This window comes from Hippichthys cyanospilos, chromosome 10, assembly GCF_059441005.1.
Source record: "Hippichthys cyanospilos isolate Australia breed blue-spotted pipefish chromosome 10, RoL_Hcya_1.0, whole genome shotgun sequence".
Lineage (NCBI taxonomy): Eukaryota > Metazoa > Chordata > Actinopteri > Syngnathiformes > Syngnathidae > Hippichthys > Hippichthys cyanospilos.
Window position 1 is genome coordinate 15,276,596 of NC_142378.1, and position 268,209 is coordinate 15,544,804.

General features: G+C 38.5%; 8 protein-coding genes across 16 annotated transcripts; 3 read left to right on the forward strand and 5 right to left on the reverse strand.

The window, feature by feature from the left end:
- The first annotated feature begins 17,226 nt into the window (after window positions 1-17,226).
- On the forward strand, window positions 17,227-19,571 carry c10h1orf52 (chromosome 10 C1orf52 homolog). The gene is made up of 3 exons (XM_088424809.1): window positions 17,227-17,681; window positions 18,340-18,550; window positions 18,722-19,571. The coding sequence occupies exons 1-3, from the start codon at window positions 17,379-17,381 to the stop codon at window positions 18,877-18,879; spliced, it is 672 nt and encodes a 223-aa protein (XP_088280935.1). The 5' UTR covers window positions 17,227-17,378; the 3' UTR covers window positions 18,880-19,571.
- Window positions 19,572-25,602: 6,031 nt separating this feature from the next.
- Window positions 25,603-80,169, forward strand: syde2 (synapse defective 1, Rho GTPase, homolog 2 (C. elegans)). Of its 2 annotated transcripts, none has more exons than XM_088426106.1 (8): window positions 25,603-27,725; window positions 34,141-34,427; window positions 34,997-35,348; window positions 43,953-45,085; window positions 58,690-58,816; window positions 68,472-68,653; window positions 69,718-69,949; window positions 75,603-80,169. In XM_088426106.1, exons 1-8 carry the CDS (start codon window positions 25,748-25,750, stop codon window positions 76,304-76,306), a joined length of 4,995 nt encoding a protein of 1,664 aa, XP_088282232.1. In that variant the 5' UTR covers window positions 25,603-25,747; the 3' UTR covers window positions 76,307-80,169. The 2 variants fall into 2 exon arrangements, with proteins under 2 accessions (XP_088282232.1, XP_088282233.1); XM_088426107.1 differs by having other exon boundaries at window positions 25,603-25,865.
- Window positions 80,170-87,033: 6,864 nt separating this feature from the next.
- On the reverse strand, window positions 87,034-107,913 carry dnai3 (dynein axonemal intermediate chain 3). Its single transcript, XM_088425805.1, has 22 exons — window positions 107,890-107,913; window positions 106,992-107,056; window positions 104,314-104,498; window positions 103,787-103,891; window positions 103,229-103,354; window positions 102,950-103,149; window positions 101,776-101,889; window positions 101,224-101,420; window positions 100,758-100,861; window positions 100,032-100,121; window positions 99,720-99,866; window positions 98,340-98,459; window positions 97,797-97,870; window positions 96,450-96,597; window positions 94,759-94,852; window positions 93,806-93,918; window positions 91,652-91,712; window positions 91,336-91,478; window positions 91,042-91,249; window positions 90,151-90,242; window positions 89,008-89,121; window positions 87,034-87,768 (listed from the first exon to the last, which is right to left on the reverse strand). Exons 2-22 carry the CDS (start codon window positions 107,035-107,037, stop codon window positions 87,661-87,663), a joined length of 2,589 nt encoding a protein of 862 aa, XP_088281931.1. The 5' UTR covers window positions 107,038-107,056; window positions 107,890-107,913; the 3' UTR covers window positions 87,034-87,660.
- A 96-nt stretch (window positions 107,914-108,009) lies between these two features.
- On the forward strand, window positions 108,010-113,176 carry mcoln3b (mucolipin TRP cation channel 3b). Of its 2 annotated transcripts, none has more exons than XM_088426043.1 (14): window positions 108,010-108,110; window positions 108,314-108,542; window positions 108,633-108,800; window positions 109,056-109,209; window positions 109,296-109,368; window positions 109,448-109,544; window positions 110,043-110,142; window positions 110,225-110,337; window positions 110,416-110,565; window positions 110,645-110,746; window positions 111,647-111,769; window positions 111,895-112,101; window positions 112,214-112,341; window positions 112,833-113,176. In XM_088426043.1, exons 2-14 carry the CDS (start codon window positions 108,324-108,326, stop codon window positions 112,870-112,872), a joined length of 1,674 nt encoding a protein of 557 aa, XP_088282169.1. In that variant the 5' UTR covers window positions 108,010-108,110; window positions 108,314-108,323; the 3' UTR covers window positions 112,873-113,176. The 2 variants fall into 2 exon arrangements, with proteins under 2 accessions (XP_088282169.1, XP_088282170.1); XM_088426044.1 differs by having other exon boundaries at window positions 108,079-108,110; window positions 108,471-108,542.
- gpsm2l (G protein signaling modulator 2, like) lies at window positions 112,664-133,310 on the reverse strand. Of its 7 annotated transcripts, none has more exons than XM_088426040.1 (16): window positions 133,186-133,265; window positions 124,427-124,482; window positions 124,261-124,310; window positions 123,620-123,755; window positions 122,138-122,277; window positions 119,724-119,847; window positions 119,459-119,574; window positions 118,866-119,021; window positions 118,351-118,459; window positions 117,550-117,703; window positions 116,874-116,959; window positions 116,573-116,755; window positions 115,896-116,058; window positions 115,258-115,443; window positions 115,058-115,173; window positions 112,665-114,279 (listed from the first exon to the last, which is right to left on the reverse strand). In XM_088426040.1, the coding sequence occupies exons 4-16, from the start codon at window positions 123,629-123,631 to the stop codon at window positions 114,112-114,114; spliced, it is 1,713 nt and encodes a 570-aa protein (XP_088282166.1). In that variant the 5' UTR covers window positions 123,632-123,755; window positions 124,261-124,310; window positions 124,427-124,482; window positions 133,186-133,265; the 3' UTR covers window positions 112,665-114,111. The 7 variants fall into 7 exon arrangements, with proteins under 7 accessions (XP_088282162.1, XP_088282164.1, XP_088282161.1 ...); XM_088426042.1 differs by lacking the exon at window positions 133,186-133,265 and adding an exon at window positions 128,611-128,626; XM_088426041.1 differs by lacking the exon at window positions 133,186-133,265 and adding an exon at window positions 126,504-126,557.
- A 1,515-nt stretch (window positions 133,311-134,825) lies between these two features.
- Window positions 134,826-143,182, reverse strand: LOC148417265 (fetuin-B). The gene is made up of 7 exons (XM_088424771.1): window positions 142,884-143,182; window positions 140,798-140,908; window positions 139,559-139,646; window positions 139,075-139,241; window positions 137,162-137,269; window positions 136,692-136,778; window positions 134,826-135,619 (listed from the first exon to the last, which is right to left on the reverse strand). The coding sequence occupies exons 1-7, from the start codon at window positions 143,124-143,126 to the stop codon at window positions 135,089-135,091; spliced, it is 1,335 nt and encodes a 444-aa protein (XP_088280897.1). The 5' UTR covers window positions 143,127-143,182; the 3' UTR covers window positions 134,826-135,088.
- A 26,147-nt stretch (window positions 143,183-169,329) lies between these two features.
- LOC148417266 (ephrin type-B receptor 1-like) lies at window positions 169,330-239,079 on the reverse strand. Its single transcript, XM_088425087.1, has 20 exons — window positions 238,896-239,079; window positions 221,996-222,060; window positions 220,088-220,378; window positions 217,979-218,197; window positions 217,695-217,875; window positions 206,255-206,410; window positions 202,559-202,821; window positions 198,759-198,834; window positions 196,802-196,926; window positions 191,530-191,695; window positions 191,144-191,249; window positions 189,978-190,039; window positions 188,821-189,018; window positions 183,004-183,251; window positions 181,011-181,078; window positions 180,344-180,491; window positions 178,549-178,698; window positions 173,447-173,643; window positions 173,211-173,369; window positions 169,330-170,474 (listed from the first exon to the last, which is right to left on the reverse strand). The coding sequence occupies exons 1-20, from the start codon at window positions 239,008-239,010 to the stop codon at window positions 170,363-170,365; spliced, it is 3,105 nt and encodes a 1,034-aa protein (XP_088281213.1). The 5' UTR covers window positions 239,011-239,079; the 3' UTR covers window positions 169,330-170,362.
- An 886-nt stretch (window positions 239,080-239,965) lies between these two features.
- On the reverse strand, window positions 239,966-267,796 carry gpc1a (glypican 1a). The gene is made up of 10 exons (XM_088426463.1): window positions 267,418-267,796; window positions 252,619-252,777; window positions 250,539-250,756; window positions 248,836-249,009; window positions 246,319-246,484; window positions 246,125-246,255; window positions 244,902-245,042; window positions 244,380-244,510; window positions 244,023-244,198; window positions 239,966-242,509 (listed from the first exon to the last, which is right to left on the reverse strand). Exons 1-10 carry the CDS (start codon window positions 267,602-267,604, stop codon window positions 242,325-242,327), a joined length of 1,668 nt encoding a protein of 555 aa, XP_088282589.1. The 5' UTR covers window positions 267,605-267,796; the 3' UTR covers window positions 239,966-242,324.
- Window positions 267,797-268,209: the final 413 nt, after the last annotated feature.

The following is a 268,209-nucleotide window of genomic DNA, read 5'->3' on the forward strand; positions in this document are numbered from 1 at the left end:
GGGGAGCGGACCAAACCTCGCCGTGGCAGTCGGGCTCGAGCCTAACCGGCTATCGTGAGCCGAACATCCCGCATCCGTCCCGCTACGGCGGCGAAGTCTGCCACTGCCGCCAGTTTATTCACCAATGCACTCTGGTGTTCGGCCAACAGCCACTTACGTATTGGAACGATCGATCCAAGGTGGCATTTATCATGAGCCTACTAACGGACAAAGCGGCGGCTTGGGCCATGGCGGTGAGTGCTGCAAAACCGGACATTAACACCTCACTCTCGACGTTCATTCGAGAATTCCAGAATGTTTTTGACCACCCGTTACGTGGCCGCGAAGCGGGGGACAGGCTGCTCAACACGAAGCAAGACAAACTCAGCGTGGCGGAGTACTCTATTCAGTTCCGCATTCTCGCGGCGGAGAGCGGCTACGATGAGGCAGCGCTGAGTGGCATCTTCCGGCCGGGCCTGAATCCAAACATCAAAGACGAACTTGCGGCAAGGGACGAGACCTCCTCGTTAGAAAACCCCATTAGTGAAATTGGAAAAACCGAAATGTGTCAGTGATCTCAACGGGCGTCCTTTGGCAACTGTGACGCACCAGACATGTACCATCTCGTTACTCCTCTCGGGGAACCATAGAGAAGAAATCCGGTGTTTCGTCATGCCCACACGTTGCGCACCGGTAGTGCTGGGCCTTCCTTGGTTAAAATTACATAACCCGGATATAGATTGGACCGTTCCCACGCTCGTTAATTGGAGCACAGTCTGCCATGCCAACTGTCTTAGAGCGGCAGAATTTTCGGGTCCTCCGGTAATATTGCCTGATCCTAAGGAAATAAATTTAGAACGGGTCCCCGTATGCTATCATGATCTGAGAGAAGTTTTCAGTAAGGAGAGAGCGTTGTCACTACCCCCACACCGGCCGTATGACTGCGCGATAGACTTACTTCCGGTTTCCTCATATCCACCAACGCGACTATACAAGGTTTCCGTCCCGGAGCAAGAGGCCTTGCGCGACTATATCTCCTCCTCTCTCGCGGCGGGGCTGATTCGTCCTTCATCGTCGCCATTTGGGGCTGGGTTCTTTTTTATTGACAAGAGGGACAAGACCCTTCGTCCGTGTGTGGACTATCGAGGGCTGAACGAAATTACTGTAAAGAACAAGTACCCCTTGCCTCTATTGGACTCCGCGTTTTCGGCTCTCCACTCGGCCCACATTTTCTCGAAACTAGATCTCCGCAGCGCGTACCACTTGGTTAGAATCCGGGAAGGGGACGAGTGGAAAACTGCTTTCAATACTCCCTTAGGTCACTTCGAGTATCTGGTCATGCCGTTCGGACTAACAAATGCCCCAGCCGTTTTTCAAAATCTGATAAATGATGTACTGCGTGACATGATCAACCAGTTCTGTTTTGTGTACCTGGATGATATTTTGATTTTTTCGAAGAATCTCCAGGAACACACACAGCATGTTCGTCTTGTTCTGCAGCGGCTCATGGAGAACCGACTTTACGTCAAAGCGGAGAAGTGCGAGTTCCACCTACGGTCCGTACCATTCTTAGGCTTCATAGTGGAGCAGGACAATTGCGAGTTCCACCTGACTGTCCGGTAGGCAAACTATTTGTAGTGACTGACCTCCGGCCACTTGTCCTGCAGTGGGCCCATGACTCGAAACTAGCGTGCCATCCAGGAATCACCAGAACAATATATCTCATAAGCCAACGGTTCTGGTGGCCGGGATGCCGCAAAGACACCATCGACTACGTCACTGCTTGTCCCGTCTGCGCACGGGGCAAACCGGCAAAAGTTTCCGCGTATGCTTGAGTATCAGTGTAGTAAGAGTTTCTGTTGCTACTTTGTTGGTGCGTTTTTTGCCCGTGTCTGCTTTTGTTTGTTACTTTACATTTTCGCGGCTTCCTCCGGGTGGTGGCTTCCCCCTCGGTCGGACTACTAGCTTCTCGCCGTCTTTCGCATAGGTTTTTCTATGTCACTTTTTGTTGGACTTTACATACGGGTTGAGTTTTCTGTATTTGAGTTGCTACTTTTCCCTGTTTACGTTATCCCCTTCTCACGCTGTGCGTGCAACCTTCGTTTAATAAATCCCTTTTATTGAGTTCGTATTCGTCGGTGTCTGGTCTGTAATGGTCCACTGTCGAGTGTTGGGTGTTACGACGTAACATCTCCAATGTTACAGAAGATTTCTCTTTTTGCAAGAATGATAAAGTGTTTGATGCAAATTCATTAAAAGATTGCTTTGCTTTTAGGTAGTGCAAACTTATAAAAATGGAGCAAACAGACAGAGTCTAATTCACAAAGTAGGCGCAAAAAGTGAAATGGCAGTTTTGAGGGGACAAAAATCCCAGCCGGTGTAAAAGTAGTATTGCACAGTGAAATCTCACATTTTGTGAGGTGGCTTACTCTATACTTAATGTAAAAAAGTGCAACAAAAGCAAAAAATATAAAGTACAACTTCTCCAGAACGAAATCACATTTGTAGCCAGAAATGTTTCACTATGAAAATTCTCATGCTCATCACCATGTATGCCCTATTAGTCTCTGAAAAAATCTAGATCAATTCAATATTTTGAAATAATAGATGTGAAATGAACAAATAAATAAACGAATGAATGAATGAATGAATGAATGAATATAACATCGAGAAATATGCCCACAGTACTTAGTTAAACCTCTATTCACGTTAATGACAGGCGATGTGGCATGGAGATGATCAAACTTTGGCACAGTTCTCCAAAAAACTCGACAGCAACAGGAAGCATAATGTGCTCTGAAATGTTCTCATAGACAATGGATCCTCTCGTGACATTGCTCCTCAAAACATTACTGACTGTGGGAAATTCACATAGGACTTTGAGCAACTTGACTTATGATAAGATAGCCTTTATTCTTATTACACCTGTAATACAAGGCAATGAAATTTTGACTCAGTGAGCAAGAACCGCCCAAGAAACATTCAACACAATTGACTGACAAGGAAAGACAAGACTTTGCGGCTTTTCACTTATCGCGGAGGGTGTTCCGGTCCGCTTTAACCGCGAACAACAAGGGATCACCGTAGAACTGATCAGTGAATGAACTAACTGCCATCAATAGTTCCGTCATGAACATATGGGTTTTTGGAAATAATCTTTTGAATGATTTATTTTAATGAACAGATGCTAATGATTCAGTACATGTAAGAGAACGGCCCATCACTGATACAATGTTCACTTTCTGAAAATAAATAATGAAAGAAAGAGTTTCCCTTGATATTGTATTCTCAAGTCTTTCTTTCTTTATTTTATTTCATGCCAGTCAACTGTATTCACTCTTTGCTCTCGCTGCAACCCCACTTAACCCACCATCTGCGGGACTGTTCTTGTTTCAGGGTTTTTGAACAGAATATAAAAGGAGGAAGTTCAATAAGCATGACTGTTCCTTCCCAAATAGAGAAGTGACCTAAGTCTTTGCTCTTTTATGTCCATAAAACAGTACTGGCAGTCTGGGCAGCATACACAAATGAAGTCATGATGATGAAGTCTGTTCAGGCAGTCCCACTAAAGTTGGATGGAACCTTGATAGCAAACATATGATGATGGTGGTGAGTGTTCATCTGTGACTGAAGCTGGGCTCTTAAACCTGTATTTTGCGAACAGGTGTCCAAGCTTTTTGCCCCAGTGGACAGCCAGGCAACAAGACAGAATGTTTTAGCTATTTTTTTTGCCTCACAGTGGGGGAGCTGAAGCTACGTATTAGCCTGAACTAACCTTGAAGCGCAAGGGGGAAATGCTGCTGTAAAATGATACATTCAATATATTTGTGTTCAATGAATTTAATTTTTTTATGTTCACAGTGTGTACCTTCCTTGTAGCATTATAAGTGTTTTGAATGCTGTTTAAACTGGGGTGAAAAATAAATAAAAGCGTGTGTGCTACTTAGCCAGCACCAAACAGCAAACAGATGAAGTTAGTGACTGTATGGTAAACATAATGAATCATTTAAAGGCAGAAGAGTCCGTTCAACTACAAAGTGTAAAACAAGAAAGCACTGTTGTCTAGCACAAAAACACAGAATGCTTAATGTTGCTGTTTCTGCCAGCGAGTACCAGCCTTCAAAAAGTCATAGGCCTAGTCTTCCAGATTTTGAACGTAATGAAGATGACAGTCTTAGTAGTTGCCATAGTGACCCTGGAACACTCACCGAGATTGAACACACACTCAGCTGAAATAACATACATAAATAACAATGGTAAGGTTCTATACGTTTGCTTGTCTGCCAGATTGTGGTGAGCAAGTTTCAAGAGCCAGAAAGTAGAAAGCAATGACTGACCTTCATTGTGAATACTCACAATTTGAAAATGAAATAAATGCAATAGAATGTATGCCTATTCATTAAATACCTTTTAATTAAAATGTCTCTTTAGGGTCACCAAAAGAAAAACGAAAAAAACAACAACAACAACAGAATGAGATGATTATGCTTATTCATTGCCCCAACTATATTTTAAACTGTCGTGGATGTTGAATATTTTCAATTCAAATGGCTCTGTAGAATCATATAAAGTTAAAGAAAGAAATACAGGATGAGATTTAAGTTGACATAATGAGATTTACAGCCGTCATAACAGCAATTAAGGTCATCTTGATGACTATTAATTTAAATTTTAAATTTTCAGTCGTCATGGCAACATTGAGAGTTGTCAATGCGACAACATCCGTGACAGCAATAACGTCTTGGTTGTGATGCCGGGATACACACAAAGGTGACGTGACAAGTTACATTAATCACTGAGAAAGTACATTATTGTCTCTAGTTTCTACTATGGCATATAGATTACTTTATATCTTTGCATGACTACTTTCATTTTCGTCATTATGACTTAATTTTGTCACGATGACTTAAAATCTCGTCATGATGGCTTCAAATCTTGTCATGATGACTTTAATGTCGTCATGTGTTGTGACCAGTGGAGACTGGTTGAATCCTTGATATCAGTTGATTTGCACCTTTAGTTTACTATATTTTGTCATCAAGGAACAGGCTTGGTCTGATGTTTCACAGTCGTTGCGTTTTATAATGTCAAGCTGTCAGTCACTCTTCAATGCTTTTGTTAAACTTTATTTAATGCCTTTGCGTCCAGCCTTGATCGCTTTTGCAACTATGGATTTATATATATATATATATATATATATATATATATATATATATATATATATATATCCTGTTTTATTCTATGTCAAAATGTTGCTCATCAGGCAACATCATGATAAGTTTTCATCGAGGATTTATTTGAGGACTGCATGTTAACTGTTCTGTTTGTAGTGATGAAGAATTACTGCTGCATGAAATTCAAATACATTGTATTTTTTATTCAATAACACACTTTAATGCAGGGTCTTCCTTCGTGGTCCTCAAGGCCTAGTCTCCTGCACGTTTTTGTGACTCCAAACTGCATGCAACACACCTGATTCAAATGATCAATCAGTAAGATCTGCAGAAGCTGGATAATGATCTTGATCATTTGAATCAGGTGTCTTCTAGCAGGAAAACATATAAAAGGCCCAGGACACCAGCCTTTGAGAATCAGCATTGAATAACCCTGCCTTAATGCTTTTTATAGTTGTAGATTCCACTCACTACATGAAACATAATCCTGTTGTAAAACTGAAATTAAAAGATTTATATAAGCATTTGGGACATACCTAAGGTCATCATTGAGACTTCCAGACAGTATTAAGCTGATTGCACCCTTGAACTCAATGGAAACCCAAACATAGAACTTACTAAGACAATGATTATGTCAACTGTGATTATATAATGAAGGTGACTAAAAATGTCTCCAAAATATGGTGTCAATCTGTTAAGTTTAATGTAAAAAAAAAAAAAAAAAATGTGGATCAAAATAATCTCTTGCTGAGCACAGCTAGTTACAATCACAAACATTAAACTCTCCGATTTTAACCCTAAAATTATTTCAATTGTTTACTGGATAACCTGTATCTGCGAGTAACTGGCAACCAATTAAGGTTTTACCTTGCCTATCACCCAGTGACAGAATAGGTTTCAGGACGCCCTCAGAACCAAAACGAACATAAATGGTTCAAAGAGCGTATGAAATAATCCTACTTGTTGTTCGAGTATGTATTCATTTAAAGCTGGAATTTTAAAAAAGCAAACAAGTCTGCCATTTTTCAACAGAAATTTGAAGAATGAACACAAACATATTGGCAAATTTGGATGCCTAAAAGAAAAAAGGTTTACAGGAAATGACGAAGTCCTTAAGTGACAAATATGGACTGTGAAGTGTCTGCTGGTAGAGTTTCACACTGACTCAATTCATAACTCATGAACAAAAAAAACATAAAGTTAAACATAGCAAGATGGGTTTTTTTTGCAGTGTGTCTGATTGGAAAAATATGACTTCATCTTTTCTTCTGCCAGTGTATCCGCACTCTGCGAAATTTCTTTGCGAGTCACGTGTGTTGATATTGGTTGCCAGCTATATACTGTAACGATGCAGTCATTGCAGAGAATCTGGTCGCTTATTGTCTGTTACTGCTCAACATTTTCTCTTTACACTACTGAGAAAAGGACACAGGTAAATTTTCTTCTTGGGGGGAGCATAGACCTGTCACACATTTTGTAGCAAATAAATGTTAATTTCCTGCTGACTAACATGGAGTTACATGATAACAATGTGCCCCTTTTAATCTGGGGGCAGAGTATTTTCTTCCACGTTTATTTCCTGAATGTACCATGCTAAGATGTTCCAAACATTTTGTCCATATGTTCTGACTAGAAAAATGATCCAGGAATGCCTAATAAAAACATTTAAAAGGTCATCTCTATGGAGCTGCAAGGTTTGATGCTCACTCACAGACACTCCCTGTAACATCGCTGGCTTTGTTACTTCCTATTCTTGCATATTAGAAACATGTATGGGCAAATTGCTCGCCATCACTATTTCTATCTCAAATTATTAAGGATTTGTTTGAAAAGTATTGTAACCGCTGTCCAATTGCCCGAATGAGTTGTCATCTAGACTTTAATCATAGAAGTCAGGGGCAGTAAGAATCGCCAGCAAAATTGTTTTCATAAGACACTGTTTTCATCTTGACTGCGTGGCTGTCAACAGAAAATGAATTTTACACTTCATCTCATAATGCAAACTCAACACACCAGAAAAAAAAAGTATCAAATAATGTTGACTGTGTGGGTGCATAAGTCTAAAAATTATTGTCCGTACTGCTCTTCCTCAGTCATAGGAAAGGACCAATTAATTAAGCATGGATTAACTCATTTACTTCCAATAACAATGGATCTTTTACATCTATAGCCATGAATAACAGTAAATGAGTTAATAAGAATTGAACCTACATAAGATATTTTAACCCCTTGAGCCATTCAGTTTTCCTTTCCTTGTTTACACACATGATCAAAGGTCAGGTACTTTTGTATTGATTTATATATATATATTTATATATATTTTTATTTGCGAAACATTAGACTAAGCTATACAATGATTCTTAGACCCTAGCAATGAGATGATGGTTTGGTGAAAATGTATTACTGAAATAAGGTAAAGATGAAAACAATATAATTAATTTTCTTCAGGTCAACATCAATTCTTTAAACAAGGTAAAGGATGTCAGATCACCCTCTCACAGATGTTTAAACACAGTTAAATAAATAGTATAAAGTTAAATAAATAGTAAAATAACCATAAAAATCTAATTATTGCTGTGGTTTGTTAGATCATATTTTAATGTTTATTTTGGTGATTTTCATACCCTGTAGAGCAGGGATACTCGGTCCTTGAGAGCTCCAATCAAGTCTGATACAGGCGTGACTTTCCTAGCCTGATAACAATCGTGATCATTAAATGTGATTAAAAATATGTAATTAACGGGGTCTGTACTTTTGAAATTCAGACTGAAACATTGAAATGCTGTATCATTGAGGCCATGGAAAGTGACTTTTGGGCTGCGAGGAAATTCTGGGCCACCATCCAATGTCTCAGAAGGGGAAAACAGTGTACCATTAACACTGTGTCCAGTGGAGATGGGGAGCTGCTGACCTCAACTCGAGACGTGGTGAACCGATGGGCAAAGTACTTCGAAGACCTCCACATTACCACCTACACATCTTCCTCTGACAATGCAAAATCTGGGAACTCTGAGATGGGCTCTCTCATCTCTGGGGCTGAAGTCACAGAGGTGGTAAAAAAACTCCTTGCTGTCAAGGCCCAGGGGTTGTATGAGATCTGCTGGGATTTCTTAAATGCTCTGGATGTTGTGGGCTGTCCTGGCTGACTCACTCCTGCAATATTGCGTGGTCATTGGGGGCAGCACCTCTGGATTAGCAGACTGGGGTGGTGGAACCCCTTTTTAAGAAGGGGGACTGGAGTGTGTATTCCAACTATAGATGGATCACACTCCTCGGCTCCTCAGTAAAGTCTTTCAGGGGTGTTTGCGATTAGGGTCCATAAGGAGGTTGAACCTCAGATTCAGGAGGAGCAGTGTGGTTTTCCTCCCAGCCGTGGAACAGTGGACCAGCTCTACACCCTTGGCAGGATCCTCGAGGGTGCATGGGAGTTCTTTATCCAGTCTACATGTGTTTTTTGGACTTGGAAAAGCACCTCCAACTCAGAGACTATGGTCCTCCATCAGAAAAGTGTGGATTGCCCTCTCCGGGTCGAGGATGAGGTCCTGCCCCAAGCGGAGGAATTATAATATCTCGGAATACTGTACCTGAAGAAAACCTGGAGAAGAACGAGGAGTACTTTACACAGCAAGGCTGGAGTGGAAATCCAACCCATGACTTTGCCAGATGAGGCAGATATGCCAACCAGTATTGAACCGTGCCACCATCATGTAGTCATACTTAGTTTATTTGTGAATCTGACTTAAAGGCTACACTCACTGTCCTCATCTAAGAATCCCTTTCAATCTGATTAACACGGGATTCTTCGGAAGCCCAAATACAGAGGCTGGCTGTTGTAAAATTGTGATGATGCTGATAATTATGATGTTTTGCACAAGCAAGCTTTTGAATTTCCCACCCAATCAAGTATGCTTTGTACGTAAATGCATGTGATAAAATTGAATGTCACCCTTTTATCCGTTTTAGTCAACGGTAAACCCTTTGGGAATGTTGATATGAAACACTGTTCTCTGCGTTGTTGCTTTTACAAATAACCACAAATAGTCAAGGTCAATGTGTAGGTCAAGGCATCGTCTGATTATTATATCCAGGGTCAAATAGGACGGAGTGCCAAGACAAGTGTCCGTATACCTGACAGGCGTTAACACTTTTGTAACTACACTGCTAAGTTGTGTTAAACACGCTGCACTGCTTGAGGGTGTGGTGCTGTCCGGCCACAGTCCATGTACAACTGCATCAAGGCCCATTTGCCCTCGATCATCCTCCCACCTGTGCCTCCTGGCCCCCTCCTGCGCTCATCCAGCACTAAACAAATTCGCAGCAGGGTCTGACGGCCGGAGACTGCTCTCGTTCATCACCGCACAGTCAAACCACTGACTAGGCCAATGAACTTGGCTGGAAGGAATCTTCAGGCGGCTCCACTTCACTGAGCAGGGCTAATGAGTCAGAAAATCCCACAGTGAGGCCTTCAGGGTTCACCGTAGGCATCGAGAGAAATCAGGTAGTTCAAGAACAAGAGTGAGTTTAAAGTGGGTTTTATGGATTGTTGAAGAAGGAGACAAACCCCCTTTAGGGAGCTGGAGAGATGAGGCATTAGGAGGCAAGGGAACAGGAGGAAGAAGCGGCTGTGTCTCAATGAAGCAAGGAGTACCTCTTTGATCACTAAACCGTGTCTGTATACCAGTGAGTTGGGGGCCAGCCAGGTGCACTCTGTTCATCAAGCTGTTGCCAACCCCCCACCAAGATGCCCCGAAGGTGTGAAATGCGCCCCCAATCCCTTCCACACACACCCTATCACATACCCGACCTACAGCAGAAAGAGGCAACAGGAGAAAAATAGTACCAACCGAAAACCTAAACTTAAAGAGAGAAATCGGTTTACATTGGTCTTTTCCTAAAACATGGGACCACGCAGTGTAGAACACAATATGGATGCATCTCGAGAGACCATTTGACTAGCTGATCTTTATCGGTCTATTCAATCACTAGAAGAATTGCATCAGGACTTGTAGTCATAAATGATGATACAGTGTACATAAATTCCAGTTTGAGTTGTTCCTTAAGGCAGTCAAAATGCTTTGCAATGTTCCATCATTCGCAGAATGATGAATGGAAGACACTGTAATGGAAAGAAGACTCACGAATAACACACACAGCAACTGAGGATTTAATAACTTGCTTAGATATTTTAGATGTGGTTAGAGGGGAAAGAGGTAAGAATCCACTACAGTATCTAAGGGTTGCATCGTATATGATGAGACAATTTGCCGCATGGACAACAGATGTTCTGCCACTGTTCATGGGTCTGATGGAACCGCTCGAGTTTTTGGTTTTCAAAACAACATAATCATCTGATTTTCAATCAAATACTCAACATGTTTACGTCACTGCAATTGGCTGCCAACCAGTTCAGGGTGTCCTCCGCCTCGTGCCCAAAGACAGCTGGGATAATAGGCATTGGCAAGCCAGCAACCCGAGTGACGATAAGCGGCTGTAGAAAATGGACGGATGTTGACTTCATCCCAATTTCTAGTTATTTGAACAGCAAACATGGCCTTTGATGAAAACTGAAAATGGGTCCCACAGACACAAACACAATATATGGGTTAATAATACAAATCTCAATCAATGTAAGTGCACTTTAAAAACAATCCAATTATGAGTCAAAAACCACCAACCCAACATTTAAAAACAACTTTCTTTTGAGTTTGTGACTGACAAACCCAAACCGACCCAAATATTGGGTCGTCCCTTCTTTGACCCATAATTAGGTTATTTTTAACCCCACTGCTTTTAAAGCGAGGGCAACTTGATACTAACAAACTGACAAGATAATAACACACGTGGCTGAAGGAGATGATTCATAGACAAATGGAAACGGGCTGACATGTACAGGGGGACTAAAAAAAACAACAAAAAACTATTGAGACACATTGGGGGGGGGGGGGGGGGCTCATGATTAACATAACATCAAAAATAAATATCCAACAATACAAATAAATTCAAAATTTCATTCAAAAATTGCATGTCATGTCACAGCAATTCCTGAAAATGTCAAATTAATTGCAGAATGTGAAGAAAATGAACATGCCAAATATTGATTGTGTAATTCCAAAATAACACAAATTTTGAAGATTAATTTAGAATTTTTACCTAAAGAATGCTAATGCTAGATTTCTACAATGGGGAGACATAATTTAAAAGAAAAAATACTTGATGACAAAACAAAAACCTTAGGCTGTCTGTATTGATGACAAGTGATATTTATAGTCCACCAATATTTTTGTATCATTACATTCCAAAGTCTTTAACCTACTCTGGATCTGTACCTTGGCAAAATTTTCTATTTCTTTCTTTCTTTTTTTTTTTTAATCAACACTGTGAAACACCAAGAGCCACATTTACTATCCAGGACACTAAATCAAATGTTCTCCTTAACAGTTTGTGTGCAATGTTGTTGGGCAAGTGATGTATGATCTACAGCAAGTATTTTTTTGTTTGTTTTTAATATTGTAATTAGGTAATTAAATTTTACTATCACATAAACTGTGTGTGCTCTTGGCAACAAGTGTAAAAGAAATTGGTGGCGACTGCTGAATTTAAAAAAGATTTATGTTTTCACTGTAAAATTTTGGAGGCATGCAGAGGCAAAATAGAGTTTGAAGTGAATTAGAACCATTAATGGAAGACAAGTTATTATGGAAAAGAAATCAATCACTCAGATCATTTTTGAGAAGTCAGCAATCTCTTTGCATATACTCCTCCTACAATTCCAAAATTAACTGCATGTAAATCTTGCTCATTTGACACAATTCAGGGTGGGTCCCAGTTCATAGATCAGCTTCCACATCTTTTTGCGTCAGCGATCAAGTTAACACCTGTTTTTGCTCACACAATCTTAAGTACATCCGGACAGAAAAGCTGTTTGGTAATTCTGTTCCGTGCATGAAAAATAAAAGGATGCACGGATGAATAAATAAATAAATATAATTTGGCTCAAAATGTTCCATGCTATGCGGCTTGGTGACAGACTGTTTAGCACTCCTGCCTCACAGATCACAAGTCCTGGGTTCAATTCCAGTTAGCCTTAGCTTTTCAAGCACACCATATGATGGTATAACAGAGGCATTCAAGAAACGCTAAGTGTCAATAATAAGGGGGTTCACCCTCATATTGTTTCTGTAAAGTCCAATCTTATGCATTCCAGGCATGAAAACGGGTCAGGGGTGAAACATGTGAAAAGTATCCGACCCTCAAGAGGGGTCATGTGGTATGTTCCCCTAGAAGAAAACTTTGACTATTTCATACTTAAATGTGTTGAATTAAGTGTTTTGGGAGACAGCTGTTTTGATGAGTGCAAGCATTTTATTCATGCATTTTTTTCATTTTTAATATGTTTTTGTCATTTTGTTCATATTCACTTGATGCTAAATAAATAAAACAATGTTCTTATACTACACAGTGATTTGTAATTAAGCGTACATTACAATCTTGTTCAAGCTTGCCTGGTATTGGTGGACTGAATAAAACTTTGTGGACAAATAATTCAAAATTGCCTTTTATTTTGAAGTTTTGACAGTATCACATTATAAGTTATAAGTTTTAATTGCTGATGCGGGTTCAATGATGTTTAAATGCTCCTGAAAATTGCCTTTGTTGTACACAATTAAGGCACTGAAATGCCCAATGATGTGTACGTGTAGTTCTCTATATGATTTCTCTATCTGTGGCCTCATAAATGATGGTATTATGAGGAGAATTTTTTCGCGTCGGACATTACTGAAGGAGTAAATGTGAAACGCATGGACCGCCACCGATTAGGACCATACAGATGTCAGTGGGACTTTATCTCAGAAGCAAGCACAAAAAAAAAAAAAAAACTGCACTGCTCACTGACTTAGGACCATGGAAGAGAAAAAATTAGAACTAGTGCTTACAAGTGTATTGCGATATTGGGCAATGTTTGTAAAAAAATAAATATATAATCAATTAATATTAATTATTATATATATATATATATATATATATATATATATATATATATATATATATATATATATATATATATATATATATATATATATATATATATATACAGTAACAATAACAGTGACTGGGGAAAAAAAAACAAGGAAATTAAAAGAGTAGACCATTTCTATTTATTGTTTTTCAGACCACACATCATTGACATTTATGAGCACACACTAAACCTTATTTTTTTTTAAAAAGCAGCATGTAAAACACAGCAAGGAGGGACTGATTTTGATGGTCCTCTGTGTCGTGTAAGCTAAGGTGTGTTTGGACAGAAAATAATAATAATAAAATCAGACATACACAATATTGGAGATTACGCAGCCAAGACACCTGGTGTAAAATAAAAATAATAGACTTTTGGAAATGCGTAAAAACAAAACTTTGGGTACATTGTACCGTAAATGTAGGTCAGGGCTACTGAGAGTGTTTCGGCTGGCAGAGAAGGCTATGCTGGCCCTGACTGCTACTCACAATAAAGGACAGCTTGGTTCAAATTATGTTCATACCAGAATCAGAACCATTTTTTCTTTGTCTGGTTGGGCCAAGGTTCACTTCTCTCTCTTGCATCAATCCAAGGGAATTTCACCACAGGGGTAAATGCAACAGTATTCAATTTAACTGGATTAATAAGAGCTGGTGTGAACAAACCCTTCAGCCATATACGCACACCAGGTGGCATAGAGCAACTCCTTAATCCGCCCTTTCCCCCTTTTCTGTTGCGATCATATCACGAGTTGGCGATAGAACGTGTATTTTCTTTTTCATCCTTTCCATCTACCGGTAGTTCTTTTTCCGACATCAAAGTGTATGTGTGTTGAATTTTATATTGCTCTGTATTTGGTACTCTTCATAGTTTGAATAAATAACTGGTAATCTGTTCAAACAACATTAAATATGTGAATGTCTTTCTGGATTAAAACTATAGCAAAAATGACAGAAAAAAAAATGTTGTGCCACCTTTAGCCTCTGAGGGTTGGTTCAATGACGGAAAGTAAAAAATTATAAATACATCACGAAAGCGTGAAGCTGCCAATATGGAGTTTTGACTGTCAAACTTAGATCTTCCAATGCGTTTGAACATAGTCATAAATACATTTAAATGGACTTGCAAATTTCTTCCAATGTACTTTTAAGCAAAATGCTAAACGTAGCATTTTAGCAAGTCTACAGAGCATGCGCGTCAATACCACATGTCATTATAGGAATAAATGCAGTGTGTTTAGTATTTAGCCTGACCATTTGACCTATTCCAAAACACATCAAACCATATTTGGAAATACGCTGAAAGGTACATGTAAATATGTTTAAGGGTTCTTGAAAGTATTTTCAATTGGATTTGCCAGCCAAAAATTTACTACAATGTGTAGTTTACTACACATTGGCAGGTCCACATTTCCAAAAAAAAAAAAAAAAAAAAACAATGAATGAATGACTGATGACCTCTAGCAGAAGGTTGGATGAGACACGCATGAGAAAATATGTGAAAATGAGTCATATCATCTTTCAGAGTGCAGACACATACTGCAAACACATCAGATATTTTACCTGTCCGATTTACAGCCTAACCCTAACCCATCAAAATTCTAAATTGTTCATGAATTTGACTTTTCAAATTATATTAAAATTTTCCAGTGAAACCTTTCTACACAGATAGTATTCTGATAATATTGCCATACACAAAGAATTAGCCTACGCCTTTCATGCATACTTAGAGTTACACCTATAAATATGTGATTTGAGGAAGACCCCAGAGAGCTGTATAAATTAAAGCATTCAGAAGGGCATTGGGTTGAATGTGTTGTGTGTACTTAGCCCATAGCCATCCACACTGCAGGACACCGTGGACCATGTGATGGGGATCATCAGCTTTGACAGTCCACCCTGCTCACCCTATTCAGTCTGACCTTTTGAACCAGATCACCCACACTTCTTTTTGCAACCTAGAAACCGTTCTTTTGTTTTTCTCTCCCCTATTACTGTATCACACTCAGGCTTACAGCCACGAGAACAAAAAGCTTTGAGCATTCTCTTTGGGAGATACTTCTTAAAGAATGATGATGTAAATTGCACTATGCTTTTGTGTAACTGTGGTGCTTGACAAACTAAAGATAAGCTGCAATTGGTGCGAGAAAAACTTTATAACCAGGCGCCAGTTTTGACACTTTGCTGCAATGTCACTTTGGAAGCCATGGGGCAAGGAAATGATGCCCTGACAAAAAGCCCAAGATGGTGAATGCTGTCCTTATGATACTTAACATATAGTCTATTAAAAAAAAAAAAAAAAACGTGTATAAAGAATTTTGGAAAAGCTTGTTTTATTTTGTATTGGCAGAAGTGTAGTTTAGCTCACCAAAAGGATTTTGAGTGTCTTTTGTAACTACGGGGTTATGAAAGGTTTCCCAACAAAATTATCTAAAGTTCGATGCAATAATTTCTGTGTGTGTTTTTTTTAATCTCTTTAGTCATGGTTCTGACCACATGAGTATAGCATGGTGGGATAAATCTGCCAGTGAAGGAGCTGAAGAAATAAAAATGGAATCAAACTATTCCATCCAGCTATTGTGAAATGGAGAAAAGGTGAGCTAACAAACAGAAGAGCAGACATATTTTCCCACAAATGCAATCACTCCCTCAGCTTTGGTTCTGACTGGACTTCCAGTAAATCTTCAGGGCACAACAGCCGTGCATTCACGCAGCTAACCTTTAAAATGATCAAATGCATATGAAAAGGAAAGGGACAAGGGTCAAGCCAGAGGAATGGACCATGAATAGTGTCTGTTTGGGGTCTATCTATGATTTATGTGCCCTTGATGCTGTGCTCTGTCAGGTAGGAGTTTGACCTGTGCACAAGGCCAAAGGCTGGTCCCTCTCAGTCTCGCTGACTTTCTCACATGAAAGAAACAGTCTTTTGAAAGGGTGCATCTTATGTTGAAATGTGATCACGGTACTATCTGGAAAATACTATTGAAACTTGACAAGTGAAATCTGAAATATATTTATATACACAATATATACACACACGCTCTCTCTCTCTCTCTCGATCTCTCTCTCTCTCTCTCTCTCACACACACACACACACGCACGCTCACACACGCACGTATTTATTTATTTATTTACTCATTTATTTATTTACAAAAACTCAAACGATCTCAAACACATTTGGAGGTCAAGAAATTCAAGATGCCAACAGAGACAATAACAAGATGTGCAAGTTTTAACACGTTTTCTGGTGATTTCTTTGAAGAATGACAATTATAAAACATTTTTAGATTGACGTACATGTGGATGTGATGATATGCATCGATGTATTTTTTTTATATTACACATACTTTACATATATTTTTTGAAGATGAATGTGAATGGTGAAATAACGCTGAATTAGATTGTTTTCTAACGTGTGCATTGTATTTCTTCTTCCTGGCGCGTTTACGTTTGCTGTTTTTTATTCTTGAATACATGGACATCTAGTGGTCACAAATGTAGGCGCATCCATATTATTCATTTCCTCGTTAAACAGCAGGGGCAAATTTCAAGATAAGGCCTTTGATTTAATTTCTTGATTTTTCATGCTGAAATATTGAGTCACTCACACAGTAAATACTAACATTTAATAGCAGCCACATGGCCGGGGTATTATAAATTGGTTTACTGACCTTCCAGATGGCACGCATTTATTTATTTATTTATTTATTTATTTATTTATTTGGGGTCGGGTGCTGGTATTTTTTCTCACTGAGAATGTACATAGCTTGACCCATAGTTTTTTTTTCATCATCTCATTAGATGGAGCCTAGTGGCGATGTTGTCCGTTTTCATACTAGTCGCGTGTGTGACGTTTTCCACAAAACAAATGCCCAAGAACTAGCTTTAAAAAAGCAAAAAGTATGCCATACATACGTATATATGCCTAAAGAACTCATAAATGACTTGAGGGGCGTGTCGATTGCGAGACTCCCGGTACAAGCTGGCGGTCACTCAGCACGCACGTGTAAGCAACGCTTGACGGCATGCCTTTGCGACTTTCTTTTACGACATATGCAAACCAAATCAATTTGCGACCGTGTTGGAGGCTGATTCAAAATGGAGTAAGATTCTATAGACGTAAACAACGGAATGCGGTTTTCTGTAACCGAATTGCTGTGGTTATTTGTACTAAACAATATATGTGAAGAAGAGAATAAATAGACCTACAAAATGACAGAAGACAAGAAGACGGGCTCTTTAGGATTCTTTTCGAGTTACGACGATTTGAGCGACAGCAGCAACTCAGACGAGGAAGCTGAGCACCGCCGGAGGGATCCTAGCCAGAAACCAGAGACAGAAGCAACGGGAAGCCTACCGAACACTTCCCAGCTAGAAAGCAAACGAGAAGCTGGCGAAAATCGTTTGCCCAAACCTGACGAGCTCTTTAGCTCGGTGTCCAAACCGGCGTTCCTCTACAATCCTCTGAATAAGGAGATTGACTGGGATAACTTGACTGTCAAAGCTCCCGAAGAGGTAACTTAAGATGGGAGTTTGGTGGATGATGTCTTACCATATGTACAGCAGTCAACCAACTTTATCTACTGACTCGATTTAGGCAAAAACAAACGGGAGGCATGATATGAGTGAAACCCTAACATCCACGCGTGATTGTCTGGACTACTTTTTCTTGCTCCACAGACCTGGCATAGGCCACATTTTATTTTGGCCTAAACTGGAGATCAGAGAGCCTTACCTACAGTTACTACCTCAGTTCTAATGCTACCGTTATGTGTATTCCATATCTTTGTTCAAACACAATCAGATTTGATTTAGACTATACACTATGCTTCCGAGATGCCCCTCTTGTACCGTTTTGCTGTCCTCTGGTTCATTGGTCGCAGCTTTGTTATAACAAATTATGACTCGTGACTGTAGTGATCTGTACAATGTGAGATGCAGAGGTACATGCTTTTATATTGCATTATTGTATAGTATTGATATTTTTAAGTACAGCATAATTGTGACAGTGGTGCTATGAAGCCGTTAAAGAAGTCAGGTAAGTGCTCACTGTAAAGGCCCAGGTACCAAATGCACTTTTTTTTGTAGGTGTTTTATATTTCAACGCTGGCATTAATGGTCTACAGAATGCACTCCTCCAGGTTTCATTTGGGTTCCCTCTCCTTTTTTTCAGGCACCCAGAGAATTTAAACCATGGCTGACAAATGCTGTGCCCCCTCCCCAAAGTTACACAGCCGAGCCTGAGAAGAAAAAGGGCCCTCCTCCAGGCATGGACATGGCTATAAAGTGGTCCAACGTGTATGAAGACAATGGTGAAGATGCACCGAAGGCTCACGCAGGAAAAGCCCAGTTCCTTCCTCCAGAAGAACAACATGTTGATTCAGGTCAGTTCATCTATTTTTTTCATATGCATAAAATGAATCCGGCAACGTCTCAAAACTGACGTAACAGCTCTAAACTTGAAAGTCTTGATCATTTCTACTCTAATTTAATATTGTTCACAAAAATTCAAAATAATTACTGTTTCCCCACAACGATCCAACTCTGCTATTTAGATCACGAGGAGTCCAAGACGTCTCCTACATCAGCCAAGAAACGTCGCGTGGAGAGCTTTCAGCAAAAGGAGAAGAGGAAGAGAGACCTGGGACAAGCCACTTCTGACAAAAGTTTTGTTGAAGAAGAAAAAAGAATCCTTAGACAAAAGGTTGAATGAAATCCAAAGTTGCTCCCAAATGGAGTCGGTTTCATTTTTTTTTTTAAATGTGTTTGTTTTATCAGTAAAGAGCATTAGCAATAGGCACATTTACATTTTGTGTCCTTAATAGGATTTGGACTGGACCGCATTTGAATAGAACCGGACAAAGGTGTCTGCCAAGTGATGTACCTGTAATTTATCGTGGTGTTTGTCTTTATGTTCACTCACTTGTTCTAATGTACAAATGCAGCCCTCTGGCATCACTTGGGTGTGTCCTGCTTTAATACTACTTTTCACAGTTACAAGGACAGACTGTCTTGAAAGAGTTCATCTCACTCCTTTTAGCTGATATTTTCTCACTTTTCCTTAATGAAGCAAACATATAGTTTAAATAAAATTGGTACCAGTGGTAAATATTATGGGGATTTTACTCTGATAAAGTTGTAGGATGACGTGCAATAGTACAACAGCATATCACAAGTCTGATTTTGTCATTTGATTTGCATGTTCATTTACCTTAGCTAATAGAGATTTTTGTGGGACAATGTGTCATTTTGTGTTATATTGTCAAGGGTTTCACTGAACAGAATATTGTATCGTACTTGTCAATTCAATGTCCAAAAGAGGTGTATTTCACAGCTTTTTGCACCAGATGGCGCCAATACGTCACTTTATATATTCCACTGCACTAAATAGTGACGTCAAACGTTTGTTTGCCCGGGATTCTTGATTCTTCCTTTGCGTGTGTGTTTGCGTGCCCTAGGCTTTATTCCAGAAAGTGGGGACCAAATCCCTAATTGTAGGGCCCAATTTGCTGGACCCCAGAATTTCAGACCTTTTTTTTTTTTGAGGATCAATACTTGCTTTTATAGTATAGGTTTGAATTGGGGCAGTGCTGGTAAAGTATAAACAAACCTGTATCCTGTTTAACATTAACAAAAGAAAAAACAATATAAACCAACTTTCAAAAACTATTATTTTTCACAGTGTTTATATGGGTTACAACTGAGTCGAAAACAGAAAAAAAAACCTACCAATTGCATCAAAATGCTTGAAACAAACAAAAAATTCTTAATTCTTAATTTTTAACTTTTTTCCCTGGGGTCATCCACAGCTGAACAGATCTATGATTCATATATTATTAAAACGTCTAATAAATCAGAGTTTTCAAGACCTCAAATTTTTAAGTTTACTTTATATTTTAATCGGTTAGAAAACAGCCGCAATGAAACCGTGTACTGTACTTGGTTTGCTAAGCGCGCCTCTGTTAGCAATTATCAAGCTAAGCTTGAAAGGATTCAATGTAGTACATTGAGATGAGTTTATTCAAGCACAAACAATTTGATGAAAACAATTTGGTGTTTCCCATCGCCCAATTTGAGTTTTTATACATATCAAATTTGAACAGCAGATTTAAATGTGCTAATTTTATGGGCTGGTGTTCTTGTAGGAACCTTTTTAACAATCTAGACACGGTTAATGACCAACGATGCTTCTCTTCATGTTTTCCTTTCGCATGCACCCAGAAATTATGCATTGTGGGTAAAATGACATAATGCGGAAAGGGCCTGTAGTTGATAAAACCACAGCATTGCACATGTGAGAGAAACTGACACCAAAGCATTGACATCAAAGCACTAGTATCAATATACTCACTTGATTTCAATAGTGTTGATCTACCCTCTCACATATCAAAGTACTGAGTTCAAGTGGAACCCCCACTACTACCTTCAACATTTTGCGCAGATTTTTTTTTTTTTTTCGTAGAATAGTTTCTGATCACTGGTGCAATGCTAATGCATTTTCAAGCAAAACAAAAACAAATTTAAGAACAGGTTAGGGATCACAGACATTCTTCCAGCCTATCTGTCATCATCGGTAGACATGAAATTGCTGTAAATGTGCTTCTGATAAGATTCCAGCTTCCAGGTATGAGCTTGGTCTTGTTTGTAATGCATACTTGCAGACTGATTGTATCAACCATATTCAGACTGAAATGACCAGAGACATGACATGTTTGAGATGTGGGGTCTGAGAGAACCCTACATGATGAAAACCACAGGTCTAGTCGTCATGAAATGAAACGCTATCATAATTTGATTGGCAGTCATCGTGTGGCGCAGATGACTGACGACAGCAGAAAAAGTTCCATAGCGGTGTCCCTGAAGTTGAGCTAACATTTTTCCACATTTCCTTCAAACAATGCTGCGGTCAGACTTGCAAGGAGACAAATCCATTCATTCCAGCATGCAAGCACTTTGAGTTTTTTCCCACAATTCAGCAGCCTAGTAGGCTGTTGTCAGAAAGCACAAATATTTAAATCATATGTATACACAGAATCATGATGTCATTAGAAATGACCATGCTGCCTCTTAAAAGTTGCCTCAATTGATGAATAACATTCCCTACCTTTCCTTTCCTCTTCCCCCTTTACTGGTGCAAGTTTGTCCTGGCTTGGCCAAGTCTATGCTCACTCAACTTGAGTTTTACCAGTGATGTGCATCTTGCACTCCACCTTCGAATGAACATTCATCAAGTACTTTTCCGGGTGGACCTATTGTAGGCTTAAATTCTTCGTTGTGTTCTAAAAGTTATTGGGCTTCGTATTCAACATTAAAACATCCTCATTCATCCACTTGCTTGCTCAGGATATCGTAAAAACTACACTGCCGATTCTTGTGAAAATTTGCAGAAAATTGGCATACATGAAAAAAAAAAGATTGGATGTAGTACATTGGAACACAAATATTAATCAAAGACCTAATCATCTCCTGCTGCCTTAGCTAGGCCGTTCTTTTGGCTCATAAAATACTGCAATTTTGCATAAAACCTCCAAGGTCAAAAAACATTTCTACATGGACAAAACATGCTAAAAATAACACAGTATGAGTCTATTTCATGATGTCATGAACTAATCATGATTTAGACACATTAGTTATGACAGATTTTTTTTTTTCAAAAATGTTACTTACTTAATTCTTGATTTGTCTCGTCCAAAATTCTGTGGACCACGATAAAATCTCGAGTTAAATGACTTTATGTCCAGTTACCGGGGCCTATTTACCCATTCTGCCATCCAAAAGCATTTCAGAACAGAACAATAGGAGCCAATAATTATCTAAATGTGGTTTGAAAAGGAAAACAATAAAGGAGGGCATATTTTTGTAGGCTTAAACGTAACATTGTAATATTACAATGCTGAGCCTCTGGGGTTTAGAGACAAAAGCGTGGCTGACAAGATGTCAGTCAGTTTGCATTCTCTCAAAGACATCACATAGCTTTATGATCTACGTATCAGTTGTGTGCCGTCAGCGCCCTCAGAGCCTTCTTTGCAGACTCAAACACAATCAGGAGCACATATCTAGATGTACAATTTATCAAAAATTGTAATTATTTAATTTAAACAATTTCGCCTCCTTCTTGCAAGCCCAATGACAAGTGAGTTTTTTGTCCTCTCTAGTTTTTACTTCTGGGTGATTTCCACATGACGAAGATGTAAGTGTTCAAATATAGCACTGGTATATGTTAGTGAGGGGCATAGGTATGTTTTGAGACTGGAATCCTTACACCTTGCAAGAGGTTTCAACATTGTAAACGCTTTCCCTTAAGGTTTTCTGTTTTTATGTTGACTTAAATTAACTTTGGGTTATTCATTAAAGAGTTAACTGTGTTAGCAGGACAGCAATGAAAGGTGCGTTCATTTCTACCAACTGTCTTGTTCTTTGTAGTATATGCGCAATGGCAGAAACCACTGATTTCCTCAGCATAATTGGACAACACGCAAAAAAAGTGTTGTTTTTCCCCCCAATTTACAGGCTATTTACCTTCTGTCCATCCCTCATCCTTGACAGTGGTCATCAGTCTACTAAGTGCCAGTATCCGCTTCAATGTAATAACAGTTTCATTTGGATCCTGTCCAGACAGCACATTTGGAAGCATTTAGCATGAACGACACATTTAACATGTTCAGACTTTTTATTGCTGTCAGTTCTTATACAGATCAAGATTTTTATCAGATCTTGAAGGGCCGCGACTCTTGTGAGAATAAACGGTCAAGATGACGGACGGATGGATGGATGGGTGAGTGTTTATATCACTGCGTAATGTAATATGATAACATTTTTTGTTGAAACCAACACAGCCACAATTTAAATTTGACACTCAAATAAATGTCATGGAGGATTTGTAGTCAGCCTTTTAAGATTTTATTTCATTGTAAAATATGAATGAATAACTACAAATAATCGGACTCTCCATGACATAAAAGCTGCAGGCCCCTCGGCAAGGCTTCTGTGACAGCCATCATCCAGCCTGATTTATACCCTGAGAAAGGCTTGTGTCCAGCACATAAATTTAGTTGCGGTGCTCACTCAGAAAAAAGGGAAAGCCCATAAAGCGAGCGGGACAGAGAAGCTAGCCAGAAACACAGAGCGAGGGAACAATAGGCAGCCATCAAGAGGGGAGACCCAACAGCTGCGCAGCTCCAACATGCAGTCAGGTGCACACACATACACGCGCACACACACACTTGCGCAAATATAGAGTCTGCCCACTTTCTATTTCCTTCTGCTCTCATGCACACTTTTCTTTCTCTCTGACCAGGCCTTGTGAAGGGGGGGCAGCTAAGCAGATGTTCTGCCACTGCCTTCACAAAAGGTGAAAGCCACTGTTAGGCAGGGCTGGTGGTTGCGGTGTCTGTGGGGGACACAAAAAAACGTCCTCTTTTTATTTTTAAGCACTGTGGTTGATCTGTAGTTTGGCGTAACCTTCAGATGCTGTAAGTTTTATAGTTCTTGCTATATGGCATAGGTATTCCTGGAATACAAACATTCCCAACATAAAAATACCACTAATAGCAATTATTCATCAGAAAAGACTGTTCACACCCTGTCATGAGTGGAGTCCAAAGGTTCGTGCCGTTCCTCAAACATGTGGTCCCTTTCCCCCCTCCTCCTCCTCAACCCTCCTCTCCTCTGGCTCCTTTTTTTTTTCACAAAACACACTATGCAGCCTGCAGGTTTTGACCTGAAAATAACTGCCCAGACAGGGTCTAGTCAGTCAGTCGGTCGGGGAGGCAGGCCGAGGCGTCAGGGCCTCCATGGCTCCTGCGGTGTAATAACAGATGCTTATCATGTTTTACTGAGCGTAGTGGTGAGGGGGTGAAGGGGGGGATAGGGGGCTCACGATGGGACACAGGGCCCCTGTTGATGGCATAGCTTTGACAATAAGTACCCTCAGTTCCAAAACTGAAGCAAACGACTGCAATAACAGGTTGAGAATTTGTGTGTTTGTGTTATAACAACAGGTCCACTGAGCATATGCGCATTCACACACAAGCAGCTTTTCAGCAGCTTGTCCTTTTGCACATTCCAGGTAAAGGCAAGGGCAAACAAATGGCTTAAGGTTGAAGTGAAGAATGTTTCATTCCTTTTCTCTGCTGCCTCAGCTCTCTAAAGCCTGAGGTTGTGTTGCCAGCTTGGACTGGGTTAGCCGCAAGGTCACAGAAGAGAGGATTACTCAAGATACACTTGAGATAAATGTGTCAGTTCAATAATCGGCAGCAATCCATAATGTGACAGTCCAAGCGTGGCGTTGGCTTGGAGGTGTAAAATAATAGAGGCTTCTTGTGTGCAATAATGAAGATTAACCTGTAAAACTAATACATTTGTTTTAAAGATGTGTGAGAAGATTGAGAGTTTCAAAGGATCACCACATTCTTCTCTTTTTTTTGTTCCCCCTGCTAAAAGATTTAACCCATTTTCCTCTAACATGAAAGTTGCTGTCTGCTATTTGTTAAAAATTCCTTCACACCTACTCGTAAATGCAGACAAAGGAATTTCGTACACATTTCAGGTACAAATTTGAGCTCAATTTGGATAGTTCGTGTGCAGCTTGTTTCATATGAGATTTAATTAAAATTTCCACAGTGAAGTGAAAAATAGGTTTCACCTAGCTGGTTTTAACATCATTATTGTTATATAGAGGAGAAATTGGCATGGCAGGTGTATTGGACTTTCAAAATTGTCCTTAGGTGTGATTGGGTATGTGAATGTTTGCTCGTCTCTGTGTGCCCTGCAATTGGCTGGCAACCAGTTCAGGGTGTCCACGGTGAACTGGGATAGGCACCAGCAAGCCTGCCACCCTTGTGAGGATAAGTGACTTGATAAGATGGACGGATGGATGTACTAATTAGCTTCTAACAACAACACAATGGCCACCCAACTCACATCGACAGTGATGTCAATGAAGGGCCAACGCAGCACACATCTCCTAGTTATTTTTTCCCCCTTCGTGGAAGGGGTGGTGTTGTCGAGACGTTACATCCTTACACAACCCGTAAATAAGCTAGCATTTGTCAACTGTACACATTGTGCCGAAACTACAAAAGTCACACCAACAATACAAGATTTTTAGAAGACTTCTAGTCCCCTGCTGAAAAATAGAAATTTTAAATAAATCAATTACGTGTCTAGATTTGATCAGTTAGTGTTGATTGCCATTTTTGCCAGCCCAACAAAATAGTTAGAGAGAGAGCCAGAGAGAGAGGGAGAGAGAGAGAGAGAGCGAGAGAGAGAGAAAGAGAGAGAGAGAGAAAGGGAGAGAGAGAGAGAGAGAGAGAGAGAGAGAGAGAGAAAGGGAGAGAGAGAGAGAGAGAGAGAGAGAGAGAGAGAGAGAGAGAGAGAGGAGGTGTGGGCGAGTTTAGGCAGGCTGCACGGAGTGTGTCGTCAGTGCGGAGGTGACAGCGGAGAATGGAGACGAGGCTTCAGCGGCCAACTGAGACCGCTGCGGCGAGAGAGGAGAATCCACTCGTCTCTTCTTCCCCTCTGCATCCAGGGTGTTGAAAGGCAACGGGAGGAATTTAACTTTTCTGGGGCACACGAAAGGAATGGCTGATCCTCTGCGGAGGACTTTATTAGCGAAACTCCGTGGGAAAAAGTCCAAGAAAGGAGAGACGCTCGGCGCTGGATTGAGCTCCGCCGCTGCCGCGAATGTGGGCCGAGAAGGTAAAGAAAAAGTTTTGCAAATGCAGCGAGACTCGGTCGAGGCTCGCCCGGTAGTCACGCTATCAGTCCTGGATTACACGGCAGAGAGAATGAGCACGTACGAGAATTGTTTTGACGGGCCGGTGGCGCAAAACGCGGGGGTTGAGTTGCTCCGGCTGAGTCCGTCAGCGGAGTTAGCCGGCTCACGTCCGCCGTTGCTCAGCGCCGGGGGCAGGGTTCGGGATAATGGGCAGCACCCGGGGGCCCCACTTCAAAGAGAGGTGCAGTTTACCGGACATGCGATTACAGAGGCTAATACGAGCCACTGGGAGCCCGCGTGTGACGACACGATCACAATTTCAGGAGGGGTGTCCTTTGGAGAGACGCATGTCCAGAAGAAGCACTTCATCCCGGTCCCGTGGCAATGCAGCGTTGGGGATTCGATTGGTTTCGGGGACAATTCAAATACTATTTATTCCTATGCACAAAATGTGAACTGCACGACTTCCCACTGCGAGCCCTTGGTCCAAGGACATTCCCAACATGCGCCAAGAACTGTCGTTGCTGTAAATATAAACAATACGAACCAAAGTTTGAAGACACAAGTGCGCATGAATCCAAACCCCGCTCAAACAGAAGAAACCTTTTTTAGAACAATCGAGATCTTTGACCCTGTATACTCAGGGGACTCCAGGAGCCCTCTGCAGAGTCCGGCCTTCTTCCCGACCGAGCTAGAAATATGTGACATTAGCATGGCATCCATGTGTAACACAAAGGTATCACTCAAGCATCCTTTAGAGAGTGAAGATGATGATTATTATGATAATGAAATTCTGCCTTTCTATGAAACTAGAGCAAAAAGCACAAACGACAGAGAAGATGTCATAGCGCTCCCCCAGATAGGTCAGGATGAAGGACAGGCTGATGTTAGTCACAGTGCTCAGGAAACAGACAGGCTTAGAAACCAACTGAAAGAGGCCTATTACCTCCTAATCAATGCTATGAACGATATCAATTTGGACCAGCAGGTAAGTGCTGGTTTAAGTGAGCATCAGACGAGCTCTTCCTGTAGTAGCCACTCAAGGGATAGCTTGTGCTCCCGCTTATCTGCCAGAAACCTGGACAGTGACTCCTGGTCCTCTGGGGGTGACCACAACCCCCAGCAGGTGTCTGACACAGATTCCCTGCTACTGTGTCTTGGGTCAAACATTGAGTCAGGCCTCAAAACCAGACTAAACAGTAAGAGCATGGTCGATCTGTCTCTGGCTAGGATAAAACCTACTTTATTGCGCTCCGCTAGCGACGGAGACATCAGCTATCCAGCTGGATCTTCACTGTGCGTAAATCCTCTTAGAACCGGCCCTGTCGTGTGTGATGATGAAGTGGTCTCAGAACTCAAATCGGATCGTGGCTGCGAAGATGCTCAAATCATAAGGAAGGGTGAGCTCTCAAAACCTCAAGCGGTCTACAATGCCACCGGCATTGATGAACGTTTTCAAGTAGCCGCTGGTGGGAGCCTCATTGAAAGCAGTGGTTCAGTCAACAGCCTTACTGGTTCTTTGGACAGCAACACAGAGGGATCAGCGCCCCCTGGGCATGATAACAAGCAGCAGACAACTGAGGTTCCAGCACAGGGGGGCAACTCAGTCAATAAGGGCCACGGTGTCACTGTGAACAAGATGCAACAGTGGATGGACAAAGGTCGCCTGTTGTCATCTGAAATGAAGCAACGCATAGAAGGCTCATCATCGGCCCGCTGTGGGAGCCAAAACCATGAGCGTCCCTCTCCTCCGATGAGCCCCGGGGGAACAGGGGTCCAAACATCCAGTCGGGCGGTAAAATCTGTCAAGGCCCCTGCAAACAAGACACCGCAGCATTCAGGTAGGACGGCCGCATGGAGTGGCCTGAACTCCTGTGGATCTCCTAAATCAACGAACTCTCACCCTTCTTCCTGTATGATTACTGTCATCATCCTCCACTCATAGTGCACTCCGCCTGGCGGCACTCCTCCTCTTCTGGATGCAAAGCAAAGGGACGAGATGCCTCAGACCTCTTTGCTTTCTTTACGATTCTCTAACTGGTGGCGGGTTCTATTCTTCACACTAATGTAGGCACATTTTAACACTCAATTAATAGCACATCAGGTTTTAGATGGGATCACTCACAGTATAGTTCAATAACAACTAACTCATTCTCACTGGGTTTTTTTGGTGTTGGTGGTGGGACTTGTGTGTGTGAATGACATTTGGTTACGTACAAAATGTCTTATAGTGAAAACATCTGTGTCATGGACCTAACGTACTGGATTTTTGTACCTTTTTGTTCAGATGATTTTTAGAAAAAAATAAAAGCACACTGATTGGCCTTCCAAATTCAAACCACACCACAAGGTTCAATTTGTCTCTCAAGCGATCACTCAGTTGACAAATGAGGGTAATGTGAAAGTGCCTCAGGGGTTACGTGAGTTCTTAAGTGGGTTACTGCAGGTATCAGCAAATCCTAATTAATGCTTTTCACGATGCCATGACAGGAACATTTCATTTTTCTTTTTAAATTAAGATCAAATTAATTAGAACATGAAACAACCTATTGCTACATTTGCAAAACAATATATCCCTTTAATTTGTTTTATACAGATGTACATTATAATTAATGACACAATTTTCCAAAAGACAAACCCCTTAACGACTCAGATGATATTATATGATTAATTTTCTGTAGTTGCTGAATAAGGTATGCCCAGAGATTCCTCTATGAATGTTCTTCCAAAGTTTAATCAATCAGACGGGGATGGCGCTGTACTCTTTTAAGCCATTTTTTTCCCTTTCAAAACTACTTTACACTGATTGGGGGGTTTCTTGGCTAAAACTATTTCACTGGGGGTACACCACTGTAAAATCGTTCAGAACCACTGTCTTAAGCACGCCATTATCTATAGTATTGAACAGGTTGAACAGGTTTCACCTATTTGGGATCTATTTGTAGTCATCAAAATGTCTAATAAGTAATTATCCGTTGGCTTTCCAAGAGAACTAAAGAAATCTGACACTATTTTCTGTCAATATTCTCAGGTATTAAACAGTTTAAGATTTCCAAACATATAATTGATGATCAAAAGTAATTATAGATTGATTCGTGATGGTTTAGTTGTCGATTAAGCGGTGCACCATTAATCCAAAGTTTTGGTCAATGTTCAGTCCGTCAGTGACAGATTTACGGCTCTTCTGTTGATACTGATGGTCTGCGCATCACTGCCATTTACATGGCAATGATCAATTCTTCATCCTCAATGAGACAAAAATGTACAGAATTTAGCTTAACTCTTTGACTGTTCTATGGACATTTCACAGAATAGGCAGCCTTAGGACTGTAAAATGAAACCTAATTGCTTTGATCAAATTTGGTCTTTCTACGAGCGCAAGTGTCACCGATCATTTGAGCTTTGTGTAGAGGTCTCTTCCAGAGCAAATCGTTGAGCTGCCTTGTGTGCAAGCTGTTGTTGACTGTCAGTGCTGTGTTGCTAGAAATAGAGTGTGATATCTGTGGCTGCTCAGAGGAAGGCCTCCGTGTTGGCTCATGCTATTGGCCCAGAATACAGTCGTCTGTTATTCATCCAACAGGGCTTTACCAAACTTGTACAGATCACGGCTTGAAATTCCTCCAGAAGAGCCAAACCTACTAAAATAAATAATGTCTTTCTATTTCTAATACCAGCATAAATTGCAGTGTACAAAATGATAATGAACAGCTAAGACCATGGTAAACAACAAGTATGTATGCATATATATATATATATATATATATATATATATATATATATATATATATATATATATATATATATATATATATATATATATATATATATATATATATATTCTAGATTTCCCTGAACATTTCCACAGCTGTTGCCAGAGGAATCCAAATCAGAACAGGAGCCAGTGTACTAACTCTGTGGTTGTGTTTGAGGGTAAGGGGGTTGGGCTGTCATGTTGCCTTCCTCCCCAGTCATTAACTCAGGGCAGCTCCATGGTAACTTGCATTTAAAGGAGACATTGGATTGGATTTTTGGGATGCCATTCCTGCTGTTTAACTTGTTTGCGTGGCGTCACTTTCGCACCGTGAATGAACATTGTGTGCTTGCTCGGAGGATTCAACAATGACATGAGAACGCAAGTGTAAAATCGGCCGTTGTGATGGCTGCCCATAGCTGGGGCATCTCGCCAAAACCATAATGAACTACATTTTGGAGGTTCAAAAGCTTGTTGGTCAGATGTGTTTGTACACATTTATGGAGAAAGGAAGCGTTCAAAGACATACATTCAAGTGATAGAGAAGAAACTTGAGGCATCAGGATTTTTGCCAGCAATCTCAATGCGCTAAATGAGTCATATAGAGTAAATCTTTGCATTTTTCCCTGTAAACAAGTAATCACAGAACCTTGTTTTGTTGTACATTTTTAGGAATTTGGCTCTCTGAACAATGCACTCAAAGAGAAAGTAGTGCATGTATTTGAATATGCTGCCAACTTGCCAAGACACCTCAGTGGGATGCTAGTGTCGACGTGTGACGTAACCCTGGACAATCTCCGGCCTTTACCGGAGTAAAAGGAGAAAAAAAAAAAATCCACTCAGAGCAGCCTCATTACCATATGAATGTGCATCAACAGGAATGTATGGCAAACAGCAAAAGATCTTTTGAAAGGATTTCAAAACGCTGTACTAAACAAAGTGCTGTCTTTATGTACAAGCAACGTTTTTAGCGTAGATTTCGCTCAAATCAAAAGAAGAGTCTCAGTGGAGACAAGCTAAAAGGAAAGCTGGTGGATCAAGTGGTTGTAAGAAGAAAGTGAATCCTTCACTCAGTAGATTTAAATGGAGAATATAATTAGAGTAAGGTTTAGTGACAGTATTACAGGTTCTTTTATAGCGCATCCAGGAAATAAGCTTTTCTCTGTTTTTAGCTCTATCGCCAAACCGTAACACTTCTCATCTCAGCGCCACCTCTTCTCTCTTCCTCCCACACAGACATGCAAACCTTATATTATTGTGCTCCGGCCATCTGTTACCTTAAAGGCGTGTGAGATTTATGTAGGCTCACCGCATCCTCTACACAGCACCGTGCCACAGGGAAGCAGGTTGTGCAGCTCTGTTATGCAAATGTATTTGAACTGTTATGCTCTGCATTGTCTGGTAGGTCACTGGTCTCCCTTTTTAAAGCCCAATACAACAATGATAATGTAAGGAAAATGATGTCTGAGCCTGACTTTCGGATTGATGTATTTTCTTGGCAGATTTTTCTGTTTAGAGTTGCAAGGAGTCTATCCTATCACTTTGCACTATAGGGGAACCGCTTCCCCCAGGACTGCTTGCCATACAATTAGATACATAAACATACAAACGAATGAAAAAACTCTAGTCATGTAGTCCATCTAATGGCTTGTCGCTTTGGAATTATGATTCCAAGTAGGAGTGTGGCAGTGGAGACAACATTAAGGCTGTAAACCCGGAGCTGTCGTTTGGAATGTTGTTCGTGTCAGTGCACGTTTTTTGTTCCAGTTATGAAAAACCCCTCAAAGAAGATGGCATGCTGGCATGCTGACAACAGCTCCACACAGAGGCATCCTCTTGTGCTAATAAGGGACGAGCAACATAGCAGCTTGGACATTATTAGGGGCTTTCTTGAGAGTGTTTTTTTATTGTTTTTTTTTTACAGAATGACACCAATGGGGAACAATCTTCATTTTTATTAGCGTCTAACCCATCATAGATACTCACTTCATGCATTTGATGAAAAAAATAATCCACATTCTCATTGTTATCAAGTAAGATTAAAAACGAAACCTACATTAAGTTGAATGTGCCGTCAGATGTGTGTGTGTGTGAGTGTGGGGGAGATGTACTATACGTACCCATACATTTAGCAGTAACTGGATAATATTATTTGTTGTTGCTAACTTTCTCCACAAAGTTTAGTGGAAATCGGAAAAAGAAAAATCTTGGTGAGCAAAGAAATAAAATGGATGAAACTCCAAAATACTTTCCTTTCACTGTGGAAAAGGTACCTCTTGGCATTTTCTTGGTTGATGTCAATATGTTTCGGTCTGGAAACAGCAGCATATGGCATTGTGCTGAAAGGAAGAAATATTTCATGATAGGGTTTTTACCATTAACACCATATCAGGTCTGAGAACATTAACTCAGATTCAAGAAAAAGGTCACCTTAAAACTATCCATTTTTCTCTATACTACCAAACAATATAGTCCACATAGTTGTATGTGTAGAATGATATAATCTTAAAAGACACTAGAAAACTGTAACCCCGATAAAAGCGAAAATTCCACAGCACTATTTGTGACCCTTCTCATATAACTGAGGTGGAACGACGTTTGCTGACAGTAGTGAATTAATTTGTTGTGTAATGTTGGAAAAAGACATTTCAGCATTTCTGTGCCTGAAATCACAGATGTTTTCCAACCACACAGTTCTAGAAAGACTCACTTTGCTCCTTACACCAGCGGGAATGCTGAACTGATGTCAAAATGACTTTTACAGAGACAAGAGACGTATCAGACAATGCATGATCTGTGTTGTTGAGCAAAATCCAAGTAGGAATGAGCAAAATCACAAGTTTGTCACCAGTTTGGCCTGAAATCACATTTAGCCAAGTCTACAAATTTCAGAGGAAAAAAACGAACAAAAAACACGTGTAATATCATGTGTCAGGAAAATTCATAATTCATAATTCATAAGCTTCTGAAATTAAGTTAAATCACCAGGTTTTTTAAATTATAGGAATTGATGTTAAGAAGAGTTGGTCCAGAGCAGTTCATTCTTCCTTTCACTATATGGAATTTTCGCCATTCAATATGAAAGAAACATTTTAGCCTGTATAATGGATAGCATCTAACATTTTGTTGATAGTTTTTTTTAAATCTATCTTAATTCTTAAGGAAAAGTTGAGGGAGTTTGTGGCACATACACATACTGTGTGTTTTGGATTAAATTTGAATTTGTTAAAGTAAAAATATCTTGCAGTCCATAACTGGATGTGAGGATGCAAAATATATCCTTGAAGAAAAAAAGCGGAATGAGAAGGGGCTTGTGCGAGTCAAGGATGAAAATGGTTTATAAATGTTTTCTTAAAAGCAAAGATTTTCCCTGCGCACCTCATTTTTCCTCCCTGTAACACGCATATTTCATTTTGATAGCTGATTTGCTCTTCAGAAACCAAAAACATGCCATACCCTTTGCTGTGACTTTCACAAACATTCTTTCATTTTTTTTACACTTGAATGCACATGAATTCACAACGCTAAAACCGATGAACAAATTAGCCGATTTATTAGTGCGGTGACTGAACAATAACAAAATATAAATTAGCAATAAGTCCAAATACAATGTGGCTTTTTGAGCTAGAGAATTGAATGGAAGAAAATATGGGATGAACAAAATTATATGCACAAAATATCTATCAGTGGTGTAACAAAAAGAGAAAAAAAATGTTATAATTGTAAAATTGGTTTTGATTTAAAAGATGTGTGTTCATTGAAGCAAACCCTATCCTGCTCTAGCTCTTGATAAGACATCCTTTTAGGCAGTGTCTCATTTACAGTACTGACAAGGTCAACATACCTGTAAAATAACAAAAAACTGATTACATTATATAGCATCTCGTATTGAGCTGCTCTTTATCAAATCAAATGATAATCGCACTGAATCGAAACGAATTGTTTCAATTTGGCACTACATGTGTTGAAATATGTATTGAGTTGTCTTTGACTTTAGAAACTCACACCCCTGATTTCACCAAAATTGCCATGGCTTCATTTATTTATTTGTTGAATTATTCATTCATGTATCAGTATTTGTATTTTGCTCATTCGGTTTCATGATACAGATGTTCACTTGACTTTGACAGGGCATGAATTACATGCAGTTCAATCTGGATTGGGATTGAATTGTAATTTATACTGAAATGAAATTGAGATTAAATCAAGCAGTTGATCATTAGCACACTGTTGTAATGGTTAGCTCATCATGTGAATGTGAGTGTTAATAGTTGTACGTATGTTTTTGTGTGCCTTGTGATTGACTGGCGACCAGTACAGGATGTACCCTGCCTCCCACTCAAAGTCTGCTGGGCTAGGCTCCGGCTCACCCGCTTTCCTACAAGCGTTGTAGAAAAGGGATGGATGGATGGATGATAATTCTGATTTATTTGGTTTCAATGTATCCCTCCCATGTAATAATAACCCTCCCATTCTCTAACCTCATCCTTCTATTGCACATTCAGCTTTGACAGAGAATGTCCAAACACAAGAGGCTGCCAGGGCCAATGAGCTTTCAGCATGGAGACCACACCTTCACACCATCACAGTGGCCAAGAAACGCAACTGGCTACAACAGAGCACCCTTGGAAAAAACCTTTGCAATAAAGATGAGTTGCAAGGCAAGCTGGGAGCTGAGGAGGAGGCCTGTCTGGCCTACCCGCATCTTCCGCCTCCGCCCAGTCCTTCTCCAGAGCAAATGAGAAGTTCGGATGCAGCGTCTTCACGGCCAGCTGACCCCAATCTACCCAAGGTTAAGCTTACAGTTTTGCTCTCATGGACAACTGCTTTCAGTTGGATTATTTGACATTTGACAAATTTCTGATTTGCTTTGCAGGCTGAATATATGTATATATATGTGTATCTGATCTAAATGTAAGGAGATGACTAGTAGGAGATCTAAATCTCGCGTTTTTTTCAATGTGGCAAGGAGAAAATTGTTAATTTTTCATTAAGTCATAAATACAATGCAGGGTCAATCTTGTTTCTCAATCTTGTTTTCATAAATCACAATCTAGCCAAAAATTAAATAACAAAACTCATCTATTTGGACACTTGGCCATTGCACACATTCAAAGGAAAAAGAAAAAACAAAAATAACACATTTACAGTTACATTGTCCGTTGTAAACCATTTGTGGGATCTATCTATCTCTGTCTCTCTCTCTCTCTCTCTCTCTCTCTCTGTCTGTCTGTCTCTCTTCTCTCTCATATATATATATATATATATATATATATATATATATATATATATATATATATATATACACATATGTTTATTTATTTATTTGTTTATTTATTTGTTTTTTCTGTCTGAATCTAGGTGAGTGTGTCACCCCACCCCAGGAGCGTGGACCCAGCCGAAGAGAATGATGCAGACGACGAAGGCGAGATCTGGTACAATCCAATTCCTGAGGATGACGAGCTCGAGGTGTCCAACAGAGCCTCTGGCCGGCTTCTTGATCCCTCTCGAACTGAGTCTCAGAGGAGGTCCAGTAGAGGTCACAATGGGAGGACCCTGGAAACCGGTGTGTCAGAGTCACTCAGGGAAAACTGTTCAGGAGATGGCAGTCAAGGAAATGCTGCACATTCGACAGATGCGCAACATCTGCACAGACAGATGCTTACATTTAAACTTCAGGATGAGAGAGGACCCTGCACTAGCAAATCTATCGGTGAGTCAAAAAATACATCTTATGTTTTTACAGTTCATAATGGAAATCCTGATGATTGATTTGTATTATTTGTGATAAGTAGTTACTAATGTTATGTATTTCTTATTTGCATTATCCCGTCATGAAAATGTGATTGAACACTGTGGTGTCCCTCAAGCCTCTACGTTAAAACAAGATAAACAACTTAAACAGAACTGAATTTTTTTTTGCAATTTTTAAAGTGTTAAGATTGCGGACATCTCTGGTCCACATAACGACAGCCGGCACACAACTCTTTGTCTCTTAATAAGCTCGGCTTCGTTTTGGTCTTTCCTGACTTCCGACTTGTTATTCGCTCTGATGTGGCAACATGGTAGTTTGGACCAATTGGCACTTGTTGAGCTGAGCCTATAATTATGACTTTTCACAACACTTTTCTATGGCACGCAAGCAGCCCATTACTTGCGGAAGGAGCACAAGCCTGAGTGTGTAGTTTGCATATACTGAGGAAATTAAATACTTAAATTTTATTGCTCCTCGCAACATGTTCACTGCAAGAATGCGGGATGATCTTAGGAGTAATTTCCGCAAAAATATATGACTGTATAAGTACCCGCTGACTTAAATTAAAATGAAGAATTGCTATTGAAATTTAACCCCTCTCCCATTTAGTTATCGGCTGGCTTCCTGGCTTTTTATGCATTCTCAGAAATTTTGTAGGTTTAGCATCAAACCAATTGAGTCTCTGTTTTCAAGTCAACTAACGATCTTTCGACACTCACACGCACACACTCACACACACACATGTTTATACAGCTATACTTGTGAGGACATCCATTGACATCATACTTTTCCTAGCCGTGAACCCGAACCTTAAAATTAGGAAATGATGACCTAACCCTTACTTTAACCTCAACCCTAACACCATTCAAACCTATACTTTAAAAGCAAGTCTTGACCTTCAAAAGGATGTTAAACGTCCTTACATATCCAAAATATCTTCACTATGCTGCTGGAAAACTCAAAGAGGTTCTCACAAGTGTAGCCGTACGGGAACACACGCACACACCCACACACACAGACTACAGGTATGTATAGCACTGACCATAATTGCAGACTGCAGTTCATCAGTTTTGCAATAGAACAAATGTTCTCTAGATCTCTGTGGAAGTGATTTTTAATGTTCGCTTTTGGCTGTGACCTACTTGCGATCTAATTAATTTTCTTCTTTACACCATGTAATGGATTATATTGTGGGGGAACTGTGTCTGTTGGGAGTCCCAAGGCGCTGTTCTATGATAATGTGGTTCACACATACTGTTCAGGGTGCCATAAAAAAGAAAAAAAACCCACATATATACGTGGATGAGAGAAGCCAGAATTTAATGGCAACATATTACATATTTATGCTTAATGCCAATTAAGTCAAATTTCTTCTACAACTTTGCACATTATTTTCTTTGGTCTGTGAGATTTTAGACAGGTTTGTTCAGGATAATGAATAGAAAGAAAAAAAGGTCACTTTATTGTAAAATATTATCATAATATTGAAGATAATTTAAATAAATAAGATGCTCTTACTGTACTTCATTTTCCACACCGAACACTTACGATGACACACAAACATTTCAGACATCATGCTGTGGAAAATAATGGCCAAATAATTTTTGAAGGGTAAAAGTTTTGATATTTTCGCTCCTTGTATTATTTTTGCATTGAGACCAAGCCTGGGAAGGATGTAGCAGTGAACCAAGAGAGAAGCTTTTCATAGCGAAGCTTTGTGTTACATTGGCAGGACAGTTTCCAGTGATTAATTAGATAAAGAGGGCTTTGGCCCGCAGGTCTTGCCAAGGAACACAGTCTACAGTACTCTCATTTGATATCGCAAAATAAAGATGAATTATTTTTTCTATTTCACATCGTTTTTGAAGACATTTGGGTAATTGGTTGGTTATTGATCTGTCAGCTATTCTTACATTTCTGATTATCTTTTAATTGACTGTTGGATCTTCTTTGTTCGCCAAATGAAAAAAAAATGCCCTTCAAAGCATAGGCTTGTGAAAATGAAATGCAATAATCTTTCGATGTGTGAAAGTTTAACGGTAGTGCATTGTATGCACAGTAGTAACCACAGTAAAAAAAGCATCCAGAGTGAGTTTTGTCATCATATCTTTGCAAGTCTGCCAGAAGTCTGTTTATGAATAACAACCTTTAATTTGGGCACTGTTTTTGAATGAAAATGTGAGCCAACCACAGTATTCCTTTTAGCCCATTTCAGCCCATCTTTTCTATGTCTTCTGCTTTTCATTCTTCACGATCATCAGCGTGTATAGGCTTTACTTTATCTGCAGGGTTAATGCATGGACAGGGCTTCCGTTGATTGAGCACAAATGAATGGCCTGGTGAATTAATGAAGCCATGCAGATGTAGATGACTCTTGGACTATAGTTTTTCTCTGTTCAGTTGGCTGGCACTACCTCCTCACCGGATGCACTCCAGACTCCTTATGTTCTTCCTATTGACTGACTTTTTGTCCATTTGAAAACTCTATTTATATGGAGAATAATGATTGATGGACTTCGGGGGTAGTGAGCATGGAGCATTCCAATCTCATCTTCTCTTTAGTGGCAGGTTGTGGAATCTCTTTTGGCCAGCACTCAGAATGGGATCCGGGTTTTTTTTTTCTCTTTTTTCTGGGGGTTGTTTTGCTCTCACTGTCTGGTGCATTTAAAATTGAACCAGTCATGCTAAAGTTACACCCAGCTTGAGTCTCTGAGTTAAAATCAAGAATCTAATCTTGGCGGAGGACTGCACGGTTTGGCTGAGAGGAGTCAACAAGACAGCACAGTCAGATTCTGAGAACAACACTCTAAATCCAGAGTAGATTCCATAGTCTGGTGTTAGATGTGAACTTTAGGTCACAGTGATGTCTCAGTTTTCTCAGAATTACAGCAACTCTAAGAAAAACACTCGGTTCTCTAGCCTAGTGAGCTCAAATAAAACCCTTACTCACATTACTTAAGCGTAGACATGATAAGATTTTGTTGGGGATATATATATATATATATATATATATATATATATATATATATATATATATATATATATATTTATAAAATACACACATATGGGTACCATTTAAAATACTGGTAACTAATTCAGTGTTTTTGTTTCATTACCTAGTAAATGCCTGATTTGCAGATTAAAACTTAGGTTACGTCATTAACCTTATGAAGAAAAAATATAATATATTGATGGAACTATTTCTACTTCAAATTGAAACAGAGTGTTTTTTATAATTTAGATTTTTTAAATTAGGCACGTTTGTCCCAGATAACAGCTGTGAGCAGGTTGGTATTTTTTCAGTCAGCTTTATGAGAGCTGGAATGATTTAAGTTCATGCCCAAATGTAAACTAACTGTGTCCAAAACATCTTGTATTTCAGTAGGGCGACACATATTAATATTATTATTATTGTTTTTTTTTTGTTTGGTTGGTTTTGTTTTGGCGGGGGGTTCTGTTAAAACATTTTTTTTTTTGCTTGTTGAAAAACAATTATAAACACAGAAAACCAAATGATGCATGTCCACGTAATTATGAGTTTTATGACTGCAATTATATAATATCATTATTATTATCAATATAATAATTATATAGCTTAAATATGCAGTGAACTGTGAGATTTTAGATGACTCTAGCCGCATACATTTTGATCAATTGAGAAGACACAGTGGCAATTGTCAAGGTGTCAGCATCAAATATATGAGTCATTTACATCTATTAAACTGCCTTTGCAAAATAATCCGACTCCTCTTGCCAGCCTTCAATATGTGGATCGCTTGTCAGCGGCTCATTTAGGCTAGTTACTGCTATAATGCAGAAGCCATACCATACAGTACAATGTCAGTGTAATTAAGTTGTTTTCCAAGGCCCTTAACTGGTGATAAAATTTGTGTTTTTCTCTGGAGTAACAGCTTGTCACGTCTGTTGAAAGACTAGTCAACAGTTACGCCATTGCACGCAGCCAGGAACAATTTAAAAATAAACACACACCAAGGAATTTGTGTCTACTACTACCGAGGCAGTTTAATTACTCGAGGACGCGTTTCTCAAATGCGCGAACAGGCCCCCCCAAAACACTGGCGAAAACAATGGATCTCGTCCTGTACAAATCATTCTAATTCCCCTGATGTACAAGATCAGTGACACTATTCTCACTTGTTATTACTTTTATTTATTTATTTTTTTTGCTATTTGCACTAGGGCTCACTCACTATACCGCCAAATTAGTGAGGCTTTACTGTACTGTAGATATGTCCTCACTTCGACCAGTGCAGCACCTCTTCTGTTGGAGTTCAGGCAGGACACAAATGGCCGCAACGGAGCTTAACCACATGAGGGCTGTTTTGGCTTTGGCAAGGGGCCATGTGCTGCTAGAGAGAAGGCCTGCATGCTCGGATATATTAGAGGGGGTTTTGTAACCATCGTGATTAAGCAGCCATGCTTCAGCTGCCCCTGAAAGGCCTTCAAATGGGTTTGAGCCAAGTGGATAGGAAGTAACACAGAGCAGAACCATGTGGTCACCAAGTGAAGAAACGAGTGGACAAGTGTGCCATTCACCAGTTTATTTACACTGCACACAACAGCCCTGTTGGTTTTTACATTTAACACACACGTTAATTGTGGACAAAACACTGACAGTTCTCACTGAGCACAAGCCAGTTTACATGTGAGGTGTTATCTGTGAAGGCAGATTTTTATCACTGAATACAATTTTGCAGTAGGATTGATATCCGAGTTAGGGCTAACGTGACAAAATAAGTCATATCCCACTTGGTCATGTCATCTCTCACCCACACACCCTTCTCCTGCACCTGACTGGTGCCAGTGTTGTGAAAGGCCCTCGTCATAAATTCCACGCCTGTGTTGGCAGGTGTTACAGGCAGGGTGCCCAGTGTAGCTCCAGGGTCAAGCCGTGCATGTGTTTTCCTCTCGCATGCATCCGAAATTGCATTCTAGCTGCATGCTACAGACATTTACTAAGAGCAAGTGCATTTGTAGGTGGTGGGGTGGACACAGTTAAAGGGCTCACATGTCACACATAGGAATGCAGACATTTGGCCTTTGACCCAGGAACATAACCTTGGGTTATGTGTCAAAGTATTGCCCCTGAACCTCAGCTAGTCAAGTTTTGTGTTACTCGCTTGGTTGCTGCCACATGGCCAGAGGCTAGAGGAGTTACAGCTTTTGTTTGTGTGCATGCGTGTGCGTGAATATGTGTGTGTGTGTGTGTGTGTGTGTGTGTGTGTATGTGTGTTGGTCGCGGTCACTGACAGTGCAGCAGGTATTAATGAGTCATTATAACAGTCACAAGTCAGAGATACTGTAAATATTCCGTAAACATTACATCATCCATTTATATTATTTGTTTCCCTAGTCATTCCCAGCTTAAATGAATGCACAGTGGTACTTTTGAAGTTACTGGGACAAGTGTTTCAATTTAAGGACTTTTTACTGCATAAGTCATTGCTTTGTGGATTTTTAATGAATTGGTTTTCTCTTCGTTGCAAATTATGATTTATGAGGAACTTCAAATATGCTACTGCTGGGGTAAAGTGAAAATAAATAGAGCAATTAGGGGAATTAAGTAATGTCCTTGCGTGTGTGCAAGGAGAGTCAAAGTTGCCAATGCACTTTCAGCCATTTTTATTTGTTCTAGTCCGTAGTTTATATATTTTATTCATTTATTTATTTATTTTAAAACGCTTTGAGCGTCTGATCTCTCTCCACTATATATTTCAAACTTGGAACCGATTCACAAAACCAACCAGTGAAAGATTTCAAAGTCCAAGTCCTTAGAGATGGGCTACTGCTGTCCAATAATTGCTGTCAGTAAATTGAGTTAGGTTTTTTAAAGTAGGGTTAGGTAATCTGTCTGAAAAATATCTGGGGTGTATTTCAAATTAGAATGGTCAAATTATAAAAAATTAAAAGTAATAGAAGTCTTTACCCCCCCCCCCACCCAAAAAATAAATAAATAAAAAATCATACATACGCACATCATAATGCTTGCTAGCTAATGTCGGTGAATGATGCCCTGCCTGTCACTGCCAACTGTGTGTTGAGCACTTATTTTTTTTAATGTTTTTTTTTCGCACGTTTAATGGCTATAGCAATAATGCCATCATTTGTAAAAGCAGTGACTTGTCTTTTTTCTAGTGGAAAACACGTTTCACATTTGACTGTGCCCTGTGTGTGCAAGTCCCCTCCCTTGTTGTGATTTGGTGAATTTTCACCTACTATGTTCTCCACCCATTTTCTTCTCAGAGCGCCTCTGTGTCTATTATTGGCAGGAAACTTGGATAAGTAAGGCTACTGATTGAAGGGGAAAAGGAGGCTAAACAGGGTTGGCTGAGGAATGTGAGTGAACAGCACTGTTCACTTGTACATTCACCAGTAGCTTTGCCAAGCCCTCCAGTTCAACATACAGAACTCTCAGTGCCTGGACAAGGGGTGTCTTTGTCCCCCATCCTTTTGGTCACACCCTTTCCTGCTCCATCTTATGCTGTGTGCTGTTGGACCAGCTTGTGGCACCCAAAATATTAACCAGGTTTCCTCTGAAAATAGAGCCAGCAAGGTTGGCAGTGTTAAATTATCCACCTCTCTTCTTTCTTCTATGTGTTTTTCCCTTTTCAGGGCAATCTTTGTGAGTCACAATTCAATTGGATTCACACTTTGGGGTCTACGTTTTGATTCAGAATTGATTTTCAAATCAAAACGATTTATGATAAAATGATTTTCATTGACATTTCTGATTACATCTAAAGATGTGCAAAGAATCGTCATGATCTACTCCAATCTGCTTTTCAAAAAAGAATGACAAATGGAGACATTACAGTGTTTTGTTTTGTTTTTTTTGCATGTATTAAGTTTTGAGTTGTAAGGAAAGTGCCTTTTTCCACAAAAGCAGCACGTGGACCACAACAACTACTCTATTCTATATTTTGATTCGTTGATACACCAATTACTAGAACTGAGACAGAAGCTTTGTTATCCAATTCGATATTGTTACTTGCAGGGACGTTTATTGCAATGATGTAAAATGTCAAAGTAATTTCACCCCATCATTCTTCTAGTTATATCAGCTTTTATAGATTGATAGAAAGCCCATATTAAGACATTTACAGTTATTTACATCTAATGGACCTTTTTTTCTGTCTGAGGTTGAAATTTTCAGCTGCATTTGAATTCACCACTCCGCTAGCGGCTAGTGTTAACGCTGCAGACTCGTGCCATATCGTACAATGACAGCTTAATTGACTAGCGGTTTCATAGCGTCTTTAATCAGTGATGGAATTCAATGTTTTATTGGCGGTGTGTTGATGTTAGTAGAGATATGATGTGATGGCCATTGCATTGACATCAAGGAGCAGCCGTGGCTCAGCCGGTAGAGCCGGTTGATTTTTTTTGGGCGCACCTCAAATCTCTCTGTCCAAAGATCAATCGTTTTGACCTGATTTATCATGTTATCTACAGTAATTGAAGAGGCTTCATAATGCATTATTTCATAAGGATCTAAAAACACAACTGAATGACTATACAAATCGTACGTCTTGAGACATGGCATCGTTTAGACCTTCATGTAGCATCTAGTGTACCTTTGCTTGATCCAAATGAGGTTAGTTCTAATAGCAGTTATCCAAGGACTTGCCAAGTCATGTGATACAGACCTAATCCAGCGTGAACTCTGGCTCCCTTGCTACAAGATGTTCCCTTCAAAGTAGAAAGGAGGCAGGTCTATGACTGGAGGAATCATGGTAAAAGTCTTTGAATGTGGAAATGATATGTTTTTCCATCTAGGACAGGCTCAAGCTAACCATTGCGGAAATAATGTAACACTCATGAGTGGGCAAGTCCCACTAAAGTCTGAGGCTTTCTTTTTTCTTATTAGGCATGGAACAGTACTGAGAGCAGTAATTGACCAGGAAAAAAAGTAATAAAAAATGAATAATAATCTTCACATCTCTCATTTTAAATGGACACCAGCATGCCTATTTTGCTTATCCTAATTCAAACAGTCAGTTGTTATACACTACCAGGGGCAAGTCGATCCAAAACCAAGTAACCTTAACTCATCAGGTTGCTTGTTTTTAGCTATAATGTTATGAGCAGCTATATAAATTAATGTGAAATAATTTTGTGACTTTGGTTCCGTGTATAATTGCTTCAATAAGTGTTTTCTTTTCTAGTACATTCATTTCCCTCATAAGATTAGTCAAAGAACATCAATTTTAACAGTGAGGAGAATTCCTCAAAAAAAAAATTCTGTAGACTCAATATAAATTTGATGTTGACCAACACTTTGTATTCTCTTTCTAAGCATTCATATAATTATTGATAAAGTGAGGATTGACTTTGACTAAATCTTACTTCTTGCCTCTTGATGGTCTGGTTTGTTGTTTTGGAGCGCACCCGTTCCGTTTGGGTTCATTTTTCTTTGCCAGACAAAATCCATACAGTCAGGGTACATTAGGAAAGTAGTGCTTGTGTTACCAAATGTTAATGTAACTTCAACATGAAAGTTCTCTTTTGTAACTTCTCTGTACTATCTCATTGCCCTTGTAGATGTTCCTGACCTTCCCAACAGTGTTGGTTTTTCACCTCCTTCTAGCCCAAACCCTACTAAAAAGAGCAGCTCCATCAACTGGTCATTCCCAGACAAGATCAAATCCCCTCGCACCGTCAGGAAAATTTCCATGAAGATGAAAAAGCTTCCAGAGCTCAGCCGGAAACTCAGCGTCAAGGGTCAAAGTAGCAGTAACAGCAACGGAAGTGGTCTTTTAGAGCCCAGATCCCATTCGCTTCGAGCTACGGGCGGGGGGTCTGAGGCCACTTCCCAAAATTCAGGCCATCAACGATTGACTGTTTCTGGTGTTGGACTTGCCAGCCGAAATGTGATCTCACGCTACCACTTGGACAGCAGTGTGTCCACGCAACACAGTTTCAATAAGAAGAAAAACAATGGCAGCTCCAAATCTGCAAGTAAAGGTGGCTACTTAAGCGATGGCGATTCACCAGAGCTGGTGGCTAAATCCGGGAAGCACAGTTCTGTTGATGGCAAGGAAGCTAGATATAAAGAAGTGGAGGGACCAAGCGGAAGCGCCAAACTAAATAGAACAGATTTGGACATTGATGCTTTCCGACATTATAGCTTCACAGAGCAACCCAAATGTAGCCAGTATATCTCTGGACTGATGAGCCTGCACTTTTACGGCGCTGAGGACCTCAAACCGCCTCGCATTGACTCTCGCGATGTCTACTGTGCCATCCAAGTGGACTCGGTCAATAAAGCACGGACTGCGCTGCTTACCTGTCGAACTACCTTTTTGGGTATGGACCACACCTTCAACATCGAGCTAGAGAATGCCCAGCATTTGAAGCTCGTTGTATTCAGTTGGGAGCCTACGCCAAGACGGAATCGTGTCTGCTGTCACGGCACGGTGGTACTACCGGCGCTCTTCAGGGTAATACGTTCCCACCAGCTGGCAGTCAAGCTGGAACCTCGTGGGCTGATTTATGTCAAGTTGAACCTGATGGAACAGTGGCAGAACTCCTTGGATGGCGGGCCAGATGGCAACAGGGAGCCCCAAGTCTTTGGTGTGGAGGCGTGGCGGGTGGTGGAGAGGGAAGACAGCGGACTCCTGGTGCCACTGCTCATAAGCAAATGCATCAATGAGATTGAGAAACGGGGTTGCCAGGTGAGACCAAGCACACATGTCCAAACTCAGCAAATTCTCCAAAATTAGATCATCTTGTTTCCTCTGCAAATGCAGGTCTTAACATTTCCTTTGAATCACATTTTCACATTTTATGTTTAAAAAAAAAAACACAGGAAGCATTTTTTTCTCTAATGAGAAATGTTCCTGAAACTTTTGTAGGAGCTCATTTATTATAGTGAATTTAGTATGCCTGGGGGTACAAAGGCACTTAATGGGGTGCGATTTTTAACCATTTCTGCCGGTATCGGCAAATCTAATTTGAAGCTTTTTAATCCCATGACAGGAAGAGTACATTTTTCTTTTCAAATTAAGAGCAAATTACTGTAATTGGAGCATGAAGTAATCGAATGATAAATTGTGTTAGGCCCTTTACACAACAACCCAATGTCGTCTTCGGAACCTGTCATGTGCCTTCATCTTGGTGTGGCAAAACACCCTCAAAATGTCAGCGTTTGTCGCAGGATGTCAGAAAAGCATTTTGGGCCCATTCGGCACATTGAATCACATTGAATCAGGGCCATCTGAACAATCTTCACTCTGAGTGTCTGTTTAGCTAGTGAATTAGCGCAAAAGACAAGACTTGAACCGGAAGGGACGAACGCATAAAACATAAGCGAAACCTTTCTAATACAAAACTTTAAACAGAACAGAAACAGTTCTCAAGTTTAGTTCGGCAAAGCACTTTGCTGTGGCTCACTACATTGCCTTTGTTATGTAACTGTTGCTGCAGTTGCAGCTGGGTGCATTGCATTTATGTAGTAGCCTAAACCTGAGCTGCTTCTATGGTTAGCAAACGCTTTACAAAGAATGCAAATCACTCTATATTTATTAAAAGTGCTCTTTTTTAAAATGTTTTAAATTTACCATTCATCAGACCGACAACTTTCACATGCGCCTCAGTTTACAGTATGTTTTTCTTGTGCCTCTGAACTTGCCCTCAATGACAATGGGTAGCATTGACCTTTGTTTTCCAAAGCTCAGTCAACAACTCAAGCACAAGAAACCAGATTAATAAAAAATTGTAAAGTTAGAGATTAAAAAGTAGATTAACACTGCAAAAAAGGCTTTAACCGTAAATAATTGATCACAATTCCTCTGTTAATCTGATACGCCTAATATCTATTCGAGTTGCTGAATAAAATACGGCCAGACATTCGACCGCAAATCCAATGTTCCAATGTTTTTAAATCAAACACGAATGACACATCACTCTGTTTTAAGTCATTGTTTTCTTTATTCTAATCCTTTGCCTATTATAGGGTACACGGCTGAAATAATGTTTTTATGGCGGTACATCATTGGAAAAAACACTAAGAACCACAGATGTCATGGCCTAACGTGAATACAGATGTATATAAACTCTGTTCATGACCATATACTCCATATAGCCTAAAGCAGAACACATTAAGACATGTTGCATTGGATAAAGGAATAATAGTGACATTAGACGTCCTGTATAACTCGGCAAGTACTCGCCTTGCGGCATCTGATCGCACAAGCATGGGCTTAATGGAAAATGGAGCTGCACTCCACTCTATGATGTCATAGTCATCTTGTGGCCATTTCTTATTGTGAAGGGAAAAAAAAGCTTTGAGCATCAAGAGACTGGTCATATGCTGACAATGAGCTAGGATGGTTTCTCCTGGGTCATGTGATTCTCTTAACCCGACCATCCGCCCCAGCATATTTTATGTGCTCTTTGAAGCGCAGCTGCAGTATTCAGAGAGAGACTTGAGCGGCGGCAACGTTTCTTCTTATTAGGAGTCAGTGACAGTAAAAGTGTTTGGCCATTGTTCACAACATCACTCTGGAGGAGCATGCCGGGGGCAGCGGGTGCCTGGGGCCTACAGGCGAAAACGAAACCTTAAAAAGGAGGCCAAACCTGCCTCCAGCTACATTTGCACTACTGGTTGACCGTGATAGCCTTAATGGTTCTGTGTGTGATTTTTAAGATACCTGATATTTTGGTTTACTGATATCTTGTTTGGTTGTTCTGTTACTAGATCATAAAACACACATCCTTTTAGATGAGGTTCGTAACTTTGTACCAAAAAGAAAAAGGTCTTACGAGTGAATCCGTCAGAGAAAAAATGTGTAATATTTTTGAGGGACACGATTAGTGTCAGCTCTTTTCAGACTGTTCTTTACCCTCAGATTTGAAAAAAAAAAAAAAAAAATACTGTATTTAAGTCCTTGGGATTGAATGTCCGGGTTCTCTAAAAAGGTATATATACATCTTTGAAATAAAAAGAACCATTTGCTGTGAGCCTTTTGCAGACTGCTCTTTACCCTCATGTTTCCAAAAAAATATTGTAAACATTTACCGGGGATTGACTGTCTGGACTCTCTAAAGACTGGTTAATATGTCTTCAAGATTCAATGTTAATAAAATGTTTAAAATGTAATAAAATCATGTAGTGATAAAAAAAAACAAAAAAAACAACAGTCATTTGTGCAACAGTCAAGTGCTATGAGACCAATTGCAAATATCTATCGTTAGTCATGCGCGGTTTTACGACAATGCAATAAAAGTTTCAATTAGTTCTCGTAAATCAACTGTGATATGCCTGTCAATAAAATGAGACCGGTATTTAATAGTGAAATTAGTTTAATCACATTTTAGGTTAACTCATACTGTTAAATGTTTCTGTTATCTCACATTTCTCATGTTTATGTATTTCATTCTGCTTTGTCTAAGGATTCATTATGATTGTGCCCTGTGCTTGGAGGATGTTGTTTTCACCACTATCGCTCTGCCCCCAGTTTGCGCCTGTCTTTAATTACTGAAATATCATGTTCAGTCTGGGTGAGTCAGAGATCAAGTAGTACTAGTGACAAGTAAAGAATATCCCTTGGGGTTATAGGCAGACAGAGGCTAGAAGATGGTTGACACCAGATCCCATAGGAATCCGTATGTTGTGTCACTAAAACACGCAAGGGCAGACACGGAGTGCAATGCGGTTTTACAAATAAGTTTGCAGATCTTTGAAGCAAGCGGTTAGTCAGAGTCACTTAGAATCACATGACCTCAGGGTTAGACAAACTTTTCGACAAAGTTTTGCTGGATGTTTTTTGGGCCTTGTGAAAAGATGTCCGCTTACTGTATGTTCATCTAAAGCTATGGATGTGATCATCTTTCTTGATTTACTTGAGAGCTATCCCTGTAACCTTCATAAATGTTGCAGTTGAGATGTTTTGGTTGTCCAATTTTGTACTTATAGTAAAGACCAGGCCAGTATTGCGTTTTATTTCGTGTAAGGTTGGATGTATGATGTAACTGTAAGTGGTCTTTGGCATTGAAGTGGTTCACATGCTGACTTTTGTGTATCTGGGGGATCAATTCCTACTCAATGCACTCTTCACAATAGCTTTGTCATAGTCTGGCAGCCAGTTTAGGGTGGAGTCTGTGTTTAAACCAAAATCAGGCGCTTCAGCACCTGCTGTGACCATGCATTGGATACGCAGAATGGAACGAGGATGGCTGAATGTCAGAGAAATCTCAGAAAAGAAGAGTCAAAATAAACTGGAGTTTGTCTGGTAAGCGGGACTGGCGGCTTGTCAAAATTGCGTTTGGACCGATGGGTGGAGTTCATCACAATGTTATCTCCTGGAAATACATACGCAGTAGTCTGTTGAACACCTGTAACGTAAACGCATGTGCCTGTCCAATGGGGGGGATAATTCTGGATATAAATTTCCCCCACCGCAATACCACCACAACTGTGAACGTGCGACATATCTGGTAATGCCAGTTGATACAGTCACAGTCAAATTGCACATTGAACTGTTAATTGTGCCATGATCTACGCATTGTATCTTCAAGCAATCCGATCGTGTGAAGCAAGTGAATGCTGCAGCAGTTGGTGGATGAAACAACATGGGCTTGGTTCCCAATTTAACAACTGGGAAGTGCAGGGAGTACCGTTTGCACATGTCATTTCCTGCAATTCCCTGGGTCAAATTTAAAACGCATTCAGATGGTACCGGTTCCACAAGTCTTAAGGCTGCTCTAGGTTTCATGCACACAATGCAATCCTGTTGTAATGATTTAGCAACGAAAACTAGGCGATCCATAAACAAATTATCATTAATGCCCACCCCAGTATCTTCTTTTAACAATGTTTCGATATTCTCACCCTTGTAATGAATCTTAACACCTTTTGTCAATGTTCCCACTTTTCCCCGAAAAGAGGTCACCTCGACTTGTGGAAGGACTCGTGTGGTTTTAACTGAATTGCTGGAATGGCGCCGACTATAACAAATTTGAATTGGGACATGCGGATGGGCTCCAGCCATATACCAAGCCCATAACGTGAGCATGGAACAATTTGTGCTATCTGCATTAGGTAACGAAACCATTGGTTGCAGAATAAAGGTTATGGAAGGTTCGCGATCAGTCGACACTTTGATTGTCAGTTTCTTGTGCCAATTCAGTGCCCCTTTGTTTCGGTGTGGATTGGCCCAATAATCACCGTCGACAGAAGTAATGTAATTAGACCATGACAACCACTTGCCTGCATCCGCATCATGGGCGCTCATAACATAAAACCAATAATCATACCATTGACTCATATCAGTGACAGATGTGTAACGTTCTACCAGGTTTTGAGACTGCAACTGGTTCAGTGGTATTGTGATAGACAGTTCATGAGCGATAGATGTGACGTTTATCACCGTTGCCGTGGTGTCAGTCAGAATCCTGAGGTTGCCCATGGCGCTGGTAGGCAAACGCTGTCTGTCTGAGGTAGGCGTTGTTGGTCGTCCGGACACAAGGGCGCCGCCCAGCATCAAGCCGCATGCTGCTCGGAGGAGTGCTGGCGGACAGGCCATTCTCCTGAGAGGGGTGTGTTTACCACAAAAACCCTTTCTTCCACTGTGGTCTTTCGTTGGTGCACCGTCCGTGCACTTGGGGGTGCTGATCCTGACTTCGAGGGACTGGCGTCGCTAGGCCCGTCAACAGGGGGTCGAAGGATCTTGCACTGCGACTGGTGGATCCACCCGTCGCGTCCTTCAACTTTCACCGCAGTTGGTGTCGCTGCAATCATCTGGAACGGGCCATCCCAGCGTTCACTGTCCCAACGAGGTCGTCAGCACCTTGAGGAACACCTGGTCTCCGATCTGGACCCGGGTTTTCTGTGGGATAGAACACACTGGCCAGTCATTGTGCTTATGCATCTCCCTTGTGCCAAACAGTCTTTTCATGTGAACTGGAAAAGAACATCCACTAGGTGGCTGGTCATGGGTTAAGTCTGCTAGTCCGTATGGTCCTCCATATACTATTTCAAATGGTGATAAAGTTTTTCCTTCAGCGGAACAAATCTCATTTCTGTGGCCACAATAAGAATGCAATCTGGTCGCTGTCTCTTTATCACTTGCATTGTTTTTATGCGTATGGCCTTGACTGTCCCATTTGTTCTTTCAACAAGCCCTTCTGATATTCAACAGTTCTCCAACTTTAGTAACAGCTTTTTTCACAAAATGCAATCAATTGTCACTTCTAATTACTCTCAGACTGCCAAATGTCAGTATGATTCGATCACACAATGCTTTGACAACTGTTTTTGCATCACAATGCGCTGTTGGGAAGAAATCAACCCACTTTAAGAATGCATCTAATATGACGAAACAATATTGCTTTCCTAATGCCTTATTTGATTCAATGTCATCCATATATATCATATGAAATGCTTCGGGTGGTTCTGGAAATTTGCCTCTATGTGGTCACAAATAAACTTGCGCATTATTGCAAAAACAGATATCACAACATTTACAAAAAACACAAACATTTTGAGTATAAAAAGTGAACCCATATGCAACTGATCATGCATATTCCCCCCTGTTGACACATGGCAAAGCTCATGTGTCAACTTTGCTGCTCATTCAAATCAGAATTTTAGTAACCATGGTTTTCTAACCGCCAATCTACTTTTTTCTTCAACATCTTGTTATGCTCCTTTATTTAGCCATTTTTGCTGCTACAGTTTAGGAGCTGATGTTTTCCTTGACATCAAGATGGTCTGTGTGTCTTGTTCATCATGTAGTGTGTCAATGCGGTTGTCTTGTGCTTTGGCAACTGTGGGCACACCTATGACTGTTTCTTTGGCTGCTTTGTTTGCCTAATCGGTTTCCTGCTCTAATTTGGTCATTTCTTTTCTCATCGTGGTTTTGAAGCCGCGGTTAGCCCAAAGTTGATAAAACACATGCCATACTCGCTGTCTGTCCATATTGTAACATCTTTGCTTTCAAAAATTTCACACGCTTTGATTAGCGCGGCCAATTCATCTGCTTGCAATGAACATGTCGATTTTAATGTTCCTTAAAACAAAATTTACTACATATCCCACCCTTTTGCGGCCGTCTTCCCCTTTGCTAGCTGAACCGTCAAAAAAAAACAACTTCTCCAGTCGGGAGAGGGGTGTCATTCAGGTCAGGTCTTGGTTCGGTGGGAATTTGGGCGTGGCTTCCACAGTCGTGTGGGGTGCCGTCTACAGGCGTGGGCAAAGGTGTCGCTGGGTTTGATGCTCCACATTTAACAATTATAATGTGTCCCTGTGATACAAGAACCGCGGTGCAATATAAATGTCATGCAGGCGATAAGAGTGTCATTTTTTGGGGTGGGGGGTTTCCAGCAACAAAACAAATACATAGGGAACCCTCAACGTGAGGGAGTGAAACAACACAACCTCCACTGAAGCCTCCCCAGCCAATGCTGCGGCCAGCACCACCTGAACGCCTTCAGGGGTCGGCCCAGCAACTGCATCCAATTCCTCAGAGTAAAATTTGACTGGCCTCAGTTTCCCGTCATGCTTCTGCAACAAAACTGAAGTCATGAATCCCTGTTTAGCGGTCACTCTTTGCTCAAATGGTTTGCTGTAATCCGGTAGTGTCAATACGGATGAATTAAACCAATTCCAATTTCACAATGTCAACTGCCTCGTCAGCTTTTTTCATAACTGATATCAAGCAGTGGCCTAGTCAATTCAAAACAAATTTTGGAATCCATATGCTACAATAATTCATCAGCCTCAAAAATGACATCATTTGTCTTTTAGTCTGAGTTTTTGGGCTTTCGCAATGGCCTCCTTTTGTCTGTCAGTAACAATTCTGCCATCCTTATCTCATTAGTTCTGCCAACCTTCTTCCATTTGTTTCCACTTGCCCAAAATCTTTCTTGCCACAACGCCAACATCCTTATGCATTCAATTTTGTCTTTCAACTCTCTCTTACATCCTTCTTTTCCGCTACCACAATTCCTGTTTCCAACACAACACACTTCCACTTCTCCATCACACCAGAATGTCTGTTTTCTCCCCTACATTCTTCTACTTTTCTTCTTCTACTCCACTCTCAGCTGAATAGTCGATTTATCTAATCTCTGAGTGTTGGAGGTCACTCACATCTACATTTTTGTTTGTCGTATAGTTCCATTTAGCCTTGCATTTTCTCAGCTGCTGTCAATATGTTCAGCCTGTTTATCCATTATCTACCATGATGCGATTTGTTTTTAGAAAACTCTTGCAAACTATACTATATCAAACAATTAACATATCGACTGGTTCATCCTCCTTTTGCACAGTTGAATCTATTTTACTGTAAGACCTGATCCTATCATGCTAATCTCTTCAAACAATTATTACATATAAGGCATCAATCTTCTACCTTTTAAATTCATATTTTGTAAGGTGCCAGGCTTTCTTCCGCTTTTGCGTACTTGTATTTTGCAGGGCCAGTATACAAAAATAATTCTGTCCTTCCTGCCTCCTTTTGTCTTAACATGCAGGGTTTGCTACTTGGATCATGAAATACAACTCCCTATCACGTGTCTATGCAATTTTCTATACAGGTGTGGTTGGTAGAGAAGGGTCGCGTTCCTGTTTTCAGAAAGTGGAGGATAAATTACGAAAAAAAAAGGTCGCAGTCACGGTCAAAAAGGGAGGCAGAGGCCTCTGATTGCCACCCCTGCTCTCCGCGCCTCTGTTTGTCCTGTTATCTGCAATTCTCGCAAGCAGCTTTGTTTGGTGTCTACTTGGCTGTTTTATTTTTTCTACAGGTCATTTAGTGGCTGCTGCTATTTCCAGATTCAACTTTTTCTCTTTTATCGATTTTGCTATTTGAAATTTTTCTTCAGCTTTGTTCTAACAAATTCAGTGGTCTCTATCAATTTGCCAGTTACAAATATTTTCCACTTTGAAGAACAACAACAGCAACAACAACAAAATCAACTTTAGCAAAAACGACAATTCTCACAACTATGACAACAACAATAACAGCAACACATGCAGCAAACTGTGTGAAAATTTCAACAGAGCAAGCTTCACAAACTTACACTCACAATCACTTCTCATTTTCATACCACAGTCTCCCAAACTGACTATCATACGACAACATGCCTACATGTTATTAAGCTATGAAAACACAACATTTATAATCCAACGTCATCTGGCTATCCACCCCTGGCATAGCCTCACATACGACACAACAACTTTGTGTATTTTATTTGTGTTTCAACCACTAATTATTCATTGCCAGTTAATCTAACATTTGGAAACATCCTAATTCTTAATTTAGTCTCAACTGATCCCATAATATATTTTTCCATTTTTCTCATTTCACCTGTGTGCTGAGAATTAACCCTGTGAATGGACCAGTTTCTGCCCACAAACCTCAGGTTTGAAACCATCTCAAATTTGTCATTTTGACTTTTAACCATGCAGACTAGATCAAGCCCGATCTAACAATGTATTTTAGCCAAATTTCAACAAATATCATTGTTTATTTCTAACAATCTAACATACAAACATGTAACACACCAATAGTTACACACCAGCAAACTGACAGATACACACGCAGATCCACATCACACAACATGCAGTTTACAACGTATATGTGGACTTTGTTAAGCACGTACAAGACACACTTTTTGCACACACCATTTCAAATGGCATCACTCCTTTGGCTTCATGTCAACCCTCAGTACTCAGATGTGGAGCTGAGACCCAGTCCCGAAAAGGGTCTTACTGCCGTGGCCACGGTCTTGCCTGGTTGTCAACTCCGCCTCTGAAAACCTCAGGTGTTAAGAATATGGTGGTAAACTCAGGTACGAATTGTTGGTGTCTGTTTTCCACCGTTAATTTGGATTTACTGTCTGGCTGTGTTAGTTGCCGACAGGTTAGTGGCTGCGGTCAAATCATCATCTGCTTTCTTTTTTTCTCGGCCACCTTCCATGGTCGTTTCGGTTTGGCTCTATCAACTAAAGCCTTGCATTTAAACCACTGTTAACCATCACTGTTTTCAATCCTTTCCCTGTCCTTCAATGACAACTTCCGCAACACTTTCTCCAATCCACCACAATCATCCACGTCTCCTGAAAAACCGTATTGGATTTTCCATTTTTCCACATACTTAGTACTTTCTCTGCTATCTATCTCTGCCCGACGTACTTTTTCCTTCGATTCATCCACAAAACAACAACATTCCTTTTCCCATTTTGCCTCCTTGGGCCGAGTTGCGGCCTCGGAGGACTTATTTCTTTTTTTTTTTTTTTCTCATGATTAACTATGTTTCCTTCGTCACGGGAGAAATGCTACGTGCCTGGTGTCGTGTCGGATACCGAGCTTCTACCTCGAAAGGCGGATATCCCCAGGTGTTTATACTCACGACCGTTTCACCAGTTTTAGATTTCCCGTCACTCAGGACAACCACTCCACATTCATTCCACACTCATACATCACAAAAATGATCAGCAACTGTGCACCGGATGTTAAACTTTCTCTTTTTTAAGTCAGGCCGTTTGTTTAAAGTCCAATTGACTATACGTTTAAGGTCCAATGGACCAGCCAGTCTCGTCAGACTGAACCCGTCTAGACGGTCGTTTAAGGTCCGATGGACCGCACGTTTAAGGTCCGATGGACCGCCCGTTTAAGGTCCGATGGACCGCTCGTTTAAGGTCCGATGGACCGCACGTTTAAGGTCCGATGGACCGCACTTTTAAGGTCCGATGGACCACACGTTTAAGGTCCGATGGACCACTCGTTTAAGGTCCGATGGACCGCCCGTTTAAGGTCCGATGGACCGCACGTTTAACATCCGGTGGACAATTCAGACTCGTCAGACTGACCTTTTGTTCTTGCAATCTCTCCGCTGGTCGAGTCACTCTGGTTCGTTGGATGGTGTTTGCGTTCCTCCGGTGAGCGGTGTCCGACGTCTGGCCTCGTGGAAAGGAGGGCTTCCAGAATCCAACGGATTCCGACGGTATACCGATTGGTTCAGCTGTCGTCGATCGTCCACCGAAGAGAAGGCTTCTTAACCATCCGGCTCGAACGGACCAAGTTAGAATGTCAGAGAAATCTCAGAAAAGAAGACTAGGACAAGCCTAGCTGCTTAAACAGCAAAAAGAGTAACTCAGACCAGCCAAGATTGACTTTTCTATGCCGGACATAGGGAAAAACCGCTTGGGCAAATGTAACTCGTGGGTCTTCCAACGCGTTTTCCACTTGCCCAGCCGTTCCCCCCGGCTTTTATTGAATAGAAGCATAGCAGATTACAAGACACAACAAAAGAGCCAGCCGGGCGCCACCGGCAGCTGGGCCAAGGTCCCGGCTCACACTTTCGTGCGTCAACAGTTCTATCTAAGGACAGGGTCAAGATGAACTAGGATTGCATAAATGGGTAACAATGAACTAAGAACATAATGATAACAACCTAATATATGATTCCCTTCACACTGAATTAAAAAAAGTAGTTTTCAACCATTTTCAATGATGTGCGCTCTGCTAAATATTCCATCAGTCAATTGCTTCCTAATCAGCGCAAATCAATTTTGGATGAACAAAATATGAATGCTGTTTCTTCCATATCTGATTTACTTTGGAACTAAATTTGTAGTGACATCACTAGCAACATGTGCTTTATTTCTGGTTCGGCCGCCAGAAAATTGCATTACTAATGAGATTGTGCATTCGTATGAAATTTCACAAACACATAGAAAGTTTTGCAAAGAATTCCCTGTCGCGCTCAATTTGAATACAAAACTTTACCGTAATATTCCCACCATTCACCATGGCATTAAAATGCAGTTAATTAGATTCACTGATATATTCAGCAACCCTTTTACTTGTACCCACATTTGCATTCCTCTAGAAATCAGAGATCAGCTCCTAACAATAACATGGCTCAATTTTTACTGTCATATAAAGCTATATATAGCTTGTGCATAACTTGCTTGTATTAAGGTATTAATATATCTTGAAAACCATTGTGCAAAACCTCAATCTCACAATTTTTCTCATTTTCAAATGGTCATTTTTTTAACAGGAATTAATCAAATATATTTGATTTCCTGCCCATCTCTACATCCACATACTAACTCCAATAAATATCCAGGGGGTACCTCTGAAAATACATCCAAGCAATCATATGAAACCATAGAAATTCATTTTATGTTGAGCGTGTGTTTTGGGTAAAGCTCCTGACTCGTATTGGATCTACAGTATTTAGATTGTGCAAGTATACCTAAAAGTATTTCAAGTAATTATATATGAACCATTAGATTGTAGCGTGATCTCTTTTTCCATTAGAGAGGCATTCTATTGACTCTTGGTGCATGTTAACACTGTGTCTGAACAGGACCACAATTTTTTGGAATTACGTTTGGCCCTTATTCAAGAGCATTTATAAAGTCAAGCACCCATTTCCCCGTTCCTTTCTGGTGCTGATAGTTCAGTCATTAAACTGATTTCAGACTCACCACAAATCCCTCTGATCCCATCATTGGTCTCAGCACCCTACCAAGAGAGTCCCCATGCTTGTCGAAGAAACTTGTTTTGTTTGACCTAGTCTGCATACAGGCCTGCTGCTGCCTGTCATGTTGCTCGGCAGCCACAGTGTATGAAGTGCAAGTCCTCTTCCGCAGCTGTTACCCCCCTGTGCTCGACTCCCCTAAACAGTCTTTTTTTTCTGAATGGACTTGTTGTTCATTGTGCCCACTGACTTCTGTTTACTTGCACACAAAGCTAAATCCTCGGCTAATCTGTTCTCGTCTCTCCCATTCGTGTGAGGTTTACAAAAAACAGTTCAGCTCAACACGCTGGCTTCGGAAATAGCTTGACCTGGTGAGACATGCTCATGCTTCTACTCTAGAGCGTGGAAGGAGCAGGAGTATGGGTGTATATTTTTTGTTTTTGTGGAACTGGGTCGAACTCGACATTCACAGTCGACTGGTTTAACACGTTGCTTGGGCAACCACACCAGTTGGTCAACCATGCCACATACCAGACAGACACATGTAGGAGAAATTACGGTATGTCAGTAGCCCGCCTTACTCCCTAATCTTGACATCAGAAGGGAACTGGTGCTTGGTTTCGGTATCAAATGTCAATGTCGGGATAAAACAGTGCACTTTCACTCTCTGGGGGCTTATGCACACAAGGTTGTTGGTTTGTGTTTTCATTTTAAAGCTGTGTCTAGTCTTATTCATTAAGCGCACAGGGTTTGTCCAGCAACTCAGAATTAGACATGATGAAATCTCCAGAACAGAGGTCAAAAATCACCCTTATAAAGTATTAAAGTACTGTATAAAAGTACTGTATACAGTGTTCCCTCGATACTTTTGTGGCCTCGGTGCATCACGTCTTTTTTTTTCTATTGCAGTACACATATTTGCTTAAATCTCAAATAATTATACCTTATACTTTAACTGCACTATTATACGTTCCCGTTTCTATCCCTTGGCTGTAGCCGGGATCACGTAGAGCTGCAGTTGCCCCGGATTAACAACGATCGGACCTCAAATTACAATGAAGCCTGTAGCTGACCAAACAAGATAACAAGCAGCGTTTACACTTGAAATTCCAATTTATAACAAAAGAAATCTAGGTAAGAGATTAAAAACACTCCTTTTCTTGATCCAAGAGATGTATCCACTTTACCTACTTTGCAGATTTCACTTTTCGCAGGGGGTTTTCCGTCCTCATTAACCATGAGAAACGAGGGATTACTGCAAAACAGTTCCTGATTTGCTGGCTTTCTTGCTAGCTGCTAACACTGTAGCCGCTAACCCTGGAGTGGCTGCTAAATACTGGCATCAGGTGCCCTAAAATAAAGTGTCAATGTGATGAAGTATTTTTTTTTTTTTTTTTAGCGATTGAAGTTTGATTCCGTAACCCCGTTGTGTTGTTGATGTTGGTGGCAATGGTTTCTGAAACACTACTAATTAATTCTTAAATTGATTTTTACTACAAAAAAAGAAACCCTGTTGAACCATATAATGATATTATTGTACGCGTATTGCTGTTTTTTCTATCAGAAAAGATTTTTGTACTCTTCAGAGCTTTCCCTTCCACACTGCAACCACCTTTTCCTCAATGAAGTGATAAATTAATTTAACAAGGAGCCCTAATGTACCACTAAGCGTGTCACAGATTCACAAGGATTTCTCCCTTTCACTGCTTCAAATATATTGACCCTTAGATGATAGAGGATTTGATTATTCAGAATGTGAAAATGTCTCTGTACTTCTATTTGACTCTTGCGTGAGCCACATATGTTTACTTGATGAAATTTTAATGTGCGGGGTATGTTTGCAGGTGGTAGGGCTGTACCGTCTTTGTGGTTCTGCAGCTGTAAAGAAGGAGCTACGAGAGGCGTTTGAGAGGGACAGTTACGCTGTGGAACTGTGTGAAAACACCTACCCTGACATCAACGTTATTACAGGTAAACAAGAACAAGAAAGTGCACCAACAATGCCATCAACACCATCTTTTTCATAACACACTGAAGAGTAACATAGTACATGAGTAGAAATAAAAAAGTGTTTTTAAAGAGAATTCTAATGCAAAAATTTTAAAGTAAAGTAACATTTTTTAATTAGTGTGTCTAACACTTTAAAGTCAATTCATGCCTCATACTTATTTTTATTTATAAATTCGATCAAGTAGTTTAACTGGGCATTTTGCTTATGGAGCTCCGTGACATACTGATCCAGTGCAACAAATAAAACATTTCCAAGCATGATTAAACTAGAGCCTTCACATGAGAAAGGTCAGTACACGTGTGTGTGGAGGTCGTCATGATTGTGTGATGTTTATTGTAAAAGCATTCCATGACACAACATACCAGTATATACCGAAGCCTGAGGGAAGGCCCCACACAGACATACTCACTATCGGACTGTGCTGTACATTCTGGTCATTCCTTCTTTGTCAGGTTCCTAGTTGCTACATGTTATCTGCTGTCCCTTCCCAGACACATTCAATTCAGATCAGGACTTTTCTTTTCGTCTGTATTTTGCCCAATCTTGCTACAATAATATTAGTGGAGGAAGTGCAATCAGATGTAATATCTTCTGTCATCAATTTAAATGCCCCACTGAATTGGTCATAATGTGAGTTATATATTTATTATAATCCATCCATCCATCCATCCATTTTTTTACGGGCGCTTATCCTCCCTAGGTTCGCAGGCTTGCTGATGCCTATCCCAGCTTCCTTTGGTCAGTAGATCGGGGACACCCTGAATTGCCAGCCAATAGCAGGGCACACAGGGACAAACAACCATTCACGCACGAGAAGTAGTACGAGTAGTAGTAGTGTAGCGTGAGGTGTCCCCAACACTTGCCGTGCAACGTGAAAGAAACGCAGAACTGGTATTCCTTAGGGAGCGGAACACCCGTTTATTTTTCAACTCCCTCCAAAACTTTTATTGCATAACATAATCATACAAAGAGTCAACACAGTACAACATCACTGACCGAAGACTGTACAAACAGTATGAAAAAAAAAAAAAAAGCATAGAAACTCCCTCCAAAACTCTGTCTCTCTCTTCGCCATCACTCTTGGACACTTCCCTACAATCCAGCCCTAATAGTAGTAGAATTAGTAGTACTAGTAGTAGAAGTAGTAGTAGTAGTAGTTCCAGTAGTGGTAAGTGGTAATGATATATTTAAATACAAATATAATATTTAAAATCAACTGTTCTATAAGTTATTCCTCAAACAATGCCTAGACAAATATTAATCAACAGTTAGTTACCCCAGGCTTCCATAGACACAAACAAGGAAGCCAAAGTCAGAGGTGGACAGTCGATCAGCACCGATTAAAAGCATAGTCACTTGAATTGAATGATAGTGCTCCATTGTGACAAACTAAGTGTTGAAGAAAGTGACTTACTCATTATTTTCTGCCAACAAAAAGAGGAAGAGACCACGGAACCCCCTGTTCATTTAGGAGCTGCTGTTGGTTTTAGGAAGAGGCCCCGCGTAGGCGTTGTACTATCATGTCCGCTTTGATCCGCATGCATTTGCATTGCTGGGCAAAAAACACAGTTAACAGTTGAGCAGGTTAGAAAAAAAGGGCCAGCACCAGTGCGGCTTGTTGGTTTTTGCTCGCTGCCTAAATTTGCTCTGCCAAGCGAGTTGCAGATGAGCCTGGATGAGTGGAAGAGGACAGCAAATGGGGGAAGGAACGCAAATGTCACTGCTTCATTTCACAACTTTTTTTTAATGTGATTTAGATTTCAAACTGAATTGTGAACATGTTTATATGTTTATGTTTGTATAAAGTCTGAGCAAGCAAGGCTTGGATGAACTGAGAGCGCTGGCTTGTCACACTGCTAATTTAGAAGCAGAGCCAGTGAAAAGGATTATCCAAGGGTCAGGGTTCAATCCAAAGCTTGCACAACATGCTCAGTGCGTGGCACCCAATTGTTTCAAATCACAAGCACAGTTCAGTCAAAGAACTGCAGAAAGTGTTCTCAACATGGTCATTGTTGACTATTCAATTTACAATATATTCGGCGGCAGCGCTCCAGGTTCATGGTGTTCGCAAATCATCTTTATTTATAGAGCACTTAAAAACAGCCATTATTGCTTATAAATTGCATCTGAAAATAGGGGAAAATAAGGAAAATGAAAAATAACATAAAAACAGTAGGGCTGCAACTAATTATATGAATTATTAATTAATCTGTCAATTATTTGGCCCTGCACCAGTTTGGGGTGTGTTTCAGGTGATGACAGCTAGGATTGACTCCATCATGCCCGCGATCCTCAGTTGTATATGCAGTCAAAATAATGGATAGATAGATAGATTTCAGGTTGACCATGCAGAAATAATAAATGAATAATAATAAATTATGATTCAGTTTATGCTTTGGTCCCTACCATGTTGAAAAATAGGCAAAAATGTTGGTCATTGTTTCCCAAAGTAAAAGCAAATGTTTTTACTTGTGAGTTTCCACTTTCATGGAGGATGACAGAGATTGGAGGATATTTACTTTTGATATGTTGAACTTCTTTACATTTAGACAATTTAAAGTAGGTATTCAAATGATTCAATGCTTATCACAAATGATTGTTGATTAATCATTGTACCACAAGTGTCTTAAACTGGCTAAGACTGATGTTTGGGGACAGAATGGGAAAGTAAATGGCGTTGGGCGGAGGAGGGGTGGATATATTTTTTCAAGTTGCGCTGATGCTTCCAACTTGTCAGAGCAGTTTGGGATTGTCACTTTCCCAGTACTCTTTTCCATCTCAACTCAAAACCACGCACAGTTAATCAAATAAAGATTTTTACAATACCAAGTATTTTAAGCCCATTTAAGGAAATTCCATTGATTGGTTTAAACATTTAACTCTCAAATATTGCTGTCCGGGTTCCATAAGTCATGTTGTTAATAATTCAGCTGTAGTGACGATAAAATATGGTCTTTAATTTTCCCCATCTGACATGTCTTTTCCATAGCCTGCTTTCCTCCTTCACGTGCACCCTCAGCAGTACTCCAGTAAAGACATGGAAAGTCATTAACAAGTGCCTCCTTTGTTGCCGAACAAACACAGATGGTATTTGGCTCATGCATGGGGATTAGTTGAACCCAGAGCAGGCCAGGGATTCAGGCAACCCCTTTACAAATCGCCCCAAGCTTGCGTGGGTGTCCCAAAAAGTTCTCAAGCTATAGATTTGTGTTTGGATACCTATTCATAGAGCAGAAGCACAGCAGTCTACCCAGATTTGAAGCGAGGCTTGCATATTGAGGATGTTATGATTGCGGAAAATATGAAGACACAACAATGGAATTTTTGATGTGACGCAGGACAAGAAAGGGACATGCGTCCCCTTTGACACAAACCCCCCACCCAAAAGTGTTTAGTGGGGGTGTGCAGAATTGCAGGGAGGGGAACAGGATGGGGAACAAACCCGTATTTGTTCTCCAGCCGTGGTGTTGACTACAACACTGACAAGGGGAGTGACCTGCCATTTTGTTTAAACAAGAGGTTAAAGGTAGGCCGGCAGAGCCTTGTGGTGTTCCATGGCACCTTAATAACACTAAAGTAGTCTTGACCTCATATCGATTGAAAACTTGAAGATCAGACTGTTGTTGTGAAAACAGCATAAAGGCCCAACTACCTTATCAATCAATACAGGGAATTGAAAATGTCAATGCGGATGGAGAAGCAGCTTTCACTCTTTTGGGAAAAGATTTTGATTCGGTTGTAATTTGGAGGACAAACATTCAGTTTGAAGATGATCATATCTCAATGCATCCCTAATTGCTGCCTGCCCCCCCCAAACCCCCAATCAACATCTGACAGATTGGCTATCATTGTGTTTGGCATAACCTGTTGTGGGTCTAAGGACAATTTCAAGAAAGATTTAATCGAGGCATAATAATACAGAGTGATATGCATTTCTGCAAGGAGTTCACTTGTCACAGAAGCAGCTGTAGATTAGCCTACCACTTTAATGCAAAGCCCCTAGCTGTGACTGCAGCCACTGCTAACAATAGCAAGAAAGACGCTAATATAGCAAGCGTTAGTACTGCTCTTTGCCAAAATAAACTTGAGAAGACGCCGCATTTGAGCAAGTCTTCAACAGAAAGGACGTACAATTTTTATGTTTATTTCTAGTTATTTCACATTTGACAAAAGAAAGGATCTACACGAAGGAGCTGCGTGCATTCAAGCTTCGTGCCAAGGCACGACTGAGTTAATTCTGTAATCTCAATAATTTATTCACTATTTTATTGAGCGTGACCGTTCACTCGTATTGCTGGTCTCGTTTGTAGTCATGCACTTTCTGTTTTTCAATATGCTGCTTGTCGAAGACTTGTTGTGGCTTGGCTGTTTGACGTGAGGCAGTTGAGATCAGAGGTCTCAGTCATGTTCTACCACTCCAAACTCTTCCAACCATGGACCTTGCATTACACAATGGGCCTTCTTCAAACTTCTGTTTAACAAGTGCACCATTTAATAGCTCAGAATGTAAAAGTATAATCAAGTACGGTCAAGTCATTATTTCAGTTGAACTTCTGATTAGTTCCATTATTTTGATGAGTTTGTCCTTGTAGCATACGTGGGTCAACCTTTCAATTTGAATAAGCAGGTTAATACTGATTTGTCTCCTTGGCTGAGAGCGTAAAGCACTTGTAGGGAAACACACCTGTTCACCCCTGAGTCCGTGACCTTGTGTGTGTGTGTGCGTCTATGTATGAACAAGAGAGTCTTCAAGCACTTGGCATTGTGTGTGTGAAACACAAAAGTAAACACACACACTGACTCAGAGCAGGCTAATGATTTATTTCTGTGACTGTGTTCTTTAACCACTGTAGTACATGTGAGTGTTGAGGTGCACCTGGATTGTACACTCTTGTAACCAAGCTAACCAATTTGGTCAATGGACAACAAAAACAGGTCTGAATTTGCAGACTGTGATGAAAAAGGACAATTTTATCTTCTCAGCCTGAATCCAGGTTGATAACAGGAAGCCAGACAATATCCACAAAGCATTTCCATGTAATCTGTTTGAGAAATCTGTTTGTCCTCACACGCATAGTGAAGAATGAATGTTTACGACTTCTTATCAAGCTTCTCCTCATTCCAGATTTCCGACCTAACATGACGAAGATAACCGAAAACAAGAGCATTCAAGAATGTGATTCAGGGTTGACCAAAAAAAACAAAAATCGCAACATGCCACAACTTCACCTGTATGCACTCACAAGGCACCGGGGACATGTTAATAGTGGGGCATTTTATGAAGTTTAAAGTGCATGTTTGCCTCAAGCCCTGTTAAAATTTGACTTGCTCTCTCGAAGCTGTCAGGGTGCCCATCAAGCTGACAGTCCGCTCTTTGATTGTGTTGTTTTTCTTCAACGCTCCAACTGGCTTCCTTAGGAATGTGCACTACCTTGTCTGTGTGTGTGCTAGTTCTAGTTCCAATCAGTAAAATGTTCTTTTGGTATTACTGTGTGATTCTAGCAAATCATACATGATGTACTGTACTTATTACCACTGCCAAAACATTTTTGTTCTCACACGCGTATGTTTGTTTGATTGTCTGTTAGTAAGATTACTCAAAACCCACAAGACATAGCAAATTTGCTAGAGCTGTACCACCCAAGATCCAAGCAAGCTGACAATCAATTAAAGTGGACTTACATTTCTGAAAAAGATTTTCGCTCAATCTCAATCTTTAATCAATTATTAAAAGTATCATTGGTAGAAGCTCTAATATAATTATTATTATTGTGATCAAACAAAAATGATTTCTCATATAGAGGTATTTTTTATTTTACTTATTTTCTAGTTGCAGTTATTTGTGGACCGTGAAATTTGAAGTGAGAATAAGATTTGCGATAAAGTAGGTCTATTAATTACATAAATGAATAGTGATAAATCAGGTGTTATCTGACCTTGAATCAATACTTTCACGATAGTCTGCTTGTGAAAATCAGATGCTTTTTCCATGTATAGAAATTTCCCTGTCTGAAGCATTAATAGCCAACACAAAACCTCATTACTTCTTTAAAGCCTGTAATGATGCATGAAATGCTGCTGTTGTCAGTTGGGCATTATCCCAATATTTGTGCACACATATTCTGCTTTTCTGGGGTCAGGTCTTGGGGACAGTGGCCAGAGCAGAAAAACCCAGCCCCTTCGTCATCCCCTGCCACTTCCATGTACAGTAAATTCTGAGTAGTTCTCAGGCAGGAGTCTTAATTTGCCGGTAAATAAATGAATGAGTTGAAGTCAGCTGAGATGGGCTGCAGCAAAATCATGAACCGAATGAGGTCAAGAGATAGATCAAATGCTTGGATAAATAGATATTCTGTTATTGTGTTGCAGTCATTGTGGGTCTAGTCTAGCAGATACTTTTGTAGCACTCGAGACAGCTAAATCGATGTCTTTCGCTTGAATCCTATATCATTTAATTCTTTTTTTCTATTAGAAGGGAAGCGAAGAGACCTGAATATGTCTTCTCATATTCTTCGCTAATATTTCAGCATATATTTCACACTTTCCTTCCTAGTGTTCCCTGATTAAAGGATGAGGGACTCTCAGTACCAAAAAGGAATAGAGTGTGAAATGGTAACCCTGAGGCGGTCATGAAGTGCAGAGCTGGGATTTACTGGGATTAAAAAAGTGAGCTGTGAGCGTGTTAAATTGTGCCCTTCATTCTGCTTACTGAGCTTGAGGGATGACGGTGACTTAATGCTGAACCAGTTTTCCCTACGAGAAGGAAAGACAGTAAGTTAAGTAGGTTAAGTAGCAGTTGTACTAAGGACGTTGATAAACTTGGGATTTTTTATTGGAAGAAGCCTAGTCTACTGCAGATGAAGCCACAACATCAAATGCATGTTGTTGCACACTTATCAACAAGTGGACCACACACACAGTGGAGGAATGCACTAACAGTGTTGCGACCCTGAGCTGAGACCCTGTTCAAAGTCAACAGTTGCCTAGATGCGCATGTGCATCTCTGCCAACAACTAGTTGCAAGTTCTTTTGTCCGGGGTGGGACTTGATCTTCGACTCTCCAGTTCCAAATCCCAAATAATTTTTGAGGAACAAATGCTAACCCGCACAAGGTCATTAGAAAGGCTTCTTAATTAGGGCTGAACCATCTATTGTTTTAAGACTGATATTACAATCTCAGATGATGCGGTTTGGGGATCTTCATAGCTTTTTGTTTTTTTATTCTAAATGTTTATTACCCTGAGCTTCCTAATAAGCAGCGTGCCACTGTAGACAGGTCACACAAACTAGCTCCGACCTGGATTAAAAAAACAAAACAAAAAAAAATCATCACTTTTACATTTTTCTTTTGCCAGATTTTTTTTTTTTTCGCTGCGGTATTGGTGATTGACAAATGGCGCTAAAACGCCTTGTGTTGCAACCCACACGGACTTCATATATGTCATATGTAAGCGTTTGCACAACATCAGAAAACAAGCTAATGATGACAATCATCTCCTCCATGATGACAAATAAACTATCCTTTCAACAATTAGTGCTTGTTAAAACTTGTAGCTTGTTGTTAAAACGCCAAGCCTCAAATGAGGTGTTGCTAACCATGTTATTTGCTCATGTGAAAAGCAGTCAGGAATGAACCAAACTAAGTGCTTAGGTTTAAAGTAGAATTTCCATAGAAGTCTGTCACATATGCATCACAATTAATATGTATATAAACTTAAATAACACGGCTACATTTGCAATTTAGCTCAGGCATGAAGAGCAGCCATAGCGGAAAACTCAAGGTCAAAAGTCTTTTATTAATAGTATTGTTTGTACTATTCTGCACTACAGAGTACGGAGTTTTACAATGTATTTACTAACTAGTCTCAAAATTTGGAATATTTGAATTGATTTAGCTTTACTCAATGATTGCTTTTTTTATGTGTGAAACAGATTGCCTGACAGCAATTTTTTTTTTCGATTAAAATCTAAAATCACTGAAAAGAAACAGAAAGAAGAATGAATAGCCTACTTTCTGACAATATTTAACAATATATAACAATATTGACCTTTTGTCATTTCAATAACACATTCCCATTTTGATTTGGATACATCACACTCACCGTTCAATTCATACCATGATATAACTTTGGTGGCATTTTATTAAACCCTCTGTCTTTACGAGAAGCAATTAAGTCTAATGCAAAATATGGGGGTAAAAAATGCAATGCATGCAATCTAAAATAAAACATGTATTTTTACATACACCTTTAAACATAATTCTATATTTATACACAATGGTTAAGTAGTTGTCTTACTTGAAAAAAAATAAAAACCATTGTAAAGGACCGGCTCACTCACAAAGCCTCTTTAGTGTCCTTGAATCTTTTGAGTAAACATTTTTAATGTTTTGAAGGTAAGTTGAGTGTGTTCTGCATTTTTAAATGTGTTTTAATCACAAATTGTGATTATTGCATTGAAGCTTGATTTAAGTAAATCACAAATTGGTCAAGTTCAATGTTCCGGTCTCAAAAAATGCAATCACAATTTTTCAGTAAATCTTTCAGCAGGAACAGCAAAACCAATTTTTGATTTGGTGGGGTACGTGCAATGACTGTTCCTTCATTTGCAAGTGTCATTCCACAATATTTGTTTAAATTGATTCATAAATTGTATGCGCAGCCCACGTCTGTAATATAAAACAATTACTAATTTATTAATTAACGGTAAACCCATTAGCAAATCAAACAATAATTATTTTGATAATTGATTGTTTGCCCAACTAAAATCGTGTGAATTCTTAGAATTTCAGTCCCTGTGAAAATATTTTCCTTTTTTTTTCCTGCATGAAAGCAAACCTATTATTTTTGTGTTCAATCAAAATAAGAAATTGCTTTTTCGTTAGAAAAAACTAACCAACATTTATCAAAGAAGAAACTAAATCATGAACAAATGCTGTCTCATATTTTTTCTCGTCTTTCCAATGTCAATTTGAAAAAGGTTCCGCTTTTTAATGACAGCGTGGAAATCGAAACTTTTTTTTGTTTGTTTTAAATCAGACTCATCGACCGACAGATTAAAGGATCTTATAAAATAATCATGTTACAGCGCTACAAAGCTGTAAACAGAACTTCCTTTGTCATTTGACAGAGATAAATGAATAGCATGCTTTATCATAGTGTCATCTTGTTTCAAACACTTCAAACCGATTGCTCCAGTACGGCTTCTCAGAGCGTAAGAAAACCGATCCGGATATGTAGGAGACAGAGAGAGAGCGAGAGAGAGAGAGAGAAAGACACGCTTACCACAAAGTGCTGTCACATTGCCAACATCCTATGTCATTCCAATACTTATCCTGCAGTCTTCACCTCAGACAAAAGACATGCCTACATTACTTCAGGGCTTTTATGGAGACAGCCGGTATTTTCCCGTAGCTGCTGGAGGCTGAAGTCTCTGGGGTTTGTGCGCCTCCATAAACACAATAAAAACAAAGTGGCAGAGTTGCAACAGAAAGCAAAGTCAAAATCAAAAGGGTGACTGTACGGTTAAAGTCATTTGGTGACCCAAAGCAGTTCCTATGGTTTCAAGTTGATAGACTACTCAAAAGCCTTTACTGTTTTTTCCCTCGATCGACAGGTGTATTAAAGGACTACCTACGAGAGCTACCCTACCCGCTGATCACCAAGCAGCTGTATGAGGCAGTTTTGGACTCCATGACAACCCGACCGCTGAGGATGGGAGTAACGGGTTGTGAGAATGACCATGCCGACTCGGAACACACTGTCGGCCTGTTGGACAACCTTCCGGAAGTGGAGAGGGTGAGAAAGGCTATTTTGAAACATGAAACGGAAAAGGATTATACCCTAATTCCCCACGTATAAGACGCACTTGTGTATAGGAGGGCAGGGGTGGCAGGGGTGGGCAACTCCAGCCCTCGAGGGCCGGTGTCCTGCATGTTTTCCAGTTTTCCTCTCCCTAACACACCTGATTTAAACCATTAGCTCATCAACAAGCTCTGCCGGAGCTTGAGAATAATCCTAATCATTTGAATCAGGTGTGTTTGAGAGAAAAAAACAGGAAAACATGAAGGACACCGGCCCCCGAGGCCTGGAATTGCCCACCCCTGTTTTAGGGGGATATTTGGGCATATTTTGGGGTCAAATTCCTGTATTTTGTATGTTACAGTGTATAAAATGCACCAACACTGTACTGGCAAGACAGAACAGAATAAACAGAATAAATCTCATCTTCCTAAACTCTTATATTTTCTTGTGTTCATATTCGTAAGTTATATATTTGTTGTGCTAAAAGTGTATTTCAAATTTCCCATTGTGTAACGTTGAATGTGCTCAAACATTTGTTTTTGCTTTTCTTTGCAACGCAGTTCAAGTTCATTTTACAGTAAATTTAAAATTTGTCATTTGTCCTGAATTGCCCAGCATCCGTGTTTCACCAAGTATGCTTGAGTGTTTTTGCCTAAAGACCACAATTAATAAATGAGTCAAATGGAATACCTTTCCTTGTTCGCTAACCTTGTTCGGCTACATACCTTGCCACTTGTAAATGAGACATCTTAAGTTTTACATGATCCTCTCTGTTTTAGTAATTTTCCTGTTAGTGAACAAGAATGGACTCGTACGGTGGTTCGGTCTGCTCGCTACTTTTATTGAATATGATAACCTCTACATAACAACCTCAGCTAACACAACAACGTTTTATGTGGGCCTGCTGGTTTGCTGGTTGTCCACACATTCAAACTAAACTCGCACATCTTGTAACTTTTGTCACACAGCAAGTATGGATAACTATCCATACCAGCTACAGTCGTGGAAGCCCCGTAACTGCTCATCATAATAATGACGTGTCTTGTTCTCTGCATCAGATGACACTGCGGAAGCTTCTTGACCACCTCAAGTTGGTGGCATCCCACCAAGAAGTGAACAAGATGACATGTCAAAATCTGGCGGTGTGTTTCGGGCCTGTGTTGCTGAGTCAGCGTCAGGAGGCATCTTGCCACACCAACCGAGTCTTCATCGACTCCGAGGAACTAGCCAGTGCGCTTCACTTCAAGAAGCATATTGAAGTCTTGCACTACTTGCTGCAGCTCTGGCCAGGTAATTATCTGTTTGTAAATATTAGTCTGTACCATTTATTCTGTACATTTTACACAGACCATTGCACAATGGGTGAAAATCTGCAATGTAGTGACTTTTTATTTTTCCAACAAAATATTGTACAGGTATGGTGTCATGGGGCTGACGTCGGCCTCAAAGTGCAAAGGTTGTGGGTTTGCTTTTAACTCCAGCCTTGCTGTGTGGAATTTGGAGTGTAAATATACACTTTTGAATACAAACGCAGAATTTTCCAATTTGACTAATATGCGTCATAGGATATGTCATCAAAGGTTAAGTGTTCACGTTTTGGCTTGCTAATGAGCATTGTTTTAAAAATCTGTCAGTAAAGGCCATCTAATCAGTGTATCCCAACGCCTTTGTCGTTACCTCGGTTTTGGCTTTTTACGTCATGCTAGCGCAAAGGGAGTTTGCAATCTTAAACGCTGAACAGGAGAAACCCATGTTTGTCAGCTTGGTGCCAGCTAGCTAGAACAATGTGGGCGACACGGAAGGATTTAAAAGTTTACTAAGAATGAAAAAAAAAAAAACCAACAACCTGAGGGCTGCCGTTGGTCACTGCAAGAGGACCTAGAGGTTATGTATGTACAGTGCTACCTCTACTTACGAATGCCTCTTGTGACGAAAAGTTCATCTTACGAAACAACAATAAAAATATACAAATTAAAAGTCGTAAAAAGGTCTCTCTCTCTCTCTCTCTCTCTCTCTCTCTCTCTCTGCCGCTCGCTCTCTGCACTTATCACCAACACACCAGCACCATAACAAGGCAAACAAGTGAACTGCGTTCATATTGTCAACTGCTAATATTAATGATTGAAATTGTTTAGGAGCATTTTTTTCTTCTTCTTTACATTATATATTTATGCATCAATGTAATTCTAATACATATTACCGTTTTTGATGCATTTTTCTAATTTAATAATATTCATTTATAGGGAAGGGGCTTGGAACAGACTAGGCTTTTTACAAGTAAAAAGCAGCTCCACTTATGAAAGTTTCATGTTAGGAAATTACTTTCGAAATGAATTCATTTTATAAGTCGAAGTACCACTGTAATTTCTGATTAAAACTGCAAACCTTCTTATAAGTCAAAGTGACTACATTCGTACATTGCCCAGTTATGGTACACTACAAATATGTTTCCAAAAAGGAAATATGGCATGCTAAATTGCTAAGAGAACATATAGTGTAGATAAAGGTGCATTTCATTGACTATTAAAATTAAATTGGATTTTTCATTTGTTGGGCTATTTTTGCACCGTGTGTGTGATTTGAGATTACATGGTTAAATGATAAGTGAACAGCGATAGCTGATTTGGGATGAGTGCAGGCCTTAATATACGAAACACCATCGAAGGTCTAACGGAAATGAGCATCTACTGTATGTTCTAGCAAGTACAAACCTCCAAACAGCTGCTACACACACGACATCTTTATTGCACAACATTTTGAGTGTTGCTGCTTCTCGTCTGGTAATCAAGCTGCTTCTACATCCAGTAGACCTCTGTGCTGCCCGGGTGTTGCTACTCATGCGGTACAACACAAAAGGCACGCAACCCTAAATTCAGGCTTTTATGGTCTTATTTGCTGAATGTCATGTGCAAGTGATTGTGGTGGTTCAGCTGCACAAAGAGCTTTGAGTGCTGAGGTTATCCACTGCCATTTGAGAGCAATCAGCTGCTGTCTCTTACCTCATTACATACTGTATGAAACTGTCCTCAAATTGCTTTAGTACGGCAGATTGCGCCGGTACATCCCACTTTGAATCAAACGTTTGAGGCGTTGCCCCCAGTGCTACAATAAATAACCAAGCAGGATCGGAGCCCAGTATCACTCCGCGCAGCTGTTGTCAGCCAGCTGCCTCTGAGTGGGAACAGTTAAAGCTAATTGAGTTCTACTGTCACCCATAACACATAAATAATGAGGCTTTATGGAATTGCTTCTTTTTTATTGTAGGTATTAGTGAGTTGAAGCAATTATTATTAACACAATTGCAAAAATAATTAAATATCCTTTTACGTTGTGTAAATATCCTGACTTTATGACAAGCACTGTTGGGAAAGTTGCATAAATATGCAAAATAGATCAAAGTTCAGTTCATAGATTTTAAAATGAACTCATTCCATTTGTATAACTCAATTTATATCTGTATTTATATCTATATCTATCTATCTATCTATCTATCTATCTATCTATCTATATATATATATATATATATATATATATATATATATATATATATATATATATATATATATATATATATATATATATATATATATATATATATATATATATATATATATATATATTAGTCCAGTGCGGATTATCCGTCACAAAAATCAATTTTTTTGCTCATATTTTGCTGCTGCGGCTTATTTACCAGTGTGTGTTATAGTCCGGAAAATACAGTATTTAAAAATCTATTAAAAATCATCTATTGTCAATTTTTAGACTAGACTTTAGACTTTTAATGACTACCCTTTAGACCAGTGGTTCTTAACCTTGTTGGAGGCACCGAACCCCACCAGTTTCACATGCTCATTCACTGAACCCTTCTTCAGTAAAAAATAAGATATGATTTTTTTTTTACTGGTGCACGAAATGAATTGTGCATTAATAGCACCTTTTTCAAAAAACAAAACCAACACAGTGCATGGTAGGAAATCTCAGAGCAGGACACTTTGAATGACTGTGCCCACTAACTGCAGACTAGACTGAGGGGTGGACCTCTGCGGCGGAGGCTCCACCGAACCCCTGAGACCGACTCACCGAACCCCTAGGGTTCGATCGAACCCAGGTTAAGAACCACTGCTTTAGACTATTAATGAGGAACCTTGCTGTATGGGTTTATATGCTGTGCAAACAATACTATCTGGGGTATTTTATTGATAGTCATCAGTCCACTGTTGTTGCAGAGATTTTTATATGTTGTAGTTTTATTTTTGATATGGTTGTTAGTCTTTCAAGTACCAACTTGCTTTTAGTCTTTGTCATTCTGATATTTTATGATTGAAAAATTGTTTTGTTTGGCACCCACCTAACACTAAACCCCCACCCCCCGCCGCTGCATTGTAATTTATACCTCTAGGAAGTGCAATGCTGCAAGGCATCAAATTGAACCCATATGGGGTAAAATACTCCCAATAAGCTTTCTCCTATTATAATTAATAACACTAGTAGATGTAACAAGTGCAGTCAAGTTAAAAACATTGCAGACTTAACCTTAGCTCCTTAAAGCTCACCCAATCATGACAGAACAGCGCTTCCCACCTCCCAGACAGTTTGCATGCCTTTTGAGTGACTACAAGGACATGGGATCACACCTTCCTGCACGACGTAAAAGGCGCCGGGGAATGTGTGCAAAATGATTCACCGTAGTTTCAATGTCAACGGCGTTCTTTGCCATTTGATGTATTGAGACTTTCTACTACATAACTCGAGTGCTCGCGTGACATTGTAGAGTGCACAGAACACAAGGATGGACATATTGCCTTTGGAGCTTCTCGTTTGCACTCAGCTAATTAATTAGTGATTGAATCAAAGTGTGGTGTCACCCAAGGGTAGCCACACAACTTGCATGCAGCTTTTGCAGTTACTGTAATCTCTCAAGAATATTTTGTTCATGTTGAAGCCCTAACACTTGTCATGTTTTTCCCCTTCAATACAGTATGGGAGGGCTAGCGGGTGCAATACTTTTAGGCACACAAAGACAGAGACAGGTAACCACACCACACTGGTTGTGCTGGAGTGTTTGCTGATTCTTTTTGTAGCGCGGCAGCCTCTTTTACAGTGTCTAACCCAATCTCAGGACATTTAGTTTTGGTATAGTCAGCATAGTGGTTTTAACAAACAGGAGAAAGCCGTCAGTCATGGAGTGCTGTGGTGTGCTTTCAGCATGTGTTGATCTGAGCATTGCATGATGTTGCTTATTGTCTATTAGTGTATTTTAGTTTGAGGCCACCAAAAGATTCTTATTAGTTACCATTTTCACTGCAGACATATTAACATAGTGGTGGAACATGTAATGATTTTGGTGAGAATCTAAATCAAGATTCACAAACAGTTTTTGTCAGGTTGAGCCACAAACATTTTTTGTCAGTTTGAGCCACAATGACATCAGTGGAAGAGGCCTGCTCAAGGATGAGCATTTTTTTTTTTTTTAATACTTTGTTTTTGGCAGAGGTCTAGCAACCAACCACTGTGGCAATGCTTTGAATTTGAAACAAAATTTGAAACATGAAGCAGTAATAGTGGTATTTAGTGTCAAAATCAGGACCAAAGACTAGATTTTATTGCTATATTGGAACAGGTATAATCCACTTGCTCACTCTCAAATTTAGGCATCAAAATCATAGCTAAGGAAAAGATGGCTGGTTGGATGGATGGATGGATGGATGGATGGATGGATGCACGACAGGTGGAAAGAACAGACTTCTATGACAAGTGTCCAACATCAAGTACTGAAAGATGAGCTGGCTTTGAAAAAAGGCATTGGACTCTTGGTTACGTATACTTGCATGCTAATCAAATTAAATCAAATAGCTGTATCAGTAATTTGAACATTGTCAGAAAAGTTCAAATTTAGCTGTAGTTTGAAGAAATGGCACATTAGGGTTGGATGATTAAGGAATCATTTTAATTACCAATGATTTTTTTTTTTTTTTTTTTGTTGATTCAAAAATCTGGGTTAGTGAACATAATAATGACAAATGCTGGCTGCTAATGTGTGTTGCTTGGCCTCTTCCAGGCATTCTGGTGCTATACATGCAAGGAGTAAACACTTCTATTAACATAAGAAGAAGAAAACAAGAAATTTGTGATAGATTCTCATTAGTATTACTCCTTATGTACAGATTAAACTGAAAAATTGTCTTAGGGTAGTGTTATATTACTGTATACCTTACTGTTCCTGCAGCATCTGGGTGTGACTATTTGTTATCTGAAGCAATATCACTCTCAGTACTCAGTGCTAATTTACTGCTAGCACATCAGTGGGATTTTACGTTGACATAGTCGCAGATAAAGTTGATAGCAAATCGATGACCGTATTTGACAATTATTTTTGGTAGTGGACTTTTTGTGGGCTATGTCTACGTCTATGTAAATATGGGTGCTGCCATATGAAAGATTGACTTCCATTCTTTAGTTAGAATTGATGAAGGTAATAGCTGTGTTGTAAGTGTAGAAACACTGCCATCCAATGGTCACAGTTAGCACTACAATCCTCAATTGACTTATATCAGGTAAGCATTAGTCATGTTTATCAGCTTTTCTCTATTAAAAAAACATATTTGACCAGAATTTTATTATTTATTTTTGTTATCACGATATCGAAAGGCGAGAATTCTCATCCATGGCACTGAATGTGTTAATAAGGGCATGTAAGTTAAAATATGTTTTTAAAATCAGATACTTGTTTAAAAGACCAAACAATCAAAGTATTTATCAATTATTAAAATTAGTTGCAGCCCTAATCACAGCAGAGCATTATTATATTTGTAAAGAGATAATATTTTTACACTCTAGTATGGTCCAAACTCACTCTGAAAAAATTGCCTGGCGAGTGCACATTTGAATGGATTCATCCCTGTCTGATGGACTAAGGCTTATTTGTTATCTTTCTCCTTCACAGTGACGGACCCTCATAATCAGCCGTCTTCCTTTGAAGGCTCAGACTCCGTTACGGCCCCTCCCCTACGGCGGAGAAAAGAGCGCCCCCAGGTGTTGAACTTCACCGAAGCGGAGATGGCAGGTGTTCTGCGGCCCAAAGCGGGCCGATTGGACAGCCCGAGCAACCGCTACGCGGGCGACTGGAGCGGCTGCGGCGACAGCTACTTCCCCTCCGAGATGCTTCTGCTCCCTCAGAGCAAAGAGGAGGCCGACTACGACGACGTGCCCTCTGAGGATACGGACACGGACGAGGGGCTTAAAAAGCCCGAGGATACAGAAGCCACCGTGAGGGAGGTGGCGAGCCCTTTACCGGATCCTCCCGAGCAAAATCAGATTCCAAGCGAGGATGCGGCAAAAGAGGAGCAACCGAACGACGAGCATGAAAATGAGGAGGCGGTGGAGGAGGCAAAGCAGGAGGAGAATGACACTTCCAGCAATGGGCAAGGGTCAGAAGAGGAAGAGGGGGTGAAGGAAAGTGTGTGCGAGCACATTTTGCCTCCACGGCTGCACAAGGAGCACACGTACCAGGCTTACATGAAGATCCAGGACATCAGCCCGGTGCTGAGCAACAGGGTGAACTTGAGAGACCTTCAGGAGAGCATCGACACTCTCATAGGGAACCTAGAAAGAGAACTCAATAAGAACAAACTCAACGTCGGGTACTAAATTCCTCTCGCAAACGCGCGAGGAGGGCGTAACTTTGTGAGATGACATCATCAAAACTGGGAAATCATTTTAAATGGTCACCTTTTAACAGGGCACTTCTTTCCCACGTACATTCCTTTGTGTTTTTCTTTTACTCTCACCGCGACCTTCATCTTGATGTTGTCCTTTAGGCTCCTGTTTCATGTTCCGCCTCAATGCTTTTCTTCTTATTAGAAGAACCCATTGACCCCTCTGGGGTCTGAAAGGTGCCTTAATTGTGTTAAAGGTTGTTTGCCGCATGCAAAATTCCCTCTTCATGCTATGAAGACTTGGATGCTTTGAAATAAAAGGCTGCATAATATCGTATTTCTGTGTCTGAATCCATAAATCACCAAAGTAGTATAAGAAGACACAGTTGCTGACAGGATTTAGAGCACACATCCAGTTTATATAATGTATTGGTTTCAAACTAACACATCAAGCTTTTTTTCCGAGCCGGCTTCTGAAGAAACATTTATTGTGGCCCACTTCCACATGATGTCAACAGTAGGAAAGAATTTCAGATGAACTTTCATTAAGTATTACTTTCAAACCAAAATAGGCAATTGGGTTATTAAAAATGTGCCGATCAAACAAATAACCAGAAAGGAAAACATTGCGTTGTCATTTTACCCATTGAGGAAAATATGCTGAAGCCGCCAATTAGCGAGCAGGCCTTGTTGTTTTTTCCTATGTTTCATAGAATCTCTTGAATGATTTTACCTTTTGAAATGTCCCTTTTAGCATACTTTTTCAGGTTTATCGTTGTGATAAGTGATTCCATTCAGCTAAAATTGCACTTGCCCAAAATAAGGGTCTCAAAACCATCATTGAACGACCAAAGCCAGCATACATACAGTTGTAATCCCAAATGTGAATGTGGAAACATTGGTTAGTATAGATGACCTCAAAAATACTTACATTTGGAACTAAATGGATAAATTGCCTTCATGCCAAATGGCGGCAGTACTTGTTGGAAATATCTCTTTTCTCAGCATGAACATGTCTATTTATTAATTGATCCTGAATCCCCACGTCTTTCCATGAAGAAAATAAGCTCTGAAGACAATTATAAATAAATAAAATCCCAATTATTTATTGAGTCCAATTCCCCACCACTCAATTTAATGCAGCCATGTAGAAGTCCTTAACATTTGTGTTCGCATCCAAGTCTCTGTAACGCATATCGAGGTACATAAACACACAGCCAACTATTTATCGGTCGTGCTTCATGCTCTCTCAACTCTCTGACAAAATGGTGAAAGCAGCTAAACGTGCTGCCAAAATAGACGACGGATGTTTTTAGTAATCCAGTGATGAATTGAGTACACAGTAGTCAGTATTTAACCTATACGGATATGTATATAGTAATATAAATGTATTTGGAGTATATATTTTTTGTGTGTATTCCCGTGGTGTATTTAAGTGCTTCTGACCTCATAGTGTTGACTTGTAGTTGCTTTTCTCCCCATCAAGCTACCTGTACACATTTTAATGCGCTGGACGAATGGTACAATTTAAGCTGTACAATGTATGATAAAGCTGTTATTTTTGTTATCCTGTGTAATATAGTTGACATTGTCTCTGGTGGAGCGAGCTGTGTTCAGCATTCTCGGCGTTGTGATATTTTTTTTTACGGTACTGAACGTCGCATGGTCAAAAGCTTTACTGACATCAAATAAGGCCATCTCTCATCTGCCTTTGTAATCAGTATTTATGTGTAAAACCACAATTTTCTAATGTAAGCTTATTTGTTTGTCACTGTCACTATGTTGCCACAATAGAGATGCGTTTCTTCCATTTTTCTTTCAGAGGACTAGCTACGTATACAAATACATACATAATGTACAGCATGACTTTTAAAGTTGATCGAACCCAACTTGTAATTTCACTCATTAATATTGTCCAATACAACTCTTGCACAAATTATGCCTTTAAAATGGTAGCAATAATAGATGAGTTATCAGAGAACGAATGCCCTAACATTCATGAAATTATATTGTAATCTCATAAGTGATTGCTGGTTTTATTCCTGGGGCAACACACACAAATGTGGGTAACTAAATGCAAACTGCAAAAATCACTCAATTCAATATCATTGCAGCCAGTTTAACTCAAGATTGCCTTTAGAGTTGACTTTCTAAATTGGCATCTGCTGGCTCTGTTCTCAAGATATCTTTCAGTATTGTGCAAGTATCGGTATACAACTGTATTTTCAAATATTTTTGTCCTCTGGAGGGACAATGGCACAAGAAAAGCATCCCCAAATGAAATAAAATATTACTTTGCATTGATCCTGAGTCATTTAAGATCATAATAAAGTTCATTCTTTTATGTGTGGTGTGCTAAATCTTTGTCATTGTTGTAAGTTAAAAAAAAAAAAACATGTCGGACGTTATCAAGGTCAATTCCTTTTCCCTCATCTCTTTACAGATACGGTGTTATTTATCGCCCAACCTTGTGTGTGTAGATAGGCAAGTCATGGAATTGCCCTTGCCGACTCTTATGGGAATCTCCCCAAATTGTTTTATAGCTTCAGGGAAATTCCTGGGATGCAGCTGTATTTAAGCGTCCTATATCATTCAATTAAGAAAGACAGCACTTTCTGCACCTCTTAAAAAATGGAGATGTTTATGAGCAACATTTAGAAATCCATATATCGTATATCCCCTAAATTTAGTGCAATTGATAATACAGACTTGACAGTACTTTGATTATACTGTAGTTTTTTTTTGTTTTTTTTCCCCAACTTGTTTAATCAGCCATTGTGGCTTATTCTCTCCAGTGAGGTGTTATGATCTCTCATGGCTGTTAGCATGACAAGTTAAATGCCGGAGGCTTCTCAGCAGCATAATGATTTTTAACCTTGTTTGAGTCTCTGTTGACAGTTCTTATCACCTCTCGTGACTGACTGGAGGAGCCAGGAATTTGAAGTTTTACACAACAGAATGAAGGGCTATAGACCTGTCCACAATAACATGTTGGATAACTTGCTAAATTTGAATTTATGGAGCCAATTATGTGACACCTTAAAATGTACTATGATCTTATTTATGATTCTGCGGATTAATGATTCCACCAATAATCTGTGTGGTGTTAGAAAATACGTTATTTCAACCTATTTTAATTATCATGGTGGAATTTCCAAGTTTCAGATTGTAGAGAATTATTGTCACATGTATAGTACAGTGAGGGCGCCATCATCTTTATATAACGCACCGAAAATGGGAATTAAATGGATCGGTTAGGTTTCATCACACAGAAATAAAATGTTAACCACAAGTAAATGTTTTTGAATGATCATAGTGTGGATTTGACTGATTGCCAAAGTGAACTGGCCAGAATCTTGGGTTGATTCTAAATTGGGAGAGAGTAGATACGGCCTCTTTAGGTAAACATCCTTGAAAGCCACCTGCGCGTGAAACCAGATCTTCCTCACTTGTCTTCCCTTAATCTCTGCTGACCTTTAAGTTGCTATCACGGCTGCAAGTCAAGCATCCCACCGTACAAACACATGGCCTTTGTTTGGAACTTTCACAGTCACAAACTTTCCCCTTTACAGTAAGCTTCTAAAAAAGTGAGATCAACATTTGGTTGAGACGTAAACTGAGGGATATGAAAACATTAAAAAAAAGTGCCATTTTGGTGCTTCAGGTGGCAGAGGTCATTATTACTCCCAAAGTAAAGTTAGGGAAATTTTTTGGAAAGACCGACAAGAGAAAAATGGGGTTACTCTATGTGATTATCATTGTAATGTGACAAACTTTCCTGTATATAAATCACTAATGTGCTGTATGTTTTATATTGGATATGAAAGAAATAAAGTGTGAATGCAATGAAGTCAATTTTTCAGTCTTTCTTTCGCATGTTTTGTTGTTGTTGTTTTGTAAAACATATCGTCACTGTTGGGAAAGCGTTTTACGTCCAGTATTAAAGATATGGGAGGCATTGGGCCATGGCGTCAATTCATTCCATACTTCATCTTGTAGTTTCCTGAAAACGATTTGCATTAAAGCAATACTAATGAACGTTTTAACATAACATTTTGACTGATGAAATTAACTTAGAATTAGTTGAATAGTGCCATTCATGGTGGTCCCCACCGTAAAATTCATCTTCTATTACTCAAAATGTTACAAATTTTGTCCATATGGTGATGCCATGATTAACAAAACTGAAATTTCTTTACAGGAGCTGAGTGTAGCATGCGCGTGGAGCAAACGCTGCGGTGTCTCATAAAGACAATACTCCATTGATTACAATGCACAATATTTATTTTTTAATAATATTTCGATCCTGTTGTACAAACAAGAAACTCGTTCGGCTGCACACAAGATGCGGAGCAACATCCAAAGTGATGCAAATTACTTTTTCAAAGCTTGTGTCCTTCAGCTTTACGTAGCTAAAAGAAACAAGACAGCCTCGATGTTATAGGCACTTCCCATGTAGTACTGTATAATTACTGATGACCAGACCTATGATTACATAAATTAAACGTTGTTGTGATAGAACACATTTCTTTAAATTTATAGTGCATTTTTAAAACAAATAACTTACTAATTGAACACACGGTCCCTAAAATGCTGCTTCAAGTATCAAAAGGTCAGTGTTTTTGTCCCATTACTTTTGGTCAAGGACACATTTTTTGTAATTTCCTACAGTGTTCGCCTGCTTTGGGTGTAAATACCCATCAAATTGAAGATGAATGTCCGCAATTAAAAGACTTTTTATTTTTTCAACTCCAAGATGAGAATTGTGTCCATGTACCAGTATTTACGGACTTGACTTTCCGTGCACGTCCAACTTAAAAACGCACCACTCATATCACCTTGTTTTCTCTAAAAGAATAGCATTTCAAGGATTAAAACACAGTTTACGTATTAACAAATGACCCAAAGAACATTGTTTTTGCTTTCAGTCAAAAACAGTATTGTGTTCATGTACATGAAATGCATCACGGAAAGGGCCTCAGTACAGCTAATTTTCTCCAAAGCACATTACTCACTCAGCTGATATACAGTAAACGGACGGAGTGCCGTGTCACATTAATAGCCAGGAGTCTTTGTTCGGTGACCCTGGAGAAATTCCTTGCATGCAGCATCCTCCAATAGGCAAGCTATTAAAGACATTTTACAAAGATAAAAAGCTCTCTGATGTGCTTTTGAGGGTCTTTTGTTTCCCACCCTCCAGCCTGCTGTACTTGGCAGCTCTTCTGAGGACTTCAGCGCACATCTCTTGACACACTGAGGACAGATTGGCCTGTTGTGGGCCGCCACCACGATAAGAGCCAGACCGTGCGAGAGGGGAGAAGATGAGCGCGGAGCAAGAAGGTGAAAGTGAAAAATGGAGGGAGAGGGAACAAGAGGAGCGGCGGCTCAGATCTTCGGGAACACACGACTCCCGCCCCCTACCTCCATTGGTATGTCACTCAGAACTGTTTCATTTTTAATGAAAGGCTAATCCTTCACAGAGGTAAGCTGCCCATCAAGCCCGCTCCATCCTGCAAGAGAGCAATCTCCTTTTCACGGTGAGGGCAGGATGAGGGTTTGTTCTGCTTGAAAGACGGGAAATATGTGAAAGGTGAGCCTAAAAGGAGACTTGGGCCTCTCATGTTGGATATATTCACAGGTGGCTTCTTCTTTCTTCTTTTTCATCAAATTGTGATCCATCCAGCAAGCGGCCTATAACGCGATACGAAGTTTGTTCTCCGAAGAGGACATGGAGACTGTTGTTCTGTGTTTTGTTATCTCCCAGCTGTCAGCAATGAACCGTAATTTGCTTCCTGCTTCATTTGCTGAGCTCATATTGACAAGACCACAATGGGACCTCCAAAAACGGAATGTCTCTTGCAGACAAATTCATTTCTCATTCAAATAGTGTTGCATGCCAAAAACGGACAAGCTTATCGCAATCAATGCCTATACTAAATTATGAATTATACACATTTTCACAAAGGGTGTTAGTTGCTTCAACATTTTTACAGAAAACATAAACTGTAACACAGTACACACTGCACAAAGAAAACATTTTAGTTTTTACAATCATATTCATTTGGAGACAATTTTAAGGGTTGAAATATGTATCGCACTATAACAGCAAAAAGACATTTTTAAACAGTAGGACACTGCAATGAATTGAAATATTTATCCTCACCAGAGCCATGAATGTGTGGTAAAGTGGTCATTCAATGTAGTCCGTGCATTATGGAACATAATAATCTGGTGATGAAACCACTTTGGCCTGCGGTTAGCTTCAACTATAATTGAACTAAAGCAGCAATCCTCAACATAGCGATTTTCTGATAGTTGTTTCTCCTTATCACCTCAATTGTGTGTTGCGCATCTGAAATTATGGGACTCCTTAGTGGAGTTTTGCAAGTGCGTTTTGCAAGCAGTTGGGTGCTTAACATTTTGTGTCTGATTTTGATGCACTACCACATGGTGTTTAGTGCAGATGCTGCAATTAATTCTCATATTAGTCGTCTTTCGAACAACAATATATATATATATATATATATATATATATATATATATATATATATATATATATATATATATATATATATATATATATATATGTATATATATATATATATATATGTATTTATATATATGTATACATATATGGACTGTAACTAGTAAGGAGTAACTATTATACTGTACTACTACCAATAACTTTCAATTTATTGGTGTCATCCGACGAAGCAACTGGTACAATTAAATTTTGAATCTGTCATCAAGGCACTTCAAAGCACAAAGTACCAGAGACTATGAATGGAAAGCATCCAAATTCCTTATGTTACCATGATAATGCACCCAGATGGTACATCTTCTGGATGTGCTGGGGAGGCTTTTAAAATTGCAAGAATCCTTAACTGTTTAACACTTTTAAATTAGAAAATGAAAAGGGGTGAAGGTGAAACATTCCACAGCAGTGTCCTGGTCATCTGATCGCTCAAGGGGTCAAAAGTCACTAAATGAACCCTTCCACCCATCTCTCAGAGGGTCTAAAAAACATAGAAGTGTGGTTTATGATCATGGTTTAGCAGGAATCATATTCGTAACTGCGCAACTGCTTAGCGACCAGGGAGGGATTGGGATGGAATTCTTCCTCACAATTTCCTCTTTTTTCTTTCCTATACTTAAACAGCTTTGGTCAAATATCACCTACACAGTGCTCAGAAAATAAGGACTGTCATCAGTCCCAATATGAATTCTCCCGAGACCAATTGTTCGTAACTTTGGTCCCATCAAACCCCTGGGGTCATTTTGAGGTGAGTCAGTGTGCATGTGCATCCATAAAGGTTTCATCATGCGATGAATTCAGTTCTCACAAGATATGTGACCCACTCTGGCAAAAGGACCTGTATATCGGAAAAATAAAGTTTTGCGTAAAAAACAATATAAATAAAAAAAATAAATAAAGAAAAATACCCTCCTTAACATCTCTATTTTCAAAAGGTTGAAACTGTAAGAGATGTAAGAAATTTTCACCTGTGAAGCCCTTTGAGACCGGGCTATACAAATACAATTCGATTGATTGATTGATTAATTGATCAGCAGATGATGTGCATTGTCGCTAATATGTTTTTATTCAACTAGCTAGCTAGCACATCCTGCAGTAAAGCTGTTAACAAGATGAAGATCCTCGCCTTAATTGACATTTCTTTACACAAACGCACATAACAACTAATAAGAGTTGAAAATAAAGCATAATGCAACCCTCTCGCACAAAGTCAAACAGAAGACAGGCTTACATACTGCTGTGTTGTTAACAATGTTGGGATCCTGGGATCTAGACACAGCAAATGTAATCCAGTTTACACTCACAAAATGTAATCTTCAGTTCCAGGATCACTTCCTGTAATAAGTCTGTTTCTACTTTTAATCCAATGTAAGTTTAGCAAGGTATGCCCAAAACTTGAGGGTGAACTTCTTCTGTTGTGTTTACATATGAACAGAGGACCTTACACAGAAGGAGCGAGAAGAGTAGATCATTAAATTTGGTGGAAAGGTTTTGAATTTCCTTGCATGTATTATCGTTACGTAATTTAATTTGATCCTAAATAAGATAATGTTTCAATCACGTCTCAACACGGTCTTTTCATGCAACGTTTTCTAATGGTGACATGGAGGGATGCGCATATCTGGTACACAGGTACACATGCTAAATAGAAATCACTGATGTGTAACATCGTATGCTTCATTTTGCGCATTTGAGTATACATGACAACCAAGCCTGATTTGAAAAAAGGTTTTTTTGTTTTCTTCTGAAAAATGACTCCAAGATGTGCCGTAGCTTGAAGCCCACCTAAATGAGGTGCAAGATTTACAATTCATGTCGGCAGCTAGCAGAAAAAACAGGTGCGTTTGATACAGGCTTTTCAGTCAGCCTTTATTTGACAAGTATGAAAAGAGCACACGAATGTAGCGCAACGTATGGCTAAAAAAACAAGCTAGTTGAGAAGCAATTGCTAATTGCCTTCTTGTTAGGTGGTGAGGCAAAGTGCAGGAACAACACGAGCTCTATGTGATAGTTTTCTTTCTTCCTTACATAAAGCTAAGCAGGCGCTGAACTGATATGCCTAATGAAGTCCTGTCTGGGTATTTTGTATACTATACACCACTGCAGTCCATTATGATAGCCAAGCAGCCATGGGGAAATCACACGCGTGCGTATGGCTATGCGTGTGTGTGAGTGGTGTTGATTTGCCAAAGGCACATTCCGGAGAAAGTAAGAGGCTCCATCAAGAAGAGAGGGCCTGCAAAACACATTCCCAAAGATTTGAGGAGGGGTCAAGTGATGAGTAGAGGCCCCCTTTGTCACCCAGGCCTTACCGTGCCTCGGGGGCCTTATGGAGGCCTTCTTCAAATCAGCCCATTCGTCACTCTCCGTGAGACCAGCGTCTACGAGTATGTGTCGAGGCAAAGTTGAAAACGACCCCAGTGCACATGTGGTTATTTTGCTTTTCTACTTTTGGACCATCTTTGACCTCACCTCGCTCGGTCCTTCCTGCTTTCCCGCATTCGATTATTTTCCTACTCATTTTTTCATTTTGCAAAGCTGTGGTGTGAAAAATTGCTCGAAAGATAGTAGTGCTCTCCCCCCTTCGATTCCTACACTCCCATTCCCCCACAGTCACCCCTGCCTCTTTTTTGGCCAGATAGCAGCTGTCAAGCAGTCACTATAGGTTTGCTGGGCCGCTCTTGACCTGACGTGGACTTGGCACTCGGAGGCGTCCACATTTTATTCCCTTGAAGGAGTGAAACTAATTGAGTCCAGAGGGCTCTTGGCAGTTCACTTCAAGGGGAAAAACTTTCTCATAAATGTTGTGGAACAATGTGGGATAAAACCTGGAAGGGAAAAAAAAAAGTCTTTAGTTTTACTTTTTGCTAGTGAAGTTTACGTGTGTACTTTTAATCATTACGGTCCGTTTTTGATATTGAACATTGGAGTTCAAATCCATCTCGCTCCGGCCTTTCTGTGTAGAGTTTACATGTTCTCCCTGAGCCCGTGTGGGTTCATCCAGGTACTCTGGCTTCCTACCACACTCCAAAAACATGCATGGCAGGTGTATTGGATGTACTAAATTGTCCTTAGGTATGATAGTGCGTGAATGGTTGTTCGTCTCTGTGTGCCCTGTAATTGGCCTGTGAGGATAAGCGGCTCTAGAAAATGGATGGCGGGATGAATAGGGTTTTTGTAGAAGGGTGATTGTCTAAGATTTAGGGACATCTAGTCGAACCAAAAATGTTGTAATTTTAAAAACCCACACTTCAACAGTATGCAAAAAAAAAAAATTGTATCTCATCAACGTTACTTTATTTTTTTTTTATAATATAACCATTAGTCTAGTAATCTCTAATTATATTGCATAGATCTTGTGGCACCAAAGAAGAAGCTGAAATGGTTACTGGCCTCTTTGTCTTACGGCTACCCGAAGGAGAAAAACTGAAAAATACTGTGCAGTGTATTAGTAGTAGACTTGCAAAGTGTGGTCTCTCTGAGACAGTGTGCTTAAAAATGGTTGCTTTCTCTTAGTTCACAATTAAATTTCATGTTATGACCTCAGAAACCTGTGTGAAAATGTCAAATTTATCAAGACTAAATAAAACAAAGGGAAGAAAAAAGTAAGCGGGACAATAAGAGAGGTGAAGGTGTTGCGCCTTATGGTTTGTGCCATTACATTTTGCAATAGCAAGTCACTTGGATTTGTTTGACAACAATCAAACTGTCACCAAATTATGAAAAAGTACTGAATGAAAACCCTCCTAAGGCATCACGTTAACTCAGGCAAAATTGTGACATTTACTTTCTTCTTCCCTGCTTAAGGCCCTTGATTTGCTTACCTAAAAAAAATGCATGCATTTTTATGGCATGCCAGGCTGTACTGAACATTTCCATACATGCATAGTCCAAAATCACATCAAACTAACATCTGATTCTTCACAATTTGATTACAATACAATGATACTATGATCTTGTCAATTCATAGACGTTATGATCACTCCTACCATTTCTGGCATTCTGTTGAGTTGGTCTGTGTATTATTTCATCAATTAGGCTGGATGGACACCAAGAAATTGCTCAACTGAATAACATGATGGTTAGATTATGACACAACACGTTTTCAGGTCTCAAATTGTTTTCCTTTAATGAAAAACAAATCTATCAACAGCCTATGAAAAAGCCATTAATAGTGACTAAGCAAGGCTACAGATAACACATAGATTATCATGACAATAAAGTAGCCCTAAAATGAGAGTACAGTGCAGCCTTTCTTAGTCAATGTGTTTCTTTACTTTCATGAGTATTTACATTGAAGAGTCTCACTGAAGACATGAAAAACAAAATAGCCACCCTTTGCTCTTCTTGTTCCCGCTTTACACACTCGTGGCATTCTCTCGATGTGCTTGAAGAGGTAGTCACCTGAAATGGTTGTTACTTCCCCGGTGTGGCGCATCAGGCAGAGATTAGTAAGTGGAATTTCTTGCTCTCTCAATAGGGTTAGGACCGTCTGTTGTCTTGTGCAAAAGTCAGGTTAATACAAAGCTGACAGCCCGATAAGACGATTGTTTAAACTTTCATTTTATGGACAACTTGGTGACTTCTGCTTGTATACAGAGCACGTTGTAGGTAACTTCATGTCGATCACAGGTTTGTGAGGGCCATAGCCCTGGGTAGAGCCGTGAGGGTGAGGTGTGGTGCGCTGACACTATAACCCACAGGCTGGGCGTTAAACTTTTAAGGCTCAAATACGAGCTGCACATCAAAAAGTAAAAACTGTGTTTGTACATCGACATAAAGATTTGTCTATAAAAACAATGCCTGTGTTGTTATGTCGTTATCCCCATGCTTTTAAGGATGTTTTCCTCAAGCAAAAGAAACTCATCATACTCCTTAGTGTCCTTTTCTTCTGTGGGGGTTCCTGCTTTCTCAGGCTCCTTTGGGGAATAAACAGGAAGCAATACAATTTGTCACAATTTATTATCAAGTCAGCCTGCTTCTACAGAAAGCATCATGCTGCTTCACAGATGTTTTTCAAGAACTTCTCAAATACCATCTATTAATGTAATAAGAGTTAATGTCACTATATCAATAATACAGCTTTGGGAAAGCATGTAAGTGTAAGCATGTAAGTGCATGTAAAGCATGCAAGTGATATTTGTCTTTCATGTAATGTTATCTAACACTTATTGATTTTGGATAATTTGGAAAATAAAACAAAAACTGACATTGTGGTATATTTTCACCTGTCCTGACAACTGTCCTAATAAGCACGGTATGTTTAAAAAGATGTTTATTTCATCATTATACTGCTCAGGTTATTTGTCTTTTTCATATTTGCGTTGGTCCCTAATTAAAGCTTAAGTATAATTGTATATGTTCACTAAAAATCAGTCTTAATTTTGAATAGTAAACAAATAAATACATGAATAAAACTAGAATTATTATTACTAATATCATAATACACTTTTCAGCTGTATCGCCAAGCTCTTTTGTGAAGTGTTCATGAATTGCGTTGTGGAAGGTATGCACCAAAGACACTACAGTAGCTATCATCTCCAAATAATTGCAAAACAATCACATTTTAAAAAACGTATTCAGACTTACTGCATCAATAAAAAGAGTGCGGAGGAATGGCAAAACTAGAGTCAAAACAATCTTTTACAAAAGAGGGAGTGAGCACAAAGGTCTTAGTTCCGTTTTATTCCAAAGATTAAAAAGAAGGTGGTTGGTTACATATTTCATAGTAATACCATAATAGGAAATGATAATAATTATACAGTATGTGTGTCAATGGCTGTGCAAGCAGTGTGTTTTAGTATGATAACGGTTTTTAATGACACAAAAATCTAAAAATCATTGAGATTTGTGTGACATGTTTCTTTGGAGGTTCACATGCTATATTGTGACATGAAGCATAGAGACAATTCAAGGTCGGAATAACCAAGGTTTCCCCAGAGGTTCTTCATGAATTTGTGACTAGGCAGACAAGCACTGTCAATAATGACTCCCTCTCACGTGGTATTGAATATCCATGTTTATGAATTAAATATTAGGTTAGAGAGAACTTCAATATTGTTCCTATGATTTCAACATCACATGGGAAACACACTTAAAAGCTTTAACAACCGGCGAAGACTTTCAGTAAATTCTGTATAAAATACTGTAGAGCTCACCGTTTTCTTCTGCTCCTCTGGTTCCTGTGTCTGGTTTCGCCATACTTCTCTCCTCCTCACCAGATCATTTAGCCTCTCTTGCTGCTGATCAAGGCACTTTGCGACGTTTGATCGCTACACACACACACACACACACACACACACACACACACACACACACACACACACACACACACACAATATATAATATAATATATAAATATATATGTATATAAAGATAGATAGATAGATAGATAGATAGATAGATAGATAGATAGATAGATAGATAGATAGATAGATAGATAGATAGAGATAAAACATAAAATTATGTGATTCTGCCTTCATTACTTGTAAATGAAATTATATCTACCTATACATATACATTGTGTCATACTTGTATGAAATCCATTTCATCAACATGGATTAGCTCAATGTTTCTCAATTATATTTTGCAAAGCCATTCTAGGAAAACATCCCCACCCACTTGCCATGTGGACCATTAATAATATTTTCTATACAAATTGTATAAGTAGACCCAAAACTGTATCCTTTTAAACATTGACACAAGGAAAAAGCAATATAAAAACACAACTGTTAACTAGTTTTATACAGCATTTATACAAGTTAAAGGGTTGTCTAAACCAGGGGTGTCAAACATATACGGCTTGTGGGTCTGTTCTGATCCGCAAATTGGTTTAATCCGGCCTACAAGATGATTTGGTAAAGTATAAAAATGAGACCATTTTTTTTAATAAATAGAAAACTTGAAATGTTTTATGATTATTTATGATGTTATCATTTTATGATTAATAGTACTTTTGTGCTTGTACTATTATGGACAGTAATACAAAATACTAATACATTTGAAGTTGTTGTTTTCAAGTTATACAAATACATAGCATGATTTTATTCGTCCTGCCCAGATTATCCTCCATAAGGCCCACAAACTAAAATGAGTTTGACTGGTCTAAGCAGAAAAAAATCCCAAGTGCATTGAAGTGTCTGAAAAAAAAGGCAATCCTTATTTTATCACATTTACACTTAAAATGGCAAAAACGAATCCTATTTCTTGGAGTCACCAGAAATAAGAAATATTTCGTCCAGATTCTTGCTAGAGATCATAAGAAAAAAGACATGTTCCGTATCCACGACTAACTGTTTTACCTCATTCCTGGAAGCAGTGTAAAACACCGGTGGGATTTGAAATACACGGACAATTCCAAAATCATCACCTAAGGTCAGGAAGTGCTGCTTGGCTGGAGTAACATAAAGCCATACAAATAAACATCTATTAATGCTTCTTAACAAACTCCAAGGCACTCAAAATAATATGAGAACAAAAACAGATGAATGCCACAATAAAAACACATTTACATTAAAAATGTAAAAGGAACGGATAACTGTCCTCTCAATAGAAAGATAAAAATTCAATAAAAAATCTGAATGCATCTGAATGCACCATGTCTCTTCTTCTATTTAGCGATTAGTGGAGACTTGTGCTGTATCATGCATCATATAACAGCATAGCTAACAAGCTTAGCAGGTTTCTTAGCATCCTTAATCAGCGATTCAACATGAATCTATAATTACGGTGCGTAGATGTTGGTAGAAGCTTGATGTGATGGGGACAATTTGGGATAAAGGAGTGGTGAGGATGAGTCAAGCTAAACAGAACGGAAACACTAATTGTGCAATGTGAATCGAACATGCACGCATTTGTTTCATTGAGCAATCCACGAACCATGTTGCGCGTGTCAATTGTTCCATATGCATTACGCGTTAAGTCTTACGAAACCTAGCAACCCTGCAACACAAATGAACTGTCGTTCATAAACCATTTGGGCCTATCGGCGTGCACTTGATTTTAAGTTACGTGAGTCCGTGCGTTTACATGACGTGTAAAGCCCAAAGTTTATTGAGCAAACAGTGATACGAAATAGCTTATTTCAAGATTTGCAGTGGTGGGAAACCGAACTTAATCATACTCGGGAATTTGGACATTGAGGTTTGTGAGGTTCTGCAGCTCTATAATTGTGATTCTTCACAAATACTCACAGGCAGTGGACCATGAGTTGATGCAGGTTATCTTGCCATTGGTCATGTGTTCTTGCACGTGCACAGCTTCTCCTGTCTTTTCCAGAATGTTCCACACCTCAATTTTACCATCTCCCTTTGCGACAAAGAAAACTGCCGGCCGTGTCAAAGACCAGCATGCCGAAGTGCTTAGACCCTCCAAGGTTGGGAACAGAAAAAGGGGGCCGTCCTGAAAGTCCATTCGTAAAAAAACTTCTAAACCACATCCAATGAAGGTAAACAACATTTTTTGGGGTCAAATTAACAACTTTTTACCAACACTCCTTCTTTCCAAATGGCAATATTGCTGCTTCCATAAAGTGATGTTCCAGTCAAGACAATGTCTTTAAAAAAGGGTGAGCGCTCGACTGTATTGACCAAGCAAGGGTGGATTTTGAACAAATGAAGGGGCTTGGGACCTGGGGACAAATGAGAAGAGTTGGTGGTTATCATCCAGCATCAAGCGCGCAAGAGCATGAACATATTGCCAGTCAAATTTTGAAACTTTCATAATGTTCAAATTAAATGTAAAATATTGGCTTTTCGAGCAAAACCTTCTCCCAGTTGTCACAGAAGGTATTACGTAACTCACTAAGAACTTGATCGAGGTCGTTTTTCTCCATTTTCCACTCGGTGTAAGCAATCTCCCCATCCTGGCAAAAAGCATTGAGATTACGTACGATTATTTCTCCAGTAATACAAAGCCATGTCGGTATTTTGACATTTGCTTGTCATTCTCAGCAGCTTACTGATCACATTTGCAGAAAGAAATATCAAGAGAGGCATGTAGACAATGTTGTACTTGCAACAAGTTGGAGGGGTGGAGAGTGTTGCCTTGCTCAATGGCACCTTGACGGTAGGCAGGAAGCAGACTAAGTATCTGGTTGGTAACTGGTTGCCATTTGCTCAAGTCTTGACAGAGGAGCTACAGCTGCCTCGTGAGGGGTGTACACTACGGCTGGCAATCCGTGACTGTATCACAAGTCGATTCGATTCTAATTTCTAGGTCTGCAATTCGATTCTGAATCAGTTTAGATCAGAAATTATTTTTGATTAAAATGACTTGATTGACAATGCTTGATATTGATTCATTGACATTCAAACCGCGGGAATGGAAGAAAGAGACATCATTTGATAAGATATTGTAAACCCAAGTGACTTGATGTACCATTCATTGTATTTAAGTAATATACATATAAAATTTATTTCGCGCTTATCATTCTTTTTGATGGCAGCTTTTAAATTTTATATTTAATATATCATTTTAATGCATAGATTGACCTTTTTTTCTATCTGTCGGAACTGTCGCAGCAACTGTTAACAGCGAGCGATAAAGCTTGATACTTACGTGCTTTCCACGTAAAAAGATTTGTTTTTTGGTTTTAATTTTAAATGATAAAATGAATCTTGGACAAGGCCGCATGGTGGAAAACTTGTTAGGACGTCTGCCTCACAGTTCAGAGGTCTCAGGTTCAATTCCGGCTCCGGCCTTCCTGAGTTTGCATGTTCTCCCAGTTCCATATGGGTTTTCTCCAGGCACTCTAATTCCTCCAACATTCCCAAAAGCATGCATGCAAGGTGTATTGGACACTCCAAATTGCCCTTAGTGTATTTGTGAGTCTGAGTGCTCGTTGGCAGTGTCCCCCATCAACAGCCAGAAGACAATAGAGATTGGCACCAGCACGCCGGACACCCTACTGAGGATGAGCGGCTATAGAAACATATAGGGACGTTTTATATCGATTTTGAATAATAGTATCTTTATTTTATTGCAAATTGATGTTTTGGCAGACTTCTCGTGTTCGCTGTTGTCTTGAAATGGCAATGAAAAAAAAAAACCTTTTCTTGTGGTTTGTCCCATTGGGGGTTGCCACTATGTATGATGCTTTCCCATCAAAGTTTATATTGTTAATCAACCTAACGTGCTGCACATGCTTTTCACCAGCATCTTTTTGTCTGGCCAGTCTGTTAAGTTTTTCTCACCGTATTTACTATTAAATCTGGCCTTTTTTTTGGCCTTTGCTACTTCTGCCGGCGCTCTTGGTCACATCCTTTATTCTTGTCTCCTTTCCTGAGTCCTCTCATTGTCCCACTTCTTCCGAGCTAATCGTTTCTTGTGTGATTTCCGGCACATTCCTGTTCCACCGCTCAGTCTCCTTTTTCCATTTCCTATCAAGGAGACATTCCACATACTCTCCTGCCTATCTCTCGGGTAACCTTGGCTGCAGTGATCCAGTAAGGCTGAACGGTTTCAAGAAAAGGCTGAATTGTCATTTTCCTGACAGAAATTGCAATTTCAATTCACCGTTTGCTCAATTTTTACCGGTTACCACACAAAAGTCAGGGATTCCTTTTGTGAAATTGGACTTAAGTAATTTAACTGTCCAAATTTGGTTTGTGTACATCTTGTCTGCAAATTCATGCCAGTTTAGGCTGAGAGAAACAAAAACTCAAGTGTCATTAGGCTTAACAAGTTTGTCATTTGAAGATGTTTGCTGCTACTAAAGATGGTTAAAACAAGTGAAAGATTCTGAATATTGATGCTACAAGCATTGCATTATTGCTGAACCTTCTCTTACAACATTCACAAGTGATGAGTTTAGAACAGAACTTATGTAATGTAATAACAACATTAACAAGGTATAACTGGCAGAAAATTAGGGTCTTGCATTTTAGGAAGAGTTTATGAAAAAAATAATCACGCACTTAATATGCTGAGGATAAATAAGGTTCCAAGAATATTTACCTGCGTTCCAATATAAATCTTGGTATTTATGTCTTCTATAGGCGTTACTCCTTTGGCAGATGGTATTTGTAGCTGACTGTAGTCCTTAATTAGAGTTGAGCCATCACCACTTTCTTGAGCATCAAAAAATTCATAGGAATGATAGAAAAAAAAACAATTGACTTCATCAGTAACTTGTTGAGAAATATAATTCATGACAAAAAGTCTTAAAGAGGAGCAAGGAAAAGAACGTGTCTGTGCCGACTGAATATTTTCTATATATAGTATATCAGCTCTCTGCTCAATTAGCAAAAAAACATCAATATCCAATAAAATGAAAAACTTAACAAAGCTCACCACATAACGTCTATGCTCAAAAGCTAGTAGAAAGAAGTTTGAGACTCAACCCATCTGGTCATCAAGCTTTCAAAATGATTTACAAATCAACAGCACAAATATGCAGGTGTCCAGAAATCCACTCCGCCAGTTCATTTCTGTTTTTTTTTTTTCAATGTTTCTTCGTCAAGTTAGCAAGGTAATTGTTTAGATCAAGTAAATGTCAATCACACAGTTGTTTTTGCAATCCATATAATAAACCAATCAAAAAATAATTTAGCTGTATAATTCCTTCCTATTTCTGTTCACGTTTGCTTTCTCATCCACACCTAATCGCTAGAAAGTGTCCCATCACACTGGAACCAAAACTACCACTTGTGTTCCATGTCTTAGAATCATGGGAAATGTAGTCCTACTAGCTTAATGCTGTGGTCAGTCTAACCGTTGGTAAGTTTTCCTGCCAGCATGTTTCTTGTGTTACTATGTAGCACCACAAGATAAGAACTAAGATGAGAACTAAGCTTGTACTGTATTAGGTCAAGTAAATAATATAAACACCTATTCCAAAAACACACAGATGGATCTTCTGTTTCATCAATTAATAGTCAACAATAAAAACTATTCACTTTTACTCTCACCTGTGACATTGGTGTTGCTATTGTTGGTGAAGGGATAAAGGTTGAATTTTAATGGGGCATATTCACCGCTCCGCTCCATATTGACCAAAGGTACCTAAAACACAAAAGAATATGTGTTTGACTAAGACTACTTCTAAAAATAACATAATCTCAATATGGTTTCATGGTTTAGAATTGTCAAATTGGTGATGAAAAACGTTACATATGTTGCCTATTTAAAGATTACAGATGTGCAGATGTTTTTTAGATTTATAGAAAGTCTTCTTTTGTGTATAGTCCTCTTTGGTGCAAGTAGTAAATTAAGACAACAAATTGATTCACCTAAAAAGTCCGGAGAGTTGTATTGATAGGACTCAAAAAAGCCAGACAAACAGACTCAGGCAGCTTTTTCCCTCCGCTCAGAATAACAAAACAAGAACACACTGAAAAGAATGTTTTTTTTATTTCATATTTTTTCTTTGTATTATTCCTAGTACAGTAGTACCGTATTTTGTTGTATACCAGCTATACAATTGTCAATAAAGGCATTCTGTTGCATTCTATTGTATTTTATTCTCATTTTCAGTGTGTTTGTGGTTGCTTGACTCTCTCCATCCATTCCTCCACTCAGCTCTACTCCCAAAATATGATTGCCATGCAGCACATGTGACTATCCATGTTATTCTTCCTTACGTAATAGGCAGTGTTGGACTTGGAAAGTATATTAATAATGTTTCAGACTTCCAGAGTTCCCAGACTTTCACTTCCTGAACAACAATCATTTATTAAATCATTTGTTACAATACAGTGTTTTGTTCACTTGCTGTAAGATGGAACTTAAAACAAAAGTTTTTTCATAAAACTTTTATATTCCCCCCAAAAAAGATTCATATAAACAGGAAAGGGTAAGAAAAAAAAATATCCTAGTGGAGCAAGTCGGTTTGCATACCCCAAAAAATTAATTAGTTGCTCCCCAGTCTGTAAGCAGTGTTATGATTATTAAAATACTGCATTTATTGCCTGTTTGTAAGTGTATTTTTCTTTGTACTTTGTCAGTAGAATTTAAATATGACTGAACAGTTTTTGTTTTGTGAAGACATTTACTGGTTGTAAATGATTGCTTAATCGAAAAGACTGGAGTTTTGGCAACAAGGCTTGAATTGTTTTATTTTTCTTGATGGTTTTGAGGAAAATGATGGCGGTTGCAAGAAATGTCTTTTAGCAATTGTAACTGTAATTGCAACTGTAATTGTAATTAAAGGAAAACACATAAGTTAAATTATCTTTAACAGTTTCTGTTGTTGAATTCAGACAGATCAGATAGACTCTACTGAATTACTGGGCCGATTTGAAGAATTTGTTGGGACCGTTCCTCAACCTTGTCCAATTCATACAACTGAAGCAAAGCAATAGAATTTATAATTCTAACTCTCTCAGTGTCATTATTGCAATCTACCATTACCACGCTGCTTTACAAGCCAACATTGCCTAATTTAATTCTTTATTGAGGTTGCTTTAATTTTCTATAAGTGGATGTGCAGCATGAATAAAATAAACACTGTTCTCTTTTCTCTTAAAATGAAAATGTGATTTTTACACACTTTGTTTCGATAGAACTGTACATATTGTAAACAATGTATGGGAAAACTAAGGTCAGGAGAAAGCTATTTTGAAAGGTAAAAAAAACAAAAACACAGTGAATCCTACTTTACCATTATGAAGGGTTTCCATAGCCGCTCCAAGTGTTTGAAAGGGTTGTTGTCACTGTAATTCGCCATCTGAGACTCATCGTTCTGCTTCTTGTCTGGAGCAGCTTGACGCGTTTGTTTGGGCATTCGGATATCCCAGAACATTAAAGAACTTTGAAAAGATATTTGCACACAGTTATTTTAAACTCATCATAAAACTGCTACGACTTAAAACTTACGATGTATGTCGTAGGTTAATTCGGAGAAATACTCAAGGTAAAAAAAACAGCAATTCTAATTATTGGGGGGGTGAGCTCATTATTAACAACACACCAAACGAAGGCTGTCAGTGTCTCTTTAATCTCTGTAACACAGTTACTCAGATAAATCCCATATGCAAGAATTATATATCTTACAAAAATGCGCACAAATTACATTGATTAAATCAATTATAACTAAAATAAAAATGCAATTGATCACAATACAAAACATCTATTACATGCGAAGGAGTACCTATCATTGCAAAACCTTTGCATATGCAAACATATACCAGAGGGGAATACCTGGCACAAACATAAAAGCTAACGAGACAAACGTATACAAGGCAACGCTATATATCATGCTAAAGATAAGAACTAGCGTTAGCTAGCATGTTATCCACAGCCACAAGTTGTTGGATCAATAAACTAATTTTGGGCATCATATAATAATTGACTAAATTCTGACAAAGAAAGTACAACTTACTACTGACACCGGTGTCACTATAATGATTTAGAAAGATTTAGAAAAAAAAAAAAATTGAAACCTTCCTCAGGTTAAAATGTTTTAAGATATTGTTACTCCTATGATAATCAGTTTGATTTACATTTATTATTTATTGATTTCATTTTTTTTCACTCTAGGCCTAACCTCTAATGGCTCAGTTGGTCAACAATGTTTCTAGTTTAAATCTTTTTTTTTTTTTTTTTTTTTTACGTTTCAGGCACTATGATGCACTTATTTATTTTTGTTCTGTTTCAGAAAAAACGGCAATCTGAATAAAAAGTAACTAACATTTTTTGAAAGTGTAATTACAGTATTTTGCTTTTTTCTTTAGTCTTAAAAAGGATACAATTCTCGGTATACTGTACAATTTTTATTTGTATCGATAATGATGAATTTAAAGTCACCACATTTGAGTGAGGGTGCAAAATATTTTCTCTTTTCGAGGGGAGCTTAATAATTGTGAAGGACTGCACTAGTGCAACACACTTCAAGTACAGCTTGATGATCTGATGCTGCAATGGCAGTGACAAAGAGACTTTTCTAATTACTAGCCAGCATAACATATAGCATGTCAAAGAAAGTGTTTGAATTCCTTGAATGACTTACCTGTCAGGGGAGCAAGTGATAAGTTGAACCGAAGTATTGGATGTGTTCTCCACTGGAACGCCGTGAGCAGTTACCTAAAGAGATTCAAGAAGGGTTAAGAATTTAACAAACACTATCAATCAAGCTGAAGAGTTTGAACAGATGATGGTAATGGTAGCAAGCAAGGAACCTGGGAAGATATTATATCCTTTTAATGTTGCGGGAACTGCTCTATTGGTAAGTAATATTTTTTTGTGAGTAGAGAATCATTTACTGCGATGACAAAAACGTATGGTATGTAATCATTTTGGAAACAATAGGCATGTAACATTTCCTTGGTCTCATGAAGGCTGTCATATTACGATATCCTGGCAACCTCAGTTTTGTAGTTCAGTTTTTACCATCGAATGAAGAACATATCCGAACAAGACCTTTAAAACATAACAAGTCAATTAGTCACCAGTTATACTCAGTTGACTAATTCAATTAAATCATAGCATTTTGCATTGAAGTTTTGGACAAATGGGACATAGCCACCGGGAACTTTGCAAAAGTGACCCATACCTCAAATGTTGGTGGCAGCCAGTGGACATCCGTAATCGGTGCCTTGTGACTGTGCTCTACTCCAGACATGGCCCTGAAGCGCACAAACGGTCGTTTACGCCCTTTCTTGTCCTCAATTCCCTGTGAATAGATTGGGGGGTGGGGGGTGAACTGAGTTGAGTAATGGTCAACGCAAAAGTCCTACAATTCATGAATCTTTCTTTCATACTGACATTTAGCATTCGCCCTTGACCGCTGTAATGTCAACATCATCTAGCTTTTCACATGGTGGGAAAGGAAAATATATCCAAATTGAAGGATTTTAGCTATAGCTATAGTTTAGTTGACAAACATGCCACAGGTGGCTGTAGCTACCACAACGCTCAATATAGAAATAAAACCGTGTTTACACTACAAATAAGGAGGAGGGTGGAGTTCTGCTTTTATTGTGCATAAACTTCAGGGGCAAATCATGGTGGTAGGTGAGGGTGGGTGGGTTTGCATACCAGCTGGAGGTTAAGACCTGATGCTGTTGGTTCTGTGAAAGAAGAGCAAACAGGAGCAGAAAGAAATGGGGGGGTGGAGAAAGAAAAAGAAAACAAGAAGCATAGAGAGGGATGGAGACAGCTGGCCGACTGGAGGGGCAATAGAAGCACACAAAGATGCCTCGGCAAAGGTGATGCGGAGTTTTGTCTGTTTAATTTTTTTGGACATTTGAAACACTGTACATAAATGGACTGTCTCGATTTATTATCCTATTTTCTTACTCCTTACTATTTTTTGCAAGAGAGTTTTTCTTTAGAATTGCTATCACGTTACGCAAAATAAAATCTTTTATTCAGCATTAGTGAAATCCTGAAAAAGACCTAATGCTATTATTTCCTAATGCAGCAAGAACAGATTTAAAATCAGTATGTATTATTGCTGTTGGAACATTTGGCATATGGCCCAAATTTATTCTGGAATAAATCCAGACAGGGCTCAAATTTATTCTGGAATAAATCCAGACATCCTTTCAATAAATATTTGTTGGATTTATTAGTTGAATTAAAATCATAGATGAATAAAGGTTGAAAAAAAATAAGATTTTATTTTGGGGCCATATGCTCCAGCCCTACTTTGATGATCTAATTTCCATAACTAAGTATGATATGGATTACTTGAGAACATAACAATGACACAGTCGTTTTTGCCATCTAATGAACAAGTGAGCATGACGAGAGAAATACTGTCGTCAGTCATCAGAGGCCCAGCATCCTTTGACACGCATACTTGAAAACCATTGTGATATCATCCAAACAACCCAATTAGGGTCATGAAAACCACATGTATTATCACTTGCAGGAAAACAGTATTTTTGAGCCAACAAGCTGCTCATAAAGACAGGACATGGGTACTTACCGTAATGTCACCATCATGATGTTTATGATGATGATGGTGATGATGATGGTGGTGGTGGTGGTGGTGATGGTGGTGGTGATGATGACCAGGCCCATGTTGGGCTGGGTGCAAACGTGAGCCGTAAGCAGATATTTCCCACAGCACAACCTGAGACACACACACATTGCCATGCCTGTTATTGGTGATCACCATGTCCATTCAAAAAGAATGAGCAGCAGCCATTGATGAAAAATTGCATTCAAAAAGGCGTTTCAAGGCCAAACGCAGCAAGGAAGGTCATGCTGAGACGCAAAGTAGAGTCAAAGCAAGCACCTGACCGTTCACGCAGCCACCGACGATAATATTTGGATCAGAGGGGCAGAACTCAAAGGCAAGAATGTCATCTGGGCACTCCAGCACGACCTGAAAGATAAAAACACACAGACACCAGCATTGCAAAAATACCATTGTGCTGATGACATTTCCATGTACAGTGTTATTTGAAATTATCTATGCTTGTCTGTGGAAATTTTAGTTTTTTTTGCACAAAATCACATGCAAAAATAAGCAGCTATAGCAGTAAATGTTCATCATTGTGTTTAAAATACCCCAACAGAAGACTGCATGGGCCATAGAAGATAAACATCGTCGAGAAGGATTATGTTGCACTCTATCATCGCCGCTTATTGATCAGTGTCTGAGTTCAATCGTTAAATGTTCTCAAATTTGGCACAATATTGATCATTGTACATTGGATCTTAGTTGACATCCTCTTATACATCCTTTCTTTTCTGTTTGCCATAGGTTTATAAATGTATTTCGGCGTGAAATGGTGCGAACCGGCACAAACTACTCTATATTAGTGCAATTGAGACAAATCTGCATTCATCTTTTAATACATCCGATAGTTTACTTGTAGGGAATCTGGCATTTAAGATCCCAGACGAAGTTTAAAAAATCACAAAGTTGAGGACAATTGATCTGGGATTCAGGATATATAGAATACAGAACTATTAAATATCAAAAGCACACACATATAAAACGCTGACTTTTGCATACCTTGGCATTAGTGGGGTCCGAGAAGCTGTAAAAAAGTATGATTGGCCCAGTAGACCTGTTCAAATGGTATTTCTTCTTTTCGGTCATTGCCACAGCTATCACATCTAACACAATGAGAAATTAAATCCAAATAAATCTTAGACAAAGTATAATGTTCACAATAGCTCAGTCTTTCAAGAAACTGGAACAACTGCGATTGCTACAGTGTTTACAGAAATTCAATTTTGATGTTTTGGGACTGTGAATGGCTTTTCATCAAAGGGGCGAATCAATGATGACCACACTGAAACAACTCGTACCTGCATGCTTAATCACGCAGAGAACCGGAGCAATATTTTTTTTTTTTCTGTCTAATAGATACTATCTATCCAAAGTAAGCTCCCAACATAAAACACAGCTGTATACCACTTTTTGGAAAGCCATTTGTGAACTGCTGAGAAAAAAAAAGACCTTGGATGAGCTTTACTCTGAATAGTGGGATGCCAGTGCATGCAGATGATCTCCTTGTCCTGAGTGTAATTCGGGTCAGAAAAGGCCTGGTTCAGCATCAAAACGTCCGACACCTTTCCGGACCAGTCAATATCTTCGGTTTCTGTCCCCAAAGCCATCCAGTCATCCTTGAACACATTCATAATCTCCTCAAGCTGAAGGGCATGCAGAACCCTACAAAAAGGAAGTTGCTTTCAGTAGTTGTGGTTTGAGCATCTTTAATGGAAAACACAGCATGGAAAACGTAAAACTACAAATGCTGTAGACTTATGAAAGGTTTAACAAAAATTTTCATACTGATTCACAGGGGAAGTTACTCCGGTCCTCGAGGGCAACTATCCACCAGGATATCAGTGTAACACTCCTATCAAGCTTCTGCTGAGGTTTCTGGGGAGCTGATCTTTAAATCGAGTATATTGGAGAAGGGGTGCACCAAAAACATGCTGGATAGGTGCCCTCAAGGACTGGAGTTGATGACACCTGGACTAGAGAAACTAAAACAATAACACTGTGGTGTGTGCTGGTTTACCTGTTTGTTACTCCATTGCAAAACTCATTTAAGTTTGATGCAGGGGTCTCCTCCTCCTCAGTTTTGCTCATTTCTCCTGGCGTGTACTGTGTCGCGTTATTTTTCACATACTTCCTGTAATGTGCAGGAAATGTATTATTCAATATGTGTAATCAACCATTATTTAGTGTGTAATACTGACAAAAATCTTTTCAGTACAATTTCGATTGTGAATGACGACCGCTGGAAATTAATTATTGCTATTGCAGTGGGAAAATTTTGGGTTATAATTAGTTGCCATGCACATAGATAATTTGTGACATTATATTAGTTGAGGATCTCCAGATATGTTCCTCAGGATACACTAGCTGCAAATAGGCCAAAAACATACACTAGCACATTATTAACTAATAAACTAGTTCCTTTGTGGTATTAAAAAAATAGTACTAGGCATTGCTCACTTTCTTCATTTCATTTAAGTGAATGAGTGAGTCTTGTCTTTGTATCGATCCCCATCAAATTGTATTCCTTGATTAATGTTTTGCAACGTGGGGTGGCTCTAAAGAGGAAGAGTATGGATACAAATTAAAAGCAGGGCTTAATCTCATTCACTTGAACATAAAGAGAGTGCTACTCACTATTGCATCCAATATTTTTTTTTTACTGGTTAAGTATTGCTGTAAAACACAACACAATTTATGTGTACTGTATGTACTGTATTTTATTTTCCTGTCTTACTTGCTTAAAACAAGGAAAGGGGAGAGTGCAGGGGAGTTCCTTGCCACACCCTAAATATGTAGGTTAAGTAGATGACTGTAATGGCGTGGCCTTTTTTGGATTGTGTCTTAGGACCACATTGCAAGGGATTCTGAGAGCAGTTCCATTGTAACCCCACGGCAACCACACTGGGCGGAACCAGGTATATACAGGAAAGAGGCTTTAGCGTTTTCAGTTTCCACCAAGCACTCACTCTAAATGCTTTTAAAAGGGAAAGTGATTTAACATGTTGGTAAACATATCCATGTCCCACTTTATCTTGAAACAAGTTGTTTATCCCATTCAACATTAAATAGATGAGTGCCTAGACATCCAATGATGTTACATTTTAGTGTCGGTATTAATGATGGTACTTAGGAATGTAGTAGTGTAAGCTACAGTATGTAATGCACGTCTTGGTTTGCCATTGCGTTTGTACCACTGAGTCTGTGCGCTGCTGCTCCGGAGTATGGGAATAGCCTGCACCGCGCAGTCCCTCTGTAAAAGCTTGATGTTGAATCTCTTGTCTTGGTAGGACAAACACTCCAGATTACCATCTTTGGCATCTGCAACATTGCGGTCTGAAAGAGTGACCGGCAGCCCAAAATCCCTCCGAGCTCTGGAGAATTTGTAGATTAGCTTATGATGGAAGACAGAATAGAGGAGATAACAATGAATGAAAAAAAAATCAGTTTTAAAGAGTTCTCTTTTTTTTCACCTTTTCTCTTGTCTCTTTGACAGATTCGTCATCTATTTCTATTTCACTGCCAAGTGATATCCATTCCTTTGGTTCTGGAGTTTTGATTTCAATCTCTAAATCTTCCTCAGATTCAGATACAGGTGGCTGTAAAACGAACCGATAATGCATGGTTATTGCATGAAGTTGTATGTGATCCCACAAATCTTTATTTCCACAAGAGTTGAACTGAATTTACTCTATGTTGTGGTTAAAAAAATTAAAAGCACCTGAAGCCAGACACATATTTAAAGTAGAATATAAATTTAATTAAAAATGTATTTAGGTACACTGCAGTATAGAGTGAATAAATACAAAGGAAAAAAAGAAAAAAAAAGAAAAAAAGAGGAATAAATAAATAAATGAATATATATATATATATATATATATATATATATATATATATATATATATATATATATATATATATATATATATATATATATATATATATATATATATATATATATATATACACACACACACACATACACACACAAAAACTTTGAACTTCTGAGCAAAGTGTCTACTTGCACTTACATTGAGGATTCTTTCTTTTGCTTCTGGTGTCACAGCCAGATAGAACAATTGGCCATAGGTGAATTCCCTATCATAAACTAGCAAAATCTCACTCTCTGGATAATCCTGTAAATGGAAGGAAATGTAATGTACAGCATGTTCGATACTTCCCATTATACAAGCAAAAGGCAAAGATAGCAAACCATGTGAAATTGGAAAAAAAAAAAAACATGAGCGATCAATTTTCATCAATTTTGTTTGGTGCTATTCTTTTTATATCACACTTGCATTGATAAAAGAAAAAAAACTATAGGTCAAAGGTCAGCATTGCAGCGCTAGCGTAGCGATAATGGAGAAAAACAAGCTGCACAATCGAAAATGAGAAGATGATTGTCGGAGCAAAGTTGCAACTTCAAACGTGTGTATCAAACTGTTAGGGTAAGCTTGCCTTATTTTTGCCAGAGCTCTTAACATTGGATTCTGTATATCATCACAGTGTCTTGGGGCTATTGTCCGAGTGAGCCACAGGACAATACGGTAAGCCTCACCAGAATAATCTGCTTCACAGGGCTGAAATCAGACACTGCAGCTTTTGTCTTCATGTCCTCTAAGATGTCATCCTTTTTCAGCAGCTTGTAGGGGTTCTCCGCTGTGACGTCCTCATCAGCAACGCAACCAAAGTGCTCCTGCGTTGCGGATGTCAGCACCATGGGGACAATGTCCTCTGGTTGACCTTGAAAAAGTTTAGTCATTAGCTTAAAATGCTTGAATTGATGTGTGTAATTGTAATTGTAATTGATGTTATGTAAGACAAGGTGAAGCTAGTTAATGTATTTTTTGGTTGCAGTGCTGGGGGAAAAGCCTAATAAAAATAACATGATACTGTTGGGTCAAATAGAACCGAATTTGGTCAAACATTACCCGATTTGAGTCAAAAAGGGACTAATTCACAACTCAGGTTGAGAAAGCATTTTAAAAAGAGTGAGGTCAAAAATAACTGTTTAACATAGGATTTAAAACACCGTGACTCGGCAGTCCTTAACATCCTTTCTTTAAACCAATGTTGCCAATTGAAACTACATTTTCCTGTCAATAGAAATAACCCAAATTGGGTCAAAATGGACAACTCATACTGTTGCACCTGCTGGAAAAAGGTAAAATGTTGGACCAACCTGCTACTTGGGTTAATGTGACCCAAATTGGTCTTTGTCTTGTTTTGTACAAAACAACATAAAACACTGAGTCAAATTGACATCATTAGTAGGTCGGTCTCATATTGACCAAAATTGGCTTTTTTTTTTGATCAAGCAGTTTTAGGAGTGTGGATTTTTATTTAAAGGTAACAACATAGCTGCATTTTTTGACTCATCTAGCTGGCATCGTCTGTTTAGCATAGCTCCGAAAACAAACTGATTTGTCAGCGCTAGACCTGTTTCTTTACCAACAATTCTAGAGGAGTCAAAAAATACAACTGGTTCATGAAGCAACGTTAAAGCTTCATCTTCCCGTCACTGTTTTTGACCTAGCTGATGTTAAAGTATCTGAAAACATTGCGCAGATTCATTCAGAGTGCTATTTTTTTCTAATTAATCTAGACTGTTTTCTAGTACAGCCAAAGTGGTCCACTTCTAACGGGTAAACATGTTGGAATGAAGATATCAAACTGAGCATCAAAGTTTAGCTCATGAATTTTATGTAAAAAGTTAATCCTTGTTTAGAGGCATGCTGAACCCAGAACCATTCACGGTAAACATAATGCTCTATAATGACAGTTTTCATCCCGCCTGCGGTTGCTGTTTTCAAAGTCTGCCCACAAGGTTGTAGAAAAGATGCAGGGAATGCCGAATACAGCTTAAGTAAACCCACTTCCCAGCTGGGTGTGTCAACCTTCCCACTAAACTCATTTAGACCTCACACCAAATCATTGTAGTGGAAATTTATACCCGTCATCTAAGACCGTGAAGTGTCAGCTATGGCGATTGTATCCAAGGGAAATATTTGCCTGACAGATTAAGAGTGTGTGATGTGTAATGTCCCAGAAAGCCGAAGAATGTAACTTGATTGCATTTGTGTACATTGCTTAAGTGGAACATTCTGATTTCTCGGGGGCCTTTCATCTTGGCTAATCCTACTTATAGACTGTTTTTGTGTATCATGTGCCTTCAGTCTATTTATGTTACCACAGCTCATGAAAATGTTGGGTTTGTTTGTTTTTCTCTTTATTATTTTCCCCACTATGCTTCCCACATGGTCAAATGTTTTGTCAGTAAACTGAATTTGTTAATTTTGACATTTCTGAGACTTACTGGATATTGTTCTTTTGAGAGCGTTTATTACACTTTTGGGGGTCTTTTCAACCTGTTGACCCTAAACACCATTATCTTTAACACAGCCAAGGTAAAATGACCCAGATTCAATAAGATACTGTGTTGGTGGCCTGTATTTGACAAAAATCATATTTTAAGTTAGATTGACAACAACAATAGAGCCACAGGTGAGAATAGAGCATGCATGCCCAAGGCTATGCAACAAAATTCCAGAGACCACATCAAAGGAATACTTAACATTCTTTTAGTCCTCAAAAAAAAGAGAACATTAGTTTCATGTGTGTATTTATTTCAGAGTAGGGTTAACTTTTGTCAACTGGATATATTGTATATATTGTTATACTTTTAGACTAATCTTTTAAACTATTGTAAAATCAAATGCGAGGTTGGGCTGCTTGGCTTGTCTATGGTTTTTCTAACCCACATCCAAATACATTTTAGACTGCTTTGTCCAAAAATAGAAAGATTTAAGGACCACACTATATTTCTACTTTAACTTTTTAAACATGGTAAAAAAAATTAAATCACGCAAGCTATTCACTTTCTCCATGTAGTTATTTAAAAATAAAATGCCCTCCAACCTTTTTATTACTTTTTTAAATAGCAGGCCATGTCAAAATGTATTTTTAGTAAATGTTGCGGGCAGCACAAATATGAATGGTGAGCCACAAATTGCCCTAGGGCTGTAGTTTGGACACCTTTGTTTTAGACATTTCTGATTTCAATTTTCTGGATGTTTAGAAGTCTATGTTATTAAGACTATGCCATGTTCTTTTTAAGTTATGTATTTCAAAATGTTCTTGTTTTACTTAGATAGGTATAGATACATTTATATTTCATTACAACTTTTCTTATGTTAAATGATATATATACTGTATATTGGGGAGCATTACACTCACCTAGACCATTCTCTGAACTGTTGGTTGAACTTGTCTTTGATGTCATGCTTGCTCATATGGTAGTTCTGCAAATGGAGATGTCAAATCAGTGCCAAAACACAAAAACAAACAATAAAACAAATGTGATTTTTTTAGTCATATTTCCATCCATCCATCACTCACTCACTCACTCACTCACTCACTCACTCACTCACTCACTCACACACTCACTCACTCACTCACTCACTCACTCACTCACTCACTCACTCATCCTTTCGAAGGTGACAAACATGTTGGACCCTGTGCTAGCTGTCATCATCATCATCATCATCATCATCATCATCATCATCAGTATTATCGTTATTATTATAAGAGGTGGTGGTGTTATTGTTATTGGTATGATGATGATGATGATGATGATTATTACTATTATTATTATTATTATTATTATTATTAGTAGTAGTAGTAGTAGTAGTAGTAGTAGTAGTAGTAGTAGTAGTAGTAGTACAGTAGTAGTAGTAGTAGTAATAATTCTAATAGTAGTAGTAGTAGTAGTAGTGTGCTTTGTTTACAGTTAGCGACACCCTGCGGTACAAATATATAGTGCAGTACTTTCTGTTTGAGACCCTTAACGTAAAAACAAAAAACAAACGCCTATAAATCCAAAGTGCTGGACGTCAGTCAAATACATGCATTCGAGCCGTTCTGCTGACATCCACAGCCGCATAATACAAAGCACTGTAAACACTGAAGCAACGTTAAAGCTACGTGTTAACATGCGCTCGCAGATAAGAATATGTTGTCAGTTTAAAAATGTTCAACATGTTGCTATTTAGTAGTGATATCACTGAAAGGAAAGTTATTTTAATTTAGCGAAAGGACAAGTCTCCATTTGACATGGAGTCGAAGATTCCCTTACCCGTTTCATGAGCCTCCCCTTGTGCTTTGAAATGGAAGTGTTTGGTTGCCATGAGCAACGAGAAAGGGTGTACCCACATCCGGACTTGAAGAGCCAATCAGCGTCTTTACCTATCATGACGCAGGAAATAGCATGGAGAGTTACCTGAAATTTTTACAGGTTAACAAGCGTTACTGGACACCGTCACTCATATTCTTCAAGTCAAACTGAACGTATAAAAGGTCAGTGTTAAACCACATCCTTAGATAGGAATGCGTTTTTTTTATATTTGACTTCCTATGCATGTTGTGGTAAACTAGACCTCGGCTAATGTAAAAAAAAAAAAAAGTGTATATATTCTCGAGCTCAAAAACTATAATCATAATATTTTGTTGGGTTGTTGGGGGGGGGGGGGGCGTTGCATTTTGCAAATTGTACTGCATAGCTATTCAGATATGGGTGAGTTTGGCGACATGTATGACGAACATGAGAGAGACTCACACTCCGTCGGGGAAGATCACGTGCATTATTCAATGGATGTGGACAATGTGGAGTATCTCAGAAGGAAAGTCAAATATTACTTCATGAACCCTTGTGAAAAGTACCACGCTCGTGGTCGGAAACCATGGAAACTTATTCTACAGATCATCAAAATTGCCATCATCACAATGCAGGTAGTTAAATGTACTCGTTATATGTTACATCCACTGTAGATTCAGATCAGTACTTATTTATGTATTTATTTATTTGGTTGTTTATTTCAGTTGGTGTCCTTTGGGCTGAGCAACCAGATGGTAGTAACTTTTAAGGAAGAAAACCTGATGACATTTCAGCATCTCTTCTTAAAGGATTATGTTGATGGGAGCACTGCAACATATGCCATTTACAGACAAGAAGATGTTTATGACCACATAAGATATGTCATTGAACAGGTAACTAAATGCTAACTTATAAATCCCCTTACTGAATTTGTATCACTTTAGTGGATGTTTTCCCCCCGACAGATTATTGCCGTTCTTCTTGCGTGAATGTAAATCATTCATGGGCCTGCATTATACTGCATGTTTATGTGGTTAAAGTTACAATGTTTTTGAACTTTGGACATACTCATTCATGCGCTAATCTAGAATACAAGTGTTGGATTCAACTGGTTTTAGGTTATAACTTGAATATAATTGCCCTCCCAGTATGAGCAGTTGCACAACATCACAGTAGGAAACCACGAATATCAGAAAAGCGGCTCTGTCTACACTCCGTTGTCACTGTGTCAGGACTTCTATAGGAATGGCAGCATCTACCCTGGCAATGACACTTTTGAAATTGATGCTCACGTGGAAACAGGTATTATAGATTATTCATTGCAGATGACCATATGTGCAAACAATTGCACACTGCACACAAAGTGATTCATGGTTTATGTCACTCAGATTGCATCAACATCTATCCAGTGAATCAGTCAGTACAAGACGTGCTCCCACGTTTTGAATTGCACTTTAAAAGGTTAGGCTAGGCTTCTCGTGCTCCGCTGCATCGTAATTCATAAAAATCTCTCACTTTGTGTATCGCTCTTGTTTTTCAGACTGCTCTCCGTCAAGATCTCGTTTGTGCTCAAAGCCATCAATTTACAGACAGTTCGACACAGAGAGCTGCCAGACTGCTATGACTTCAACCTCCTTGTGCGACATTTAGGACTTCATACTATTTGCATGCCTAAATATTAGTTTTAAGTCCTGTTGAATGAATGCGCTCCATTTCAATGTCATGGTTTCATGAAGTTAAATGCTTACTGTACACAATCTAGCTCGGTGCACTATTTGTACATACCTGAAGAAAAAGGCAACGTTTCGTATATTTTTGTGTTATTTTGCTTTTTAAATATGATTTGAACAAATAAAATAATCAATAAAATGAAACGCTTACATATAGGTGAGCAAATACTTTTCCGCTGACAGAGAGATGACCTTGTCTACCTTATTGGGATGATTGAGTGATTCAGTTGAGGACTATGAGGTCTAGCTTTGGTCTATGATTTAGGATGACGGCGGATTTAGTGAGATTCTTTTGGGCAAAGTGCAGTTTTTTATACAGCTCTTATATTGGCTCTTATTCGATTGTACGTGTACTTCATGTTGTAGCCGTTTGACTCTTGGATTATTAACCTTTCTGCCTTTCAGATTACTTTCAACAATGAAGCTCACAGTGGTATGATAAAGGTGGAGCTGGAAAACGATGTTGAGATCAACGAATGTCGAGACTGGAAAGTAACAGGAGCATGTACGTTCGCTGAGCTGAAATTTATATACAGTATGCTAAATTTGCGGATTGGAGTTTCAATCTAATTTCTTTGTACTGTCAGATGCTAAAAGCATATACCTGACTTTGGTGTTTGACTGCCTCATCATCATAATCTGCACGATTTCCTTCGCTCTCTGCCTACGCTCGGTGTTCAATGGGATACAATTGCAGTATGTAAGTCGACTCCGTTCGCGACTTCAAGCACAAACGGAAAATTTCACTGACAGTATTGCTGTATTTTGTTTTTCATAGGAGTACACACTCTTCTGCAAGAAACAGAGTGAGAAAGATGTTCCCTGGTCTGATAAGTTAGAGTTTATTAATGGTTGGTACATCCTGATCATTGCCAGCGATTTGTTGACCATCACCGGCTCCATTCTCAAGATCGATATTCAGACTAAGGTCATCTCCATGCAAATTTTCAGATCCCACCCATATTTGCTATTCCAAGTTAATAAAACAAAAGCCTTTATTTCTTTAGGTCCTGACAAGCTACGATGTTTGCAGCATTTTCCTCGGTGTAGGCACCATGTTTGTTTGGATTGGGGTCATCCGCTACATGGGCTACTTTCACAAGTACAATGTAAGAGAATTCAAATGTGGGCTTTTTGTGACTGGGATTATTTTATTACAAATACACTTTTTCCTGTGCAGTAATTCATTTGTTTTAAACGTTTTGTTTGTTTATTTTTTAAAAGATATATCATTCCGCCGTCAAATATTGTTTTCAAGCCAAGTACCCTCTTTCATATGAATAAAATAAAATAACGGTGAAAAACACTTTGCAAAGGAGTCAATATAACACACTTTAGCAATAGGTTGCTTCATGTTCCAATTAATTTCTTCTTAATTTGAAAGGAAACATTTACTGTCCCTCAAAGACTTATAAGGCATTCAATTAGTGTTGGTGATCTGCAGAAACCCTGATAAAATGTCTCCTAACCTCTGGAATGTCATCCCTTCAGGGGCACTCCTATTCCCATTTGAGAAACACTGCACTAATTGACTCTTTTATGGGATTCTGCCATCCAGTATATTTGGATCATAGAAGTAGTTGTCGAATGCTAAAAATGTATTTGTTTTGGTCTCATCTTGCTACCCAATCAAGGCAATCAAAGCTGGGCATGGATATTTTTGTCCATGCAGCACTTTCCTTGCATTGCGTGTTACCAGATAATTCAGGTGTGTCTTTTCCTGGAAATTGCCAGCACAGAGTTGTTTTGACCCATTTTGATGTTTTTGATTTGCACAATAGCCTGAGATCCCATCTTAAAATTTTATGTAAACACTATCTAAACATACTGTAGTTGTCATCCAAGCCACATCGTAGATATGATTTGCATTGAATTATGCCAATTACCTACATTGATATATAGCACACCTATATACTGATTTATGTAGTTTTCCTTGCTTTTGTGAACACTATATGAGGTAAACTTGTTTCCTTAAATAAGCTCACACAGGCATCTTATTTACTCCACAGATCCTCATCCTGACTCTTAGGGCAGCGTTCCCAAATGTTATCCGTTTCATCTGCTGTGCCGGAATCATCTACCTTAGTTACTGCTTTTGTGGATGGATCGTCCTTGGCCCATATCACGAAAAGGTAAAGCAGTTTGGAAGTGCGAATCAAATTTAAAATATAATTGAGACAGGCATACTTGAAGGTCTGCTGAAAATAGTCATCAAGCTTGATTAATCTCATCACATTTTCTTCGTTTTGCTCAAAAGTTCCGGACCTTGAATACTGTATCAGAGTGCCTCTTTTCCCTGATCAATGGAGATGATATGTTTCCCACCTTTAAAAACATGAGAAAGAAGAGCACCCTGATTTGGATTTTCAGCAGAGTCTACCTTTATACCTTTGTCTCGCTTTTCATCTACATGATCCTCAGTCTATTCATCACGATCATCACGGACACCTATGATACCATCAAGGTAATACTTCCCGTTTCCATTCATTCAACCTCTTTTGATCCTTCGTTCATCAAGAAATAAGCCTTCACAAAGATGCTTCCATAGCGTTCTCACATCAATGACTGATTTGTAGCAACAGCAGCTGAGTGGGTTACCTACGTCAGAGCTCCAGCGATTCCTGTCTGAGTGTAAAGACCTCCCAAATTCTGGAGTTTACAGGCTCAACAGGAATAATTGTTTCTTGCAAAGCTGCATAAACAAGTAGGTCAAAAACTCTCGTGCAGTTTTATGAGCGCCCTTTGAGTCTGATGTGTCCTTTGTTTTAGTCACACTTGCATGGAAACATTTTTGTAGCTCTGAGTTCACTAGTCATGTCTGTTAAATGTATGATGCTTTAAATTCCTACGATGATTGGCTATACAGAAAACTACAACTAAAAAAAAAAACGACCATATATTAGTTAATATAAATGACCGTTTTTATTTCATGTTGTTTCTATCCTTTTTTGTGAACCAACTGGGCAAGAGAATCCTGGTTTAAAAAAGAATAACAACAACAAAACAAACAAAGAAGCAAAGCCATAAAGCCAAATAAGCAACAATAGGGTGTACTGCAATCAATGTTCTAAAATCTCATGACCGTGGAATATACGTATTTCAATTCCACGTTGGAGGGGCCATAGAAATGAAACACGATGTTTTTTTGCCACTAGATGTCACTAAATCCATATTGTTTTTTGTTGTCATTTTTAGGTGCAGAGAACGTCACGATATGTTGACTTCTGATGAATAGTGCATTCACGTTATCGGAGCCTGAGTTTAGACTGACACTTCTTTCGTCCGTCCTTCTTTCCCACGTATTCTCTGACTCACAGTCTGCAAAGTATTAAATCATTTGTGAAGTATTTTAAGGACAAATGGGTGTGCACTTTTTCTCTCGAACAGGACAAAAATGTGTTGTATGGCAAAGATGTGTACAGAAAGAAATAATTATTTCAAAAGTTGTGTGTGTAATGATACAAAAAAAAGGATTCAACTCTGAAATATGAGTGAGATGTGTTTATGATGTCACTACAAATGGTTGTTGGTTCAAGAAATCATATATAAGAAAGCATGAGAATAAAAAGATTTTATTTTTTTCCCCTGGTGTTTTTTTTTTTTTGGAGACCTTATCCATATAAAAGTTTAAAACATTTTTCAAAAGTGAAAATCCCTTCAACAGTGTGGCCTCAATGAACAACCACCATTCATCATGGCACATAATTGTGGAGTATGAGCTTACAGAAGTCATGAATTTTCTTGAGATCATGTGCGGCCCCACTAGTTCAATCCTGATTAATTTTGCATTTGTGTTACTTGAATTGAGCAGCAAAATCCTCCCATTTTATTCATCTCAACGGGATGCCACTTCACCTTGTAATGTCACACTCATTGTCAACTGAAAATGACATCACTGTGTTTAAGGCTTCATCTTGCAAACATCACATGACCACATCGGATAACAGGAATGGATGAAAACGGGTGGATTTTCTGCATAATTTGTATTCCAAAAGCAGTATTGCACAATTAATCAAATAGTAGAAAAAAAAAAAAAAAAACACAATTAATCCAAATGGTATGACTATATTGATCCAAATGGATGTCTAAAGCGCGTGCATTGTTTTCGCACAACACAAGCTATAGTGTGTGATAGCGAGTGCCTTCCACTTTTAAGAGGGAATCGGCAAGTCAATGATTGCCTTTTTGGTTTCATTTTGGTCTTTTCATTCATTGGGAGAGGCAAATGCTGCCACTTGAGAGAATCTGCCATTTAGCTAGAAACAACAAGTCTTCAAGTGGAAGCTTTATATACATGACATTTCTCACTCACTACAATGCTTCCCATATGATTGGAGACCTTGAATACTTGACGTTTACAGTTCTGTTTTATATAAGGGACACAAGCTTAAGACAAATATTGTATAAAACACAACAGGAGGTCAGAAGTTTCATTTTGAATCCTAAATTAATAAAACATCGGAATAAAGTTGCATCAATCCGGTTTGGACTGAGTGACGTCAGATGGTGGCACGACCCGCTGTTCCTCCATCCTGTTTGACTGCGAACGCAAGATGAGACTAAAGAAATCTTCATCTGGGACAGTGGGTCCTCGAGTGGCAGAGGATGGAGCAGCACACCTTTGGTCATTCAGTCTGGAGCCCTTAAATAATGACACAAAACCATTATTAAAGCCGATTGATATACAGCACGTAAAAAGGTCTTCGTATCCCTGTACATTTTTTTTTTTTAAATAACAAACACGAGAGCAGGATGGATCATTTTAAGAGATTTTGTATGATCAACATGCCCTACTATATAATCTGCTCAACGCAATCCATGTGTTTTTGAAACCCAATTGCATTCAAACTAATTTTAAATGGGAGTCAGCAAATACGTGCCAGCTGTTCTATTAGTCTTTCCTTACAGTATGTGTTTTTGTGTTGAGAAGAAGTCTGAAGATTTTGTGCTAACACTGAGACTGATATTTTGATCGGTTATATTTGGTACAAATGCAACATTACTCCTTACCAAAAGCTTCTTACAGTCACAGGGGTTGCAGTCTCATGCTTTAGGGCTTTTTTCCCCCAGCTGGACCTGGGATTCTTGGTCAATGTGGAAGGTATTAAAAACAACTAAACTTTAGGCTTAATCAAAAGCCCTTACATAGTTCCATCAGGTGTGCACATTCAACATACATTTCAATATGATTGACTCTAAACAAAGTCACATCCCAGTTAGGAGAGGATGAATGCAATTGCGTCACAGGATGTCAGTTGTGTATAATGGCAATTGAACAGACAGGGGTGTGCAGCATTTTGATATCCCACTGTAAATGCATCCTTCACCATTAATATCACAAATTAATATGATCCTATTGATAAATGCTATTTTGAGTTTAACTACTGCTAAAATACATCAATTTATAGCCTTTTGCTGACCTGGCATTTAACCAGCATGTCAAAGAAGACATCGTCCCCCTCCAGCTGGTTAGTGCTGTTCTCGATGCAGCTGTAATGGGAGGGTGTGTGAGCTGGATCTGCACTGGAAATGGGGGCTGGAAGGAGCAAGCAGAAAAAAAAAAAACATTGCAGCAAAGGTGAACATGAGTGAGGAGTTTGGATCCCTTTTCCTTCATCACCTTGTGAAGGGTCTTGGTTTTCGCTTGAGGTGGAGGGTGTACCGGGCCGGTTGCAGGTGCTGAGTCTCAAGCCAGGAAAATGGCTCAGGCTGACTCGCTGGTCGTCCAGACGACGGGCCTGTGAGCTGGCCAGCAGCTCCAGGAAATGACTGGGATCCTGCAATGGTGCTTCGCAATCCAGTATAGCTAGAAACACAATCAGCAACAGTATATAAAATAAATGATAAATGGATGCTTGTATTTTTGCCAATGCGGTGGAGGCACAATGGGATTGCAGATAACACATGTGACTCATGACATAATTCTCAGGATTAAAATCAAAACACAAACTAATCCCTAATTGGATTTAGTTGCATCTCTAACAAATCACAGATGCAACGATCATCCTGTTGATGGCTCAAAAAGTGGACCACTTGAGCAATCAAGGTAGACTTGCCCGATTCTCAAAAGCACAGGCGTGGATTAAACTATGCCAGCGATACACAATATTTAATGGGACGATTTGTGCATATCGTTCTGTATTCACACCATAATTTTCCAGGTTAACAGACTATAAACTGTGATTGTGGAAGTGAAGAATACAATAGGTGAGTTCAATATGGTGTGAAAACAGATGCGGAACACAGGGGCAGACTTACATTTTCTTTCAGCTACAGGTGGGGTGGATGAGGGAGAGGAACTGGCAGGCTGATGGCTCGAGCCATCTAAAAGAGAGCACCTTTGGTCATCCATCCTGTTTCCCTGGAAACGGGAAAGGAGGTCGAAAAAGCCATCCTCCCCAATTGTGTCGTGTGACGTTGGCTACAGGAACCACGAAGAAAAAACATACGTTAAACCGAGTCACATGTGTGCCCTTTAGGTTTGGGTGCCCACAGTATGCGAACATTTACATAGCATAGAATGTGTGTTTGAAAAGTTGCAGAACTCGTGTGTAGTGTCAACTGCAATTTCCCAGAATGCTTTGCCGCATCTTCATGGCCTCCTGGGAGGATTTTTCATGGAGCCACCTCTACTCTTTGTCAACAAAAACGGGTCATCTCGGTGACCCTCATTGGAGATGATTTAGTTTAACAGTTCATACGTTTGTGCTTGATCTTTGTTTTTTTGGCGCCGCCTCTGGCCGCTGTTGATATTACATGTTAAGTGACATTGAAAAGGAAAATGTCAAAATTTGTAGTTTGGGTTTGAAAGACAGTTGTTACACCAGTCCTGGAACTTTTCTGACACAACTCATAATGTATATGGCAACATCACAAGACCGTTGCATTTGTCATAACAATGCCTGGGTGGATTACTCCGTTCAAAAGTACAGTACCTTAGGAGACGCCGGCGGGTCCAAATCAGGCACTGAGTGGTCCGACACGTTTTCAGGCTGATCTTTTGGAGATTTGCTATTTTTATGCTTCTTGCTTTTTAGTCGGTGAAAGAGGAATAGCTTCGTAGAAGCTTTTATTGTATTATTTTTTGAAGACCTTGAGAGTCTATCTTCCTCGCAGTCCTGGAAATTGCATTGGGATGTAGGAACATTAATTAACATCCAAAATTGTCACAGTGTTTGCCTACATCTATTGTTTTCAATCTGCTTCATTAATTTATACCATAAATGTTACACAAACCGAATGCAGCGATGAATCTCCAGTTTGAGTTGGACTCATGTCCAGAGTTTCTGCACTGTCTTGCCTCTCTGACGGTGACTTGATCCCTGAAACACATTTAGCCTAAATGTAGACGTTCAGACAGTACTTTTTCATCACATACAAGTATAATGGGTGCAAAGATAATCTAAACTAGGGATGCATGATTCTTATTGGACAGATACTGTACATAACTATCAGATGCCGATTCTATTGGTCCAATGTCAACAAAAGTGAACCAATGATGGATGGCTCAATTTTGTAACAAAACTCATTTGGTTACAGCCATTTTGAGATCCCAGACATCACAATTTGGTAGATATTATATTTTCCCCAAAATCTATTCAATTGCTTAGTCCGTGTTTTTGGTCAGTTTAAAGTGTAGAAAATGGCTCACTTTTTTTTTTGAAAATGTAATGCTAATGGATTTGAGAGTCTGCTGACAAATGACTCATTTGACGAGGTATAAGGTATGGCCCACCGCCAACAATACACATATACATTGCGATGATGGCTATCATGTCGGCTTGGAGAAGAAAATGTTTATGTATCAGTCAAAAAAAAAAATACCATGCATCTTAATATATATGCTAAATCAAACTTTTAACAAATCTTTTTTGGTAAAAGGATATACAGTAATTCATGAATGAACATTTACCTGACATGTTGAGGTAACTTTGGTGGCTTACTGACAGAGCAGTACTGTTAGTTTTGCTGAAGACATTGGAATAGATGTTGGACTTGAGACCCACAACTAGACGCAGGTCTGACAAATTCATCCGTGCAGTTGCCTCACCACTTTTGTCTCCAGTCTAGAGCAATAAAAAGATCAAGTATAACAGTAAGTAATACAAACAGAATACCTATCCTGTTTATACTTATTCATATAGGCTCGGGGATTTGGTGACACCACGATGTAAGATGTACATCCATTGTCTGAGCTTCTCATCCTCACTAGAATTGTGGCTCTGCAGGGGCCAATCCTAGCTGACTTTGGAGTAGAGGTGGGTTATACCCTGAACAGCCAATCTCAGTATCAAATGTACAGCAAAACTAAATTAAAAAAATAAAATTTAAAAAAAAGTCCTTTTTTCGGGACTTGGGCAAAAACTAGCTTTAGCTCTGATTTACACAAATAGATTTTTCTTTTGTTTGTTTCTTATACTTTTGTTCACTGTCCAGCCTTGGCTGGGGGAATTGGACTCTAATGAATGATGAATACATTTTAGTCATAATATACTGTATAGTTGTCATAGCAAAGACCAAATCTAATTGTATTTTAAAGAAACTGACTAAGCTCCATTATTTGGAAGACAGATTGTAAATATTCTGTAGAAGACATTTAGAGTTGTACTGTAACACTTGAGTGCTGTTCCCGCTTTGACTGGTAGGTGGGGATGTTGCTGCTTGCACAAAGACATACAGTAGAGGAAGGACGTAGTGAACAGTAATCACTCACCTCTTTGGCAATTTCCAGATGTTTTTCAGCAAAGTGCATAGCTTGCTCGTGGTTCCCCAGAGCGGTATGGGCATTTCCTAGACTCCAGTATGCCCTTCCTTCTCCGATCCTGAAGAAGAACACAGAGAAAAGCAGCTTGAAGTTAGATTGCGTATGACAGACGATTATTTAAACGAGAGAAAACATGCTTAAGATGACAACATTCAGCAATAGTAAAGATTCTAAACTTATTAACCACACATTTCATTTTTCGGCCTGTCCTTTTGGGAAACGTGTTGTGCCCATAATAAACTCAAGCTAATTAAGATTTGAACAAACATTTCCTGATTGCAACATCTGCTGAAGTGCTGTTGAACAAAGTAACAAGATTTAATTGGTCTTTTTTGTGAATGATTTCAGTGTTCACCAAGGAGGAGCTTACAACAAGCAATGTAGTCAAATGACCAGCAGTATACTTTTCCTTTTCCCAACTAGCCAGAGAAACATGACAAAAGAATGCACTGTATGGCCTGTACCTGTCGTTGAGGTCCTGAGCAATGACCAGATGTTTGAGGTGATAATCAATGGCTCTTTCATAGTCTTGAAGGAGTGTGTAGGTATTGCCCAGACTGTAACAGGCTTGGGCTTCCACTGCCTTGTCCTTCAAAAGCCTGGCCAGCTGCAGAGTCCTCCTTAGGGCAAACAGAGGGGCAGACCGGGTTAAAGAACGTCTCGGGTGGGTGCAGGAGAATGACAGTTATCCTATTTATTTTCCTCTATGTTTCATCCCTTTGTTTCAGAGGCTTTCTCTTTCATGGAACCGCTCCAGGAAGCATATTTTCACTAAACATCGATGAATGAGTTTTAGTGTTTCTATTTACTCTATTTCTCATCCCAATAAAAAAGTATGTTCAGGTAATCTAATGGATCATCCCATTTTCTCTATTTGTATCAAATACAATTCAAATGAGTGCTGCCTGAAGAGTTCAGTTGTGTTGCTCAAGCATTGTCATTTTCATTGACTTCAAGGTGCAGATACTAGTCGTATAAACAACAGAAGAAAACACAACTAGAAATGCGTATTTTGCTCTGCATAACCACATACAAAAAAAATAAAGGTTAAACTTACTTATAATGACTGGCAGCAACTTCAAATTGGCTAAGAAATATATGAGCATTGCCAAGGTTACAGTGTGCCCTCCTCTCAGCAGACTTGTCCCCAAACTCTTTGGCAATAAGAAGGCGCTGGAAAACCAAACCAATAAAAGAGTCAATATTAATGTTGATCAAAATTTGTTTTAATGCTTCACATCCTCAAGTAGGAAAGACAAGCAAAGGCACCAAGATCCTTAACAGAAAAAGCTAACTTGAGATGTAGCATGTGTGATTTTCACCTTTTCATGTGCTGCTACAGCAGTTTTGAAGTCTCCCAGCAGATAATAGGTATTACCAAGATTCCCATAGGTGCGACCCTGGGCTGCATGATCGCCCAACTCCTTCACCAAGCACAAATTTGCCCTGAAATTAGAGTTAAGATAAAGTGTGTTTACTTAAAGAGTATACTGTATTTCACCTCAAATATTAATGAATATCAAAAATCAAAAATTTGATTTTTTTTTTTTGCATTATATTACCAATCTAAGTTATTATGGATATGAGAATCTAATTATGTAAATGAAATATATGAAAACCCTAAGAATGTTTCCCTTTAAACGGCCCCTTCCATCATTACCCGTATTTTCCCCACAATTTTCTGCATAATATATGTCAAACTGAATCAGCAACATGGTTTAAAAATGCACCTGTGAGGTTTGGCATTCACATGTAACAAAACTTTGAAAGGGGAAAAACATGCAGAAAAAAGCGGATTACAATGTTGCATCAATATGACATAGGGTTGTGATTTTTCAAGTACATGCCCATTTTGTGGTTCAACTCAATCGGGGCTCTCTGGAATAAAAATGTGCTCATATTCATGCTGACACTTAGTGACCTCACAGCTGCAGAGCCAGGTCATTTATTTATTTTTTTGCATGATTTAAACAACACCTAAATTGTAGATTAATACTTAAAGGGACAATGTGTAAGATTGAGACTATTTTTCATTAAAAAAAAGGGATAAATTAAATGATTACACATTTCAAAAAACGTACAAATAAATGTGTTCTTAACGACCAACAGTATATTTTAAATATAATTGTAAGTCTGGTTATCATCAAATTATTTCGGAGGGAGTGGCACTCCTCCGGAGGCTGCCATGTCTGCTATAGCTATGGGCAACGGTAAATTCAGCACCTCCTGCTGTCCATGGTGAAAAACAGTCTAAATCTCACATATTGTCCCATAAAGTGATTGATATGAAGGAATATTGATGGAATCATTTGGTTAAGAAAAAAAAGGATGTTTTAGAATTTACATTAGATTTGCCCAGATAACATCTTTGAACATCTTGGTATTTTCTGCCAGCTTCAAGATGTGGATGAAGCTTTATCACATGGGATGACTTTCAGTTGACTGCTATGTATTAGCAGAGGTAATATCTTGAGCCTCTTGCTCTCTTATTGTGTTGAAGATCATTTGAATTTCAACGTGTTTACAAAATTTGAATGATACTTTATGTCTAGAGTGTGTGAAAGCTTAGTGGCCATTCTCTGAGTAATGTGCCAAACACAGCACAATTTCAAGCTGCTGAATTCCAACAAAGCAAACACAATACAGAGACATGGCAGCCAAAAGACACGCACATATAGGCAGCTACCAATCAGGGAAAATCTGTTTCATCAAATTAAAATAGGTTTGAGCCTTTGTTGGAGGACAACTTATTTATATATTGAATTTGTTTGAATGAAAAATAAAAATTCTGACCGTTGAAAATAGTTTGAAAAAGGGCCTCAAGCTCTTTTCCCATCTATAATAAATATTCTTACAAGCCTAATACACAGACACAAACTTAAATGCTCTCACAAACGTGGATGCAAATGTATCCAATTCATTCCAGTAGACATCAATTAAATGCAAAGTTTCGCTATTCATGGGCTGGTGCCCACTCCCCACAAATAAGGTCAACAATAAAAACTAGATATTTAGAAACATTGTTTTTTGGTTCACACAACGCAATGCATGGCACAACTAATTAAGTTACAGTAAGTTTGGCATATGGGTTTGTGTTATTAGTAATTGAATAGGTGTCATATTTGGGTATGCATAATTTATGCCGCATTATATATTTTTAAACAAACACCTAAATATTAACATGTGGTTTATTTTGAATGACAAGTCCACAGAATGACCCCATCAACACATTTTATGATATATATTTAAGGATAAAAGGTTACGTTGCAGGTTTATATGTAATGAATAATAACACCAGTCTTACTTGTATGCAACTGCTGTGAATGCTAAGCGGTATTAGAGTACAAAACGGTAAAAAGTTAATAAACAAATAAATAAAAAGGCAAATTTTGTCCATTTGGCAGATTCTTTTTTGTCAATGTTTGAAGGGCCATGATCAGCCAGCTGAGTGACGCTCAGGCCCTAATTCATACCATATGATACCTTTGTGCTGTACTAAAATAAGTCAATTTGTGAGTAAAGTGAAATGACATCCTCATTATGTCATTATACTATATACACATTTTTTCGTATGTTTGGCTGTGTGCCACAAGATTAAAATGCATATTTTTTGTAAATTTGTCATCTTATATTTGATATTATGCGAGTATGCATGGTTGCTACATTGCTTGGTGCTGCTATTTATGTAAAGAAAAAAAAGTAATCAGTTAAAAGACAGACTGTGGAACTAACTCACTCATAGTACTGAGAAGCTTTCCTCAAGGCGATCCTTGCTTCCTCTGGAAACTCTCCTGGCTCTGTCCCCGACCAACAGATGCTTTTGCCCTTGGCGTGGTAAACGTTCCCAAAATTATACAGTGCTCGGGCCTGCCCAACCTACAGCGTGCACAACAGATTTTCACTGATGGATGCCGCAGTGACCAGCAGTGTTGTAATAATACACTTAAAATACACTGACAGTAGACCTGCTTGCCTAGACTATTCGAATCTGTAACACAATTATAGAGTACACCCAAAGTGTCTTGCGGTAGTAATCACTGAAAACACTAAGAAAGTGATTCACATTTACAACTCGGAAATGAAAACGGCTCACAAAATATAGTATTTCAATTTAATTTACAAATCGCCATTATCATTATTGTTATCATCATCATTTTCAACGCATACATTTAAGAGTTGAAAGAGAGGGGATTTGACATTGTGTGCTCAAACAGCAATACTGTACAGAAAGAGTAATTTAGCAATGACACAGATAGGCATGAGTTGCAAACAAATATAGCTGAAAGAAATTACAGTATTCTCTTCAGTGGATAGAGGAATGGTTTAAGTACAACCATATGAAATACAAGCTAGAACTGCCAAAATAAAGCCTCATGCTTAGTGTGTCCATAAGTACTACAGGATTCTGTAGGCGTGGAAGCATCTGGGATGGATCTCCAGTCTGTGCGTAAGCGTATTACGGTCAGATGTGGAAATTTTACAATTCCCCCCCCCCCCCCCCCCCCCCCCCCCCCCCCTGAAAAGACAGCATGTGGGTTGGGCTCAAACAGAGATAGGACTGTCCAGACAGTCACCAAGCATGCATTCAGACCAGTCTAGGGATAGTTCAAGTCAACTATTCTGATGGTGCAATTTGTCCCACACGGACTTCTTTATCAACGTAAGAAACACAAGTTAAGGTTGTTGCGTATCATTTCACAATGACTTGGTGTGATTAGTGCCAAAGTTGCATTTTCAATATATTTAGGACAAAAACTGTACAGTAGTTTGAAGACCGGATGAACAGAGCCGGTTTAAAAATAAATAAATAAATAAATAAATAAATACAACAACAGACTACCTAGGTAGTCTAGGTATTTGATTTGGCAATATGTGTCAGGTTTACGTTACAGCTTTTGTTGTAGTGAATTACGGTTCACTGATCTGTGTAAGTTTTAGTGGTAACATTTGTCATCTTATTAAAATATTGCATTTACTAATGTAAACGTTTTGCGATCCAAGAATAGTGTGTTTGACAACCTGTGGACCACAAGTTACACTTGTAAAAGAGTCTTTAATGTCATACGTTACCATTATACACATTTTATTTATTTTTTTACTTTTGGCAACTGTATCTGCAGTAAGATGACTGTTTTTTTAAATAAATATGTGCAAACACACAATACTCAAATCATTACTTGAGGCATGCTCATAAATACAAACAATTATTAGTACCCACCTTGTCACACATGGCTCTGGTGATGTCTAAATGTCTTTGGCAACAAACCACAGCTTCATTATAGCGTCCTAAAAGCTTTAATGTGTTCCCAAGGTTGCCACTAGCCTTGGCCTCACCGATCTCATCGCCAATCGTCCTAAAAGATAAACAACCCAGTAATCATTAAAATTATGTAACAGTTTGATTGAAAAAATATATTTAGAATAGTTTTAGATTTGTTTTTTTTTTTTTTTTTGCGGAAAACTCCCCCATTCTGATTTCATGTATTATAAAAATGAAAGCTCATGATACTGAGCTGTAAAAGGTCAGCAGTCAAAAGTTATCTTGTGTAAAATTAATTTGATTATTTGTTTTGTACAATTCAGACTTTTAAAAACACGTTTTTGCTACATCACATGAGCTGAAGGCTCAGAAAACAATAAATTGCAGTTCAGTTTGTGAATGTCACATGACCCAAAGGTAAGCTGTGACTGGTCATTGCATGAGCCTTAAGCACAGGTGATGTCATTTTGAGTCGACAACCGGTGGAAAAATAACTTGGCTATCATAAATAATTATAGTCAAAATATATTCTTTTTTATTGCTGAAAATGGCTAAGAAAGTGGGCTATTTCTTTAAAGTTGTATACTGTAACTTCCTACCTTGTAAGTGTGAGATCATGCCGATGGTACTCCAAGGCTTTGTTATACTCCTGCAAGTGAAAGTATGCATTGCCAAGCTGGCTATAGATGGCGCTGAGGATTTGGAGGTCCTCAGTTCCAACCTGGATGGCAGACTCGAAAAAAGATACTCCAGCGCGATAATTACCAGCCTTACAGAGCCTTTCCCCTTCTAGGGCCAGGTCCAGACATGAGGACTCCATTCTGCAGGAAAAAAAGGACATGTGATAAGTTGTGAACGATGTTTCATAATCATTTTCTTTTAAAAGAACATAAGCTTTTGTCACCTGCATGTAATTTGCAATACGTCGTTATGTCGTCATACACAAAGTAAATAGTATAGCTAATGATGTCAGAGGAAACTAAATGCATAAAATATTCACTGATTGTTTCAAGCTTTTTAACAAGAAGACAGAATGCAAAGTAGATTTTCCAAAATACAACTTAATAAGTTGAGTATTTTTTTAGACCTATTAGCCTGGCCAGATTTGACCCAAATTGTAATCATTGTTTGGGGGCAATTTGTCTGGTGGGTGTGGTCTTGAGCAAAAACAACTTTAACACATCTGACAAAGCACCAATGTCGAGGAATCTTTTCTACTCCATCAATGACCATCAGACTTACCATGCAATAATTATTATGCATGTCATTTAAGTGTTTAACAATATTAATATATTTCGTTTATGTTTTTTATATCTTTGTTGATGGTAACATGAATAGTCAGTTAAAACAACAGTTAACATTTTTCAGGACTTAAGACTTTGGAATAAATCCAAAAATCACACCATATGAAAAGGTTTAGTACATGGAAGAAATGTATAATCAAGGTTTTTATCGGCTTAAAATGCTGATGACAGACAATTGTTGACGGGGTAAAACGCTCATTCCATAATCATGCACCCACATGGCCAAAAAGAGGCATGAAAGGGGTTTGAAATTGTTGAATTGTCCTGTAGATGGTGTACCCCCACTAAAGACCCAAATGCATTGAAACTCAAAATGTAGAGCAGAGTTTTCAAATATTATGATACATTAGCTCAAACCCCACCAACCCAAAAGGACCTCCAATATGCTAAGCAAATATATTGCGTCATTCAAAGATCCACCTTTAAAAGTCTAAAATCTTACCAAATATGACACTTTAGGTTTTAAGTGTAGATTCTAATAGACATGCTCAGAAAATGCATACTATATATGTAGCAATAAAGGTGTGTATCTACGGTACCTTTAAAAAAAACAATTATCGCCTCCAAATACAAGCCCAAATTCAGTAGTACCTTAACTTTGAAGCATTGCAACTCAAATTCCAATTGAGCTCGGAAGCTAAAACTTCAGATTCTTTCATTTGACATCATAAGACACTAACAGAATTCAAATTTGGCAAGTTGCGAGATGCCCGTAGGGAGGGGATGTGATGTCACCCTTACTTGATCTGGTTTTGACCAGCACAAGCTATACTGACAGCAATTTTTTAGCCAGAGTACCGATCCACTCACATCCGAAAATCCAAACCAATTTTCCAATTCAAATTGTTTTTTCATTACAACCTTAAAATACACATTTATACAAATACACATATCTATATTAGGGCTGATATATTCAGAATTTTTCATCATTGTGTAAGACTACATTTTATATATAAAAAGTACTAAAGTTACCGGTACTCAGTACAGGTGAGTACTCAAAGAGGGAATACTCTTTCTGGTATCGGTCTGGAAAAAAAAAGTTCTATTAAATAGTCTTTGGTATTTACATACAGTATTGTATATACATGCTGTGTACACATACATATATGTAGGTATATACCATTATGCATATGCACAACATAATTAGGTTGAAGAAAAAGCATATTATATATTTTGGGGAAATTCTATTAAATGAGTCCACTTTAATAACACACAGCATTTAATTTAATAAAATGCAGGGTTGATCACCAAACACAGCCAGGTGACTGGAAATGATCTCCGATGAGAGTTGTGAACTAATAATGCATTGTGCATCAATTATTGATTGCAAGAAAACATTTTTCAAGTCTTTATCCTTATCTTGCATCTGCTTACTTATATTTCATGAAAACACATCATATGCAAACAGAGAAGACCTATTCACCTCCATTTAAAAACATGAGTACGATTGTGTTGATAGAAATGCTCATTCACATATTTACGAGACCAAAGTATTACTCAGTCAAGTCAGAAACTTATCCATCGCTGGAAACACATACCTGTTGTTTCTTCCCATTCTGATGCAACTAAGGCAGTCTGATATGAAGGACATTTCAAGCTTCCCTGTCTATGAAGCAAATACAGCTCTTTTGAAACAGCACGCTTGGCCTTCACTTCCTTCATGTGTATACACATAACGGAATCACAATTTCCCAAAGTCATAGAGAGAACAAAGACACAGCTCTCCTAAATCAGCTACTGCCATCCTAAATGGAGCTCCGCTATCCTGCGGTAACAGCAAAACAAAAGGACTTAATCCGCTCAGTGCTCACATAGGCCTTAATGGTCCTTGCCAGGGACAGAGCGGTGCTACGTAGACAGCAAATTCAAACCGAGTTGTTACAAAGCAGAAAAGATAAATCCAGCATTATCAGCAACTATCATGAACAGGTTGTTTCTCTCACTTACTTTACTGAACACTAACCAGCATATCTAAGCCTAATGATGGTTTGTGTCACTTCCAATTAAGTCAGATCTCAGTGGTAATTATAGCTACTTTAAGTGGCTCCAGTCAACCCTAAGGCTATTTGCTCAACACTCCATGAAATAATCATTCAACAGCAGACATCTAGGGGGACTACTACTACTAGTACAGACCATTCAAAATTAATCGATCCACACAATAAAACGGACATAAATGACAGTAATGTATTGGTAAATAGGCTTACCATAGGGATTTTGAAATAAGTGGCTGGTGTATGATTTCTTGTCACTCACGCTCATTGAACCAAATGTCTTTTTCTCAATTTTAGTGTAGGGACCAATTTGGCCACTGGGTGGAGAAAACACACCAGTTCAATCAAGAATGCTTTTTGCTAATTGGCAACTGAGTGGGGTTGACAATGAAAATATTGCATTACTGCTGATGTTCGTGTACATTTTTTGGGGATTGCCTTAGCGAGAGTCACCAACCACTTTAAAGCCAGAATTCCTTTCGGCCTGTTCAACAATGGAGGTGTGAAACATGGTCCATGACGGAATTATGTTATTTGCCTCCCACAGAGAACTGCTAGGATCATAGCGGCAATAGTACAGTATATTCTTATAACATTACAGCAATTCGGTTAGGTTTGGTCAAGTTGCTCGGTGCTTAGGGGGGCCGCGGTCTGACAGCAAACATACTTCTGAGGCCTTGTCTACATGTAGCTGAGGTTCTACCAAACTGCCGTTGAATGTCTCCAGTTTGCCCTATTTGTTATACATGGCTGGGCTTTCGTGGTTGCGTGTAACAAACTTAAACTGGAGATTTGCGTCATCATACTACTCCTATTCCCGCCAAAGACACAAGATACCGGTGAGGTCAGCGCCGGAAGTTTTTTTCTGATTGAACAGTACTGATGCCTAGCAAATTAGCATGCTTATAAATGAATGAAACCACAAAGTGCTGGATTCGTGTAGGAGCGATTTTTTAAAATAAACAATGTGCACAGAGGTTTTTTTTTTACACACAAAGAGGGGGAGAGCATGTAGATTTGGCTACATATATTGTATATGAGGCCTGAGTTAAAAAAAAAAAAAAAAAAAGCCTGCATCATTGTTGTGACATGGACGCTGAAAAAAACTTTTGATCATGAGTCACAAAGACATTGAACCGGTTTATTGGTGCAACCTAATAACACAACAGGCAATTCCAACATGACCACTAGCGTCTGACTTGAGTGTCGGCTTGCCCTACAGGTTAGTCTGGGATTGTAAGCAGAGAATGGAATTTATCCGAAGAAACTTTGCCATGGGTTCTGACTTTGGCTTGTCTCTGCTTGTGTACAATAATACCTAGGCTTACGAGCAAAAAATAGGTTTCAGATGATGTAAACCTTATCACAACAATAGCCACCTGTTATCACATGCATATTCTCACAATTGTTTCAGATGTATCGTGATCCCTCGTTTTTCACGGTTAACTGGAACCTCACCCCCCCCCCCCCCCCCCCCCCCCCCGCGCGATGCGAAAACTGCTAAGTACCCCCCTCCCCCACTGGCCTTAAAAAAAAAAAAAATGAAGTCTTCATTCTATGCATATTATTATTATCAAGACAAATATTACTGCAGTACACATATTTACTTAAATCTTAATTATTAAACCTTCTACAGTAACTGAACAGTTACCCCTTTCCATCCTTTGAAGTCTCGCGGCAGCTGCGGTCATATTAGCGATTTAATCAAATCTGCACATGATCAAACATGATAACGAGAGTTTACACTTGAAGTACCATTTTATTAGAAACTAAATCTAGGTAAGAGCTTTCCAACATTCTGATGTAGGTCTTTGCTTCTCTTTCCTAGTCCCTCATTGGTCGATGGTCGCGCCGGGAGCCAACTGTGTCTTATAGACGACCTTATAGTGACTTGAAAGACACTCAAACCTGATTTAGAGAGGAAGATTGGCACTTTTATAAGACATGCGATTGGCTCCCGGTGAGACTATCGACCAATGAGGGCAAGAGTTGTAATCGACTCCCGCCCCACCTCTTGCTTGATATTCACACCTGGACGTGCCGGTCGTAAAACACGCAAGCTGGTTCTCATCCAAGACAGAGGAGCGAAGACCTTCACCGGACCGTTGGAAATCTCTTGCCTAGATTTTTTTTTTATAATAAAATGTAGAGATTTGACTTTAATTTGACTTCTGGGCTATGCTAAAATGACCGCGGCTGCCGCGGGACTTCAAAGGATGGAAAGAGGTAACAATTAGGTTTAATAATTTAAGTAAATATGTATGCTGCAGTAGTTCCACATCCGTGGCAATTGCATTTATGGTTACCTCGTCTGTCTGGCATTCAGGAAACTGACAAAGCACTTCTCTCAGCAATATAGCCCCACCCAAAAAAAAAATACAATAAAAATCCACAATGCACTGAGGATGAGGCAGAAAGTAGCAAGGGATCACTGTAGAATGACATATTTAGATTTGATCTAACAACTTCCTAATGTGAATAAATTGCCAAATAAGTGTACTTAAAGAACGGCAATACCAAAGTATGCTAAATTTCACAATTTACACTCCACTACAGTATTTGTGTAGTGGGTGGAGAAACCAAGACAAAATTTATTCAATACTGTACCAAGACAACATTTATTCATTACTGTAAGTATTTCTCTTTGTGTATGGCTTTTCTAATTGTGCTAGACATGAGACTACGTCCCTGGTAATGAGATAAATGGTGATACGTCTTACCAAGAAAATTTTGATAAATGACAGTAATCTCAGGAGACTAAACAGCATCATCTAAATTTCGGATTGCTGACACCTGTCATTCACAAATGATAAGTGGCCTCCAGTACATTATACAATCCAAGAAAATCCTTATGAATTTATGTAAGGCTCGATTTCATTTTTTCTTTGAGGAAAAGTTTAGCAAATCAATGGCTCGATGGGAAGAGCAGATTATGATGAACAATTTTTTTACATTTATTTCCAGGGTCAATAAGCAAAGGTTGAAAAAAATATATATGCATGTGTATAAAAATCCATATTCGTAACAGGCAGTTGAACATAGAGATGCAGCAATTGAACATTTCAAAATTTGAGGTTTTTACTGAAATTGGATAACTGTCATTGGACAAACAATGTTTTTTTTAACAAATTCATTTATTAACGGATTTTATACAATCAGACGTTTTTAGCTCTTAAATTGTGCAACTGTATTTTCTTTTCTAGAAAGATTTTTAGTGGGACAATGTGAAACAAAAACAAACCTCAATTAAATTTGTATCAAAACATAAGACATTATTAAATAATTACAAAAAGACAAAACAAACAACCGTTGCACCACCTCACTTGAAAACCAAGCATTTTAACATGCAACATAACACAGTAGTAGATCAGTACCCTTGTCTTTATGAGTTTAGATCAGCTGAATAGGAATAACAAATATTCTTCATAATACCAGATGTTTTGGAAGTGTTCAACCAAAAATGAAGCTACCTCCAGAGGAAACAAATACTATAATTTCTCCCATCTGGCTTCCACAAATCCAGATGAATATCTTTTGTCCAGTGAAATGATTGCCGAAAAATAGTTGTGATGAAACTGTAATTTAGCAACAATGGAAGCACGGTTAAAATAACAATGACTGAATGATGTACTGACAGTGGCCTGGTTCCTGGTAAATAATGGACCGGCAATATTTACTAATGCGCTCACATCTGATTATATGTTTAAAGTGTTTGTAATGTTTTAAAAGCGGTTTAAAAAAATATTTAAAAGTCCATTAAATTTGATAAAAGCGTGCTTTGAGTGTAATCAAGTAGGATATTTCTTCTACATTGCTGATAAAGGAAAGGAGACTGCGTGCATACTGTGTGTGTGTAGTTTATTGTTTTGCTTTTTATTAGTTTTAAAACAATATTATGTTATTTATATAATTTTAGTCAACCACAGGGTTTCTGGAATGCAACACCTGTGATAAAAGAGTGACTACTGTACTAAAAATATTGGTCAGATTTGTGAACATATGACAGTGATCCTCAAGTAAACGCTTCAAATACTTGAGGACAGATTGTGCTATCTTGGGTAGTGGATGCAGGGATTGGATTCAGGCAGAGCTAATCTTGTGACTGCTGGACACCCCCAAAACTTGGAAATTCCCAAATTAAGTATCTTGTCATCTGTAAACGATGCTGCAGACAGCAGGGTATTAAATGAAAATAAATAAACAACGATACATCTATAACAGCTTAATTGATTGATTTTAGAAAGTCACAATTTTGTTTTATACCAGCTATACAACGACATAAAAGGCATTCTATTCTATTTCATTTTATTATTTTTAGTACATCAAAGTTGAATAATTTCAAAGTGGCCTTTGATTTTTCTGTGCCCAGTCTTTGGAGGAAAATATTCACATACCTCCTATTTAGTGGTCAATCTATGAATAATTTGGTTGGTCGTATACTCTAAATCACAGGTGTCAAAGTCAAGGCCCGGGGGCCAGATCCGGCCCGCCACCTCACTTTTGTGGCCCTTGAAATGCTGATGTGACTTCAGGTTTCTGACTAAAATACCAAAATTGCAAGATGTCTTTAACTTTTAAAAATTTGGTGGAAGAAAAACAAACATTTTCTTATTCTCTATTTGAATCTATTTGAACAGTTTTTGCCAGCTTCTGATATCAAATCTTGGTAAATGTGTGATCAACACACATAAAACATATTTGAATTCACAGTTATTCCGGCCCTTTGACAGAAACTATCACTACAATGCAGCCCAAAATAAAAAATTGTTTGACACCACTGCTCTAAATCAAGAGTATAACAAATGATCTGGTCTTATTGATGTCTTAATGACAGCCCTGTGAAATATAGCTTTAACTATACATATGTTCCAACTGAGTGAATTCACAAATTGCAAATCATTCTTTTGGATTTGCAGATTGTTCTGCTATGATGTCACCCAAGGACTGTGCTTTCAGCCAAAAAAATCCAGCTGGTTATTGTTGTTTAACTCCCTATTGTTGACTGCTTAGTTAGGGAGTTGTTTGAAAGCTTAGCGAACAAAACATCTTTTGAAAAGTGAATGTTTTTGAAAAGAAAAGAACCTATAATCACACAGACAATGTTCAGGCACAAGTTTTGCACTTCCACTAGCAAATGATCCACGTTTTCAACTAGTCGTTAAGGAAAAGGGGAATATGAGTCCAACTAGCTTAGTTGTTTTGTTTTAAATAAATCAAGTGACTGAATATGAAAAAAATCTAATCCCATTCCCAAACCTTACATCTGTTTAATGTTTGCAGGTAGAAGACACTCAAATGTAAAGGTGAAGTCGTGAATTTGCGTGTATCCCAGACTACAAGACACAATATAGATTTCTGAAGTGTATACGCTACAGTATAGTACTGATATACATTTAAAGCTCAACATAAATATATTATTTTACCGTTTTTAAGGCCTACAGGTTGATACAGCTATAGATTAATACAGTAGCACAGCAACTATTGAGGAAAGAAATGAAAAAGAACTGCAATATAAATATACTATGTAACATGTATATATTAAAAACTATATTTGGCATCTTTAGCCATAATAAGCATTTTAATATGTACAGTATACGCCCAGCCAACGCCTAAGGGAACGGAGAAGTGGTGCGCTCTTGAGACTTTAGGGGAAAAACACGAAACAAGTAACGGAGAGGAAAATCCGATATACAGTAAATCCATGGGCAAGGTAATGAAAAAAATATGACGTCACATAATGGGAAGGTATTAAGAGTGACAAATGAACACTGTATAACTCAGTAAAATCCGATCATCTCTCAAGAGCGGTTGATCCTCTTGCTTACAAATGGAAACTTGAAAGATGACTAAACTTTCTTTGTGACAGAGAAGTGTGAGTAGACCAGATTGACTGTCTTGAGTGACGATTGAGTGGCTGAAAATGACGTCGAGTAGCTATTGAGTCACCCCTGTATGCATGACATTATCTTCCCGTTTGACTTTGAATCATAGAGAAATGTTCGAGCGCCACCACTCAAAACAAACAAACAAACAAACAAACAAAAAACAAGACGTAAATTGTAACGTGGAAACAAATTAACGGCACCTCACAGGGTCATTTCCACGCGATGGAAGGACTAAGAGCTGCACTTTAAATTTCAACTAAACACGCGTTAGTTAATTTACCTCAAAATGACACGCGCGGCGATAGTTTAATCGTAACTTCTGTAATCCGAAGTGCGTTTACCTTTATTGTTGTAGTCCTCGAGAGTTGTATTTTCCCAGGTGTTTACATCGAGAGTTATCCGTTCATCTGGGAGGAAGACGACTCCTTTGGCTCGGGAAGCAGAAGTTTGGAAAGCCACTCCTCCCACCTCCCGAAATCTGCTTCTAATTTTGAAACCCAGTCGTTGCGTTCATGGACTATCGGAAATATTGCTACTACACACGTAGGGATTTGCTTTCAGAAAGGCAAAGTCGCGTGGAAATAAAAGTAACAATTTACTACAGTAGCTCCACAAAATTCGACAACTTAAAACTTAACCCTGTAGAAATATCGGCGTTAGATGCCATTGGAAGAAACGCAAAGATCTCTGCCGCCCCCCGCAGGACATTCAGTGCACGCTGCAAACAGACGTGGAAAGACACCTCAGTACAGTCATACAATACTCACGCAACATTCCGGGAATGATCGGCTATTGGAAAAATTTCAGAAGAAAGAATGGAAATGGTGAAAACTAATCAATGACATTTTACATCAAGTATTGTGATAGGTGCCGTTCTTACAGAATAATTGCATCGAAGCACAATTGACTTGACGCTATAAAATCTCAAATGTTTTAATCATTATAAAAAATAAAAATATATAACATTTAAACTTTAAGATGCTGGAGCCTATCCCAGCGGTCTTTGGGCCGTAGGTGGGGTACAGGTTGCCACGTCACTCTTTTTGGTGGTGCAAGTATTGTTTTTTTCCCCTAAAAAGTGATTTATTTATTTTAGATGCAAGGGAGCCTCCAGAGGCAACACAAAATGGATGGATAGATAGTATTTACAATGCAAACGGTCTATGGAACTCTGCACGTCATTTCTTTTTTAACCGCCAGAAAGAAAGAAAAATCAGTCAGAGGACAGAATGGATAATTACGTATATGAAGAGATACATTTCACAGGACATCTGCCCATGGTCAAACTATTTCATTGAATCATAAGAGATGACACCATTGTACCTAATCTTGTGACCAGTGATGTTGCCTTGCAGCGTCCAGGTACACAGTTGTCGATATTTTAAGTGTAAGTCAGATTTCAGAAACTGACCTTGACCACAAAACTGGCACATCATCCTGTGCCTTCAGATAGAACACGCGAAAGCAAGCACTGGTGTGCGTGTTAACATTATTTACGCAACTTCTTGCCAAAATGACATACTGTGTGTGCTTGTTTACATTATTCGCACAGCTTCCTGCCAAAATAGTAATAGTGTTTTATGACAGCCATGCCGGTGTCTGCAATTAACAAGTGCTTTCAACATAAATTAGTAGAAGATCAATAGTAGATTCTCTTTTACATCGGTGTCCTATGTGTTCCCCTTCTACGATGGAACCCTGAAATTTTGTCAACTTACACCGCTTAACATCCCGTTCACTGTTGGTATAGGTGCTACTGTCACAACCCTAAACAGTTGTTTACTGTACATTAATCAAGAATAAAGAATGTGTGGCATGTTACACAAAAAATACTATAAACACCATTGGTCAGGCATTTATAAGCAGTATGTTGTATTTGTAAAACAATATATGCGTATTTTGTTTTCCTGAAACTACGTCAAATCATTTTTAAATAATGTGATTCACAGTCACTAATGGACTATACATACACTGGTGCCAATTGTTAAAATGAAATCCAAACTTTAATGGCTCAAATGTTTCAAATTCCACCCATCATATTCTCCATTCATTTGAAATGAGTTACATGTTCAGTACATGATGTCTTGATGCTTTAAGCATCAACTGTAAGTAAGTTTATTTGTCCATGGAAATCCTATCCCTATTGGTACAAGCTGTTTGCCCAGATAAGTGACGGGACACAGCAGAATATTTACTCTGCCAGACATCCTCGCCCAAATGCACAGCACACAAACAAATGGCTCTTTAAACTGTGGTGTATCGTGCAGGACCAGGGCAGGAACGGAAAGGCGATGATCCACTTGGGAAATCAGACAGGAATGTTGGTTTGTGGGATGGTGGACTTTCCGTCAAGGCCTGCCGTTTCTTGCGGTCGTGCCGCTTATAGTGAAAGTCCAATGGTGGGCGTAAAGCCAGAATGCCTCCTATCTCCTCTGACGATGAGTCAAATGGACCGTTTACTGTTGGCCGACGATCTAAAAGCTCTTCAGAAGATTCGCTCGACTCACTGGAAGATGAGGTGAAGTTGACTGGGCGATCAAATGAAGGCTTGGCGGGACCAGTGCTAATCTGTGTGGGGTGAACCGGGGCAGGTTTAGGGTCAGGGAGCAGTATAGGGTCAAACGGTGCTGGTTGAGGGTCTGGGAGTGGTGTGGGATCAGACTGTGCAGGCTGTTGCTCTTTTCCTGGGTAATGGGGTGGAGGCAGCGTTGGGGTGTCAGGTTTTAAGGGAAGGTCGTGACCCTGTGGCTGCAGTGGGCGACGGACATCCACATTCTGGGGAATAACAGACAAAAGCATCTTATGTAATACTCATCAATGGCAATTCATAGTGCAAATAGTTTAAACCGTATTCTTGAATTTTATATTGCAAAATTACTTTGCTGGTACAGGTGACATAGTTTTACTACTGTAATGTATTGTAACAATAAATACAAACACTCAAATTAAACAAAACAAATACATACTGTAAATGTCCATTCATCCATCCATTTTCTAGAGCTGCTTATCCTCACAAGGGTTGCAGGCTTGCTGGTGCCTATCCTAGCAGTCTTTAGGCAGTAGGCGTGGGACACCCTCAACTGGTTGTCAGCCAATCACAGGGCTCATAGGGACAAAAAACCCTTCACGCACCCAATCCCATCTAAGGACAATTTACCATGTCCAATACACCTGCTATGCATGTTTTTGGTGTGTGGGAGGAAGCCAGAGTGCCCGGAGAGAACCCACGCGGGCTCGGGGAGAACATGCAAACTTCACACAGGAAGGCCGGAGCCAGGTGGATTTGACCTCGGATCACTTGCGAGGCGGACGTGCTATTCACTGTGCCATCGAGCCGCCCCAAATACATAAATATATTATGTAAATATAAATATAAGAAATATAATATCAATATACCACTACCCCTTATTCAGGCACACTCGAATAATTTGAAAATAATAGATGAATCAAATAAAATTAAAATCTTGATCTGAATCTAAAATTAGATGGCCTCAAATTGTTTCAGCAGTAGATTGTTAGGTTCCTGCTGGACTGTGAGTGGGAGTCATCTGTACTGTACAACATGTTAAGAAGTATGAGGATCCCATCAAACTTCGCTCCATTTACAGAATTATTTGCTTATTCGGGGAGGAAAATGTTTCAAACAAAAAATGTGTTAATGAAGTTATTGACACACAAATTCAAATTACTAGTCATCTAAACATGAGAACATTTGATAGTCTTGTACTGGATGCCCTGGCATTGTTGAAATGTACCTACCTACAGTTTATTATGGTGGTTAAAAACTAAAATATATACATAATCCTTGATCAGATTCCCTCAAGAATGTGAAGGAAAGTCTTTTTACCTGTGTTTTGAACATCTCGCAGGACACCTGAACGTCTGGGTTTGCATGCAGGTCTCCATGAACAGATGCTGTACAAAAGCCTGCAGTCTAGGAGCAAAACATAACATGATCTGTAGATTAAACGATAGTAGAAACCAAAATGTTGTGGTTGTACCACTACTGTAATTAAGTACACGGAATCTCGTTCATCAAAATCTTTCCCCAGACGTAGAGGTTGCCAATGGCGACAATGTTCCACCATTGGCCACCGCATAGCCCGGCCCCTGAATACTTGGAATACTTCTACTTTAGTGGCAATAAAGAATAGTAACTACAGTGTTTTCTCATATAGTGGCCAAGGGTGTTATTTACTTTATTGGTTTGGGTACCAGACATCTTTTAATGGTAGTGAGTTTATTTGCACAAAAGTATTTTTAAAATACTTCTAAGCCTGCTTGTGACGCAGATGTACAAGTTGACTCATTGCAAACCTCAGTGTCTGAAGCGGGCGTCAACCATTGGCAGGTGCCTTTTGCTGTTACTCCCTCTGGACACTCTTGGACTGTATATTCCACAAATCTGGCTTTCACAGGCAAAGTCTGAAATACAAAATTCATATGGTGAGGAAATTTGCAAAAAATAAATGAGAAAGGGAAAGTGGAGCAAGATTGATTGTGGGCTGCAAAATAATAGGCATAATAATGGAATGTATGTAATGGATACTATAGCTACACTTTTGCTTTCTGCTTGGCACAAAACTCAAATTTCCAGTTTGTGTGCTCATGAGCTTCTTCTTATATATTCAATTTCAAGGCAGATTAAACACTCAGAAGTTTGCTGCGTGATAAAATCTCCCAAAGAGATTGTCTCAAACTCAAAGGAACACTTGATAGGGTTGAAAGAATACTGTATATAAATGATAAAATATAAATTTGAAGTTTACACTAAAATTCTTTCTGAATAAAAACTCAGGAGTGACTGTTTTTGTCTTGGCCTTCATTGAATTCTGGAACAGCCCAAAATAGGGAGGAGTCAGTGATTTAATACGATGTCACTACAGGGAGAGGGCAAGTGTTTTAATGTTTCCACGCTTGGTTTGTCACTATAATTTGGCCTTTAAAATAGAGAGCACTTGCCCCCAGAATTCATATGCACATTACTACTCACTTCAAACTGTGACCAAAATAAAAACGTTCTGCACAATATTATAGATTTTTTGGTTGCAAATATGAGCTCAGATGGAAAATCCATTATCAGGTGACCAAATCAAAGATATTGTTATGTTTTTCTATTTTTACAGGTTTAGGTGGACAACAGTGGGATTGTGCATGTGAATTTTGGTAGAGATTAAGTGTAGTTTTCAGATGCCGATGTTGTTACAACAGTCTGTCCATGCTAACTTTGGCAGATATCTAGCTAGCACAGCTAACTGTCGACTGCCACGGGCGGTGTTTAGAGTAAGAAATAAACATTGTAACATGGTTAAAATCTCCAAAATGTTGAACTCCCATGATATGGGCTCTTTAAAATTGAAATCTAATTTATATCGAGCTGTGTACAATTAGGCGTCCAAAACGCTTTGTGTTTACGTGTCTTGGTGAAATAATAAAAAACATGGCATGGCAAAACTGTACATGTTTTACAGTATTATGTTCTAACTCCTCTCAATGTACCATGAAGTAGCTGTGATACTTTAAATCACAGGTGTTAAATCAAGGCCCAGGGGCCAGGTCCAGCCTGGCATCATTTTATGTGGCCCTCGAAATGCTGATTTGACTTCAGGTTTCTGGCTAAAATACCAAACTTGCAAGTTGTCTTCAACATTGAAAATTTAAGGAAAAAAACCAACAATTTGTTTCTTCCCAATTTCTCTCTTTAACATATTTTACCAGCCTTTGATTTTAAAAGTAGCTAAGTGTGTGACAAACACACTTCAAATGCATTTCATTCACAGTCAAGCTGGCCTTCTGACAGAAACTAACACTACAATGTGGTCTACAATAAAATGAGTTTGAAGGCCCTGGCTTATATAATGTGGGTTGTTTTGGGACACTGAAAAGTTGATCAACGTAAATATTTGGAGCTGATTGATCCCTGTTTTTTTTTTTTTTTTTTTTTTTGACATTAGGGATATATGTACAATAGCTTAGAATGGATGAATGTTGTCCGGTTCCTTCCCATACATCATGGTAATAGGAAGGGATGCCTTGCCATATTATACATTTCTAGGGGGTGTTTTCGAAGTCGTTAGTTATTTACTGATGATTATTGATTATTGATAAAATTGAAAATGCAAGCTAATACCATATTCCTGAGTTAAATATACATAAATTGGCCTTTTTAGTGAAAAATTGATCATTCATGAAAGCTGCCCCTTATTACTGTAGGTGCATAAATATAATACTTGTTCCGCAGCTCTGGTGATTCGCTTCACTCCAAGTCCTGCACTCATAGTGGACTGCCTTTTATAGGACGCCAGTGCAATCTGAACAGCCAGCACAGCTTGTTGACTGTCAATGGGAAGTAGGATGGGGCAGGTTGGGCAGGTCTGTTGCAGCTTTTCTGCTGGGTCTGCAAGAAAAAAAAAAAGAGTGTTATTACTAATTATGCTGGTACAGTATGTATTGTATGTGTATTTGAATACAAGTGTGTCATACATTTTACAAAAAGATGAACAATTTGAAAAAATATTTGAACAATGAACATTGCATTGCTGCAAACATGTCAAGGTTTTATATTCTTCACTCGAAATGGACATAGGTTTTGAAGATTATTATCACCTAAAATATTTATTCATACATCCTGAAGATGAGAAACCTTAGCATACAATCAGGATCAGACAGAATCATAATGGGAAACAAATGATCAATGATCATCTTTAACGCTACCTGGCACAAGTGTGCAGTCGTAACTGTAAAGGTAGGAGTAACCTTCCGATGTGTGGAGGATGGTGGTATTGCAGCTACCGGAGATTTGCTGAAAGGGAAAAGGAGAAGTAATCAATATTTTTTTTAGCTTTTCTGTTTTAGTGTGAGGTGATAAAAAGGGGATGTGGCAGAGCATCGAATATCCAAACTTAATGGCGACCAAAACCTGTTTTATTTCATCACATCACCTTAGAATATCATATCATCGATTCAATTGTATGCACAGCACTGTACATAACTCCTAAACGATGTGCTGATAATATTACAACATTCTCTCTTTTTTTTTTAACAGGTAATTTAAATCTACATGTGAGACAATGATTTACACCCTGTCCTAAAGGACTTTTTAAATGTTTGTATTTTAAATTTTACCTCACCTATAATATAGCCAATAAGTACACATTCACAACCTGGTTATTACACATAGGCTTTCTGGCGGTGAATGAGTCCACTCTTGTTGACTTGGTTGTCTCTGCCCACTCTGATCACTGGTTTTATTCATCCTCTGTGCAAACTTAGACAAAATGCTACCCCAACTCTTAAAATGTTATGTTTTTAATAAACAGTCTCCTTCCATTTTACCTGCCTCATGTGGTTTTATCCTTGACAGCTTTTGCAGAACATTTCTTTCAAGCCTGTATTTGTTAGCAAAAACGAAAATTATATTACAAAAACAACAATTCCTTAGAAGTTGCTGGACACCATAAAGAAATGTGGGGGGAAACATAAAATCAGAGTCAACAACCAATTATGTAACCAACTAAAAAAGTCAAAACCTCAAGAATTTCACATTTTCCAAGATAATCACTGACAATAAAACTAACTCGGAAGGTTTATTCTCCACTATTGCTCACCATCTTAACCCTGATCTTAGCATTTTCCCTTTAATTCAATCAAACCCTTTTTTGTGACTTTGTAAGCCACTTCAGAGAAAGACGAACAATTTAACACAATAAGATGCAAAATTAATTTTGATTTAGGACATAGTTCTTAACGCATTAGAGTGCCTTTACAAGATGAGCACTGGGTTTTTTTGTCCTGGCGACGAACGGGGATTTTAAAATAGACATTTGTATCTAGCTATTGGCTTTCATTCGAATTTTGTGGCCAATAATTGACAGTTACTTTTGTAGGTTTTCACAAGGGTTTACTCAGTGTGTAGTTTGCTTTAGTGGTGTGTACAGTATGTGTGTGTCTCACTGTTTCCATGAATGGTCTGACATCACACCGTTTCCATGGTTTTGAACTACCAATGTGACACTTGGTTTCCAGGACATCCAGGTCCAGGTAATACACATTGCCTGCTGGGCCCTGGCATGCACAAGACAAATACAAGGGAAGAGGACATGTAAACATTACACAAGCTCATGAGGAGAGAGGCATCATTGTTAACTAGTCTTCTGTAAAGTTTTTACTATCTTCATTAAGCAATGTAATCAAGGCTTCAGCAATTATATTGAGTTGAACCTGGCAAATATGTACTGTATATGTCTTGTTAATGTTGATTTTCATATCTTTGTTTTATATATATATACAGTATATATATATATATATATATATATATATATATATATATATATATATATATATATATATATATATATATATATATATATATATATATATATATATAAAACAAAGATATTCAAATTAACATACACAATATCATTACTTTTTGAAAACTGATTCCAATTTTGTATTAGTTCTATTTCATAACTATTACACAAGTTAACACAACAGACACACATTTGCTCTATATAGCTTTCACGTTTTAAAGCCACATGAGCACCTTACTCCAAAACAGCTACCCTTCTATGGCGTTATATTTGTGCCACAATTACGCACACGCGGAAAAAATTTTGAGCGTTGAAAATAAAACTGAGCGAGTGAAAACAGATTTTGAGCGCAGAAAAAAAGTTCTTGAAAAGAAGTTTCTCGCTCAAAATTCCTTTTTGCTCGCTCGCAATAGCATTCTCGCGCTCAACATCTCGCTCTCGTTCGAGATACTCCTCTCTCCCTCGCTCAACATCGCGTTTGCTCAACATTGAGCTCTCGCTCGCTCGAGTCGTCCTCCGCGCTCGCTCAATTCAGCTCACGAGTTACGTTTGTGCCACAAAACCAGCCAATCAGAGCTTGTAAAAGCACATTGATTGACAGCTTGGTATTCAATGAGATTGCTTGTTGTAATCACCCGGACCGAGGAAACGAGAGTGCGTCACATCGTTGTGGGCGGGAGGGGTGGGCTTATATTATTAAAGTACAAAAACTAACAAGATATTTCTGTCAAATGATACAATACAGTAATAATAATAATATTAAAAGTAATTCTCTAGCCCAAGTCCGTGTTGACACACTCTCGTTTGCCCTTTTCAGGTGAACACAGGGCAAACGAGAGTGCATCAACGGATAGCGTACAAGCAATCTCAAAGTGCTTTTACAAGCTCTGATTGGCTGGTTTTGTGGCACAAACGTAACTCGTGAGCAGAATTGAGCGAGCGCGGAGGACGACTCGAGCGAGCGAGAGCTCAATGTTGAGCAAACGCGATGTTGAGCGAGGCAGGGAGGAGTATCGCAAACGAGAGCGAGATGTTGAGCGCGAGAATGCTATTGCGAGCGAGCAAAAAGGAATTTTGAGCGAGCAATTTCTTTTTCTGTGTTCAAACTCCAATGGTGCGCGCTCAAACTCTTATCATTACGCGCTCAATAGTTTTTTTTTGCTCTCAAAATCTGTTTTCGCTCGCTCAGTTTGATTTTCTCCGCTCAATTTTTTTTTTTGCGCGCTCATAATTGTGGCACAAATATAACACCATACTCTTCCTAATTTTGAACAGCTTCTTAACAATGCTGAAAAGTTGGTCATATGCCTTGTACATTATTTGTGCAATTTAAGATTTTACTAAGTCATTTATGTCAAGTGTGTTGAATTTATTAAATTATTCACCATAATTTGGGTGGTGGATAATTTGTATTTGGATTGTATTTATATTATTATACTGTATACAGAGTGTGTCACAGTTTTGGATAATCGTGTGAATTTTTAAAGTCAACCCCTCAACAAGTTCAAGCTTAATTAAATCTAATTAAGTTATAGTTTAGGGTGATAATGCTGCTTACATAAACCAGCATGGCAGTGCACTTTTCTCCTACATTGTTGGATATTTGACAACAAAACAAGGGAATTCATCACTAGTCAATTGGTTAAACTTGAGAGACCCCACAACCACTAAAATATCCTTAAAATACACTTCGAGTAAGTTTCTTTTAGAACGTTTCTTTTATCACCTACCTGAGCGTGTAGGTGGACGTTGGCAACACGATTGAGAGCAAACTTATACCCGTCGGCACGATCCTCGTTGATGTAAGTGAGAGCCAGACGAGACAGCTTTTCCACAGCTTTGTCATTGCAGGGAACTGGCGCAAGTTCAGTGGGCACCAATGCAAACCCCGGACCCTCACCATTTAGAAACAGCAGCTGATTAAAAAGCAGAGATAACTGCAATAACGACGCGAGCATGAATTTATGCATCATGGCAGAGGATTCTGCTGCAGCACGAAGCTCAGGTGAAAGTGAAGTTTGTTCCCCTCTGTTTGTGCTCAGTCTGGGTTGGGTGTTGACTTTTGGAACCAAAATAGGGAGGGATGTTGAAATCAAGCGAGGGACAAAGTTTATTTGATGTGGAGAAAGTATTTGTGAATGAATGTTGGCCGTTTTTCAACCAATAAAACACACAGCATTAGTAAATCACTGTTTTCAAATGATATAATAATAATTAAAAACACTGAAACTGTAATAAGCTCCTCCTGCATGCCCGCGATAAGCTTTTCCTATAATGGGAGGGTGTTATGTTTTGGAAATGGTCTTACACAGTATGCAAGGTATATATTTTACCAATAGAGGTCACTGTATATCTGATCTGTTAGTGAGGCTGTAAATTCACCAAGCAAAACTGGGTTAATCCATCCATCCATCCATCCATCCATCCATCCATCCATCCATCCATCCATCCATCCATCCATCCATCCATCCATCCAGGGGGTGTCTGTGTGTGCGTGCGAGTGTATTCGGTTGTGCGCACATGTGCTGGCATGCATGACTGCTTGCGTTCGTTTGTTTTGATTGCGAGGCACATTTTGATTGTGCACAGCCTCACACGCTGCACTAGTGTTTTCAGTGGCCAGTTGTGTTGCAGCTGAACGAGTCTGTAGGGGGAGATAAAAACGAGTGAGGCTGCTCCAAGGACTTGCTCTACCAGAACAATGCCAGACCCGAGTTAGACAAACCTTCTTTGATGTGAGCAAAGAGAACTCCCCCGCTCTGTGTTGTGGAAAGATGCTAGGCTGAAATGATGCCCAGCTCCAGATACAATAGAGCCGCTTGGGCCCCTGCTCATTACAAGCCCGTACATGAAAAGAAATGTGAACAGAAAATTTGCATATCATCTAAGTACTTCCATTATTTGTGAAAGAAATGTTTTGTTTTTTTTTCAGAACAGAATTTTGGTACTTTATGCTTGTTTGATTTGTCTACCACCTTGCTATTAACATCCTTGCTATATACATGCAAGTATCTTGTCTCGTATTTTATTTTTGGTATCATCATACTCAATTCTGGTGTCTTGTTTGATTTCATTTGCTCCCCCTTAACACAATGGCCACTGTTTTCATTGACAGGCACATAGGTTTGGACTGCCCGCCATGCGGCGAATTCGCGTTACGATCCCAACCGCGGAACGTATTAATCTCATAAACCGGGGGCCCACTGTACATTCACATTTGGTCAGTGGGTTATACAGTATATCTGCAAGAGAGAACCCATTGAGAAAAAATAAAATAAAAAAAGACATATGCACAAACAAATGAATTATTATATGTATATAAGTAGCTGTAATGACAGTAATGAGTGATGCCACAAAACAATGCAATGCTACTTGCCAATTCTGGCGTTTTCTGTTCATTTCCACATTCAAGAAGAAATGAAATACAGTATCTATAAAATATTAAATGCTCAAAAAGACTGAATGCTGGACTGGGCCAGACAGTGCTAGATGTCTACTAGTTTGACATGAGCTTTTGTTATCCTTACTATGCTACTGACTGAAATACAGTGACAATTTGCCAGAACTGGTTCAAAGGCATGAATGAGAAGCAAATGCCTCGTAGCTGCAGTTACAATAAATGAAGTTGTAAGTAAAATGTACCTCTGTGAACCATCAGGAAAAAAATAAATAAATTTGCCACATGAATGTGTTACAGAGGGTAAGAGCTACAATGATGACACACAGTGCTATTACTGGTTCAGTCCCAGAGTGTGATTGAAGTACTATGTGAGGGTCTTCAAACCTCAGTGCTTAAAATGCATCACCCACACTAGATTTGAGCTACGCAATTGGACATCAGTTTTAGCCAAACTTGATTGTGAATATGTTTGTAATTTATTTGTATGTGTTTACACATTTCTTAGTGTATGCATATGAGGAGAAAGAGAGAGAAAGAAGAATAAGTCATTAAGTTAATGCATAACCTTGTCTAACTGAAGGTATCAGGCTCATGTCAAGGGAAACTGTTCCCTTTTTTTTGTCCGAAAAGCCCAGTTATACACCCATACAAGCCTCTTTGAAGTAGGCACTTAAAAGCACCAGAAACTCACCCCGGAGGGAAAAAAAAGTCTGGTGCACAGAGGCTGTTCGGCGTGTGTGTGTGTGTGTGTGTGTGTGTGCATGTGTGTGTGTGTGCGTGTGTGTGTGTGAGTTAAGAAAAAGAGAAAGAGTCTGTGCATCTGCATTATTTATTCCTCATTGATTTTTTTTTAAATGACATGCTGCTAATCTTAAAATATTTTCTATTACAATCATTGTAACCCAGTGGTTAGGTATGACTCAATCCCACTTTTTTATATTGGGTACCGACACCACTACTTCAGCTTGGAAAATTGGCCAATATGATCCAATTATTTGGGTCACTCTTAATTCTATTAATAATACTTTGATGTACTTGCTTGAGCCTGCCATCTGCAATGCCACAATTACTCTACAACTATTGTATGATTGTCATGTAGAGTTTCCCAACCAAGGGTACCCGTATATCACAGGGTAAATGAGGACTTTGGATTATGTGGAAACATTTAATAATTGATGGCCCCAAACCATAAAGTGTGGCACAGATGATTTTGCTGCATCAAATAAATTATAGAATGTTTTCAAATTCCCTAGGTTATGTCCTGATGTACCAGTCATTGCTGTTCCATCCATCCAATCATTATCTTGATAGCTAGGATAGGCGGTCTATCCTAGCTATCTTTGGGCAGCAGGTGGGGTACACCCTAAACTGGTTGCCAGACAATCACAGGGCACACTGAGACAAGCAAACGTTCACACTCACAAACACACCTAACCCTAATGAACGAGTATTTCTAAGATGTTTGATATGTCCTTCTGTGGGAATATTTATTGAATGCAACACACCTTGAGTCAACTTCCTAATGCAACTCCACACAGGTAAGGTCGGAGCAATTTGGATTTGAACTCTGGTCCCTGAACTGTGAGGCAGACGTGCTAACCACTGCGTCACCGAGCCGCAATCGAAAATCAAAAAGCCTAAAAGCGTGTACTTCATGTCTTTAAATGAAAACAAGCAAGTAATGTTGCTGGCGCTGCGTTCAGGCAATGTGTACTCGCTCCAAGGCTACAAATTTTCTCAGGGGTAACTAAAAACATTGGCACAACACCAGAAAAGCATCAGGTAGGCATCTCGCTTGCTTTTGTTTGCTTACTACACGGGTGATAGAGAGGAGGAGCAAATCCAGTGAGATAAAACAGTTACAGTATATGCTAGTGAATCTGGTGACCGGTGATGACTAATGCTGCAACCTTGGTTCAACAGCTCTAAACATAAAACAAGTCAATGCACTAGTCACCGCAATCCAACATTTGTTGTTGATTCATAGCAGCTATTGGAAGATAGCTTGGTCGTTCACCCTGTGCAGGTCCCACAGTGTAAACATTAAGGCTTATCTTGAGTCAGTCTGCCCTAAACCTTAGTCTTGGACAGGGAATCGCAGCCCGCGGCTCTAGAGCTGCATGTAGTGTATTAATGCCAGCCTAGAGGCCACCTGGCGCTGTTCAAAAAGTGTATGAAAATGGAAAAAGAGGGGGAAATTCATATTTTGTTTGAATATAGTTTACAAACATGCCACAGAGATTTCCAACACTTAGAAATAATAAAATAAATATTAAATTTCAACATCACTGTCAACAAAGATTTGCTTCACAGCCTGTGACATTTTAAAAAACTACCGGTAAAAAAAAAAAAAAAAAAATGACGGGTGTTTGATGGATCCCAAAGGGACAAAGAGAAACAAAGCTGAGGAGAACAGAGGCTTCAACAGTTCTTGGACATAATCATTTGTTTTGATTGCAAGCATGTTCTCTTTTTCATGAGAAGTTATTGAATAACCAAAACATCTTAAATGGCAGATGATGAGAAACGGTCAAGTAATGTCAGAAAACAGAAGTCACATTAATCAAGAACACAATCCAGTCATGGGGACATAGCGCACAATTCGTAACAAATTGGCTGGACTATTGTTGTGTGTATTGTACTTTCATTTGGACAATATCACTTGTAAACTTGAAAAGAACCGGGGTGTAGGGAATCCATTGTGGATTTTTTTTTTTTTTTTTTTTTTATGATGAGTTGCCAGGTGCTTTCCCCTGCAGACCTTGTCTCAGAACTCCTCACATGGAGTGGCCCGATCTGTACCAGGCACATATTCCAGTCCTTGAGCTGTTAGGCTTGTAAAAAGCTTGTCCTAAGCTTCAGCAGTAAATTGTCCCAAGGTATCAGGCTTTTAGCTGCAGCAGTCTTTTTTTTTTTCATTCAGTTCCTGAGTCTCTGCTTTTGTCACAGGTTCCTGGCATACAGCAGGTCCCCAGCATGCTACTTCTAAACTACAGCCGAAACCCCAGAGTTCTGCTTCTGAATTTGAGATTCCAGCTAAAAAAAATGTTGAGCCTGGTGGGATCAAGCTCCCTGGGTGTTGTGCCTATTTCCCCAGATTTCTCCTATGTGCTTGTATGTATTATGTTAAGTGTGTAATATTTTTAAGACCTATTTACATCGTGCACATATTAAAATGCATACCATGCTGAAGTAAATTGAACAATGCAACTTGGTATAGAAAAGAGATGGCAGAACACAGATAAAATATATAGTCAAGAATTTCCTTTGCTTTTTCTTGAAATTAAATGTTTCTTCCCTGCAGCTGGGTGTATTGAAGTTTGTTGGAATGAAGACTACTGGTTCAGGTAGATCTATATTTAGATCTCACCACGACAGTGTATCTGTGTTTGTCAGAGAATTATTCTTTGCTTGGCACCCCTTAACTCTCTGTCTGATTGTTGCTCCCAGCCAGGGGAAGAAGTGTGAAAACCTCATGCAGAGAAAGAAGCCCCTGGAAAAACTGAAAAATGACAAAAACAAGAAAATTGGACCAGCGCACATGTGCACAGGCGGCTGTGAATAAATGTGTGTTGTTTGCCGTCACCCTCGTACCAGGTTTCTACCTGTCTGATTTTTTTCTATGAATGCACTAGACCTTCATCCTGACAGATACAATGTATGGGGGGGGGGGGGGGGGGGTAGTGGAATACTTAATGTAATCATATGGATGAAACTGCTACCATTGTCATTATACTGTCACATTTCTCCTGAAAGGCATATTCTGTACCTACCCGCTCAAACACAGAGTCCTGAATTGAAGCACATTTTCATCAAGTACATGAATGAACTGTTCCACATTATGATTTAATGCTAAGCATGTCAAGTCATTGTAAAGTATGTACACATGGCCATGTCTAAAATATTTGTTCTACGCATGATGATGAGTCATTTAAATTTTTTAATTATACACGTCGGAACCCTTAGACTCTGTGAATTTAGGCACATACACATGGACAGGCGCACACAAGCTCACCTCTTTTCTCTTATACTCTCACTGTCTCAAGAGTAACAATGCAGCATGCAGCCTTATTGATCCTGAGACGGCTTGTGGTATTAAAAAGGAATATGTGGCAAGTGAGTGTGAGGGAGAGAGGGATGTGGAGGGGGTGGGGGGGTGGGTGTAGGTGTTGGTCAGTGGGTAGCAGAGTGAAACACAAAATCAATAGTAAGACACAAGGTCTCCGTAATCCCAATTAACCCTCCACATGAACATGACTCATGCTGGACAAGCGGAAAATACAATAAATTTCAAATATCAACAAGCAAAAATAAACAAACTATGAGACTAACTTTCAGCGTCTTACCTTATAGTAGTCTCCAAATAGGGGCAGCAGTCATTCTAAAATTTAGAATATGTAGAAAGGGGCAGCTCGCTGAAAGAGTGGTTAGCATGTCCGCCTCACAGTTCAGAGTCCCGAGTTCAAATCCAGCTCCCACTGGCCTTCCTTTTTGGGGTTTGCAAGTCGTCCCCGTGCCCCCGTGCCCAGGGTCGCTTCCTCCAACACTCCAAAAACATGCACGGCAGGTGTATTGGACATTGACTAAATTGTCCTTAGGTGTGAATGTATGCGTGACTGGTTGTCAGTCCCTGTGTGCCCTGCAATTGGCCGGCAACCAGTTCAGGGCGTCCCTCACGTGGGCACCAGCAAGATAAGCAGCTACAAATAATGGATGAATGGAAGACTATGTAGCAATAGAGATGAGAGATCAGATGAAAAATGACATTGATGAGAATGTCAAAGACTCTTGATATGTACTCAAGTGCTGTTTTTGTTTTGCCCAAGTTTTTTTGTCTTGCTTTCCAAACATAAAGACACAAAATTAAATTTGATGTTATGAGCAGAGAATGGCTCTGATCCTTGACGATTCACATTTGCAAAAGATCGCAATGTGAGGAACATGTTCATAAAACAACATCTCCAGGACGTTTTTAGGTGTCAGATGTGAAATGTCTTCATCTAGAAAAGAAGGTATAAATGCTGTTATGCATAGAGCTATTTCAGCGTAGAGATGAATTAAGTGATCGAAGAGAACACATTCCCGGGGTACCCAAAAACAGCTGCAATAAGATGAATACATTTTTGCATGTCTGATTCAAATGTAATCATAGTTTGAAAAGATTCTGCCAGGTCATTTCAGTGGCCTGTCACCAATTTGAGGCAGAAATCTTTCCGAATTGGCTTCACTTTTGTTCACCAATGTCCCTGCTCAGGTGTAGGAGTACACGGTCTTTCGTGATGACAGCATATTGTAAGGATTGCGGGTCACCAGAGACCAGTGCTACGTCATCAGCAAATTATAGTCCTTACACAGTGTTGGCATCAGTGAAGGTTTGGGTGTTGAGGCATCATAGGTTCAAATGAAGGTGCACTTGTCATGCAATGTCATGCCAGATAAGCATGGTTTATAAACATTATAAGTAAAACATAGCAAGCATGCTTTTTGGGTTATGAAATTACATCTATCCATTTATTATCTGTGCATTTTTATTTTATAAAGATTGTATATTAAACATAAAGCATAAGGCACAACAAGGACATCCTTGGGCTGCTGTCAAAGATGTTTGATTCGAGAGTATTATGATATCTGAACAGACGTTGCATGTGTTAAGGTGTGGGTCAACAGGAACCAAAATTTGAGAAGGATTGAAACTTGAGACAACATAAATTCTAGTTAGTGACACAAACAGATGCCTTTTGTTTTCATGAGACCTATCCTCTCCCACATCACTTTTGACATTGAATAGTTAATCTGAAAACGGTCACATAAGAATGCAGAAGACAGTCATGAAAGGAATGAACATAAATACACCCACACGACAACAGCGAAAGAGAAGGAACACAGGAAAACACCAGAAAATCATTTTTAGTAAAAACATACCTAATTCATCAATTTTAATGCGGGCTTTGCCTTTTTCTTCAACGTTATTATGTTCTGAGCCGTGTCATCATCATAGCGTAACTAACTGATTAGTCATAGTTAAAAACACATTCTTTGATGAGCTTTACATGAAACAAATGTACTGTGTGTAGTGTAAAATAAACAGACTGAAATAAAACCTAATGTAATCTGTTGATTTAAATTTTTACCCAGTATAATAAATTACACAAGCTTGTCCCTCAAGGTAAAATCTACACCAAAGGACATATTTGGATGCCCAGGGTCGAAAAACCTGTCAAAACATCCATCCATCCATCCATCCATCCATCCATCCATCCATCCATCCATCCATCCATCCATCCACCAATTATGCTTACCTCTTATCCTCACAAAGGTCACTATGCTTACCTGTTATCCCCACAAAGGTTCCTGGAGCCTATCCCAGCTGTCTTTGGGGAGTTGGCGGGGTACACCCTGAACTGGTTGCCAGTCAATCGCAGGGCACACAAAGGCAAACAACAATTCACACACAAAAGCAAACCAAAGGATGATATTGAGTGTGCAACATACTTTCCTTGCATGTTTTTGGAATGTGGGAGGATTCTGGAGTGCCTGGAGTAAACCCACGCAGCCACAGAGAGAACATGCAAACCCCACACAGGTTGGCCAAAGCCAGAAGTGAACCCATTGACCCCCAAACTGTCTGCCAGCATGCTGCCTTCCTCGGCCAATACTAATTCAAAATATGAAACGAATTTGGGATGAAAGATAATAAAGTTTGGGTTATTAAATGAGACGACAACAGGTGCAGACCAGGTGTTGGTGCATTGTGTATATAGCATTACAGTATAATGAGGTCTGGTCATTATGTTTCTGTATGTATAAATAGGTGTGAACAATGCTCTGAACTCTGTGGGCACCTCCCACTGTGGAACCCTTTTAAACAGTCCCTGTGCGTGCACATATGCCTTTGAAATGGCAGGTGTGTGCTTTCTCTCTCTCTCTCCGTCTCTCTCTTTCGCGCTCTCTCTCTCTCTCTCGTGCTCTCTCTCTTTCTCTGTCATACACACACACACACGCACACGCACACATATGGATGCTTACAGACATGTTCGCTCATTCGTGCACACACAAGTTTGTTTTTTGTTTTCACAAATATCCAAAACTCATTCTAATGTGTTTACTGTGTCTTGAATGAAGGCAGAAAAACAACAAGTTTAAAGCCTTCTGAGTTGCCCTGAGGGAGTGATGCTTAGATTTTCACCAGTCATATGGGAAATATCGAACACAATTCCCCATTTTAGTGAGTTAAGTGACATTTATACAAGCACAAAAACACACAACATGCAAAATACTTCAAAAAGAGTTGCCACTACGCTGTAGAGTGAGAAGCATTTAAATAAAGCTATTCAGGTCTTACTATTCTACACAGGCCTGCATATATTAGTATTCCTGTCTTGGTTTGAAACTTAAAATAAGACCATTTCTCCCTTTTCTACACCTATTCTCTGTCAAAAGTGTCAGTTCCAGTCTCTGGCTATGCACCATCCAAAGGCTAATATTGACTGTGTGGTGCCTGAGCAATAAATGCAGTGATATGAGGTTATTGGGTTGACCAAAGTATGTATTCAGAATGCCCAGAAAAAGATCTGTTTAAAAATAACCTCGTTCTAATTAGTTTTCAGTTCCGTGTGTGGAGCTAGAATATAGCTGGAGCGACAGATTAATTAAAAGAAGTCTTTGATATTAATGAGGTTCTCCCATTACACCCTTCAGAAATGTATTCACGCAACAGAAAAGTTTTCTCCCTGGCTACAAATTGACCTGTTTGCTGTTTATTTACAGATTATGTGATGTTCCTTTGAAACATAGATATAGGTCATTGTTGATACATCAAAAACAGTCTTCTGTATATTTATGACAACTTGACTGGCAGATAGTCTGAATGCTGAACCTAAGATGCAGGAGTCTTTTGCATTCCGCGATGAGATTGATGCAGCTAAACAAGTCCAACAAGCACGGCCTGCACTAGGTTCAGACGGGAAACATCATTACCAACTCTGTTGTCTGCTAAATCAAAGTACTTCCCTGGCTTTGATAGAGAGATCCTGGTGCTGACTGGGATAGAAGTTTAAAGCCTAGTTACCGAGGTGATACTCATCCTTTGATAAGGCAAGTACAAAAACATATTTTAGTGTGGGTTTATGTGCACATTTTAGATTTGCTGAGTTGCATGACATTATTTTGTTTTCACAGTGAGTTCACCAGCAAAATGATACTATCAAAGAGAATTTGTCATGAGCGGAAGTACACAACAATATCAAACTGAACGACATGTGAGCATGTAAAAAAAGAAGAGAAAATAATTGGTCCAAGCTCAGCATCATGGTTTTTATTTTGTTATAACAACAAAGGTTTCTGTGAAGAGCACCAAAATGATGTTACTGAGTCTGCTCAACAGATTCAATTCGGAAGGCTTTGTTGAGGGCCCTTATATTTCAATCTAAATCCTTGATTAAAACAACCAAGCATACTGTCTCACTTTTCAAACCATGGACTTTTTATGAACTGTGGTAATTTAAGTGTGCGAGAGGAAATAATAGCTAAACTCGCCCTGCGCACTATAATATAATAATATTTCCAGCAGCTGTAGCAGTGTTCACATCAGAGAATATCCATCGATCCATCCATCAATTTTCTGTACCCCTTATTATCACAAGTGTCACATCTGTGCTAGAGTGTGCACTACCTGCTGATTTTGGGTTGGAGATGGGGTTACTGGTCACCGCCCGTCCATCCAATTTTACATTGTCATTCATCCTTTCAAGGGTTGCGTATCCCAGCTGTCTTCAGGAAGCTGGCGGTGTACACCCTGAGCTGGTTGTCAACCAATTGCAGGGCACATAAAGAAAAAACACCACACACTCACAAACATACCTCGAGGCAATTTAGTGTGTTCAATACACATACAAGGGCTAGGAATCTTGGACTGTCTCACTGACTTGATTCGATTACGATTTTTGAGTCTTGATTCAGAATCGGTTCTCGATTCAAAATGATTTTCGATTCAAAAAATTTGGAATGATTTGTATAAAAATGACTTCTGCTTGAATCGATGCTGAGCAAAAAAAATCACAATATTACCTCAGTCTGCTTTGCAAGTCAGAATAAGAAAGGAAGACAATGTGTCATTTATGTTTTTATTTTACATGTACTGTATTAAGTTTTTTTTTTTTTTAAGTAAAGGACATGCTTTCGTCCACAAAAACAGCATATGGACAATCATTACTCTATGAAGCTAGCTACAAATTGTATCATTTGTATTGCATAAGAAAAGTTGAAGCAGAAAAGTTAGAACTAGATTAAATGTCATTTCACAGAATGTTGCAATACCAAAACATTGTGAAAATTATGTGACACTATTAGCAAAATATGGAAAAATATATAAATATAATAATAAATATAATAATAAATATTAACATTTCTCACTACATTTATGACAAATAAGGTATGAAAATAAACCTTTTCAAGTGAGCGGCTGAATTGAGAGTACGGGAAAAGCTTGAAACATGTGCCAGTTTGTTCATCTCTGAGCACATTATTTTCATTCATTTACATGTATGTGAGTAATATTTTTTTTGTGTATTAATTTGGAGTTTGCATATGTTGTTTTGTGTTTATTTTGTTTTGTGGACACTGAAGTTTTGTGTGTGACGATTTCAAAACATTTGCTTTCTGTTCTGTATGAATATGTGTTCCTGGTTAGTGCATTTAATTCAGGTGTGCACATAAGAGAGAAAAGTGCATTAGAGCGAGGGGAGTAGCCTGTGAAGAGGAAAAACAGAAGGCATAACTGAACATGATTTGTGTCATTGTCGATCTATTCAGTAAGAAGGTGGCAGAAATTTTGATTATTTTCCACATTATTGGGACCCACAATTGCCTTGGGAAAAGCCGCTTGTAATGTTTACACAATCACCAGATCTAACTTAATGCATTGGCAGCTTGGTGACATGTCGCATTTACATTTGTGGTCGTGTGGCTTTCGTGCGTCAAACGAGTTTGCAAAATGTGACAAAAGTGCTTTCAATGAGAGGGGTAAGTGAATTTCTTCCATTATTTGTTTTTGTGCATCCTGCTTGACTTTCAAGAATGCCACAGTGACCCTCGAACACAGAATGCCTACGGCATAGTATGGGAGCCTACAGGAAGGGGATTGATTATTTTTAATCTATAGCATTGATTTTTGTCTTTTCATTTTAAATGGATTCAAATTATAGAGAAAGAGAAACCCGATTCGCAATCATCTATCTTTTGGCACACCCCTATACCTACAATTTATGTTTTTGGAATGTGGCAGGAAACCGGAGCACAGAGAAGAAACCTATGCATGCATGGGGAGAACATGCAAACTCCAGAGCCGGAAGCAAACCCACAACCTCTGTACTGTGAGCCGGATGTACTAACAAGTCTTCCATCGTGTTGACCACCAGCCAGTCTCAAAGCATCTAAATAGATTACCACTGGTACTCACATTCACACTTTAGAGGCCAGGAATGTGTACTGCATTCCTTTTGGATAAAAAGTTTGTATCCAACTTTTTAAATGGTCATAATAAGTAACCCTGGAATCACTGCAACACAGCGAATATAATATGTGTGGAATATATATAAAATGCGAGGTAGACATGACCAACTATGTTTTGAGTAATTCCAATGTTTATAAGTATTTCAAGCATATACAGTATTTTTCTTTTTGCTTTTTATGCAACCAAAGGGTGGTTTTGCCCAGCTCTAGTATTGACTGTGTTTTCATATGGTTATTCATGTACAGTCCAAAATACATCATGACAATCGCCAACCAACAATTGAAAGAACAATCAATCCTCTCACATATGGTAAACTATTGCTTTTTGAGTTGATTTTGTAGACAATTCCGCGTTTGTCGCCCATTGGGATTTAATTTGGGTAAAATGATTATTTAGTTGAAAACGTGAGTAGAAATTATGTTTTCATGCTTTAGAATTTTGTATAATATTGAGTTACTTTACTTGCGACACATTTTTTCTTTTCTGAAATCATCACACGTTTCACTTTAAAGTGAGCTTTGTAGGTAGTAAAGTCTTTTACTCGTGCAGGACCTTTGCTGTTTTCTTTCTGTGTCCTTGTTATGTTTTTCTGCAGTTCAAAGTGTTCCTTAGCTTTGAGCATGAATTACTGGTCGCATGCTTTAATTATCAACTTGAGAGAATCCAAATTTGGTTCGTAAGAATTTGAGCTACTCATCTCAGCTTTGATGCCAAGCACTTTCATGCTTGAAGTTAAAATGTATGCAAAATGTTCGTCAACTGAAATGCAGAGATGTCAGTTTTGTGCATGACCTTTGACGAGCAATATCTGCTTCTGTATTGGATTACAGGCGATAGGTGTATCTTGATCAAACTGCATGTGGTCTGCAGCTCGCTAAGCAGTCTGTGACAGTTTTTCATTGCTTGAACTATCATTTGGCTACACTTCCTCATTGACAACTCATCTGCTGACTCAGAGGACAAGCTGTACCCTGCTCAAATAAAACACCTCCAACAGTGACAAATTTACCACATGCTTCGCCTGAAAATTCGTGTGGGAATAATCAAAGGTAATTAAACAATCGTAATCCAGCCATCCATTTTATCCACAATATACTTTTTTTTGGACTACATTTGGTTGAAAACCAGTCAAGGGTGCACTTGCAATGAGGAAAAGCATCATGTTTTAAATGAGTAGAAAATTATATAACATAATATTCTTTTCTTGTTGAGGTTAAGTACTTTGAAAAATGAATGCCATTTTGCACTCCTTGGTTTGTTACTTGTTGACTTGTTAAAACCATTTACATTACTTAGGTTGAAGCAGGAGATTTTTTTTTTAATGATAAAAAACTGCTTAACTCACTGTTAGTATTTTCATTCCAGCAGTTTATTTTGGTTTGTAACAGTGGTACATTTAAAAATACAATATGCACTCCAACACGGCGATACTCTGGTGTGTAATTAGCATGGCCATGCTTGAAGTTAGTTGTGATGACTCCCACAGTGGCACAGAACTCCCCTTCTTTCAGATTGGCCGGCCTGCGCTCATATTCCAAAATGCCAAAAGTGGCAGTTATACCATGATCTGGACAAAATTTACACTGTTTATAAAAGAGAGCTCCAAGTCCAAAAAGAAGTCATAATAACAACCCGTCCATTATCTGTAGCCGCTTACTGTATCCTCACAAGGGTTACAGGGTTGCTGGTGCCTATCCCAGCTGACTTCGGGCTCTAGGCGGGGGACACCCTGGACTGGATGCCAGCCAATTGCAGGGCACACAGAGACAAACAACTATTCACACAGACAATCACACCTAAATACAATTTTTACGACCGTATGTCCTATTAAATGCTAATATATCAAATAAAACACAATAATTTTGCTTGAAATAGATATGCACATCTGTGGTAATGTCTTAAGGGTCATTTCTAAAACACTGGAAACTAAAGTAAAAAAAAAAATCTTGGAAAATGGGCCTCAAAGTGGTTCTAAAACATGTTACAGCATTTTTATTGCCAAAAAACTGAAGACCCTATGGGGTTGCCTATAAGGTATAATTAGAATGAAATAGTTTCACATATCCACTCATAATGTATATTGTTGCCATTGATGCAGAACTGCTTTATTGTAGAGGATAATTTTTGTTCTGTGACCTGGAGAAGAATACTCATGAACATTCTTTTAAGTAGCGCATTAGTCAGGTGTACCTAACTCTTATTGCTACTGAATTGGTCAAATTTAGGCCTTTCTCTGGGCAGTAATTTATTAGAACATGTTAATTTGACATCCTATCAGCTTTTTGGAAGATTATTTTAAACTGAAATGTGTGCCACATGCTACCTGTACAGCATGCCCAACTGCATGACACAAAATTAACAGTATACAGGTTTCCCTCTCGTAAGAGTTGATCCTTATCTCAGCGTTGCAATATGTATCACTTTGGAGTCTTCAGTAGAAGGAATGCATGTCGTAAGACTTGTCATGAGTGCCATCGAACGAAAGTGGATGGACTGAAATATCCACTGTATCATGAAGTCCTCTTTTAGTATTTGGAATCTGTAATTGTTAGCTTTGCTTCAGGTCGGCTCGGTGAAAGAGTGGTTAACACGTACGACTCACAGTTTCCGAGCTCCGAGTTCAATTCCATTTTGCTCTGGCCTTCCTGTATGGAGTGTGCTGCATGTTCCCCCTGAGCGCGTAGGTTCTCTTCGGGCACTCTGGCTTCCTCCCATACTCCAAAATCATGCATGGCAAGCGTATTGGACACTCTAAAATTGTCCTCAGGTGTAATTGGATGCGTGAATGGCTGTCCCTGTGTGTCCTGCGATTGGCTGGCTATCGGTTTTGGGTGTCCCCCGCCTACAGCCTGAAGACAGCCGGGATAGGCACCAGTAAGCAAACCTACTGAGGATAAGCTGTTAGAAAATGGATAGATGGATGGTTTGATTTATGATTCTGTGACCACATATATTTGTAGTCCCAGAAAAACAACAACATAGGAAAAGCACACGTTCACCTAAATCTAGTGGTTCTCAAATTGGGGTACTTGAAGGACATCTAAATACTCGAAATTTTAAATAAAACAAACACATATGCAAAAATCCTTTAAAAAAATAATTATTTCAGTAATTAAAGGATTCAGGAAAACATAAGTTCATAAAACATTTTTTTATGTTCAGTAGATTATTCAATTTATTTTAAAAAGCTAGATTCGACCCCATACTAGATTGGTTTGACCCAACTTGCCACCTCTCGTTTCCTGTCAAGTCAGTGATTTATTTTTGTGAACAGGTTTTGTGTACAGATTATAATCCCAAAAAACGACACTTTAAGGTGAAGTATGTTTAAGTATTTTTCTGTGGTCAAATATTTATTCATAATTATTTATTTTTGAGAACAGGTCTGAGACTTTATGTTGATTGCTTTTTGTGGATAAATATATAATAATAATTAGGTAATTTCTTTTTGATCAAAAAGAAGAAACTGATTATTTTACTGATAATTTTTTTGTGGACCAATACAAATATAATTCGAAAGGTTCTAAAATTTACTAAATCAGACACTGATTGCATGTTTTAAGTCTTTTTTTTTCACCTAAACATCCTTTGCAATGGTTAAAGGATACTTGGCTGGAGAAGTATTTCACAGGGGGTACATCACTAAAAAAAGCTTGAGAACCACTGACCTAAATAACAAACTACATATGTACAGCTTGTCTTATGGTTATCAGAGTGAACAGTGATCAATTATGTGCAGATTGTATGCACACATTCACATTTTTAAACCTGTCCACACATGCTTTTCATTTTGTGATCAATATTTGGCTCCCAACTGATGTAATTATAAGCTTTGATCTAAGGATAAGGCTTTGTCTACACCTAGACAGGGTTTGTGCAAACGACTGGTAAATGTCTCCGGTTTGCTATATGTGCCTGTACTTTTTCCATAAAAATTGACTGTCTCAAAAACCCAGACGAAAGTGGACATTTGCCAAATCCGCTGGATCCACATTTTCCTGGAATGAGCATAAACCAGAAATTGATGTCATCACTCTACGTACCCATGACTCATTTTGAAGTGTGGACGCCTCCCGACCGCTACCCAACCATCGTGAGTCTGCTGAAGTATCCTTGAGCAAGACACGAAATCCCCGGTTTCTCCTGATGCTGCAACGTCAGCAAGTAAATGAGTCAGTGTAGAGTGTTTTGAGTACCTAAGGTAGAAACGTGCTTATGTGAGTGAAAGCCTGTTTATCATAAGGTGGAGTTTGAGTATTATACAGTAGTTTTGAATAATATACAATTCCAGTGTATATTGTAATCTTCAATCAAGTTTTCTTTTTTTATTAAATTTCCAAGGTTGCAGGCAGCATTAAGTCAAGGTTACCTGTGAGACATAATGGAAAAGAAACAAACAAAAAACCATCGTAGTTGCAGTTTGCAAACGCAGTTCAACTGACATGACTACTTTAATAAGACTTTTTGTGAAAATGAAAAACATTTATGCTAATATAAGCAATAAATACCATGGTAATTTCTAATGATAATGATGTATTTTTTTAATGTATATCTCACGATGCCTATGGCCTTTGACCTGACTTCACCACAGGGGTCAAACATCCCTGGAGTACTCATTATACTCTGGTGAAAGATGAGAACACTAAAAAAAAAATTCTAAGAATAATATGAGATCTTGTGCATTTTTGTATTAACCCCTAGTCTCCAAGTAGAGAGAGTTGAGCTCTCTTCAGAGCACCATGCAGATCTGTATAAAGTCCTGTAATAAATTGTCAGACCGTAGTTTCGCATCGTAAAGCCAGTAAAAAAAAAAACGGTGTTAGGTCCATTCCTTGTACCAGTGGTTCCCAACCACCGGTCCGTGGATCAACTAGTACTGGGCCACACCCAAAATACTGTTTTGGAATTGATTTAGTTTTATAGTTAATTCATTTGTGCTTTGTTTGGCTTGATCTTTGTTTTTTGGCGCCGCCTCTGGCCACTGTTAATATTACATTTTGTATTGCAAAGGATGGTGTGGTTAAGAGCAGTCAGTCCGTGACGCACACGTTGTTTTGTCTGTGTGAAACATGTCCCACGACTACTGATAGTTGTTTCTGATAGTAGTTTCTTTGTAAGAATGTTGATGAATGATATGCCCAAATTTAGTTTCCTTGTTCTTAACAACAACTTGTGACTGTGGACAACATGCTAGCTAATATTAGCTCTTATCTTCATCATGTTATATAGTGCTGCCATGTCGTTTGTGCCAGGTATTTCCCTTGAAATTAATAGCTTTTGTAATTCAGTTTTATGAGTGACTTAATGTAATTTGCGTGCATTTTGATTTTGATGGCTCTGGATTCTCCCAAGAAGTTGAATATAAGGGTCTGTGACACAAGCAAAGATAAACTCTGATCTTGCATGAGGCAATGTAACAGTGTGGGGATGCAAAAAGTAGACCTGTCATCCCTGAAGGCAATTGCAATGCCAAAGACAAAAGATTTAAAATGGGAGGCCGTACAAACAGCATTGAACTCCAACCCTAAGATCTTCACCCCACAAATGGAGAGTAATTCTAATGGGAGATCATTTGATGATGACCTCCAATATATGCTGAACCAGTTTGTGTATATTTATATCAATGACATTTTGATATTTTCTCAAACCCCAGAAGAACAGGTCCAGAATGTCGGATTTGTTCTACAATGCCTTCTTGAAAACTAACACTTGTGTATAGGTCTTGAACGCCAGTCCTCGAGAGCCAGTATCCTGCATGCTTTCGGGTTTTCTCTACGCAATACACCTGATTCAAATGTTGAGTTTATTAGTAGTTTATTAGATTCTGATATAGTCCATGAAGCAATGAAATTATAGAAAATATGTAAGAAAAAAAAAGATATATATATATATATATATATATATATATATATATATATATATATATATATATATATATATATATATATATATATATATAAGATAATAAATATAATTCGATGCCCACATTAGAAAAAAATATATACTAAACTAGATCATGCCAGCATTGAGGGCACCAGAGGAAGAAGAGGCCTCTCCAGAAGATCTGTCTACTAAATATAGACTTCAGAGACTTGAGGGAAGAAAGAACAATGGTAGGCAGGAAAGCTAGGGGGTTGTGCGGCAAGAGGCAAGGAGGTGGGAGGAAGGGCTGCAAGGAAAGAAGAGAGATTTCAAAATGTAGATGAAGCAAGGATGGCACAGGGATAGTCTGACTTCTGATAAGTCAAAGATTCAGTTACCAATGTGAATCGACATAGTATACAACCTCACATTTACATACAGGATTTTATCTGATTAAAAGGGAGTTTTTGTGTGTCTTACATGTATCATTTTAGCCACAATATGATATGGGTCATTCCAGAATTGGAGGACATCTTACATCCCAGCCATCAAATTTTAAGTAATCCACATAAAAATACTAAAACTTGCAGTTTGGGAGTAAATGTCCAAAGACCAAATCTCAAAAGGAACTAAGAGAAAAGAATGGTAGAAACGAGTTTGAAAAATACAAAATAAGTTTAGAGTAACCCCTACAATGACATGTTTCGATTGTCCCACACTTGGCAATGACCAAATTGAGTCTCACATTAAACAGTACAACTGGAATTGAAATTTCATTTTTTTGGTATTATTGGTTTGCAACTGTGGGAACATTTGTTTTAATAAACATAACATTGCAAATAATAATTATTAGTCATGGAACGTAAATCCCACAATATGTATGCTAAAAAGGTTATGGTAACAGGGTGGCTGTTACCATAAAAAGACAGTTGAATCACTTAAAATGCTGGACTCGACATCATCAAACTGTTTTCCAAAAGGATCAGTAGAGCAAAGTTAACTTCTCTCTTCTGTTTTTCAAAGTTTTATAAAAATTGCCATCCTTGCTTGAATCTTTCACTATCCCTCTTGCAACACTGTTATGCATATAATCAGAATAATAGGAATAATATATTTTTCCTTTTTTCTTTCAGATTTACATGAATACGTTTGTCCTTTTTTTAAACAGTAACAGTTAGCTAAACATCGAGTTTCTACTCCTGAAAGAAATCCAACATTAACTCTATTACCTGCAACACTGTGACTGTCATTAGAGTAAATTTATTTATTTATTTATTTATTTATTTATTTATTTATTTATTACATCGTATAATAAAAATGTGCCATTTATCTGTAAATTGAACTAATCAAGGCTATGATATATGATTATGAATGATGAATATCCAGCAGAAATCCGAAGTTTTTTTTTTCAAGAATTTTGAAGCCCACGTGACCTCCAAATTTGAAATGATCATTTACAGTATGCATCAGCCCCACACGAAAAGAAAAAAAAGCATATGTTTACTCGTTATTTTTTTTCTTCAAATTGAAAATGGTTTTCATTTAAGCAAAACTATAGACAAGTACAGTATACACATACATACAGCTGGAGTTGGGCCAAAACCCTTTAAATCACACTTTGTTTCATATTTTTTCAAAAATCTATATTGTACGTCCGTCAATCCACAGAAGTGGATGTTTTTTCTTCTTTTCTTTTCTTACATGTGTTTGTTTTAAATAATTGAAAATAGCTTGCACTCTTTCACAATGCAATGCTAATGGATTAACAAACATTCCAAGTTTGGTGAGATGAGAATTCCAAACATTGCTAAAAGTGGTGTTTAATTCCGGAATGAACCTTTGTGCTTTAAATTGATGAGATTAAAGAAAGCAGGTTATTTTCCGAAAAAGACGATTTGATTTGTCAAACCACTTTTATGCATTTGGCTTTCCTTCACTGTACATTTGTACAGTGTAAGGTTCTGTTAAGATGTGGGCAAGTCTCTCCAGTAACGTCATATTTATTTTACCATCCCAGTAGATGGAGATAGTGGCTTTTGTCTGCTGTTCAATAATAGATCAGCCCATTGCCTGCAGAGAGTTATGTTTGGGGCAAGAGAGGTGAAGAAGTGACATGGAAAGCGAGTGAGACTAACACAAGCCTCTTCTTTACAAGTAATGATGCCCCAAAAGAAAAGTGCTTTACACCAGTATACCACAGTCAGAAACAAGGGTGTTAATCATTTATCTGGGGAGTTGCTGGAGGAACAGTCGATGGACAAAAGCGTGTGATAGTTTGCTTCAGACTCACTGTCTATGACAAAACGCAAGTGATTCCTTATCCTCCTGCATTGATTTTTTTTTTTTTTTCATTTTATTTCACTGACTTATGCTGCCTATGATGAGACCATGCACCATTTTGCGCTTAGATTTTGCGCTCCCTACAAACACGCCTGACCTGGCTTTAAACCTCAAGCAGATACTGTAGCTGCAATGACACACGCATGTGCATGCACAGGCACGCACGCACACGTACGCGCACGTATACACACACACACACACACACACACGCACATGCACCTTCATACATTAGATATGAGCACAGTCTACCTCATCTGACCTTTTTTCTTAAAAAGCAGTAGTGTACGGTGCTCAATGGTGCAAACGTGCTACAGCCAGCAGAACGTTACAAACATGAGAATGAGCGGCAAACCACATTAAAAAAAATTACTAGTGACACACTACATTCAGAAACATAGAGTTGAACGGGGAAACCAACTAAACCCATCCTCATTTTTCTCTCTCTTTTAAATAACTACTGCTGCTACTTTTGCATTCCTGTGGTATGCTCTCAAACATTTTGGTCCTCCCCCTAGTGATTCCATTTCCGTTGTAGGGCGTCAATTTAAACATATTTTGCCACTGCATCTGTTTTCATCTCAGTATTATTATTATTTTTATTGTTGTTGCGTCTGTGTTTTTTGTGTCCATGTTGCTTTAGTGGTAGCATTGGCTACATTTTTTTTTGTGTTTGCTTTTTTTTTAAAGCTGTTTTCATTCAGTGTCTGTTTTGTTTGCATTTGTTTTGTTGTAAGCTTGCCTCAGTTTCACTTCATTTGAGTGCACTTTTTGCTGCATCTTTTTAAGGTTTGCCTTTTTGGTTTGCAGTTTTTCTTTCTCTTCATTGCTTGTTTGTAGCATTCTCATACAGAGTGCCAGAGACCCTGTCCAAAGTTTTTTGTTTCTTAAAAATAGCCATGACTTGTTTTATGCTTCAGGCTGTAACATGTTGAAAACAGGTCTTTTTTAGTTGTAAACCCGTTGAGTCATTGCATTTTTAAAAAGCCAAAGGAAATTTCCCAAACTTTATTGCGCTTGACTTGGAATTAATCACTAAAATAGCTTTTTACCAGAAGAAAAATACCCGGATTGAATTTTGGCCTACATCAAATAGACCAGAAGAAGCTTAACCATTCTTTTATGTCGTGTGGACTTATTTATTTTAATGGTCTTCTGACTAGACTCCAGCAATAAAAAAGCATCAAATAGCCGCAGCTCATTCAAAAATTGCAATTTCAGGTCTGAAAAGAACAAAGAAAACAGGATCATATTTACCCGCATCCGACAGGCTTTACAATTGCTCCCAGTTAAGTGTAGAATAGATATTTTCTATTTCTTTACTTTGCTTTTAAACATCATAAATGGCTTGGGTGCCAATGTTTGTAGTGTTGTATTTTCAATTATGAGAACCATGTTGAATTATTTTGTTTATGAAATTTAGTATATAACACTGCCTTGCCTGTCTACGATAATTAGAGAGAGCATGCGCTCTAAAGTGGTATTGGTTGTTGAAGTGATAATGTTTGTAAATGGCAATCGTTGCCAAGATTCATGCCAGAAAGTCATCTGTTTGAACCATAGTGAAGTGGTTATCATGCTGAGAGGTGAAATTCCTCTTCATCTTTCTGGACGAAGCCTGAACATTTTGTGCCAAAATTGACAGGTATTAATTCCTTTCACCTTTGGCGAAGGTCTGAGTTCTAGCTGAAGAAAAAGAGTCCCACAGGTTGATATGACCACCAGTGTATGTGGCGATAGTGTTCTTAGGAGAACCAGGCAAAGTTTTTGGAAAACTAAAACATTTTCTTTTGCAATATTTAGCCAGGAATAGATGTGTGTTTTATTTTCTAAAGTACACCATATGACTGTTTCACAAAGTCCAGACATCCAAAGAATACAGGAGATTGGAATGACCAGGAGGCGGTTAGAGTGCTTAGCACGGCCGCCTCACAGTTCAGGGACCCTGGTTCAAATTCACCTGGTTCCGGCCTTACCGTGTAAAGTTTACATGTTCTCCCTGAGCTGCCTTGGTTCTCTTCGGACACTTTGGCTTGCTCCCACACTACAAAAACATGCATGGCAGATGTATTGGACATACTAAATTGTCCTTAGGTGTGAATGGGTGCATGGATGTTTGTATGTCTCTGTGTGCCCTGTAATTGGCTGGCACCAGTTTAGGGTGTCCCCGCCTACTACCCAAAAATCAGCAAACAAGCAGTTTCCCAACCAGGATTTACTCGTACACCTCAGGGTGAGGGAAAACATCGCACGATTGTGTAGAAACTTCCATCCATCAATTTTGTTAACTGCTTGTCCTAACAAGGGTCACTGGCTCGTTGGTGTCTATCCCAGCTGTCTTCAGGCAATAAGCAGGATACACCCTGAACTGATTGTCAGCCGATTGCATGGCACATAGAAATAAATGATAACAACACTCGCAAACACGCATAATGGTAATTTGGAGTGGCCAATTTACCTACCATGCATGTTTTAGGGAAAGGAAGAGAAAACCGGAGTACCCAAAGAAAACCCACACCGGCACGGGGACAACATGCAAACCCCACACAGGAAGGCCTGATTGGAGACATCAGAAGTGTGAGGCAGACGTGTTAACCACTCTGACACTGTGCTGCTTATGTAGAAACATCAAACAATTTATTGCACAAAACAATAAACTGTGGCACAGACGATTTTGGTGCGTCATATAAATGATAAGATGATAAGAACTGCCCAGCAACTGGAGGGCAACCAGTTCAGGGTGTCCCCCGTCTACTTCCCATTGAAAGCTGGGATAGGCACCAGCTAGCCAGCAACCCTAGTGAAAATAAGCAGCAATAAAAAAAATGGATGGATGGATTTTCAAGTACCTACTGCAAAGTCATTGCTGTTTAGTACATTGAATAGGTATTTCTAAAGATGTCTGTGATGTCCTAATGTGTAAATAGTCATTGAACATGAGTCAACTTCCAAACGTGAGAACAGTAAAACCTTTCGTTATAATACAAATGGTTGTTCTTGAACATTTAAAAGCATCTTTTTAGTTTATTTGTCCCTTAATAGAGACATTAGAGGAAACACAATAGTCATGTTAGTTGTGAACAAGACAGGGGTCTGTATCTATTTTTGACATTGTGGTCAAAGCATTTTTTTATATAACATGCTATACACAAAAAAAATATTGTAATCATGGCACAGTTTCTTCAAACATGACAGCTTGATTGACTGTTTTGTTTATTGTTCAACAGTGCATTACAACTGTATGGTTTTCAAAAGATACTGCCTACAAACCTGTACTCACAAAACATGTTTTTAGTACACTGAACAGCACACATAAATTAGAATACACCCACACACACACCCTAATAATATACAGGCGTGCACATACATACACCCAATATAGTACAGTTTTATTATAAATTACAGGAGATGCTTTGACTAAATGATAAGCAACACTTCAAACAGTGTACAGGTATTGCGGGTAAACATGAGGACAGACCATTGTGCTTGTTGATTTGTCTTTTAAATTAGAAACCAACAAACAGTTTCAGTGAATCTTCAATAGTTTGACAGTTAACAAGAAATAACACATACCAAGTTGGGATAAATAAGTCAAAAACTCATCCAGTGACCCATTTTTAACCCTACTGTATTTTTTTTAAACACTGTGAAAAAAAAAACAGTCCACGAATGATAACCACCTACTTGTGGATATTACAATAAAATCGGCCAGCTGAGATGAATGATTGGAGGCCGGCGGCTGTAGCTGTAATTGATTAAGACCCTGGAGTGTTTGGTGCTCATGAGGTCAGAGGATATTCTTGCACTAACCCCCTTGTGGATTGACCACCTGATTGAACAACATCCGTGAGATTGTTTTGGCACTGTTATTGTTCATACTGCACAGTTCAGAGTTCTGCTATATACAAAAATTGTAACTATACACTTGGCGTGCTAGGAACTCTATGTGCTCACAATGAACTCTGCCTGGCAACATGTGACAATACATTCGTCACCAGTAGAATTAATTTAGTCAATTCTCCCTAGCGTGACCCTTTTTTTCCCCACTAGAAATTCCTACAATGTCCATCGTAAGATGAACTGGAAGATTTCTTAAACTGTAGCTTCTTCTACATTTCCTATTCTCTACTTTGCATTCGTTGTAGCACAGCATCGTATTGTACTGAAAATTCCAGACCAACAGGTGAATGTCTGTAATAAAGCTTCAGAGGGCTTACCTTTATTCCATTTCAAGTTAAGAGGTAGCTTTTGAGATTCTATGTTTATTGGTCAAACTGTTTACAGGTCTGACATATCTGCAAATGTCAGATTTTGGAAATTACAACAAAGCAGGCATTATGACTTAAATTGTTCCCACAAAATTACATGTTAATTCATATAAATAAATTCTTTTCTGGGATCACAGGGGATGGATTTAGATTAAAGCTTGATAGTGTCTGTTTTTGTCATTTACATTCAATCACGGTATGTTTTAAGAACAAAAAGTGGTTGTTTGACTGAAGGACATTGATTCCAGTCAAATATTATTATCATTATTTTTATGTTTTCTTATGTCATGGCTCTTAGAATGAATTGGTTGAACTTTAGTTCTTTAGGAGTGGGACATTTCTTCTCATAATGCTTCAGATCAAGCCTGCTTGCACAAACATCGAGTACAGTCATTTAATTAACATAAAACAAATTAAAATTAAGTAGTGTACTATCATGAACAATATATGTCACATTTTCTGGGTTCATGTTTGTAAGTTTTGTGAACTTTTCGACATTCCTAGATTCATGTGAAAAAAAATATTAGACAGCTTGCCAAATTTAGCTGAAATATTCATTATAAACTGATTACAGTATTTATTTCATTACAAATTCAAATTATATAAAATTCTTGTGAAAGACTTCTTTAAATACAGCATGGATTCCTCTTTTGTAGCTGTCTTTAGGTAGATATATGCAGTCTTAGATTCCAAAACTGAATTATGAACATCTACATTGTGCAAGAACTGAACCACCAATTTAATACGTTTACACATGAACAGAACTCATTCTTCATTTTCCTGAGATATTCTGTTACTTCTAGATACAGCAACAATCTTGCCTTTTATTTCCACAAGCATGGTGACCTGCTTTCGTTGAAAGCTAATATTTTAATGAGAGGAAAACAGGCAAGTCACACCCAACTACAGGATTTACATATTTTTGTGAACTTTTTAGGCACCTTATCTCAGTTTGTTAGCAAATCTTTGAACCAAGGCAAGAAGAGCTTCCCCAGAGGCAACAAAACCACTGCCACTCTCTCAATCAATTTTAGACTAACTTTTTAATATTCAACAGTTGCCAGGCAACACATGCAGATATGCTCACACCAGTGGAGCCATGTTTTAGTTAAGAGCGGAAAATGGAGTGATTGTTGTATTTGCAAACTATTATCAAGGTCATCAAGAAATGACTAAAAGCTGTGAAGAAAAGTGGTGCTTGACAAAACACAGATTTCAGCCAGGCACAAACAAAATCTATTCAAAATGATGACAAGGATTCTTTCACAGAAATGGAAGAAACTAATTTGGTCTTGCCTTTGCAGCTCTTGCAGCAGTTTGACAGGGTTGAGGTCATGGCTCTCAAGTGCTTAAATCACAAAAATCATGCAACTACTATATGTCTGTGTGGATTTTGCTTTGTGCATTGGGGTACAGATAAAAAGACTATCAGTACTATATGGACTATATGCAAAAACAACTTCCTTAAGGACTTCTTTCTTTTAGAGCAGCCAAAAAGTTCCAATCGAAGTGTATGAATATAAAAGATTTGTAGTGTTGCTAAGGCCTTATTTTTTTTTTTTTAAATTATGATTAACAAACTAACTATTGCATCCCTGTGAAGCTGTCATCAAGCAAACCGGAGTCCCCTCTCGATCGCCCTTTCCCCATGAGTTGTTACATATGTGGCTAACACAACCAACAGAAAATGTATATATATATATATATATATATATATATATATATATATATATATATATATATATATATATATATATATATATATATATACACACACACACACACTCACATGTGCCGTTGTGTGGTTTGCAGCTAAATCACATGGTTGTATTTAATTTTTAGTACCTCCTGCAAATTGTGCACATCAGGAATATATTGTTTGAGTAATTATTCAGTCATTCTCTCCTTAATATTTGACACATGCTGTGGCCTGCCTTCTTGTTTCCTGTCTTTTATTTCTTTGTTCTCAATTTAATTTGACTTTACTCTTTCCGGTTATGGTTTTCAGAGAGTATTTGTGCTAATTTGAGAACATCCATTTTAAGTATTTTGAATTAATTATCTAAGTAGGCCAGGCATTGTAAACCCTTTGCTTGGAAGAAGTCGTTGCCTCATCGGCTTACGGACAGTACCAAGGAAAATGTAAAACCTGCTTGTTAATGCACGCGACTGCACATTTGTTTCATCAAAAGAGTGAAAGAAGCTAACTATGAGAAAAAGTAATCACAATCACATTCATAAGAAAATTAGCATATAGGAATTAAACACCCCATATGATAATATGTACATATTCTTCAATATGAAGAGAAGAATGTCACAGTCTCACTTAAGCATTGGATCCTCCTATATTCAAGTAGTGGCAGTTGTCACTGAGACAAAAACAAACTCTTTTTCTTTAACTTTAAACATGAGAACCACTTAATGGACTTTTTGTACAGTTTTTCTTCACATTGTTTTCCCCTTGCCAGTATTTTGGTAAATTGGCTGCTTAAGGTGGAGCGTCAAGCCCACTGTCCTTAAATCAAACTCTCGTTGGTAAAGTCTGCCTGATGGTTTGATGGAAATGGGCTTTTATCATTGCAGTCCTTTCAGGTCAGGAAGGAGCTTGTCATTTCTTTCACCACTTAAAGAGCTGCTGACCTTGCATGGCTCTTGCAAATGTGCATTTAATCACTTACATTGAGACATTAAGTTCCAATCGATCTCAGCAGGAAAGTAGAAGAGCAGAGTCTGAACAGTGATGATTACGAAAGTGATTGGATGTACACGTAAAAATAGAGCGCACCTCACTTGCCTGAAGAGTTTTAAAACAAACCAATTTGGATTTGGTGATTATACAGATTCAGTAGGAGACTGCTCATCGATGTGGTGCCTCATTGACTGAACACTTGTCAGGATTTTCTTCTGGTGTCCGGCTAGGCACACTCCGATCCTCTGGAGGTCTCTGGAGAAAAAAAAAAAAAAAAAAAACACGTGTGAGGTGACATTGTCAATATGATCAACACTGAAGAACAACTGTGAACCATGATAACACATTATTTTATCACTTTCTTATATTAGTTTTTCTGTTCTGGATGAATTAGTGTGAAAGACGAGAAACACCCTGGACTGGTAATTAATCAATCAATCCATCAATCATTGAAAACACGATGAAACAGACACATTTCCTAAGAAAACCCCGGGTTTTGGGGTTAAAACAATCATGATCCAGCCGAAGTTACACCTGTTCTTGCACCATAAACAGGGAATCTTTTCTTGGTGGGCCATGAATTTACGCATGGGATGGATAGCAGCAAAGAAAAAAAAAAGTCAGACCCTTGTGCTCTTTCTCTCAAGGGCAGTTGCTAATTAAACTGCGTACTTGAACACCCATCATGCATGATTAGTGATTCTGATTAGAATCACTGCATCAAAGCTTTTCAAGCAATTTACTTTTGCAATTACATTGTTATTCACTGAAGTTGTATGTTAAAATTTTATCAAAAAAAGAAAAGAACATAAAAATACATCAGTGTTTCATCTAAATTAATTTTGGAGTGTTGGTCTGCCGCCACTAAATCCTAGCTATCACTGCTAGAGCTGAATGATATATTGTTTTGGGACAGAAATCTCAAACTTAATATCGATGCCACGATTTTGGGTTCATCAAAGTTGTGTTGTTTTTTTTTTTACCCTAACCCAGTCACATAACATCAGCTCAGAACTGGCCAAAAATAAAAATCACGTCTTTGTCACTCTGTTGCTAATATATTAGCTTGCTCCACAGCAGCACATACTCCAAATATGTTACATGTAAGTCTGCACAACAGCATAGCAAAGAAAATGCATTGTGTGGATCCCCCTTCTTGGGTGACAAATAAATTTGCCCTACTGACAAGTAACGTTTTCTGTGAAAGGTAGACAAGGGGTCGCTAAGCATGATTATCTTTAATGAGAAGTGTAAAGTCCTCAAAAAGACAATGGCTACATTAAGAATTTAACAAAGGCATGAACTGCGGACATAGCGTCAGTCATGACAAAGAGCTTGCGGTCAAAAGTAAATTAAATATGAGCAATATTATTTGTAAAATTTTACACCAGAGAGTAGAGAACTTTGAGACTCACGCAACAATTGGTCATAATAAAAGTAAGAGCAGACATGTTTACAAAAAGTACTTAATCTAAATATGGAGCAGAATAGAACAAATATTATACTTTATGACCCTTTAAACAAGAAAAAATACTTTTAACATTCAAAATAATGCAAATATAAATACCCCATTATGATTTTTACACTTTTACGGTCATGATTACTGATGAAACCAAAAAGTTTAATTCATAACATTTTTTGATTTTCAGGCCTTTTCCCTAAACTCTTAGTGTCTGTTTGAAGTCTTTAAGTCTCAAGAAAAAATAAATGGAGGAAATTCACATAGTCTAAAATAAAATAAAAAACATTTTTTCCGTACCTTTTTTCACATAGTTGCAAATTCATACATGAATAGAAAGTCGTACAGTAGTTTTGCCCTCCTTGAAAAAGCTTAATGCTTATGAAAAGGACTGTCCCTCTCTTTAGTGTCTTTACATTATTAGCATAATAGCTTTTAATGTTTTGATGGTATGATGTCATTTTATTTCATGTTTTTCATTATTGTACTGAAGCTTGACTTGCAAAAAAAGCTATTTTGAAATTCCAATATTTGTCAGGAAATTTGTCGTCTGTTCCTACAATCGTTCAGCCCTACGTTATTCCTTAAAGTTTCTTTTATTTCTTCTTTCATTGCTTAGCATTTAACTGCAATCAAATGTCATTTGTTGCAAGATAATTATTATTTGTAATGTCAATTCTCTGCAACGCCTGCCACTCGGTGCTGAAAAAAGTCCTGGAGGATAACACTGTACATGTAAAATATCTCAACTATGAAACTACAAATACGTGCATACATAAATACATGTATATTTATTTATAAATGTATATGTACATAGGCACAGTACACATTAAATCCTAATTGGACAGGGGATTAAAGAACTGTTTGTTTCTGTGTGGGGTTGGCTTCTAGATTGTAGACTACAGTACATACAGTGAGATGGTCAATAAATGAATTCATTGTCAGTCTAGAAGAGGAACACAGGGATGCATACTACCTTGTTGCAAAGTGGCAAAGTGAGCAGGCCATGAAGAAAAGAGGAAAGATAGGGAAGGGAGGAACTTGACACATGGCTAATACTGCTTCTCCTAATACATACATATACACACACATATATATATATATATATATATATATATATATATATATATATATATATATATATATATATATATATATATATATATATATATATATATATATATATATAACAAACAGCAGCAGAAGCAAACACATGAAATATGATCTTAAGCAATAGATAATAACACTGCTGGAACCCAAATGAATAATCATTATTTTGAAAATAGAGCCATTCATCTAGCGCGATGGCAGTTTGCAGCATGATAACAAAAGAGAGCAGAGTGGATGCTTTCTCGTAGGCAGCCAGGGGGATGGCTCTGAATTGCAGACAGATGCACACATGGAGCAGCCAGCAGCCTCGCTGCCAGATCTCCAGCTAACAAGATGCACACTTGGCACAGGAACAATGTGAGACGCATGCAGAGAGGGGCAGACGAAGCCGAAAGGAGAAATGCTGAAAAGAGAAGACGTACTCCGCAGTGATTTGAGTGACGAGTGGCAAGGAGGTGAAGCCTGATCCCAGGAAGGAGTCTCTGTACTGGCTCATCTTAAGTGCGGCCAGCCAGTCCTCCACAGAGCTCAACCGGCTCAAATCTGGAGCGCCACGATCTAGCAAAGGATGATGGGAAGGACTGGCAGACAAGAGATGAGAGTGTATAAGTCAAGACATTTGCAGAGCCATTTTGTGCTAGCTTTAAATTCATCTCACCCTGGTGCAACGTTGTTGGTGCCGGCTTTCAGGGACGCGGGGTTGCGAATCATTTTGTCCAACATGTTGACAACGTCGGGGAACTTTGGTCGGGCGTTCCTGTCTTTTTGCCAGCAGTCAAGCATCAGCTGATGGAGAACAGTTGGACAGTCCATGGGAGCTGGCAACCGGAAGTCCTGCTCAATGGCGTTTATCACCTAGGAAATTGCACAGTCAGACAGTACGTCACTAATAAGTTCTGCTTGGATGGCAAGTCAACATGTTTAATGATAACAGCTTCAATGATACCAGAAAGACAGACAAACGGCCTTGGAGCCTTGTCAGCCACACAGATGCAGAAGAGAAATAAAATGTTTCCAAGATTGTTCCCTGCTCATGTGAGTCAAAGCCCACACAGGGGCTGCTGAAAATTATATTGCAGTGTCCAAGTCGAGAACATGTGACTGTACAAAGGAAAATGGCTGCTCGACATGGATTCATATGGGTGGATTTTTCTGCTTAACTAATGTTCCACCAATTCAGTATTAATTTGGTCATTTTTGGTCAGTTTTTGTCATATGCATAGTATTACCACACAATGAAATTCTAATTCTGTTCACTTCCCCAAGCAGACTACATTCCATAATCCAGCAAATAAAAAGGTAGGCAATAAAAACATAGACCAATAAGGGCAGCTATAATGAACCACTAATAAATGAATAGGCTTACATTCTGATTACCGAGTAGATTGAGTGAAGGAACTGTGTACATATGAGGAAGATAGAGCAAAATATTATGTAATTGGAATACTGTACTTAGCAGGAGCTGTGCATTACTGATCAAACTTGAATCAACCCCACAACACAGGGAGCTGAATTGAATTTGAATGACAGGAAGTGGGCTTGAATTAAATATTTAAATTAAATATATTTTGTTGATACTCTATAAACAGAATATACGTATATGCAGTAAGTTAACAAGTTATTTAAATATCCATACAAAGTTGTGATCAGATTGGTGATAAGCTATTTTTAAACTTGTTGATCCCCGATCGCGATCGGCCCTACATCTGCTCTACAACTCCCAATTGTGTAGTCTAAATATTTTTAAAAAATTAATGTTTCAAAAGAGATCCAATCATGCATTTTTCTGTTTATCCTTACTAGGGTGAGGATAGGCTTGCCGGTGTCTATTCCTGCTGACTTCAGGCAGCAGGCAGGTGCAACCAATCACAGCTAAGGACAGTTACTAGTGTGTCCAATACACCTGCCATGCATGTTTTTGGAATGTGAGGGGAACCCGGAGTGCCCGGAGAGAACCCATATGGGCACGGGGAGAGCATGCAAACTCCACACAGAAAGGCCAGGGAGAGGTGGATGTGCTAACCACTCTTCCACCGTGCCATCCATTTTAAAAGATGTTGTTGAGATCTTGTTAAAGAGATGTTTATTTTGCATCATGAATTTCCAGAGCTGTGAAATCTGTCACCAAATCGATCTGTCACTGATGGAATCGCCATTTTTAGCCAAGTGCTTCAGCATTTTGGGCATGTGCTTCATGACGTGAAGACTTGTAAAAGAAAATCCGTGAACTGAGCACAGACCGAAGTGTGTTTAATTGTGTTGATCGGTTTTAGTCCGAAGTGTCTTTTATAAAGCTTCATATCATAAAGCACTCACCGAAAGTCTGGAAGCGCTCACTGAAGGTGGGCATTTCATCGGCAACCAATTGATTTGGTGACGGATTGTCCAGTGCTGAATTACTTTGAAGTTCAATTCCCTCAATATGATTTCAATTGCTAATTTTTCTTCCTCTTTGCCACCTCAATTCAAGTTCAAGAACTGAGCTTAAATTCATGAGTCATTATCAAGTCACTTTCAAATATGCACAGCGCTGGTGTTTTGGCATGTTGGGGTGCATTGAAAACTGTAAAGAGCATTTTTAACTTGACTCCTCTTTTAAATAAAGACCCACACATGAACATTCCAATCCCTATCACAGGATAATTGGTGGGTTTTCTTTGGAAGTTTTGCTTGAATTCATGGTTGGACTAGTTAAGGATAATAAAGTGTAATTAACATATTGCTTCCCAACAATGCGTAAGGCGTGCAATTTCTATAGTGCTTGCTAACATCATGGTTGTAGGTGACCTGGAGTCTTTCCCATCGGAATGTAGACAGTAAACCAAAGACTTTTACAATTAATAAGAACTGATTCATTAGTTTCTTTCCTCTTGCGCCAAATCCTTTATTTATTACTTCAGAAACTTAGATGCGCTAAGAGAGTTCCATTTCCATAAAGAATTTCATTCTGGTACTGTATGCAATCACAGAGCAAATTGAGATCTTCACCTTGAAGCAGCAGTGGCACCTGCTGTGGTCTCCGATGTCGAGCAGGAACATTTTTTTGAACGGACTGACTTGATTTAATTAACAGGAGGGGACACTTGGAATTTTTTTGTTTCGACAATATGACTTAAGCTGAATACATATGTACAATTTTAGACTGTAGCCTCCTTATTAAATTGACCTAGAAAACGTTGTTTTATCCTTGCCGACTCTGCTTCTTAGTCGAACTTCCTTGACAGCGTTTGCTTTTCAAGCTTAGATCATGCCTTTCGCGCCTTTAAGAAAGCAGAGTGAGAATGCTTGATATCATGCATCATGCTCGTTTTTTTGCCACTTGAATGTAAACTCATAAGCCGGTGTCAAAATACTTGTAAGGCGACCGCATATGGCATGCTGAGGGAATGACATGCTGCTCCGACTGGAAATGCTGCAGCGGGAATATGAACTGCGCTTGACCCTGACACATTTCTGAAGCTATGTGCTGCAAAAAAATATTTCCAAGCATTGCTGTCAATCAAAGTAGCAGCAAGTGTAATGAAACATCACAGGTCTGTGGATTCATGAATTAATTCATGTTGAAAACAGCACCTGTGGTAAACCCACTGAAAATTTCAATTCCGCCTTTTTGAAATATTTTGGGGTGCGTGAGCCGCATATATGCGCGGCTTCGGGCATGTGTGTGAGTAGTGCAGCTATGCTCGAGGTTCATGCATACTTAATACCCCACTAGACTCGTTAGCTGCAGTGCTACCGCATACTTTCCTCATCATTATCCACCGCCTTAGCCATTATAAAAATGTCTCTGTCATTATACCGTCTCTGTCACGGCTCTACTGTGGAGGCTGCTTCGAGGGCTTCAGGGGAGCAGAAGAGGTGAGGTTGCAAGGGAGATAAGCAGGATGCGCCAAAGAGATGAATTGTGAAACAACTTGGGGAAGTTGTGTACTTTATTTACTTTGACACATAAACGTTTCTACCGAGGCAAGGATTAGGATGCAATGTTGAGTTTGGCATTTATAGTGTTATAAACTATATTTGTTTGTGTGCCACAGTTGGACAGGAATTGTTGAAAGACATACTCTGGTGTGTTCCTTTCCCCAAAACATGTTTAAATGTGTTCTGGAAAATATGATCATCGTGAGGATTTAGAAGCATCATGATGATACAGGCACTCACCATATATCTCATCAAACAGTTCCCAGAGTATTCCATCACACAAGCGGATTAAAGTACATTCGTAACTCTAACCACTTATAAAGTTGTTAATAGTACAGTACTTTATAATTTCTCAGTAAATATTCCTTGGACTTATTTTAAGTCATACTTTTTCCACACGATTAATAAAGTTTATTGCTGGCTAGCTTAAGTTAAGAGTGCTGGGGGGTAGTCTCCAAATGAGACATTTTTGTGCTGTATTATTTTATGAGAAGACTATAAAAAAAAAAAAAAAAAAAAAAAAAACTCAGTCAGATTTGGCAATTTATTTTGCCAGTTCTATTTGACAGGAAAAGGATCATTCTAAAAAACTGAAGGAAGTTATTCCAAGTCTTTAAGAACTTTTTTTTTTTTTTTTTTACAATAATTCCAAGCTTTTACTCAAGGAAATATCGGTTACAAGCTTCGTCGAAAATAGTTGCTGTTTACCTGTTTAATGATTGATTGCACGATCGATTATGGAAAATTTTGCAATTTATTAGTGAAAAAAATCGTGACAGCACAAATTGCACTACAAATATTCCAATTTATATTGATTCAGTTTTTTTGTAACCTCTGAAACATTATAACAGATAACTTACAAAATGAAAAATCATCAAAACGATAACAAATCATGAATGCTAATTTTACACTTGGTCAAATCCTGAAGGGAATGTCTAAATTGAGGTGTGATCTAGGGATATTTTAATTATGATCGGGCCTTCCATACGGAGAATAACACATAAATCATCTATATCAGGGATCACAAGCATTCTTATTTTAAACGGAGTCATACTTCTTTGGTATTGAGAAATACAGGCTCCCAGTTTTTGTGAAGACACCAATCATATTTATGATTTCTTACAATAGTTAAGGAAAAAAAAGGTAGTAAATATGTAAATCATGTGTATTATATAATGTAAATGTAATATAGCTATTAAAAAAAAATCTATAAAATTCCAAGAAAATCACAATGTTCTGTCACGTATTTGCAGAACAGGCCTGCGGGCTACAAATGTGATACTCTGGGGCTACCTGGCACCCACGGTCACCATGTTGGCGACCCTTGATCTAAATATTGGTGAAAGAATCAGCTTGATTGGTTATGAGAAATCATATTGTGCTGAATGGAGCAACTATCTCAGGAACAACATTTACTGCTGGTTACATTTTAGAATGATCAATAAAATGTTTAATATATTTAAAACATTTCTTATGATACTATCAATTTAACATTATTTTCTATCGGCAAAATAAGAATGTGCTGTCACCCTCTGTTATTAGAAGTTTGTGTGAATGCCTGTCTTTTGTTATTGTTGAGTATAAGAACAAAAGTACGGTATAGACAGTTGAATAAACAGTGAAATCTGAAAAAAAAGCAGGACTGTAACAGCTTGAAAGCAATATTCTACTGCCATACAGTATATGACTTGCTGCAAGCAAACACAACACACCAACAATCTGACACACATTCTATATGCAAATCAACAGCAATGTGAAGTCATCAGCAGGAGTGAGAACACAACCTCTGAAGTCAGACTGTCTTTGTCTTTAATGTTTACAGTCATGCATGTTACTTACATCTTGGTTACTCATGTCCCAGTAAGGCCTTTCGCCGTATGACATCACCTCCCAGGTGACAATCCCATAGCTCCAAACATCTGAAGCTGACGTGAACTTCCTATAGGCGATTGCTTCTGGGGCTGTCCACCGCACAGGGATTTTACCCCCCTGCCAAAGACAAAGAAGAAAAGTATTGTTTAATGACGACAAGACGGGAAAGTATACTGATAACACATCCTGGCTTACATACACTCGTGCTAAGGCTTCAAACTGCCAAAGTGCCGGGGCGGCATGGCTTAGTGGTAGAGTGGTCGTCTCCCAACCGAAAGGCCGTGGGTTCGATCCCCCGACCATCAAGACCATGTCTAAGTGTCCTTGAGCAAGACACTGAACCCCCAGTTGCTCCTGATGCTGCGTCATCAGTAGGTAAATGACTAGTTAGTGTAAAGCGCTTTGAGTACCTAAGGTAGAAAAGCGCTATATAAGTGAAAGTCCAATGTCTGCACTATAAATAAGATGTTGTTTTTGTGAGGAAAATCGCAAGACTCTGACATCAATACAGTGCTATTTATCTGCTCGAGAGATGTCTGATTTTATGCATCTTTCAACATAATAACCAAACACTTAGCAGTTTTACGTCAGGAAAAAAATGGCCATTGGCTTGGTTCTTAAATGTGTTTTCTTAAAGAACAAGGCAATACAATATTAGAAATAAACATCATACTTTATATTTTTCTTGCTGAACAAACGATTTACAGCTTTCTCTTACATTTCAGGTAGCACAAACAATATCATGATTTTAGCTGCCCAACTTATTGCCAAATTCCAACTGACGTTATAAATATTATGTACAGTCCACCCCCCCAAAAAAGAAACAAACAAACAAACAATATCAGATAAGTGTAAAGAAATGTTTTCTATCCCAATATAGCATTTCCTTGTGTGCATGACAGTAATGGCAATTTTCTACCCTAAAAAATAGTTCCTGATTGTAAATTGGTTATATACCAGCTATACAATGACAATAAATGCATTCTATTCTATTCTATTCTATTCTATTCTATTCTATTCTATTCTATTCTATTCTAATCTAAGACGAACACAAATTGCAAGTACCAATACCTTGAAATAAGGTCTGGCATAGTACTTGAAAATCCCTAATAGAGATGTTTTAGGTGTTTTCGAAGGCAACAGACGTTGCAAGGTATTTGGGATTTGTTCAAGATTGCAAATGTTTGCCAAACGTGTGCCAATTGTTTGGCAGACTTTTGCCTGTACTTTTGTCACAAGGGAACATTTTTGACCGATATTAACGTCACGGTTGCTCACGGCACAGGTAATAAACAATTTTGGCTAACCAATTTTTGGTGTTTGGTCGTGTTACATTCACAAGCTGACCCTTGACTGGTCATTACCTGAGCCCTGAGCATCTAATACATCATTTTTGGTGGACAGCAAATTCCTTCAAATTCATGTTCCATGAACACAATATTAATCACAATACCACGATTAGACCAATGAGGCTGCAGAGAACATATTAGTGAAGGATATTTTTGGGTTGACTGCTTCTTTAACTCCAAGCAACTTCTAAATTGCTAATCTCATATTTTCCCCGACATGTTGGTATTCTTGTATAGCAATTAGCCACAAAATATTGACAGAGTTGCCACTTGTGTTTTGTCACTTACTCACCGTCGGCTCTAAAAACCTATTACATAAGCTTCAGTGGCATTTAAAGCATGGTGGGCAACACAGAATCTTCATCTTTCAATCATGAGTGTAGACTTGTACATGATTACGTGCGTGTCCTCACCAGTGAGCTGGTGTAAGTGGGATCAGAAGTATCTTCCTCCAGATATCGAGACAAGCCAAAGTCAGACACTTTACACACCAGGTTACTGTTAACCAGAATGTTCCGAGCTGCCAGGTCTCTGTGAACGTAACTCATGTCTGCCAGGTACCTGCAAGCAACATGATTTATTATCTGAGCGTGTATTATCTTGTGCCAGCTACTTGGGCCACTGAAAAACTCTAATGGGATTTTGTGTGTTTGCGTTTCTGTGTTATCTTTGCCTGAAATGGGAATGGGATTTAAAGCTTGTGAACATGTACACGTTGGGTTCCATCCCAGCAGGCAGCCGATGTGTGTTGGTGTGAATGAACTATCTGACTGAGTACAGAGGATTAGAAGGCAGCCCTACGGATGTTTGTGTCTCTCTACATCCACAGGATGTTGGAGTTGCTTATTTCAGACTGCTGATGTGTGGTTGAACACTGCAAATGACCGGAGTGGATCTGCGATCACCATACGAAATCTTATTTACTGTAGATGGAAGAAACTTTGGTTACATATGATTGTAATTTCATATAACAAAGTGAATCATTTGAAAAAATCTTTCTTCATCTTGATGATGAATGGATTTCTATAGCAGAAATGGGTGTGTGTTTGTGTGTGGATGTGTGTGTGTGTGCATGTATACCTCATTCCAGATGCAATGCCTCTCAGCATACCAACCAGCTGGATCACTGGGAATTGCCCATCATTTTGCTGCAAGAGCATGAAGCAAGACAGGGTTATTTTTCTTGTTGTTTAGCAGACTTTCTCACATAACAGAAGGTCTGGCAAGTGAAAACATGCAGGTATGACATTTATCATGCCTAACAAGTACAGGAGTTAAGCAAAAGTGAGCTGGTTCTTGCACACACACACACACACACACACACACGCACACACACATGCACACACAACACACAAAATCTATTTATTACTTCTAATGATATGCAGATTGCAAGCTAGCTAGTTAGTCAGCTGAACACATGTTTCACAATGGTGCCCATCCTCAACTACTGAGTAGAATCTACTCAGGAAAAAAGTCTGTAAGACAGATCTCATAATCAAAAAGCATCCAATCTACTTTGTCAATTTACAGAATTTCAGTCCATGCGGACCCCCCCCCCCCCCCCCCCCCCCCCCCACACACACACACACACACACACACACAACTTGCCACCCTCCCTCCCTCCATGTATAGTTTAGCTTAATTTTGGATACCAAACAGAAAAACAATGTGAAAACATATGTGACAACACTCTACTGACATATTAAATTATTCATTCATATTCTTTTTTTTCTTTTTAAAATGTTTCCACAACTATTTTGATGACTATCCAAATTGAATAACAAAACTAATGTTTGTCATAGATCCGCTGTATTTGTCTGCCATTTTTTTTTCTGCAGAATGCCACTGCAGGGGTCCGTAAAATGTAGGATTTCCCCAAATTACAGTGCCTAACCTTGTTGGGGAAACAAAATGATGGTAAGAATATGTTGCTTCTTTGCAGAAGAATTTTGTTCCCCCCAAAATGGTATAACCACACCGCCAATGATCTTGCTCATTGTGTGCCTTTATGTGGTAGATGAGTGTGTGTGCATGCGTGTGTGTGCATTTGTGTGTGTATGTGAATGTGCCAGTAGATGAATCCTGTGTCAAAAGAGGTCACACTGTGAGAGCTGAGCATCAAACAGTTCCCCTTTCTGTTTTTAGCAGTGCCTAGAAAGAGGATCAAACAGACAGACTGATGGACAGACAGCGTGCCGGCAGGACAGGGAGGAAAAAACACAGGAAGAGAAAAGGTAGTGTAGAAGAGAGCAGGAGGTTGTTTTCTCTTTTGTGTTTTTCTGGAAAAGCTGCAGAGCTTGCCCATCTGTTTCTCAATAGGGGTGTATTTCTTTGTTCCTATCTACTTGTAAGTTTACTTCACCGAGAAAGTATATCTAATAACCCTATTCGTTGTAGGTTACTTCACCGAGATAATACATCTAATGACCCTATTCGTTGTTTTCTGAAATAATCTTGTTGCACAGTTTTTCCTAATGATTACCTGAATGCACAATCAAAACCAAAGCTCCATGCAACAGAGCAAATACTAATGACGAGCGAAGTAAATCTGCTAATGCTACAGAAATTAAAGCGTACTTCTTGATGACACTATGAATTGCATCAAGCTGAGAATTTTTTGAATGCAAAAAAAAATGCTATAATATATTACATTACTGAAACGTTAGCTATCTTCTTTTTTAGTTTTCTAGTTTATGTTCAAATGTGTTACTATATACAGTACAGAGACTAACATAAAGATATATGTATTATACCTAGAATCTGCTGATGACTTTGAAATTCAAATGATCAAGATCATTATGGGGTTCCTGCAGAGCTTGCTGATGAGCTCATCGTATGAATCAGGTGTGTTGGAGGAGCAAAACGTTGAAACGATGCAGTACAGAGGCCCTCGCAGACCAGAGTTCGACATCTCTGGTTTAAGGTCTGTGACAGTTAACAAGCTGGAATATCTAAGTACCGGAACAACCTCCTACTGATTAATGAAATAATAAAGTCAGCGCAAGAGACCTGGGCTTAGACATAAGAAAATGTAAAACACACACACACACACAAAACAAATCATATAACTTACCCTGAGAAATGAGTCAAGAGCTCCATTTTCCATGAATTCTGTGATAATCATTGTGGGCCTGCTCTTAGTCACCACACCCTCCAGCCTAATGATGTTTGGTTGGTCAAACTGTCCCATGATTGAGGCTTCCGACAGAAAGTCGCGCCGCTGCCTCTCAGAGTAGCCCACTTTCAGAGTCTTGATAGCAACAGGAATTTCTCTTTTTCCCACAGGCTTCAGTCGGCCTTTGTACACCTCTCCAAACTCACCTGGAAGGGAATACATGACACGGCTCAAAAATCAAACTTGAGAGCAACAGGTTTTGAGCAAAGTGCAGTGGATTTCAACCACTGCTGAGTTTAGGATGATGGCTCAATTCTTAAAGGTGTGAAACCAGATCATGACTTGACAACTATCCATATGCTCTAATTGGGCACATTTTGGTGCAATTCCAATTTTATCAACGTGACTATTAACTATGTGAGGTACAACTAACTATATTCAGTTCATCTGTTATAGGGTAGAATTAGTAGGTTTTGAGTTATGAAAACACTGGCCAAAAAACAAAACAAAAACCAAACTGTGATACTGTACAGCTCATAACTTTAATCTGATGTGGCACTCTTTCAAACAGTTGAATCTTAGAAGCACTTGATCTCTACAAAAGACCACCGATGAATTTTTGATTGCATAATTTAACTTCTTTAAGTGGTCAGATGTACTTGAATGAATATATCTTGTACTTGTTTTTGTTTAGATTGAGAGAACCAAATTTCATGGGCAAATTCTATACAAGCACGTGCAAGATGGAAGGAGCAGAAGCCTGTCCCTCAAAACTACAGTACATGCTCTATGCTTTTTTTTGTTTTGTTTTTTAGTTTAATGAGTAAACACATTGTATTAATGATAAATCATCAAGCAAAAAACACACTAATTTTCTAAGATGATAGAGTAAATGTTTTTGGTCAAAAAAAAAATGCTACTTAGTGTAAATAGATAAAATCTCAATCTCACTTCACAATAAGAGCTCCCAAGCCAGGTATATGGGTGTGTAAATAAAGGATGAGAGATGTGAACTGAACAGACTATTTCACTGTGAGCCCTGCATTTCATCTCATTGTCGATTAAAATATACAGTAACTGCTGTAAATCAGCAGAATAAAAATGTATAGAGTACAGATCGCAAGGAAGGGAAGATAAGGGGTTGAGGACAGGACATAGATGCTTCGAAGCATCTAATAAACATGAAGAGATGCGTGGTCAAAAGATAAGTTGAAACAGTTGAAGTCAAGTGGCAGATACAAAAACAGCAAAGTCTATTACAAGATATGTCTTTCAGTCAAGTGTAATAGTTATGGGAGAAGTTCTAACAGAGGAAGTGGGAGTTATGAAGGAAACTGTTATGTCGAGATAGATGAAGATAGGGACCAACCAAGGAAAACAATGTGTCAAATCACCTCAACTTATATTTTTCCTTGCTCACTCTCAAGAGTCCCACGTTGCTGTGATCTTCGGTTGAGGTAAAAAACTTTAAACCCGAGAGAAATAAAACCACAGACTAAAAGTATTGACTGCTGTTTGGTTGACCAAAGGATATCCTCTCAAGGGGTGATGTTCTAAAATTGTTTCATGGCTCAAATGTGCTCAAAAGGCCTTACAGAGAGTTAATTTTGGCCAAGGTATACACTGTAGATTTACAGAGAGAATAGGCCCTCAACTCTAGCTGGAGCCAACCTATGACAGTTTATCACTCACTTGACCTGTGATCATATGAACATGGTTATGCAAAATCAAATACAAATATCAGTTATAACAATAAAAGTTATTCTTGAGACTATTTTATTAGTTCTGCTTGCAAATGCATTCATAGCATTTAAAAAGAACCAAATTTACATTTCAACAGATGCCAATGGACTGTTCAACACACTAGTGTGGAATCTAATAACGAATGATAAATATGTGGTTTTATCTAGCCCTGTATTTGTCAAAACAGTTTGCCCCAAATCATCCCGGTTCTTTAAATGGGAGGCACCATTTTAGGAATGGATAAGACATCGAGTCGTTGCCTAGGCCATTCATTGCACCCACCACTTGACATGCTAGATCTTTGCTGTCTTTGCTAAAATGGAGTACAGTGATCTCTCGCTACTTTGCGCCTCCCCTATCACGCCCTCAATGCCTCACGGATTTCTTTTTATTTACAAAAAAAAAAAAAGCCTCGTTGCGGACTGATGCGCTGTGAAGGTTTTATGCATGCCAGAAAGGTGAGGTAACTATAAATGCACTTGCCACAGGCACTCCTCAAATGTCGAACTACTGCAGTACACATATTTGCTTGAATCTTAAATTATTAAACCTTAACTATAATGTTATCCAGTCCCATCTGTTTGGTTGTAGCGTCACGAACACCGGCCGTTATATTAGCAGCGCCCGGAAGTCCAATTTAAGTGAAGCCTGTAGCTGACCAAACAGGATAGCAATCAGAGTTTACACTCGATATTCCAATTTAATCCGGATGTGTTATCTTCTAATTTACTCCAAAAGAAATCTAGGTAAGAGTTTTATAATGCTTCAGTGAAACCTCTTTCCTCCTCTTCCTTGCATCTATCTAACAGCGTGTGTTTCATGAAGTAGACCAGCACTCCTCTCGTGGTCTACCTAACAAATGGGAGCTGGGGGGGAGTACATTACAACACATGCCCTCATTGGTCAATGGCCATGCCGGGTGCCAATCACGTGTCTTGTAGGACTGCACATCTCCTTTCTGAAACTCCCACACGCTTCGGGGTGACGCTACTTTTCGTTTTTTCACTTATCGTGTGGGTGTTAGCCGGGAAAAACGAGGGATTACTGTATTCTGACAAAAGTCAAGAAGGAATAGGGCAAGATGAATATTTATTTGAACCACATTATACATAATGTGCTAATTAGGTCCCAACTGCTGGAAATTTGATTTGCATATGTTTATATATACTTTAAACATACGTGTGTAATTTTATAATCAGTATGTAGCTTGAGGCAAAACCAAGTAAACGGGCATGAAGTGTAACAAGTAGGACCTTTCTGCAGTGGGGGGATCATGGGCCTGGAAACAGTGTCTAAATAACTGGCTGTGATATGTCCAATAGAACCAAAGCATCTCTGAAGCACAGAGGTTTGTTTGGAGCATAATGATTTAGTGATTTAGAGCTCACAGCTAAACTAATATTTCTTAATTGTAAACCAAGGTTTAATATATATTGCATGATTTATTTGCTGACAAACATGTTTCTTAAATGGACAGTTTTGTGATGTTACTCCTAACATGGCCAACAAAACACAAACAGCCTGAATAAGAGTGCTGCTTTGCCAAATAAGTCGAGTGAAGCCTTCTGAAGGCAAACTAAAACTCAGCGAATTAATGTGATATGCCACAATTAATTTAACACCAACAAAATATGAGATTGACTAGAAAACAATTCATGTTAGGGTGCTCATGGTTTGTCACTCTCCATTGGTTTCGCTGTCTGCCAGCGATCTTATGGTACTTAGGCTCAGTCTGTTCCCTTGGTTTCAGGGTATTGACATAATTAATGTGTCCAAGAAAATTACAATTTAGTGAATCTTTTATGTTTTATTGGCATTTGGATTTTCCTTTTCCTTCGGGAATTTGTGAACAATGAATAGACGTTTACAACTGCAATTACTCTTTCTGTCTTTGGATGAAAATGCTGGAGCTTGACGATGATATTGTTTATACCCCCTTTAAATTCTGTTAGTCAAACATAAACAGAGTGCATCTGCTGTTTTGTCACTTAAAGCCTTTAAAACAAGACCTGCAAGCTTTAAGGTTGACAGTTAGGCATACATTTTTTGTCGGACACAAAATTTCACTAGCTGCCTGTTTATATGGTAGCCATTTTTTTGAGGTTGCTTGACACATATGTGCAGATGTGCTATTTGTAAGATGATGATTTTTAAGGTATGTATAATGCTTGTGCAGTGTATAAAAGTCAGCAATAACAGGTTTTGACAGCATGATACCCTTGTGCAAAAATAATGGCTTTAAAAAAAAAAAAAAAAAAATCCCCAGTCGTTCCCAGGCCAACCGAGAGACATGGACTCTCCAACGTGTCCTGTATCATCCCTGGGAACTCCCCCCGGTGGGACAAGCCAGAACACCTCACCCAGTAGGCCTGATATAAAATAAGTATCAATATAGATCATAGCAAAACCTTAAAAAATTGACTGAGTGAAAATAAACCATCACTCCAACTACTATATGCTATGTTATAGTAGTGTTTTGTTCATGTGTTTGAGATATGTCTTGTGTCTGTCCTCGTCAGTCTGATTGTGTCCACCTGTCTGTGTTTTAACCTGCTTTTCTTGTGTTGGCTAATCGGCTGGAAAATGCATCAAAGAAGGGAAATAGACTTAAAGAGTGTTTAGCATTAGAAATCAACATTTAAATGTTTAAAATCTCCAAAAGGTTCAACCCCATGGTACCGCCCCGTTAAAACAGACAATTTGGAAGGGGAAAGAACTACCGTAATCTGTTTGGCAGATTTAGGCAGTTTTAAATAACCGTGGCTTTTAAAGTCATGGATGCCAATCCAGTTACCTGATCATGCCTCGTTGTGTAATATGCAATGTTTTTAGATCCATGCTCCTCCAGCTGTGCACCATAATGCTTTATTTATTTATATTACCTTTCCTTATATTGGTAAGACTTTCTCTGTTTTTGCTCTGAAGTTTCACTCTGCACCCATGACAGCTAAAATGCAAAATACTATTTTGTGCAGCACGTCAAACACAATTTTACGTTGATATAGCTGCATCGACGCAACTTATTATCCTTTGGTGGAGGTTTCAGCATAAATGAAAGCAAATCTTGCTCAACTTCAAAGCGCACAAAATAATTGGAACGCCGTGTTCCTGCCTCATGCTCACTGACATGTAAAATTGGTTTATTTAGTCCACTGTTATCTGCTGTTTCATGTGACAGGCTGTCTCTTGGAAGTAGCAACAAGCATTGCCAATGTGTTTTTTGAAAAAATTGGTAAGAATATAAAGTACAGCGAAAATGCTGATTATTTCTGACTCATGACAAGTAAGTAATACAAATCACACAGTCTGGTCTTTTACATGGTCACACGAGTGTGATGTACAAATACAAAGAGTGTTTAACTGTTGTTAAAGTCATAAAAAATAAAAACGCCTCTACCGTTGGACTAAATGTTTAGTATTAAGAATATACAAAGGAGTTAGCAACTAATGACTACATTTAGCAGGCAAGACCGCTTAAGTTCACCCTCACACGCTTTGGAAACTAATACTTAATTACTGACTGTCAACACTGGCTCAACCGTATCGTCATCTGGGAGTAATGGGGAGTTGAAGTTTGGTAAAGCTCATTCCATTGTGCTTTTGTAAATTATACTGTTCTGTATATCCTGTACATTGCACAATTCTAATTAAGTTGGGTGTTGTTCAAAATGTGAATACAGCGAAAAAGGTATGAAGTTTCATACTCTTGTCGTGCCACCCTCCCTAAAATATATACAGTATATGAAATGCCATCAGTCTACAGTTTACTATTTATTCATCAATCTCCTTGAACTAGAAAATAGCCCGAAAACAAATCTGATGCTCAACGTTTTTTTGTTTGTTAACAGTTCAACCTTGGTGGAAGTCTGCGACATTGTAGTTAAGTATATATAATATGTTCTGTAAAATCACATAAACTTAGAACTATGGTTACTATAGGCAACTATAGTACTACAAGTAAGTAATAAAAGCTTGTATGCTAGAAATTAGAGGCTCAATAAACATTGAATCCAGGTATGTAAAAATTCTTACCGGAGCCAATGACTTCTTCTATCTTGACACACGAGGGATCAATTTCCTTGGCGAATTCTCTGACAGCCTCATTAGGGTCTTCGTAGGTGAAAGGGTCAATGTATATCTTGACCCCCTGTGAACTGTGACCATCGGACAGGGTGGGAAAAGTCACTGTGGGGGTAGGACCACTAAACATGTCGGTTCTGAGTGTCACCTCTGATAAAAGGGAAAAAACACAGATTTATTTTTAGGAAACAGACTACACATGTAGGCAAAATTGTACCTTTATGATAAATAAAAATGAATTTCAGTAAAGTACACCATGCTCCAAATGATTATGCAGATGTTTTTCATATATGTTTATAAGTAGTAGTATATGCCTGTGATTCTCAACATTTTTTAAAATGTACTTCCTGTGAAGTATTTTCTTAAGCTAAGTAAAATTGCCACTGATAAAAATGCCCATCCATATCAAACTTAGCAAAAAAAAGGCATACAAAGTAATCACTAGAACCCAATTTAGCAATAAGGGTTAGGGATTCATATCCAGTTAAATTGCTCTTAATCTGGAAAAAAATGTATTATAGAATAAAATGAATGTATTAAACAGACATCCCAATGAGAAGAATATTTTGTGTCAAAATTAAAACGTTTTTTACAGTGCACAGCTTTATATTATTATGCACAGTGGTGCTTCAAGACATTTTATAGTTTGAAAACAATAAAAATGGGCATTTGTAAACACTGCCGCCTAGGTTGGGCATCGTTGTTTATATGGTATAGGACAATTCACACACAAGGTAACTGAAGTTGCTTCTCACAACTGATAGCACAAAATTGAAAGGTAAAAACTCATTCAGTGGCTTTGATGAGTATAGATGTCAAAGATCCCGTTTTACCGGGTTCTACTGACAAGCTAAAGTAGCCAAAGATGGAGCAAAGCGAATAAAATCACCTTAGGAATATTGCACAAATAATTCACATGGCAATATTTAACCATGGCTTTAATGGGAGTCTGCTTTCATATGGTTCACTTATTCTGTTGCTAGTTAAAACTTCTAATGTAAAAAAAAAAAAACAATATCATAGGCTTGCTGGTTTATATATTGCCCCGATCATACTGCTTATATATTTTATGAAACTGTGACTAATATCAAGCATGCAGTCTACAGTACCTCCCCCTGCATTGTACTGCTGCAGCTTGTCCCCATACACACTTGCTTTCAACTGCCTTCTCCTGCAGGAAATAACAAAAACAAAATTAAAAACAAACATGATGCAAGGCAAGAAAGCAGTTCAGACAGAAAGTCAAGATAGACAGAAAAATGAACAGCCAAATTAACTTGATGAATTCATCATTTTCAAAATTCATTACAGTATTTGAAAATTTGCTAACTCAGAAAATAGATGCTTGGCAAAAGTGGCACAATGCTGGTGGTATGGATTACAAGACATGTTTGTATACTTACTAAGTACATATGTCACTTGGTCCCAGCCATTTTCCGACATTCCTTTACCCTCAGGCTTATAAATAAAAAAAATTAATACCTAGGGTTGAATGCCTACACTTATGAACGATATGTAAAAATACAACTTTGCGATTGAATGACTTAATTGTGACATTTAAAGGGACACTGTGTGAGATTTAGACTGTTTTTCATTAAAAATGAATAAATTAAATTATCATACATTTCAAAAACTTGCAAATAAATGTGTTCTTAACGACCAACAGTACAGCATGTTTTAAATATAATCGTACATCTAGTTATCATTAAATTATACTACGTGGTGGGGTGGCACTTCTCCAGCCGCTGCCATGTTTGTTATACCTACAGCAAATGGTAAATGCAGCACCTCCAGCTGCCCGTAATGAAAAACGGTCTAAATCTTACACACTCTCCCTTTAAGCAATGCATGTACACATTTTGAATGCTATGTTTATGTTAAAACTGATTTCAAATCAGTATCATCATAATTGGACAAACATGTTGCGCATGAATTACTTCTGCATACATTTTTGATACATGTTTGATTGTTATTTCATCTAAAGTGGACTAAAAACTAAATTATCCAGAAAAAATGGTGAAAATCTAGATTATATTGTTTGACGATATGTCCCAGCCCCAAATGATGTTGACACAATATTGCATATTTTATTTTTCTATGCAAAAAATATCTACAGAAAAGTGTTTTTGTTTTGTTGTCTTCTATGTCAATCATGGTTTTTGACTCTCACCTGAGGGGAAAGCTAAGAAATCAAACTGTATTTCTTTATTGTTGCAACATGATAACCGACAGGGAATACTTGTGTGTAAAAGCTCATTTTTGCTGGTTGCATCACCTGGTACAAATGATGGCGATAGCTACGAGAGAAACAATACAAACTCCGCCCACTAAGGAGCCTGCAATCAAGGAGAGCTGCTGTCCAAGCTCTGACTTGAACTCGTCTGCAAAAAAAACATAGACAGATTTTTCATTAAATTGCACTGCAGATGAATTGTTGAAACACTTAAAAATAATACTTTTCCGTGCCTGACTAACTCAAGCGTGAAGATCACATTAAACTAATTATGCTTCGAAAGCCCACACACGTTAAGTAGATTGAAATTGCATTTGCAGACAGATTTCCAATCGAGCTAAACCTCTCATATCACTTGATTGTGCATGCGGCCCCCACTCCTCCGCACACACCTCCACACCACTCCAGCAGCACAACCACACACTTACCGTCGGTGAATGTGTGAAAGAGCATCTCTTTGCTGTAGGCTCCGTAACCAGCAACGGTGCGGGCCCTCACCTGAACCACGTAGCCCGTGCCTGGCCTCAGCCCCTCCAGAATCACACTGGGGGTCTCGCTCTGAACTACTGAACTGTTCCACTCTGACGGTTGAGACTGTGGGGACGGGGCAGAGAGATAACATGTGAGAGAAAGAATACTGACCCTCGGCTGAACTTTCCGCGTTCTCAATAAACTATGATGACCTTCATCTAGTGCGCTTTGTTGAATTATGCTTCAGCTTTGTCCTGGTGTGGAACATATCTCCAAAGAGCAGAGTCTGTGTGACAAATTTTGCAAATGGTAGTCGTGAATGTGAGGCACACACCAACCCGGCTTGCCTGCACACCAGACAGCTGCTGCTGATAACTTGGATTCAAATGACAATCCCCCCTCTTTGCACACAGACTTTTCACTTCATCCTTTGGAATCCTTTTTATATTACATTAATTTATTCAAATTGCTCTGTATCTACATCCATTCACTTAGATGAGCAACGCACCTACCTGATTTGCATGTATTATACACACACACAGACACACACATACATACATACATACATATATATATATATATATATATATATATATATATATATATATATATATATATATATATATATAAAAACATATAAACTGTATGTGTGTATGTCGGGGATATTAGTTTTGAACTATAAGTTATGAAATCTCAGAAACGTCTTTTTTAGATTTACACAGCCTCAGTGAGTAATATTTAAGGAGTGCTCAATTAAAAAAAAAAAACGCTATAAATATGAATAACTTGGGCAAACAAAATTCATATTGCGATCTCGGTTTGTGTCTTGTGTGCAACCGAGCGAGTTTCTCGTTTGTATGCCAATTGCAAATAAAAATTGAAAAACGAAAAAAAGGTTTGTTTGACAAATATGAATAAAAGGAGGAGGAGGAAGAAAAAAGGTCAGGGTAGGTGAGGGGCTGGATTCCGCTCCACGCCAATGGAGCAAACGATTGGTTTGGGAGTTAACCCTCGTGTGCCTGTATCGCTGTCCTGCATTCTACTTGACTGTTAAGAGTGCATTTGTGTTTGCGTTTAGAAAAACTGTGGAACGTGTTGACTTTTCACAATAAAATCTGTAGTGTGCAGCGCTTGCGTCAGCCATGATTCAATGTCAACTTGCCCACCTTCGATGGACTGCCTACCTCTAGCTGTGGCTTCCTTATTCATGTTTGAGGAAAAAAGTATGGTCTCTCATTTGCATGTGCCACACATCAAAACTTTCAGTTTTTTTTTTTTGTTTTTAACCTGGCAATTGGAAGTGGAAAAAGAATGAGCTGAGTACCGATACCAAAGATCAGAATCGGACCAATATCTGACCTTATTTCAAGGCATCGGCCCTTGGTAGCTGATACTAGAGTCGGCTGCACTCTTGAAGGAGTTTAAAAACACAAAGTAGAAATAATGAATCACCCAAAAAAACCAAAAAAACATTTAATGAATTTATAAGAAAAATGTCATTGGTCTTTTTTTAAATTTACGTCATTTTTTCTGAATTGTTAGTTGTATCGGTACTTGATATGATTGTATATGTACTCAATATGATAGAGGTGCCTACGTACTCAAGATTTGGGGACGTCTGAAAAAAGTTTTATCGAACAATTCTAAACGATACATAACGTGCATGCTGTCACATCCCGTGACCCTAATGTCTTGTCCTGTCTGCAGAAATTGGGGCGGAGCCACCGGCCGCACAACTTCTGCCCATTGTCATCAGGGGACTATTTAGGTGTGGCCAAAGCAGGCCGACATTGCTGGATTATTGCCTTTTGCACATCCAGCGCCTATGCCTGTTCCAAGTCCCTTAATTCCTAGTTTCTCTTTTTTTATGTATTTTAGTTTCTACTTTGCCTGTTATTGTTCCGCAGTCTGCGTTTGTGAATTTAGTCTGTACTTTGAGTTTAATGGCGACGTCCTCCTGCCAATTCTGACAACATATGTTTTACAACATATGTACAGTACTTTAGTTTCTACTTTGCCTGTTATTGTTCCGCAGTCTGCGTTTGAGAATTTAGTCTGTACTTTGAGTTTAATGGCGACGTCCTCCTGCCAATTCTGACCTTGATCACGGTCAGTTACATGCACTTTTGTCATGTCTCTTTAATTTGTACTTTGAATGCCGTTTTTGTTCCTGAGATATACTTTTGCCTTCTTGTTTGTTCATAAACGTTTTTATAACTTTAACTCTGTCTTCAGTGTGTCACAGGGTTCCCTTTCTGTTTTTTCCGATCACATTCGTGACACACGCTTATCCAGAAGCTGCAATATCAAGCTGAGTTTAAAGTGTAAATTCTGGTTACACAAAGTGCAGTACCATAACGTAAATAAATTAGTTACAGTCAAGAAATTTAACAACTTAGAAATTAAGTTAAATGATTTCGTTTTTATCATTTTTGACTTACTATCAACAATTCTTTTTCACCTTGTCATCTTTCATTGACATTGTTCATCAGTCTACTATTAAAAATTCCAATTTGAGCACAAAGGTTCACTCACCTTTAAATTCTATAAATATTCCTGTGCCTTTCTTTTGCTTTTCCACATTACACCTTTTGTAATTAATACATAATTCCATAGATAAACGTTTATCTGAAAAACCTCAGTTTTCATTACCCTACCTCTGTTTGATAACATATCAGAACTATCGGCTTTATCTAATTAACCTCGGGCAAGTTAGTTCCACCCCAACTAATCCATCCTGGTTAAAAAGGGGGGATAGAGACGGTGTGTATCACTACAGTATGAAAACTGGGGGTTGGACATCATGGTGGAAGGATGATGGGGGCTTGGAAGATGATGGTAGGCAGTTTTCAGGAAGGAAAATGAGAAAAGGAACAAAAGTAGGGTTAAGGGTGTGGAATGAGCTACTGTTTCTTACACTTTGCATAAGACGCACGGCCAATACCAATCGATATCACATTGATAGTGAGACAAAACAAATGAATATTTTGATTATATACTTCAGCTACATGTTCATTCTGAAACTAATCAAGAATTATAAAATTGGAGAAGTGACTACTGAAATTGGGTCTTATCGTGAGGCGTATGTGTGTGTGTGTGCGTGTGTTTTTGAGTAGGTGTGTGTGGGTGGTTGGGAGCCTTTTTGCCTGCCATAGAGTGGAGGTTATGCTGGCCCCCATCTGGGAAGGTCTGGTGGCCAGAGATAAGCAAGAAGAGAAAAATCCTACCACCCTGTGCCATATTAAATTTGTGGAATTCTAACCTCATTATCTTCAAGAGTGAAGGCAATGGATGAGGAAGTCAGGATAAGTTGACCAGGTGGAAAGAGATGACCGTATAAGAAAAGTGGGAAAAAAATAGCTTCAATATGCTTCTTGTCGGTAATTTGCTGTAATCATGATTTAAAGAAAAAAAATGAAATGACAAAATTTAATCTTTATAATAAATGTATTTTGCCCTCTCAAGTAAACTCCTAAATGTCGACTTCATTTTGTCCGATTGTTTCATTAGGAGATATGTTTTTCAGGAGAACTTTCCCTTTCATTGCTCTCACTTTCCTTTGTGCTCTGTTTGCTTTCAAATTAGTAAGGTAGCGCATATGTCTGAAAGAAATAGTCTAATTCTTGGCTAGGGCATTTCTATATGGTGTTGGCATTAAAGATGCACCAAAAGGAAAGATCTTGGTTGGAGCTGCAAACCGGAAAATGATCATTTTTGATCAAAGTTTCAAGTTGCATGGCCTTCTTGACATCCTCTGCATTACTGGGCTCAAGACCAAATCGGTGAGCTTTCTTATAACAAGATCAGATAGGAGCAACTCTAGCTGAGTGAACGTGTTTGAAACTCAACAATGAAGCACAATCATGCATATTTTCCTCTTTTTGCAGCATTTCCTAATCATAGTCAAACTGCATTATGTTGTGCTAGAAATTTTCAGTCAGCAAACCAGTGGAGCACCACTATTTGGTTGTACATCTCATTGTGTTCATTCTTGTATGCAGATTGAGTTACTGTGATTCCAATAAACGTTCATGGTGACGCTAATGCTTCTATGTGCCATTCATTTAGGTTTTGCTTAAAGTATGACTACTCATGCTTCCCCTTCCACAGATGGAATCATGTTGGGTCCACATTTTTTTTGTTTGTTTGTTTGGTGCAATGGTTGGACCTACCGTGCCATAGACAATATATTCATTTTATTTGCTTTATCAGAATAATAATCATAACAGAATTACTTAGCAGTAGAGGAGGGGCAAGAGGGAAGGGACACATTTCTCCCAACAAAAGCAAAAGTGTACCAAACCGAACTGAAAACCGTGACTCAAAACCAAAACTCAATCGGAACCATTACACCCTCCGCATAGTTTGGTTCATTTAATCTCAAAAGTGAAAAATGAACAATTTAAAAATTCTAATATTTTATAATTATAAAGAAATGCATTGTAGAAGTACTTTGAAAATATATCATTTTATTAAATGTGAATGTATTGCGTTAGGTACTGTTGTGAAAATTGAACTTTTGACGTTATTTTACTTATTCATTTATGACTAGATGCAGATGTTGGTGTTGTATTGCTGCAGAATTGGCCGCTTTTGGCCCAATTACATAAATGTCAATAAGAACAAAATGTGAAATGTGATTCCAAACAGACCAAGTGCTTTAAGTGGACTAGAATACCAACTACAAGTATGAACATGTTTTGAAGTGCCTGATCCAAATGATAACGTTAAAAAGTTTACAGAGAACAGGATTTCAGACCTCATCAAAATCCAGTATGCATGCACAATATTTTGTATATATTTTGTTTTAGCTCCATAATCCTTCATTAAATTGAGTAATTGAGAAGCTGATCATCTGCATGAAAATGCTTTTCTTTTTTGTCTCTTGATTAAATTCAAATCCAACTAGAGACCCAAGAGAAGCCAAAATGATATTGCTCCATCAATTGAAAAAGCACTACGTTTAAACAAAAACGTAATGAATACAGAACTTAACGCAAATTTTGACAGGCACTATGATTGCCCAAGGGTTTGTCAAAGGTTTTGCAACAAGCACAGTACCACCAGCTCATTAAGATGCGCCAACAGTGTCACCACTGTGGCGCCGACAGTCTTGATAATTGATGTGGCTGTGTTTAATTCGTCCATTTTATTAACTGTAATGGACTGCTGGCAGTGAACAGTACGGGGAAAAAAGCACACAAACACACATTAATCATCCAAATATACCTGATCATAGTATCGTATCTCATAGTCGAGGATTATTCCGTTGGGATATTCAGGGGGCGGCCATGACAATGAGAAACTGCGGCTCGTAGAGCTCACTTGGTGCATTATGGGTACCACTGAAGGAGCTGTTCAAAATGCACACACAGGTGCACACAGTTAGTATTTTATCATACAAAATTATGCAAACATACAATAATGCAATGCCGTGAATTGGGTTATTTGCAACCAAAGAAACATTACCCCAACAAGTGTGCTTGACCCAAGTGAGATAGCAAGATGAATGTCTTTTTTATGGATTTTACTCATCATTTTTAAGAGGGTTGGCCATAGTACTTTGGTTTTGCTGATGGATTTTATTTTATGTTGGGTTTCATCTCATTATGACATTACTTTGACAGCTGAATGGATGAGCTCCAGTGGGCTTGATAATATACAGCATTAAGAAAATACTAACTAGGGGTGTAAATCTTTGACTGCCTCCCAATTCGATTTGATTATGATTTTTGGGTCTTTGATGGATGGATGTGTGGATGGATGGATTTGACTGACAATAATCTGTGTTTCAATCTATTGATCAACAAAAAATTGTCATGATCTACTCCAGTCTGCTTTGGAAGACAATATGACAAATGGAGACATTCAAGTTTTGGATTGGATGGAAGGGGCCTATTTCACAAAAAACAGCGTGTGGACCATAACTCTATTCTTTATTTTGATCAATAACATCAGCCGCTAGAATGGAAGGTGCTTGCTATTTGATTAGGTATTGAAAACCTGCGGTTAGCTTTAACAGTGGAGACAGATTTGTATTTGACTACTGCAAAGCTAGCCTGTAGCAACCACCAATGTGAAGGCCAATTTCAAAATATAAGCGTATTTTGCCATTACATTGACATCCATGTATTATTTGGTGTGTTCATTTTGAAGATGGCCTTGGGCACATGCAGTTGTGTGTAACATGATTTTGTTGGCTCTTTTGTGACAGTACGTATTTTCTTCCATTATTTATACACATTTTGGGACATGTCATATTGATTCTGAATCAAAGTAAGTGTGACTCTTGATTCTTTAGTGAATTGATTTTTTGGCACACCTCTAATACTAACCATTGCAACCATTCGTAATTTGTTCCCTAGTATAATGGGGCTCATTACTATTACCATTATATGATAGTAGACCATAGTATAGTTATATCACCTAACGTTTTTCGCAAAAAACTTTCATCTACAATCTTATCATCGAATCACGATTGCCTTTTTAAAACAGGTTTACATTTGACATTTTTGATCAATCCCACTTCTGTGGGTTGCATCACTTTCAAATACTTCTGAGCACAAAACTTGTCTAGGGTTTTAGAAGCGCCGTCCTTGTAGTGGTTAAAGAAAGTGATAAAACGTTCATAGGATGATGGAGGTTTAGATCTGGTAGTAGATTTTAGATCTGCTCAGAAGGTCTTGAGGAAGATAATGTATTACTTATTGAGAAAGAATGTGTCTAATATACTGGAAATGAGGTAAATAAAGTGTCTTCCATCAGAAAAGAAACATTTCAATTTGAATGAGGGTGGGTACTTCAATTGAGTCTGTCTATAATGTATTGATGGACCCATAACTGGGCTGACTTTATAGTCGGTGAGAAATGCGATGAATCTGGAAGGAGGGCAGGGCAAGTGGTTGAAGGCAAGGAAGAAAATAAGAGGAATGCAGAGGCAAAAAGGACAGTATGATGAAAGCTGCAGAAAGAACACAGGGGAAAGGGGGTCTAAAAAGGAAGACAGAGGGATCGAGATGACAAGCTGAGAACATGTTTTATGAATTAAAAGGCTGCAGCTCAATTTCCTTTATCCCCCTAGCCATCCCTTGCTCACATAATCCACATTGCCCCAGGGTACGATTACACACACCCCACAGATGGCGGCGTACACATGCGTTTGCTCACACAATGCTTTTGCACTCACCCGCTTGATTAGTTGTAATATTGATTGACACCTGCTGGGCGGGATAAGGACTCTTGTTGGAAACGCCGTTGACTGCCTGAAGAATAGCAATATAATCAGCATCTTACTTTAAATACATATAAACGAGGGCTTAGCCAGTTTAATGCAGGGTGAGAGCGTCTCAATATTTACCCCAGTGCTATGGCGGGAGGGGGGCACATAGGGCCACACCAATTACCAGGGCAATGACCCATCCCTGACACGAGCTGACATTTAACCTTTTAACATATTTAACATAAAAATGTTCAGTTTTATGAGACTATGTTTCCAGTAATTGTAGATTTCTGGTTTGCAGTATTGTTGAACTGCACTGCATGCTGCGATGAGGGGTCAATTGCTACATTGGGCAAAATATTAAGAACTTCTATCATTATGATGCGCCAGTCCTTAACCAGCACATAGAACTACAGTACTACAAACAAATTTTGTTAAATAAGCAGTCCAGAAACTGTTTTAATCAAAACAAGACTATAATTATTTGTTTGTTTAGATATCTTGATCTGAATGTCATCATAATATGCATGTCTCCCAAAAGGTGAGTTTGAGAAAATATGCTTTCATTTTTTTGCTGACAATCCCTAATATGCGGGCTGATATAGCCTTTATTGGCTGAGATAGTAAGTGGACAGTTCCTTCCAAAACTGCTGGGAATGCAATGTTCAGCTGACTCATTTTAAAATGAACCTTGTAAATATTTGCTTGAATTCAACATGTCTTAAAAACTGGACAATATTTTCTCTCCTGCCTGCTGCGCCTAAAAAGAATTACTCTTGAAAAACATCCCAGTCGAATTAATTTCAGTGAGCATCAAAAGATTAACTATGCAATGTTTTGCCATTTCTTTTGGCGTGTTGTTACGGTGATCTGATGGTGTCAAGATATTTATGCGGACTCTAAGCAAAAAAACAAAAAATCACTGAAGATGTCCAAGTGTTCAGTGTCATGCCAGATGGAGATGATGACTAGAAGTCTGCATGTGGATGTTTGTTAGACTGGCTGGTTGTGTGAAGACATTTTATTGATTTTGCTTTGTTTTGTGGCTTCCTTTTGTTACATTGCTGTTGCTTTGAGCAAATTATATACCTGCATATGGGATTGTTTTTTCTTTCTTTTTTTTTCTTTTTTTAAGTACACAGAGAACCTCTCTGACAGATGCAGTGCATTTGAATTACATCTATTATATGTGATATTTGACAAGAATAAACACAGTGAAAATGCAGATTGCTATGTTGGCTTTTTACAATTAAAATCGCAGTGTGTGCAGATGAAAGTTCTTTACATTAAATAGGTGAATAAATATATTTATACATGTGAAAATTCCATCAAGAAGTGAGGTGGTCTGTCAGAGCAACAGTTCTTACCCTTCATTAATCATTATTAAAATTAAGTTAGTATTATCAGTGATGGTGAAATATTATTTAAACCATTGCCTGTACAGTCAAAGGTGTTACTAAGGCTGTCACAGTTTGTACAGTGAAACAACTTACTTACAATAAACTGTGTCTCTTTGGAAAATTTGCTTTTAAGAACTGATTAAATCGATCATCATCCTCTAATGGGTTGTGGTTGCGCTCTGTCACTCTCTTATAATTAACATGCATCTTTTTTCCACCACCCCAAAAAAGCAAATTTTCTCCAATGAGCATATCAGATCAAAATCAATACCATTATATTCCACAATTTAATTATGAGCATGATTTTTTATTGATTAATCCCGCACACAGGGGAGAGTTTAAAGTGCACTGTTTCTCTGCATCGAAATATTTATAGAAGCTCATTGTGAACTTGTTATTGTGAGGATATTCCAAAACGTGTTGGGCAAGTGACTTCAAAACTGTGGTGCATTATTCATTATTACTGTCATTTCAAAGTACTTAGTTACATTACAATATTAACTGTATTTGAAATGCAATGCATTACACTTCTATTGCATTACTTTTATATTACTCTCACCATCATAAATGGAAATATGGATTTGCTATTCTAACTGTAGCTCATTAGGACATTACACATCCAGTGAAAGGTTGGCTTAAGCCTAAAACTAGTACAAATAATTTCATTTGTATTGCATCGTAAACCTTTGAATACAAGATAAGAAAAATATATATTTTTTGTATTTTAATCCATTCATAACTTAGCTTGACAGCATAGAGATACATTGTTTATGCTGTAGGCAGAAACATTGCATTTCACAATTTCAATGTGAATTTTCTAATTCAAGATCAGTTGGCTAGGTTAGAGACATATGTTTGAAAAATAGATGGTTTCGGGGTAGGGTCCCGGAGCAGCTAGCCTACATCGTTGTCAAGGTGTTTAACGTACTGGCTAACATGAGTTTTGTATGTTTCATCTTGATACACATTGACCGCAACTATTTATTGGCTATCATTAATAGCAAATGTTCTGTGAAAAGTAGCGTTAGCTTACCATGTCATTATTGCTAGTTACAACAGGGATGTTGCTGACAAGGTTTTCGAATGTTGGTGAATTGATGTGGAAAGTGGCAGCACATCTCCTAATGAATCTTCTAACCTCTTGACGTCGAAGGGTCATCCCTCAACGAAAGAGCGCAATTCTCCGTGTGTTTTCTTTTTGCAAACTTCACATTGCTATGTCCCCGCTCTAAATGGTTTGTCAAATTACTGGTCCTATTTTGCAAAGTGCACTGCTTTTTGGGTGTTGCGTACAAAGTGCACCTAACGTTATATTTTTCTTGTCTTTATCGCCGACTAACTGAAGCTAATGGTCGTACTGTATGTCCATCGTGTGTACATATTGTCCATATTCAACCTGCCGTTTCATCTCAGCCGTAGTAGATCAGCAAAAAAACATCTTGCCCCGGACTTTTCTCCTCCGATCTCGCAATTTTTTTGGGCAAATTGGGTGGGAGACACACTACTTTCAGGCTAAAAATGTATTGTAATGCATTACTTTACACTCAAAGCCCATACAAAAAAAATGTTGCTTCCAACAGATGTACATTTCATTCCAACATACTTTTATAAAAACATCACGATATAGTTGAAGACACCAACAAAATGCCAACTCTGGTATGAAGTCTGACCTCAAAATTTATGATCAGTGACATGAAATTGTCATTATAGTCAAAATATTTCACCTTGAATTAGATTAGATTTAGATTAAGTATCTAAAAGAGAATTGTTTGGAGTTCTGAGTTGGACTGAAACAGTTGCAAAAATGCCACTGGAGCAAAAAAAAACACAAAAAAACAAAAAAAACAGGGATAAGAATCCTTGTTTTCTGAGTTTGGTGACATGAGGAACATAAGCTGAGCCGTGACTTGGTTGAATTGGTCATTCTCTGGGCCCTGAACAACTGTGACATCATTTTTAGTCAACAGGAGGTGGCAAACTGGTCGCCCTATAACATGGATAGAATTGGGTAGATTTTGATGCTTCATTTATATCCCAAAACTCATTTGTGTGTGATGAAAGGCTACATGAATCAATTGGACTTAACATACGCAATATTAATCTAAATAACATGTTTAGGTTTGTGGTGTCGCAAAGAACGTGTTATTCTAAAGAATCATTCAAGAGTCAGGATATTTGAAACAATCCAATTTAAAAGTGGAACATATTTAAAAGAGAATTAAATCCAGTTGATCTAATCCCAGTTCCAGATATTGTGTCACACATTTTCTGTCAAATGAATAATTGCATTGTAGCATGTTAAGCAACAACATTTCTTATGTTAAAAAATTGTGCAAAGGCAAACATGCAACATGTTATAAAACACACCTGTATGTCAAAAGTATATGACGTGTGGGCCCGCAGCTTGCTGATTTCAACTTTGGTCCCTTTTAGCCCTCTCCGGCCAGGGACATAAGCCACACTGTCATCACATGGCTGACACACTCGCCGCTCACTGCTGTGACACCGGTGGCAAAGCACGTTATAGGATAAATCTTCACGATGGCCAATATCACGTGGTGGATGCCACTCCAATTGCACTGACGTCTGGTTAACAATTGAAACCAAGTTGCGAGGACCTGAAGGGACACCTAGAGGGGATAAGGTATGAGAGAAAGATTAAAAAAAAAAATAATAATCTTAAAGGCTAATTCTTTTAAAAAAATAGAAAACCATTTTAAAAAAGCACATTTATAGGACCTCATGGGTTTTACATAATCAATTTTACAGAATGTAGTATTCTTCTAATGCGTATCGGACAAATAACATACGATGATAGAATTTGTGTTAACTCTCTATTCAACATTTCAATAAAAACATATTTGCAACTTTGGAAATACTCTGATTCATTCCATACTCATGTGACACGTTGTTATTTTGTTTCATCACTTATTTGATGGTATCCCATTGTTGCATCTTATATGAAGCCGGCAGTGTCAAACCAGTCTTGTCTTGAATCTATTCAACATTTCATTAAAAACGTATTAGCAACTTTGGGAATATTCTGATTCATTCCATACTCGTGTGACATGCTGTTATTTTGTTTCATCACTTATTTGATGGTATCCCATTGTTGCATCTTATATGAAGCCGACGGTGACAAACCAGGGTTTAAAATGGAACCGTGGTGTTAAATTGGACCCGCAAATCAGTAAAGCACCATTCAGTATTTCCCAACAGCACTTTGAAAAAGTATCCATGCCTTGAAAAACATCTCAGGTGGATCCCGGTAATCCATTTCATTTTGGAATCATCAAATTCTCCCTCATGCAACTCCGGTTGATCCAAAATGCTGCTGCTCGCCTCCTAACTGGTTCTCAGAAGGGGGAGCACATAACTCCAATTCTGATCTAACTGCATTGTCTACTTGTACAGTTTAGAGTCCACTTCAACATACTTCTATTTGTTAAAAAATCATTGAGTGGGCTTGACCTTGGATGCCAAACTCCTTCAACCCCACACATCTGACAGCAGCATCAGGTCTGCCAAGTATATGCTACTAAATGCAGCACATAGAGAAAACACATAAATACTTGAGATTGAATCTGCTGACTTGTCGAAGTTAAGTAGAAATATGTCTTAGGGATTCAATGAGTCCACTAGCTTCTTTTTATTTGTAATTTGAGAGCCAATTTCATGAAACAAAAACTGTGGCCGCTGATAGCACCTTTAATTGCACTTCATTTGCACCCACAGTTTACTATTCGCAACGGATATTGTGCTAATGTTATGCCAGTGCAAACACGCCCACAAAGTTGCCTCGCCAAACTCCACAATACAGATTTCACCTCTTTTCACCCTGATTCTTTCTAATATATTTAATTTCACATTTTTATTGTTGTTCTATTTAGCCTAATGGACAATATTGTCAGGTGTTCAGTGCCAAAAAAGACACATTTAAATAAAATGCATTGATATCCATCCATTTTCTGTTGCCGCTTATCCTCATTAGGGTCGCAGACTTGCTGGTGCCTATCCCAGCTGCATATGGACAGTAGGCGGCAAACACCCTGTATTGGTTTCCAGCAGATCGCAGGGCACACAGAGACGAACAACCATTCATACACCCACTTAAACAAGGACCATTTACAGTGTCCAATTCACCTGCCATGCATGTTTTTGGAATGTAGGAGGTAGAGGTCTCCAGATATGCTTTGCTTTGCTGAAGGTTTTGTTTCACAGAAAGTTTTTCCCCCCACCTGCTGACATCCATGAATGCCAATGCTCTCACGTTTTTGTCATGAATGAACATGTCAAACCGTATTTTCCTTTTCATAGTGTGTCAAAATCCGCCGAAAAAAAAAAGAGCCACACAGCCTCTAACCCAACCCATTTTGCAATGTTCTGTGCCAACACTCCAAAACGGAAGCATATTATATCTATATTGAATTGGGGGTATATATATATATATATATATATATATATATATATATATATATATATATATATATATATATATATATATATATATATATATATGTATATATATATATATATATATATATATATATATATATATATATATATATATATATATATATATATATATAAAAATCAATTCTGTAAGTAGGAGTATCTCATTAAAAGTTATTAAGTTAAAAAAAAAATGACTATAATTATGTACAGTCCCTTGGTATTTATTGGGCATTACGATGTTCTTTGACTAAAACTCAATTCATGTTTACCCTAGAAATGAAAGCATCAGGGATTGCATTATTGGAGCAGTGTGTACTCTCTGACTAGCTTGACACTTGAGACCTTTTCACCATAAAATCTGATTTTTCTTTCATCAGCATCAATTTATGTGTTCTGCCATTGATTCAGTGAGTGATTTCCCCGTTGTCAGGAGAAGTTAGCGGCCAAGTGTTTCACTATGCACTAAGGCAACCATAATTTCTCATTTTACTTTGAGATTACCACCATGAAATAACCCCAGATGATTATTAGTGACACACAAGCAGCATGGGGTCCCAATTATTCATAATTCTAGAGTAAAAGATTAAATGCATGAGCTGTATTCTATAGGGTAATATGTTGTCGCATGAGAAGACTCAAACGTCATTGGTCAAATAGGTGAAAAATTGAAGTCACAATCCTGGGGAAAAGGTCATCTCACGCTGACGTGCATGTTTATCATTCACATGCTGATCAAAATCATATACATTTTAGGATACAATTGAAACCTGGATAATTTCACACAGCACGATGTTGCCTCGTTTCTTACTCCATTATTGCATCAGTGCCATTCAGTCAGGTAAAGGTTATTTTGTTGGGTTCCCTTTCATGGTCAGGCATTAGCAATGATTTCAGCAGTGAAATTAAATGAGTGAACTATGCATGAACCGGATTTTAAATTCCCTAAAAAACAAGTTCTATCTAGGTCAGCAAGGATCTCTACTTGGCTAAACATAGAACACATACATGAAAGAAAAGAAGAAAATTCTTGTTGTTTGCATTGTTAATAGAAAAAAAATGAATGCAGCATCTCAATATACATTTACTTACATTCTGCAACAACTGCACAACTGACTGAAGGAACTTAAACTCCTTGGATAGGAGGAGATAGATATGCACATACACACTCACACAGTCTGGCTGCAGAGAGAGTCTGAAATGATTCATGTCTCAACCTATTTCCACCGCGTCTCAGTGGAGCTGAGAGCAAGTGTGTTTCTAACCATCCTCGCTCTTCATCTTGCATAGCAATGCAGCCCCTTCAAAACTCTAAGCACATATTCACTTCAATAAAAAGCCAGTGAAATGTGGCAGATGAAAAGATAGGGACATTGCTGTCACTTAAACTGTTGGAAAGTTTTGCTGTTGAAATGGAAAAAACTGGTAAGACATGACGAGCAGTGTTGTCCTTTACTTATAGTGATGTAACTATGTTCCATTGTGATCTCTATGTCCAAAATATAGTTTGTTTTTATCAGTCTTTAAGCTGTAGTTGGACATTTGATAGAGAGAGAGAGAGAGAGAGAGAGAGAGAGAGAGAGAGAGAGAGAGAGAGAGAGAGATACTCACTGGTGCACAAGTCTTGTGGCTTGTCCATGTCACCACGGTAGTAACCATTCCGACAACCACAAAGGGAGGCAGCCTCAACGGTGGAGCGGCTGTTAAGTGGACATTGCTGACATAAGCCGGGCCCCTGGGATGATTTGAAGGTGCCCTGTGGACAAGCTGTGAAGAAATTGGAATTTTAGATATTCACAATATTATGTTATGAGTTCATACACAAAGTTAGCTAAACTACCATATTTCTTAACACATGGTGTGTTTCATTAAAATGACAAAATGGTGGTACTTTTAGAGGCATTTTTACATCACATATTGAGTAACATGCTGCGGTGGTTATGGGGGGGCAGAACCAAGTCAAGAGGGCGAGCCGATGTACAATGTACAATGTGGATGCAAATTCTGTAACTAAACTGTGCCCTTCACTGTTTATCCCACCGACTGCCGACATCCATGCCGGCTTGTTCAAGCACGCGTCCAGGGGCTGAAGGAGACAAGTCAAGCCATCTTTTCCTTTTCATAATGCGTCAAAGTCCGCAGAAAAAATGATCCATGCACCCTCGTTGACAGCAAAAAGGCAATTAGGTGGGGCTTGATGAAAGTGCATTTTTCCAATGTTCTGCGCAAATACTCTAAAACGGATCCATACTATATCGAATTAGAGGTATATAAAATCATTTTAAGCCTTGTAAATGACATGATATTACTTATTCAAATTCAAATTAATGTTATTCACACACAGGTATGTGGAAAAAATTGGTCTGTTTTGAGTTACGCAGTTCTAAGTCCACCCCCCTAATATGGGGGTTGAAAATGAGGGGAAAAAAAACTTGACTTGTACTCGGAGAAATATGGTATATGTTGGGTTGACAGAAGGACCAAAGGGGATTTTGGGGTGACTATTGAGAAAAAACACACATATTTTGTGGGGTTTTCCTTTAATTTTCTTTGTAGCTATTAAACAGCAATTTTATAGCTTTGCTGCACATATGTGGGTCAGAGTGCTTTAAATCTGTTAGATTAAAAGATTTACCCTTTAACATGAAAGGACTCTATGAATTGTTAAAGATGCTGCGCCCCCATTTTGAAGTTTTTCATCATTCAGGAGCAACATGCACTGAACAAGAAATACTTTTTGTTATTCAGACTGCAGAGATGCTGTTTTATTATTCGTCAACCTCCTCAGATAATAAGAGTGTTGCTGTGGAGGATAGCATCAGTGCAGATTGGATGTTTGGGTTTGAAGGAATCATGAAGGCCAAATCAAATACTAGACTCTATTTGAAGATGACAGGACATGATAACAAACAAATAACATCCTAACAATTGTTATTGAAAACTAAACTTCTCCCAACTAAGTCATTTCCAAGAAAAATATCTTGCTTTCACCGTTTTTTGTATTGCCTGTTAATTGACTTTAGACTTAAGACTTCAGATTTTACCAAATAATTAAAACATACAAATGCAAGAACATTAAGACACATATTTTTTATTGACAGAATAGCTAATTTGAGATCTTTTCAAGATGCCGTTGCTCAAATATTGATAGCAATTGACATTAACAGTGGCCATCGCGTGACTTTCGCGGGCTACCCTACAGTTCAATGTAGGTGGCCCAACTGGGCAACCAATGAAAATTCCAAGAACCAATCATACTTCTGTAGCATACTCTAAAAATTTGCAGCGTCTAGCTTTGTTGCTTTCCCATCATCACAGATGGACCTTCAATTGCCCCAGTGTTTCACAATGGACCGGGGTCCTGCCTGAGCATGCAGTATGCAGTCAGCCTTGTTGGCCGTGTTTCTCAAATATCTTTCTTGTATATCTTTTTTTTTTTTTTTTTATTGCTTTACAGCTAATCAGTGCCCTATAATATTTCTTCTTCATGTCATAATCATTTTTCATCCTTTTTTACTTCATGTCACTTGTGGTCACTGGTGTTTTGCTCTTTTTATACCACTTACCATCAAAATCATCACTTTCATCAATAATGTTTAAAAATAACATAGGTACCGACCAATAGTACAACAAACCTCAAAATAATGAATATATATATATATATATATATATATATATATATATATATATATATATATATATATATATATATATATATATATATATATATATATATATATATATTTTTTTTTTTTTTTTTTTTTTTTTTTCAGAGCAGTTTGTGAATGATTGATTTAGGATTAAATTTCTTTTGTGGTTCCATTTTCCTTTTTATTTTTACAGTTCATCCCAGAGACCTGCATCTATGTATTTTTTTTTAAAACAAAATAATTTGACATTATGAGCAAATGCTAATATTATTCTTGCAATTATTCATGAATCATCAGTGAGTGTGCCATGTCAATTGTACATGCAGCATTTGCAAAAGTGCTCGTTTTTTTTTTAAACCTAGCAATCTGCAAACCATGTGCAGCCTGAACCATTGCAAGTGTTTCTTAAAGTTGTGCAGGATGAACCATTGCAAGTGTTTCTTAAAGTCATGGATTAAGTCTACTGAAACCTGGCACTCTTGGACAAAAATGAACTGATGCTCAAAAATCATTCAGGACTGTTGGCGGTAGCTTGATTTTAGGTTTAGGTTAACCTATTTATAGAAAACGGATGGATGGATGGATGGATGGATGGATACCTGTTAGTTAAATAGCAGTTCAAAATCAAAATCAATACTTCAATAGCATCTTTGGTTGCCTCCCTTTGTTTATTAGTTTTTTTAGTGAACATAATAACACATTCTACATAATTCATATACCATCATAAATACATAAATAAAATCACATATACTGTAAATAAAATGTTTAATTCTTTTTAAGCACAGCCATTGATTCATGTCTTTTCAGTTCTATTTGACAGTTGTTCCATAAATTGGCAACAAACAAAACAAAACAAAAACAAAACAAAACAAAAAAAACAAAAGACAAAAAAATAAAAATAAAACACAGTTAAGCCAGACTGGCCTACAAACCGCAGGGCTAAAAAAAGTTAAGGTTTATAATCCAAGAAATATGGTAATTTATATGACGTGCGTGCTGCTAAATATGCAGAACAACACAATAGTGTCTATAGTGTGATTATCCAGGTAATGCCTATATGAAAAACCAAAGGAAAATGAAAAATTTACAATTATTTCACTGATTACTACTGCAGTGAGGGTTCTCACTGGCGCCTTAGGAGTGTATCATACATCTTTACAATTACATAGAACACAGCATGCAACATAACCTTGGACATAATAGCTAGCAGTAGCCTGTTCTGGTAAATGTCCATTAAAATTACCAGTAGGTTTTTTTTTCTATAATTGCTCACATGTGGCAAAGATTTCATCAAGAGCCCTTGTTAAAGCCATGGCATATACTGTATAATAGTGCAGAGTACAGTATAGCACTGTTTACAGCTTTTGCAATTAAATGTTGCCACGCCGTTTGAGCAGTTCAAGCCATCAGAGGACCACTTTGTGAAGAAAACTACTGTATCACCCTGGCACCGAAATGTCTGGCTGCTTGACTGACTTTTAATCTTTTACTGGCACTTTAGTGCATTTCCTCAGTTCATGCTCTGACTGCAGCAATCTGTTTAAGCTCTTCTGCCTTCTTCACAGTCCCCACCTGAAAAGCCAGAATTCCTCTGAAGAAGAGCAGCATTGTCATCTATATTGGTTGTGCTGCGCCTGGAGCAGATCATCTCACGACGACATCAGTGTCAAACGTCAGTCCCGTTTCCAAACTGGGTGTCATTATATGAAGCTATATTGCTCTTGGTGTTTATTATTATTATTATTATTATTATTATTATTATTATTATTATTATTATTATTATTATTATTATTATTATTATTATTATGTTCGTGTCCACCAAACCTTACAATTGTTCTTTTAATGATCTTATGGAGCTAAATAAGAAAGAACTAGCTAAACAGATCAATACGGTGAAGAAAAAAATAGTCCATGCCTTAGTTGTGCATACATTTTGATTCCTTTTTACGACTTGGTTTTCTTTTATCCAGTGTAATGACATCACAGCTCTACTTCAATAGATTTTGAAGACACTATACGATTATTACCGGTACTTATATAATGGTCCAAATATTGACAAACAGAAGCTATATTTTCACATTTAAAAGCAGTTAATGACACTGAAATGCTTCCCACATGTTTTCCATAGAGTACAGTATATTCATTTTTTGTGGCCATCCTGTTTTTGCTTCATTCAACCACCAAAAAAAGCAATCAAAATGACATTGCAATATTAGTAACTTTAAAGAGTATGGCCGTTCTGTCCGATCAATAAACATCTATTCAGCTAATTTAGGCTTTCCCTCCAACTAGTGGGACACTCGTTTGTGTACTCACTCACTTGTTTTATAGTAATTTCATAATGCCCTTGAAGCTCATAGCGCCTGTAAATACTAAAGATTTGTATTAAAGTATATACTTGCATGATATTTCCATTATGAATTACACTGAATTTACATTGAATGTAAATATATGCAGATACAGTACATTATGACTACTATGGTTAAAAGGAAAAACACATCTATTTGTGTCAAAGTAGAAGCTAAGGCAATATCTTCTTTATAAAAATAAGTTTTAGATAGCCAAAAGAGACCATTCGGGAGAAATATTAATCAAGATCTGATTTTATCCATCTCAGGGGACGCTCATTTTGCCAATTGCAGTCAATTGAAAATGACATCAAAGTGCAGCGTTTAGGGAACAATCATCATGGCTTTACTGTTTGGTGGGTTTGGTCATGAGGAATTTGCAAGCTTGAACTAAAGCCACTGTGATTGTTGTCCATGGACAAGAGGAAAAACGGCCATTTGCTGAGAAATATAGAAATGGTGGATTTGGCTACTTAATTTATATTTCACAAACACAATATCAATCAATACTGTAATTAGTGTAATTAGTGCGGGCACACAGAAAGTATTGTAAAGAAATGTTTTGACTTGACTTCCATTTTAACCTCTAAAAAACACAGCAGGAGGGTATGTTTCATGTAAACAAAAATTGAGAAAACAGTTTGCATGGAGACTTAGAGGAGCACACTGTTGTATAAATAATTGACTATTGCGCTATTAATGAGACATCAAGGATCAGATCTGACGAAAGTCAGCAGGGAGTGAGGCAAGAAACTCTTTAAATCTTCAGACTTCATGAAGTCTATACTGTGACACAAAAGTCAAACGTTAGTTATTTCCCAGAAACATTTTCATCAAATAGTCTTCCAGCCCTATTTTCAACAGTGTCTTGCGTGCGTGCACACCTTCATAATTGCAAATCTGCCTTCCTTTGAAGTCATCACTTTAGGACTATCATCAACGTGTGTGTGCGTGCTCGTGTGTCCTTTGAATAGGCCGACAGACATCTGGCTTGTCAAGGTCATTTATTCAAGAACAAGTTTGTACGCACTGGGTGTGTCACCATGGCAACGTATCCTGCCATTAGTCGTCCTCACAGACACGTCTCCGCCAACGTCGCACTTTCAAAGCTCATTCAAAGATGTATCTATGAACTGTTAAGGTGTTTTCTTTTGCTCTTTTGTGTTTATTAATGATGCCAACACAAGGGTAACACTGATGGTAAAATGGAGAAAGACCACGGTGCTGATGAGGAACGCGCCGGGTCGGAATGTACACGTCTCTGTCCTGCTCACTCAATGCAATATTTTTGAGTGAGCTATGTTTAGACTACGAAGCCTTACACCCCACAGCGAATGAACTGTGTGGTACCTCAGGGTGCATATCCGCCCATGCACTCCGGGAACAATTTGCCCAACTCTTGCCGACAGCACTACCACAAAACGAATGCCATTTACAGTGTACCGAAAACGGAGCAGCATGTTTGCGAAGCCATTTGCACCTACTGTGACCTTTTCTGTGCATGTTAATCACTACCTTACTGAATTTGATCAAGCAGCTCAAATAATATAGGTTTTTACAAAGTGACAATTATTGAATTCCCTGTTTGTGTTTCCGTGTCACTGTACATTAGAATTCCAGGGGTTTTTTTTTTTTTTAATCATGAAACACTCACCTATACATTAATGAAGGTCAGGTTAGATTATTTACAACAGCCAGACTGCCATTTTCTATAAATCAAATGTTACATTTAAAAATTGAATTAAAAAAAATCAATGTATTGTAAGGTAACGTGGTGGTACACTGGTTAGTATGTGTGCCTCACATGCAGATATTGTGGTTTCGATTCCGGCTACGGCCTTCCTGTGTGGAGTTTGCATGTTCGTGCATGCCCGCGTGGGTTTCCTATGGACACTCCGGTTTCCTCCCATTCTTAACAGTAAGCATGCATGGCAGGTTTATTGGGCACCCTACATTGCCCTTAGGTGTGTGTGCGTGTGTGTGTGAGAGAGTTTGAATGGTTGACTCTGTATGCCCTGCAATTGGCTGGCAGCCAGTTCAGGGTGCACCCTGGCTCATGCCTGAAGACAGCTGGGATAGGCTCCTGCATGCCATGGACACTATTCTGGACAAACAGCTAAGGAAATGGATGGATGGATGGATGGATGGATGGATGGATGGATGGATGGATGGATATATTGCATTTCAATTTAGAGAGGCTGCATAGTAGTCTGGGAAAACAGCTATATTTTACAAGACTTGTCAAAAAAAACAAAAACAAAAACACCAGATGAATAAAGCTTGGAGCAACTCCATTGCATTGAGCCAGCACAGACATTATCTGTCATCAGATATCAGGTGTTTCTTTCTCGCAGTGCATTGGCCTACGCCAACTGCTACTATTCTCTTCAAAATACCTCTGAGGATTTGTGCCTTTTCGTTAGATTCACAGCATTCCTACGCCTTACTGAAGAAGTGTTTGACGAAATTCAAGGAGAATCTCAAGTTTGTTATTGCAAGGTTTTTGCATATCTACACTGAATAGGTCCAAAATACAACACGGCATCCTACTGTATCTTTTAATTAGCCAAAACATTTAGTTAAAGCAATAAAACCCCTCTTAAGAACAGAAATAGCTTTATTCACTCATATTCTATTGCGCTTGTCCTCTTGTGGGTGAGCTGGAATCGCAAATGACTTTGGCCAGGAAATGGGGTAAACCCTTGACTGGCTGGTTGCCAGCCAATTTAGGGCACATCGAAATACACAACCATCAAAACTCTTGAATATCGACAATTGAAAATTGACTTAAGCAAACATGCATGATTTCAACATTTTGGTTGAAGCGACAGAATCCAAAACAAAGCACTTTCAGAAAATGCAATATTTACTGTATCCATTAGGCCAAAGTTCAAAGGGGCACATATGAAATATTTCATTATTGCTTGCTTACTAATAACCAAATGTATTTACTTATCACATGAAGTTGGTGGTCATGTCAGGTCAGACCTATTTAAATACCACTTAAAGGGACAGTGTGTAAGATTTTTCCATTAAAAAGGAATGAATTCAATGATTGGAAATTTCAAAAACTTGCAAATGAATGTGTTCTTAATGACCAACTGTATGTTTTAAATATAATCGGAGGTCTCGTTGTCCTTAAATTATATTGCATGGGGTGTGGCATTTCTCCCGAGGCGGCCATGTTTGTTTTAGCTAGGTACAATGGTAAATGCAGCACCTCCTGCTGTCCGTAATGAAAAACGGTCTGAATCTTACACACTGTCCCTTTAATCACCACATGGTGTCAAGGCCTTCATATATCAAATCATAGAAAACATCACAAATTCACAACGGCATCCCTTGAGCAAAGCTTCCACAAGGGCAAGAAAAAAGTGAAAACCCCTTTGGTGGTGAAATGGTATTTTAATTTACCTTTGTACCGTCTTCTTCTCTCCCAGAGAAGAACTGCTTCTTTTATCACTTTCTGTCTACTATAACACCGATAGTACAAAACTCATTTGCGCTTTCCTAATTAGTGAGGGATGAAACAGACTCACTTATCATTTCGCCGCATGTACATGGATGCCACACAAGCGCACACCAAGAGTATTGCAGACAGACATAGGTGTGAGCGCACGCACACACACGCACACACGCACACTGGATTAGTCTCGAGAGAAAATGAGAAATGACGGGAACTACTTTAGGGAGGAAATGGGGAAAGAGGGCAGATAAAAAGGGAGCGCAAATGAGAAACACTTGAGGATGAAGAGTATTTCTGTGCCATCTTCACCCAAATTTTCTTCTGCGGTGGGCTGCTTCCTTTAGCAAAAATACATCTGAGAAATTTGCTGTGCTTGTGATTATCCATTCATAGGAAGAAAAAATTGATTTTAGAGAGAACATTCATATTGAAATGACTCAGCCTTCGAAGGCGTATCATTGATGATGTTTAATGGGCCAAACACTGACTTAAATGTTTACAAGAAGGACCAAATGTTCAATATGAAATGGCCCTAAAATAATTTTTGGAAAATACACCTAATTCATAATTTTTCCCGTAATTTATCATAAAATCTTTTTGTTAGGACACGCCTTGCCATGCATCGTTTTCTCTTCCACTTCAAATAGAGAACCTATTGATTTATCGTGAATCCACTTCATGATTTCTCCGTTACTGGACTTGCACGTACATATGGAAAACTGCTGTTGCTGGCTTCACTTTAACATCTGCCAAAAGCGAGTAAGCGCATCATAAAATGTGTTTCGGTGGTTTCAGTAATCGTTAAGCGGTATTATTAGTCCAACCACTACACGATTCCTTGCCTTGTTCGCAATTAAAAGAAGGAACAAGAGACCTCAAGGAATGGACATTTTTTCAAGAACATAATTCTTCATAAGGCTGCATTTTGATCAACTGTGTAGATGGCAAAACAAGCAACAGGTTTGAATTGCGGTCAATGTAGTTTGCGCAACATGACGTCAATGCACTCTGGTGAAGGCAAAGGATTTTTGCTAATGTAACTTTTTTTTGCGGCTCTTTGCCTCAAGTCAGCCAATAATCTTAGGAAACATTCAACGTCACTCACAGGGCAGGAATTATTCATGGCAGCCAGTTGGCGGACACCTGGATAGCGATAGTGCAGAATTAAACAAATTATTTAGCACAGTATTGGTCACTTGATTGCGACATTGAAACTTTTCTGTCAGGCGAGGTTTGACGCAGAGAGAGGGACACGCGATGCAAAATTTAAAAAAAGCTTTGAAAAGTAGAAGACAACTTGCAAGTTTGGTAGTCTTGAAGTCTTGTCATGAAGTCAAATCAATATTTTGCGGGCCAGATAAAATGATGTGGCGGGTCAGATTTGGTCCCTGAGACTTGAGTTTGACACCTGTGGTCTGAAGAATTTCACACAATAAAGTAATTTGCAGACTGTCTCCAAATGCAATACAGTATGAATGTGAAATATACTGTAATACATTTCAGACATATTATCTAAAACTTGTATTCCTTGAAATGCTATTTAGGAAATTAATTACTAGAAACCGAAGTGAGCCAAGAGACAAGTAAACCTGTCAGGACAGACGGTTATTGTTACTTTTGTTATTGATTTAAAACATTATTGTATGATAGTTTTCTTCAACCATTTCGGTACATGAGCAACAAAAAGTAATCCCTGCAGCTTCAAAAGTGTTGTGGAGCAAACAGTTATTGTGCTGTGAGCCAAAACGTCATTAAATGTCATTTGACGCTGCGCCCAACAGAATGATATATTGCTGTTGTTAAAAACATACGGCATTCTTTGAGGCTTCCAGTAGATGATAATTGCAGATTGATTCCAATATTAAGCCCTTGAAGGTCTGTATTTTTTTTTAAATGAAAATTAGTGGCTTGGTTTACTTTTATGACATCAAAATGAGCCTTTTTTGCATACAGTTTTGCATACACTGTGGACATATACTGTATATTTTGGGGGTCTTCATAACATATTCACAGTGTATTAAAAAAACTAATTAAAATAACACAACAATTCTTATGCTTTGACAACAAATTTTTATCAGTCCTGGTGAGCTGCTTGTAAAATGTTGTGCTGATGCGTTCAATTCGTTCACAATCTGAACATTATCCGGCTGAGCCCCCCATTCATAAGACCTTGTGACATCCCCGGTAGATGTCATCGTAATTCTTCAATCAAATGAAAACTGCGTGTCCCATGTTGTGAATCCTTGTAGAAATAAATTGAACGAATGCATTATAATTACGATTACTATGATTAATGGCCACCAATAGCTCACTTTATAAACGCAGCAGTTTAAAAGCTTATTTTGTGCATGCCAATCTCCTGCACGGACTCCAGGCAGTCAATTTCTACTTTCACAATGTCAAGGACTATGTGTGCCTCAAGTGTGCTGATTTTAAAATGAATGAGGGGAACTGTTTTGATTGGCCGGTTCAATCCCGGTGCAGAGGATAGGGAATGTTCCTTTGTACCTACACAAGTCTACCAAAATACCATTGAAAATAAAACTCTACTCATGTACACTGCTAGAAAGTGCTTTGCGCTAGACTTACATTGGGCATGAAAATGAGGTCTGTGCTATTTAGATACAGAATCCTTCTTCTATTCAACTTAAGCCATGTCTACAATACAGAGATTGTGAATGCTTCCAATTGTCAAGTCTTTATGAACCTTTCCGACATGTATTTGGCCTTGAGCCAGTTGTGGGTATGTTAAATGCTTTGAAAAGCTTGGCTGCTATTCATAATCACTAGTAGGTATTTACATTATTTGTTGTACTGCTTTAGCATTTTTTTTTCATTTTAATTTTATTGCATGTGCCACCACTGGGCTAAAGCCTTCTCAAATGCTATTCTACACCTTCAACTTTTCTGATTGTTCTAAATATTATTTTTTAATTTTATTTTATTCCTTGCACTTTTTTTGTCTTGCTCCCACTTTCACATCTGTTGACTGATTATCAGCATAGCAATGTGGTGGAAAAAATCCACACCTTCCGGGTTCGTATGCTATGCGAACCAATCATCCATCATGTGGCTGGTTTTTCTCATTTTGAAAATTAAAAATGCTTTTCTTGCATTTTTGTTTCCTTGATACCTTCCATGTTTTCTCGCTCCCTTCCTTTCTTGTTTCATTGCTTTTTTTCTCACTTATTTCCTTCCTTGTTTCCTTGCTTCCTTGTTTCCTGATTTATGCATTTTGGTTTCCTGCTACATTACTTTTATTTTTACGCGTATTTTCCTCTTTCACCTACTTCTAAATTTTTCCATCGGTCTTACAGCATTCCATCTTCAATATGTTCTACTGATTCCATTATTGTTCAAAATTTTTCAGTGCGTTTCATTCAGCCTTTCAGCCTTCACTTTCAATTTCTTCAGGAATTGCATTCTCCCGTTATAAAGGAAAATAATTCAGTCTATAAGACACAATGTTGCAAAGTACATACCGGTTCTTTAAAAAAAAAAAAAAAAAAAATCCCCTATTCTTTTTTTTTTTTTTTTACTGGCACTTTTTGGACTTCATAAGCTACAGAAATATAAAAAAGATTTACCTCTGCACAGGTTGTCACTGTCTGGTTCATAACCCGCTTTACAGCTGCAGCTGCCGATGGGTACCATCCACTCGCCATCACCGTTACAGTAAAGTTTTATGGGCACATCCACTTCCTCTGCATTGGGGATACAACTTCCTCTGGCAATGACGAGTGATGTGGATTCTGCTCCAGTAAGTGTCTGGAAAATTTATAGAACGTGTTTAAACAATTAATATTTAGGTACTTTGCACAAAAGTGTACCAAATTATATCAAAAACACTTCTGCAGAGAACATTTCGTACCTCCGGGAAGTAAGCAAAGTTCTGAACTATGCTGGGACATTTTTTGTAGAAAACTCTGACAGCAAGGAGGGACATGCAGGCTCCTAAATCTTGAAAAGCCAAATGGAACCCTTTTCCCTTAGACAGTGGGCCAAAACTTCGGACTTCTGTGTTAACCTTCATCAACCTGCCACCAAAATCAACCTGGGAGAAACTCTCATCTGCTGCTATGGTGTCCACCTATTGCACAAGACAGAATAGGAAAATTAGCAAATGTATTAAGTACTGTGCAGGTCCAATCATTTGCGTTGTTGCTTGGTGAACCCTTTAAATGAATAGCACAGAAGAAGAATAGCGAGCAGGAAATCTAGACAAACACAGAAACAGAAAACACAAAGAAAACTGATTTGCACAAAATCTTGTAGGGGTGTTGACCAAAGATATCCAATTCATTGTTGGAAAAAAAATAGTTCCTTAAAAACTGATGACCAATAGAGACAACTTGAAGGAGGCAAAATGTAAGTACCGGTAAATACAATGTTAGCCGTGGCAGGGGTTGTGTCAGCATTTGATTCATTGTGAGACTAGAACAGCTTGTGAAATGAGCAGCTTACTAGAAACCAATACTAGTGATATTGCACACTGGGGTAACAAGCAGAAATGTACACAAAAGAGGCAACGTGCAACAGAGGCTCATGGGTAACTTTGGAATAAAGTCTAACTTTACTAGTCTAAATTTACTCATATAGCTATCAAAGAAATGTTCCTCATTGAAACCAATCCAAATGAGGTTACTATATATTGGGACTTACAAGAGTTATAAGTCGTATCAGTCAAAAAACAAAAACAGCAGACCTTGGTCTCATTAATCATCATATACCCAATTCCTTACTAGTGCTGATGTCAGTGAACAAGTTACAGTTGGATTCAAAACATCAGCTGCTTTGTATTTCCCTTTTGATTTAATGTTTAATTTAAAATATTTTATGTTCAAAGATAAAACCATGGTCTGTTTTTTGCACCTTTTGGTGTTTTAAATACGTAACACATCCTTGTTGTGGGGATGCCACCTGCTAAACTTGTAATTGCATGAATTGCCTTGACGTCTTCATTTCTTTTCTTTTCTTTGGGCGGTTGGCAAATAGTTTTGAAGCATTACTGTCATCTTCTCCTGCATGCTGATGCCAAACCTAAATACACAGTACACTCTGGTGTTAGAGCGTAAGAGTAAATTTGTGAACACACACCAGGGAATAAGGATGTTGAGTGCCAGTCTGAGCTTACAATTTAATAACATTCAAGTTACACCTAAAAATGGGCATCAACCAAAGTGTGGCAAAAATGCAATTCACAGTCCAAATAAATAATCTATTTTAGCCCCCAGAAAAACGTCACCATTATTTATTGTTTATTAGAAAAAAATTCAAAATAGGAAAACAATTAAACACATGGTAAAGAAATAGCTATTTATAGTGTAATTAAAAGTGAAACTAAAAAAATAAAATTCATATATAATGCTATACGTGAGTAGAAAAACCTGTTGTCACATTAATGATGCAGCAGCGTTGGTGAAGCTCCCCTCTAACGGGGAGCGATATGTTTAAAGATTATTCACACAAATATTGCCACGATTTTACGTTTGTCCACATTTTAGATGACTTGTTCCCAACCAATGAAGACCACAACAATGCAGAGGATCCAATAAGATAAAGGCGGCCTTTCTACATGTCAGTGCTTTGAACCTACAGTATGTCTGAATATGTTCAAAATGTGTGTTTGTCTAAAAAATAACACACAATCAACAATTCACACGCTGAAGTGAATATTTATAAATCATGAGTCATGATAAATGCAGAAAAAGCATAAAAAATGCATCAATCTTGTATATTTTTGTGAATCTGAAAAAAGTGAAAATCATCAATATATTTGTGGCTCTGGGAAAAAGAAAAAAGAAAATCGCAGATATATTGGTGTGAATGATTTTGTGACAAATCGTAGCTCCTCAGTCGAATTTTGATTCGGCCAAAGAAAACTTGTCATCAGGGACAATATGTTAACGTATCTTTGTTGCAGCATCTTTCATGACATTGCCTTTTGGGGTGGGGGCTAGAAATAATTGTATATAGTTACCTTAAGAAAGGGGGCATTTGCCCAATATTCCACCCCTCTGATGTCCTCTGACATAGCTCTGTCTGTTTCCAGGTAGTAAAGGTTGAAGGTCTCTTTGCAGGAGCCAAGGACGCTTGGGATGGAGGCACAATCTCGTACAGTGAAGCGGATTTCCACGTAGATGCGCAGCGCTGCCCGTCTGTCAACGTACGTGGTGAGGAGCCAATTGTTCTGGCTGGGCTCAAACACGTTGCACACTTGGTACGTCCTGATGGTGTTGAGGTTCTCATCATAGCCACTCACCTCCTCCCACTGAGGAAAACGTTAGTGTGTGTAACAAACAGGCAGGCGGGGGTTTGGAATGAGAGTGAAGAGAGAGGAGAAGCCAAATGATTAATGAGTTTGCTATACCTTGATTCAGATTTAACTGCATGTTCTCGTTAATCGGCATACTGTATTTTGGCTCCTCTTATACTTGTTCAGTGCTGCACTGTGCTATGCATCTATTATCAGCACCTCAAACACAAAAGCCATCCCCTTAGCTGCAGCTAGATGTTACTTAATTAGAAAACATCTAATGAGGTCACTGATGATTAAGTGAAGCAACTGCCCAACTCGCATGCACGTCGTGTTCCAGCTTAGCGACGGGGTGAATGTAACTGTAGGTGGTTGTCTGTCTCAATATGTGGCCTGTGACTGAGTTACAACCAATCCAGGGTTTAGGCTGCTTTTCACTCATTGTCAGCTGGGATATGCTTTATCACTCTTTGACGCGGAGAATGAAAAATTCTATGAATGGAATATCTCAAGAGTTCAAACAGGCAGCCCAAGTGATATCAAATCACCCTGAAATCTGCTGTTGGCCACTGTACAGCAAGGGTTCCTGGAGGTTAAACTCATTTAAAATTAAAAATAAAACTTTCCCACAGGTCAACGTGGCTACACTTAGAGTGTGGTAGCCGGCGTTGGTACACTACAAGTATGTTTCTAAATTGTAAATATGAAGGCTTGGTAAAGTGCTTTAGACAATCCATATTGTTGATGAAGTGCAACCCATTTAGGATTATGATGAAATTTTATTTATTGGCGGTCTTCAATAGGAATATATGCAAATATTTTACAAAGCTAAAATGAAATGTGAAAGATCCAATAGTCTGTAACGTGTTTTAGGGCAAAAAGGCTCAGATTTGGATTTGCTAGTTAAATGGTAACCAGTCAGTGATTGCTGATTTGGGGTGTAAGTTCAGAACTTAGAATACATACGTGTATGTGTGTACAGTATACATATAGTTGATGTTTGTATATACAGAATGTATTGTTGTGATTATTGTGCTTTATGTTATGTGTTAAAGACCTGGTTCCTGTAGTGCAGGGGTGTCAAACTCATTTTTATCAGGGGCCACATTAATCACAGATTTTGTCACAGGGCCAGTATGGCAGTGAAGTCAAATACATTTTAAATGTGTTCGTCTCATACCTAGTTTTGAAATCAGAGGTCGGCAAAAACTGTTCAAAAGAAAGATTGGGATTTTTTTTTCCAGCCACAATTATTAAAAGTTGAAGACGACTTAAAAGTTTGATATATTAGCCACAAACTTGAAGTCAAATCAGAACTCCGTGGGCCACATAAAATGATGTGGCGGGCCGGATCTGCCCCCCAGGCCTTGAGTTTAACACCTGTGCTGTAGTGTATGCTTTAAAAAACATTGAGTTGATACTCTACTTTTATTTTTTTCTATTCAAGATGAATGAATGTTGTCAAGCGTGGATCTATATTTGTTGTTTATACTTCATTTTGGCACTACTGAATTATAAAACTGTTAATCCTGTTTCAACTCAGTGATGGATCATTTTGAAATGTTTTCAAGCTATTCATTCTTCACCACACAAGCACATATCCATTGTCAAAACAAAAAAGAATGCTCATACTCCATTGGCAGGGAACGATATCCAGCCCAGCTCAGCCGTTGCTGTCCTTGTATCCATCACTGTATCTGCCACACAAAAAAGGACGGAAAGTGGATTAGGTTAGGGTTAGGTTCATAATTTGAATCTACGACCGCAACTATGAAGATTCCTTTATTGCTGTCATATTTCAAGACTCTTGCTTACCTAAACGCGTGTGGTAGGGATGGGCATGATACACACATTATTACACCAAGCCCGTAAACAAAAAGACACGCTCTCGTGGGGACACAAAGGCTAGATTCTGACATTGCTCTGCCACTTCCCTCTGGACCATCACAGAGCATAATGTAATATTAATACTGTATAATATTAAAACCTGTTCTTCAGGACACCATATGCAGCAAATGTACCCTCAAAACTCTTGGTATGCAGGGAAAATATGTACCAAACATACAGCGTCAACTCAGTGGCCACCTATTACTTGTACTCCTGTACACTGGAGAAACAAAATGCAAAACACAGGCACAAATTAACACCTCAACGATGAAGCTGACATAAGTTACACATCATGCAAGCCCCCGACTTCCAACCTTTTGGAGTAAAACATGGAGAGGGAACGACATAACACTGAGAGGCGGCCACAGGCAAACAAGCCACTTGATTCCTCACATGCCCTCCTCCTCCGGCATTTGTTCATGCTGTCACCCTGCTTCTCATTATCTCCCTTCCTCCTCACACCCTCCCCACCTTCATCCTCTCCTTCACTCTTCTTTTCTGTCTTTTATCCGCCCCCTTCACGTTGGGTGTTTCTTTTTTTGTCAGTGAGCTCGTCTAATTACAGCAGAATCTCCTTTTTTTCAGCTCCCCCGAGAGAATGAAGGTCGTTTGGGGAAATGAAATGCTTGTCACACTGAACGTATCCCACTTTCAGAAATCACAGAGCAAAGCGTATTCAAACAGTAACAATTGTCACCATCCAATTTGTAGCTTCAGTGCATTCAGTGGTGTCCTGTCAACAAACAGGGGGAAAATAAAAAACACTAAAAAATATAGCCACACATCTTGGTATTCTCTTTGGTCATTCCAATGGTCTTTGTAGTTTGTGGACAAAGAACGGGACTAAAAATTTCATGGTACCATTTCAGCAGACGATATCATAGAAATATTACATATTAGCAATTCTCAAAGACAGTCTTCGATTCAGGGGGAATAGGAATACATATTTATATGTTATGCTTCTATGCAACTCATACCAATTAAGTGTATAAGTGTATTTTTTTTAAATGTATTTTAATTTACCATTTGAGTTACTGTAACAACGGAAAACTGTGAGCAGACTATCACAAGCTATTTCTTGTATACAGCAGTAGGCAGATATGGCGAAAATCAACAAATATATATGTATCTTATCTCCATTTCATACCTTGTATCCTTTTGAGGAATAGCAGAGAGCAGGCTAACAGAAGAGCTGGAAAACACACAGATCTAATACCTAGCGAGTACAAGTAATACCCCTTTTTCTTTTCTCTGTGTGAGAGTTGTGCTGCACTTTAACAAAGTTGATATTTACAAGTATTGTATTGGTAATCATGGTTCCACTGAGACAGGTCTAATGAGAACAATATGTAAGCTTGTGTTTCATGGTCTATAGTCTTATTAGAGTGCAACTACTCATCATTCTAATTAACAGCACATACCGCTTTGTGCAGAATATGGAATACTATCATCAGCCTAATTACTTTTGACATATTGGAGGTCGTGGTTGCACCCATCTTCACACCTTCTAAAGCTATGCTGTGCCACAACAAGAAATCTAAACCATTTAATGGCATAACGAGGAGCAGGTAAATCTGAAAGGTACTCTTGCACTTAGAGAGGCTCTTAGAAGCTTTCTTGAGGCCTGCAAGGAAGATATCAAACTACTTCCAACAACAGCTGCTGAATCGTATGCCTTTACTGGGTGTGATCTACTATTGCTGCTATAAATGGTAAGGTCAGATTGTTCTATGCTAATTAGCCTTGCATTTCCCCACCAAATGGTTCTGCTGTCCAAAAAGTGCCAATTACTTCTGATGCACAGTAATCTGTATGTTAGTGTATGTTAGGACCCAGAGCATTAAAACGAACTGGATGAATAACAATATCCACATGCATCAAGAGCTCTACACTACCATGCATGTTAAAAGTCCTCCTGGAGCTAAAGACATGAAACTACCCAGAGAGATGGTTGTTGGCCAATTCAAGTGCAACGACACAGTGCCACAAAATGGCATTTCAAGCTGGACTTCTCCATACATAAATTATGGAATATTTAGCTATCTACTCTATGAAGAAGTAAAAGTAATAGAAATAAGTCTCATTATGATGCGGTGCCGTGTGAAATTAGAACCATGATAATGAATACATTGTTAATACCTCCTTGGGCCTGACATTTTAATCAAAACTAAACATGATTATTTTTCTAAAGGGAGAGTATTTGACACCGTGCTTGTATTTAATCAATTATATTGTACATGGGGTCATAATGGTCGGTGTTTAATAACAGACTTTGGAGGCAGACGATGCAGCATTCACTCAAGACTGATGCTGGAGTGATATTTCCACACCCAGAACCCGCTAACAATAAGAACCACCCCTTGTGCAAAAATTACAAAGCCTCATCCATTCATGTTCACATTCTACCTCAGTTCATAGAGTCAACAGGATTCTCTGACGACTCTGCTCAGCAGTTTAAAAACACGTTGAATCAGCATAAAATACGCATAACTAAAACATTGTGGTGAAGGTTACAATTCCGCTTCATGAGCAAGACAACCATTTTTTAAATTACAGGTTTTCAGGTGTTTTCATTGAATTGCATGATCCATTCTAAATATTGTGATGAGCTACAGCGGAGTATAATAATGGGATCTTGATGTATCTTGATTTTAAAAGTTGGTACACAAAACGGAGGAAGAAAAAGTGTAACATACTGTCGTTACTGTGAAGCAAAAACTGTATGGGGCACGAAGGTGCCTAATATATGGGACCTGATATAAAGTGGAAGAGGATCTGATGAATTGCCTCCAACTTAGTCATGGCGCTTTACCTTACAACCATGCTTGCACAATTATTAGACTTGTTTTTCTTAAGAAGACAGACTGACCTATAAGTCTCTATGTGGTGAACCTTTAATTTGGACTGAGCAAAAAACTGGAACTAGAGATGGCTCCATCCAACTCTTTCATATCCAACACTGTTTGCAATACTGGCTGATACCAATCCTATACAATTCGTTTTTTGAGTCACTTTAAAAGTTAATAATACATTGAGATTCTATGCTTAACACTGATATCTAAAAACACTGCATTCACTTTAGAACTATTCTGGTTTCCTCAAGCAGTTTTTCCCAACTGGTTTACTCGTACACCTCCAAGTGAGGATATTCAGTGGTACGTGGAAACATTTATTCATTTTTTTTGGCCCAAAATAAACTTTGCTACCGATTGTTTTGGCTCATCAAACAAATGATAAAATGCTTTGAAACTGCTAGCATGTTGTAAAAATATTTCAGTGCTCCCCCCGTGAGCCATCACCTTACTGTGGTGAGGGGTTTGCTTGTTTCATTGATCCTAAAAGCTAAGTTGTCAGGGGCTTTATGCCCCAAATACGGTGACCCACGGGAAACAGGTTCTAGGTGAAGGACCAAGCTAAGCATGGCTCATAGATCCCTCATGCGAAGGTCTGGCAGAGTCCCATGTCAGAAAGAGTTAGCTTTCGGCTCCGCCTGCCTGTGAGTTTGAATGTTCTCAAGTAAAAGTACCACTGTACTATGTATAATTATTACATTCAAATCACTGAATGAACTTCTCGAAATGTAAGAACGCAAGTACAAACTACATAGCACACACAAACCAAGCAAAGACAGTGGGGTCAACATTTCATCATCAATGCAGAAATTTAAATAGCTAAGGAAAATAAAATCATCTAGTAACATAGTATCAATTCTTTTAAAATAATAGAATTTGTCATTGCACAGAATGGCTCAAATGTATCAATAAACATACTATTTATGGACATGCAATAAATGAGTACCAATTAATATTAGAACTGTAGATGGAAAATATCTTTCTGAAAATGAAAAATAAGCTGTGATGTCAACATTTCAGATTTTGGATTTATTTTTGTCTCAGTTTCTGTAGTTGCTAAATGCACCACTGTGTTAATTTAATGTAGGTGGGAGGAACTGCTCAGTCTGTTATCACTGGAAAAAGTGATAACCTGATCCAGATAAGTGACAATTTTTAACTTTACAATTTATATTTGAGGTGTATAATTTCCAGGATGAAAACTCCAATAGAAAATGTTCTCTTTCTGTTACGCTCGTAACCCCCAGTACTCGACAGTGGACCACCACAGACCAGACACAGACGAGAACGAACTCAATAGAAGGGATTTATTAAACTAAGGTTGCACGCACAGCGTGAAAGGGGAATAACGTAAACAGGGAAAAGTAGCAACTCAAATACAGCGAACTCTACTCGTATGTAAAGTCCAACAAAAAGTGACATAGATAAACCTATGCGAAGAACGGCGAGACGCCAGCAGTCCGACCGAGAGGGGAAGCCACCATCCGGAGGAAGCCGCGAAAATGGAAAGTAACAAACAAAAGCGGACACGAGCAAAAAACGCACCAACAAAGTAACAACAGAAATACTCACTACACTGATACACAAGCATACGTGGGAACTAGACCGCAAGACCGAGTTGCAATACTCCGACAGCTTCCTCCTGCTCCAGTCGCGTTTATATAGTCCGGTGATTATAGATGGAGGTCAGGTGCGCGGCTGGTGGCTCCGCCCTCCCGTCAGGGACACACCTGCTCGCGAAGAGAGAGAGAGTGAGGTGGAGGAGCAGAACGTAACACTTTCTAAGTAGTAGTGGGGCATACATAATTCACCCACGGAACTGCGGTTGGGATGGGGGGGTTCCACAGGGAACAAGAATACTGAGGGACAAATGAGCTGAAGAGAGTAGGGCGTGCTTTCGCTGTTGTTGAATGGCAATAAAAACACCGCTGTTACACACTTACTACAAAGAATACAATCATATACGTTTTCTTTTTTTTAATTTTTGCTAAATAACAAAGCATGTAACCAGTTCCCAACTAACGCTTATTCTTACTTTTGTGCAGGATACTCTCCCAGTTTACAGCAAGATATATAGTACTCTGAATTGGTCTCCAGCCAAATTATGTCCCAGTTAGGAAAATATGCTAATTCATTGTTGAATTATAATCAAAATGGTTGATAATTGGTTAAGGTCGACGGATGGAGGTAGATCAAGCATCAATCGATCAACCAATTGACGCCCAGTTATTCAATGATAAAAAGATGTCATTGAATCAATGTTGTTTTGTGTTCAAATTTTAATGATTGAATTCCCAACATCTAATCAATGTTGAATCAGTGGATGCTGTTTGTCTCCCCCTCCACTTCCCTCCACCGCCCCTGTTGCTGTGTCCGTTTACAGATCTGTAACAAGTACACTATTTAATATTTCAATGTGTTTTGAAACTTTTCAAATGTTTTTCATGGTTTTCTTTCTAAATGACTGCGCACCAAAACAAACTGAGCAATCGTGTGCTTCGGTATTGAATAATGTTGTGCAAGTCAGCCAATAAAAAGTGTGTATATCGGGTGCCTCATACCAAAACAGGCTACTTTGAGACAACGTGGATAAACTTCTATGGGTTGAAAACATAAAAAATGTACACAAAATATACACAAATGTACATGTAGTTTACTGCTTAGATGACGGTTGAATCAATGGAAAATCGACTAAAATGTCCATTTGGATCTACATTTGGTTGATTGTTCAATCAACATTGATATATTGTCAGTTACGGTTGAAAAAAAACATTGATTCAACATGTAAGTCACCGTCTACTTTTTGTATGATTTCAGTGTCAGGCTTCAACATGGATTCAATTTCTCTGCCTAAACCTATTTCAACGTTGCTTCACCCATGTTTTGCCATCTGGGGTACCTCCATCTCGCTAAAAATGTTTTTGAATATGACTTTTGGTCAAAACACACAAAGAAGCTCATGTCTAAAGCATTTCATCTGTCATTGTGGTAGATTGCTTTGTGCTTTTGTGTCCACATGCTTTTGTGAAAAGAGACATCTAGTTGGCACGCCTGTTCAGAAAAAAGAAACGCCTTAAAATGCTCACTTGAAGCTCCTCAGATCCCTTGTTAAAGTGAGCGTTGGCTATTTTGACAGGATGGGTGAATTTGAGGGCAACACAGCTGAGCATCAATGAAAACGTGTACAAATTTGCATTTTCTGTGGCCGATTGAGCGAGGTGCCATGTTTAATTACATGAAAATAGAATGAATTGAGATGAAAATAAACCAAAATATGAATAGAGTGACAAATCTGGTAAGACAACGCTAGTGATTTGCATTGATAATATTACTTTGTTCGAATTCTATGCCGCTCACAGAGTCACCCATGACAAGCAGGTCCTAGACGCGGGACCAGACATGAACCGTCATGATGAGGGAGTAAGGTGGACAGCGATTTGCCTTGCCCTTAATTGCCCTAAGGGGATAAATAAAGTTGTATTGATTTAAATTGAAAGCGGGTTACCGGGGTCCCCTCTGAAGACAGCGCTGGAATTGGGGCTCAAAGGCAAACTTGGTGGCAGGCTGCCCCATTGTGACCCAGCTGGGGTTCTTGTGGGTTCACCACCTGTGTTCATCGCCAAAGGTGTCAGAAGCACAGAGAGCTGAATGGCAGTCAAGACTTTGGTGGATGGATCCCTGGCTAAAAAAAATAGCTCTTGGGATATGGAATGTCAACTCTGGCTGGGACCTCCAACAGGATGTAGGACGCTCTCCTCTCAAGAGGGGTTCAGAGGGTTCAGAGTTTCCACTCTGGAGCTGCCCACAGTGAGAGGCGCAAAGCAGATGTGGGCAAACACACAGTATTGCCCACTGGCTTGGCACCTGTATGTTGGTGTTCACAAGAGGGTACCCTCCCCCAGCCTTCTGGAGCGATAAGTCCTGACTATTGTTTGTGCCTATGTAACAAACTGAGTATCCATCTTTTTTAGAATCCTATGAGGGTGTGCTTGAGAGCGCTTCCTCTGGAGACTCCGTCGTTCTGCTGGAGGATTTCAATGCCCAGATGTCCAATGAATTTCAATGCTCCGATGACCAATGAACGTGAGACCTGGAGGATCATGATTGGACGGTAGACCCTGATGTCAACTCGGTGCTGGAGTTATTACGGGCAAGTCCCACCAGCAGGAGGCCACAGAGACCGCCCCAGGACACACTGGAGAGATTATGCCTCCTGGCTGGCCATTAGAGGCCTCGCGATCCTTATGAGAACAGGTTAAGTAAACTGATGGATGGATGGATGGAATACTGCAATTTTTATTGAATTTTGTTCATATGTAAAATTATAAAACGGAGAGCTATAGTTTAATCCATGTATGCAAATGTTTTAGAGAGATGACAGTGGTTCAATCAAATGAGGCACTAAATTTACTATTCGTAAATTAGTGTCTGAGCTTCCATCACAATATACCTGTAGCAATGATCTTAAATCTAATGATTGCTTCATTATTACATTTATGTAAATATCAAATGTAAGTGAAGAGTTTCTAATATATAACTGGTAATCCACTGGATTAGGGAAATCAAGATTGAGAAGGCCTTGAATAATTTGCTGCTTCACTTGTCATTGCAAGCAGTGGATAAAGAGCTGGCACTTAAACATGTTAGCAGACGCTAAAAATCCCTGAACCAGAAGTGATGACAACTGCTGGAGACAGCTAGCGGATTCTCACACTGATTTGTGGCAACACTCCATAAAAACTGGTCCAACCTTGGTCCATTCATAGTTAAATGCATTTTTATTTCCTTGTACGAGCCTTCTACTGAGTAATCACCTTTTTTCATCGGTTGTAGTGTGTTTTAATTGTTCAGGAAATGTAGCACAGCTGATTAGGATATGGGTCACTTGGATAAATGTCACACAATCAAATGGTTTGGTCCGTAACATGTCAGAAAATTGGAAAAATATTGATCACTGTTAACCATAGTTAAAGCAGATGTGTGCAAATGTTTCATTTTGATTCAAGACAATGAAAATTCAATCTGCTTTCATAGAGGTTTTAAGATACCGAAGAATATTTCCAGACATTCTAAGCAGTTGGATAATTTTAGGTCTCTAAAATGTTTGACCGATTATCCAAATGAATCTATGATTTTGGTAATTGAGTAGTTGTGGAGTAATCACTGAACCTGTCAATCATTTTTTGCCCTCAGCACCCCTGAATAACACCATAGGCTTGTCACTGTCATTTTTTGGGGCATTTTTTAAAAATTGATTACTGGTTATTAATCAATTAACTGACTTTGAAATAGTGATATGAATCTATTTAAAATGTTTTGTGTTCCCTAATTTTTACCAATACACTGTGACAAAAGCTCCAACCCCTATAGCATTTTTGTTCAACTTAGGTCAATAAAGACAGCAAAATTTCTCATTGGTGTTTTTTTCATGCACATTACTCTTGCATCTGGTTATGATATGTCAACTTGTTGGTCAGGCAATTTCCTCTGCAAAAATCAAAAAGAATGGGCACGATTGAAAGGAGAACCAGAGAGGTGTCACCATGCAACTTTTATATCTTCTCTTGACAGCTTCGATCTATCAGAGGGTCAATCCGTTGACAGATGTTTCACTGACACCAGTCTTGGAGGCATCCGGGAGCACAGTGCGAGACTGCACTATCTTAGAGGGTGTAACAGGGGAGAGAGCGAGACACATGCTTGCACGGTATGAAGCTTGGGCATGCCAATGTGAACACTGATATACTACAGGGTACCATACTGCATTATTGGAGTAGTGGCCAAAATGGAAGCAAGACGACACACTGTAAGTGGATGCTTTTACAGTATATTTCTATTTCATATGGCTGTGAGATTTTGGCGACAGGATCTGCACTGTCCCTATAACTAAGGATAAAATGAAATATTTTTCATTGGGGAGCAGTCAACACAGCTGATTTGCTTCAAGCAGCTTCAGTCATTCACTTTAAATTCAGCGCAGGAGAGATGCACACAGTCTTTGACATATCAGAATTAGAAATAGACCCACGAGAGTCCATAAAGAAGATCAAAGCTCACCGTGTATGATTTTCAGGAACCGTAAGCAGACTTACATTTGCGTATTATATAAAGTTGGCCTGAGGTAGTTGGTGCTGTAAGGTGAGCACTTGGAGGCTGCCTACCGAACTGATCGTTCGTGTCAGTGTGTGGCATCCCCTTTGACAACTCTGCCGCTGCCTGGGGGAAGTGGATGTTATAATACATATAATAAAGGTTTTGAAAATAATGATCTGTTCAATTATATGATTTCTACTGCATTCTGACATATCGATTCGATCGAATTTATCAAGATCACGTTACATTACCTGCATCGCAACTGATTTTAGCTGGTCTAAAATCTAGTCTACTTTCCGTCATCAAATTGCCAAGAAAATTACCTCAGGTCACCAGAACAACCATTACTGCGCAGCAGGACCTGCCAAATTCTCCCCCAAAAGTTAAAACTGTATGGTAAACTGGACTTAAACCAGGGGTGGGCAATTCCAGGCCTTGGGGGCCGGTGTCCTGCATGTTTTCCTGTTTTCTCTCTCAAACACACCTGATTCAAATGATTAGGATTATTCTCAAGATCCAGCAGAGCTTGTTGATGAGCTAATGGTTTAAATCAGGTGTGTTAAGGAGAGAAAACTGGAAAACATGCAGGACACTGACCCTCGAGAGCTGGAGTTGCCCAACCCTGACTTAAACTATCACAAAAATTAGGAAGGGGCAGCTTTTACACTCAATACATATGTGCTTGTCTATAAAAATTGAGTTCTGATAGTTGAAAAAGTGTGAACTGTCGGTTTAAAAATTATACATGATCGGCAATAGGAAAATAACAACTTAAGCTCAAGTTAATTGTTTAAAAATTCCACAGTAATGACAATTTGACGTTAGCTAAAAGCCACTCCAAAATTAAAGACGTTTGATTGTCTTTTAATGAATCTTCCTTGCCAACCTCTTTTCCAGTACATTTGACGGAAATTTGACATCTCAACTGTCACGCTGGGAAGTGCTGCCAAAGTAGAATTTTTCTTCTCATTCCCCTGACTGTCACTGCTGCCCTGGTTTTGCAGCATATAAACAAGAGATGAGCAAGGGCTGCAGAAATCTGGAAAAATAACTTGCATAACTATCCTAAAATAGCAGCTTATAAATGATTATTACAGTACTTTGTAATAATGAGGAAACATGGATTCTGTCAGTCATTGATGAATTGACTACATTTGGAGTCAATAACAGAAGTTCTCAAACATTTTACACCAGGTACCACCAAAAAATGCCTTCACTTCTATCATACCAACTTTCATGCAATCAGGACAAAAACAATAAATAAATTAATTTTAAAAAGAAAAACAGCATGACGGTCAATTAAAAAATAACAGTTCTAAAAGTTTAATTCTCAGTATTTTTATGTTTTTCTTTTTTGTCCTACTCCATAGCAAAAAGCCTTGACATGTTTTCAACATTCAACACCCATTTGTCCTCATTTCACTTTTTTTTCCCTTTTGTTGACACAGTCGTCATCATCCAACATGACTCACTGTGAGACCATATGCTCAGTACAGAAGTCTTAAAGAGGCTGGCAGTGGGCCCACTCACAAGTAGCACATAAATAAATGGCAACTATTGTGAATCATTTATTGACTTATAAAGAGCTCAAGTACAACATAGTAAAGAGTGACTGCCATCCAAATGAGGCTGCACATTACTTTTCCTTCACGGGTTGGGTGATTTACCAATCTATTGCAGCAAAATACTGTATATCTACGGGCAATGGGAATGCAACTATTGAGCATAATACGAATGGGGGCGGAGCTACATGGTGGCCAGAGATGGCCATGACCACAATGGTCTCTCCTACCAATATTAGTACAATATTTTTATTTTATTTCATTTTTAGTGGACTATGGCTTGTGAACGTCACAAATTCATGAAACAGGTGAGTATGTTCATGACCTACACCTTGAGCACATGTGATGTCATTTTCAGTTCAAATAGAAAATGTGTTTTAAAAGTATTAATTTGTACATTCAATATCCTTTGTCAGATTTACAATAGACAGAATATTAACTTTTACTACTGAAACAGCTGACTATATAAGTTCAGCATCCCCTTAATACGTGGTGCTCTGTTTGAGCGCCACCTATCGTATGTCAAGTGCGTGATGGGCATTTGTCAATCAATACCTTTCATCGCTGATGACAAAAACTGATCATATTTAAAATCTCTTTGTAGGTGTTTCGATCTTGGTACCTTTTTTTTTTTTTTTTAATCACAGATTACAGACCTCCCAACAGTTAATATCCTCATTTCTTGGTAGTCCTCAAGGAAGCATACCGAACTAGCTTTGATTTTTGTCAAAATAAGTTATTTTGCAAACAGCTGTTTTGTGCAATGTGATTGGTATCAGAATCATATGGGCTGAGCATCTGAGTTGGAATCAGTGGCATGAAATTCTGATCAGTTCCCCAAATAATAATGTGTGTAAAAAAAAGTAGATTACATTTTGCTCATATTGAGTTAAATGGACAAAATCCCAATTCCACACTCTATCTAATGATATAGTATTTTAATGAAAAGTACTGCAAATAACCATGCGAAACACTGTTGTGTAATATTAAAAAAATAATAAGATACGTCATGCTTTGAACAGCAATCAACTTGAATTTTCCAAATGATGGCTGTAGACTTCCGTTAACATAAACATTACAACATCTATCTTGTAACCACATTTTGGAATTGACTTGCTGATCATGCTTAATGAGATTTTAAAGTAGGCTAACCGTGACTACAATGGCAGTAGAGCATCACTGGCTTTAAAGCATAGACATGGTTAAAAGGTGTTGCGAGCTGTGTACCAGAAAAACACAAAAGTTTTAATCATATAATATTTTTTGTGAATTTCTGAAAATGTGCAGTAACTGACATGAATCATCAGTGGTAGAAGTGCTATGAAAAAGTTGTTCAGTTGTGTGAAAATTCACAGCGAAGATGTGAAAATTCATAGTTAAGGAAATATTTTCACACAAGCAGAACTCATTAATCAGATCACAGTTAAGATTGGAGGTGTCTTGTAGGAATCCGGTACTTAGCTCTGTGTCTAATACAAGCCACATTTTGATTTCCACACCTCAGTGTATGGACCCCAAGTCTTGAAGCAATAAGTAAATATTCCTTCCGGGTTTTAAGTACCTGATGGGAAAACACAAACAAATGTACGCAAAATGCTGAAAGGAAATAAATATTTAATAAGGAAGGCCTTGGAAAACAGACTGCATAGGGCCCACTGGAATAAAAGCTTCAGGGCTGGTGTGAAGGATCTTTCAAGCTAGCACTTTTCCCCAGCTCAACTATCTGTCTGTCACATTGATAACGTGTCACTACATGAATATAGAAACAGCATCTTTAAAACATGAGCTGGCAGAGCAAGCAGTTCGCAGTATGCATGAAGGGCATGTATAGCATAGTGAGTGTGTACCGTGTGCCATATGAGGGCATATCGGTTCACTATACGAGCCTTGCTTTTTTTCAAGCCCCCTCGAGTTGGTCCTCTTAGAGGTGCCGTCTTATTGGCTGACTGAGTATGTTGATTAGGGTGTGATTACGTAAATCCTGCGCAGAGCACATTTCAGTGGGAGCTGCTCTTCTTGCATCTCGACAGTCCACCTCTTACTATATGGGACAGCACATCCATTTGGTCATTAGTTTGTGTTTTGTTAGCTTGAGGATCAGATTTCTCCACCTATGACAACGGCCACTCACACATTGCATGATTGACTTTACTGATGATGTCTCGTGCATATTTTATTTAAGCATCCTAATTTGGTTTGTTTTGGTCTGACAGCAGTTCATGCGTTTTATGTATGTCAGTAAACTATTATTTGCGTAAACTTTACACACACTCATGAGCATACTTCTATGGAGTTAAGTTATAAGTCAAATCTCATGTGTTGTAATTTACATTTTCCCCAATTAGTAGGGTTGCAAGCGGTCATTACCAATTACTTTAAAATCGATAACTCTATTGATTAATTCATCAAATAATCAAGCAATTCACAAAAAGCCACATAAAGACAAACAAACATTCACTCTCACAAAAACAAAGAACAATTTAGGCCTTGTCTACATGTGATTGGCTTTTTTAAACCAGCATGGTCTCCCCCTCGTTGATGCTGTTTGTTTATTTAAAGAAATTGCGTCTGTATGAATCCAGCACATTGTAGTTTCATTCAATTACAAGCATGCCAAGTCGCTAGGCAGCAGTAGTGTGGCCAAATTCTGTCTAATCAGAGAGAACTTCCACCTCTGACATGTCCACTCAGAATGAACTTTCACCTTTGACTCCACCATTATCTCTGAATTGTTGGGCGAACGCGCTGACCACTTCCCACCGTGCCACCCATTATTTATTATCTTCTATATAAATTAATTATCAGATGACAACAAAATTTTCCTGTGCTAAATGGTTCGAACTTGCAATTAGCATTAGCATTTTTTTTCTATCTGCAGCCATTGCAACACTGTGTGTGTCTGTAACAAAGGTCCATACAGAAAAATGGTGGCAGAACTTGGCGGCAGATTTTTTTTTCAGTCGGCACATTTTTAAAGCAGACTTACTCGTCTTGGTCAACATTTTTTCCCAAGCCCTAGCAACAACTAATGATTATTTTAATAATGGAATATTCTGTAGATTAATAGATGAATCGGATTTTGAAAATATTTGCAAACCCATCCCTTCGTTTGAAAACAGGGCTTTTTTTTTTTTCAATTGACACAACATATTTTTTCATGATTTGTTGATTGGTTTTGTGTGTAACATTTAAAAAAATGGCTAAAATATTTATGGGTGTTTTTCCACAGTAAAAACAGTCATTGTGCCATGACTTTAAGTACAATGGACTATCATTCAAACAGTAAATAAAAATCCTCACCTACTCGACAGCCAACGCTGTCACATGACAGTGACGACAGCAACAACCTCGATTGCATATTTGCTTCATGCATAGTTGACTTACGCATCCCGAGGTTTACCTGAGCAGGCAAAATATTTTGGGTCTGCTTGAACGACAGCCCTTCCCATTGTCGTTTTCTCATGATTTCTTTATCTCCGTGGGTTGCCTTCTTTCTAACAGAGACAATTACTAAGTAACCCGAGAAGCACATTTCTAGGACAAACAAGGCAGTTTAGGAGAAAATGAAATTTACTTAAGCTCTGCCAACAACAGTGTCTCGGGAGACGTGAGAAGACACCTGTTCTCTTTTTTGGACCACAACCAAAAAGCCAGTGTCTCTGCAAGGCTGCCAAAGTGACTCTCCAACATGATGAACAGACATTTCAATAAATGAATGTTCCAGCTTTGATCGCATTGCTTCTACGTCTCCTAAATGAAAGAAAAGCAGCGACAACGCCCATACCGAAGCGTAGAGTCATTATTTGGTTTGAGGACGACATTACATGTGAACACCCAAGGGGGGGAAAATGCAATACTGGAACTAAAGTAGGTGCACAAATTCCAGATCCAGATAAATCATTTTTAACAAGCAGCCCTGGAGAACATCCTACTGCTCAAAAATATTGCCTTGTTAAAATAAGAATGAAATAATTCACTGGGAGCTTAACAATGTGCAGACCTACTCTTTTGTGCCATGCGGCGTGTAATGAATCATCTTTGTTACTGTCATATTTCCTGGCAAAGGTGCACATCCCAACATCTTAACCTGAGGAGAAGCTGATTTGTCCTTTTTTATTGACATTTCTCTACAAAAATCTTGCTGTAGTTTATCAAATGGAGCAAGTGTCGCAATTGGTCTATTGCATACCAAGTGCCAGTTGAGCATTTTAAATGTGTTAATTAGGCAATTGCCTACCTTGGAATGACAAAACAAGCCATAACCTACACTGCAACTCTTCCTCTAATCCTCCTACCTGCTTCTCCTACACACAGGCTCAGTGTTCTGATTGAGTGAAAATAGACCTGCCCCACAATGCATTTACATGTCCCCTAATGGGGGTTGCCTCACCAGAGTCTGTCATTACACACACCATTAGAAGACCACAGAGGATTTAGCTCACACTTTTATTTAAGACATTGGGAGGAAGAGGAGGAAGAAGCAAGGGATCCTGCTGTGGCAGGTTATATGTAAGAAAAAAGGAGGGGGTTGGAGAGTTGCACACTTTTGCAGGGATGGGTGGAAGGAATAAGGGCACATACAACTAGTAAAATGAATATACATTTTCATAAGTAAATGTTGCAATAGTGTGTGTTTTTGTTGTTTGCATGTTGGTTTTGTTTAGTTGTATAGTTCTGATAGATAACTTTGGGTTAGGGTTAACTTTGGGTAAACTTTGCTCACAATCATTTTGTATAACATTTTCATATTGTTTCACCTCTGGCCGATGTTTGTTTATGAAGAACAGAAGCAAAATAAAAGTTTAAACCAGAATTTAGTAGTGTTAGTGACCTAATCTTGCCATGAAAAAAAAAATGCTCAAAAGCAGAGAAAATGTGAATTTTCAGCAAATACAACAGTAAAATTTAAAGGAATAGCGTCTAAGATTTAGACTGTTTTTCATTACGGCCAGCAGGAGGTGCTGCAGGTGCTGCATTTACCATTATTCTTAGTTATAACAAAGATGGCCGCCTACGGAGAAGTGCCACCCTTCATGTAATATAATTTAATGCTAACTAGACTTATGATTATATTTTAAACATAATGTTGGTCATTAACAACACATTCATTTGGAATTTTTGGAAATTTACAATCACTTAATGTATTCCTTTTTCATGAAAAACAGTCTAAATCTTACACACTGTCCCTTTAAAAAAAAAAAAAAACTCCAGGGTAAGAGGAAAATGTGATTATTGAACTGTGAATATGATAACGCTATGCAGGTGTTTACTGTAATGGGCATAATGTGTCTTTCTTCAAGTATTTTAATGACATTGGAGAAGTTTTAAATGTTCTGAACTTTCAGTTGTGCAAGTCCCTTTACCCCTTGGCGTTATAATGGGGGTTTAGCCTCAAGTGTGTTTGAAAAATGTTTGTATGAATTTTCAATCAAAAATTTTCCATGCAACACCCCAGATGCAATTTATTACATTTATGCTTTTGAATCACGCATCGATGAGATAGCGTCATCAATGGGCACTCATGCATTGCACCGCATGAGAGGATTTGCTCATATACAGTATAACTTATTTTATTAGACCACATGAGCATCGACTTTGCGTATACACTTATATTCAGCAGAGCAATTTTAGGCCAATTAAAGCTACAGTAATGAACAATTACTGGTTTAATGCGTCTTTGGCATACCAATCAATATGACAGCAATCGAATTATAAAAGCAGAATGTTTGATCTAGCTCTTGTAACTTGAAGTCATTTGACCGTGTCGCCAATGTTTGGGCAGGTAAATTCATATTAAAGGGGGCCCAGAAAATATATGGGACAACCTGATCCATATACCCTACGCACGCGTGAACATTTGAGGAAATTAATATCGCTTCCTGCAAAAAACAAACAATATAATCACAGAAAATTGGTGATTTCATTGCTTCACTTAAATTCAGAATAAAATGAGGCGTCACCATATATGTATATTTGAAATATTAAACATAGTAAGGCACAGAGCCACCCCAACTCGTTTCATTGCTAAACAAAATTGGGGTTCATCAAAATTAAAATAAATGTAATGAGTTCAACAGTCAAATCATTCTTTAAATGATGATTGCTTCCAGTACATAACAAATGTGTTAGCAGACTTACCTTCGATTGCACAGACTGAAGTGATCACACATAGAAGAACCGCAGTAAAAGTGGCCAGCATGGTCCCTCTGAGCATTCGCCTGCCCTCTCCCATTATCCGGCTTGCACAAACCATATCCCACTGATGCACGAGTCTGAATTCCACTTAAGGGCTCACATCTCCATCGTGATTGTGGAAAGCAGCTGCACCGACCGCGCTGGACTTCCACTGAAGAGTACATACGGCTCGTGCAGTATGGTGGGATGATTCTCCTCTCGCTCTCATGTCATTACCACCTCCCTAACACTTTTCGGGCCAATCAGAGAAGAAGATGGCGGCTCATTAACCAATCAGCTTTCTTTTGGCGCCTGACCTACACTGCAAGCCCCATGGACAGATCCCGCACGGTGGCCTTAGTAAACTGAGCGACACCAAGTGGCCAAACGTAAGAAAAACAGCAAACGCCACGGCACCTGTCAATTCAATTCACGAGCGATGTCCCTCAGTTTTTATAAACATTATTGGTGATCGTCAATAATTAAATACATTTTTAATAAAGACAACAACATCATGCAGAAACCAGTCATATGCAAGCGAATCAAATTACTACATTTTCATTTGAAAAACTAAATTAAATAGCATTCATAAGAATTTTTTTAACATGAACCTCATTATTTTTAAAGACTATATTTTTTAACTAACACATTCCAGCATATGCTTAAAGTTGTCTTCTATGAAGCACAAAGTTTTTGCTGTTTTTTTTTTTTTTACTGCAATTTTCAAATACTGTATTTAAATTTAACAAAAGTACATACACATTTTACAATTCATTTCTTAGCGCATACTTTTTATTGTCCAACCAGTGGCTCTAAAAAGCTACAACAATGTAAAAAATAAAAAATAAAAAGAAATGCATGACATGAACATAAATTAAATTTTCTCTAATCTTATTTAAGGCGCTGCCAAATGTTTAAAAGGGCGTATTCTTGAAGTAACTGTCAACTGCCTTGTTGTAGCTTGTATTTTTTTTTAAAATCCCAATTGGACAGCATGCACATTATATTGAACTGTATGTATGACAATCCCTCAGTTTGACATACAGCAGTTTTTTTATTTTGCCTGTTTTCCCCCCTTTCAGCACTCCTATGAACACTTAAAAAATACCCTTTAATATAGATGACAAGTTTGTGGCAAATACTAATTTGATACAAATTAACAGAGGCTGAAGAACACCAAATGTTAATTGATCTTTGATCAGGATAAAAAAAAAAAAAAAAGTCAAACAAATCCTCATTGCAATATTGATTGCCACATTATGCACCCCTTTTTAACCTTTACAAGGCATGACAAGAAGCATGATCATACTTGGTATAGGTCTGCTCAGTCACTCTTGCAGAATAAATGAAGCATACAATTAAAAATATATTGTACCAAAACCACACATTACTCACTGCTAGTTGTGCTTTTTTGACTGAATAATCACTCGTAATAATAAAAACACCCAGGTTTTTCATTCAAATTGTCCTGACAAGATTTACGCAACAAGCAAATTTTAATTACTGGAATATGTGTTTTGAAATGTGAATGTCAAAAAAATATATAGAATAAATAAAAGTTAAATACAAAGCCCTGTCATCTGTCCATTTTGAGGAAGAGGGTCACACGCTGAAGGAATCACAGCAGCCTAATGTCTGAGCAAACATGAAGCCTGAAATATACCATAGGCAGGAGGAACAGTACATACGATACTGTGTTTTTCATAAGTTTATCAACTTTCCAAAATCAGATATCTTAGGGATTGGCAAGAACAGCAAACGAAAAACAGTAAAATGTGGTTTGCATTCACTGAAAAGGAGAAGGCGTTCTGTGTCTCATGGTTTAAGACAGAGTGAAGGACATGTGTTCAACTCAGATTTTGCTAGAATTTCTCAAAGCAAGAAATGGATTATCATTTTGACATGCCGTCAAAATAGCGTTTGCTAAAAACGTTATGATATTTCATTTGTCGGATGTTTGTTTACATTTTTACAACAACAAAAAATATTTTCACAAGATCATAAGGTAATAAAGGACACAGACCTTTGAAACCCCCAGTGTTTTCTGGGACAAAAACAAATGAATTACAGTTGTTTCTCTCTATATCGTTGTTTTTTTATGTTAATGCAGTTTCAACTTTTGACAGAGATGTTCTAAAAGCTTGCCTTTTCTTTGCTTCTACTTGTTTATTTGTTTTACTTGGTCCTGCAGATGTAGTCTATTGTATGTTTCACCTTGCTATGTATTGTGGGTAAACATCTTCCAACAATTACCAGTACGAGAGCGCTTTGCTCAGTTTACCCAGGCTGAACTCTTCACTAAACAGCGAGTCCTCCCAGTGCTGTAGTTCTGTTTAAACATGCAGTAGAGAAAATAATTAGAGGGATGTGTCAGTCAAGAGTTATTTGTTTGCTTTAGTTTTTTAAAAGGGAAGAAATACTTTGGTGCCTTTATCCTCTGCTAATCCTGATGTGTTGTTGCCAAGACATCATATGGAGGGGTGGATTAAGGCAAGCATGCATTCCATGAAATATGGCCTCGAGTTGTATGCTGTGGCATGTGCTCAGTGTGGCGATTACAAGTGGCAGAATAATGTGACATGTTTGATATTAACAGCAAAATAAAGTAATGGCATTCCAGAAATTGCTCGTCTGTGCTTTGTAAGTGTTTTGATGATGAAATGTTCATTTTAAAGGTGATAACAACAGTAACATTTGCAATTACAACATTTAAGGAGAGTTGGAGGAGCGTGTCCTGGAGGCCAAATATTTGTTAGGCCAACATACATCACAAAATCTTAACAATTACATCACAGGTTTTAAGGGGTTGATTCCAAATAGAGCGTCAACCTATAAATGCACTTCCATGGCCCGCTATGGGGCCAGTCTTATTTCCGTTCCATTAGATGCAAACATGATGCACCCTGGCTATACATACATTTATATCTCACACAATGCTGTTCGGGGACACACCCTTAACACCAGATTGAAAAAAAAAAAATAAATCAATAAAAATAAAATTAAACGAAACAGCCTTGAACGCACCAGTGTTTGACACTGAGCTCAGTCTCTGGTGAGTGGAGCACAACAGACCTTGTAGGACTTCAATAAAACATAATTATCAACATTCTGTTGATTTTCAACATTGCTCATCTTTTGTAACATCATCCTCTTTCTTGGAATTCATTGAAACCAGCTCAACAAATGCAATCAAACTATAGTAGGAGAGGACAATAAAAAAAAAAAGACCATTGTTTCTGCCGGGTTTTGTTCTTCTTCACCGAATAGTTCCCATCACTTTCATTCATAGTTGGAAAACTTAATAAAATGTTAATCCAATGTTCCCTTTTCTAATTTCCAGCTCCCGTACGACGATCTCGTCCTGGACATCAGTCTGGGAGAAGGCAGTGCGCATCATCGCCAAAAAAGGAGCAGTACAGCCAGTGGAAGCAGCATTAGGAGGCTGCACAGGCAGCTTTGACATTTGACTGCACCTGTGACTTGCTCGTTGTCTGGAGGGTAGGCGTACAATCCCGGTCGACTTCGAGGACACTGACCGCTTAGGCACATACCACTTCCCGAGCCACTGATGTCATCACCTGTGCGAAACCAGCACAACATGCCTTTTTATTGTGTACATTTACATATTATACATTTCACAAAAGTCAAATGAATAAAAGCATTTACATGGGCATCATCTTGTGGCATCTTGGTGCCAAGAAACAATCTGAAGTGAATTGAAGAACTTCCTTTTAACAACACTAATGCTCTGATGTTATCTTGTGCCATTGTGGTGCCAAGTAACTATGTTGACATGATGACTTTGAATTGAGTCGGGGTTGATGCTCTTGCTTCGCTTTTTTTTCCTTCTTTTTCTCGTTTTTCAAACAATATTCCATAAACACATTGAATGGAGAAAAACATGTATAGCCTACAGTTATATTAAAATTACAGAAAAATTATATAAAAATGACAATGGTTGTCTTCACAAGAGAAGACATTTTTTTTAGACGAGACTGTACAGTACAGCCTGATGCAACGCTGACTTCTAGTGGACGAGCAGCAGAGTCTTCTCCAGAACGTCCAGAATGTGTAGCTTAGCGCTAGCTAGCGAGCTGCACTTTATCGTGAACAGTCACATTTTATGCCCTCATCAGTCAGTTTTATGCATGTCAGTTTGTCCGATTAGGAAATAAAGTTGCCAGCAACGATATATTTACAGATCCGTGCAGAATGTTTCTAAAGTGTGTGTTTCTGTGTGTATGCTCATGTGCATGTGGTGATGGAGAAAACTCAAACGGTAATAACAATTTAAAAAACAATTGTAATTGTATTTACTTCTATAAGTTGCATACAACAGGCAAGACACTCCAACCACTCTGCTAAGGCAAAGAAAATTGAATAAAAAAAATAGATTGCACACTTCAGCAATAAAATGTCATATTTTTAAATTCCAGCAATAAAATGTTAATTTCTACTAAATGATTTTAATAAACAGCTAAGATCATTTTTTAATTTCATGTCAACTGAAAATCGCAATGCATGCACTCAAGGTTCAGGTAAACAAGGCCAACCTGTTTTCTGGGTATAAACACATGACATTCACAGGCTGGGATGTGATTGATTGGTCATTGTTTGAGCCATGAGCACATGCCAGGTCAATTTTCATTTACAGGAAGTGAGTAAATGTGTTATTAAAGGTGTTATTATACACGAAAAATAATGAGTTATTAATAAGTTGTTAAAATGATGGACGATGGATGGATGGATGGATTAATGCAAAATCTATCATTTTTCACCTTTGAAAATGATCGAAATAGTTTTACTGTTCTGTATATCCCTTGAAGTTCAGGTTTAGAGTTGAAAAGTGTGGAAATTAGTCTGTTTATGCTAGTTTCTGTCTCTTATTCAAATGTGACTGTTTTGTTCACATGCTTTAAGAAATTAAGCATGCCGGATCAGGAAATGAATTAGCACACTCTGTGTCAATTTTATGGAGTTGATAAATGATTCATAGTGAAATAGATGCATATAATAATATTGTATATCCAAGTAGCATGTACTGTGAAAACTGCCAAAACATGAACTGTTTTTCTCCAAAAATCTACTCACTTGCATCCTGGAAATCAACGTCATTTCCATCCATGGCATTTTTTAGCCTGTTGCTCATAATTTTTAGTTGCATGATTTGTTGACGGATCGTCATGTCTGGCTTGGTGATGTCAAGTTCCACCTCCGGATTGTTGATCTGATTGGCCAAGCCATCCCCCATCACCTCAGGAAGGTATCTTTAGAAAGTCAAAAAAACGAGTGAGTGAGTGAGTGAGTGAGTGAGTGAGTGAGTGAGTGAGTGAGTGAGTGAGTGAGTGAGTGAGTGAGTGAGTGATTGTGATTGTTCAACTTCAACCAAGTTCACAAACACCATTCAATGTGAGATGAAGATGCATGACGACAGTTGATCTATCCCACCTGGCTTTGGTAATGCCATTCCAGCATTTATCCTTGTTGGCGCCACCTGCTGCCAATTTGCTGCAAAGTGCTATGGGGAGCTGGAGCCAATACTGTCTCATTTCCCTTAATTTGCTGGAGAGATCTGACACCTGATGAAGAAACAATAGAATCCAAACATGAAAATACAAATGAAAACAGTTGTGCAATCTGTAGCATCTGTTTCCATCCATGATGGGGAAGCGCAAGCCTTTTTCAATCTGATCAACAGTTTCTTCAGAAACAGGTTGCATGCAATCATTCATGTTGACAGTGAGAAAAATAATAGTCTTGGTGTAGTAATCAAGCAAAAGCATAAATGTTTCTAATCATGCGAAAGAAGCCTGGCATGAAAAGGAAGAACGTGTAAACATACAAAAAGGTGACTTTGTTACCACGAGGTAAAAAAGACCTCTAACAACTCTAGCACCGTGTTTCTCCACCTGTAGAATTGCAAAAATAATTCCTATTTATTTCATCTTAAGATTCAAATTCTGAACACACCTGCATCTCAAGTCTGAGTCCCGCAGTCGGAGAAGGTTTGTATTCGGAAGCAGTCAGAGAGCCGCTTTTCTTTTTCTTTGGCTGGAGAAGCGCTGGACTTCCCGTGCCTGGCTCAACTGGTGGGCCACATGTTTGGTACACCTGCGATGGGATAAACAAATAGGGACAGGCTCATTTTTAAGTATGTTTTAGCATTTTACTGAGAAAAAAAAAAACAAGATACCTTGACTTATGCAGAGTTGCGGTACAGTATAGGAGGTAGCGTATTCGGGAGTCAAACGGACAATTACCGAATATAATTGTGTTAGAGAAAGTGCAAGGGATTTATGGATGGTTAAATTGCAAGATATACAGCACAGACAGTTAGATAGAGAGAGGGGGAAGAGGGAAAGAGGGATGGAGAAAGAGAGCTCTAGAGCGATCGAAATATAGAAAATGTGTACTTAATGTATTTACTTAATAGTAAGTGTGTGCGTGCTTTTCAGACTGGAATGAAATGTGCATTATCGTAACGCTGAGTGTACATGAAAACAATGCAAAAAGATGGAAAAACAGTAGTATAAATTACGCCGCTAGATGTCACTCAAGACGTTTTTATGATGCTCATTTGTTTGCTGTTTGAAGTGTGTATAAATCGAATACAATTGCGTTGTAGATGGTCAATCAATATAAATCAAAACAGAATCCTCAGTCCTCGGTGAATTTTATTAATAGACCTTTAAACTGGATTTGAAACATAGCAACCATGAATTTCAGTCACAAAACGTTGGCGTTCATCCTTTAGGAATTATAGCTTTAAGGGCTCTAAAGTATTTAAAGGCAAAATAAAGGAGAAATTCCTCAATGCCCAATACAATGGCCTTGTATCAGCCGCAAGCATGTGCTTCACACAACTGCTAAATTAAGTAAGACACACAAACGCAACTACATCCAGGTGCAACATCATTTGGAGATGGGTTCCCGACTTCAAGCCCAGATTGAAAATCTAATTCATGTATTTATCGTTAATTTGTCCTCTAAAAAAATGGGGGCATTTTACAAAAATATCTTCATGTGGGCCCTTTTGACATTTTACCCATCTGTAATATATACTGCATTAGTTTGGTAAAGGTGGATTCTAATTGTATTCAATCATTCCCCTTTCTATAACATAACAAAAGGCATAATGTTCAAAGAGAATTGTTCTCCTTGTATGAAAGCAAGGACAAATAAGTGTAACTTACTTTGGCTGACAAGGCGTCAAAGCTTTCCTTTAACAAGTGGACAGCCTCAAAGATTTGAGAAGGGATGGATGACAGAACCACATCAAGACTGGGCTCTGTGCTGAAACTAGATGCCACCTGGATCATGGTATCTGAAGATTCAATTGTAATCAGTCAGTATCCCGTCCTAATAGTTCATTTTGGGGTTTTTTTACCTATAAGATTCTGCCACTCAGGGTTCAGATCAGCTTGGTTAGCTAGGCAGCCCTTCATAACGTTGGAGCAATAGTTGACACAGGGTTTGACAGAGGCAAGGCCACGGCAGTGCGGGCAGTAAACCAGTTTCACCAAGGCCTTGACACATTCTGGACTCAGAGGAACCTGCGGAAGAATTATACATTTACTTGTCATGCATCGTTCCTCTCCTCTCCACAAGAATCAGCATAAACTGGAAAACATCTTAAGAAAAGGTCAATACTGCATCATTATGCTCAGAAAGGTTAAAAAAAAAAGGAACAATTTAGAAATGTCTGCAATAATTATAGTCTTCCCAAGTCCAAATTCTTATGACAGGCAGCTTCAAATTTGACACAATGATATTTTAGCAAGTCTAACCCTCAGACCAAAGTAAATGGCAAGTAAAAATTCAGTTTCAAATTTCAATAGATATTGCATTAACATGTCCCACCGAAAACCCCTTTCACATTTCGGTAAATTTCAGTTTTTTCCCCTCCAGATCTACATTACTGGTCAGCCCACACGTGTGTGTGCTATTATTACAAATTGATCGATCTGGAGAGTCGAAATTGGCCTGCAATGTGAATGCTTGAACTAATGTGTATTTTTATTGTGCAATTTTGTTTTCTTTTTTTTTTGGAAAAGCAATGATTTTCCAAGTACGATATTTTGACCCAAGGCTTGTGATATTTGTACATTTATATTCTCCTTCAGAAATAAATAAAGAGACTGGTACAATATCTGATTGTATGTGAGTCTAATCTGTGTGTGTGTGTGAGTGTTGCTAATCACCGTAGAGCAGGGGTGTGCTGGACAATGGGATTCTACCTGTCTGCACCACCGCCAGTTCCAATCGACAGCCGATGTCGCATTGTTCCCAGTGCAACAGGGCCTTAGCATATCTCATATTTTGGATACTCCAAGCAGCTACTTTTCGCCCATGTGTTGCGCCCTGCAGCTTTTATTGTGGCGCAGGGTTTTTTACTGACTGATAGTGATAGGAAAATGATGCTAATTTTGCTTCATGAAACAGTTGCATTTTTTGCCCCTCTACATCTGTGATTCTCAAACTTTTTTCAGAGATTTGAAATTAGTACCCTGTAACCAGTGCAGAGCATTTTTCAATTAAATTAAAACATGCCATCACTGTCTGATTTATTCATCTTTAGAACCTTTCAAACTTCATTTCCATAAAAAATATCAACATAAAGTGACCTCTTTTGGATCATACAAGAAATCCATCCATCCAGCAATCCATGTTCTATAGCTGCTTATCCCCACAGGGTTCGCAGGCTTGCTGGCACCTATCTCAGCTGGCTTCGGGCAGTAGGCGGCGGACACCCTGAACTGGTTGCCAGCCAATCGCAGGGAACACAGAGACGAACGACCAATCATGCGAGCAATCACACCTAAGGACAATTTAGTATGTCCAATACACCTGCCGTGCATGTTTTTGGGGAGTGGGAGGAAGCCGGAGTACCCGGAGAGAACCCATGAAGGCCGGAGCCAGGTGGATTTGAACCGTGACCTTTGAATTGTGAGGCGGACGTGCTATTCACTGCGCCACCGAGCCGAATAAGAAATCTGTTATCAAAAAGAAATAACGTGATTATTATCATATATTTGTCCACAAAAGATAATCAACAGAAATTGTTCGACCTGTTCTAAAAACAAAATAATTATAAATAAATATTTGTCCCCGGATAAATACTAAATACAATATGTCGTTTTGGGGGGCTTTCTGTTCAGAAAAATAAATCATCAAATTAACTATTAATAAATATTTGTTGACAAAAAATAATCAACCCAAAGTGTCAGACCTATTCTCAAAAAGAAATAATTATAATAAATATTTGAACACACAAAAATATTAGACATAAAATGTCCTTTTTGGGGCACTTCTGTTCAGAAAAATAAATCATTAAATTAAACATGAAGAAATATTTGTCTAAAACAAATAACATAAAGTGACAGGACTGTTCTCAAAAAGAAATAACTATAAATAAATATTTTTTCCACAGTAAAATATTAAACACAAAGTGTTCTCTTTTGGGATCATAGTAAAGATCAACTTGGGTGGAATTATTCAAGTATGGGGGACAATCTGGGTTTTTAAAATAATCAAATCCAACGAACGCTTAATGACATTTGCCTGTTCTGCTCTTGTTGCAAGGAAGTTCTGAACTCAAAATTGTACCAATGTCTCTGGGATAAGGGCTGAAGGAAGATTTGCTTCAACATTTTTGTGTGTTTTAATATGTTTCAGTGTGTTTAAATCATGTGCACTAGATAAATTATTTTCTTTCTTACGGTCTCTCAATATCACAGATGTTCAGGTATTGTGGGTGTGTCACTCCACGCAATAAAGAGATGTTCAATCTAGTTCAGTTTCTTCTGTCATCATAATAACCTCATCTCACCCTATCTTACAATCCAAAAGTCAAAGAGTGAATTGTTTGAAATGATGTCCTCTCAAAATGAGCCCGCATACTCACCTGCGAGACCTTTCTGACAACCTCTCCACTGATGATCAGCCCTTGGACAAATGACCTGGCTGTGACAAAAGCCCGAATAACCTTTGCTTTCATATCCCGGGGGACATCACCGAATGGCCGCAAGGTCTCTTGTTGCTTAGCAACGCACTCGAGGTAGTCCTCGGACAGGGTGACCTGCAAGGGTGATGACAGCAGTGCATACAATAGAAGTTTGTTATTTCTTTCTTTTTTAAATGTAATTACCACTTATTTGTGTACCTGGTGAAACGCAATGGTCAGATGATTGTGATTCAGGTGTATTCAATTTTACGTGTAACGTCTTGGGAGAACTAAACGTGATTCGGGCTGAGTCTGACCTTTATAAACATCTCATCCTCTTTTCATTTATTCACAGCAGTCAAAACGCTATTCATAGCAGCTAAAATACTTTTTTTTGAATTTTTTTTTTTTTACCTGGACCTATTGTCTGGTGAGGTGGATTTGACATGCCCCATTGGGAGATGAAATGCAAGGAAAAGACATAACAGAAAATTCAAACTTGATGTAAACACTCTCAGTAAACATATCAGTAGATGTATTTAAATCACTAACATTTATCACAACTGTAATGTTGAACCAGCTGTTTGCTTTTTCGCAAGAATCTTCTAATATATAATTGCTACAATATTTACTCAGAAACTGCTTTACATTTATTTTACATAGCCATATAGATGTTTTTGACATGGAAACAATCTGTCCTTTTTAAACCATGTGTAATAAATAGAACAGATTATTGATAATGATACATTTATTGATAAATTGTGTGTTGAACAATAGGTAAGGATTGCGCTCTATCCTCATTGAAGAGCCATTTTAACACCTCAAACCTTATATTTCCAAAGTATTATCATCTACAATTAGACTCCCGTGAGATTTAAGATTCATAATTTTACCCAAAACGACTTTCATTGAAACGCTTTCCTTCTCTTTTACTGTATCTTTAATTTCACTGATTGTTGGAAAATTGTTGAATTAATTCTGTTTGGTGGGATTTTTTTTTTTACAGTTCATTCCTTTGAACAAATAAGAGTTAGGGCTAGGGTTAGGGTTAGGGTTTTTATCAAGGCCTCCTTCAAGACTGTGATTATGCTTTGCAATTGCAGATTTAAAATTGTTCAGCTCATTTTAACTCTTGTCATCTCTTCTACCTGCTTGACCTATTTAGTGAGAGTGCAAGTAAACTCATTACATCAGTATTTTCCTTCATAGACTCTGGCAATTAATGAAAATGAGTCCAGGCGATTCTCATAAAGCCTAAACTACCTAGTGTCTTAAAAAAAGCAATCGAGCAGCGTTCCAATCCTCTTGCTAATTCTGAAAATGTTACTTAATGGGGATTCAAGCTTATAATTGGACTGGCATCCTAACATATTGGTAGTTAAAATTTCGGCAAATATTTCTCCACGCCAACTTGAGTAGACTCTCATCACCATGCACTATTAGAGCGAGCGAGGCTCACAGGGAGTTTTAGCTCTTTTTAACGGGAGTTGGCAAACGGTAACTGAAATCTGACACTACATTTTGTTTTGACAAATTTGTCATGTTAAAACAATTCACTTTGTCAGGATAATTGAGGCGTTCACGTTATTGATGAGACTAATATAGAATGAATTATTGTGTTACTGTTTTTTTCCACATCGAATGAAGATGGGGTCCTTACTCACATCTCTGGGTGTGGAGCTTTTAAAGGTGCGTTCCAAAAGGTGTGACCAGAATTCAGTCAAGGTCTCATCCAGGTTAAGAGCGGAACCACGGTAGTACTGTTTCAGGTCAGCGTACAAATCACCATAGAGTCGTGTATTTTGGGAGTATAGTGCACCAAGAGGAGAAAGGACCTCCTGGAGGGAGCGTTCAGAGCGACTATGAAGTTCAGTGAAATAGGCTGGTGGGAAAACAAAGAGGAAGAAAAGTATTAATGGCAGAAATGTTTCTAATGGATATTACTTTTCTACCATTTCTCAAAGTTTTACTTTAGGTCAGGGGAAAATTGTCGACCAAGTCGGGTAAGTCAACTTTTAAAATACTGTAGGTAGAATAAAAATATTCTCCCCGAAGCACTGGCAGAACCATTTCTCCGCCACCAATTTTTGGAACGCTGTGTTGCATGGCGGCATGGGAGAGCCCCCCCCAAATATTGGGGATCATTTCCACTTCAAAAACAATGGTAAAAACAAACTAATGTTTAATTATTGTGAGGTGGAAAAGGCAGACCACAGCAACAAAGCACATATGCAAAGACCACCTTGACAAATTGCTCCATTTGTTCTCTTGGTGCACCACTGTTCAGGACCAACGTACATTTATGCATTTGTCTGCTTTAAAACACTGATTTGGTAGTTTGCGGGATTTCACAAAAGACCACTTTTGCACACAGAGCCTACCAAAATAAATAAATAACTAGATAAGAATACAACCTGTCACTCCAAACATCTATAGTGACACAGTGATGCTATTACATTTGGAATATGCATATAACATTATGTACAGTATGTGTTAACTAAATGGTAGTTAATGTTTGTTGACCATATATGGTAACTGCTAGCATGCTGATGCCGATCGTGATTGTTAAACAGTTAGCATAGAAACTGTGAAGTTAAACCACTCACTTCCACTCACGTTCAATCTTAGTTATAAAAAAAAGAGAAACATTATCACATTAAACCGTAAGAGTTTTTGTAACATTTGTATGACAAAGGAGACAGTTGGCTCAAAACAAATCCTTGGGTTGAAGAACGAATTTCGTAAACAGAGTAAAATTTAAGAAGTAAACCTACATTTTGAAAGCGAGGAAAGCATTCTGGGTAAATAGAAGTGTACAATTTCATCTGTTTGGAATAGGACCATTATAGTCTTTTTTGAGTAAGGTGTACTCTACAAAATGTATTCATCAGAACATTCTGATCATTCACTCCGATCCTGGGCATCCTCCCCTCCATTTTATACTCTGTTTGGGGTTGCAAAGCTCACACAGGTGACTCCGGCCAAACCACTCTGGACGTTTTGTAAGTAGGTCACATACAAAGACAGACACCCATTCAGGCTCACATTTACGCTTTCACTGAGTTGGAAGTAAACCCACAAATATAGCTCTACTAAACCACGGGTAAAATACAAAAGAGATTTTGGACTAGACAGAATTCAATCTTAAGTCTTTTTGCTTGTGATCCAAAGCTGTGAAGGCCAGAAACAGTTGGATGGTTACAAACCGAAAACCCACCCAGATTGATCCAGATTGACCCACACAGTCATAATGACACATTTGTCACCTGCGGCACTTAACCATCTTCCAGGAATCATCTATCTCTTTCTCTTTCTTTCTCTTTCCTCCATTCATTCTTTTATGTCTCAGATCTGCAGAGTTGCCTCCACAGTGGGTCAACTGCTCATTAGCTGAACCAGCCCCTGCCCCAGGGGACACCTACTGTTTGTGTATGTGTGCATGTGTGTGAGTGTGCGTCCTCCTGGATCAGGAGATCGGCTTATCGTGTTTCATTGTGTCTGCCTGACTCTGCCCTCATTATAACACCCAGTCAGGGGTCTCCTTGACGTACTTGACATACACATCCCCCCCTCACACACACACACACACACACACACACACACACGCACACACACGCACACACACCATGAGCACTGAAGTTGCGGTTGGGTGCAGAGCATAACCAGAGATTGTAGAAAGCATACATTTATCGAGGAATGAATTATTTCTGAAAACACACACACACACATACACGGAGTACGTACTGTCAAAGCTTCTATAGAGGGTGTTGAAAGCAGCCTGCAGTGACCTGCCGGCCTCCCTGATCAGCGTCTCTGTCTCTCGAGCACTTAGACCCTCCAGATTTTCCTCCATGCTATTAGTACAACAGGTTGGACCCTGGGGACAGGTCCTCAGATGATCACCTAGTGAGGTAGAAAAAAATAATTATTAAAAAAAAAACAGTAATAATTTAGGATCAATTAATAGGAGAACGTTTCCAAGCAAAAGTGTTTTTCTTCCTGTATATGCATATGTGTTACATATCGCTTTCATCATATTAGCATCTGACCACAAAACCATTCTATAGACAGAATGAAGGTTTTCATATATTTACTATAGTATTGTGCATTTATTCAATTGGAGAATTTTAACCTGCTTTTGGGTACCTGGCTCAAATGAAGTAGATCACATTATTTTCTTCGGTTCTGTGAGCAAAAGATTGCAGGTACAGGTGCAAGTAATAGTTTCTTGCCTGTTTAAAAATTGTCACTTTCAAATAGCTGGTGCTAAACGAAAAAAAGTGCTTTTTTCAAGTCTGTATTTGTAATGCAGTTGTTATTTTTATAGCCCACTGTCTTTGTGCGAAACATTATCAGATGAAAACACATAGAAAAGTGCTGCTTAAATGAAAATGCTTGGGGTTATGTGGGAAAGAGGACACTTTTTTTTTCTTGTTTTGAATTTACCAAGAGTCAGCATGACTGTGAATGTGGTTACTACCCCATCCGCCTCACATTCAAGATGCACTTGTTACGAATCAGGGCACAGGCCTAGGTTTGTGTTCTCCTCGTTTGTCACAGCTTTTTTATTTCCCTTGAACTTACTGTGCTTGGAACAGTTCCAAGACAAAGGGCCTTATTTCCGTGCCAGGCGCAAGTTTAGTACAGTCAAAGTATAAATAAATGCACATATAATATCAATCCTGCGAGACAGCTGAGAACACTGTCTAGTGCATCAGCCCCTTTAAAGGTGCAAGCCCGAGGGATGATGTGTGTTCATGTGTGTAAGCGCATCCACGTCTGGGGAAGGTTAAGGGTGAGAAAGACCCCCAAAACTTTGTGCATCATCAGGCACATCTGTACTGCAGATCTTGGGTCGCAATGTGCAACTTTCTTTGGAAATGTAAGCGAGTGGGCAGGGGTTTGGGGAAGAGGGGATGGAAATTGTCCAACGGGAGAAGTGGAGCAGAAAGAGAAATGCCTTCATCACCGTTTCTCCATAAATCTTTCATGGAATCTTTGGCACTGGCTGGCGAGAGTTAGTTGGAATGTGAGTCATTACACAGGGATTAACACATCTTTTTGTTCTATTTCCGTGGTTCTTAACCCTGCTGGAGGCCTTGACCCCTGCAATTTTCTTACGCACATTCACCACACTTCGTAATTGAGAAACAAATTTTTTCACTCTGCTAAATATAGTGTGAAAAGGCTTTATGGACACACACATACACATACACGCATTTGGCTTGACCTCTGTCAACCTCTTCAGACTGACTCACTGAACCCCAGGGGTTTGATCGAACCCAGGTCAAGCACCACTATTCTATTTGGTTTGGATGGTTTAAGCCCACTTTGGGGAATATGATGTACTAGGGATCTCCGGGTACCATGTTGGTGACACTGATCTAAAGTCTCAGCTTCCATTCATCATCATCACTGTTAAGTACTTAGTCAAACACTGATCAGTTAGGCAATTTTGTATGCGAAAAACAGCTCCTGAGGTTGAAAATGCCACCATCGGTCTTACTTTTGTGGCTCATAGATATCATTGCTGGTTGCTCCTAGGCTAAGTATTGGTTGGTTTTGCATGCAAGTGTTTCCCCAGAGATGCATTTGTGCATTATTGCATTCGGGGTTCGTCTGCTAAAAGAACGAGTGAGTGCAATGTCACAAAGCCTGAGGTTACTCAGAAAAATACAACCAAGCACACAAGTGACATGACAAAAAAAAATAAAATCGCTTTGGCATGCTAGTGCTTTAATGGTAGCCGTCAAGAGCCCAACAATTTAACATAGCTGTTTCTGTCAGTGAGTAATTGAGATTACACGATTTAGGCATGTAATTTGCCATGTAGATTTGGTTTGTTTTCGTTAAACAATACGTGATGATATAAATTGTGAGGAATGTTTAACTTTACAAAAAGCATTGAAGGAAAAGCTTGTCTGTTAAGTGCTGGTTGAATATGCGAACAGAACAGAAATAACATGGGACAGGGTACGGTTTAACGCAATACATTCTATGAGTGGTTTCATTGCTCATGTTGATTTTTGCCCTCAAGTGACGGCATGCATTCAATTAGGTCCACAACTTGAGGGGCACGAATACACTTGGCGGTTCTTCCATTTTCATAATTCAGTCCCTCGTGCCTACTGCCTTGCTTCTACTCAAAACGCATTGCAAGATGCATGAAGTTTGCATTCGAGAGGGAAACAAAAAGAAGAAATGTATTAAGGAAATAAAGCTATTAAAACACATCGGTGGATGGGTCTTCCATATAAACCAACAAAAAAGGTACTTTATATTATATATGTTTAACCCAAGTAGGACCCCATTTAAAATTTGACAACTGGCTGCAACAACTTCTTTTTGCGAGTCGATTTATGAAGCTTCTGATTTGCTTTGCATTAAATAACAAAGAATGTGGCTTGTGTAATCGGGGAAGCAGGAAATGCTTAAAAGGAATGTGAAGCCAATTGAATGTATTGCTAATCTACTTTTTTCATGGTGGCTTCATGCAGAGCTCTATGACCTCACATAATCCTTGCAATTGTTCCAGTTTTAATTTGTGCTCACTGATGTACAAGATACTCAGGATCAACGTACATTTAAATGTCCATCATTATCTCTTAAAAGCATGCAGCACTCATCATATTTAAAATCAGGTTGACCGCTCTATTTTGGGACATAAGTCGTCAATTTTGTCATTGTGTGCAGTCCTTCATGGACTACTAAGAGGCTCAGTCTTCAATAATGTTTTTAACCTTATAATCAAGGATGTAGGACAGAGGTCTGCAACATTTAATATTCAGCCATTTTAACTGTCTCCCACAGATAACAAAACACTGGGAGCTACAAGCCCTTTTAACAATCAAAATGATGACAATACTTCATTAAAAAAATACTTAAATATGTTCTCATGTTTTTTCAGAGTGATACCAGTAGGAGAACTCAATTCTTGAATAGTCACTGATACCAAGTTCCAACAGCACGAATGCTTTTGATGCATAAAATCCCTCATTCTTTTGCATTCGGATTGGACAGTCAGCCCAATCAAAATCAGGTGATGTAAAAGATACAGCACAAGCCAAAAATCTGGACACACCTTCTCATTAAATTTCATTCATTCAGAGTTTTGATCCCTTTGGTGATGCCTCTGTAAGGAGAAACTGACACACACCGCTGTGAAATACAAAACAGCTTTAGAATTAATCCAAACCCACACTTGCCTTTGCAGCCTCAATTAGGTGGATCAAGGTCACCAGACGCACAATTTAGATGATGAGGTCACTGCAATTTATACAAACTCATACCGAATACGAAATTTTATATGGGAGCTTTAATCCTTCTGAAAACACATACACCACAAAAGCTCAGCTATATTACATGTTAAATAGTAGGAGTAAAAAATAATGCATGAGTGTTAGTCTGTAGAATGTCCTAAAACAAAAAGCATTTAGCAGGTGTTGTTACAGGATAAGTTGTAAAATTACTGTGGTTACAATACACAAAATAGGCTTCCAATTTGAGAGATTGTGGAGGTGTCATGCAAGTTCATCTAATGTTTAAATCTAATCAATTTTATGCCAAGGAAAATATTCAACATTTACACAGACTGATCCTAGAATATCATGTCATGACGTAAATTGATCAAGAAAATGAATTACATTTAAAGTAAATAATAATGTTAAGTAATCCAAATAGATTTACAGACTAAATCATTTATTGTAGAAGGACAATCGGTCTAAATTACCTGTCCAATGTCACATAATTTGGAAAATTGAACGACCCTATATGCTTTGCATGAGAGCATTTACATTTAAGGGGAGATTAAATTATGTATTCTCCTGCTCAGTGGATTTGATGAAATTGTATATGCTGCAAAACGTTTTGCGGCGCATACTGAGATAAAAGACGTGAATATTTGCACAGTTCAAATATTTTTCTTTCTTTCTTTTTTATCTAATGCGTTCCAGATATGTCAAGAAAACACACAGGGTAATGTTTACTTAAGTCTTACAAACACAAACACAAATCTCAGCATACAATTCACTGTGCAGTATGACAACTACAAAATTAACCCAGCGATAAACAGCAGCAGAGAATTAAAAAAAAAAAGTTGAGCTCGTGAGTTCTCACTGATTGACAAGGTCTGGACTGCCTCAGCCATCACACTTTACATCAAAGCTCATTGTTGTGCAGTTAAAGTGGAGCAATGGTTTGAATTAATTCCCTTTAGTTTATCCACTGCTTTGCGTTCCTAATGAGCGTCTCACACTAACCCTGTCACTTAGGATGGCAACTTACCCGAATGAGAGACTAGTGGTAAGCCTGTGCTTAGCTTTTCCATGATGCACTTTCTGGACAGGAACCTCTGTGTTATTAAATAGCCCAAATAACCTTCCAGCAAACTTTCCTTTAACATCCATTAAAGAACAAATAAAGCGAAAAGAGGGATCGGGGCTTACTGAAGAACAGGAAGGGAGGGCTTGATGGGATAAGTCAATAAAATGAAAATTAAAACATGGTGACAACTGGAGGGAAAAGCGGTAGATGAGAAAAGCAGAACGTCTGTTTAAAAAAATAGAGCATTATGTATGGTTTTTTCTCTTTTGTTGACATTACATTGTTTTTTTACAAAATAAAAACATAAAATAAAATAAAAAAATCAACCTAACTACTAGTCATAGATGTGTCAATGTTACAAGAAAGCATTACAAAAGTAGCTTGTCAATCAAAAATGCCTAAAAAAATATATATGTCAATGTGTAAGCGAGATTGGGTCTCGACACTTTTTATACGCTTATATTTTTCTATAAAGGGCGGAATGGTGGAAGAGTGCTCAGCACTTCCAGCTCACAGTTCTGGGTGCCCCGGTTTGCTCCTGGCCCAGCCAGTAATGTTACTAATACTTTGTTTGTAGGATATCAAAATCTATCAATTTTTTTCCGTCTGAGGGGGGGAGCCAATTTTCCACCTGCTGTCTACTGAAAATGAAATCACAGTTGCTCAGGGATCAATTATGACTCCAATTTTTTTCCTGAGTTTGTTTATGTAATGTTTACGAGCTAAACCCTGATTGGTACAGCTTGGGATTGTGATCTTTTGTTGCCTGAGCCCTGAGTACCTGTAATGTCACTTCCAAATGACAGTAAGTGGCAGAATGTCCATTGATGAGGCATTTTTACTTTTAAATGTTCTTTTATGCAAAACAATTAAGTCATACGAGCTGGTAATTCTTGTTCATAAATAACCACGTCACTTTGTAATCGTTTGACAGATTGAACGATTGGTAGACTGATTGCCTGTTTGATTAATTGTGTCTTATTAAAAGAGACATTGTGTGCTCATGTGCATTTGTGTGTTTGTGTGTGTGTGTGTGTGTGCATGTGTGTGTGCTGGCCTTGCAGGGGGAACAGACAGGGAGGTGCTTATATATTTGTGCGAAACATTACCAGACTAAAAATACCCTACCACAGACCAGCCCTGTCAGCTGCCCACCAAGTGTGTATGGTTCACATGTGTGTGTTCAAATTCCACCAACCTCACATATATTACTATAATTTTAGGTCATTTTGGGAGTAGCAAATGCACTCTAACTCCTACTTTTACTTAATTTCACCATTCTCTGAAGCAGAACAGCATGCGTCAACGGCTATGTGCCACTCTAGGGAAATGTCTGAGTGTGCAAATTTGTACAGTCAAAGGTGGATCAGTCAGGTTAGGGCACAGGTCACAGCGGCTATCTTTGACTACAAGATTTAGCATGTATTAGCAGCAGACTGTAACATGTGTTTCTGTGTGGATTAAAATATTCAGACAGCATGCATTTCTATAGGTTGCACTTCAATGTGACTAAAATGCAAAACGTATTCCGCACATATGTATGTTATGTTGCAAGTTCAGCATGATTTAGATGCCAGGATGTGAACTAGAAACTGCTCACACATAGATTAACTGATCGGGATTAGCAGGCGATTAGACATCAGCCCTTAATCCAAGAGCACTGTAATGGTCCCAGTGATGGAAAGGTGGTAAATAAAATGTGGCCTTATGGATGCTTTTGTGTGTGTGTGTGTGTGTGTGTGTGCGTGCGTGGGTGGGTGTGACGCTGAGCAATCCACAATCATATTTGCCAACTCTTTAGTACTTGATTGGGTGTGGTGGGCATGAGAATGTGTGCGGTGTATGCATGAGTAAGGGCACGTCAGAGGCAGAGTGCTCATCACCGTTCTTTTACACATCTCTCGGACAAAAGGAACATTAGAGTCACAATGTGAGGGCAGCCATTTTCACATTAAGTGGAGAAATTTGGAGAAACTGCCAGACCACAGCCACGCGGGTTTGGACTTAAAGCAGAAAGACTTAACAGTTACAGATCAACCTTGCCACATGACGCTGACATGAAATAGAGGAGTTTCTCAAACAGAAATGAACAAAAAAAGGGTGCACTAATAAATAAATAAATATATATATATATATATATATATATATATATATATATATATATATATATATATATATATATATATATATATATATATATATATATATATATATTTATAGTGTATCATGATTCATACATCATGTAACAGTTTTTCGTTTTTTCACTCCAATGAGAATTTTTGAGTGGAAATTGATATTGAAAGTCAACCAGTATCAAAGGAAATAGAAGGCTTGGGAGGATTCCAGTATAATCACAGTGCTGCATCCTTACAATGAACATCTCTGCACTCGCTCGAGGGAGCACAAAGGTTAGTGAAATGGAAAGTAGGGCACTGTGACGACTCTATGCACACTCTGAGCATGGGTGTAGATAACCACCAAGGAGACTGTCCACATGCCCTTGCTTTGAAATTACAAAGCACAGTACATGACATTTAAAATGAAGTGCCGTCTATACTGAAAGCAAAGTTGGGTGTTCTTCCCTCATCCAACTCTGTATATAAAAGTTTTTTTACTAAAGGAGATAAAAGCTAACATTTTAAACGGTGAGCTTGCCACACCTTTCATTGTTTACAGACTCTTTTTAACTGCCATGTGAATTAAACAAATCGGCAAGGGCTGGTAACTCAAAAAGCCGACCTCTGAGGAATAATGTCTTGCCTTTGAGTAATTTGGTCTCTCAAAAGAGTGCTTGCTTTTCATTCTATTCTTGAAGCTCATTCGAGCGGGGTGATGGGAGAAACAGTTGTTTTTTTTCTCATTGGAACGGAAGCGGCTATGGCTGGGCAATCAATCAAGTTAATTCAATTCATTTGTCATTATAAAATCGACGATTTGAAAAGGAGCTAAATCGTAAAATTGAGGTTTTGCACAAGGAGCAGAATGCTGGCTGGTGGGTTTACAAGATGTGACGATTGATTAACTAGTTTACAGCAACGTGCGCGCTAGCTTTGAATAGCGGCACAGTGTAGCACAAAGAAAAAAATGCAGTGACGTGAAATGTGAAGATGCCACAACCTCCTTGGGAAAAAGTGTACATGCATCACTGTAGGGTGAAGAATGTCTAAAAAGCTTGTGATTAAGTGCAGGTAAAAAAAAAAAAGAAGAAGAACAAGTGCAGGAAACAGAGATTAGACATGACTGGAGCAGGCGGATTAGCCTGCTGCAGGCGGACAAAAGAAAGGGAAAAACAAAATGTTTTTTACTTTATTGATTTTACAGCTTAGATGGATGTTCCTTTTCTATTAATTATTCTTTACACTTGCCATTTGTTTATATGGATGCAGTCAGCGTAGTTAACACATTCATCATACTAATGTGATTCCGTGTTGCTATACTGTCGAGCAGAAATCAAATCAGAAATTGCTCATCAGTGCCGCAGTCACATACAGCTGCAACCGTAGCCATACATTTATTGAACAAGACATATTAGTGAATTGTGCCATACATTTTTTCACAATGTAATAAAAAATGTTTCTTTCATCTGGCTTCAGATATTGAAAAGAGGCATTAAAGCAGAAATGAGTTCAGGTGCAACAAAATAATCTGTAATCATAGTTTATGTATTCATTTGATATTGTGGAGCTTTTAGATAAGTCCCCTCGTTTTGTTTATTTATTTATGAGTTAATTTATTTATTTTGCAGCACAACTACTGCAAGACCCCAACTTGGCTTCTGAAGTGGCAGTGATGAAGTCAAACATGACAAATAAGGTTATTCTTGAGTTGACATTCCTTATTAAGTTTTATGCACATGTTACCAAACAGAAGTATTAATGGACTTAAATTTAGTAGTATTATCTGAAATGTCATTTCAATTACATCTTCTTCTTAAAAAAAAAAAAATAACCAACATCCACCCAACAAAAAACATCCATTGCCATTCCCAGCCCAATTCTCAGAAAGCATGAAACAAAATGGTCTCATTTTGTTGCTGCGGGTCATTTGATCACTTGGGTGTGTGCGTCTCTGCAAGATAATGCATTTGTGAATGAAACTTTTTTTGGAGGTATTGACTTTCACAGACTTCAGGCACACACACAAACACAAAGTAAAAAAGATGAGCTCAGTATTACCACTGGCCAGGTAAAAGCTGCAATGTGTGAGAGTAAAATGTGCTTCCAGGCACAAAGACAAAGTGGCAGACAGCAGGAAAGAGGATGACTTCTATTCACTGTGGGACAATGGCTACGTGAGTAGGGAGGGAGAAGATTCCTGAAGCATGATTATATAGCAAGCATATCAAATTATTTTTTTACCGCGAGTTAATCATTAATAGTGTTAATTATGGTGAATAATATACATTAATTTACTGTATAGAGCAGTGGTTCTCAAATGGGGGTACGAGTACCCCTGGGGGTTCTTGAAGGAACTCCAGGGGGTACTCATTATTTTAAATAAAACCAACAAACATGTAAAAATCCTTTAAAAATATTTATTAAATTAATTAAATGTTGCAGGAAAATATAAGTTCAAAAAACATTTTTTCAGTAGGTTATTCAATTTCATTATTTTAAAAGCCAAATTCACTGGTATGACCCAGTGCTTCTCAATTATATTTTGAAAAGCTCCACCGAGAAAAGAGAAAACTTTTTGCATCCTCCCTGCTCTGTGCATTGACTAAAAATGACATCATTTATTAATATGGCATAAGTATACTTAAACATGTATCCTTTTTAACAATAACAAAAGAAAAAAAGCAATATTAATCTACTTTCAACTGTTAATTATTGAAAATATTGAAAATATTTCACAAGGGGTACTTCACTGAAAAAAGGATCCACTGGTATAGAAGGATATTCTGATTGACTTAATATTTATGAGACTTGAAACCAAAACTAAAAAGTACTAAAAACTAAAAAGACAGTTATCTATTGGTACATACATTAGGACATACAGTATTTCCAAAAAATACACTCTAAAAAAAAAGTGTTTTAAACTTTTTGTACGGTAATTTCCATGAATCAAACTCGTTTGTGTATTTAGTTTTTACCTGCCCAAGGCATGCTAGAAGGTTCTGGCACATAGATTTTGTTCAATTTGATCAACCATGCAGGCAGAGAAATGTTGTGCTCTGCGCCCATGTGTGGTGGATGTCTTCATTTTTCATTCATAAATTTGACAATTTTGAACTATATCAACTCTTTGCCCACCAACAGCAAGAATTCTGGTCATATAAAATACTTCTGCCAGTAACTATGTTTTTATTTTTATTTATGAATGATGAGACTCGTGACCAGGGCTCCTCTTAATTTTAAGCTTATTGAGCACTGGCATAATTAAGTGTGACCACTTGATCCATTTGAAACCATTTGAAATCCATTTTCAAGACAACTTGAAAAAAATGTGACCATCAGGTTTCCTTTTCCGATAACACTTGGCACTGAAAGAGTGAAAACTAACTTCCTAGCCATGGCCCACTTTTAGTTGGTAATAAGGTGGTGGGGTGAAATAGTCACACACTGATATGAATGATTGGGTTGGAAGGCAGTCTCCAAATTCGGCAGTAACAGCAAAAAACATTATTATGAATGATCATATATTAATTGAATTTTGCATTACAGAAACAAGTCATGCAGCTTGTAATGCATATTGTTTTAACTCCCATCACTGCTCACAAACAGAAACTTTGAAGAGAAGTAAAAATACTTTCCTTGTGTTTGAGCTACTGCAGTTGGTAGTCTGACTACTAGACTGTAAAACATGAAACAACACTGTAAGTAACGTGATCTGCACTTCTAAAGCACTCTACGAACTAACTAATAACTACCCAACTAATTAACTGACTGACTGACTGTATAAATAATTAAATAAATTGCAGACGAAGTCTATTATTTGGGCCAAAAAAAAAAAACTTTCCCATTTGAAAATTGATATTCAAAGAACACTGCGATGGTGATTTGAATTTGCACAGCCCTCATCTAAATGTTTTTCAATTTTGGGGAGCAACATACCTGGCAACAGCTGGACCTTGTCCCAAGCAATTAGGAGGCTGTTTGCTCCTCCAAATGTCAAATTCCACGCACAGGAAAGCTACAGGGCTGCAACATCTGTGCATGTGTTTACTGCTTTGGTCTTTTGAAAAGAAGAAAGGCACTTTGGGAGCAGTTTCCACAAGATTTAAGTTTGATTATGAGGTGTTCTTTAATCTTTTCAAACGGTTCCATTTGCACAGCACAGAAAACAGAAGATCTGGTAAAATAAGATTAATTAAGCTGTAAAACTTAATTAATTTCACCCATTCAACGAGAACTAAGTTTTAAAGAGCCTTTGGCGCACTCATTCCTTTGCTTTTTCACACAGTCCAGCAACATGGTAAAAATGTCCCGAAAAATTAACAAAGAGGAAAAAGACACCTTTGAGGGGCAATGCGAAAAAGCTTTCATTACATCCAGAAATGCACACTACCTCTGGAACGGGCGTATTTCAACTTAGTGTGGCCAATCAGAATGTTGGGTGGTTTCATTTACAGTAGTGTGGAAATACGTAACGTCACACTCTTCTGTGGAGACGTTGGTGTCTCCGTTGATCATGAATGATATGTAGAGGGCAACGATGCCTTTAACGTTTCAGAAAGTAACTTGTTAATCAAAAATGCCTTTAACGTTTCAGAAAGTAACTTGTTAATCAAAAATGCCTAATTCTTCAACTAATCATGGATCAAATGTGTTACTACTCCCTGTGAAGGACTGAATACTGTACTACATATTACACATTACATATTCTGTATATACTATAAAGGTTGGCAAGTAGATTACACAAATCTCTCTGCGTCACTGAGTGACAGACTTGAGAATTATTCACCGTCATCTAGGGAGTGACATTACGTATGCACCAAGTCACGATTCTGCCAGTTGAAAAATAACATAGCAGGAAGGACAGTGACTTGTGTTTTCAAGCTGGAAATCAACTTACTGTGACTATAAGGTACTTCGCAACTCTGATGCGGTTGTTATCTATCTTCAAAATCATTTTGATTTCAAAGACACATTTTTAAATAAAAATCATGACTTATGTTAAGTCAAAAAATTTGATGGTAATTGTATTTTTGATTCAAAAGGAACATTTATGCTTGAATGTTTATGCACCAAAGTAGACGGCACCAAGCAACATTTACACTATACTGTTCTCTCTAATCATTTTCAAGGTACAACCTCAGTGACATCACAACAATCTATTTTTAAATGCTTACAAAATAAATACAATAACATAGGACGACAATTCATTATATTTAATGTTGTAAGTATCTTATTTCTCTCCTTTGTAAACTTTATTTGAGCCTTTTTTTTTTTTTTTTACAAAGTAACACCACCCAATTTAAAAAACAATGGGTAAAAAATAGCTGGCATTACAAGTGTAGGCAATGACGCCTCATCAGTAAAATGGGGACGAGCATTTTTTTCATCTGCTTTCAGTTTCATTCATGAGACTGGACAAGGCAACATCTGGCCACAAACAGGCAGATTTATCCTCTTATGCGACCGCTTGACGCTTTTCAGGGGACTGCCATTTTCAAATTTTTTGAAGGATGCATTTTGATTGGCCGCCTCTCACATTGCAAGCTCACTGTCATTTCCCTCCATGTCTGTGTCTGTAACACCAGAGACACGTAAAGGGAGACACACCTTTTACATAGCCGTAGATATCCGACAGCCGCAGTGGCTCACACATTACAGGTCCATCAGCACAGGCACTTCAGATTTATCACCCAGCCTGCCGCCCCTCTCCAATATACAACTGCAGCCTCTCTCTCCGTCACACATGGTAACAAATGAAGGAAGTTTGCCCCGGAGAGATCCTCTCCCAAGTTAACTAATTTAGCTATAAGATGTGACAGATCCCCACCGGCAACGAGGATTTATTACATATACAATACCCGGATTCTACCTTTCGCCGCAATGCGGAGTTAAAGTATTTTTAAACAAAACAGAAAAAAACTTTTTGCAGGTTTTAGTATTTAAAAGATAGTGTCTACTCTCCAATTAAATTGATTACCTTTTCAAATAAGTGAATACAAGGTTATGTAAAGCTCTTGGTGCACCCACAAGATGGTGTAGGTAAATCTGTGGTGCCAAAACTAAGACCTAATTTTCAACAAGCTAATTTCATGCTGTAATTCTAATATGAGTCTGTCTGTCTGTTTTTCTGCCTGATTTTCTGTTTGTTTTTCTATCTGTCTGTCTGTCTGTCTGTCTATCAAAACCTGTTGTCATCATAAGACATAGAAATGAAAAGGGATTCCAACAGAGTGCACCCAGTTGGATTTGATCATTCTTTCCTATGCCACTGAATAGTAAAATACAATTACATCCTAAAATAACAAAATGGTATTGTAATATGGAATAAGGAGTTTGCATGTTCTTCTCGAGCTGCATGGGTTTTCTCCAACGTTTTTGTGTCCTCCCAGATTCCCCAAAACACGTGTGGTAGGGATATCGGACACCCCAAATTGCCCTTAGGTGTGATTGTGAGTGTGAATGGTGTTTCGTATCTGTGTGCATTGCAATTGTCAGTAGACCAGTTCAGGGTATATAAGACCAATCAAGCTGAGTAGGTACCAGCAAGCCTGTTATGTCAGTGTGACCCTTGTGAGGACAACCGGTTATGAAAATGGATGGATGGATGGATGGATGGATGGATGGATGGATGGATGGATGGATGGATGGATGGATGGATGGATGGATGGATGGATGGATGGAAGAAATATGGGTGGATTGATGGAATATAATAAGCCGGTACACCAGTCCAAACAGTTGCATCAGATTTCTTTGAAAGTCCAGAGTAACAGACAAAATACTCCCTGAGCATAAAGGCTAAATCAATTTACAAAAATGAGTAGGCTCTCTTTTGGGGAATTCTACTGCCTGTCACTATCATTCCATGTCTATCTCCTTCAAAAATTTTGAGGGGACGAAGAACGCTTGCTCATGTAACTAGAGCGGATCATTGTCCAAGGGACTAAGGCATTGTGTTCTTCATCCGTCAATAAAAGATGAGTTTTTTAATGGAGAGAAAGGGAGCGAGCTGTTTCTGGACTCCTCCTTGGCCATCCCTCGAGCACCCACCAAGACCTTGAGTGACTCACTTTTTTCTTTCTCTTGTTCCCCTCCCTCTATGTACATCCCTCTGCCAATCCTCCAGTCTCCTTCCCTCTTTCCTCAGTCTGCCCATGAATTACTCATTCTAGCTGCATTTATACGCCCCCCCTCTTGTCTATGTCTTGGTATCACCATCGACGCACGCCCACGCACACAAACTGCTTCATATCCCACCACACAAGACATATGCGAGTGACCTTCTGCATCATACAAAGCTCGCACACAAGCACATCACAATCTTTTCTCTCCTTATTTTCAGGCTGCTGCTGCTTTCCACTTTTAAATGACAAAAGACACAGGCTGACAAATGAGGACCGTCCAGGAAAAAGCCACTCTTAATTCCTACCTGTTCTCGCTCTTCAAGAAGTAAAAGTGTAAACCGGGCCTGGTGTGTGATGTCTGGTTGACTGACAGTTTTGACCGACCGGTGTGATTGACTATCTGACATGCAAGGTAATTGACTAGTTGATTAGGGAATAGAAACAATGATTGAAAAGAATGACTGCCGTTAAAGAACCGCCCCCTCTTATCCTGGACAATTGTTGTTATTGTTGGTTTACATTTTTAAATGATGCCAGTCAGAAACCACTTCAGTACCATTGATGCAAGCTCAACTGTAATACAATCAATTTGCATGCATACAGTGAGGATAAAAAAAAATCATTTATTTTTCGCATGACATCAGGTTACTCCTGTTTGCGAAACTCTCCTCATCTTGTGGAATAATATACAGTAATGTAACGTTGCTTGTCAAAGAAATTGAAAATGCGAGTAGGTTATTCCACAAGTACTAAGCGTGATCTTCTACACGAGCAGCCCAGTCTATTTGAGACAATAAAACACAATAGAATCAGCAGATTCACCTACGAAATCCTGAAACAAACCAAAACAGTTGTAAACATTCTCAGAAGTAATCAGTCTCGCTCACGCCAGTCGGTACATGCAACATTTGTTTAGAGCGGCTGTTTAAAAACACGCTTGAATGTATTTGTTTTGTTTTGTCCTTTTTCTCTCCTGAACTCACCGGAGGTCTCGGTTTGAGGTACACCGGCCAGCGTGAAGCCCTTCCCGGTGTAGAACTGGCGCAGATCCGCGCAGCTCCTGTCCGGTGCAGGCCCAGCTGCTCCGGTCAGACCCAGCAGCACACTGAACACCAAAACACGCATCTTCTCAAGCCTAGTCCAAGACAATCCGGTGGGAAAAAACTGCATTTCTAAACGGGAGTAGCGGGAGTTCTTCCAAGAGTACTTGTCGGGTTTGCCGGGTATTGCCCACAGAAGTGTAGAAGCCGTTCAACCGGCGATGTGGCCCGAGAGAGGAACTGGATTTTTGCAGACGAGGAACAGCGACGCGCGGGTGGAGGTGTCAGGTACACCCCGCAACCGCACCTCCTTCTGGTCTTCCCCTCCTCTTCTTCTCCTCGGGAGGGATGCGGGAGACAAAGAGTGAGAGAGAGAGAGCGAGAGAGCGAGAGAGCGAGAGAGAGAGAGAGAGAGAGAGAGAGAGAGAGAGAGAGAGAGAGAGAGAGAGAGAGAGAGAAGGCTGCTGGGCTACAGATAGGAACCCGTGGTTTAAAATATATTGTATCAAGGTACCAACAACATATGCAGTCGCCTACTTGGTGAGAATTTGTGAGAGCGTTGTCGCTCTCTCTTGCACGGGCTCTCGTACAGCGCTACCTGTGGGTTACAAGGATTTTGGAAGACGTCACAAATGGTTATATTCCTTATATACTTATTTCAATGAATCATCAAGACTACAGTCATGCCAACTGACAACCAGTAAAGAGTAAATAAAGGCCAATTCATTCAATTTC

What these genes read in the sequence shown, in the direction of transcription:
- c10h1orf52 (XM_088424809.1), top strand. Translation starts at nt 17,379, where the DNA reads ATGACAGAAGACAAGAAGACGGGCTCTTTAGGATTCTTTTCGAGTTAC. An exon ending in CTGTCAAAGCTCCCGAAGAG is followed by an intron (nt 17,682 to 18,339) that starts GTAACTTAAGAT and finishes CCTTTTTTTCAG; the next exon opens with GCACCCAGAGAATTTAAACC. An exon ending in AGAACAACATGTTGATTCAG is followed by an intron (nt 18,551 to 18,721) that starts GTCAGTTCATCT and finishes TCTGCTATTTAG; the next exon opens with ATCACGAGGAGTCCAAGACG.
- syde2 (XM_088426106.1), top strand. Translation starts at nt 25,748, where the DNA reads ATGGCTGATCCTCTGCGGAGGACTTTATTAGCGAAACTCCGTGGGAAA. An exon ending in CTGCACTAGCAAATCTATCG is followed by an intron (nt 35,349 to 43,952) that starts GTGAGTCAAAAA and finishes TTGCCCTTGTAG; the next exon opens with ATGTTCCTGACCTTCCCAAC. An exon ending in ACCTTCCGGAAGTGGAGAGG is followed by an intron (nt 68,654 to 69,717) that starts GTGAGAAAGGCT and finishes TCTCTGCATCAG; the next exon opens with ATGACACTGCGGAAGCTTCT.
- dnai3 (XM_088425805.1), bottom strand. Translation starts at nt 107,037, where the DNA reads ATGACATCAAAGACAAGTTCAACCAACAGTTCAGAGAATGGTCTAG. An exon ending in CAAAAGAAAGAATCCTCAAT is followed by an intron (nt 103,355 to 103,786) that starts GTAAGTGCAAGT and finishes TTCGTTTTACAG; the next exon opens with CCACCTGTATCTGAATCTGA. An exon ending in TGCAATGGAGTAACAAACAG is followed by an intron (nt 101,421 to 101,775) that starts GTAAACCAGCAC and finishes TCCTTTTTGTAG; the next exon opens with GGTTCTGCATGCCCTTCAGC.
- mcoln3b (XM_088426043.1), top strand. Translation starts at nt 108,324, where the DNA reads ATGGGTGAGTTTGGCGACATGTATGACGAACATGAGAGAGACTCACAC. An exon ending in TTTGAATTGCACTTTAAAAG is followed by an intron (nt 109,369 to 109,447) that starts GTTAGGCTAGGC and finishes CTTGTTTTTCAG; the next exon opens with ACTGCTCTCCGTCAAGATCT. An exon ending in TTGGCCCATATCACGAAAAG is followed by an intron (nt 111,770 to 111,894) that starts GTAAAGCAGTTT and finishes TTTGCTCAAAAG; the next exon opens with TTCCGGACCTTGAATACTGT.
- gpsm2l (XM_088426035.1), bottom strand. Translation starts at nt 126,556, where the DNA reads ATGTCCTTCATATCAGACTGCCTTAGTTGCATCAGAATGGGAAGAAAC. An exon ending in AGAATGGGAAGAAACAACAG is followed by an intron (nt 124,483 to 126,503) that starts GTATGTGTTTCC and finishes TTTTTCCTGCAG; the next exon opens with AATGGAGTCCTCATGTCTGG. An exon ending in AAAGCTTCTCAGTACTATGA is followed by an intron (nt 119,848 to 122,137) that starts GTGAGTTAGTTC and finishes CTCTAATTTCAG; the next exon opens with GGCAAATTTGTGCTTGGTGA.
- LOC148417265 (XM_088424771.1), bottom strand. Translation starts at nt 143,126, where the DNA reads ATGATGCATAAATTCATGCTCGCGTCGTTATTGCAGTTATCTCTGCTT. An exon ending in TCACCAGAGCTGCGGAACAA is followed by an intron (nt 137,270 to 139,074) that starts GTATTATATTTA and finishes TTTGTATTTCAG; the next exon opens with ACTTTGCCTGTGAAAGCCAG. An exon ending in CGCCCGCTTCAGACACTGAG is followed by an intron (nt 136,779 to 137,161) that starts GTTTGCAATGAG and finishes TTTTGCTCCTAG; the next exon opens with ACTGCAGGCTTTTGTACAGC.
- LOC148417266 (XM_088425087.1), bottom strand. Translation starts at nt 239,010, where the DNA reads ATGGTTTGTGCAAGCCGGATAATGGGAGAGGGCAGGCGAATGCTCAGA. An exon ending in TATCGTTCCCTGCCAATGGA is followed by an intron (nt 220,379 to 221,995) that starts GTATGAGCATTC and finishes CGTTTTCCTCAG; the next exon opens with TGGGAGGAGGTGAGTGGCTA. An exon ending in CCACTTACACCAGCTCACTG is followed by an intron (nt 178,699 to 180,343) that starts GTGAGGACACGC and finishes TGTCTTTGGCAG; the next exon opens with GGGGGTAAAATCCCTGTGCG.
- gpc1a (XM_088426463.1), bottom strand. Translation starts at nt 267,604, where the DNA reads ATGCAGTTTTTTCCCACCGGATTGTCTTGGACTAGGCTTGAGAAGATG. An exon ending in TTGTCAGAAAGGTCTCGCAG is followed by an intron (nt 246,485 to 248,835) that starts GTGAGTATGCGG and finishes ATTCTTCCGCAG; the next exon opens with GTTCCTCTGAGTCCAGAATG. An exon ending in AATGGCATTACCAAAGCCAG is followed by an intron (nt 244,199 to 244,379) that starts GTGGGATAGATC and finishes GACTTTCTAAAG; the next exon opens with ATACCTTCCTGAGGTGATGG.